The sequence below is a fragment of the Dipteris shenzhenensis genome, chromosome 24 (assembly GCF_047967505.1).
Source record: "Dipteris shenzhenensis isolate YYH24624 ecotype China chromosome 24, Dip_SZ_1.0, whole genome shotgun sequence".
Taxonomy (NCBI): domain Eukaryota; kingdom Viridiplantae; phylum Streptophyta; class Polypodiopsida; order Gleicheniales; family Dipteridaceae; genus Dipteris; species Dipteris shenzhenensis.
Genome location: NC_141619.1, coordinates 51,889,227 through 52,177,584, shown reverse-complemented (window position 1 = coordinate 52,177,584; position 288,358 = coordinate 51,889,227). Strand labels below are relative to the sequence as shown.

Genomic DNA, 288,358 nt, shown 5'->3' with positions numbered 1-288,358 from the left:
TCATAGTTGATGAGAGATTTTTCAACCTAAGATATATTCTCTAATTATTAAGCTTGATTTCATCTAAGCATAAGATCCAAAAAATTCCTAATTGATTGCTCCTGACGTGATTTGTTATGAACTTGAGTGATAGCCTTAATAACAATAGATTTATTACCCTCAAGCTCTCCCCTTTGATCCAAACCTCTAGCTTGCTCCTCTACCATCGATCCCAAACTTAAAAGAACAATGCCCCCAGCCCAGATAGTCTCCTCATTTAAGTCCCTCGCCATTATAGGATCTATTTTTTATATCCTCTTTTCTTAAACCAGTTTCTTGATTTCTTTTTAGGTATTATAATCTTTTAAGATCTCTCTTTTGAAAGAGGACTAAATCTCAATAATTCACTAAGTCTAGCTATATTTTTCCCTTTTTGCTCATTTTTGCTCCAAAATTCAATCAAACAAATTGAGAGCAATCACTAGAGTTTCAAATGCAAAAAATCACCCCGAATGCAATGAAGTAAGAAAACATCATTTTTTATAAACCTTAAATTTTGCATATAGGTGTGCCAAAGACTCAAGATTACATGCTCCAAATTTCAAATAAAAACAATAAGAATTTTGTAAGAGATTACAAAGATATGGTGTTGTAGACATAAAGTCAACCCTATGGTTGACCAATAGTACTTGGGCACTATATATACCAAGTACTTGTATTGTTTCATTTGAGCATTTCTATTGGAGCTTTCTTGTGTGTGCACTCTTGCTCACTTGTGTTCACAACCTGTCTCCACTTTGTTCCTACATTTGATATTAGAGCGCTTCTATCTCTAGAGCCCATTCTCGCCCTTGCTTCCAGACTCCTGCAAGCTTGGTGCTTCAGTGCGCGTTCTTGGTTCTCACATTCTGCTCTCCAACTTTCGTTTAAGGTAGCTCCAACGGTACAAACAGACCTATCCCACACCATTTCAGGCGTTTTTATTTTTTATTTTTTTGTCCGTATAGATGTGCGGACGTTTGTACAGTTGCGCGATAGTGCTGGGAGTCCGTACGACTTGTCGGAAGGTGATTTCAAGTAGTTTCCGACTGTTTTTTAACGTTCTTGCTCAGATCTGGACTCTTTTCACCTCTAACCTCTCCCAGGCGTGTTCCAATAGCTCCAAGCATCTCCATACCTCTCCAGGCTCTTCCCTACACATGTATTGTATTTAAAAGTACTCTCGATAGCTTCATTCAGCTCCAAATAGCTCATTTTAGCTCCGTTGTCATCTCCAACTTACCCACACAGTTAGTGGACTATTTTACAGTTACGACCAAGGTGCGTTGTCAATAAATATTTTGAGCTGTGTATTTCACTTCGAGACTATTTTTACAGCCCATACTCTTGCACTCTCATGTGCATTTGCAAATACTTTGCATTGTTGGGTGCATTTGCAATTACTTTACAGTTGTGGATGTCTTAGAGCTCTTTTGGATGACAAGCTGGATGGACCAAACTATGCCTTGTGGTCATTCATGCTTAAGAACATCTTGGTTGGTAAGGGCTTGTGGGATATTATTAGTGGGGATGAGGTGAGGCCAGCAAGCTCATCTACATCCAGCACAGCTTCTTCATGTCAGACTACAAGCAGACAGCAGTCTGCTATAGCCCCTCCTGCTAGTTCCATAGCATCGACGGAAGCAATGTTTTTGATTGCCACAAATGTAAAGAGGCACATTATGACAACTATCAAGTCGTGCAAGGATGCGAAGGCAGCATGGAAAAGATTGGCAAACATGTATCATGTTAAGAATGAGGCAAGGACCATTGCCTTGACAAATCAGCTCAAGGATCTCGAGATGCAGGAAAGCCTAGCCATCATTGATCATATTGCCAAGATCACTGATCTACGTGATCAGCTCGCAAGTATTGATGAGGAAATAGAAGATAAGAAGCTCGTCTCTATTACTCTCAATAGCTTTACGCCCTCATATGGCACATTTGTCACTTCATTGACCATTGTTCTCAAGGCAGCCCCACTCTCGTTCGATGAGTTGGTTGGGCTTTTATTGCAGGAAGAGCAGAGATGCTCAAATTTTGCCAAAGCCTCTCGTCAAGGTGAGCAAGCGCTTGCCATGGGTGGAAAGGGCAAATTTCTAAAAAAGTTTGAGTCAAAACACAGCCATACAACTCAGCCTAAGGAGGGGAATGCCAACAGTTCAAGCAAAAATCAAAAAAAGGACAAATGCAACTATTGCAAGAAGCCATGACATTACATCGCAGAGTATCAGAAAAGGATTGCCAATGAAAAGAAAAGGCAAAGGGACACCTCTAGCAATAATTTTGTTGCCCCCACTGAAACTCGTGCTTCAAATGCACATGTGAAGTTCATCTTGCCCAAGGTGATAGAGATTTTGTGTTTGCTGCATTTAGTGAGAAGGTGGATGCTAGAGGGGATTTGAATGTTGAAAATCAATCAAGGGATGCTTCCCTTGTTGCAAGTGATACATGGTATATCGACAGTGATGCTACTAAGCACATGAGTCCTCGCAAGGAGTGGTTTGAGAGCATCACACCTGTTCGTGGCAGACAAGTTACATGTGCCAATGATGCTTCTCAAGACATCATCAAAGTTGAGCACATTTTCATTCAACTTGATAATGGAAAAGTTAAGTATATCTGAGATGTTTGGTATGTTACAGATTTGAGGCAAAATCTGATTTCACTTTCAAACATCACCCATGATCAACATATGTTGATCGAATTTCAAGATAACCAATGCAGAATCAAGGATCCAAAGAAAGGGTACGGGGTTGTAGCAACAAGCACATATGACAAAGGCTTATACAAGCTTGATGCTCAGCCCTATGATCAAAAGGTATTGGTTGTAGCAAACACTTCCTAGGCTAATTTATGGCATGCCAGGCTTGGACATTGTCCTACTTGTACAACAATAATATGACTCAGGGAATACCAAAATTGCAACAACTAGCAAATGAAGTGTGTGAGGGGTGTGCACTTGGCAAATTGCATTGTCCTACTTGTACAACAATAAGATGACTCACGGAATGCCAAAATTGCAGCAACCAACAAATGAAGTGTGTGAGGAGTGTGCACTTGGCAAATTGCATCGCTTGCCATTCAGTAAACAAGACAAGAATTGGGTCAAGGCAACCAGAGTGTTGCAAATAGTGCACAGTGATGTATGTGGCCCCATGACTATTCCCCCGCATAGAGAAGCAAGGTACTTTGTGACCTTTATAGATGAATTCTCCAGGTTCACATGGCTTTTTCTCATAAAGGAAAAATCTCAGATGTTCTATTGGTTTCAGAAGTTCAAAGCTATGGCTAAGAACCAAACCAATTCTAGAATTGGAACACTCAACTCAAATAGACGGGGAGAGTACATGTCACATGCATTCCAAGGATTTTTGAAGCGCCATGGGATTAAACATCTCTTGACATGCCTTTACACACCACAACAAAATCCACTCTCTGAGAGGAAGAATCGTACTCTCATGGAGATGACAAGGCTTTTTTAGGAGAAGTAGTTGTGACAACCACTTATATTCAGAACAGATGCCCTACCAAAGCTTTGGTTAATGTGACTCCATTTGAGGCTTTGTATGGCTTAAAGCCAAAGGTTAGTGATTTCAAAGTTTTTGGCTCAGTGGCATATGCTTTGGTTCCAGACGCACATCGGACAAACCTTGATGACAAGAGTGTCAAATGCATTTTCGTGGGATATAGTAAAGAAAGCACGAGATTTAGGCTTTATAATCCCGCTACCAGGAAGGTAATAATTAGCAGAGATGTTCTCTTTGTTGAGAATGAGTGCATGCAGCCCGCTAGTACAAACTTGCCACCATACAATGATACCCCTTTGGACATCATCCAGTTTGAGGATGATGAGATAGAGTCTCTTGATGCTTTCTCTTCTACTTCTCATAGTTCAGTTGGCTTGCCACATGTTGAGGATGGCTCTTCCTCAAATGTTTCAGATTTGCAGCCAATTATTGAGAATAGACAGCCTCATGTTTGGAAACATTATCAACATTGTGAGGCCACTAAAGATGTTAATGTAGCCTGAGTGGTATAGCAAAGAAATCTATTGCACATTGGGCAAGGTTGACCATTCAAGATGCTAAGGATCAGCCTACTTTGAGGAAAACCAGAGCCAGCACTCAAAAAAATCAAGAAAAGCTCAATTTTGCTTTGATGACCTCAGTGATGAAAGCTGAAAATGAGTCTCAGAGCTTCAAGGATGCTCAGCATAATCCGACATGGCAGAAAGCTATGGAAGCTGAGATTAAATCCATTGAGAAGAATGCCACATGGGACTTGGTTGATGCACCCATTCGGAAAAATGTGGTTGGCACGAAATGGATTTATAAGGTGAAATACCATTCACATGGCACAGTTGAGAAATGCAAAGCCCGTTTGGTTGCCAAGGGGTATGCACAAGAGGAGGGAATAGATTATGAGGAGACTTTTGCTCTAGTGGCCAAGATGACCACCATTCGTTTTGTCATCTCTCTTGCTGTGTTTTATGGCTAGTCAGTGTACCAAATGGATGTCAAGACCGCTTTCCTCAATGGAGATCTTAAAGAGGAGGTCTATGTACATCAGTCCCAAGGTTTTGAGGTGAAGGGATGAGAACACAAGGTATGTAAGCTCAGGAAGGCTCTATATGGACTGAAGCAAGCACCTCGTGCATGGTATAAGAAGATACATTAGCTTTTGTTGCCCCAGGGCTTCGTTAACACTCATGCAGAGCCAAATCTATATGTTCTGCAACAAAAATCAAAATTGGTCATGTTGGTACTATATGTGGATGACGTCATACTCACTGATAGTGATTTGCAGCAAATTACAATAGTGCAGTCCGCTTTATGTCACAACTTTGACATGAGAAATTTGGGCCTATTGCATTATTGTCTTGGCATTGAGTTTTGGCAAACCCATGATGAGATTTCTATGTCAAAGACAAAGTATTCCAAGGGGTTGTTGTAGAAATTTAAAATGGAGAACTGTAAGCCTGTGGCTACTCCATTGGAAAAGGGACTCAAGTTGAGTAAGCATGATACTGTTGAAAAGTTTGATGGCACTTTGTACAGGCAGTTGGTTAACAGTTTGATATATCTATGCTCCACATGGCCTGATATTGCCTACACCATAGGACTTTTGAGCCAGTTCATGCATTGTCCCACAATCACACATTAGAATGCAACAAAGAGGGTTCTCAGATATATCCATGGCACTCTCTCTCTTGGCTTGCATTATGCTTCAGATTGTAATCTAGAGTTGAGTGGTTTCACCAATTGACGACAGACGGTCCACTACTGACTATTGCTTCTCATTGGGTTCAACCTGTATCTCATGGCTCAGTAAGAAGCAAGAGCGAGTCTCTCTTTCCTCTAGTGAAGCAGAGTACAAAGCTGCATATTCAACCACTACGGAGTTAATGTGGTTAAGGAAGCTTTTGCATGACTTGCATCATGCACAGGATGGCAAAGCAAACTCTATCTTTTATGACAGACAGAGTTGCATTGCTATAGCCAACAATCATGTCTTTCATGCTCGCATGAAACACATTGAAAATCATTATCATTATGTACGAGATTGTATTTCTGATGGCTTCATTGATCTCATCTATTGTCCATCTGAGGACAATGTGGCGAATATCTTCACCAAAGCCCTATCAACAAATCTTTTCTTACGACATCGACATGGCTTGGGGATCAGATACATTCTCCCAATGTCAAGGGGGGTTGTGAAGTGATTCACAATGACATTGTTTTCATGTACTCCCATAGGTTGCATATCCATCTAGATGAATGTGTGCAACCATGGTACTTTAGGTACTGCAGGGTACACCTGAGACGTTTCCAGGGTACTTTTAGCCATATCTTTGAAAGGGGATTTGTAAGAGATTACAAAGATATGGTGTTGTAGGCATAAAGTCAACCCTATGGTTGACCAATAGTACTTGGGTACTATATATACCAAGTACTTGTATTGTTTTATTTGAAAATTTCTATTTGAGCTTTCTTGTGTGTGCACTCTTGTCCACTTGTATTCACAACCTGTCTCCACTTTGTTCCTACAAATTTTCCATGATTTATAAGCTCTAATACCAAATGACGAACTCTAGCTTAGTAAAGAGTAGTTTAGCAAGAGCTTAGGCTAGTAGGCAATCCCTAGACTAGAGCAGAAATACCCAAAGGAAACCAACTAGTGCAAAATAAATGGTAAAATGTACCTTTTACTTGGAAAAGAATGAGTCATGGCCTAGACTGACAACAGTGCCATGTGATGGGCTGAATAGAAAACTCCTTGTTGAGTTTAACTGACCAAAAGACTCAGCTTATGAAATCCAGATTCATTTATAAGTGTGAGCACATGTGGGACAGCAAGGCCTTTTATAGTTTTAAGAATTAATCCAATGTGCCACAAGCTCATTATCTATACATGCTCAAGATCTACCAATTTTAACCTTCCCTCATCCATCTAACAAAAGAGGAAACTTCAACAAATCCTTTTGAGAAGCCTACATCCTGAGGTATGTATGTATGGTGTTTTAGGGAGAAAAGGAAGGAATATATCTACGATTTGCCCTTTTTAACTAGGGCAATATGCTGATAGGAAGGGTTGAGCAACAAGGAAACTTCCTTTATAGCTACATGAACGTGTCACATTTCATATATTTCTTGGGTATAGAGCACACATCAACCTTTCACATACCACAAAGCCCATGAACATCCAAGAAAGAAGACAAACTACTCAGCAAATTGCACAAACTGCCTGATACTATGAAGAAAACACAACTAGGAGAGAAAACCCCCACAGGGATCAGATAGGGAGCTCTCTGCCAATCAACCTGGGTGATTGGTACCCACAGAGCAGTTGAGAAACTCGGGCACTAGCAGAACTCGCATCGTGACCATGTTCACCGTGCAACTAACTCATGGTTCACCACCTCTTGTCTTCAACCTGCTTCCACCAAGCTGCATGACTTCACTAACACCTACTCCTCAACACATGGAACCTCTCGCATGAACTGGCAACAACCTGCAAGCCAACAGCTTGCAGAAACAATGGAAAGCTCTTGGCTGCACCTGGACGCTGCTCACTACAACCACCAGGAACCTTGGTACAGAATCTCAACACCACCTGCCAGTCCTTGCAGAAGTGATAACTTTTGCTACCAAAGTCGGATTGACACATTGTAAAAACCAAAATTGCAACCCTTGAACTGCTCTACAACTTTCTTTTTTCTTGTTCTTTTTTTTCCAAAAAAAGGAACCTTCTATTAATGCTTGAAAGATTTCATACAAGACAGCAGCCCCGAAGGTGCTGACTATGGAACAAACCGGAAAAGGCTGAAAGAAAAACCGGCCTGTTCCTAAGAAACCCCAGCTCACTGCCTAAGGGATCTCTGGAACTGGGGCTAACACCCAAGTGGGGGGACTATACAGCCAGCGAATCCCTCGCGGAGTGAAGATGTAGAAAACACCTGCAAGCCAAGTCTTGCAGAAATGAGCACACCTCTCTACAGTCGCCTTGGAGCCTGGAGTTTTGCGCTCCCAGGTGGACCGTAGAGTGTAGACGATATCCTCCCATATGGCAGCTAGGGTAGCCGCGCATGGAACTGGGTGCTCACCCATCACAAGACTGCAACGAGCCACCCAAATGTTCCAAGCCATGAAGCTGGCTACTACCTCCCAAACATTGTCCTCCTTAGGAGAAGGAGAAGCTAGACTGTCAGGGGGGATTGCCTCGTGGAGTGCGATCCTCTGGACGCTCTGACCTTGTATTCAATAGGCTGAGGAGATCTCATCAATCTGAAACGCGTGTCCTCCCTCTGTCAACCAAGCCACCATCCCCCAAGTGCAGTCTCTATGAAGACTCTGCATACGTGTAACGATCCTGAGGGCTCCCATCCGGATCCTCACTGCGCTACGACGGGTCCACAGGCAATGCGGGATAGTCTCTAGGACACCATCGGAGCAACAATGGCACTGCCCGTCCACTCGCATCTGCTCCAACCACGGTCCGATGGGCAAGCCTCCATAGGCAGCCACCCAAAAGAAGTAAGAGATCTTCCTCAGCTGCAAGCTGGACCACAACCGCATCCAAAACCTGGAGCGCACATCTCGAGGCACTCTCTGGGTCACCCAATGTCTCTCCCTCGAAGGGGTCCACCTCGACGAGTCCATTTGAAGCCTCCTGCCAATCCGTGTGGTGTAGGAAAAGAAGGGCACCTCATCCACCTGCCCAGCTAGACCGCCCCTGGAGGGCCAGAACCACTCTCTTGGATCCCACTGGACCTCCCTCAAGATCTACCCTCCCACAGCCAAAGGCGCCATCTAGAGGTGTCCTACTTTGAAATACTGGTAGGGTCAATGTGCCACTCCTTCCCTAAACGTCTCTGATCATCTGCCAGTGCATCCCATCAAGACTCCCATCCATCTCAGGGTCACTCTTGGTGAGTGGCTAAAGTAGGCCTCTAGGTCCTACACGGAAGAAGCCGGGGTGCGTGCTGCCGCACAGCATCAACATCTGCAAGGGAACACCAATACGGGAAAACTGCCCCAACCATCTGCTGTCTCTCCACACGTGAAGTCCTTCCCACCAGGACTCCGGAATGGCTAAGTCAATCTCTCCCATCCGCTGCCCTGCCCCTCGTAGATGCGCTAGGGCATCAAGCCTCGCCTCTGTCTCTATAGGTAGTCTGCTCCAATGGCCAAAGGACCCTGCTGGACCACTGTCCCACTGTGCCCAACCAATGTGAGTCCGCTGTGCGAGCATACGGCCCTCTTGATCTCTGATCTTTGGGTACCACATAAGGGGTTGGCGCTCAAACTCCTCTCTGCATCTGAGCGGAGCACAGATGAGACCCCCTTGCCAATCTCTGCCATACCCTGTGAAGACTCCTCATTAGGGGGGAGCCCTTCCTCGTACGGGGGGCCTCTGAGAAGATCCATCGATGTGAAGGCTGCCAGTGTCTTCCAGTGCGAGGGGTGTTCCTTAGAAGCCCTCGCTGTAAGAGGAGCTTCCAAGGCTCTACACTTGGGGTGAGGCCACAAACCACCAACTTGCCCAGAAGAGCCCTGCTCTGCATCTCCAGATCAATGACACCCAAGCCTCCCAGTGCCTACGGCATGATCACTGTCAGCCAAGCTACTCGGGTCCTAGTGTTCCCCGTGCCATCTGAACCTGCTCACAGAAAGTTTTGTACCAACCGTCAGAGCTGCTCAATGCAACCTCTGTGAAAGCACCAGCAGAAGGTGATATACCAGGCCGTGGCAAGAAGGACCTTGTTTACCACTAAGGCGCGACCTGCTAGGGAGAGTTTGGCCGAGCTCTAGTAGAGAAGCTTGCGCCGAACACTCTCCAGGACCGGGGCAATCTGCTGCTTTGCTATAATGTCAATACCCACCTGACATCTGAGGTATCTCGTTGTCTAGCCCCATAGTCTCCATTTGAAGCCAAAGTCACTCCCCCACTTACGGATCTCCTGTGTCTCCTTAAACCCAGTGAAGAAACCTATAGATTTCGTCCTGTGATCCATGCCCCCGAGGCCTCACAATAAATAGCGAGGGCGCCCCTGACTCTCTCCAGAGTCACTGTGGTGTCCTCAACATACAAGGCCGTGTCGTCTGCAAACTAGCTCCTCCTATCTGATTGGGAGCTTCAGCCCTATGAGACCCGCCATCTGTGATCTCAAATAGTAGCCCAAAGCCTCCACCACAAACAGGAGGAGGAAGGAAGTGAGTGGGAAGCCTTGGCAGACTAAGCGAGAGAGAGGAAAGGCATCGCCTATGTGCCCCCAATAAGCATCTGGCTAGAGCTCCCTGCATATAGCGCTGAAACTCCTCTTACCCATCTATCTAAGAAACCCAATCTCCTCATAGTGCCCTCCAAGAAAGACCACTCCACCCTGTCGTAGGCCTTCTCAAAGTGAGAAGGACGGCCAACGGCTGTGACTCCTCCTTGGACCAATCCACTGCCTCCTAGAACATGAAGATGTTGTCCAGGATGCTATGCTCCTGGACAAACCCAGTCTGTGTGTCATGGATGATGTCGGTAAGATGGGGCCGTAACCGCAAACTCAAGACCTTGACGAGGATCTTGTATGCGGTATCAAGCAGAGTGATTGGCCTCCACTGTCGGATGTATAACCTATCTCCCCCTTTCGGGATTAAACAAATCCACCCCCTGCTCAAAGACTGAGGGAGAAGGCCTGTGTCAAAAATCTCCTAGCAAGCTAGACAAAAAGAGGTGGAGATAATCTCCCACAAGTTTTGAAAGAAGGCCGGAGTCAAGCCATCCTCACCCGGACACTTCTGGGTCGGGAAAGCCTTAAGGGCTTCCCAGAGCTCCCCATCTGTGAAAGGCTCCTCAAGTCTGCTGCATAAGTCCTGCGAGACTACTGGAGGAACGTGATCCCAAACTAGCTCTCGGGCCACAAGACCAGCTAGGGTCATCCTCTCCGTCTGAAAGAGTTGGTTGTAAAAACCCCCTACGAGTCCCGGAGACGTTGTAGCTGTGTGCCTGCCGATCGGGGCCCACTGGTCTAAAAGAACTGCTTCGTCATCCTGTCCTCCTGCTGCACCCATCGGACTCGAGAGGAATGATAGGAGAACTCAGCCCGCCGCACCTCTGTGTCCTAGAGCTCAAGACGAGCACTCTCGAATCTATCGCTAAGCCACTGAGACACTGGGTCTTGCTCCCTAAGCCTCTTAATGGAGGCGAGGTCTCTTCTCAAAGCCCGCTCATGCTCCTAAAGGGTACTCCTCCGCCTAAGGGCGTGAGCCTGCAGCTCCTCACTGCTCCTTTGAATTGCATCGGCCACCCACGCAGCCCAGCCCTCATACGGTGCTGTCTCTGACTGCTCCCAGATCCCTGCCATGACCTGTTGAATCTCCTTGAGGCTCATCCTACAGGAGGTCCTCTGGAATGCAGACACCCTTCTAGGAAATACCTCGACACGGCTGATCCAAGTGAAGTACCACTGGAGAGTGGTCTGACATCGTGATACCTGCCAAAATCCAGATAGATCCGCCTCTGTGTAATGCCCAGTCCCCAACATAGAAACGATCTAGTCTCTCTAGCAAACCATCGTGTCTCCTCTGTCCAAAGGAGAAGAGAAGGCTGCCAAGTGTCCTGCTGAAATCTGTCTCTCTCCATGGGTCTCTGCCACTGATCATGAAAATGAACTGCTCCCAGGTGCTACGCTGTGCTGCTGGTATCTCAGAAAAAGAGGCTCTACCCTGCTTGTCTTCACCAAACTCTAGGTTGTTGAAGTCACCTCCAACAATCCAGGAGTCTACGTCTGGAAGACACTCTGACAGCCTCCTCCAAAAGGCCAGGTGGTGCTATCTACATGCTGAGGCATACACGTTCAGGATCCCGCCGATCCTGGACTCTCGTCTGAACTCCCATCCAAACTGCCCGTCCTGGAGCTCGCCCTGATCGTAGAGCTCTACGGCCAAAGTATGTGAGACTGAGATGCAGACCCCCCCACTCTGTCCTACCGCAAAGGACCACTCCTCTGGACCTCTCAATGGGAGAAGGTAATGATGTCGTCTAATGTCTGAAGCTGGAAACATGTGCTCCTGAATCATAAGGATGTCCACTGCCCACCCTACCACTACCCTCTACAACTCCTGCCAGAGTATCAGGTACTGCGGCTGGCTACAAACATGATTGTGGAGCCCGTGTATGTTCCAACTCACTATGGTCCAGCTCATGAGGACGGGGGAGTTGGGAACAACAAGGCTCTCCTGTGAGTGGGGTGCTTGTCCCAAAAAGATTGCTTTGTGTGATTTTGCCTGAGGTTTAGAGGGCGAGTAGTCAATATCTGTGCGATGCCATACTAGTGTGGATAGCCGCTCAATGCCAATTTTCCGTGCCCACTTCATCATGAAGGAGGCTTCCACCCCGAACAGCTCCACACACTTCTGGAGGGACCAGAAGTGTGCCTGCTCCACCTTTGCCTCCAGCGGCACTCTGATAACTCCTGTTGCCAAACCACACACCGGCTCCTTACGCATGAAGCTCAACTGAAAGTTCACCTCCGCACCATGGGTGTACCAAAGGTCTAGTCCATGTGGCCCCATCCACTCATCCATCATGAGTGATTCTCCAAAATGGCATCGAACACCTCCGGGGACCGTTTCTCCAACCCTGTGGAGGCAAACGGAAATCTCCAAACGGGGTGTGTCGAAGATTCCACTACACTGATCAAACCCCCCTTTCGGGGCTGAAAGACCATGAGCGTTACCTCCAATGGTAGAGGATAAGAGTCTGGAATCTCCAGATAGTTCCAGGGTCCTAACCTCTAGAAGTCCTGCGGTAAGGGACGCCCAGGGTGAAAGTTGGGAGCTGCTGATTGGGAAGACGAGCCCTGTCTCTCAGGATCCCTCCCTGAGCGGACCTGCTGCTGCGATGAGAAAGCAGAAGGGGGCATCATCGTTCCCCTGCCAGCTGGTAGGTGTGTCGAAGCGGAAGAACCTGCTGCTGAAGTGGAGAGGGGGGCAGCAGAAGGGGGAGCAGTAGGGACGTGGGGATAGAGGGAGGGGGATGGTTGGTGAGGGTGACCATAGGAGGGGGGGCTGAGGGGGAGGAAGGGGGCGGGGGGAACCTTGGAGGGGGAGGGGGAAGTGAGGAGGAAGAGAGGGAAGGGTCTGGGGGGGGAGGGGGAGGAGGAGGGACGAGGACCACAGAGCCCCTCTGCTGATCAGGCTCGTCGGGGCTCTGAATCGGCTCCTCTGCAGCCCCCATTGGGCTAGCGTCTTCGGCTTCAGCCATCGCCGCATCTAGAGCTCCTAGGGCTCGCTGCTGCTGCAAGGGTGGATTCGGAGGCTCAACCTCCGAGGCTGAAGGACTGTCTGGATGGGTGGTGGCCCCTACCACTAGAGGAGGTGGCTCCTGCTGTTCCTCCTTCAGGGCCTCTCAGTCAATCTTGTCCCTCTCTCTGCGATTGGCCCTCTACCTACGGCGCTTGCAGGCCTGCTTGCTTGTTTTCTTTTTCTTTTTAACTTAGGTCCATTCCCCTTCTGAGGGGGTAACCCAAGGGGTCTGGGACTCCTGCTTCTCTTGCCTGAGAGGCCACTGGGCTCAGCGGGCCTGCTGACTCTGTCTACTCTGCGAAGGGAGGGGAGGCGGAGGTGACCCATCTGTCTGCACCGAAGACACTGGCCTAGTAATCCCGAAATCTCCATACTCTGGCGAAGTGTGCCCCTTCAAGGGTCTCGAGAAGGATCAACTCTGGGAGGGAGTCTGGGCTCTCAACCACCAGTCTGATCTTGGGGACTCCATCTGCTAAAACTGAGGCAGCCGACTCTGGCGGGGACTCGAGCACTGTGCCGAATGCCCAACCAATGGAAGGGAGGATGGCTTGATACTCCTTGGGGAGCCCTGGGAAGCGAAGTGTAACCGGAAAATGTGGAACATGGTGTATCGTATCCATGTCCTCCACTATGAACCCATGATACCAAGGAAAGAGGTAAATAAGATGTGGGTCGAGGAGGATGGGGCTCTGCTCCACAAGTGTCGAGGTAGTGTCGGCGGAGCTCAGCTAAATGAGGAAAACGCCTCATCTAAGGCCCACAATTCTGCCCACAAGCACCTTGTCCTGGAGGGACTGAACTGCATGATGTACCTATTGCTTGTCAGCTGGGGAAAGAAGAACCTTAACGGCCATGGGATTCGAGGGTGCTGCCATAGAGCCCCTCTGGCTAGACCAAGGATCACCACCAAGGTTTTCTTTCGCCTTAACAAGGGCAAATGCTCCTGCTGCAGGGAGGAAGAAGAGAAAGAGGGAAAAAATGTTAGAGGGGGAGGCGGAGACGAGGTGGAGTGAGGGGAGGGTAAGAACAGAAGAGGAAAGAGGAAGGCAGGGAGGACAGAAGGCAGAGAAGGAGGAGGGGGGGGGGACGAAAAGGCAAGGAGGAAGAGAAGGCAAGGGCAAGAGGCGAAGAGGAGGCGGGAGAAGGAAGCCAGGGGGGGGGGGGAGGAGAGAAGGAGGCGGAGAAGGTGGGAGGAGAGAAGAAGGTGGAGGGGGGAGGAGCTGGGGGCGGCACGAGGCGGAGAAGGCGGAGGGGGGAGGAGCTGGGGGCGGCACGAGGCGGAGAAGGCGGAGGGGGGAGGTGGTAGAGGTGGCAGAAGGAGGCGGGAGGGGGCAGCAGGGGAGGTGGGAGGAGCAGCGGGAAGGGGAGGAGGAGGGGGAGCGGGGAAGCGGAGAGGGGAGGCAGGGGGGGCGGTGCAGGGAGACGAGGCGGGAGAGGCAGGGAGGGTAGGCGAGGGGAGACAGAAAGGGGGGGACAGAGAGGTAGCGGAGGAGGTCGAGGGAGGAGGCGACGAGGGAGAGTGAGGTGGAGGCGGCAGAAGGGGCTGCGGGAAGGAGGAGATGGTGGGAGGGGGGCAGTGGGAGCAGCCAGGTACTCCACAACTTTCTTCTGGATAACATGTGGAAATTCGGTGCGTGACTCCAGATATGGTTGTTGCACCCCTCGTCAGTGTTTGAAAACCGCATGTATAAGCTGCCTTGGCTCATCAAGGCTCTCCTGCACAACCTAGCTCTCAAAAACAGACCCCCCCTAGTCGAGACAAAGGCAAGGAACTGCTGCTCCTCCCCGCGTCCTCCCTTGCTGCCTCCCTCTCAACCTCTTCCCCTCCCTCAGCCTCTCCTCCCTCTCTCAGCCTGCTACCCTCCTACCCCCTTTCTCCCTTCCTGTCCTCTCCCCTCCCTGTTGTCCCGCCCCCCACCCTAGCCTCTCCCTACCTTGCCCTGCTCTCCCACCTCCTCCCTAGCCTCTCCCCCCTAGCTGCAGGCCACCCCCCCTTCTGCTCCCCGCTGCCCCTCTCCCTATCCCTCTCCCCTCCCCCTACCTTCCCCCCCCCACCTCCGCTATTCTGCCCCCACCACCCCCTCTAGCCCCTACTCTTTTCCCCACCCCACCCTCTAGCTCTTCCTACGCCCCCCTCTTTCCCTCTACTCTCTATTCCTACCCCCGTCCCCCTTGTCGTCCCTCCCTTAGCCACCCTACCTCACCCCTCCTCTCTCCCTCCTTTCAGCCCCCCTCTACCAAATCCCTCTCTCCTCAGCCCCCTTCCCTCAGCACTTCCTCAGCCCCCAGTCCCCTTCATCCCTCCTTTTTCTTTCTCCAAAAAGAGGGTTTTCCTACCCCCCATAGCAAGGAATTGACGGGTGGAGCTTCACTGTGTTTGAGTCGGCCTCTTCACCTCGATGACCAATGGATTCTCATTCAATCAATCCTCAACTGCTTCCACCGGCCACAAAGACTATTATTTTTCCAAAAGACGAGTTGCAGCAGCTCAAAAAAGATGTAGAGCTTTAAAGCTCTACTTTACTCTTCGCTCGCATCCATGGGTCTCACCCTTCAAGATCACAAGCCAAGGATTGGATGCTTGTTGCGACCTTACCAAAAGACCTTGCTCCTCACATTTCAGATGTACACTTATTCAAACGAGGCTTCTTTCAAGTGGTTTTCGATTGTCCTGAGGTCACTATCTTGGTACTCAAGGCTAACCCCTTGGCACTAGCTTCCAAGAGGATTTTTTTATCACCCTTCACTTTGGGTTCTGATCCTATTGAGGAGGAAAGTCGGGTCACCTCTCTCTTTATCCAATTTTTTGGCCTCCCTCAGGTGTATCATCGACACCTTGCTCTACTATTGGAGCATCCTTGGGAGTGGTCACAGAGATCCCCCCCCCCCCCCGGCCTACCTTTCCCCTCAGCAGAGGCAGTTAAGTCCGATGGAGTGCCTAGAGTTAGGGTTATTGTTCTGACCCTAACATCACGAATGACCACGTTATGCTTCAGCACTTAGATGGTTCCTTTTTTCTTCAAAGGATATAGATTGCGGGCAAACAAGATTAGTGCAAGATTTGCAAGACCCTTGGGCATTTCACTAGAGATTTCCCAAGGAAGAAGAAAAGACTTAGGAAATCTTATGGTGTGGCTCCTACTCGTATTGCTCCTTCAGAGCCTACTGCTTGTCCTATACCTTCGACATGCCCTACTAGACCTTCATCAGCAGCACAGTCAACTCCTACAGTGCATCCAGGACCCTCCTCACATCCTCCACATGCCATCCCCTGTTGGGTCGCAGTTAGGGTTGTCACTCCACTAGTGTAGGAGAACACCTCTCATGGCCCGAGCTCTTCTACGATCACGGTAGGAGACATTCTTGTTTTGGTTGTGACTAAGGCTACCGTTCTTTCAGCTACATATTAGGAGGGGCCATCTGATGCCTTTGCCAGAGATACCTCAGTTCCATCCGTGGATAGGACCAGTGAGGGCATTCATGTAGACACTCAGACTCCTAGTCCTCTATCCAAGCAGCCCCTTGCCTCTACTGCACTCGAGGCTTCCTCCATGGATAAAGGCAAGGAGTTTTCCTCTCCTCTTCCTTCCTGGAGGGCAGGGATTCTCACACTTCTGTGTCAAGACTCTTTCATAGGAACTCCTTTTCTATCCTGGAAAACTTGGTGGAGATTGAGGAGGAGGTTGTGCCCTCCACATTTGGGGATGTTGTTATTGATTTCCTATTGACAAAGCATCTCCCTCCTAGGTGTGGTGGTTCTTTCGCCCATGGATTTTCCTCCCCTTAACAACTTTGGGAGGAGGGCTCCTTCTCAAGAAAGGTTTGTTTACGCCACCATGTCTGGCAAGGTATTCCATCCTACCTTTTCCCATCGATCAGGATTGTATCTTGGAACATAAAGGCCATGCCACATCACTGACAACAACTGATTCGTAATCAGCTTCAACCAGGTGCTACTGGTGACGCCATTGACATTCTCTTTATTCGTAAACACAAATTGGATGCCGCGATTGTTCCAAGTCAAGTAAGATGCTGTCACGTTACACCATTTGGTTACCAGCAACTGGCACTAGGGGTGGTACATGCATTTTAGTTTCAAATTCTTTTCTCCCCTTGATTGTTAGACATGGATTCATCATCCCCTCGAGAGCTCAGTGGATCCTTTTGATTGGGGGACGTAAGATTGGCTTCCTCAACCTTTATGCTTCAAATAATAGAGGGGATCATGTCCTTATATGGAAGGAGTTTCTCTCTTGGGCCACCATTGCATATTCATGGATTATTAGAGGTGATTTCAACAAGGTGGAGTCATAGTCACATGAAAACCTGTTTTGTCCTCTTCGAAACCTCGAAACGTGAAATAGACGAAATGTTTCAAAATAGGACGAAACGTTTTCAATGAAACCCTTGTTTCGCCCAAATCCAAATAAACGTTTTTGCCCCGTTTTGTCTAGAATCCAAGGTGTTTATGTTTTGAATTTCCTTTTAGTATCTTGACTTATATTTCTCTTTGTTCACTCTAACTTAAATATAACATATCTTTTTGTCGCTATAAGGGTATATAATTAAGTATCAATTCGAAACCTATCCATTTCATCTGACAACACAAAACGAAACGAAATAAAACCTGTCGAAACAGTGAAACGGCGAAACAGACGGATCGTTTCTTATGACTATGGGTGGAGTTTCCTGCAAATAAAAAAGGGGGTAGAAAGGGTGGCATTCACTCTTTGGAGAGAGCATCTTGGGCCGTCGTGTTCCAGTTCAGTAGCAGAGATACATGGTTTGATGATGCCTTTCATACTTAACCATAGTCACTCATGTCTTCATGGTCGAACAGGAGGTCGCAAATGCTTATCCATGCACGGATTGATAGATTTTATGTTGACGATTGGGCTCTAGATAGAGGTGGATCAGTATGCATTTTTGTTGGGTTATCCACTTCATATCACTTTCATGTGGTATTGATGCTTTCAGAGCCTCATTTGAGAGGACGCTTTACCAATCTCAAGAGTCCAGATGCTTTTTATGCAAAGGAGGACCTCATAGAGGCAGCATTGCAGATCTAGGTTTCTCCAATTCAGGGTGAAGAGCCATCCACTTTACATGTAATTGTAGCCCTCACTGATGTTAGTCATTTCTATCATTCAGTTGCTAGCACGAGGAGACGTGACATTCTCAAACGTGAGGTTGGGATTCGCCAGCAGCAATTAACAAGCTGCAAACAAAAGGCCTACAGATGCTTGGATTCAAGAGTACCATGCTGCAGAAAGGACTCATCAGCAAACATTGCTAGATCAGAGAGAAAAGTATGCCTTTCATGCACGAGAGTCATTTTGGACTCGGATGGGAGGTAGAGTGAATAAGCACTTCTTCTCTACTCTTGGCCGTAGACACAGTAGGGAAAGTGTCTCGTAGCTTATTGACTCAGACAGTGTTTCGCAGACTGATCTTGATGATGTCATACACATAGCTACAAATTTTTATGACTCCCTTCTCATAGCAGATCCCGACACACAGGCTAGAGATGATGTTATATGGCAATGTATTCCTATGTTGGTGATATTAGATATGCAGATCTCACTTGATGCACCTTTCACCAACATAGAGTTCAGGATTGCACTTCTTGCCCTTCATAAGGGCAAGTACCCGAGTTCGGATGGGTTTACTCTCTCCTTTATTACTTTATAAGATATGATTAGGGATCACATTACCTCAGCCTTGCAGGGCATTTGGGATTGTGGTGAGATGCCGGAATCACTTAAAGATGGCCTCATTCATCTTATTCCAAAAGGGGATAGTGTTAGGTACCAATGCTCCACTCTCGTGTAACTACGCGGGAACCAGCTAACTCTACTTATAAGCCCCCCATATGAGGGGAAGGCATTTGAGTAGCTCGGTTATCCGGTAGGTCCTGGTTTGGACACCAGATGGGGGCCATGTGTGACCTGATGGCTGGACGGAGTTGGCACACTGCCAACTAGGCTACATGCAAGTGCGGGAAGGCATCCCATGACTGACCGCTTTGAGGGTAGATGGAGCATTTCCCGAGGCAGCCCACTCTCGGGTTGCGGGGCCCGTTTGGAGCCCCAGATGATCTCGGATGGCTCCAAACGGGCTCTATCGTAAGGTCGGTGGCCTATTTCGGATGGCGGTTCTATCGTGTGGTCGGTGGCCTATTTCGAGACCGACCCCCAATCGACCGTTTTGGGTGGACTGGGTCGGTCACCCACTTGGGTCCAACCGACTACGACTAGTGGCTATATAAGAGCAAGCCCGTGAAGCCCATTTCATCACTGGCTACAACAACCCTGATTTCTTAGCATCCAGCCTCCCTTCTCTACTGTTTCTAGCACGCCATCGAAGCTTCTCTCACAGAAGCGCACGGCTAGGAGGCAGCGCCATCTATTGTATCAGTTCTACAGTAATCAAATTTTTATTCTCCATACTATTTATTTTCTCTCTTGCGTACGAGATCCTGTTATCTGTTGAGCACAGACGTTGTATTGTTTTCTTACATGATATCAGAGCCTGGACTCTAGCAAGAAGATTTGGTAGTGTGTTTCTGTTTGCGAGCAGATTGTGAGAGATGGCCCAACCCGCAAGACTACGAATCCCACCGTTCGGCGAAAGCGAAAAGTTGGACAGCTCTAACTATCCACTCTGGAAGTTCAAGATGAAGACCATCCTAAGTGCATACGAGCTTTGGGATACTGCTACTGAGGTGGACGTGAAGCCGGTTGCGAGACCGGCGGATCCAGCCAATGCATGACAACAGATAGTACCAACTGCAGATGAGATTCTCGCGTGGACAAGAAGAAATGCAGATGATTATGGCATCACCTATACCAAGGACAACATCTTGACCGGATTCTATGACTCGGATTGGGCAGGAGACGTGGACAGCAAGAGATCAGTGACAGGTTACTGTTTCTCACTTGGATCTAGAGCTATGTCATGGGTCAGCAAGAAGCAACCCACAGTTGCTCTTTCTTCTACCGAGGCTGAGTACAAATCAGCATGCTTTGCTTCTTGCGAGGCAGTGTGGTTGAGGAGGATTTTAGGGGACATGGGTGCAGTGCAGAACAAGCCTACGTAGTTATCATGTGACAATCAGAGTTGCATGGCGATTGCAAAGAACCCTGTGTTCCACGCTCGCACGAAACACATTGAGATTCAATATCACTTTGTGCGCGAGCTCATCATGGATGGAGAGGTCGACTTGGTGTACTATCCGACTACAAAGAATGCTGCGGACATCTTCACGAAAGCTCTTGGAAGAGACTTGCTGGAGAGGCATCTTCATCGACTTGGCATTGGCCTGAAAAAGTAAGTTCACTTGCGGGTGGACATTGAGGGGGGGTGTTAGATATCAATGCTCCACTCTCGTGTAACTATGCGGGAACCAGTTAACTCTACTTGTAAGCCCCCCATATGACGAGAAGGCATTTGAGTAGCTTGGTTATCCAGTAGGTCTTGGTTTGGACACCAGATGGGGGCCATGTGTGGCGGAGTTGGCACACTGCCAACTAGGCTACATGCAAGTGCAGGAAGGCATCCCATGACTGACCGCATTAAGGGTAGACAGACCATTTCTCGGGGCAGCCCACTCTCGGGTTGCGGGGCCCGTTTGGAGCCCCAGATGATCCCGGATGGCTCTGGGCTGAACGGTTGTATCGTGTGGTCGGTGGTCTATTTCGGGACCGACCCCCAGTCGACCGTTTTGGGCGGACTGGGTCGGTCATCCAATTGGGTCCAACCGACTACGTCTAGTGGCTGTATAAGAGCAAGCCCATGAAGCCCATTTCATCACTGGCTACAGCAACCCTGATTCCTTAGCATCCAGCCTCCGTCCTCTACTAGCATGCCATCGAAGCTTCTCTCACAGGAGCGTACGGCTGGGAGGCAGCGCCATCTATTGTATCAGTTCTACAGTAATCAAATTTTTGATTCTCTATACTATCTGTTTTCTCTCTCGTGTACGAGATCCTATTATCTGTTGAGCACAGACGTCGTATTGTTTTCTTATAGATAGCAAGAATTTAGTGTCTCAGTGGAGACCTTCTACAAAATCCTGACTAAACCAATCAGCCTATGTTTGCAGCCAGCCCATGCTTGGGCAAGAGCCGGTGGAAGAAGGGGACTTATGCCTGGGCAAGAGCCCATGGCAGAAGCATCTTTGATAATATTTTCTCATTTTGGAAAGCTTCTGAGCGGGCTATTCAGAGCAGCCAAAAGTTGGTCATTCTACTCTTGGATTTCGAGAAAGCTTATGACAAGGTAGATTGGGGCTTTTTAGAGGGTGCCCTTCTTCGCTTTGGATTTTCACATGGATGGATTAGAGGGTTTCCTCCTTATACAAATCAACTCACAGCCAGGTGCTTATTGGTGGGGTCAGGGGAGAGGAGTTCCAAATTTCTAGATCAGTCCACCAGGGATGCCCTCTAGCTCCTTTCCTTGTGGCTGAAGCGATGAACATCTAAATAAGATCTCAAGCTGATATCTTTGGGCTGAGACTTCCCCTCAGACAGATGAAGAACTTCTAGACAGTGAGCTGGTAGATGATACTGTTGTTTTTCTGGATGCCATGACACATACGCTCACTTCTTTCAGAACAACCTTAAATCAATTTTGTACTACTGCAGGGGCAACATCAATTGGCATAAATCCAATAGCTTTTGGATCAATGACGAGGACAACCTTGATTAGGGAAATGACATTGGTTTCACTCGAGTTCAGAGGGGTGTTCCTATCAAGTATTCGGGGTGCCATGTCGGCATGGGTATCTCTCCATAATATAGTTTGCTCCTGTGTTGGAGAGTATAAGGAGAAAGCTCCTCTTTTGGAATCCGGCCAAGCTTGATCTCGCCTCCAGGGTTATGGTAGTCAACCAAATCTTGTTGCCCATGGCTTGGTTCGTATGTTCCTGCTGGTGCCGTTCCAGTGAGTGTATCACTCAACTCAAGAGACCGGTAAGGAATTTTTTATGGAGTGGACTTTATGGCACAACACATGTTATAGCTAGGGTGGTTTGGGAGACCTTGTTCCTCCCCACGTAGGAAAATGGTCTTGACATCATAGATCTGGATCTAAAGTGCAAGGCCTTGCTCTCCAAGATGGTGGTGAGGGGACTTATGCCTGGGCAAGAGCCGTGGAAGGACTTCTTTATTTGCAGCATACAATCTTGTATGCTGACTTTGGGAGGAGACTGGAGTTATAGTACCAGATGGATATTTACTTTAGTCCACATCAGGTCTCCTTCCTCCCCTCTTATGGTTGCTATCTTGAAGGCCTAGGCCAGCTTCAAAAGACTCTTCAGAGAGTTTCCTCTTCCTTTTGTGAAGAGATAGATAGGCAGCCTATCATGAGGAATGACAGCATTCTTGATGATCATGGCAGACCACTTGTGGGAGAGGGGTCTTGCCTCCACTGTGGGATCTTGGAAAGCTTTCAAAAAGCTTCCAGAGGGCCGTAAGGCTCAATTAAGTAAGCAATCTCAGAGGGAGTGCAGGTAGAACTCAGTAGATTGATGCAGCCATTCTAGTGGATTGGATGATATGCCTATTTTGTGTTCCATTTGGATGGGTGCTTTCATAGGAGCAAGCATTCCCCTACAGGTTATTGCTTTCTATGGTGCAGAGGAGGATGCCCTGGTCTTTGATGTTCTTGTGGAGAGGTAGGCTGTCTAGACCAACCGATGATGTTTTATTACAGATTGCATTTCAGCCTGTCAGGATTGTTGGTTTGGTGAGCATGGTTCAAACTCAAGTGGTACATAGAACCTTACCCACACCTTGTTACCCTGTTTTTTTGAGCTCCAAAAATAGGCCCATCATATTTGCCCTCCCCCAAACTATTAGAGCATGCACATGCTCAGCAGCACATGTCCTTGTCTTGTCTTTTTGTTGTCCTCCAGGGTCAAAAGGAAAAAGTGAAATTGACCTTGGCATGATCTTCAAAGAGAAAGTGGACCCTCCAAGGTCAAAGGCATGGTTGCATTCCTTAATTTCTTTTGGCTCCAGCTCTTGCCTTCATAAGGGAACCATAACTTGTCATGTGTTACTGCCTTCGCAAAAGAGTACCACAAATGAGCCTTCTCCGCCTTGGGTATGATAACGACTTCGTCTTCCTTAACTCTAACAACATCAAGGTCCCCCTCTTCAAACAAAAGGTGAGAAGCAAAAAAGAGACTTTCTCAAGAGCAAACAACTTGATAGTTTTGAGGCCAAACTATATGGAACCATCCTTGAACAAAAAATCAGCAAGTGGGCGGAGGCACAAAGGGTCAAGGCACCGTCACATGAGGTTTCCGTCCCAAGCACTCAACGGTAGATCATCTAGTAATCATAAGAGCAGCAACTCAGGGAGCAAAGAACAGGAAAGGGACAATTTATTACTGCTTTGTAGACTTCAAGAAAGCATTTGACACAGTGCCACATAAAAAACTATGGGAGAGACTAGAAAAGCTTCAAATCCCCCTCGAACTTAGAGAAGCCACATACAGACTCTACGAGAAGCTACTAGCTGAACTCATACAGCCCCTTATAGATGGATCAAGTTCCAAAGAAAAGATCATCATAAGCAGCAATATAGGGGTCAAGCAAGGATGCCCCCTATCACCCACTCTCTTTGGTCTCTTTATAAATGAGTTGGAAGATTGGATGACAAAAAACCAACAAAGGAGTCGTCCAGGTGGCTGACTATGCACTAGTATTTCTCATTTATGCGGGTGACATGGTTGTCTTTGCAAAAGATAAGAGTGATATGTCAGCACACTTGGATGCTTTATATAAGCTCTACACATATTCAAATATACAGGTCAATATAGCAAAAACCAAAGTAATGGTGATCGGGTCTCGAAATAAACAGATAAATTTTACATTCCAAGGGGAGAATTTGGAGAGTCACTTCATACAAAGATCTAGGGCTGGATTTTACAGAAAATTACAAGTGGAATGCATGTGTCGCATGACAGATTCCGGAAGTTTTAAAAGCATTGTACAGCTTTCAAAACAAAAGCAAAAAGGCACATTTGTGAAATTGGGATATACACAATGCTTGCACAAACAGAGGTTCTCTACGGGTGTCCAGCCTAGGCACTCAGGCTCTCCAAAGTATATTGGAAAAGAACAGAAACATTGCACAAATGCTCTAGTTGGGAGTAAGACACAAACACCTTATCCCATCTTGTTAGAAAAAATAGCTATGATACCACTGGAAGGTGAGGCACTATGTTACTATCTGAGATTAAGAAGATGGCCGCACGCTAGATACCACACAAAGCAATAGATGCTAATAGGATCGCGAGCTGGTACAAAGAGGGGGAGGAATGGATGGAACTATGGGGGATAAAAGTGGCCAATATACCAAAAGAATGAGGTGAAATCAGAGACTTAGTGACGTAAACGATGCTACAGAAGTTATGGCAATATCCAGGAGCAAAAATGCAGTTCTACAAACAGGAGAGCGATACAATGCAGAAATACCTCGAGGAGGATGTCTTTATATTCAAAAGTCATTTAATTTGCAAGCTAAGAACCAGCTCACACGATCTAGAGCTGGAGAGGGCTAGATGGATGAGGCCCAAGATTCCAAGAGAGGCTTATGCAAAACCTTTGCTTTACTTTATCATAGGTCTTACCCAAACCAATGTGCTCAGCTATTGGTGAGCCATGCATCTCTTCCAAAATCAGTTGCTTGAAAGAAGAATGAGGATCCAAATATACGCTATCCATATAACATAAAAGACCATTCTTCAAGGCATATTGAGGGTAATCAGGGCATTGTGGATCTTGGAGAGCCATGAATATCCTGGATCCAATCCTTGTATATAGTGGAAATGGCATAGCATTGACATGACCATCGTCTGGAAATGCATCAGCTACTATAACATTCTCCTTGCCCCCCTATATTCAATCTCAAAAGTCATAGACTTGAATAAATTCCAACCATCTCTTTTGCTTTGGAGTAAGAGTATTTTGGGACAAGAAATACCTCAATGACCTATGATCCGTCCTCACTTTGAAATGACTACCATCATATAGGTAGTGGTGCCACTTCTTGATTGCATGTAAAATAGCAAGCATCTCTTTGTCATGAGTAGGAAAGATGTACTCTTTGTCACTCAGCTTCTTGCTTTCGTATGCAATGACACCATGACCTTGCTTGAACAGCCCCAATGCCTTCCCACTTGCATCAGCCTCAATCAAGAAAGGCTTGGAAAAATCAGGGCTTGCTAATATTGGAGCTGTTATGAGTGCTTTCTTGAGGTCATAAACCTGATTGAGCTGAAGAGGTCCAAGGAACAGCACCCTTCTTGAGCAAATCTGTAAGAGTTGCTGCTCTCTTAGCCTAGTGTCTAATAAACCTCCTGTAAAAGGATGTCAATCCCAGAATTCCCCTAAACTGAGTGAGTGTACTAGGTATAGGCCATAGCTTTACCACTTTAACTTTAGAAGGATCAACTTGGAGTGACAATTCGTCCAAGATACTCAACCCTTTGAGCCATGAAAGCACATTTACAAGGCTTGGCATATAACTGACGTAACCTGAGAATTTTCAGCACCTTAGCAACATATTGGAGATGCTCCTCCTTGCTCGTGCTGTATATAACTATGTCATCAAAAAACACCAAAACAAACATGAAAAGATAGGGGCCAAGAATTTGATTCGTCAATACTGATTCGTCAAGTATTGAAAAGTTGCAGGAGAATTAGTGAGTCCAAAGGACATCACTTTGACTTGATAGTGCCCTCTTTCAGTCTTGAACTCATCTCCTTCCTTGATCCTTATTTGGTGGTACCCCGACCTAAGGTCAACCTTGGAAAAGTACTTGGACCCTTTGAGTTCATCAAGAAAATCATCAACCCTTGGGATTGGAAATCTGTTTTTGAAAGTCATCTTGTTCAACTCCCTATAATCAATGCATAGCCTGAAAGTATCATCTTTCTTGACCAATAAAACTGAGATGCAAAAGGTGATTGACTAGGGGTAATGAATCGCTTATCTAAAAGCTCCTGGATCTATCTCACCACCTCCTCTTTTTCCACTTTGAACAACCTATATGGAGCCTCCTTGAAAGGTTTAGATCCCTCTTCTAAATGTATAGCATGGTCCACATCTCATTTTGGGGGAAGACCTGATGGAGGGTCTCTGAATATACCCTGATATTGCATCAGCAATTCCAGCATGTCTTCATTCTCCACCTTGAACATCTTACCACATTTTTGAGTGATTTCTTCCTCGAGCTTTTAGGGCAAATATACTAACTTCCTTTTTGAAAAGCCTCCTAGAATAGATTAGATCTGCCCGATTGTGCTGAAAAGCGTGTACCAGCGGTGGCTTCGGGCTGGAAAAAGTACAGCATCAATTGCGAGTTGAAGGAGGTCCTGATGTCAGGCTTCAAATTTTGAAATTAGGGTTTGCTGATTCAGCGACCAAACAGTCCGGTTGTGGGCAGAAAAATGTTGCCAGCAAAACCACGAACCCACACAAGATCTCAATCTGTTGTGTAGAGGCGAGGTTTTCTTGTACAAGAGGGGCTGGCAGAGGGGATTTGCTGGACAGCAAGGCCTCTGTTCGCAGGCTGAAATGGCGAGGTGAAGAGATAGAGCAGGCTGTGCAGAGATGGGCGCCAGGCTGTCACTCTTCAGAGGCGATGGAACACATCCATGGCTGAGCAAAGGCTGGCGAACAGAATCAGAAAGCTGAGGGCATGATTGGCGTGACTAAGGAAGACCGCCAAAGGAGGCTGCGCAAAACCTGGAAACAGAAAACGGCAGGCTTGACGTGGGCTTGGCGTGGGCTGGCATGCAGAAAATCGGCAAGGGAGGGGCAGAATCGGCATGATAGATTGTATGGACCAGCAAGAGGCACGACTTTCGAGGAGAGGGCACGACTTTCGAGACGCCAAAGGCTGATTTGCGAAGGCTGCAATAACTGCTAGGCCTTGCTTTTCCCAGGTTACTTGAACGCAAGGGTAATCTTGGGTTGGGCCTTAGGTTTAGGGCTGGTTTTCCTTTTTAGCCCTTTTAGGTACCCTTTTGTAGGGTGGTGCTTGGTGCCAAAGGGTATGCCTATTCTAAGGGGTGTGACCCTTGGAATAGGTGTACCTTTTCATGAAAGGGGTGTGACCCTGTTTTAAAAAGGGGTGTCCCCACACGAAAAGAAGTGTCCTTTTTTTCACGATGGGGTGTGTCCCTTGGGTGAGGAGTCAAAACTCTTCATTAAAAGGTGTGTCTGATGGTGGAAAAGGTGCGTCCCTTGGTTTTGAGACAGCCCAAGCACATGAAACGACACGATTTTTGTCGTGTCCATTCACATCAACTCGTGATGTGGGGGAGATGGAGAGGTCATTGATGACTTTAGGTGGGATTGGCGCTAAAAATTTTTACGCTCATTCTCTCCATCTCTTCCATGCACAATGTGCGCGGATATCCTTCTAGCGGAAAGAGGTGTATCAGATAGGCGCTAGAAGGTGGGGGGCATTTCCTACAGGCAGGAGCAAAATTTGCTCTGATACCACTGTAAGAAATCCTAGATTTACTATATTTAGAAATGTGCTAAGGAACTGAAAGGAGACTGAAATAGCAGAGAACAAGGATAATTGTGTTGCTCGAGTGTCTGTAGTGTATCTGTAGTGTGTCATCCATACAATTGGGCCTCTCTTATATAGAGAGTGAAGAGTCACACATGAAAAGGTGTGTACCCCAAAGTGTATGTGCATGAAGAGGTGTGTACCCCTTGTGAAGGGTGTGACCCTTGATGAGAGGGTACATTACAATAGGAGTGTCTCTTCAATAGAATGTCTCTTGTAAAGGGTTGTGCCTTATAGGAAGTGTCCCGTCGAAAGGGCATACCCTTCCACAAGTGTCCATTCATCAAACCATCCATAAGTTTAAGGTATAGAGAAAGGAATACGTCACAGATCGTGACAGGAGGCCCATAAGAAACACTATGGTATTCCTTCCTCTTCTCTTGAGATATACTCAGGTGAGAGGACTCCAGAATATGTGCTCTCCTGATTGAACACGTGGGGAGTTCACTCCGCCATCATCGCTTATCCTGAAGATATTCGCTTGACCCTAGTTAAAATGTATTTGCGAAGGAAGGCTATCACATGGTGGTGAGAATTGATGGCAAAGCCTTTGCTTCCAAGACCAGGACTGAATTTTTTGAGGCGTTCACAAAAGAGTTTTGCAAGAACCTAATGACTATAATAATTTTTGAAAGCTCCAAAATCTATCAGAGGGTACCATATCCCTAGAGTCATATCTCCAAGACTTAAGAGATATTACAGCAAAGTTCCCTAAATTCAATCAACAAGCATTGCGCTTGTTATTTGTGAACAATTTATGTAAGGATTATCAAAAAGAAATCTAAAGGAACAAGCTGCAGACACTTGGAGAGACTATCCATCTTGCGAAGATCCATGAAAGTATCTATGGACACAAGGAAATTAAATCTTCATCGCCTGCACAAAATCGTAAGCCTAAAAGAAAAGCAACCAAAAGAACTGTCGATCCGGCAACTCCAAGCCTGAAAAGGCTTACCCTCAACAAGAAGATGTTGCAGAGGCCTCGTGCAAAGAAGCCTCGCACCGATAAGCTTAAGCCACGCGACTCTACTTCAAGAGTGGAAAGCCAAGCACAGTCCCCCGCTTGTCCTTAACACTATGCTAAAGTAAAGGGAAAGCCACCATCCACCGGTGCAAGGGCTATTCCTAAGAAGCTATCACTGGCAACTGCAAGAGAAGCTTCTAGGGCTCTATACTAAGAGTGAGACCATGCACTACCAGCTTGCCTAGGAGGGCTCTGCTTTGCATCTCCACATCAATGACCTCGTGCCTGTGGCATGATCATTGTCTGCCATGCAACTCTGGCCCTTGTATTCCTCATGCCGTCCGAGCCGGCCCATAGAAAGTTGCGCACCAATCGCCTGAGCTGCCCCATGCAACCCCTATGAAAGCACTAGCAGGAGGCTATGTACCAAGCTATGGCAAGAAGAACGGAGTTGGCCACTAAAGCTCTGCCTACAAGGGGAAGTTTGATTGACCTCCAATACAGGAGCTTGTGTCAACTATCCTAGGTGACCTAGGACCCAAAAGAAAAAAACAAAAGAGGGCAATAAAGACAGTTCTTCACATCTTTTGAGGGCATTTGGGCTCGTTTGGGCTCCATTTTGAAGCCTCTTCTCCCTTCTCTTGCACCTCTCCATTAGCATTTATAGTGTTTCACCACACTGTATTAGATACTCTTTACAACTGATTTTCTCGCTATTTGTTTGAGCCACCTCCCTTTCTTAGCCTTGCATTCGCATTCGGTTGTGGGGCAGCCATGTCTGCCAGATTGTGATAAGGATCCAAAGCCCATCTTTTTTGAATATTTCAAAAATCCACCTTTTCGTTTGTTCGGAAAATCGAGAATCGTGTCTATTCTCTATAGCATATCCCAATTACTACCACCTTGCTGAAAACAGGCGACGAAGCATCATCAGGATATCTTTCTCTTATACTATGATACTCACTGGTTTTCGTTTTTGCCGCTAAATCCAACTGTAGATTGTATAGTGAAGTGCAACCTCTGGCGAGCGAGGACCAATGGTGATTGCATGATTACAAGTGGCATAACATGTTAAGTCCAAGAGCAAAGGCTCTTCTTATATGCTGAATTCTATTCTCTCAGCAATGTGTCTGCTGACATAAAGCCCTTTCTGAGCAGTAAAATGAATACTACAATGGCAACAAAATAACATGTAAAATCCACCCAATGCACCTCCAAATCTTAAATGTCTTACTTTGGAATAAAAAGCTCCCTCTTTGACATGCCTTAAGATGATCAAAGTCATCCAATACAAAGTAAAAGTAGAAAAGTATAGGGAGGGGTATTCCCAAGTACTTACTATACTTAGCATGACTTCATGTTTCTCCAGTGTATCCTGGGATCCCCAACAAATTACCTTTTCAGACCATACGCATTTTCTAACCGTTGTTTGTGATAACCAAAAGCAGATACCCTTTGCATGCAGCAAAAGTAGACTGTAAGCTTGGCTAATGATCAAGCAGCTGCTGAATGTTACTAACTAGGTTGCAAGAGAAGCTTCAAGCTCTAGCACTGCTGGATGGGGCATGCCACAGCATTTGGGCTAGCAACACTACTTAGAAATCCTTATTCTCAAGCATGGTCATGAACACAAAATTACAATCCTAGCATAAGGTCCCACGATAAAAATAACAAAAGTAATTTTATCCCAGGACTTAGACCAGCATGGGAAAGATCTGTCTTTATTTAACAGCATATATGGCTAGATGAATTCAAATATGTGCCTAAACTCATCCTCTAAATCCAAAAACGATAGTGCAACTGCAACCTCATGATATTCACCCCACAAGTTAAAAAACATAATCTCCATCACACATGGCAGGGACTATCTACTATGACATCCTAGCCAATGACATAAGTGCCCAACAATGGGTGTAGACCACAGTATAAACATATGCTCTCACACGTAAATATCAACACACCCACTCATAGTATAACCAAGGTCCAAGAGAAGCATAGGAGCAAAAAGATGCTCTCATTCGTTAGATCAAGAATCAGTTCCCAAAGATCTTCATGTTGACAGGTCAGCCACTTCCACCTCATCTTGAATTGAGAGAAAGAAGTGGTATCTTGGTACATTCTCCAGCTGTGTGCAATCCCCTTAGTTCTTTTTTTTTCATTTTGAAATCTGGCTTTCTATGTAGGCACTGACACCCATCCATGGAGAACTCTTTTCCCCCCCCCTTATGTATTCGGAGCAATCCCCTTAGTTCTAATCTTATAGATGATCTCTAGCAGCATCATTTCCATTGTTCTTAACCTTTATTGCATTTGCTGCTGATATTACTTTTGAAAAAACTGATACAAAGTGTAAGAAATCCTAGATTTACTATATTTAGAAATGTGCTAAGGAACAGAAAAGAGACTGAGATAGCAGAGAACAAGGAATATTTGTATTGCTTGAATGTCTGTAGGGTGGATGTGATTGTCATCCATACAATTTGGCCTCTCTTATATAGAGAGTGAAGAGTCACACATGAAAAGGTGTGTACTCCAAAGGGTATGTGCATGAAGAGGTGTGTACCCCTTGTGAAGGGTGTGACCCTTGATGAGAGGGTACATTACAATAGGAATGTCTCTTCATTAGAATGTCTCTTGTGAAGGGTTATGCCTCATTAGGAAGTGTCCCGTCGAAAGGGCAAGTGTCCCGTCGAAAGGTCATACCCTTCCACAAGTGTCCATTCATTAAACCATCCATAAGTCTAGAAAGAGAAAAGGAATACGTCACAGATCGTGACATCCCCTCCCACTCAAAAGAAGACCCTGGTGGAGATAATGAACTGATGTAGAAAATATCATGGTAGATTCTGAAAATACTGCTGTAAAAGATCAGGGTACTGCTGTAAGTCTTCATCAGACTGCCAAGTAGCGTCGGAGTCGTCCAGATCTCGCCAAAGAACAAGGAATTCCGTGATAAGTCGATGTCGAGTCTCTCGCTGTCGATGGTCCAGAATACGCTCAGGAATAAGTAGAACATAATCGTCTTCGATTTCTGGGACACAATCACCTGCAGGAGGAACTGCTTCATCGCCTGGAATGTACGTCTTTAGCCAAGAAATATGAAATGTTGGATGGATTTTACCCCATGATGGTGGTAATTCCAATTTATAACTTAAAGGTGAATTTTTCTTGACGATCCGGAAAGGTCCATAGTATCTTGGTCGCAACTTAGGAAACACAGACTTAACCGTCTTATAGCGATGTGGGGCTACAAATAATAGCACCATGTCACCAGTGTTAAATTCCAGGTGACGTCGATGTTTGTTGGCAGACCGTTGATACCGCTCTTGCGCTTTTCGCATATGATCCCTGACTTGCAATAAAATGTCTTGCATTTCTTGAACCAGTTGATCAGCTAGGGCCACTCGATGTTGAAGTACAAAATTTGTTGGTACAATCGGAGTGTGTCTATAAGCTGCTTGGAATGGAGTCATGCTGATGGCACTATGGAAAGAGTAATTATAAGCAAACTCAAGGAGTGGTAGATACTCTTCCCAGGCTGTAAGGCGTGACTGAACATAATGTCGAAGCATTTCTTCCAGAACTTGGTTGACTCTTTCAGTCTGGCCATCTGATTCGGGGTGGTAAGCTGAACTGAACAGTAGAGTAGTACCCAAAGATTCAAACAGTGAAATCCAGAAGTGACTGGTAAACTTAGGATCTCGGTCGGATATGATATTCTTGGGTAATCCATGGTGTCGGAAGATGTGTTGTATAAAGAGTTTGGCTATGTCCGGGGCCTGTGCACTGCTTTTGCAAGCAACAAAGTGTGCCATTTTGGACAAACGATCAACAATTACCATAATCTGAGTGTTACCTCGGGAAGATCGTGGTAGTGTTGTAATGAAATCCATGGAAATACTTTCCCACCTTTCAGTTGGAACTGGAAGAGGCTGAAGAAGTCCAGTTGGAAGTCGTCGACTTGCTTTCATTTGTTGACAAGATAAGCAAGATGTAACCATTTTGATGACATCTCGTTTCATCTGAGGCCAGTAGTATGTTGCACTGAGTAGCCGATAAGTCTTATTGATGCCTGGATGGGCAGCGTAAGGAACTACATGATGCTCTTTTAACAAAAGACGTCGAACATCCTTGCCATGTGGTACACAGACGCGATCTTGATAATACAGAAGGTCGTCCGTATAAGAATAGGATGAGAAAATCTTCTGTTCAGAAGTCGAAGGTTGATCTTTGGAAAGAACCTGTACTGCTGTGCCGAAGTCTTTATCATTGAAATACTTTCCTTTGAATGAATTCGGAACATCCACAGATAATGTAGAGATTACCATGGCTGATGCTAGAGGTAACCTGCTGAGAGCATCTACAACTACATTGCGTAGTCCTGGTATGTACTCAATGGTCATGTGAAAATTGGCCAAAAACTCAACCCAGCGTGCTTGTCGAGCGTTCATGACTGGCTGAGTAAAGATGTACTTTAAAGAGTGATGGTCTGTTTTGACCACAGAGTCGGCACCCATGAGATAATGTTTCCAAGAGCGATAAGCATGTACAACAGCAAGAAACTCCTTATCATAGACCGGATATCGGGTTTGGATATCAGAATGTTTATGGCTGTCAAAAGCAATAACTCTGTCTTCTTGCATCAAGACTGCTCCTGTAGCGATGTCGGAAGCGTCGGTCATGACCTCAAATGGGAGGTTGGGGTCAGCAATAGCCATAACTGGTGTGGTAGTGAGTGCTTTCTTGAGTTGTTGGAAACTATACTCTGTTTCGGGAAGCCACTGAAAAATTGCTGTGCTTTTCAATAATTCGGACATAGGTAGCTGCGATTTCGGAAAACTGATAGACCTTTGTATGGTAAAAGTTTGCCAATCCGAGAAAAGAGCGGACATCATGAACATTCTTAGGAGTAGGCCAGTTTTGGATTACCTCGACCTTTTTGGGATCCACAGAGATACCTTGAGCTGAAATAACATGTCCCAAATATTCAAGTTGGGTCTTGAAGAACTCACTCTTCTCAATGTTGATGTAGAGAGAATTTGCGCGGAGAACTTCAAAAACTTGGTGAAGATGTTGTTTGTGCTCATGTAGGGATCTGCTGAAAACGAGGATGTCATCGAGGTAAACGATGACGAACTTATCGAGGAAAGGCCTAAAGATGTCGTTCATTAATGTCATGAATGTGGCCGGGGCATTGTTTAACCCAAAAGGCATGACCAAACATTCATAGTGTCCATACTTTGTTCGAAAAGCTGTCTTGTATTCATCACCTTCTCGTATACGAATTTGATGATAACCTGAACGAAGATCAATCTTGGAGAAGTGTGTTGCATGTAGAAGTTGATCGAAAAGGTCATCAATGCGAGGCAATGGATACTTGTTTTTAATAGTGAGCTTGTTGAGGGCTCGATAGTCAATGCAGAGGTGCATAGACTTGTTCTTTTTTTCCACAAGTAGTACAGGAGATCCGAAAGGGCTGCGACTGGGCCGAATGTGACCTTTGTCGAGTAGCTCGGTGACCTGTCTTTGGATTTCTTCATTTTGAGTGTAAGAAACCCGATAAGGAGGCTTCGACGGTGGATTACTGCCGGGAATAAGTTCGATTGGGTGATCCACTGGTCGTCGAGGTGGTAACTGCTTTGGCAATTCCTGTGGAAAAAGATCCAGGTAAGGCTGGAAAAAAGGTTGGTTGAGGTATTCAGGAGGATCCTTTGTTGGTGTCTCCTCTACTGCCGTAACCAACAGAAGTGAAGTCTTTGCTTGGCGTTTACGAACCCACTTCTTTACTTGTAGGGCAAAGGCAACTGGGGTTGAAGGAGAATCCCTAGAACCAGTTAGCTCAATAAGTTTTCCCTGGTGGACAAACTGGATAGTATGGCTACGAAAACTGATTGATGGATCATAGTCGTAGAGCCATTGTTGTCCGAGTATGACATCGTACCGAGAAAGAGGCATAATGTCGAAGTTCAACTTGTCCATATAATGTTGGATGCGAAAAGACAAGTTTTTAATCCTGGTGTTGCACAAGAAAGTTGTTCCATTTGCGAGTTCAATCTGATAGTCCATGAGACTAGGACTGGTGGTCAACCGAAGTTTATCGACCACAGAACTGGCTAGGAAATTATGAGAACAGCCACTGTCGATGAGGATGGTGACCGTTATTCCACGAATCGATCCTTGAACACAAAGTACTTGAGTGGCCAGGGAAGGTTTGGGGTTGCTGGCAAGGCTCAGGTGGATGGTATTCGCCATTCGAACAGCTTTGCCTTTCTTGTCTTGTGCTGAGGTAGCATCTTCTTTTGGGGAAGTGCTAGGTTCCATATTAGAATTTTGCTTTGGTCGCTTGGGACAATCGAACCATCTATGGTCGCCTGTACAGATGGTACAAAGTCCTTTTGTGCTGGAGTTGTTCTTCTTGTCAGTGGCCGCACCTTTATGTTGGGGATGTCGGTAATGACTTTGTGAAGAAGAAGAAACACGATCCTTGGGGGAGTGCTTCTGTTGGAATCCAGCAAATGATTTCTGAGGCTTCTGGGGATCTTGAGACTGTCGCTGACCTTGATTACCGAAGTTTTTTCGAAACCTGGTGTTATCTTGAGGGCGAGCACCTTTGGCCATAGGAGAGTTCTGTGTGCGATTAGCGCTCTGCTTCCCTGTGTTAGGAAATCTGTAATGCGCTTTGCGTAAGCAATAGCGCCATCTGTGGTGGTGATGTTTGCTTTAAGAACATCAATGCGTAACGGGATTTAGGCCTGAGATGAATGCATGAAGGCGATCATCCTCAGTTAAACCATCAATCTCCAGCACCAATGTGGTGAACTGAGAGATATAGGAAGACAAGGAACCCGTTTGCTCCAACTGTCGGAGTTTTGAACGTGCTTGGAAGTCCGCATTGGCAGGTACAAACTGCTTACGGAGCACGTGTTCAAAACGTTCCCATGTTAACACACTTTTTCCGTCCTTTAAGCGTCTTTGCCACCATAGAAATGCTGTATCCTTCAGAAGGGAGGCTGCCAAGGCGATCTTTTTGCCTTCCGTGAGGTCAACAGTGTCAAAATACATGCGCATTTTAGCGAGCCATTGGTCAACTGTTCGGCGATTGCGTTGACCGGTGTAGGCTTCCGGAAGTTTGACGTCAAGTCTTTTAGTTTTGGAAGCTTGAAGTAATCGGTAGAGGGCACGTAGTTCATTGTTTTCTACCTCTGGTGGGAAAGAGTCCGCATCGTCGTCGGGTTGCGTCACGTCATCCTCTGTATGTGCTGGACTTCGAGAATCCTGAAGTTGTTGAACTTTTTGAACCAAGTCGGAGATGCTGTCCTGAAGCTGAGAAATTTGAAGTTGCAATAGGGATTCACTTTGGACGTTGCCTTCAGGGGTCTTTTTGGGACTTGATTCTTTAATCTCTGGAGAGGCTTCACGCGAGCGGTGCGACATATCGGAAATCCCTGTAAGAAAAGCGCGAACTTGCGCTCTAGTTTGTACCATTCCTGAAAGAGGATTCGGGCTGCTCCCTGAGGTTGCTCATATTGGAGGGGGCAGGCGAGGCAGGATGGAACCACCCGTGGAAATCTGGTAAGGGAGGTCCTGTCTGAGGTAACACTGGAGATTCTGAAAAAGGTGTTACTACTCGTGATAAGACAAGGGTAGGTAGCAGAGTCCACTGATCTGAAAAAGGGTAAGGAGCTGCTGTCGGAAAAGGAGGATATCTAGGAGAGGGAGTGCCTTCAGAATGTAAATACTGACTTGGAGAAGGTACACCCTGTAAAGAAGGATATCTGGGAGCTGAAGGAGGTGGAGAGTACCCTGGAGATGCCGAAGGTGAAGGGTAAACTTCTCTCCAAAAATGAACAGCAAACTCCTGAGGAATATCGTGTTCCAGATATCTTCGTGTCTCGTGTAACACAACCTGTACTGTGCTGAGGAAATAATGTAACTGAGGTGCCTCACGCAGAAGGTAGAGGATGTGATCCAAGTCACTCGGAGGGCACGTGACACAGAAGACCCAAGATGCAAAGGCTCCAAAATGGGCTGGCTGTGCAATTTGAACATGATATTGTGTAGTAGCAAGTGCCTGACGTGTCCTTGAATGGCCGGGTGAATTACCAGGGGTTTCCATGCTTTAATGTGGATTCTTTCATTTGCTGTAATTTGTTAAAGAGAATCCGTAAAAAAGCAGATTGGAAAGACTCCACCTAGCAAAACTTTAATCTGCCAAGTGATTGCGTAGAAGAAGGCTGCAAATCGTTGTCCGGAGGTCCATGTTGCAGTGTTTTGCGAGGAGTGCTCGAGGCTTGTCTGGTCCGGGCTGTCAACGGGCTGTCTTCATCGCCAGAATAGTTGCAACTGGTGCAGAAATGGCAAGGTGAAAATGGCGAAACAAGGAGAGGGCAGCAGGCTGTCAGGAAAAGTGGTATCCAGGGCTGCAAATAGTGAGTGGACTGTCAGCGAAAATGGCGAGGCAAGGGCTGGCAGTAATCAGGGACTGGCAGCGCAGGGAACAGGGACTGGCAGCGCAGGCTGATGAAGAGCGGTGCTGACCGTACGGCTGTACGGTACAGGCTGGCCGCCTGTACGGCCTGTACGGCAGACTGGCGGGAGTACCCTACGGACTGTACGGTCGAAATTTTGCAGGCTGGTGGCGAGTAATGGCGCAAGTACCGTACGGACTGTACGGCAAGGAATGGCGCAGGCTGGTGGCTGGCCGTACGGCTGGTTGTACGGTTGGCTTGTACAGCTGGCTGCACAGGAAGGTACGGAAAGATGGCGCAGGGCTGTACGGTTGGCTGCGCAGGCTGTACGGCTGGCTGCGCAGGCTGTACGGCTGGTGCAGAAGGTACGGAAGTCCGTACAGTTTTTTTGTTGAAGGAGAGGCTGCGACTTTTCGCTAGGGCTGCCTAATGGATTAGTTGCCCCAAAATCAAATGGGGGGTTTAGTTAACCCTAGGTAGCTAGGGTAAACCTAGGGGTAGGGGATGGGTTTAATTTTTTTCCCTTTTTACCCCTCTAGGTACCCTTTTGTAGGTACTTGGGGCCTAGGAGGTGTGCCTATTCGAAGGGGTGTGACCCTTGGAATAGGTGCACCTGTTCATGAGGGGATGTGTCCCTATTGTTAAAAAGGGTGTGACCCTGCATAAATAGGTGTGTCCTTTTGCCCACGATGGGGTATGTCCCATGAGTGAGGAGTCGAGACTCATCACCAAAAGGTGTGTCCCATGGTGGAAAAGGTGCGTCCCTTGGTTTTGGGACAGCCCAAGCACCTGGAAGGACACGATTTTGGTCGTGTCCATTCACATCAACTTGTGATGTGAGGGAGATGGAGAGGCCAGGATGACTTTAGGCCGGGTAGGCGTTAAAAAATTTTACGCTCATCCTCTCCATCTCTTCCATGCACAATGTGCACGGAATGTCCTTCTAGCGGCAAAAAATGTATCAGATCAGCGCTAGAAGGTGGGGGGCATTTCCTACAAGCAGGAGCGAATTTTGCTCTGATACCACTGTAAGAAATCCTAGATTTACTATATTTAGAAATGTGCTAAGGAACAGAAAAGAGACTGAGATAGCAGAGAACAAGGAATATTTGTATTGCTTGAATGTCTGTAGGGTGGATGTGATTGTCATCCATACAATTTGGCCTCTCTTATATAGAGAGTGAAGAGTCACACATGAAAAGGTGTGTACTCCAAAGGGTATGTGCATGAAGAGGTGTGTACCCCTTGTGAAGGGTGTGACCCTTGATGAGAGGGTACATTACAATAGGAATGTCTCTTCATTAGAATGTCTCTTGTGAAGGGTTATGCCTCATTAGGAAGTGTCCCGTCGAAAGGTCATACCCTTCCACAAGTGTCCATTCATTAAACCATCCATAAGTCTAGAAAGAGAAAAGGAATATGTCACAAATCGTGACACAAAGCAATCACATTATGCTACAATATCAGAAAGTAAGTAGAGTAGAGTCACTATGAAAAGTCGCTCTTGGAAGATGTCGACTGGGAAGATGCAGAATTTTGGCTTATAACTGTAGAAAGAAAGAAATTTTATTAGAGTCTTCGGAAGACCGATGGGTCTATGAGACTGAAAGAAAACCTGATACAAATCACAGTAAGGGTGGAGCTACTAAACAAGCATCATCACCCGTGCTGAGTCCTAAGTCTGATCATACATAATCAAATCAAATACATCTGGGTGTGACAATGAAAAGAAAAAAGATTGGAGCGGAGCGGAATCCTCTGTATGTCATGTCGCCCTGGCTGGTGCATAACCAATGATGGGACGCTAGCGTCTATCAAGGGGTGCCGTGCATCTCGGTCTCCTGGAGGAGGCTCGACGCAAGACCAGAGCCACCGTGACTCCCGTGGGACGTGCCCCGGGTATAAACAATGACGGGAGGTCTCCCATAGTGATCTGTGTGTCCCCTCGATGCCTCGTGTGTCGTGTGCAATCGTCCAGTCGGGGTCTCTATCATGTCTGCGGCTAGAGACTAGACGATCAATATCACTCAATGGGAAGAACTCTATGATCCTGCTCTCAGAGGTCTCTGGTGGTGTGGCCAAGCCCCGTCGCCTGAGTAAGTACACTCTGTGTCGGACCCCCTCGTGAATGAGGGCTGCAAGGCATCTCTGACCTGGTAAGCGAGGAATCTGGAAAGGAGTCCGAAGCCCGTCTCTGAAGAGATAGTGGTAGCGACCTCGGATCTCGTAGTACACTCGGCACCTGAAAATAAAATGCTCCTCCCACTCAACCTCCTGACAGTCGCACAATGTGCATATGCAATGCTCCCTAAAATTCCCCTCTGCTTTGCCGCTCTCTATGCGGAGGCGGTGTGATGATACCCGAAACTGTCCGATGGAGATCCGTAGTGAGTGAGGCATATGAAGCTCAGTGTACCCCGGTGATGTGATGAATCCCTCCTCCAAAATACGAAGACAGTGATCTCTGTAGAAGCTCAGCTTCACTGGAAGCTCCCTCGGCTCCAACCAGATCCTAAAGGTGTGTAGCTGCAGCAGATCCTCTCGAATGACCTGGTTGGTGTGTGGCCCGATCGGGATGGTGGGTGGGAGTACTAGGGGCGTATCCAAACTGTACTGAAAAGGAGATATCCTATCGATGTGAAACCCCAGTCTCTCACAAACCATCTGTGAGTCCGTGCATACCAGCCTCGCTCATCTCCCTCTATTGCCAACCTCATGGAGGAATCGAGAGCCAACCATGGCAACCTCTGTCTCCCTGATGTGCAGTCCCCATATGATCTAACTTGGTGTAGATATGTGATGGTCTGAAAGGCTACATCTAGCTGGAGTAGAGAAGTACCAAACTCAGCAAGAATGATATGATGTGGTACAGATGGTTTCCCCCGGATCATCCATGAGAGCATAACGATCTACAGGCACTCCACCTATTTTCACTCTATATCTGACATGTCAAGTCCCCAACAAGGGCTGCCATACATACCGGCTGGTCGAACCAAGGAGTCGAAGAGAAGAGCCTTGGTCCGAGGGTCCTGGAAGTGGGAGTGGAAGCATTGTCTCTCTAGCCGAGCCAGTGAGGTGTATCCCCTGCTCAATTTGGCTTGCATCGCTAGTCTCATCGTGAAGATCGGGCCGGAGAAGATGTGACCCCTAAGTAAGTGTATGAGGATACGATCTCAACTGGTGACCCACCGAAAGTGAACTGCTTCCGGTGCATGTTTGCTCAAGAGGTGTTAAAGATCATGACCTTGGTCTTGCCAAGGTTGACCTCCAAATCATGGGATAAACAAAAAGCCTGCAGTGCATCCGGGTGTCACTGAAGCCCCTCAGGTGTGGATGACACGAGTGCCACGTCATCTGCATAAAGAAGAATCCTGATGATGATCCCGGCAAGTGAGCAACCGGTCCCTCCATAAGCCCCCATGAAAGTCTCAAGCTCATCGATGTAGAGGCCAAACAGGATTGGTGATAAGGGACAACCCTGTTTGACCCCTATGGTGCTCAAGTTCATGGTTGTAAGACACATTATTTGCATAAAGAAGAATCCTAATGATGATCCCGGCAAGTGAGCAACCGGTCCCTCCATAAGCCCCCATGAAAGTCTCAAGCTCATCGATGTAGAGGCCAAACAGGATTGGTGATAAGGGACAACCCTATTTGACCCCTATGGTACTCAAGTTCATGGTTGTAAGACACGTTAAGACATGACACATTAGACACGCTTCAGACACGAGTGTCTAAAGTGTCTTAAAGATAAGACACGTAAGACTCGTCATTGTTATAATGAATATTCAATTAATATATGTATAATTATACAAGTGTACAACTTGCTAGCATAGCTAGCTGCTTGATTCTAGAAGTACAATAAGCTACACTTAAACAATGCAAGAAGTAACAATGCACTTGTACAATGTACTCAAGACTTAAAAGTTAAAGTTAAGACTCACTACTCAAGATCTTGCAAGTTAAGAGTCAACTCAAGAGCTTGCAAGTCACGACTCACAACTTTAAAGATTTAAATTAACAATAGAATCTTGATATTCAAAAATCTAGACAAACAACTTAACAAGAGCCTAGAGGGCTACATAGATTATATACCAACATCATTAATCAATACACATAAATATCATGGCAACAGTCTGTCAATCACATGTGACATGAATGAAATATGCATCTCGATACATATAATTGAAAGGAAACTTTTGACTCTCAAGAGTCAAATCTCTCAAGGTTCTCATCCTAATCCGAATCTGCGAGGTCACTGCCACTGCTAGATTCGAAGTCACCATCAATGATAGCATGGTTAAGTCAAACTCGATGTTTATTGTTACACCCAACCCACTTTTAAAAAAAAAACAAGAGTGTCTAAAGGTGTCTTAAGTGTCTTAAGTGTCTTATCATAAGACACGAGTGTCTTAACAACCATGCTCAAGTTCTCATCTGTCCAACCTGCGCCTGTCTGAACTCGGCCTGAGACACTCTCATAAAGTGCCATGACTGCCCAGATGATCTCCTGGTCAAATCCTAGTGCCTGTAGGCATGTGATGAGTCGAGCTTGAGGTACTGTGTCAAAGGCTTTGAGGAAATCCACAAAGCAACAATATACTCTCTCTCCTTCTGTGATCTGGCCTCCTCTATGACACTCCTGAGTGTGAGTATGTGATCCATAGTCCCATGGTCTCGCCTGAAACCGCAGGCCTGACCCTCTACCCTGAGCCCTCTCATCTCTACGGAGAGGCTGACCAACGCATCCAATACTATTGCATAGATCTTGGACATCACATGTCCAATCATGATAGTCCTGTAGTTACTCAAGTCCATGGGATCCCCTGCCTTGTGGATGGGGGTGATGGTGTTGAGTGTCCAAATGCGGGGAAAGCCAAGGCAAACAGCGTCATTGAATAGCTTTGCTAGGATCGGGGCTAACGTGCCGATTCCATATGCGATAAACTCAGTGCATAGCCCCTCGTAGTCCTTAGCTCGGCCATTGTGTAGTTTCAATGTCGCGTCCTTGACTCCCCCTCTGGTGAACAACGTGCAAGTGGTGGGGCAAGGTGTGTGTATGAGATCTGGCGTAGGCTGGTGTGGGACATCATAAAGATGGCGTGCATACGTGTGTCAAACTCTCGTGTCGGTGAGGGGTGATGGAGACCTACGCTCAAGGAATCTCTGCCAAAATTCCTTAGAGTTGTTGCTGTACAAGATGTTCAGCAGCTCCTCATTTTGACAAAGAAATGCCTACTTCTTCCGACGTACGAGATGTCGGTACTTGCATAGCATGTCTGGTGTGTTCGGGAGGTAACACCTGGTTTCAAGTCAGAGTTGTCGGCGAGAAGCCTTGCACTTTGCATCGTACCAATTGTTGCAGGGTACAAAACCAAGAGGTGGTGGTCTAGTGGACCGTGTGGTGTGGGGAAAGACTTGAAGTCGAAGCCCTCTGCTACTGCTCCTGTATGGCGACTGAAACGGCTCCCTTTGCGGGCTCCCGTTTTGCCACGTCCACCTATCTAGTTGTCTCTGCTATAGCCGACTGTATCGGGGCTATCTGTGCCTCCATCTCTGTGACTGGGGTCCCTCCAGGCGCTGCTCTCAGGGTCCCAAGCTCCTCTCGGAGCTATGTGATGTCGTGTCTGAGCCCCTGGATAAGGGTGCCCTGCTCGTGTATAATGCGGGCTTGCTCTTGGGTGTATCGGGCCTGCTCCTGAGTGTAATGTGTTAGGTCTGTCTGACAGACCCGGATGCTGTGTATCTCAGCCAATAGGGAATCCCAAGCATCTGGTGGGGGCCTAAGATATCCTGGTCCGGGTGGGAACTGGATCTCGAGAGGGGTTGGAATGAAGGTGGGCTGATGAGGTTGTACTGAGGGTGGGGACAACGTGATCTGGGTGGGGAAGTGGTGTGTAGGAGTAGCCCGAGGCCGGACGAGGCGATGAAGGGTGGCTAACTGAGAGGTAGAGGGGATACGAGGGAGAAGTACTGTGGAGCCGTGGTTGATGAAGCTAGTGATGGGGCTACTGGGGAGAAGGCCTATGATGATAGTAGATGGGGTGATGACAGCAACCATGGCGCCTATATGAGGAGTCTCAAGTCCAAGCTCTCAACCTAAACCGTATTCATGCGAAAACAAATTGATTGATTAACTAGGTTGTGTAGGCAGTATAGGGATGAAAGTAAAATTGTTATGTATTGGATAGTCTCTTCGAAATTTGTGCTTTTTATCATTAAGAAGAATTTCAAAAGGAGGAAAAGGTGAAAGCCTCAGAGAGTAGCAAAATACCTTGCTATGAAGCGACAACTAAAGTAAACAGAGCAAGTTGGAGGCGTATGCTTGAAAATCGATATCGTACACTTCACACAAAAGTAAATATAGTAAGAATTAAGATTGAGTAAATATTCATCTTATACATCCACTATTTTTTACTCAAGACTTCATCGATACTATAACATACACTACTTTCTCAAACATGTCGACAAGGGAAGGGCCCGTTTCCTCGGATTATAATCCTTTAGGGAAGGAGGTGTGCCCCCTCCCCACTCACACACTATATGGTTATAATAACTATGTTGCATATTATACTTAATTGCTTGTTCTTCGGAAAGTTTATTCTCTTTCCTTCCCCAACATCATATCACCTAAATGTCAATTAGCAATCGTACTCGTACTAAATGCAACTGAAGAGATGAATATCCTGCATACAACAGCCACGTATATTTCTTTCACTTTCTACAGCATTGCAATGCATAGATGTGAACATTCTCTCTCTCTCTCTCTCTCTCTCTCTCTCTCTCTCTCTCTCTCTCTCTCCCCCTCAACTCCCTAGTCGCTCCCTACTGCCTCTGCCCTCTCTGCCTCAGCCGCTCCCTCCCTCACCGCTCAGCCCCTCCCTCGCTGCTCAGCCCCCTCGCCGGCCGCGCAGCTCACCACCTCGCCCTCAGCTCTCTCCCTCGCCATGTTAGAAATGGCCAACAGAGGGTACGCACAGTGGAAGACTAATAGAATTACCCAGGAGCTCACACAGTCTGGTGTGGGGTGTGGAATCACAAACTTCTTAAACTTATGTGCATAGAATAGATGTGCAGACTCATCAATAGACAATGAACCGGCCAAATAGAGAAACCACCAAAATAATATATTTCCGTCCAAAGCTATGGACACAATACAAAAGAGATAGATCCAAAGTCCCACCAATGGTGTGGTCCTCTGATCTTACCACAAGGTACTCCTATCTGCTGGCTATCTCTAGACTCAAGCCTGCGTGCTCCACATCGAGCATCTATAGACTTTCCATCTAGACTGATCTTCTCAACCTTGCTGCCCTGTGTGTCAGCCTAGGTAGGCAGCCCTCTGTGAGCTAAGTCTGCAGCTCCTCAGCCCAGTTCACCTCCTGGTCATAGGCCCAATTGGTGCTGCTTTGCTGCTCCTTCCTACTCCCTGAAGTGCTGCTCCAGAAGATGATTTATGGAGCCCCAAAGGGTTCAACCCGATCATTTGAGAGGATCGTTTACAGCTACACACATTCAGGACCTGGTTGGCGCTGATAGAGCTCCCTGTGAAGCTCAGCTTCTATAGGGATCATTGCTTACACATCTCCAAGGAGGGCTTCATTGACCCACTTGGAACCCTGAACACGTACAAGTCACCAAAGGCAAAAACAACTACAATGACCGAAACAATAGAAACAATGCTAGCACAAATACCGCAAGGAACACCAACTTACATTGTTGGGGACTTCAACATCGACTACAATTCCGTCACAGCACAGGCAACAAGCATTAAAAAAATGTTTCAACAACATGGAATGCAACAACTAATAACAACCAGTACAATGATCCACAGAATGACTAAAGATCACATATGGACTAACAACAACATCACGGGAGCAAAGTTCGGGACGAACTACAGTTACTGGTCCGACCATTCATTACTATACACAACCATACAAACATAACAACAAATTAACTACACCAACCTCACCTTGTTTTAAAACTCTCTTCTTTTTTCCCCCTTCTCCTTGGGAAACGGCTTAGGCCCTCTCGATCGCTCAAGAGGAAGAAACGTAAGGGAGGTTTCACACCCGTCCACGGACAGGTGACACCCCAAATATGCTTGCCCGCCTACAATTCAAGTAGAATGCTGAGATCGAGTCAAAGGAGCACTTTGCCTTTCGTTGCCCAATATACTACGAGATCCGTGGACAATACCACAGCCTCTTCAAAGACAGCTTCGGACCCCTTCCTAGACTTCTCTTATAGTTGTCTCACCGCTTTCATTCATGAGGTGGTCTGACATAGAGAGTGTCTCATCACATTGCAGAGATAGGGGCGGGAGGCCTTATCAGACTCATCTCAAAGTGTGATGAGAGAGTTCTACCAGCCAGAGCATATTGTCCCCCTGATCACAGATAGTAGGCGAGGCACAGACCCCGAGACTGAGATAAGGCACAGTCAACAGAGGACAGATACACAGATCACACTAGTTGACATCCCATCTATGTTCAGACCCGAGATACAACCAACGGGGGTTACTGTGACGCTTGTTAGGCACAGAGCCACTGCCAGGAGGTGACAACAGTCTACACTTCCATACAGTAGACAGCAATCTATCACGGGCTTTTTGCTTGCAAGACTAGCCCATCACCAGGCGCACTTTGACATTTCATGCTGTGTGTGTACTGTATTGTATTACATATAGCTGTAGCTCTATCTGCAATGATGATGATGATGATGTTAGTGATGGTGATATTGATAGTGATGACATTGACTATGTCCTAAACAGTTTTCTAGCATGGGTTACGATGCTCCCTTAGTAGCTCCACCTTTTTGCTCATTATCATAGACCCATCAGTCTTTAGTAGACTTTCATAATCTCTCTCTCTCTCTCTCTCTCTCTCTCTCTCTCTCCTTTTTTGGATATTGAAATTTCTTTGCACCCATTCCACTCTTCCTTGACAAAGATCTTGATTCATTTACCAAACAAGACGAATCCACCTTCTTTTCCCTTGGGCTACCCTCTCATCGTCCTATATAGCTGCCCTTTCAAGAAATCCAAAGAGCCTCGTCCATCCACTCTCGTCCCCATCCACCTTAATGGAAGCGAAGGCAACATTAGCAGAAGGGGCTTTCTTATTGCGGCAGCGCTCAGAGGCTCTTCGTGCTACCCGAAAGCACCACATCACGCATCGTGGTGTCGTTTTGGGAGGCCATTATAGAGCAGAGCAAGAAAGCCATTGTGGGGGAGGGAACGAGGGGATGGTGGGGCTGTGGGCCGGTGCTGTGGCTAGCATATTGTTCTGGGAGTAGTCCCTTCTCTATCTCCACCGCCACCTTCTCAAGAGGAGGGCTCATGCTACCTAGAAGCAGATGTGAGCAGGATCACAAGAGGTAGAGGTCCGATAGATGGGAGGGAAGACATCACCTACCGTCATGATTCAAAGACACTATATAGTTAACCCGCTCGACCTACTCGCAAGTAGGAATCCTGGGTACTGAGAATCGCAATTTCATGGCAATGAGTCCCACTCCCTACGTTGTTGTCAGGTGACAACTCTCGACGATCCGATGTGAGAAGTTCGTCGCATTCATCGGAATTCAACCGCTAAGCCTCCAGATCAGACTCTCTCATTTTTTTCCCAGCATGTGCTCAGAAGAAGTCGATAGGAGATCGATTTGAAAATCCCAGCTTACATGAATGTTAGTCGTTAAAGCGAAGCAAGTTTCCTGCTCGTGCTCTAAGTAAAAAAGCAAGAACATTGCCACTAGACTCGATCTCTGTAAAACTACCTCCGAGATCCTTTTCGGAGTGGATGGCAGTCTCTTCAAGTGACGGTTTCACGTGGCTTCTGTTTAAATTACCGAAATTTTATTTCTGGCATACGTTGTACAAATCAAAGAGGCAACAAAGAAAGACATCTGTTTCGTTGCGTGACTATCTCTCTCTTCACCCTAAACAGAAGAGTCAATCTCTACTGTGTAATGGCTAAAACTCCCTTCCAAATTAAAAAAAACACACATTTACAACTAATGCCTACAAACCAAAGGTGGAGACCAGTCACAACGAAGTACTCGCGTATCTTTGCACTGTCCTCAAGATGGTATTGCACCTCCTACACAAGCAGCTGCTAAGGCAGCCATAGGGATAACATGATTGTAATCCCCCTTGGTTAGGTGGGACGAAGAGGAGTGCGAGCTTCCGAGAAGTTGTTACACCACGTTTCTTGGGTAAATGTTTTTTCTTAGTGCAATGCGTCTCGGAGGAGATCCGCAATGAGCTCGTGAAAAAGGGTGTTTCAGCTTTCAGGAGCACCAGTTCTTATCCTCCCGTGGAGCCCAAAGTTCAGTATCGATTGCTTCTTGCTGCATGACCGCCCTGTCTAGATTGAATTTCCAAGGCTAACTTCATGGATGGGCAGTAAGATTGGTAAGCTGGCGAGTACATTGGGCAAGGTTCTGCAGATACCTCCGCTTCATGGCTTCCCTCGGGAAGAAAAAGAGTGGGGATCTAGTGGGACAGGACTCAGGAGATCCCAGTATTCATCAACGTCAGTTTTCCCAATGGGGGACGTGTCGCTCAAACAAGTTCGATTTAGCCCTTTCCTGAATGCCTGTTATGTGTGCAAACGCCTTGGTCATTTTGCGAAGAATTGTTCACTCAAGCCAGCCAATACTGGGTGACGAGACCCCTCCCACAGAGGTGGTGGTTTTGGATGATGCGGAAGGTGGCGAGAATAAGAGCGGGTCGAATCAAACTCTTGTCACAAGAAAGGATCCGAATGAAGGTATGCCTATCGAACAGATGGATTCGCTAAGTTGTGGGAAAGAAGAGGAGATCGATCCTCGTGATGGGGCAAATCTTAGACGTGATGAAATTCCTAAGGATGATACTAGCTCACCTTATGTTAACCGTGTGGCAACAAGGGCCAGAAGTGCAGTCTAGGACTATGAGAGCATTGTGTGTATAGAGTAGCAGCAAAGCTCCGGTTGTAATATCTTGAGCCTTAAAGATGGTATGATGAATCGTAAAGGATGAGGATAGTCAAAATCCTCTCTAGAAAAGATCCAATCATACTTGCGAAATCAAGATCTAGAGAGAGAAATACTAAATCTAGAGAGGGAAAAACTAAAAGCTTACATTGTTTGAAGTCCCTCCACTTTGTGTAGAGGCCCAAAAGGTCCCTCCACTTTGTGTGTAGGCTTAAAAGGTCTCCCTACTTTGTGTAGAGACCCAAAATGTTCCCCCCTAAAACTAGAGGGACTCCTGTCTAAAAGGTCTCCTACAAAGTGGGGAGACCTTTTGGGCCTACACACAAAGTGGAGGGACCTTTTGGGCCTCTACACAAAGTGGAGGGACTTCAAACAGTGTAGGCTTTCAGTCTTTCTCTTTCTACGTTTAGTATTTCTCTCTCTAGATCCTGATTTTACAAGTATGGTTGGATATTTTCTCCCTCCTCCCTCCTCCTCAACCCTTACCCCTCGAAACCACGAAGGAGACTAGCTCTCCACTCCTCAACCTTGGAGTCCTCCTAAACCCTGCAACCCCCTCTGAACCTTGGAAATCCTAGATTAGCTCTCTCAACTCTGTCCCCTTTCCAAACCCTAAAATCCCCTTCTAAACCTCCATTAATCGTTATGATCGAGCCCTCTTTCTCACCCATGCGTGCATGAGATCTGCTTTCCACGCTTTGGCCTACACCTCTCTCCAGAACACGACCCAAGGACCTATGCTACACTTGTGAACACCTATGCTACAATGAGCAATGACACGACTGTAGGTGACCAACACCCTCAGAACCTGCACTTGGGAGAAACAGTGATAACATTTTGGTGCCGTTGCCAGGGAACAGAAATGGAAAGGCAGATGCTCCCATCACTCCAAACCAAGTTGCAAAGTGCCGAGGCTGAAATTATTAAGCTCAAGGAATTGTGATGATATCAAGAAGGAAATGGTGCACTTAAATTAAAGATTACTACTTAAAGAGGATCAATTCCATGCCACATTAGACACAAACAATAAGTTGCAGAACAGCCTCAAAAAAGGTAAACGTCAAATGCAAGCACTAGAGAAGGAATACATGGCATCAAGAGAGATACTTCTTGTGAACACCAAAGTAGAAGTGGACACTCAAGAGCAAGAGATACTCCAACTCCGCGTGCTAAATGATCAATTTTCAGGGCATCCAAAAGCAGCTCAATAATTCAATAGTCTAAAGCTTGCATACACCTCCACACTAAGACAAGTGTATGGAGTGGCAAAAATCAATTCTGAGGCCTCTTGCATTGGTCCATACAGCTTTCAGCATCGCCAACCACAGCAGCGTCGACATCTTCTTAGGGATTGCCTCAACCCAAATATAGTGAAATCTCCGCTTCCAATGCAACATCGAGTTAGAGGTGTTCCAATGGGAATTTAACGTCAGGATCAGCTCGTCAATAGAGTTATATGGAGTGGGAAGAGGGAGAAGATGAGGAGTGAGGATCCAGCTAAATTCTAAAGCATAGTTCAGGACTAAGCCGCCCTTCCACTGAGTGTCTCCTTCCCAAAGAGCTATTCTGTTGGTGACAAAGATAGTGTCTTGGTTTGTCAGTATGAATTCTCTACAAATTTCAAGCAGGGTTTTCTATCTGATTTGATCTCTATGCCATAGCTACCCCCAGGATTGAATGCCCTTGTTGGATAAGACACATGCTCTAGTAAAGTCAGTGTTGCTAAGTAGAGCTTTTCTATGTATCATGGATGCCCAGATAGAATCAAGCTTCATGAAAGAACCTTTGTTAGAGTAAAGAAGTTGTGTTTTGAAAGATTCAAGTGCTCTCCATAGTGACCTTCATAGATCGCTGCCTTTAGTGGAGCAAGGTTTGGGACAGAAGACTGCAGAAAGAACTGGGTAGTTCTTCCATCGGTTTGCCTTGACAAGATGAATGTGTTTGAAGTTACGAGCAAGGATCCTAGCCCAATCCATTTGCTGATTCAGAAGGACCTTGAGAATCCAGGTCGCTCTAATTTTGCTACCGCTTGCTTTATATTGATCACTCCCATCCCCCCTTCACTCTTTGGCCGCGTGCAAAAATCCCATCTTACCTTGGATATTCGGTTGTAGCCTCCCCACAGAAAAGACGTGTTTCCTACATTTCGCTATGAGTTTATCAAGTCCCGCTTGACTAGGGTGCCAGAAGGACACGTAGAAGATGGTAATGGGGTAGAGGCAATGATTGAGTACCATCCTTCATCTTGCCAAGTTGGATTGAAATCCTCTCCACTTTTCTAGTTTTGAATTGAACCTGTTAAGTACCCATTCCCATCTCTCTTTCATTGTCACATCAAAGCCCATGGGTATGCCCTGGGGTGCCAACTCCCTTTAGTAAGAAAACCTATCAAAATCTTGAGTATGAGATGAGTTTAACAATATGCCATTAGTAGAAATTATTCAAATTAACATGGTTGTGCTCTACACTAAAAGAGCTTTAAATATGTCTTTACACCTTGAAATTTAGGTAATACATGAAAAAGTTACATTAATTTGAAAGGAGATAGGTTTTCATATTTTAATGTATTTTTCATTTTACCCCCCCTCATCCAAAAGACCCCCTCCCTTGGGCCTCACATATTATGAAAAATATGTACAAATCTTAAAATCTTGCATATTTCTCAAGGTATACCTTATATTTTGTGGGAGGGGGGACATGATATTTTCATATTTTTCCCTTACATATTTGAAAATTATTAAGGAAATCCATGCATATTATTTATGGACCTTGTACCCCCATACCTTGAATTTTAGATGATTTTGGACGAGGGTAGTAACATATTACATATTGAGTTGGCACCCCGGGGGGTATGCCTAACAGTCTGAAAACAGTACCTTTTTGAATCAGCTAACAGCTGGGTTTTCTCACTGCCCGTTCAATACCCTATTTTACTATGGTTAATGAGAGCAAGCCAAAGGCCAGACAGTAAATGTTCAAGCATTTCATGACTTCACTCACGTCATGGGTAGTGTTCCTGGGCATTAGATTGGTATCTGCAGACTACTGCATCACCGTCTGTTTGCCATTGGGCAACTCAATTCCTTTTAGGGATCCCTCAGCAATCTTTTCAATCAGTAGCTAGCCCAAAGAGTCAATAGCAATGGCATAAAGTAGAGGGGCAATGGGACACCCTTGCCTAATTGATCTTCTCAACAGGTGAAAGGTTTAGGACATCTTGCCATTGATGCAAACCTTGGCCATGGCATTGGATAGCAGTAGCTTGATCGTGGCAATGAAGTTTGGTCCTAGACCCATGTCTGACAAGGATTGCATAAGGAAGGTCCAGTCAAGCCGATCATATGCTTTATCAAAGTCATTTTTGATGAAGCAGAAATCTTGCTTAGATTCTTTGGCAAGCTCACATCCTTCCCAGACATTGACAATATCCTCCAGGAGGTGTCTTCCTTTTATGAATCCCTTCTACTCTTATAGGATCCATCTGTCCATCTTGTTCTGAATCCTTATTGCTAAAGCCTTGGCAAAGATTTAATAGCTACAATTGAGCATCATCAAAGGTCTCCAATTCTTTATAAAATATTATTTTTCCATCTTTTAGGATAAGTTTGACTATCCAATTGTTTAAGTGTTCAGGGAGAGAGGAGGTGGAGATACTTTCCTACCAAACTTCAAGTAATTTGGGGTCTATCCAGTCCCAAAAAACCTTGTAGAATTCTATAGGTAAGCTATCCTCTCCAGGAGTTTTGCCGTCTTTCATTGATAGCATTGCTTCCTTGAGTTCTCCCAAGGTTAGAGGCACTTCCAAGCTCTAATGGTCAAGACCAGTGACAACCTTTTGTCTTGAGGCCTTGCATCTAGATCTTGCTTGTGTAACTCCATCATCTGCCTACGCCGTTTGTGATAGAATATTCTTAAAGTGATCAACAATGTACTCTCTGTTCTCGGTGTCTGACAAACGTCTCTGATTTCTAAGAGTGGGACTTCCTCTACCAATCTCCTCCTGTGTATAATCTTAAAGGTCTTCTTTGTTGGCCTATCTAGCTTGCCAACCCACCACTTTCTGGTGTATAGCTTGGCAGAGGAGTATCTTAATCTTTCAAGTCTGGCTAGATCATTCTTTGCGAGACGGAGTTCCTCCTGTGCTTGCGTGTCACAATTACGAGCCTGAGCTTCAAGAGTGTCGAACCTTTTTTGGATGTTAAGAATCCTCTGATGCCGGACTTTGTCTCTAAGCTTTCTCACCTACTTAAGCACTTCCTATGTTTTGATGATATTCTTGATCCAAAAGTCAGCCACGGACTCATCAATGAGTCTAGGAGAGTCCACATCTCCTTCATGTTGTTTTGTATAGTTCCCAGCTAGAAAAGTGAGGGATCTGCCTTAGAGCCCTCTTTCCTGACCCAAAATCACACTGTAGGAGAAGTGGTTTGTGATCAGAAAATGCAAATGTGGTGAATATTGTGCATTTTAGTTTAGAAGTGTCTTGGAGGAGACCCTGGGAGAGATAAACTCTATCTAAATGAGTCTCTCTTCTTGAGTCCCCAATCAGCCGGTTGGACCACGTGAATTCGCCTACTCCACAATTTTCCACCAAGTGTAAATAATCCTTGAGATCACTCCAAGAGCGTAGTTCAGATCCTCTTAAAATGTTCCCTTTCCCCCAGCCATTTGTCATTGCTTGATTGAGACATATTGAAGTCTCCTAAGAGCACAACGTCCTCTCTAAAGTTGGAAAGAGACTGCCAATTGGTGCACCTCTATTGTCTTTATGCCAACATGGACTTAGGTAGAACAAAATGTGTGCGTAGAGTAGCGGCAAAGCTCCACTTGTACTTGCATAAGGCTAGAAATAATCCCTCTTAGAAATCCAACTCGCATGTTCTACATGCAAGTTCTACATACGATTCCTAGATGCGAGTTCTACATACAACTCCTACATGCGAGTCCTACATGCAACTCCTACATGCGAGTTCTACATGCAACTTCTACATACAACTCCTACATACGAGTTCTACATGCAAGTTCTACATGCGAGTTCTACATGCAAGTTCTACATGCAAGTTCTACATGCAATTCCTACATGCGAGTTCTACATGCAACTCCTACATGCAAGTTCTACATGCAACTCCTACATGCGATTCCTACATGCGAGCTCTACATGTGAGTTCTACATGCAACGCCTACATGCAACTTCTATATGCAAGTTTGTTGAGATATCAAGCTCCACTCATGATATGCCAGGGTGACCGTTGTGCATTTATGTCACCGACTTGTTAGCTACAGATGCGGTTGGTACACTGCCCATGAATAATAGCTGGATGACAGCTATCTTTATGTACTCTAGTTAGTGGCTCAGTTAGTATGCCACCTTAGTTAGCTGAGTTTGGTTTGAGACCCACATATAGGGTTCACCTATGATAGAAGCATTGACTTCACAGTCATCTACAGAATAGGTTGATGAAGAAGAGCAAGAATTGCCAGGGTGATGACAGAAATGAGCATTTGTTTATCGTGCACGACATGACCAATTCTGTGACAAGTGTAGAAGAAAGCAATGATGTGTGGTATGTTGACTCAGGTGCATCAAACCACATGACAGGTCATGCAGAATAGATGCACGATGTAAGGAAAATGGAAAGACCAGGATTTGTGGAGACCGGTGATAATACTGCACATCCTATTGTGCAGATTGGTAAAATTCCTTTGTCTATGCAAGATGGGAAAAATAAATATCTGTTTGATGTATTTCATGTCCCAAATATATCACCAAGAACCTGGTTTCTGTTGGTCAAATGGTTGAGCAAGGCTTGCAAGTCAGATTTAATCCTCATGGATGCTTTGTTGAGGATATGAAAAATAAAGTTCGCTTGATAGCAAAAGGGAAGAAGAAGGGCAAGATGTTTACTTCGGATGCGGACATGCCTGAATTGAGTGTAGCAATGTTTGCACAAGGGACCGATGTAGTTGCAGATATTGAAATCTGGCATAAACGCATTGGTCATGTTAATGTACAGTGACTTAAATGAATGCATGCCCAAAATATTACCATTTCCTAGACATGTTTAAGAGAGTAAGAGGCCATTGGACTTAATCCACTCTGATGTGTGGACTACTAAAGCTGCATCTATTGGAGCCTATCATTATTTTGTCACTTTTATTAATGACTACAGCAGAAAAGTTTGGGTGTATTTTATGAAAAAGAAAAGTGAAGTGTTTGGGCATTTCAAAGATTTTAAAGCTATGGTTGAGAAAGAAACAGGCCTACAAATAAAATGCCTAAGGTCAAATGGAGGGGGAGAGTACCTCTCAAATGAGTTTGCAAGGTTCTTGTAGGAGCATGGCATAAAGCAGCAATATTCATACAGTCATACCCCACAGCAAAATGGACTTGCAGAAAGGAAAAACAGGCATATTGGAGAGGTATCTCATGCCATGCTCAATGAAAAAGACTTGCCAGATTATTATTGGGCTGAAGCAGTTGCTACAGCAGCCTACATAATGAACAGCACTCCCACTACAGCAATACATGGCATGACGCGAGAGGAGAGGTATACTGGTAGGAAACCATATATTTTTCATTTGAAAGTTTTTGGTTGCATTGTCTATCTTCATGTGCCAGATGATTTGAGATCCAAGTTGGATCCAAAAGCTGAGAAGTGCATCTTTATTGGTTATTCTCTACAACAGAAAGGGTATAGATGCTATAACCCTTCTACTCATAAGTTTACAATGAGCAAAGATGTTGTTTTTTATGAGATGAGTAGCTAGTATAAACCAATAAATGCGATTGATGATGTAGATGCACAAAATGGTAATGCTACATAGAATTCATCGCAGTAATCACAAAATAATAATGGACTTGTAGTATCCTCTAGTAGTGGTTCACATACTTCACCATGGACAGGTAGATTGAGAATAGGAGGATATCCTCAAAGCAATGCAAATAGTGGTATGCAAGTATCACGAAAAAGTAGATCAGCCCATGGTTGTTGTGAATGCAAGTCACTCTTATGTGGATGGTGAATCGAGTGGCTCAAAACAAAGCCTTGATGATGAGTTGGGTATTCCTTCTATTGTTACACCTGGAGTAAGGAAGACAAGGGATGTTTTGAGAGCACCTAGTAGTGAGCCTATTTTGTGCAAGTCTACCAGAGCTAGGTATCCTGTGGATAGTCTGAAATATGATGGAGTTACAGCCATTCACTATGCCTATATGGTCAAAGTGATACATGAACCAGAACCCACTTCTTTTGAGCAAGCCATGGGAAAAAAAAATGGGAGAAAGCCATGGATAAAGAACTGGATGCCTTGGAAGCAAATGCTACATGGGAATTGGTGCCTTTGCCTAAATACAAGAATGCAATTGGCTACAAGTGGGTTTATAAGGTGAAGCACAATGCAGATGGTTCTATGGACAGATACAAGGCAAGATTAGTTGTCAACGGGTATGCACAGACATATGGCATTCATTATGAAGAAATATTTAGTCTAGTTGCAAGGATGGAAACCGTAAGAGCAGTCATTGCTATGGCTACATCAAAGGGATGGTCTTTACATCAGATGGATGTAAAGAATGCCTTCTTGCATGGTGATTTGGAAGAAGAGGATTATATGGAGCAGCCACCAGGTTATGTTCATGTTGTTCAATCCTGAGTTTGTTTGGAGGTTGAAGAAAGCCTTGTATGGCTTGAAGCAAGCACCCAGAGCATGGTCTAACAAGATAGGACAGTATCTTGTCACTATTGACTTTGAGATTTCCAAGGCAAATTTCTCACTTTATGTGAGAAAAACAGAGAAAGGCATTATGCTACTTGTCATTTATGTTGATGATTTGATCATCACAAGTGATAGTGATGAAGATATCCTTCATGTGAAAATGCTATTGAAGCAGAAGTTTGAGATGAACGATTTGGGAGAGTTATGTTACTTCTTGGGCATCGAGGTGATTAGATCCACAAGTGGGATATGGCTCTTGCAGAGGCAGTATGGATTGGACATGCTGTCCAAATATGGGATGATAGGCTGTAAGCCTATTTCAGTTCCCTTGGAGCAGAATGTGAAGCTGAGCGCAGATGTAGGTGAGCTTCTAGAAGACCCTACTATGTACACACGCATAGTAGGAAGTTTGATTTATATGACTATTACCAGGCCAGATTTGAGCTATACTATTGGGTTGGTAAGTCAGTTTATGCAGGCTCCAAGGAAACCAGATTTAGATGCGACTAGACGCATACTGAGGTATGTGAAGTCCACATTGCAATATGGACTATTTTATGAAACTAGGGTTCGACTAGGGTTCAGATACAGTTGCATGGATACACTGATGTTGATTGAGTTGGTAGTATTCTGATAGACGATCTACCAGTAGATATGTGTTCTCTTTTGGGAGTGTTGCGGTCACTTGGAGTAGAAAGAAACAACCTACAGTTGCCTTGTTGAGCACAGAGGCTGAGTATAGGGGTGCAGTAATGGCTGCATGTGAGGTAGCTTGGTTGTATAAGCTACTTTATGATATGCATCAGTCTACAGATGGGCCAGTTGTCATTTATTGTGACAACATGAGCAGTATACACTTGGCAAATAACCCTGTCTATCATGCTAGAACAAAGCACATTGAGGTGCATTATCACTATGTGTAGGAGAAGGTTCTAGTAGGTTTTATTGATCTAGTTTATGTCAACATAGAGGATCAGGTAGCTAACATATTCACGAAGGAATTGGATGCAAAGAACTGCACAAGTTCAGAGACCTACTTGGTGTGCAGGAATTAGGATTGAGCTCGAGGGGGAGTGTTGAGATATAGAGCTCCACTCGTGATATGACAGGGTGACCGTTGTGCATTTATTCACTGAATTGTTAGCTCCAGATGCGGTTGGTACACCGCCGATGAATAATAGATGGATGACAGCTATCTTTATGTACTCTAGTTAGTGGCTCGGTTAGTATGCCACCTAGGTTAGCTGAGTTTGGTTTGAGACTCACATATAGGGTTCATCTATTCCTTTTGTACTAAGAGAGACTTCTTTTGGCTTTCACAACTAAGAAGAGGAAAACTATTTTCAGCCTCCACCTTTGTGTGTATTCCCCCATTGTGTATGTGAGAAAGCTGCAACTGAGACTCCTTACTTCTCTCCCACTCTCTTCACACTCCGATGTTGAGAGCACCACGACTTGAAGGCCTTCCAATTCTACTACATCTGTGACCTGCAATGGTGTAGGAGTTTCCTTGTTCACTTGTTCCTCTTTGGGTTCCTTCTTGGGAGCTAGCAGGAGAGGTCCAAGCATCTCTGTATCCATCTTCGGCATTCGTCTGGGAAAGCACAGTCGAGTTGTCTAACTAGCAGCAGAAATGTAGCAAGGTCTGTGAAGTCACGGTTTAAGTAGTCTCTTCCAAAAGAGGGAATGAGGGGCGCAGCCACTGTAACATCTTGCATGCAGAAGTAGGGATTCTCAATGAGTGTCATATTTGGTGAAGTGTGAGTTGAGTGAGACAAGAATGATGCAAGGAGGGCACCATATGCAGGTTTGAGAGAGAGTGGAGGATCCCTAAATTGTGAGGGACATAGGTCACCATCACCATCACCGTCTTCTCTTTCGTTTGTGGTGTAATTCACCTCCGCATCATTTAGCTGTCTACTTGCAAAGTATATTGGGTAGTCTTTGTTATGTTTGCCAGGTTGACATAACACACTCCCTACTGCATAATTGGAACTGTCAATATGTACATGAAAGTTGCTTCTCTCCTAGTGTAGTTTTTTAAGTAATCAGGAACTTCCCTTAAGCCTTCATGGCACTTTGAGGTGCTTGCTTGGCTGTGCTAGCTCCACTGGAAGATATTTGGTCCTATTCACTTGTGTTCCCTTGTTCTTGTTATTCACCATTTCACTCTTCATTCTCACATTGGGATTAAACTTTCTAAGCTTTTTGCTTTGTGAGATCAGTGATGGATTTTCAATAGGAGTTGCATTCCCAAGGAGTGGTTCTTTGGCCATACAAACACCTTCAAGCCCTTTAGGATCCCATTCAAAATTTGGGGACTCAGGTGCTTTTGTTGGCTTAGTCAAGTAAAATTCCACCACTCTAGTCTGCATTCTTTCAAATTGGTTGAAGTGCTCTATCTTGGCCTTTTGGCGTTGTACACCCTCCTTCTTTTTCTTGGACTGATTGCTATTGGCTAGTGCTAGAGGGTCGATCTTGGGGTATTGTATGGCCATGAGTGCCTATAAGATTGCCAAGACATTGTCAAATAGTTGGCCTTCAAGGTTGCATTATCAGCTTCTGTTTCTATATCCCAATCAATGTTTGCACACTGTAGCCTACTATTTTGGCATCTTTAGGGTCACTGTCCCACTTGATGCTTACCATGAAGATTGGCATTTCCACTACTTTTGATTCATCATCCCAAATTGGTGCTTCTAGTTGTATCATTTGGGCATCCACATCTGGCAACATCGGATGTGTTGTTTTATAGGTATGATGCCACTTTGTGTATCCCCTTCTATGGGTTTAGTACATTGGTAGGTATAGGGGATGCATGACTGGTCGCTGTAGTGGAGGAAGTGTCTTCAACATTTCTAGGAATAATGGGTTTGATTTCCACTATTCCCAAAATTATCTTAACAGCAATTTCTCTATTTTGGATCATGATTCTATCAGTGCCCCAATCATGGAGTACTGATGGCCATGGTCTTCTCAACAATATCCGGTATGCTGTGGCTCCCTTGGGAAGATCCAAGATAGTAAACTAGATAGTGAACCTCACTCCATCAATTTTTGTTGACACTGTCAATGATACTCCATGGCTTCATTTTCATGTGGTCAGGTAGGCAGATGTTGAATGTGGCCTTTTGCATCGAAGGTAGGCCCATTCTTCATATAGCTCTCTTGCTAGAATTTTTACTCCGGCTCTGCCATCCACTATTATAGGGTATTAGCCAAAGGCTTTATGCTCTAGCAGGATGGTTACATTTTTTATGTCATCCCTAGCACCAAATTTTACTAAAATTACCTTTTCCTCTTCTTCAACTGGGGGGAAGTGTTGTGAAGATTCGATCCATCCCTTGAAACTCTCCCACATTGTAGGGTAATTTCTTAGTAAGGTCCTAATTGGCATCATGACAAGGTAGCTTATCAAGCTTGCTAGTGTGATGCCATCCAATTGGGGATGTTTTGCATGTTGCTCTATTACCTGTTAGAAGTTGTTGGATCAATCGTTGTGTCAATGCTGGCTACTGATGGTCTCTGACCTCTGCAGCTACCATCCTATCTGTCTCAAATTTTTCTTGCTCCTATTGTACCCATTGTGTTATTGCATAACCATGCGGGTTAGTAGTCGTGAACTAGAGGGGTGTGCAAGGGTAGGTTAGCCCGCAAGGGTTGATGGTTCGGATCTCCAAGCGGTTGTAGTCTTCAATGGCTACTTCTCTAACCATCAGACGGTTCTGTATGCATGCTATTACTAGCATTTTGAAGCCATTGTGTAGAGAAATGTTGTACGAGCTATTGCTCCGGAATACAATGTTCTTCAACGTTTATCATTCTCTTGCATATCGGTCTTCCGTTCTCGTGGATGTTATGCGTATCATTTGTCTATTGTTTCCCATAGCGTTTGCACATATTTATGATGCTACACATTGGTGATCACGATGCGTATTCTTACTATTATGCAAGGAATTCATGATTAGCAATTGAGCGCTCATGTCATCCACTCCTTCTCATCTTTGTGGAGGCACTTCACATGGAGATTTGCACGTAGTTGCACTCACTTTGAAGGAGATTCGGGAGGATATTGATGTGGTGAGGAGGCACATTCGTGGATTTCTAGATAAACTCCATCGGATGCAATCTGACCCCTAGCATCCTACTTATGGTCGAGCGAGTGCGAAAATTCCAATGAAGAACCTCATCCGGTGGTCATGGCAATGCATTTTGTGATTGTCAGCTTCCCAGTAGGCATGCATGCGCACATGCTCGAAAGGACCTCCTGATCCCTTGACACTAATGACATGGTTGCAGTGGCACAATAGTGATCCCAAGCATGGAGACGACAATCCATAAGAAGCTTCAGGAGGGGTTAATCGATGTTAGAGTCCACCTGCGAATCAATTTCACTGCCAAAGTTATGGGTATAGGTCTTGATTGATGCACCTCGAGTGTTGAGTGCATCATCTCCAACTATGATTTTGACGGCTTCACGCAATCTCTTCGGTCATGCTAGAAGGCTATCTGGAGGAACACCAAATGTTGGCGGCGTTGTGATGGCTGCAGTGGGTAATGTCAAGTATGCCAAGTTTTCGGGGGAAAAGTCAGACGACCTCGATGTGCATATTCGGATGTTCCAAAAGGTGTATGGGATCAACAATCCAAGAGTTGTGGTACCGCTCCAACAGAGGCAATTTTTGAGTCAACCTTATTAGGTAAGGTAGCAAGCTAGTTGTTGGCAAAGTACGCAGTGAACCATTTCACCACATATGATGCAGCTCGGGATGCATTCTTGAGGTGGTTTTGTCAAGAAAAAATGATTCCACAAACTCTAGAGAGATTGCGTAGCTTGGAGCAAGATGTGGAAGGTTATGCATCCAAATTCAATTTACTCGTGCAACGTATGTCTGCGGCTCAAAGCCCTGCCCAAGAGGTACTCAATGACTACTTTATTTCAAGCCTATCACAGGATCTGTAGACAGCATTGGCCACAGTGGATCGCACACAGACAACGCTCGTGGCAGTCATGGCACAAGCAGTGCGAGCGCGGCATGGGAGGACATCCAGAAATTACAAATCCGGGAAGAGCAAATCCAAGAAGAAAATGTCCAAATCCAAGAAGTCAGATGATAGTGAGCAAGATTCAAATGCGACCAGTTTGAACGGAAGGTCTGAAGGTAGAATTTTAGAGGATTCCGACTCAAAAGAAAAGACGAAGGCTCGGAGAGCCCCTAAAGGAGGAAAGGGCATGCCAGTGGCTTTCAGAGAAAGATCCGTACCTAAAGGCTTGAAGGGGATATGGTGTACTCACTGTCGCAATCCTGGTCACTCCCCAGTCGAGTGTGCGCTCTTAACATGAATTGGTGTGCGATTTGCTTGACTAATACACACAAAACGGTGGCATGCCATATAATGGGTGCGACCAGAGAGCAGTTGGTTAGCAGAGCAAGATGTGGCTATGTCTTTTGTGCAAGAAGAGCCACAACAACAAGCATTCCAACCACATCAATAGGTGTTCCAATGAGGCAAAGGCGATGGTGGCTGCAGATGCAGATGCAAATGCAGACGTGGAGGCAGGGGTCATGGTCAAAATCACCTGAAAACCTGTCTGTTTTGTTTGGGCAAGAACCGTTGGCAGAAAAAATGCCTGGAGGCTTAGGAATGGGATCAGCAATGCGCGGAGTGGCAAAAAATGTCCGGGAAAATGCCCAGCACTTTGAGTTGATGATGATATGCTAGTGTGCCCAGAGATTAGCATAATCACCCATGTGGGTACCAAGCTGCGAGGATCGACTCCCAAGAACGGTGACAAGATGCTGGATTGGTCAGCTCAGGAACCTGTGCAACACCAAGTCTATGATTTAGTGACGGAGCCACCATTGATGTCTCTGCCAGAGTCCACAACAACGCCCAGAAATGTACGAAAGGTGTAGTTTGCAGAACCAATTGTTCAATTAGAGGCGGAGACTCATGCCAAGTTCAAATTACACTTACCAAGAAATGGTCCGACAGTGGTCGAAGCAACTTCGTTGTTGGTCGCTAACCAAGCCAAGAGGCAGGCAAATTCTCAGCAAAGGGAGCCAGGGTTGGAGTGCATTTTGGAGGCTCTTATCCAAATTTCATTGGGCCGATTGCTTAATTTGGTTCTGGGATTCCACTTGCAATTGTTGCATTCCCTCCACACAGAGTCTGAACCAGAAGAGATGGAGCTATGTCAAGCTGAATCGTGCCCAATTCTGGTAGTCCCTTTGACCGATATGAGAATTCCAGTGATTTCCACAAAGGCATAAGGTCGGACTTTTGCTCAGGTGCTGGTAGATGGCGGTTTGGGGGTCAATATTGTCACTTTGAAGACCTACCAAGAAATGGGTTAGATGTCTTGGGACCAGTGCCATTCTTAGTCTGCATGGTTGATCAACGTCAGGTTCGACCACTTAGAATCTTGCAGGCCATTGTTCTGGAGGTGCCGGGTATATTATTCATGGTGCTCAACATGGAAGCTGCAACACCAGAGTATAGCATTCTTTTGGGTAGGCCTTTGTTGCGGCAAGTGAAGGTCAAGCAAAACTGGGAGTAGAACGTCATTTTAGTGCGGAGAGGAAAGAAGTAAGTGCAGGTCACAATGGGAGTGGCAGCACCATTGGCGGATGCGGTCCAACCTGTGTTGGCCGAGATGGTGAACATGGCAGATGGATTAGAGGATGATGAGGAGGAAGTCTTTCTCAAGGCAAATCCAGAGTTGGTTCCTATTTTCACCATCGATGTGGAAGGCATTACCGACAGTTACATGCATCAAAGTTGCCTAGCGGATGCGGTCAACCCTATTCTAGAGGAGGCTGAGCCCCAGCAAGTAGTAGCAGAATTGGATATACGGGATCTCCTGTAGATAGGAGAGGGAATTTAAAGAACGAATGAGCAGAGAAACGCTTGTTCAGGAGGATGCTTTGAATACGATTTATCTCAGAGCAGATGGCACATCTAAACCAGTCAAAGTCATCACTTTGTTGACAACCGAATTCCGTGTAGCAAATTGATTACCTTGTTGCGAGAATTTTCTGGTGTGTTCTCCTAGGACTATGCAGATATGAAGGGTCTAGATCCAAAGTTTTACCAACATCGGCTCGACCTCAATCCAGATGTCACTTCGACAAAGATAGAGAGGTATCATATGAGTTTGCATGTGGCCAAGCAAGTGCATGAAGAACTGGAGCGCTTGTTGCGGGTGGGATTCATTGCACTGATTGAAAATTCAGAGTGGATTCCCCCGATTGCCATTGTGCCAAAGAAAAACAAGAAATTGCGGATATTGCAAGCTGAATGCGGCCACAGTTCCTGATCCATTTCCCTTGCCCTATATGGATTCTATGCTCGATGAAGTGGCCGTGGGCATGAGGTGTAATCCTTCTTGGATGGACATAGCGGGTACAACCAAATCTGAATGGCTCCGGAAGACCAACCCAAAATAGCATTTATCACATCCTGGGGGGTCTATGTCTGCATAGTTATGTGGTTCGGATTGCGAAATGTCCGTCGACCTTTCAGTGGGCAATGTAGGAGATCTTTGGGTCTTACTTGACAGATTTCATGAGGATTTTCCTGGATGACCTTAGTGTATTGGGCACATTCAATGGGCACCTGGAGCACTTGCGGAAATGTTTCTGATGATGCAGGGAAGTATCTCTCAGTCTGAATCCAATGAAATGTGCATTCATAGTCCGTAGCGGCCGACTCCTAGGGCATGTGATTTCGGCGGAAGGAATTGCGATGGATTCGGATAAAGTGGTAGTAATTATGCAAGCCCCTACACCAACAATGCCTAGGGAATGCTTGTGGTTCTTGAGCCAAATTCAATGGCATGGTAGACATCTATGGTTCCTGGCTCACATGGTGATTCCCCTAAATGCATTGGCACATGTGGAATAGAAGGCATTTGTGTGGACTGCAGAGTGCGACCAAGCATACCAGTAGCTGAAGTTTTAGCTTTCTAGAGCACCGTGCTACTATCTTCGGATTGGGAGAAGAATTTTCATGTGTTTGTAGATGCCTCGAATAAAGCTATTAGAAGCGTCTTGATGCAGGAAGATGTGGATAAGTGGTATTAACAGTCTACTCCATGAGCCAACGGCTCTCAACAGTTGAAAAGAGTTATTCTGTCATGGAGTGGGAAGGACTAGGCATGATCTATTATGTCAAAAAATTTTGACATTATTTGTTGGGCCAACCGTTTGTCTTCCATGTTGATCATTCCGCGTTATTATATTTGGTAAAGCAGCAAAGTCTTACAAGCCAATTGGCACGATGGGTATTGTTCTTGCAGGAATATGGCTTTGATGTGATTCTTCAGCTGGGCTTGCAGCATGCGGTTGTAGATTATCTTTCTTGTCTATGGTCTGGGGGAGCTGCCAATGGGAGTGGAGGACGAGTTCCCTGATGCAGAGCTAGCAGTGATTTTTCAGGCAGATTCAATCATGGTAGAGGCCAAAGTTCTCCCAGAAGGACCATGGTCATGGTATGACGAGATGATCTCATTCCTTTCTACTAGAATCATGCCCAAGTACATGAATCGGGATCAAAGGAAATGCTTGGCATTGCGGAGCCGATCCTTTGAAGTAGTCTTGGGACAATTTTACCGGCGACATCTGACTGAGGCGCTAATGTGTTCCACCTCATAAGTAGGAAATAGTGCTAATGGAAGCCCATTGTGGGGTTTTGAGTGGCCATTTTGTGGGTGAAGTCACCGCAAAGAAAGTTCTACAGGCAGGGTTATGGTGGCTGACCATACAGAAGGATGCACGATGGTTTGCAAAAATATGCCTGTGCACAGAGATATTGGGAGTGACAAAATCATTCTTATTGCCTGTTGATGCAAAATCATCACTAGGAAGTGACTGTGTGGTCAAATACCACTTTCATCAGTTTTGCAGATTTGCCCTTGTGAGGTAGAAGTTGTGTTTTTTGTAGTGACAGAATATTTTTGTAGTGTTTTGTAATGGCATTTGATGCTCTTTCATAGATAGTCACTAAAAATCTTGACAAGAACAACTTCCAAGCGTGGAAGTTTAGAATGATGAATTTCCTTAAGGAAAAAGGCTATTGGGAGTTCATTACTGGAGCTAAACAAGAACCAGTTATTCCTAATGTTCCCAATCAATAGGAGTTGCAGGCATGAGAGAGCCAGAAAAGTTATGTACTGGCTGTCTATCAGTATTTTAGATTCTATGATTGTGCATATTGAGGATGCAAGCACACCGAAGGAGGCATGGGATACTTTGACGAAAATGTATAGCACAAATACACAAGCCAGGAAAATGCAGCTCAAGAAGGAGCTGCATAATGTGCAGAGAGAAAATATGAGCATCAATGACTACCACATGAAGGTGAAGAAGATTGCAGATGCACTTGCCTCCTTATGGGTCGCCAGTGGAAGATGATGATTTAGTTTCTGTGACCTTGAATGGTCTAGGAAAGGATTATGCACAGTTCCAGACATCCATTGCCATCCGTGAGATTTTTCCTAATTTTGGGGAGTTGATTGCTCTTCTAATTTTTGAAGAGCAAAGAAATGGTGGTGCATCTTCTTCAGGAGGAACTTCAAAAGAAACTATCTTCTACTCAAATGCTAGAAGCAGTAAAGGCAAAGGTAGAGCAGGCTGATCTGGAGGTCATGGCAGAAATCAGAATATGTAGCAAATTCAAGAAGACCAGTCCTATGGAGGAGGATGTGGTAACTTTAGAGGCAAGGGGAGCCAAAGAGGTCGTGGTGGATGGCAGAGAGGGCAAAATGCAAACAGCAATGTTGAATGCTAATACTATGGTAAAATGGATCATATGGTTAAAGATTGCTATAAAAAGTAGAATGACATCATGACTGGAAAATTGCAGCAAGGCAATCATGCATCCTTTAGTAGACAGAGTGATGACGGAAATGAGCATTTGTTTATGGTGCAGCAGCACATGACCAATTTTATGACAAGTGCAAAAGAAAGCAATGATGTGTGGTATGTTGACTCAGGTGCATCCAACCACATGACAGGTCATGCAGAATGGATGCAGGATGCAACAAAAATGGAAAGACCAAGATTTGTGGAGACTGGTGATGATACTACACATCTTATTGTGCAGATTGGTAAAATTCCTTTGTCTATGCAGGATGGGAAAAAGAAACACCTATGTGATGTATTTCATGTCCCGTATATCACCAAGAACCTGGTTTCTATCGGTTAAATGGTTGAGCAGGGCTTGCAGGTCAGATTTAATCCTCATGGATGCTTTGTTGAGGATATAAAAAATAAAGGCTGCTTGATAGCAAAAGGAAAGAAGAAGGGCAGGATGTTTACATTGGATGCAGACATGCCTGAATTGAGTGTAGCAATGTTTGCACATGGGACCGGTGTAGTTGAAGATATTGATATCTGGCATAAACACATTGGTCATGTTAATGTATAGCGACTTAAACTAATGCAGGCCCAAAATATTGTTGCAGGATTGCCTAAGTTCAAGGTTGCAAAAATGCATAAGGTATGTGAAGCCTATCAATTTGGAAAATAGGCAAGAAAACCATTTCCTAGACATGTTCAAGAGGGTAAGAGGCCATTGGAATTAATCCACTCTGATGTGTGGACTACTAAACTTGCATCTATTGGAGGCTATCATTATTTTGTCACTTTTATTGATGACTACCGTAGAAAAGTTTGGGTGTATTTTATGAAAAAGAAAAGTGAAGTGTTTGGGCATTTCAAAGCTTTTAAAGCTATGGTTGAGAAAGAAACAAGCCTGCAAATAAAATGCCTAAGGTCAGATGGAGCGGGAGAGTACCTCTCAAATGAGTTTGCAAGGTCCCTGCAGGGGCATGGCATAAAGCAGCAATATTTATGCAGTCATACCCCACAACAAAATGGACTTGCAGAAAGGAAAAACAGGCATATTGGAGAGGTATCCCGTGCCATGCTCAATGAAAAAGACCCGCCAGATTATTATTGGGCTGAAGCAGTCGCTATAGTCCTCTACATAATGAACAGGGCTCCCACTACATCATTACATGGCATGACACCAGAGGAAAGGTATACTGGTAGGAAACTGGATATTTCTCATTTGAAAGATTTTGGTTTCATTGCCTATTTTCATGTGCCAGATGAGTTGAGATCCAAGGAGAATCCAAAGGCTAAGAAGTGCATATTTATTGGTTATTCTCTGTAGCAAAAAGGGTATAGATGCTATAACCCTTCTACTCATAAGTTTACAGTGAGTAGAGATGTTGTTGTTTATGAGATGACTAGCTCGTATAAACCAATAAATGTGATTGATGATGTAGATGCACAAAATGGTAATGCTACACAGAATTCACAACAATAATCACAAAATATTAGTGGACTTGTAGTATGCTCTAGCAGTGGTTCACATACTTCGCCATGGACAGGCAGATTGAGAATAGGAGGATCTCCTCAAAGCAATGCAAATAGTGGTATGCAAGCATCACAAAAAGGAAAAGAGAAAGTAGATCAGCCCATGGTTGCTGTGAATGCAAGTCACTCCTATGTGGCTGGTGAATCTAGTGGCTCAAAACAGAGCCTTGATGATGAGTTGGGTATTCCTTCTGTTGTTACACCTGGAGTAAGGAAGACAAGGGATGTTTTCAGAGCACCTGGTAGTGAGCCTATTTTGTGCAGGTCTACCAGAGCTAGGTATCCTATGGATAGGCTAAAATATGATGAATTTATAGCCATTCACTATGCCTATATGGTCAAAGTGATACAAGAACCAAACCCCACTTCTTTTGAGCAAGCCATGGGGAAAAAAAATGGGAGAAAGCCATAGATGAAGAAATGGATGCCTTGGAAGAAAATGCTACATGGGAATTGGTGCCTTTGCCTAAATACAAGAATGCAATTGCTACAAGTGGGTTTATAAGGTGAAGCACAATGAGCACAATGCAGATGGTTCTATGAACAGATACAAGGCAAGATTAGTCGTCAAGGGGTATGCACAGACATATGGCATTGATTATGAAGAAACATTCAGTCTGGTTGCAAGGATGGCAACCGTAAGAGCAGTCATTGCTATGGCTGCATCAAAGGGATGGTCTTTACATCAAATGGATGTAAAGGATGCCTTCTTGCATGGATATTTGGAAGAAGAGGATTATATGGAGCAGCCACCAGGTTATGTTCATGTTGTTCAATCCTGAGTTTGTTTGGAGGTTGAAGAAAGCCTTGTATGGCTTGAAGCAAGCACCCAGAGCATGGTCTAACAAGATAGGATAGTATCTTGTTAGTATTGGCTTTCAGATTTCCAAGGCAGATTTCTCACTTTATGTGAGAAAAACAGAGAAAGGCATTATGCTGCTTGTCATTTATGTTGAGGATTTGATCATCATAGGTGATAGTGATGAAGATATCCTTCATGTGAAAATGCTATTGAAGCAGAAGTTTGAGATGAAGGATTTGGGAGAGTTGCATTACTTCTTGGGTATCGAGGTGATTAATCCACAAGTGGGATATGGCTCTTGCAGAGGCAATATGGATTGGACATGCTCTCCAAATATGGGATGACAGGCTGTAAGCCTATTTCAGCTCCTTTGGAGCAAAATGTAAACTTGAGCACAGATGCAGTTGAGCTTCTAGAGGACCCTACTATGTATAGATGCATAGTAGGAAGTTTGATTTATATGATTATTACCAGGCCAGATTTGAGCTATGCTGTTGGGTTGGTAAGTCAGTTTATGCAGGCTCCAAGGAAACTGCATTTGGATGCGGCTAGATGCATACTGAGGTATGTGAAGTCGACATTGCGGTATGAACTATTTTATGAGACTGGGGTTCAGATACAATTGCATGGATACATTGATGCTGATTGGGCTGGTAGTATTTCTCATAGATGATCTACCAATGGATATGTGTTCTCTTTTGGGAGTGCTACAGTCACTTGGAGTAGCAAGAAACAACCTTTAGTTGCCTTGTCAAGCACAGAGGCTGAGTACAGGGGTGCAACAATGGCTTCATGTGAGGTAGCTTGGTTGCATAAGCTACTTTATGATATGCATCAGTCTATAGATGGACCAGTTGTCATTTATTGTGACAACATGAGTAGTATTCACTTGGCAAATAACCCAGTCTATCATGCTAGAACAAAGCACATTGAGGTGCATTATCACTATGTGCGGGAGAAGGTTCTAGTAGGTTTTATTGATCTAGTTTATGTCAGCACTGAGGATCGGGTAGCTGATATATTCACAAAGGTATTGGGTGCAAAGAAGCTGCGCAAGTTCAAAGACCTACTTGGTGTGCAGGCATTGGGATTGAGCTCGAGGGGGAGTGTTGAGATATCGAGCTCTACTCGTGATATGCTGGGGTGACCATTGTGCATTTATGTCACCGACTTGTTAGCTGCATATGCGGTTAGTACACCACCCATGAATAATAGCTAGATGAAAACTATCTTTATGTACTCTAGTTAGTGGCTCAGTTAGTATGCCACCTTAGTTAGCTGAGTTTGGTTTGAGACCCACATATAGGGTTCACCTATTCCTTTTGTACTTAGAGAGAGTTCTTTTAGTTTTCACAACTAAGAAGAGGAAAACTATTTTTAGCCTCCACCTTTGTGTATATTCCCCCATTGTGTATGTGACAAAGCTACAAGTGAGACTCCTTACTTCTCTCCCACTCTCTTCACATGGTGTTGTGGACACTCTATAGGAGTGCCAAGTCTCCTTCTACCATGTCCTTGTTCTTGAGGTTGCGGTCGAACTACTTTTTACATCGGGCCTTTTCTACTCAAAGAGAGTAGGCTGCTCGCAAACTTGTCTATTCTAGCTTTTTGAGGTTGACTAGCCTTTTAGCTAGCATGTTTTCTGTGAGTCTTTCTTTTACAGCAAGATGGAGGCTAGGCACCACATACTCCATTGGCATTACTGCCTCTACCCCAAAGGCTAACTTGAAGGGGGTACAATGTGTTGCCACTTTGTAGGAGGCCTTGTAGGCCCATAACCTGGCTATTAGCTTATGCATCCAGTCAGTATGACTGGCTTCTACCATACATGTGATAATTTTACAAGTCTTGTTAGAGCTTTCAGCCAAGCCATTTGCTCTGGGGTAGTATGGCGTTGACTTCTTATGAATGATCATGAACTCGCTCATCAGGATTGCTATGGTTTCATTGAGGAATGGAGTTCCTCAGTTGCTGACTAACTCCAACGAGCATCCAAACCACGTGATGACTTGTTCATATAAGAACTTGGTAGTGGATCTTGCATCGGCCTTTACCGTGGCTCTTCCTTCTAACCACTTAGTGAAGTAGTCAATGTGGTGAGGATGATGGATTGTGCCCTGGTCCCCTTAGCGGTGGCTAGGCTTATGGGACCAATGAAATCAATGTCCCATTTCTCAAAGGGTTGGTCAGCCAGGATTCCGGTTAGGGGCATCATGTCTGCCCTGTGAGAAATTTGGATGCATTGGCAGGGGCCACATTGTTTGACAAATCCGGCAGTGTCTCCGAAGAGTGTTGGCCACCAAAGACCAACTTGTAGCACTTTATGTGCTATAACATCAGTGACAAAATGACCTCTTGCAATTCTTGAGTGGGCTTCTTCAAGCACCTCGATGTATTCATGTTCGCACATGCATCTTTGCAGTATGCCATCCTTACTCATGTGGTAGAGTTGGCTTGCTATCAGCTGATATGGCATTGTGTCCTTAATGAGTTTATGGGCTCTATCCTTCTTGAGGTCTCAATCCATTGGCCAAGTAGTGGCTGATTTCGATGGCCCATTCTGGAATGACATCAAGGAAGAAGAGGGAAGCATCGGGGAGATCATCTTCTACTCCCATTGGAGCTTCACCGTTTGGGATCCTCAATAGGTGGTCAACTAGAACGTGGGTTTTGCCCTTATGCACAGTGACTGTGAAGTCGAATTCTAGTAGGATCAACATCCACCTAGAGATGCATTCCATCATGTAGGGTTTGTTGACCAAGTACAGCAATGCTTGATGGTCCATGAAGAAGACAAACTTGTTAGCTAACAAGTAGTGCCTGAACTTTTTGACTACATAGACCATGGTGAGACCCTCTCTCTTAATGGTGGTGTAGTTAGCTTCGACTTAATTCAGTTGACGGCTCGTAAAGTATACCAGATAATCCAAATTATGCTCCTCCGGTTGGGTTAACACACATCTAATGGCAAAGTTAGAGGCATCAATGTGGATGTGGAATATTAAATTCCAGTTGAGAGACCTCAATACTAGTGCAATGGCTAGAGCTAGCTTGAGGGTTTCAAAGGATGTTTGGCATTCTTTGGTCCACTGAAAGGATACTAGCAGTTTGTATAACGAGCGGGCTATGTTGGCATAGAACAAGATAAATCTCTGGTAATAGCCCATATGGCTAGAAAATTATTGGACTCCCTTAGCATTGGTGGGGGGTGGTAATTCCAAGATGAGTTTGATTTTGTTGTGGTCTAAGGAGATTCCATTTTGGGACACTATGTGACCCAGGATGACACCATGTTTCACCCAAAATTGGCACTTAAGGGGGTTGAGGGAGAGAGAATTTTATGTACTTTGTATTATATGATATAGTCCCAGCTAGGGAGTCACTCACTTTGATTTGTTATTTCTGATATATAAGTGGCACTTCTTGAGGACGAGCTGGAGATACTTCAAGTGGTCATCCCATTTCGAGTTCACGCAAATATCTTCCAAGAAGACTTCCACAAAGTCCCTCATGTATTCCTTGAATACCGTGATCATCATATGTTGGAAGGTAGATGGGGCATTGGTTAATCCAAATATCATAACCCTTGCTACATATATGCCCCATTCTATTGTGAAGGTAGTCTTGTGTTTATCTTGGGGGACAATTGAGACTTGGTTATAACCTAAAAATCCATCTAGGAAGCTATAAGCTTCCTTTCTAGCTACCCTTTCTAGAACATGTTCCATGAATGGTAGGGGGTAGTGGTCACATCTCGTGGCTGCATCAACCTTCTTTAAATCCACGCATACTCTAATTTTTCCATTTTTCTTTAGGACTATCACAATGGGTGATACCTAGTCTATATGCTCAATCTCATAGATGAATCCTGCATCTATGAGTTTCTGGATTTCTTCCCTCACTATGAGTGCATATTTAGGATTCATAGGGTAGGGGTGTCGCCATAATTGCTTGACATCATCCATCATGGGGATTGTATGCTACACTACTACGATAGGTACTCCTTTCATGTCTGCGTATTTCCAAGCCATGCAGTCCTTATATTCTCGTAGGAAAGCTATTAAGGCATTCTCCTCACTAGGAGTGAGGTCATCGGTGACAATTATGGGCTATGGATCCTATCCTTCCGGGGCTAGGTTTACTTCCTTAACCGGGGCTAGTCCACCATATCCTTGAGAACAACCGTCCTCTTGAGCTCTTTTGACCTGTTGGTATAGGATCTTATGATCTTTAATAGTATAGGCCTTATAGTGGGCTGGTAGCTGTCATAGGTCTTCTTTATCCTCAATCTCCTTCTCTTTTTTTGCCGAAGCAGTGGACTTTTTGGCCTTAGCCTTGCCTTTGGATACAAGGGATTTGGGACCTAAAGGGGGCTCTTCCATTGTACTTATAGAGCCGATGGGGCTGGTTACCTTACTTACCCTGTTTCCTTAATTAGAGGAGAACTCATGGTAGGCAGTCATGGTGCCTACGTAGGTCAGCGAATGAAGATCTGATTTTACCCTTACTATTCCCTTCTTACCTCTCAGGGTTTGAGCATGTTGAACATCCTTAGGGGAACCATTGGGGTAGAGCCTCGAGCTCTAGGGTGGTGATCTGAAACCCTACTCTTTCTAGGACATCTATGTTGGCTAAGATGTGCATCCAACTCTATGAGAATTCTATCTCGAGGAGGTGTGCATACCAAAAGTGGTCAGATTCCTTCTCATCCTCTTCCTTGTCACAAGGTTGGAATAGCTTTACAGAGGTGGTTTGGCTGGTGGTGTTGGACTCTATAGCAAAGAGGTGTCCTGACAATGGGTGGACCTTGTAGGTATGCAGGTCCACTCTCATGGTTTGCTCCTCGTGCCACAAATAGATATTATCATTACGCCAGCCATGAACCAGCCTGGACATTTGCAAGAAGGGATTGCCTAGGATAGCTTCATATCCTAGCTGTCGAGTGAAGTCCATGACCATGAACCTAACATGGTACATGAATCCAAACACCTTAATGTTTATGCCAGTCAACACTCCTAGAGGTTCAGTGGTTCCTCCATCGGCTAGCTTTCCTAGCAGATGGGTCTGCTCGAGTGCAGGTTTTCCCCATTTCTCCCATCATTCCTTGGTGCAGACACTCACTCTTGCTCCCCCATCCAAGATGGCTTCCACCTTCTAGTTTTGGTAGACTATGGGGATAGAGGCATTTGTGTCATCACCCTCGAAATATTGGCCTAGTTTGTTGATGGGAATCTTGGGTAGGTTCTACCCCTTTTCTAGCATTGATTGGTTGGGATTAGGGCTGGCAAGGGTTGGAGGTAGGAATGGTCTATTCATCCAATTATACAAATCATGCCATAGGATGGGATTTCCTCTTAGCAAAGACACGAACAACATTTTCACCTCTGTCGATAGGAAGGCATCTAGCCCAACACTGTCGCAGGGTTTTGGTGAAGCTTCTTCCTCCATGGACAACATGTCACCAAAGCCATATAGGTCTCCTTCATCTTGGAGGTTATGCAGCACTGGGTCTTCTTGGAAAATCTTCTACATCACATCTAGAGCTTCTGACTGCTCCAAGCTTAGGTGTTCCTCTTTGTCCACTCTTTCTGGGACCTTGAGCAATTTTGCTCCTTGATGTCCCATCAAGTGGGCTAGATGGATAGTATCCAAAAACCTTACTGGCCTTTAGTTGATGCTCAAACTAATCTTGGCAATCACGGACCAAGTTCTGGGCATCCTTTATGTATTGCTTTTCTAAGACTGGGTCAAGGTAGGTCTTTTTATAGGTGGGTGCAGGTGCCAGGCCTTGAGCCTACACTAGTTTGTTCACTTATGAGATCAGGGGCACCTCAGGGTCACCCTGGGTGGAAAACTACTCGGAAGTAGAGGACGTGGCATGGGTAGCGGTTTCCTCATCGGACCCATCTTGGATGAACACCTGGTCAAAACCGTCACCTATTCGAATGGCCTTCTTGGAATGAGTTAGAGGCTGTAGAGGAATCTCGAGACCGAGCAACGGGAATACCTTACCCTTCTTTGTGAGCTTCCTCATGGCCTTGCCTAGTGCCTTGGCCTACATCCTTGCAATGACTTGTAGTGGCACTGCGGCCACATGGCCATGTTCGATGCTAAAAGTAGATTGAGGTCGGTGCTCTTTGGAGGGGTGAATGGAATGGCTGGTCTTCTCGTGGGACAGTCCTAGAATAGATGCTCCATACCACATCTTGCATACAAAGGGGTGGGGTTGGTTGAGGTTGGGGCAATGGGTGTATGATCCCTGTATGGATAATCCTTCAAGAAGTGTGGGCATATGATCCCTGTATGGACAGTCCTTCAAGAAGTGTGGGCCCTGGCATTTGAAACAGGACACCGGTGGGTTTGAAGTGCCTCAGTAGGGGCATTCACTTGCTCTATGGGGGCCTTGGTAGGTATAACATTGGAGCAGGGGCCTCCAAGCAATTGAGTTCTGATCTCTTGCTCTTGCATTTACAAGGGTAGTCTAGAATACGAGGACTTGTTGATCTTGTGGTGCATCTCAACAGTGACTCACATGTCATGGGGTAGTTGAAGATATGCCGACGGATCTTCCACTCCCGACTACTTCTTGTGGGAGCAATTCATAACATGATTCATCTGCAAGTGTCACTCAAGCGACCTCTGGATTGTTGCAGTGTGGTTTCATGCAAGAAAGGGGGAAGGGGAAGAGGGAATGGGAGAGGAGAAGGAGGGAGAAGGGAGGAGGAGGAAGTGAAGAAGGAGAAAGGAGTGAAGGGGGATAGAGTGACAACCACAAAGGCACTACAATGGAAACAAGAGAACACCCAAAACACTCTCTTGGAAGAGAAGAGGGAGCTTGTATTCAAACTTGTGCAAACAACAATGAAGACCAAAGTCAAACTTTTGGCCTTTTATACAAGTCACCTTTTGAAGGGAGGGCCAACCCTAATATCTTTATACCACTCTCTCTTCTCATTCTTTTACCATCGTCTTGGGCCCATCTAGCTCCAAGACACAATCCAAGCTCTACGGACTTGCCATTGTCCATCAATTCACATCACTTAACCAGTGGTGGTGTGTAGTTAGCCATTATGTTAACATGCACCCCTTCCTAATCTCGATCCAGTCCTCTGGATCCTGTAGCATTCATTGTTGTTGAAGCATTGTCAAGGAAGATCCTACAAAGTAGTCATTCATGTGCATTGGGCTGAATCTTCTTTTGGTCCGTTACAGCAGAGGGATGTAGTGGCTCCTTGTTATGGAATGATTGCAGGAAGTAGGATGAGTAATTCTTCTAGAAGTAGCACCTCAAGGTTTGAATGAGTTGAGTTGAGTACTTGTGACCAAAGAAGGAATAAGAAAAATAAAGTAAAAAAATGTCTAAGGGGTAAGTTATTAGGAAGAAGGTGTTAGTAGGGATTGATGTAAGATCCTAGTGGTGTTAGTGTTAGTAGAGTAAGTAAAGTGCATTCTCATGCTCCTCTTAAGTCCCATATTTGATTTTGAGTGGGACTTCTAATGGATTCTCATCAAACTTTTTCTTTGACATGCCATGTTTGAACGTCCAGAGTTGTGCATGACATTTTGTATATCTTCTCTACATTGAAGTGCCTTCAAAATCCATTTTATGGATTATATTTCATTGAGGGCTTTGCTTGGAAGTATTTGAGCCCAATAAGGTTGTGGCACCATCTAGAGCTTTATTTGTCTAAGTCATTAAATCAAGAGGGATCTAATAATACACCATACAAATCCCTAAAATGAAAACTATGCTGAAGAGGTTTATAGATAGAAATGAAAGAAAAGAGGATGAGTAGAAGTTCGATAGTTAATGGTGATGTTAGTAAAGGAATGTGAAAAAATCTTTGAGGGTCACAAGAAACTCTTCCAAACCCATATTGGTTTGCTTCTATAGAACCACTTGTCATTCCATGTGTGAACTCAAATTCAAGACCCTGATGATTTAGGCATAAGTTAATGCCTTGTCTTGTTTTCACTCTGCTGAAGGGGTGTGTTGTTAATGCTGATTGGTGTATCAACTTTTCATAGTGTTTGTAGCTTATCTTCCCGACCAAGGGGCCATTGGGATGAGGTATTTGTGATTTGTTGAGTGTGCCTTGCTGAGAACCTAAAGAGGACTGATTACCTATTTTTAGCTAGTCCTATTTTCACCTCCAGCACTTCCACATGTGAGCAGAGAGGTTGGACTTCCACATGTTATAACTTTATCGCTTTGATGGACATAGCTAGACCTAGCACTTGGAACTGAGTTACTATTCACCTAAATGGCCTTAGTACCTATGAGTACATCAAAAGGTGAGTGCAGTAACATATTGACCAATCGTGACCCAAACCTCACAAGAACATCATTTTGTAGACCCCTAGAGTAAGTCTGATAATCACTTTGAAGGAGAGTTTCTAAGACATTACTCGAGATCTTTGTTGGTGAGCAGTTGTCATCCCGTTGGTAGCAATGTTGCGTGAAGTTCTTTGAGATCCTTGATTGCAACAGTAGGTTCTTGTGGAGCTACTCCATTTTTAGGAGTAGGTTCTTGTGGATCTACTATTGGCATGTTTCTTGTCGTCAGTATTGCACCATTGAACATTGCGATCTCCCACATGTACCACATCTATGATACTCATCGTAATAAAGTGAGATATGTTTGATGTATGAAGTGTGAGTAGGATCGTAATGTCTCAGATATCTTTTTCTTTTGTTGAGCCCAAGTTTCAGCTGAGAAAGTTGTCAAGGATGAAGATGCTTCTTTGTTCACATTGGAAGGTTCTTGTGTGGCTTCCGTTGTGTTGGGAATTACTTGTGTGGCTGACTCTTGCGTAGCTTCTATAGAAAAAAATGCCAAATTTCTCAATAAGGAAGGTTCTTGTTTGGCTCCCAATGTGGATTGAGCTTCCAGGTTCTTGTGTAACAGTCTCTTTTTTCAAGACAGGTTTTTGTGTTAATGCCAATTGCCTTAAAGATGATGCAATAAATTGGCATCCGTTTTGATAAACTTGCAATCGAGAAGATTCTTGTGTTGTTGTCTCCCATTTTGAGACAGGATCTTGTGTAACTACTTGAGAGAAGGTAGATGAATTCCATTGCGTATGATCCTTCTGCATTGGAGCTTTTCCCTTGTCCTTGCAAGCATGTTCTTGTTGTTCTTGGCATCTTTGCAGAGTAGGTTCTTGTGTGACTACTACTGGTGCATCTGCACTCATTGATGCTCTTGTATTGATAGATTTTGGGCTCTACTCCTGCATTTGTGATGGTGCTAGTGTACATTTAGGCTTAGGTTAGGCATGAATAAGTTGTTAATAACTCTGGCGAGGCTTGGGTACCCATATGTAAGCATTGCCAAGGTAATATCCCTGGGCCTCGAGTAGTCTTACGGGAACCCATTGGTAATGTACCTTGCTTGTTGGATGGCATCATCTTCTTCTTTGATGTTGAGGTTTGTTGTTTACATGAGGGGGTGGATGGCGATGATGAGGCTTGAGGAGGGGGTGGCTTCATCTATTGAGGCCTCTTTGGAATCTTAAAATATGATTCACCCTCAAAGTATCCTTGGGCCTTCCATAGATCCTCTCGGACCCATATTTGCTTGGTTGCCTTTTGTCTTTGTCTTCTTCCTTGGTGGCATCCTTATCGAGGTGGGGAGGTGGAAGTGGTTGCTTATGTTGATCCTTGGCTAGTGATTGGTGCATCTTGATGGGATGATTCATCATCAAATAACCCTTTGTAAGTGTCTTGGATCCAGCCTTTACCAAGAATTGCGGCTTCCATTAAGGTACCTACATGAGGTAGAAAAAACTTGCAAGGCACCATGTAATTGTCCAAGGAAACATTTAACATTAAAGAACCAATAACCTTAGTAGAGGTACCCTCTACGGATTGAATTTCAAAATCACATACTTGAAGGCGTACCTAGCCAAGATGCTTTAATGTCTCCCAAGAGATGAGGTTGTAGCATGCTTGCCCATCTACCTTGGCCTGTATTTGGCACATTGCACATGCTGATGTTAGCTCTACCCAAAGTTGAGATGAAGTCATATGTATCTCGTTAGGATCAAGGGAATTGTCAATTCCTAATTCAATTTGATTAGGTAGTACCACTCTTATGGTGTAAAAAGGTGTAATGGAGCTAAGTTGTTCATCATCAAGGTACGTTGTATGAGTGCCGTCGATAATTGGTGGATCTATTACCGCCAGTGTATGCATCCAATGAATTGAGTCTTCTAGATTTGGTAAAGGAGCATACCATGGTTCATCAAGACTCTTCTCACTATCCTCTTTCTCATATTTTTTAACTAGCTTTACTGGCACAGACCTATCAGTGGTATTCGATTCAACTGCAAATAGATTTTCGAACATAGTGTGAGCCTTCCATGTTCGGAGATCAACCCTCACAACTTGATGATCTTTCCTGAGATAAATGTTATTGGAGCACCAATCATGGATCAATCCTACCATACACAAGAAAGGTCTTCCTAGAATAGCCTCATACCTAGGGTTGTTTTGGAAATCCATTACAACAAGGCACACCCGATATGTGAGACCGTAGGTTTTGATTTTAATATCCTTGAGTACTCCTATGGGATGAGCCGTGCCTCCATCAGCTAACTTAACTACCAGAAAAATAATGAGAAAATTCCCCTCTTAAAAAATAGTGCTTCAAGTCGTGCTTCTAATGGTTAATAAAATATAACTTGTATCTAGCATCACTTTTAGGCTCTCTTGTCTACTTTAGGTGGGTCAAATGAGGCTATAAAAAGTATGAAAATCATGCAAGGTAGCTAAAACCATGTTAGTGCAAAGCATTGATAAAGTTTTCATGGAATATCCCTTGAATATAAAAGAGATTAAGGGTCCATTTGAGGTAATGGATGATGGGAAGACCCCAAGTGAGGTAGGTAGAGTTTTGTAAAGTATTTTGGTAACTAGTTGGGTCCTTCCTCCTTAGGGTTCGAGAGGAGAGAATTTAGCCTAGCATTTTCCTAACCACATCAATGGGGGGATCATCAAACTCTTTCTCCAAGAAGGGAACAAGCATGATATTAGGAATTGGAGACTCCTCACAATGCTTAATTGTAGCTACAAGATTTTTGTAAAAGCCCTTTCTCTCAAGATATAGCTCAGAATGAAGTCCTAGATATTGCAAGAGAAAAAGGTTTTATTAAATGCATACAATTGTTTTTGGGAAGGCTTTGAACATGCCAAGGACTCAGGCCAAGACATATGCTTTTTGCAAGTTGACTTTGACAAGGCATATGATAGATTAGAATGATTCAAGATCTCTAAGACATATGGTTGGGGGTGGTTTATGTCTCTTTTAATAGACTTATCCTCACTAATGCAAATGCCAAGGTGTGTGTGAATGAAGAGATGTTTGAACCCTTCACACTTAAAAGGTCCATCTAACAATGATGCCTGATTGCTCCTTTACTCTTTGTCATAGCTGCTAATTCTTTGGGTTGGCTTTTACACAAAAGAGTTGAAGAGGGTGCCTCAGACAAATAATTGATAAAACCAATGGTTTGCTGGTGATACAAATTTGACTCCTAGAAATATAGCCTAAAAAATCAATGAGATTGTTGAATGCCTAAATATTTTTTTTCAAGCCTCTGAGTCAGTAATAAATCATAAATCATGCTAAAATAGGGCATTTGACATTGAGTGGAGGGGAAGGATTGGTGCTTAAGAAACTAGGATGCAAAAGATCCCAAAAGGCCATGCTTTTAGGGTAGTGGTCATCCCAATGGGTTGACATTTCTATGAAAGATAGATGGGAGTGGTTCCTTACAAAGTTCAAAAATAAATTTGACAAGTGTAGAGGATACCAGGCTAAGGTAGCTATAAAAATATTGGTATTAAATCACTACTTGTGTCTACTAGCTATTTTCTATCTCTCTTGCTAGACATCCTCTAGAGCAAGGATCGATAAACTTATCAAGTTGTGCGGGTACTTCCTATGAGGAGGTGATAGGAGAATATCCAAGGTCAAATGGTCCTATCTACACTAGGACAAAAGAGGAGGGTGGATTAGGGGTTGTAAACATTAAGCAAGTTGCGTATAAGCTGGCTACATCCTAGATTATCAAGGCAATGCCAAACCAAGAGCTAGACTAGGCACAACTCTTACTAAAAAATTTAAACATGTCATGCCTCTTAGGGATGCAAAGTGGAAAATGTATCCTATGTCAGCCCTTTGCAACCCTGAACCTTGCTCTATAAAAGGTAGTCCCTTGTGGAAATCTTTGTGGAAATCCTCTAAGGCTATCAAAAGTTAGTTAGTTTTCAATGGTAAAGGTTCTTTCATGAACCTAGAATCCATATGGTTCTCAATTATCTTTAAAGGATGCCCTGTTGAGGATGGGGAGATGATTCAGTCTTGCAATATTAAGGCTAAGTAGGACATGAGATGGAGATCTTGGTTGAAAACTAGAAGGGAATTTAGGCTTTCATACCTGGATACTAAGCTAGTAATGTCTAGGATAGCTCTATGGAATTGCAATACCCAATGGAAGGAAGGCCTTGTTCCAATTTAATAGATATAATTTAGTTTGTTAGGTACCTCTCAATTGCTACCCATACAACTTTCCAAGAATGATAGTGAGGATATATTTAGAGTCTTGAATTCCATATGAAAGCTAAGTGACAGTAGACATAGGTGGAAAAATAGGTTTTATAGGATCTAGAATAAAGATATGCTTGAGAAAAAAGGCACCCGAATCTGGTTAATTGTTGACAATTCTATCTCAACTAATGCCAAGTGAGGGACCATTTGAAGGTGGGATGGTACCATGGAAATAGAGGATATCTTCTATCTCTTTGTTGCATGTCCTAATGCTAGAAAGGTTTGGAAATGTGTGCAAATGTAGGTTAGGGAGCCTTTAAATTAGAAGGCAATACTACTTAGAAATGCATGCAAAGTGAAACTAGATCTTTGGATGCAAGTCAACTCACATGCCTTGTGGTTTCTATGGTTAGCTAGGAGTAATTTTTAGTCTAATCATGTCCAACTAAAGCTATATTTCTATCTTGGTTGAACAAGAAGAGACATCCCTTAAGAGGGATACTGTGCTAAAACTCTATTTCTATCTTGGTTGAACAAGAAGAGAGATCACTCAAAAGGGATATTGTGAACTTCAATGATATATAGTAACTTGCCTTGTGTGAACATAATACCATGTCCATCTTTATAAATTTTTGTAACAAGAAAATAATACCATGTCTTTCATATTAAATTTTAAGGGGAGTTGACTTTTGACTTCTGAAATAAGCTTCCCATTGGATCGTGTGATAATTCAATTATCTACTTATAGGACAACAAGATCAATTTCTTGTGATGTCTTCCTAATCTACAAGGATCAATTATAATGGTTGAAAATGCACACTAATTAAGATTATAGACCCAATGTCCTATGCTCTAGGTGCTTGCTTCAATTTATATAAGGATTTAAACAATTGACAAACTTTTGTGACAAAATAATCTTTTGGTTTTTGCCTATAAATTTCTACATCTAGAAAAGTATTCAAGAAGGCATTTCTCACATCCATCTAACGTGTAACAAAGTGTGATGCTAGATTAAGGAACTACTTGTGATAATTATTGTTTGCTGTGAATTGGTACAAAAGTTTCTTCATAGTTTGTACTATGTTCTTGTGCATAACCTCTGGAAACAAGATTTGTATTTGTTAATTATAGCATTTTGATTCAATTGGACTTTATAAACTCCTTGAATCCAATGAGCTTCTTCTCTACTAGAAGATCAAATTTCAATTTTTACAAGATCATTGTACTCTTCATTCATGGCATGTCACCATCCACGTACTTGAATTGCTTCTTTGAAAGATGCATGTATCAATTTTTCTGTGAAGGAAAAAATAGTTCTATAAGTCCATCTTTTTTATTCTTTTCTCTCATAAGAAGCTTTCCTAACCCTTATAGTGGGATTTTATAATTCATTGATCAGTAATCTCAATGTCAACACATTCTTGCATTTTTTATTTGCCTTTTTTTATGGATTAGGCACTATCTAATGATGTTGGCAAGGTAATTCTTTGAATGACTAGATTTGATGAGACTGAGACAATATAGCGACTATTATAGGCTCTATTATAGGTTCATTAGTAATGGCATCTGATTAACCTTCCTTTGACTCAATCATACAATATGTACACCTCGGATTATTTTAAATACTAGATGATAGTTCTCACATATTGTCTCTGCTTAGATTTAACATCAAGTTTGTTCTCAAGTTCATCTAGAACATGTACATAAGCTAGAGAGCCAAAAACCCAAATACATCTCACATAATCAACTGAGGCATTGATTCCCATGAATGACTCTTTTGTTGTTAGTGGAACTTCTATTCATTAACCAGACTCCCAATATTCTTCCCAATTCATCAAGTTTACACCATTATATTTCCTTTAGTCTGACCAAGTAATCTAGACTTATCTTCTCTATCTACAAGATTATTCCTAATTCATCAAGTATACACCATTATATGTCCTTTATCTGACCAAGTAATCTAGTCTAGGCTCTCAAGATTCTTCCCAATTCATCAAGTATACACCATTATATGTCCTTTAGTCTGACCAAGTAATCTAAACTTATCTTCTCTGTTCAATTGATTTTGAAGCATAATGATTTTGGACATTTTCTTCACATTATACTGATTCTCAAGAGCTTTCCATGCATCTACAACTAATCTTCTGTCTAAATGTGCTTTCGCATCCCATTCACTCTATTACTTGCTAAAAGTACTTGAAGTTAATTAAGTGTCAACAACATTGTTGAGTTTGTTGCATGAGGCTTTTCTCCAACTAAGTGATGTGATAATTTTTTCAATTGGAAATGTTCACCACCTTAAACTTCCAATTTGCATAATTATTATCATTCAATTTGCTATGCTAATCTGTTAAAGACAGTCTAAATTGCAATATCCACATAGGGCATAGGGGCAAACCCTAACCCTAACCCTAAGGGGTTCACATGTATATCTTCATGTTCAATCTCAATACACTTAGTGTACAGGTAGCTATATTGTATGCACTCCTCTCTCTCTCCCTCTCTCACTTCCACTATCATGGTATCAGAGCCGATGGTGCTCCCACTCCCATCATGAGTGTCAAGCCCTCCTTATGAGGCATCTTCCATTGAGAGAGATTTTCATTAGAGAGAGTTCGATCCCTTGCTTCTATCAAGGCGTTAAGCCCTTGCTTCAGTCAAGGCAACAAGCCCTCCATCTGAGGCATGTTCAGCTTTTATCATAGAGCTCTTCTCCACCTTCACTTTGCTTTAGAAAGCTCCTAGATCTAAGATCCGGGGCACAAGATATGGTGTTGAGAAGATTCATGGGTTTCCTTGAGTGTTCTATGAGAAAGAGACTCTAAGAAAGAAAGGCTGAGTGTTTCTCATTCTAAAATAGTTCGAGACAGAGAGACTAGGTTCTTTGTATATCTGAGAGAGAAAAAATACGAGTCTACGCCTTGGCAGAGACCTCCAAGTCTCTCTTATCCAAGGCGGCCTGAGCATCAAGGCTTTGATGTGTAAAGCAGGGACTTTTCAAATAATCTAAAGCACTCTCTGCCCTTCTCAAGTGAGCTGCCATCTACCAGCCGTAGTGCTAACCACATCTACAATGAGTGGGTGGCGTAGCTGTAGCTCGACTTTAAAAAACCGGATGAGAAGACCAGCCACTTCATGACGGGTGGCTCCTCAGACAAACTACCTACAAGCACCTTTAGCATAGAGGCGACATCCACTCCAATGTAAGGTGTCTCCCTCCAGAGCTTCAACAGGAGCTTCAACTTCTAGAGCATGCAGACAGACCTTTGTCAACCCTACAAGCCTCCAATGTGTGCCCTATGTTTTAGCAACAAATAGCCGCTTCCACTACCGCCAGCTCAGAGGCGAAGATCCGCCTCTCGGCCACCGATAGGGCATCTACCTCCAAAGCTATCCTCTTGAACGATGCGCATGCAAGCCGACATAGTAGTCCTCCAATGCCTCTAATGGCACTCCAGCCTCATGGCTCCCTTCTACAAAGCAAACGATGCCATGCCTCTTCAACTTAACAAGTGCGCACCCTCAAGGCTCCTTCGTCCATGGGAACTAAGCCCCAAATGAGCTCATGGCTCAGCTCCTCAACAAGAAACTCTATTGGATGCAAAGTCCAACTCAAGCTTTGGTGACTCTTGCTCACGGCTCCAACAAGATTAGCACTCCGAACTATCTCTAGAATTTAGCTACTTACGAGGGCCTCTTCGAGTCCACGCTTCAACATCCATGCTGCCTGTACCTCGCTTCCAACTCCATCCACTCAGCCAGTCGACATCAACAGCTCAGGACCTTTGCCAGTGCAAGCTTTGATTCTTTTCCTTGCAATTTTCCCTTTTCTCTCTTTCTAGAGGTACAACGACTAAGATAAACTCATCCATCTAGTGTAAAAAAATAAGTACACATGGTGCCTAATACGGGGCCCAAAGGGGGGAACGCACCCTGAGGGGAGTTTATTTACTTTCTAAGGATACATCCACTTAGAGACTTTGTTTAACCATGAAGGTACCATTGATTCTTTCACTCTAGTAAGATACCCATGTATTCTTTCATGACCTTGCATGATTGCTCATTTCACCAATAAAGAATCACACCAAGGGAAATAACTTTCACAACATTTAGATACTCATATAGAAGTCAAGATAGTTTCAACATATAAATAGCATGAGAATTACATGATAACATAAGGAATAACATTTATCCTTTATTGATGAGTTTCCTATATATTTACAATTTAATTCAATTTAATTCCTATATATTTTTTGCACTGGATTGATGAGTTTCCTATATAATTACAATTTAATTCCATTTATAAAATATTTTCCTTATGGAGATGGTAAGCCATGTGTTATTTGTAGGAGGAAATGATAGTTATGTATCAATTATTATGTACATGGAAGCACTCTCAATGCATACATACATCATGAAAAACTACCCATGCATAACACTAAGAGAGTATATGTGATTATTACAATGAATTCTTAAAAGAGCAATGGGCTTATGAATAAATCAATTTATGCATATTTATGGATAATTCATATAAGGCACATGGGTTAAGTATTATTAACCAAGAGACGAGGATAAGAAGCCTCTCTTGGTGATCTTAAAAACCATGAAGGATGGAATTGGCCATCAAATTCATGCTTGTAAGTCATGAACTGTGGATGAACCTTCACTCCATCCATGAATGTAGCTGAGCAATAGTTGAATCTTTGCATGTAGATGTGGTCAAAAGACTCTATGTTATGATACTTTGAGTAGGCAAGATCCATCATCTATGACTTGGTTGCTACCAATGCTCCTCTAGCAAGAAATATCTTGCCTCTAAAGAATGAAACACTTATAATTACATTTGGAAATAATTATGCAAATTTAAGTTTTTATGATCACAGCCTAGACTGAGCCTAGACCATAGAGAAAGACCTTAGGAAGTTCAAGAAGATGATTTGGTGTATTTCTCCAATGGGAATAAGAATCTTGATAGAAAACAATAAGTTTTTTTTTTTGCAAAGAAGCAAATAGTAAGATAGGAGCACCATATTGTGATAAGATGGGTCACACTGCACATGGTAGCAAGAAAGCATTAAGATGAGGAGCAACAAAATGTGGGGATTTAAAATAATACTAGTAGTCATGATAGCAAAACAATAAAAGAAGATGGGGTGTTTTCCAAATGATTCCTAGACTTTGGAATGATTTGTCAGATGTCTCCTTAGCAAAGACCTCATGGAGAAGTATGAAGATTTTAAGCATGTCAAGATAGTTCAAATGGTGGTGTTAATTGTTGCATAAACCATAATCATGGAATGGTTATGGTAATGTGAATATACAACCATTTGACATTGGTATGTCATAACCTGGCAAAGAAATATGGTCTAGAGTCCCATGCATTAACTATGAGATGAATATGAAAGGCTATAAAGGAAACTTTAACTACATGCTCAATTAGAAGACATGTGGCACCCAAGGGAAGTAAGAAATGTAGATGATGGGTTCAGGGGAAGGTTCCAGAAAAAGAGCTCAACTTAACAAGAGGTCTCAAGAAAGAGACCTCATAGTAGCAAAAATGTAAGGAAAGGAAGCTCGATAGACAATACCTATGGTTGTGTGGATTCAAAGAGAAAGCCATCAAGACTTGGAAACTTTACATTAGTCTAAGAGATTCTTGTGTTGGGCTTGATGAGTTAATTTGTTTATGCAAGAAGACGTGTGGAGTTTCACTTTCATAGCATCGATGTGTAATTGGGCATTTTACTAAAATCTTTACTAAGGGGAAGGCAAAATAGAACTAGGTGATGGTATAGGAATTGTAGGTAGTTGGGTATGGTGTTCATATTACTTTGTGATATTAACTTCCATAGCTTGCAAAAATACACCATTTAAGGCACATAATTGGGCATTTTACTAAAATCTTTACTAAGGGGAAGGCAAAATAGAACTAGGTGATGGTATGGGAGTTGTAGGTAGTTGGGTATGGTGTTCATATTACTTTGTGATCTTCACTTCCATAGCTTGCAAAAATACACCATTTAAGGTGCAACCTTAATTTATCTCTAAGCATATCTAAGGAAATGGATTTCATGACTGCTAAACAAAAAGAATTAAAATCATTGTTTTGACAAGGTGTCAAGAGACGTAGAAGTTAGCGTCACCTTTCATTGTTATGTTTGTGCATATTGTGCATTAAGAATAGAAAGATTATTGGGCTATAATAATTTGATGAACAAGGGCATTGAGGCTATTTATACATCATTATATCCAAAAGACTAAAATAAACAAGAAAAAAAGAAATAACAACTATCGATGGTTGCATGGATCTGAGGACAGTAGCAATTTCTTGTTTTATGTGGTTGCATCAACTAGAATAGTAGCATCCTTGCTCTAAGATTTCTTACAAGTAATGGAGCATCAAAGGTTGTATTAAATCAATAATCCAATGGCTTTGTCAACCTCTAAAGACGATAAAGAAAAGAGATGATGGAAAATGACAATGCCACGTCCAATTAATTTTTTTCGATCTTCTCTCTCCAATCCTTTATTTTCCTAAAAGGAGATCAAGCCCGTCTGAAAGATATTTTTTTAATTTTTACAAGGATTAAAAGAAATGACGTCAAAGATCAGAATCAAAAGCATTGACTTCAAAGATCAAAATTAAGCTACAATCATGCAAGTTCACATATCAAAAGAGGAACGGTTTGACTTTGAATTTGAATTCCAAGATCTCAAACAAATAACAAGGAAGTAGACTTTCTAGATAAAGATTATGCTTCATCAGTTTATGAAAAAACTCATTCCATCAAAAGAGAAAGATCAACTATGAAAGTAAGAAAAGAGCGAGGAAAGGAAAAGAAAATTGTCGAAGAAGACACTCAATCATAAGGAATCTATGGATTTGGTGGAAGTAGACTATGGTGAATATGGATTTTCCTATTCAAAATTCACAAAACTAGAAAATTGTACCCTTTCTTTAGAAACTCAAATAGAAGCGACTGATTATTTATTAAAAACTCTAGTTGAAACAATTTCTAAGTAATGAGATTCTCGGTCTATACTTGTTGTTGGAATATTGTCAACTTCTCCATGTCAAATTGAAGCAACCCCCTCTCAACTTAGAGAAATATCAAATGTCTTAGAAGACCTAAAATACCAATTTATAATAGGGAAGAAAAAGAGAGAAATGACACTATAAATATGCTTTTTAAAAATGGCAAGAAATACACCTCTTGAAATTCACGTTGTGCAAGCTTGGGCAATAAAACATATAAATTGTGGATGAGTTTTAGAGAGAGTGGCAAGATCCCAAAGTAATGGTTTGAGTTTTAATAAGGATTACTAAAAGAATTTTACCTCAAAAATGAGCTTGGAAGAGCAAGGGAAGCTTAGAGTGGAATTAAATTTTATAGTCCATTATATAGCTAATTATAGATAGTAATCCTTAAGTCAAAAGATATTGATGAGTTTTTTAAAGAAAGAGGTTTGCTACAGTAGAGGCAATAATAAACTATCCCCAAAACTTTGAAGAAGCTATCAAGTATGCCCAATTTTATGAAGATATGATGGGAAGACCTAAAAAAGTGGTTGAAATAGATCCTAGTGATTTTTGTTAAACTTCTACAAATAGGTTGTCTAAGAGATTTTAAAATTAAGAAGTTAGACAAAACTATTATGCTATTGTTTATGCATTAAAGAAAAGGAGCTTCTATCTATATGGTACTAAACCTAAGATCTTATTTAACCAAGAAAGTAGAAAATGGATTTGCAATCAACTAGAGCTTTTATAACAAAAAGCTAGATGGTTTAAATTAATGCAAGTATTTGATATTCAATTGACATATCGGAAGAAGAAATTTATTGTGGTAGAAATTTTCCTAAGCCAAATGCCAATGGATGATAGATTGAGTTTTACTCAATGTCAAAACAACTTCCTTGAGTCTCTAAAAATATGCGAGTATGATTCTCACCTGTCAAAAATATGGAATTGTTGAGAGAGATCCATTACGTCATGAGATTTCATTGAACAATCACACTTCAATGGTGACACAGCACATGTTGTTGATAAAGGACTTGAGTGACAAGAATATAATATTGAAAATGGCTATCAAAGGTAGACTATGTATCCCAAACTACTATAAGTATGTACGGTTTGCCAATTCTTTTCTAGTGTTATGATAGTCCTAGTACAAAGCACGCGAGAATTTAGAACAGGCTTATAAAAGCACCCAAGTCCTCTCTCTTAGATAATTTTAGCAATAGCACCTTCAACTCAAGTCATCCTCTAACTCAAGTACCTAGTATCACATTCGATTGTGGTCCAAAGAAAGTCCTAGTACAAAGCACTCGAGAATTTAGAAGAGGAATATAAAAGCACCCAACGTCTATCTTGTAGATCATTTTTTAGCAATACCACCTCTAACCCAAGTCAACCTCCAACTCAAGTACCTAGTATCACATTCAATTATGGTCAAAAGAAACTTCTAGAGACCTATTGGCAAACTTGGCAAGGAGGCCTTGTGAGTAGGCACTCTTTTAAATACATCTAGCCTCTAGCTACCTCTAGTTGTGCCAAAGCTACCTTAAGGACACTAGAGGTTGTAATTAGCATGTCTATTAAATTACCCCTAAGGTTAGCTAGAATACATCCTTGTAAATTTGTAGCAAAGCTTGCCAAAGCAAACCTCGAACAAGGACGGTCTTTCAAAACATGCCAAAGCAAACCTCTAACAAGGATAATCTTCCAAAACACTTTAGAATGCCATGTGTCAAATGTGAATCGCTTGTTATTTGCCAACCACTTCAATGTCAAGACAATCATCGATTCACATTCCCCATAATTTGTGGATCCTATATCTAAAAATTCCACGTCCTTCAATGTCTTTAGGGTAATTTGGACCCCCTCCATTTTATTAATTACAAGGTCAAGAAGGCCATTTGTCTTTAATAGAGGAAAAATAAGCAGATTAGATGCACTACACTACCATCTTTGAAGAGCATTAAGTGAACATTTTAAGGCCCTACAATATGGACATCAAGGAATAAACCAAGGGAACCCAACCTATAAGAATGCAAGTTCTCCAAACCAATTCACCCTTGCATTTGCTCCTTCCATACATCATTCATATTATGTGACTTTTCTTCTACTAAATGACAAATCCAAAAAAGAAAGGTCATTTACCAACAAGAAAGGAAATTTTTGCATACACATTCACAAAATCAATCCCGTCTAGGACATCTACTCTAATGGAAGCATGTGGGGTCATTGTAAAGGAGGGAGAGATTTCTTACATTCATTTTATTAATATTTTCCCCTATGATTCCGTGTCTTACCATACATCACATCCTTTCTTAGTGTCAATCAAATATACTTGCAATGATCAACCCATAGTTAAGAAAATACATTTAAAAAAAAAAAACTTTTCCCTTTGAAGAGGGTGCCTACAAAGGCCTGGCTTGGTGGTGGGAGCTTTGGGCTACCAATACCCTAGCCCAGTATGCCCCCCCTCGGGATTCTTGGCATCCTTGAAGTAGATAGGGAGCTAGCCACAAGGCTTCACAACCCCAATCACATAGTTTCACAAGTATCAAGATCGGAACCTAAATATACTACATAAAAATCACAAATGTAGACGTACTACCATCTCATAAAAGGCTCATACAAAACGATAAAATGCCATAGTTTGGTGATCTCTGTGTGTGTGTGTGCGCGTGCGCGCGTGTGTGTGTGTGCGGACCGTTCCAATCAAGGTCACTCTTGATATGGCCCATGGGATATAGAGATTACAAAGACCATGGCCCCTACCATAGCAAGAGGTGTCTCAATAAGCACAGATATGAGATACTCTTTGCTACTCATGGAAGAGCCACCATGGCACCATGGCACCATGCACTTGTCTTAGGTCATCCCATTGTATTTGGTTTTTCACTCACTCTCACTCTCTCTCTCTCTCTCTCTCTCTCTCTCTCTCTCCCCCTCCCTCCCTGTGTGTGTGTGTGTGTGTGATGGAGATGCGATGACACAGGGAGACACTACTACGACATATTAGAGAGCAATAGGATGGGACCACCGGAGGCCTATAATGTTGTACCCAAAGCATAATGTATGATAGCTATCGAAAAGAGATTACCATACCAACTATATGTAGCACATCTTCCACATGGCAAATACCTTTAGACAAAAGCAAATATGATCGGCGAGATTCTGTAAGGCCAAAGGAGGTGTAAAGGACTTCGACCAATGAAGACTCTCAGCACGCAAAGAGTTGCCTGCAAGGTGTCCCTACCATTCCATTTAAGATGAGAGAGTATGTGCTTCCCAAGGCCACTATGTGAGGCTGCAATCTATTGACATATGCCCAGACAAGCTTCCATTTGCACAAGGCTTTTAACCCGTGTACATTATATGTCAACCACCATAGTTTTGGCAACATATTTACAGTCTATATATTTACAAGCACGTACAACCCATCCCAAAAAGTGATCAAGATTATGTATCTACCTCAAAATCCAAAGCCTAATCCTAAGACTCAGGCAATAAAATTGCAGCCTCATCATTAGGGAATAGGGTTCGACTTGAAGTCACTGCCACCCAAGTAATACCCATGCCTGAGTTTTCATTTAGAGTGTGCCCATTAGAAGAAGCACCCATCCATGTGGGGTGGAAGTGGCCTTCTGGCTAAAACAAATTTCAACGCAGTTTACCAAGCTTCATTCGAGGATTTCTCTTTTGTATTTGCTTGATCTAGAGAGCACATTTGAGAATCACCATTGGAGACAGAAGTAACGTTAGCCTTTTCTATATCATGGACAACAAAAACTTACTTATTGATTTTATTTTTTGTTCCAAAAGTCCCAAGTAGATCCTTACTTTGTATAAGGGTAGGCATAGCATCAGGAGGCATCTTATGCAGAGTTAAGGGGCATTGTGCTACCATGTGACCCAATTCTTGCATTCGAAGCAAGCTCCCACAAAAAGACCCCATTTAAGGTTGTAGAATGTACTACTCATCACTACATTATTGACAACGACTGAATATGATTGCTGGGTGGCGACATCCATGTCCCCCAAAATGCAAAATCTATTTGGTTCCCGTTTTGTCTAGGTGGACACGCCACCTTTCCAAGTGAAAATGTGCTATAATCACCCAAGGATAAGAACCAAAGGGCTACAAAAGGACTGAAATAAAGTGGAGAATTAGAAGTAAAGAACCCATAAAGCAAAAAGAGCAAAATAGATATTCTTGGCAAGTAGAGCTCAATGCATAGAGCAAGCACAGAAAAATAAACTAGGGCCAATGGAAGAAAAGCCAAGCAACAAGAAACAAAGGTGCGTACACACGTGAAAGCTAAAGACTGACATGAAAAAGAGAGCTATCAGAAGGCAAAACTAAACGAAATAGCCACAAGCTAGGAACGCAACAGCAAGAGAATCCCACGCAAGTTGAAAGGGCTGCAGGAGCCTCAAAACCAGCATAGCTGCATACGTAGGAACTCCTAAGAGGAGGTCGCGCAGAACCAGAGACAGCGAGCAACAAGACGAACTGCTTTCATTCTGAATAAGAAGCTTTGGAGAGATGACGCACTATCCCAACAATGGAGGACAAGGCAGAATAGTAGGTTAGGATAGTGAATCAAAGCACTTGTCAAAGGAATGACCTACAAAACAAGGCCACTTGGCAATGAGGTCAAGCGAGCAAGTCGGGAGAGCAAGTGTACTCGGAACGAGGTATACTCTTCCAGTAGGAGGCGGAGACGAGAAATGAAAGCACCCTAAACTGACTGATTGTAGAAAATCGCCATAGCCCTCCTCACACACAAGGCTGTTGACATAGATTTGCCATAGCCCTCCTCCACACCAACACATACACACTTTTTTTAGTGAAAATTTTTGATTGATTATATTACAAGAGTAGTAACCTCAAAATGAGGCAACCAAAAATACATCAACTGAAAATCTCTGTCTATGCTAAATATACATCATGATCTTGGGAGAACAAAGTTTATGCACAGAAAGCAACCTGATACTTTTTCTGCCATGTTTGAAATGCTAAAAGATTTCCAATGGCAAACATGAAAGGAACAGATGCTCATTTCTGTCATCACCCTGTCTACTAGAAGATGCATAATTCCCTTGCTGCAATTTTCCATTCATGATGTCATTCTGCTTTTTATAGCAATCTTCAGCCATATGACCTATTTTACCACAGTAGTAGCATTCAACATTGCTATTTGCATTTTGGCCTCTCTGCCATCCACCATGACCTCTTTGGCTCCCCCTGCCTCTAGAGTTACCACGTCCTCCTCCATAGGATTGGTTTTCTTGAGTTTGCTACATATTCTGATTTCTACCACGGTCAGCCTGCTCCACCTCTGCCTCTACCTCTTCTAGCATTTGAGTAGAAGATAGTTTCTTTTGAGGTTCCTCCTGAAGAACATGCACCACCATTTCTCTGCTCTTTAGAAATTAGAAGAGCAAACAACTCCTCAAAATCAGGAAATTTTTCACGGACGGTAATGGATGTCTAGAACTGTGCATAATCCTTTCCTAGACCATTCAAGGTCACAAAAACTAAATCATCATCTTCCACTGGTGACCCAATGGAAGCAAGTGCATCTACAATTTTCTTCACCTTCATGTGGTAGTCATTGATGCTCATATTTTCTCTCTGCACATTGTGCAACTCTTGCTTGAGCTACATTTTCCTGGCTTGCATATTTGTGTTGTACATTTTTGCCAAAGTATCCCATTCCTCCTTTGACGTACTTGCATCCTGAATATGCATAATCATAGAATCTGAAATACTGCTAGACAGCCAGTACATAAATTTTCTCGCTCTCTCATGCCATCCTTTAAATGCCTGCATTTTCCGTTGATTGGGAACATTAGGAAGAACTGGTTCTTCTTCATTTCCTGTAATGAACTCCCAATAGCCTTTTCCCATAAGGAAATTCATCATTCTAAACTTCCATGCTTGAAAATTGTTCTTGTCAAGCTTTTCAGTGACAATCTATGAAAGAGAATCAGACGCCATTATAGAACACTGCAAAATATTCTGTCACTGCAAAAAACATAGCTTCTGCCTCACAAGGGCAAATTTGTAAAACTGACAAATGTGGTATTTGACTACACAGTCACTTCCTAGTGACGATTTTGCATCAACGGGCAATAAGGATGATTCTGTAACTCCCAATATCTCTACACACAGGCATACAATGCAATTTCTGTGGCAACTTTTCACCGACCTGCAGAGCAGTGGTCGCACAACAAAAACAGAGCCTTTTTCTCAGTGCTTGCAAAGAACTTTCGCCTCCAAAACAGGCTCTGAAATGGCCTCGAATCAGAAAAATAAAGTCACACTGCGAAGGGCGTCTCAATCTGAGACAATGCACTCTTGCACTTTCCGGCTGTGCTACCTGTAGAGATTTGCTTCCAAACTCAAAAAAGGAAAGCAACACTAGTCCTCTTACTAGGACACTGCGAACTTGGTTTGCTTTCTTGAGCTCCTTACCATGAACCAAGCTCTGATACCATGTGAAGATAGTGAGAGAGAAGGAAGGAGCCTCACTTGCGGCGTTCTCACATACACAATGGGGGAATACACACAAAGGTGGAGGCTGAAAATAGTTTTCCTCTTCTTAGTTATGAAAGCCAAAAGAACTCTGGTACAAAGAAATAAAAGAACCCTATATGTGGGTCTCAAACCAAACTCAGCTAACTAAGGTGGCATACTAACTGAGCCACGAACTAGAGTACATAAGGATAGCTGTCATCCAACTATTATTCATGGGCGGTGTACCAACCGCATCTGTAGCTAACAAGTCGGTGACATAAATACACAACGGTCACCCTGGCATATCACGAGTGAAGCTCGATATCTCAACAAGAGTAACCAAAATGACAAACAATCTGAGTGGGTGGAATGATTTCCCCAAGCCACAAAAGACTATGCCAGTATTTAGAATGCAATGGGAGCAACTTGGACTTTTAAAAATTTACATGAAGACAAACTACCAAACCATAAACAGAGAGAGCCTGCATCAAAGCAAAGAGATCATTCTGCGTATTCTTTGAGATGAAGATAGAATCATCAACATAGGCTTGAGCAACCATGTTGCGATTTGCATCCAATTTCAAACCATGAAGGAAGCCTATAGCCAAGAGATGATCAATATATTGCAGCATAGGATGGGTAGCAATGGCATACAATAAAGCACGAAGGGGATATCCCTGACGGACCAAACAACGAAGAGTCCACTAATCAGAGAGATCTCCAGAAAGAATGCAAGCTGCATTAATGTCCTTGTAAAGCCAGTAAATAATTGGCTGCATTTTTTTTCGAAACCCCAAAGCTCACATTGTTTGCGAGATGAATGCCCATTGAACTGTATCAAAGGCTTTTGCAATATCCACCTGTAAGAGCAGAACATCCTAATGTGTGTACTTGGCATATTCAATCCCAATATAAGCATTAGCAATATTATCTGTGATATGCCTACGAGGAACGAAGCCATATTTCAAAGGATGCAACCCATCATGCAAATAACCTTTAATACGATTAACAACCATTTTGGCTATGATCTTGTAAATAACTAGCATGATCGTTATTGGTCTCCAATCAGTGACCAAATTACATAACTACTTTTTTGAAAGGAGTTTGACAAGTCCTTTTTTCCATAACATAAGCATTTGCTAATTTTCCTAGGCTGAATTAACCATTTGCAGCAAAGTCTACATGAGGATATCCCAAAAGGCAAGAAAAAATTCCACAATGAGACCATCCCACATCCGAGAGATTTCCATCTGCCAAAGGATTTAGTAGCATCTGACAATTCTCTTTCAGTGAAAGAAATTTTCAATTCCAAAGCCTGAGCATCAAAGAGGATTGGATGGACATGGTGCAAAAGAAGCTGGCAGGCAAACACAACCTGAGGAGAAAGAATATCCACATGTCCAAAATGAGATGAAAAGTGCTGCACACAAAAGCAACAAGCTCTGAGCGAGATAAGGACCAAGAACCATAAGGCATCCAGATCCAATAAATATTGGTAGCTTGTCTTTTGTAATGCAAACTTTTAAAGAATTGCTTGGAAGAGCAACCTTTATCAAAGAATTGCTTGGAAGAGCAACCGTTATCCAAAAAAGCCCTTTGCCTAGATCGGATCTCCCATTTAGCAAGCTTTCTTCGATCATTCAATTGGAGACAAAATTTAGCCTGACATAATAGCATGCTTTCTTCTGAAGACAAAGGGCGAAGATGACTGAGGTCTGTCAAAGTCTGACAAGTGTATTTCGATCATTCAATTGGAGACAAAATTTAGCCTGACATAATAGCATGCTTTCTTCTGAAGACAAAGGGCAAAGATGACTGAGGTCTATCAAAGTCTAACAAGTGTATTTGGCATGCTTCACGGTCTCCCTTGTGACCTGCATGTAAGATTTACCAAAATCCCGAATAGCAGCTTGCATTCTTGCAACAAAAGCCTGCCATGCATAATCCAAATCAATGTGGATCTGATGAGAAAGAGGCTGAATGGCATTAGAAACCATGGCTTTAAAATCCACATGGTCAAGGTAACCATTATTTATCAATAAAAGGCATCTGCAAGCCAATCTATCATGTGGAAAGCCATGCAAAGAGAGCCTCAACCAAAAAGGAGCATGATCAAAGTATGTGAAAACATGGTCAATCCAAAGCTGACAAGTGAAGGCATCAGAATGTTGCGGTTCAACCCGATACCATCTGTCCAGATGTGCCTAATATGAAGATTGAGCATTATGCTGAAAGGTATAGCCCGAGAGCATGGACTACAATTCCTTCCATAGATCAACCAGAGACAATTGAAGCAAAAAATCAAACCATGCCTACTTTTCAGAAGCCATCATGTGAGTGTGGCCCGAGGTATATCTCCTGGTTGGGGATCATTTTTGAAATCACCACTGATAAAAGCATAATGCCACCATGGATATTTAAGCATAGCATCCCAAATCAAAGCTTGATTCCTAGAAGATTGAGGAGCATATACTGATGCAAATTCAAAGATGTCACCTTGAACAAGGCATTGTATGATCATCCATCGGCCATGGTGATCATTGAAGGCCACAATAAGGTGAAGATCATGCTTAACCAAAAAGGCTACTCTAGAGAAAGAGTGCTCTCCAGCATAGCAAATGTCATAACCAATGAAATATCCAGATTTACCAACATACATATGCTGATTATGCTCTTGTAAAGCCACTATATCAAGCTGCAATTGGCGTGTATACAACCAAACCAGTCTCTATTTTCGACCATCACACAAACCATGTACATTCAAATTGACACATTTGAGATGATCAAGCATATTTACAGATATAGGATAGGTATGTACAACCAAAAAAATGCCTTCTATGTCTACATTTCCACCTCAGTATCTGGGCCTCGGCCCTGAGAAGAAAATTCAACCTAAGGAGAAGACAATAAGGTAGCAACTTCCTCTTCTGAAAAGAGGGTACGATTGGCAGTCACCTCAAACCAATACCACAATTTTCAGTTGGTGTTTTACCATGAGAGGAAGCATCATTCCAAGTCCGTGAGGGAAAAGGTCTCCTAGGTGAGAAGACTTTTCTTGGGGTTTGTTGAGCATCACTCAAAGTTTTTTCCTTCGCCTGAGGACGAGAGGCTGAAGGCACAGAAGGAACATCACCATTCGAAGCAAATGGTGCTTTCCCTTTATCTTGGACAGCAAAGAATGACTTCACCCCCTTACTCTTCATCAAAGAGGAGGCATAGAAGTCTTGCTCGGAGGCAGTGACAAATCAACCTGCACTGGCATTTTGGGAATGTGTGAAGAACATTGTGAAGCCATATATCCAAACTTCTTACATTCAAAGCAAGCACCTGCAAAGAGATCCCATTTCAGCTTATAGAAGGCATCGCCCATGGAAATATTATTCACTGTAACCAAATAAGAGTCCAGGGTGGGATTATCTATGTCCCACAAATTACAAAATCTATTTGAATTGCCATTAGGCCATGGTGGACAAACCACTTTGCCAAGAGGCTGCAAGTTTTGGCAAAAGAAAAGCCAGACATTAAGAAAAATCCATAACTTCCACCCAGACAGGGCATTTGTGTCGAATCAACGCTAATAATCTTTGGTAGGAGACTTGAACCATCTATTGCCAAAAAAAAAGAGGGGAGGGCTCCAATAAAATCTGCCTGTGCTCTTCATCTACCATGATCACTTCAAAAAAGCCCCTTGCTACATAATGAACTTTTTTGATATAGCAACCACTCACGGTTCTGGTCAACCAATTACCCACATCTGCAGCAGCAAGCATACATCTTGGAAAAAAGATAATGATGGCATGCTTGGCATATTCTTTGATTGTATCAAAAATATCATCCATTTCCACCATAATGCATGTGGTGGGAACTGGATCCTTCCAATTTTTTTGGGTATTTCCAAAACCCTCATGCATCACCTCATATACAAGTTGAGCCTCTATAAAGACATGAAAGGGATCATCCTGACCCATGACCTGCTTTTGCTTCTTGCTTTGGACTAATCTTTCTTTTTTTTAAATCTTTGCATATGCACAATCTTCCATTTTTTGAAGAAAGAGGAAAGGTAAAGAAAGGAAAATATGTATAGAGCAACGAAGGAAGACAGAGTAAAAAGACTAGACAAGAGAAGGTATCACTGTAAGAGGTCACAGAAAGGGTATGGAGTGCCAGGGAAAAAGGGAGGAAGGGAGGAGTAAACAGAGGGAAGAATAGCCAAGAAACCTAGAGCTGAGCGTACAAACACAAGGCTGTACGGAGCTGTAGATGTGGTCTTCTCGAAATCTATACAGAGATGCAGATGGGATTCTACGAAACATGTACAGAACTGCAAGCAGAACTACAAAGAGCTATGTCCACCTAACCTATACGAAATCTGCAACCTATCCTTGTACGAACGTACGGACAGTATACAGACGTTGTACGAGGACCGTATAGGTGTACGGACGGAGGGAGGAAGAAAGAGGAAAGGTAAAGAAAGAAAAATATGTATAGAGCAACAAAGGAAGACAGAGTAAAAAGACTGGACAAGAGAAGGTATCGCTGCAAGAGGTCATGGAAAGGGTATAGAGTGCCAGGGAAAAAGGGAGGAAGGGAGGAGTAAACAGAGGGAAGAACAACCAGGAAACCAAGAGCTGAGCGTACGGATGCAAGACTTCGACATCCTGATCATCCTGATTAAGGCACTACAATTCTTCTAGAGTTTGTAGAATCACCTTTTCCTTGTGAAACTACCTGAAGAATGCTGCCTTAATCTCATTGAATGTCATGAACTGGTCCACCTCTCTCTGCTAGCCACCTTGTTGCCTTACCTTCGAGAGTCATCATGCATTGCTTTTCCAGTTGTTGCAAAGGTCTTACCAATTGATTTCTTTCAATATTGGCAATGTCTAATTGCTAACAATGATTTTGATCTAACAAGCACGTAGAGCTCGAAAAGACGATCACTTTTCCTTTTTGGAGCACGTGCAAATTCTTCTTGGATTGCAAGTTATAGCTTGTCGAAGTTTTTGTGAAGAAGAGGGTCTTTAATGATGTGGCATAGGGATTCACATGCTAAATTCCATACTGTGCTTAGCAAGGGACTCTGTGCTTAGGTGGCACTGTGGTGACCTTGTAACCCAGCTTAGTTAACCCAAGTTAGAAATTTTTACTATGGTTATCTTTTGATCTAACCATGGAGCTAACCTAAGGTCAATCTTGACCTAAGTTGAGTGGCTTATCTGCCATGTGTCTTCTCCTTTGGATGCCATGTGTCACTTGTAGAAACCTTAGGAAAAATGAGAGAGAGAAACTTTGAATCTGCGACGACGCATGACGCGGTGGAGATCCGGAGAAGGCGATGCTGTTTCATTGACGGAACCTTGTTGTTGGTCATTGGCTATGGCATTGTGGCTCGTTGGAGCCATTAGATGAGAATCTTGGAGCCTTGGAGTGCCTTTGATATAGAGCTGAAGTTTCGCTACTAAAGGCCATGGAGAGTCCGTCGGCTCAGGCTCAGTCGATTAAGGAGCTCGTTTAAGTCACCTTGATACACTCGTCGAGCCTCTAGAGAGCTTGCCACTAGCAGTGCTGTGGGAGATCGCTCGTCGATTGCCTTCGGGTTAGGGAAGGCGTGATTTGCATGGAGCAAGAGCAGGCTGCCGTAGATGAGCTTGGTTGCTACCGTGGGAGCCTGGTTGTTACTGTAGATGAGCCGTAGGAGATGCGATGTAGTGGAGCGGCCATTGGGCTTTTTGGAAGCTTGGAGCAGGAGCAGCCACCGTTGGGTGCGCCTTGCATTACGGGCTATTGAGAGGCTCGTTTGTTGAGAGCCGTCACAATTTCTTCGAGTGGCAGAAATCTCCTTGCAGCTCTGTAGCACGCTCTTCAGCCTCCGAGGCCAACAGCACGAGCAAGGAGGTAGAAAGCTTATCAGAGGGGCTTTCTTCTAGCACTTCTGATGTCTCTCATGAGAGGCACCTCTGCAATGGGCAGATGAAGTCTAATGGCTCTCCTAGCATTGAAGTAGAAGGAAGGGCATCATCTGCGATGCATTTTAGAGTTCGGAACGATCACCTTCATGTGTTGTCTCACGAGGATTATGAAAATTTGTGCTTGTTGTTGCCTGCATTGTCATGCTGCTAGTCACTCCTCCTTTGTAGATAGGAGCTTAGTTGCTGTAGATAGGCCACCTTAGTTGTAGTTTGAAAGACAGAGAAGCAAAACTCCTCACACTACACCTCTCAAAACTTTGAAAATCTCATTCTCACATCTCTCAAGTCAAAATGAAGAAGAAGATACTCTCTCTCTTACACACACAATGTCTCTCAGAGAAACAATGAATTGAATTGAAGAAGATGGACGGAAACCTTTCAATCTCAGATGGACGGAACTCTCTCTCAATCTAAAACTAGAACTAACCTAGGAGAAAACATGTGCTCCTAAGGCAAGCCTACACCTAATCTAGGAGACTAGACCTAAGCTCTGATACCATGACAAAATATGTGCGCCTCAGGATCTATGGAGCACTCTAAGGTGGATGGAACCTATGTGGAAACATGATGAAGAGAGTGCTCATGACATGTACCTCAAGTCAATTAGGTTCCAAGATAGATTAGCTTAGACTCATAAAGAGAATCTTGAGATAGTGCAAAGTGCTTGATTGATATTACTTCAAATGAACCTCCCTTTTATAGCTGAGGGTACTTACATCCATATGCTTGCTCACATGTGGGATATCTTCTCCATGCCATGTGGCAGCTTGCCCTTTACTCATACCTTTGCTCTACAAGTGCTCATGTCACCACAACTCTCAACAGGTCTGTTTGCACCAAATGAAGCTCCAGCTGTGCACGATGGATCTGACACTACAAGCACTACAGTTTGGATAGGGTCTCAAAAGGGATGGGTTTCATGTTTCACGCGATCACATGTCGTGTGCTGTAGCAAGGTTTTATTGGCCACGCCTTGGTTTTTTTGTTATTATTGGTGCCAGTTAAGGGAATGTATCACTCAGCTTGGGAGACTAGTATGGAATCTTTTGTGGAGTGGGCTTGATGGCGCACAACAATTTTACAGCCAAGGTGGCTTGGGAGACCTTGGTTCTCCCCACACAAAAAGGGAGTCTTAACATTATAGATCTAGATTTATAACATAGGGATTTGTTCTTCAAGATGGTGGTGAGGGAACTTATGCCTGGATAGGAGACTTGGAAGGACTTTTTCACTCATTGGATACAATCCTATACACCCACTTCAAGAGAAGACTAGATGGATCTGACACTACAACTGTGCACGATGGATCTGACACTACAAGCACTACAGTTTGGATAGGGTCTCAAAAGGGATGGGTTTCATGTTTCACGCGATCACATGTCGTGTGCTATAGCAAGGTTTTATTGGCCACGCCTTGGTTTTTTTGTTATTATTGGTGCCAGTTAAGGGAATGTATCACTCAGCTTGGGAGACTAGTATGGAATCTTTTGTGGAGTGGGCTTGATGGCGCACAACAATTTTACAGCCAAGGTGGCTTGGGAGACCTTGGTTCTCCCCACACAAAAAGGGAGTCTTAACATTATAGATCTAGATTTATAACATAGGGATTTGTTCTTCAAGATGGTGGTGAGGGAACTTATGCCTGGATAGGAGACTTGGAAGGACTTTTTCACTCATTGGATACAATCCTATACACCCACTTCAAGAGAAGACTAGATGGATTTGACACTACAGCTGTGCACGATGGATCTGACACTACAAGCACTACAGTTTGGATAGGGTCTCAAAAGGGATGGGTTTCATGTTTCACGCGATCACATGTCGTGTGCTGTAGCAAGGTTTTATTGGCCACGCCTTGGTTTTTTTGTTATTATTGGTGCCAGTTAAGGGAATGTATCACTCAGCTTGGGAGACTAGTATGGAATCTTTTATGGAGTGAGCTTGATGGCGCACAACAATTTTACAGCCAAGGTGGCTTGGGAGACCTTGGTTCTCCCCACACAAAAAGGGAGTCTTAACATTATAGATCTAGATTTATAACATAGGGATTTGTTCTTCAAGATGGTGGTGAGGGAACTTATGCCTGGATAGGAGACTTGGAAGGACTTTTTCACTCATTGGATACAATCCTATACACCCACTTCAAGAGAAGACTAGATGAACAACACTAGATGGATTTTTACTTCAGCGCTCTTAGATCCCCTTCCTCTCCTCTTATGGTTGCCATCCTAAAAGCTTGGGCCAGTTTCAGGAGTACTCTTCACAGAGTTCCCCCTTCCTCTCTCGAAGAGATTGATAGGCAACCTGTCATGTGGAATGACATTATGCTTTTGATAAGCATGGCAGACCACTTGGCACTTCTTATTGTATGCAGTGGTTTGGGTGGGAGAGGGGCCCTGCCTCTATTGTGGGATCTTGGAGCTTCCAAAGGATCAAAAAAATCAAATAGTATGTCATCTCAAAGAGAGTGCAGGGAGGATTCAGCAAATAGATGCAATCTTACGAGTGGATTGGGTTGAGATGGATCACATACCTATTACTTGCTCCACTTGGATTGGGGCTTTTATTAGATTGGGCATTCAACTTCGGGTTATCGCTTACAAAGATGCACATGAGGATGCCTGTATTTTTAATGTTCTTTTGGGAGGCAGGGTATCTACATCAATGAATAATATTCTATTGAGTTTCCTTTCCAGCCTATTAGGATTGTAGGCTTTGTGGAGCATGGTATAAACTCAATTGACACCTAGACCATGACCCACTTCTTATTGTCCTAAGTTCATGGAGGTTGTGGCTCTATGGAGGTGTCCCAATAAAGTTATTACAGTGGGACCCCGAGAGTGAGAGTAGATCGATGAAGGGCACTAAGAGAAGAGCATCCCCTTCTTTTGTTATATAATGTTAGTAACAGGAGATTTCAGCTCAGTTGTAGAGGTTGGAGGCCCTCTCATTGGAGAGTTTTCATATATCTATTAATTTGTTGAAAAACTTTTGGAGGAGACTATGGAAATCCCTTAGGAGGAGGAAAATCACTCTCTTTTTCTAGATTTCTATTCATGATGGGATTGCAATGAATCTATGGAGGTGCAAGGTTGGTGCTGATCGTATATGTCCTTGTTGCCTTTTTACAATAGAGTTAGTTCAACATTGCCTTTGGGATTGCAGAGAGGCGAGGATTATTTGGAAGGGGATTGCTAGGATTCTCAGCACTTTTGCTTGGTCCCCCACTATTTCTTACCTAGGGCTCAACTGCTTGGCTCTCTCTTATGGCGGACTAAGGTATTTGTTACGGGACATGACTCATCTTTGGCCTTATTGATCCGACGATATTTAGTTCAGTCATTCTCTCTGGAGGATGTTCCACCCTTACCTTTAGAGCTGCACATGCCTCTGTGGATTCTGGCTAGCATTGTAGCATGGCACATTTGGAGAGCCAGATGCACGGAGGCATTGGATGGATCCCAGGTCCATTCTTCTCAGACGTTAGAGAGTATATGGACATACTATATATACTTTGATGGCCATCTGGGCAAGCATGCAAGGATCACCTAGGGCAGCTTCTGCTAGGAGGGTTATTTTCCTATGGGAATGAAGGGACTTCCCATTCATCTTTGAGTCTTCAGAAGGGTTAAGATGGCATGTTCAGCCTCAACTTAACTTGTTTTCAGCTCTTTTTTAGTATTTTTTTCTCATGCATTGCATGATGTATTTCTGCTTTGAGTTTGCTTTCATGGTTATTGATCATACTTAATAGGAGTCCCTTTTCAGCAAAAAACAAAAAAACTCAAATCTAAGGAAAAATGAACTAACTTAAAGCATAACTAAATTCAAAAAGGCATAGAAAGCTCCTTAGTCTAATTCTCGTGTACTCTTTAGTTGCCTTTTTATCATATACATTGCAATCCTCCTTTTCTTTATTGACCAGGTTTCAATTGAAGATTGTAGTAGTATTACAGAATTGATTCAGGTAAATCAACATGTATTCGTTTGTAGGAGGCAAATCCAAGGCAAATGATCTTAACTTTCAATGTACTGCCACTTTTGTCTTTTGCTTACCCTCTCTTTAATTCTGATGTGTACTCAAATCTTGGCCCTAAAGTAGCGATTCTTTTTACGTAGATTAGGGATCCTATAATAACTGTTTAGCAGGAGAAACAAAAAGAGAAGGCTTTTTTTGTTATGCACTAGGTGTCAATCAAAGGATTGGATTTCAATATGATCTAGCAGCCAAGTTATAGCTTCAAGGTGAGCTAGTGAAGAGCAAAGCCCTACTCCAAACTTAACAAAGGTCCACGATGACTTCGAAGCTTATCACACTGCAAAGGAATACACCCCCCTCAATTTTTTATCCTCTGCTCAAACCTTAATGATTGAATTTAGAAGACTCTCTCAAAAGGTATTTTGGGATTGGATGATGTTAGCCATGCTACTTCCAAAGCCCTTGTTGTTGTTAGTGACAACACTGTTCGTTGATGGCATGTATAGCATAATTCTCTACTAGCATGTTTGTCACAATTAACTCCTCTACATGCGCGTCACCCTTTGATTATTACAAAAAGTATTGTCCTACTAACTATCTCATGGATCATCATGATTAGCTGCTTCCTAGGAATGTCATATCAACCACATAACCTAATACCAAATAAAACATGCATATGCGCCTCAATTAATCTCCCCATGAGCATCGACTAGCACATGCTTCTACCAATTTCTATCTAGCTCTGATACAAAATGTTACTTGCAAATCTGAATCAAACTAACTGTTAATACAGTGGTTTACAATATGCCAATGCCAGTTAACAATGCCATTTGATGGATGATGGCAAGTTCACAGAGTTAGGATTGTGCCTTGGAGCCAAATAGGCCCAAGATGGCTATAAAAGAATGAGGAAAGAGAGTGATATAAAGGGAATAGGGTTGGCCCTCCCTTCAAAAGGTGACTTGTATAAAAGACCAAATTGTTTGCTCTTCATTGTTGGATGCACAAGTTTGGAATACAAGCTTCCTCTTCTCTTCCAAGAGTGTTTTTGGGTGTTCTCTTGTTTCATTTATAGTGCCTTTGTGTTTGCCACTCCATCCCCATTCATTCTCCTCTTCTCCTCCCCTTCTCCCTCTCTTCTCCCATCTCTCCTTTCCCTCTCTCTCTCCCTCTCGTGGAAACACATTGCAACAATCTGGGAGCTGCTTGAGTCACACTTGCAAACGGCTCGTGCTTTGCATTGCTCTCACAAGGAGTAGCTTGGAGTGGAGGCTCCATTGGTGTTCCTTCAAGACCCCCATGACACGTGAGTCACCGTTGAGACTACACATTAACTGACTAACTAAAGAACTAAGTGACTTTATGAATCACAGGTGCTAGCACAACAATTTTCCACCTAGCCTATCTCTGCTGCTCATGGACGATCAATTCCTAATGTAATTTAGCTCCTTCATGTACAAACAGAGCCCCAACCCCCTAGATGAATCTAGATGCCACATGTCATCATCTAGAGGCCCCAATTAATACACCCTTTTACTCCCCTCTTGTGATAAACATTAATTCCATTTGCCCCTTGGAAATTCATACATTTAGGTGCACCTTCGTCCTCATCCTTAGATTCAATTAGTCTTGGTACATGGAGGCTTAATTAACCTATGTTTATCTATGGCTTAATTTATTTATCTTTTAATTAAGCTATGCTTCTCTATGGATTAATTTATTTATGCATTAATTAACCTATGTTTCTCCATGTCTTTAGGGATGAGATGATGAATTTCTCTGAAAGGTAAAGAGGCATGATATTGTTATCCCAAATCTCATTGAAGTGATGGAAGCCTCAACAGAATCCTAGTGATAATGAAAGATAAGTGTGATGCTGTCATAAGCTCGTGTCGAGAAGGGGGCATCCAAGTGAATCATCATCTCTGTAGTGAACATGCTATTGTTACTAGGCTAGGCAAGTGCTCTCAAACTCTATGTTGAGCTGTCCATTTGGCAAGGGTGGAGGAGGGGTGGAGACCTTGGCAAAATAGATAGGGGGGTATAAGTATGCAACAATATGTTTGATTACCAAGGGGTTTGTTTAAAGAGCTTTGTGAGGATTCGATAGCTACATGCCACCCTCCTTGCTATGTCTCCATGCCATGATGGAGAATAAATGTTTGGTACATCTTCCCCCGATCTAGGTTCAAATAAACTCTTGAGCATGGAATAAGTAGTCTGATCTTTGATCATGCAAATGTTGCTGATTGTGGCATGCAGTAGTAGTAAGCCTCTCACGAATCCAAAGATGTGAAGGGTGCTTCTCCTCCTCCCTTTGAAGAGCAGCTTGTTTGCATTTAACTACCTTAAGGCCTGCCTCTCTCATCTCTGTTGCTACCTAATGGTAAAGGTCACTTTTAGTCTTAATTGTTATAGTAAGGCCTAAGAAACCATTTATGAAAATGAAGTCTTGGTTGTTCCAGATATCCATAAACTAGTTTGAAAGGTCCTCATCCATGTACATGGACTCTAGTACCCTGACTCTAGGAGAAGATGTCCTTAAGGCCTGCCTCTGTCCTCTTTGTTGCACCTTTAATCTGAATTGTTATAGTAAGGCCGAAGAGGCCACTTCTGGGTGGTGAGACCAAGTCCCTAATGAGGAGGACAATAAGAAGGTGATCAAATCACCACCTCTATAGAGATGCATCTTTGAATCTATTGTGTGAAGAACTCTTAACAACCAGCTTGCTTAACAAAGCCTTGCAATAGATTTCAAGATTGATGCTATTGTGAAGACATCCTCATGAAAGGGCATGATGGGCATGATTATAGTGCTGCTTGGAGCTCAAAAAAATCATGCCATTCAGATACCAACCTCTTGAATTGGTCAATGCAAGAATATCAAAAGCATCATCATGAAGTGATTCTCTAAGAAAAGGCTAATAATACTTGATTCACACAAGGGCTTGGAAGCTAAGTCCAAGGTTGTGGAGCCCCAATAAAGGAAGTTATTTGTGACATTCTCCAAGACTATAGCAAAGTGTTTGGTAGGGATAATATCCATGCCTACATGACATCCTTTTATGGCCGTCTTACTGCTCTTTATCCTATTAAAGAAAGGCCTTGTGTGTGTCTTAACCCTTGGAGATCATGCTATTGACATGTGTAAAAGGAGGATTGAATAGTCCCATATACAAAAATGTGCCTAGTATATATGTGCGAGCGCAAGGGGCATCGAGCATGCCCTAGGGAGTTAGGATGCTCTGGCCTATGCATGGCTTTGGGGCAATGCCCAATGCATATGTATTGGGTGTGTGAGTTGTTGACACATGGAAACCCTATTCTCTAAAATGGAGGCATATTTGATTGCTGCAACTGGATTGTGCACCAACCCATGGCGTCTATTCTATCTAAGCAATCTAAACTACATTATGATTATGGTGGCCACGTACTTGTTGATGATGCTGAGTTGTCTAGAATAATTGCTAAGGGGATTTTAGCCCATGGGAGAGTGTTGGAGAAAGGCCTAATATATGCCTCACCCATTGGAGGGTTGTGCTAGTGACGTGTAAAATCGAGGCTTGAATAGTCCCATATACAAATGTGCCTAGTATATATGAGTGAGTGCGGGGGCCATTGAGCATGCCCCCTAGGGACTTTTGGATGCTTTTCCCTATGCATGGCTATGGGGAAGGGGGTGTGGGATCCGTGTACCCGATGCATGTGTGTTGGGTGTGTGTATTATTGACACGTGGACACTCTCCATGCTAACATAGCCCATTTAAAGCCAAGCTCAACTCTCCATCCTGGTGTGTTTGATCACTAACCTGAAATCCACTAAACTTGTACCGATTGATGAGTGCCCATGCTGCAAGACAAAAGTCCTCCAAGGCTGCTCTAAAGAAACAAGGAGGCCTCTAGGAACACAACCATGTCATCCACAAGCTCGTTGTTAGAAGTTCTTCATCATTCCAGATGGGAATACAAAGACCAATAATCTGTATTTGTGAATGAACGAATTGAATTATCGCCTTAGCCATGAAAGTATAGAGAAAGGGGACAAGTAGGCAGTTGGGTATATCCGGCTTTTACTATTTTTAGCCTTGCTTGAGCTAGATTTTTTAATAATCCTATGAGGTGCACCCATTCAATAGCGCAAGAGAGGCCGATGCTCTGGCATTGCATTGGTAGGGCATTTGCCTACCAGTGCAGCGGCCCGCGTTCAAACTTTGCTGCTTGCAGTGTAGGTCCAAGGCGAGTGCCTCTCGGTAGGACCATGGGTGGGCAGGTCTAGGGTGAGTGCCACCATGGGTGGGCACTCTGTCCCTCAATAGCGAGTGCGAGTCAATAGGACCATGGTTGGATGGGCGGGCGACCATCGGTGGACTCGTGCTAAAAATAGCAAAAAGCTAGTTGTTTTCATTTCAGAAGAAGTGAGCCCTGCAAGACTACAATGGATGAGGCACAGATGGGTCGTAGACAATTTACCCTTCACCTCGACAAAGCTTTGTCTAGTCCGGTTAGTCCAAATTACGTTAGTTGCTACTTTTGTCGTTCTGCATCTTCCCCCCCCTGAAGATGAGCCATCGCATGTTGATTTTGTCCCACGCAGATAGAAATGGCTGCATGGAACCCCGAGAAAGATTTATTGGCGATGGTGACAAAGGATCAGCAGCTCATCATGCACCGTTTTAATTGGCAGCGGCTCTGGGCTGTTTCCCCAGGTGACATTTTCACTCCTGAGTGACTATCAATACTGCATTTGGATGATACTTTTGAGTCAAGAGAGATCTGCAAGTCTTTTCTGTTTCAACGTTTCATAAAAACATGCAAGCGTCTGAGCAATTTCTAGCTTTCCCCACAAATTCCACTAAAGTTTTACGTTTGAACCTAACTGAAACATGCATAGAATGCATGGGTGGGTTGTCAAGCGAGACCCAAAATGACATGATTAAACTTTTATGGAAAGGTTGCTTACAATATGCCAGGCAACTTTGAATTTCCTATTTAGAGACTAATGTGGTAAACTTACATGGCTAATTCAGTAATCGATGCATTCTTGTATTTTCACGCAGTTGACGGTATTGTTTTTGGATTTTGGTTAGAACGCTGTAATGACAAGGAAGATCTAACGCATAGGTGATTCGTCTTCTGGATGTAGCTACGTTATATTACCGGGAAAAATATTTATGGATTTATCAGTGCACCTTCATGACAGTCTTGCTCTGCTGGGACTGGTTCGAAAAATGAAGCAACAATGGTCAACCCCTTCATTTTGTCAGGGTTTTGGATGCTAATCCCTTTTAACAACTTTGCACCTTGATGCACTCTCATGATTGCACACAGTTCAACATTGATTGAGCTCAAGAGTGCATTTACAGCTTTGCTGAAAGGCAAATGCCTAAGAGAGTATAGTTTACCTCTGATCCTTTTTCAGCTTCAGGCATCCTCACAACTTTTCAGGATGTCCTTTTCAGGACCTCATGGAGATCGGGGATATGTCAGATAGACTTTAAGAGGGGCTGATTCACCTTTCTCCTAAGGGTAGTGGAGAGAGGCTTGAGATTTCACATTGGAGGGCCCATTACCTTGCTTGGATTTGCTTACAAGATCCTAGCTAAGGCCATCAGCCCGAGGCTTGACCCTTTTCTACTAGACATTATTCATAGGCTTTGTATGGAATGGGAGCACTTAGATGACATCTTCACTTTGGGAGGCCATTGCGTTGGCATCAATTCCATCAGGAGGATTTATCAATTTGGTTTTTGATTTTGAGAAGGCCTAGGATAGGAGGGGGTTCCCGAGATTGTGGATGGCAGGGGTGTTAGCACATAGCTAAGTTTTAGTCAGGGGAGCCCTTGGGGACATATTTCATATAGCCAGACCGGTGAGATAGGGATGTCAAGGCTATGAGCAGCTTTCTAAGGACGGAGGTATAGGTAGTCATGGCATCAGGATGCCCATTGCAGCTTGGAGGAGCTTCTTGAGATGATACGGTAGTATATCGTGATGGGACCGGTAGATAGCTTTAGGGCATTTGTTTCAGCTATGGAGGTGTTTTACTTCGCTTCGGTAGCTCTTATCAAGTGGTACAAGTCCATTGGATTGGGGTTATTGATAGACCACACCCATATTGGAGACCACATGGAAATGTTACTTGACTTCCTAGAGGGACTGCAATGTGATACCTTGGATGTCATGTAGGAATGGGCATCATGTCGGAGCAGGCTAGTTGGCACCACTACTTTTGAGTGTTTAGAGGAAAATCTAAATTTGTGTGATTGGACTTATTCTAGTCTTACAAAGGTATATATATATATATATATATATAGATAGACTTTCTCATAGGTTACTTGAGGATTTTTCGCACAAGCTATGGGACAGTTACAGTCCCATTTTCTTTGGATTTTGGCACATAGAGCCCTTGTAGTGGGCACCTCCTTTGATGTGGTTGTTTCCAGATACATGCTCACAATGTGGTTTTGCAGAGGGTCTCAGAGGCACTGCATCTGGGATTGCCTACTGGCACAGGAGGTTTGGAGGAGAGCTTTGAGGATGGTCTTCGTTGGGACTCAAGATGAGATAGTGGTGACATGGGAAGTGATGGCCTAATTTATAGACAGATGACCTGCTTGTGGGTATGAGGACATTCGTGGAGTTTGTCCTTCGGATTGGTAGGGCAGGACTTCATGTTTCGACTTCACAGAGATGGTGTGGACACCTGGACACTATCATATATGGGAGCTGATAGGAGCATCATTGCCTGGTACATATTGACAGCAGGTGCAGGACCCAGGGAGGCCATAGAGCAGCAGACTACATCAGCCTCGGAGAGACTGGCCAGCATTTGGCTAGATATCATTCATACTCTTGGAGGTAGATGCGATAGACTCGAGGGAGATTTGGATCACATCAGGCACGGAAGGGAGGCCTTTATCAATATATGGGATCCAGCCCCTTTCCTTCATTTCACAGATAGTGGTATAATATCACATTATAAACTACCAGAGTGGCTGTTTGTTCAGCCCTTTATAGGAGGTAATCCCCATAGAGCAGCCAGCCAGGGGGATATCTTTTTGCTTTTTATATAACCCTTTATGGGGGACTTGTATTTTCCTTGTTGTTCGTGTCACTAACGAGTTTATTAGCTGAACGTCTTTTTCTCAGGGAAAAAAAAAAATTGTAGTAGGAGGATCACATCTCAATGCAAGTCCTCATCATTGAAGAATGTGATTAATGCTTAGGATCAGTTAAGGCAATCTTAGTGAACAAGTTCTTGTATTACTTGTGTGCTTAAGGAGTAAACACATATGGGAAGTAAATATTGTATATTACTTCTTTAAATCTTCACATTTGTCTACCCTTTATGCCGCAGAGACTAGAGTGACATCCATATGTTGGCGTCCAGATGGCAAGGCTTTGGCTGTTGGACATGAAGATGGCAGTATATCTCTTCACGATGTGGAGGTAATTTTCTTCTTTCCTTACTGCTCATTGTCATGCCTTCACATTTCCCTTTTGTTTGGCCTTAAGGGCAAGTACTTACTTATAAACATGTTCTATAATGAGTTGCTACTTCTGTCTTTCAAGTCTAATAAACCTGTATATGCCTACAATGTTTCAGTATCTTTATTCTTCAATGCGTTCAAAGATGAGGGTCTGAAGAACGATGAGTAAGCTGATGCACTTATTCTTTATAAAAAAGAAACAACTGTCAATCCATCTTATAGAAGCAAATGAACCATTAAGGGATTTGAAGCTGTATGATTATTAACTCATATTGAAGGATAATTTTGATTTACCAATGTCAAGCTGAAGATAATAATTTCTCAAGAGCAGACTATTGTACCCTTGCAGTTCTTTTATGATATGGTGTTCTACTTGTTAGTGTGATAGGGGGATATCCCTCTAAAAGGGCTAATGCACTTCCTTGGTGATATCTTGGGCTACTTGTAATAATAGGGTATAGAAGACATAAATTCAATATTGATGATGGAGTTTGATGTTGAGGTGATGGGTGAGAGAGAACATTTGAAGATCGAGGGTTAAATAATAAGATAAATCAGCAAACTTGGGTATACATGTAAAACCAACTAAGGTAGGAGTGTAAGGAACTGTTTGTAAGCATCGGATTTCTTCGCTTCGGGTAACTTGCATCTAGGATTAGATCAAGGGCTTGTGAAACTCAAATCAGAAGCATAGAGGGCCATTTTAATAATGCCAAGGACTTTTACAAGGCTGCTCGTCCTCGTGAATTGTTTTGGATGAGAACTTTACACACTTTCTTCCCAAGAGTTTTTAATTTGGAAGGAAAATCAACTCTTCGTAAAAATAAAAGAACCTCTAAAAAGAACCCTTTGATGTGGAGAACTCATATCAAGCCCTTTAACATTCATCATTACCAACATAGTCATACACCTAACATCGCATGGAAACCTAAAGTTATGTTACGAGGTTGTCCTAGCTCTCCTGCAATCTCACATGTAGTTCGTGAGTTGCCTCTCTCACTTCCTCTTCCTCCACTTCCTCCTCCTTTAGTTCCTTTAACTTCCTCAGTTCCAAGAGTTTTTGCTTCTCGAGGCTATAAAAGAAGATTACTCTACCTAGATAGATTAATGTCACTGGGTCTTTTTTCAATAAAAGTTTTTGAAAAATATAATGTCAAAGTTCTTTTTAAACTTCAATACACCTTGGAAAACTTCTCTTTTGAGGATTTGAATCTAAATAAGCTCCATTATATACAACTTAAAGCTTCGTTTGATCGCTTCTTAAAAGTAAAAGCTTCCTTTCAAAGCAAAGAAGTCTATCTAAATAAGGAACTCTTGATTTGTATTTTTACTTCTCCCTTACTTGACAAGATAGACTTAAACTCCATTTTGAAGTCTCTTGAAGTAATGGATTCTCTCCCTCATTTTGTGGGAAGAATTTGGAAGCATCCAGTAGTAGCTTGGAAGTATGTAAAAACTTTAGGACAAAAGGCTTTCAACTATGGAGAGATAGGTAAAAGACTTTCAGAGCATTCAAAATCTTCTATCCTTAAAGAACCTTGTTGTTGTAAAAGTAAGAGATTCCAAAGCTTTATTGATGCTGATTTAGGACATGTAGTCACAACTGATATCTCAATTTTGCTTTCTAGTAACCTAAGAGACCTTTTCATGAAAGGCACAAAATTTCGATTGTACTCTTTCAAAGAGTCTTGCCTTTTAAAAGCTATCGATAAGGGAATCTCAAAGTTTGTTTTGCAATTAGAAGAATGTTTAGGAGTTGAAAATATCTTATCAGAATGGAAAGGGAAGATTTTGAAGAAAGTTACTTTGAAACTAGAAGAAGTCCCTTCGGTTATTTGCTCAAAGAAAAGTAACCATCTGTCTAAAGAAGATGAAACTCTTCTTCGAAAATTCCATAGGAATTTGTCATTTCTTATGTGGACAAATGTTCCAATAAGTTTGTTTTTATTTGCAAAAAGTTTTACTTAGAATTGTCTTTTGAGAGAAGTGAACTCATTTGCCAAAACTTACGCCTCTGCCTTAGTTTCTCAAAAGGATTTGATCTCAAAACAACAGAGTTTTTGCAAGTCTTCTGGGTTTGTTTGCAATCCAAGCATACCTTTTCTTTGTGTTGCTTGGAAGTTTCACAAAACTCCAAAAAAGCCAAGATTTATTGCAGCTGCTTGTGAGACTACTTTGACGAATGTCTCTAAATGGCTAAGCTACTGATTCAAAGCCATGTTGCCTAGTGTCCATGAACTTTGGAGGGACTTATTAAAAGAGGGAGATGTCCCCTCGAACTCAAGTTGGATTTTAAATGACTCTGTAGGAGTGATTCCTGTTGTAAAATTTTTTAATTCCTCTCGAAGCATTCAGGAAAAAGAGTCTCCTATTCTCCTTCAAACCTATGATTTTACGATGCTTTACACAAAGATTGAGCTGGAAGACCTGAAGTTTAGAATTAAAAAGCTAGTGGCTGCAGTTTTCAAGCTGAGATTTGACAAAGATAGATGCAAAGTGCTAAAAGTTGAGAAAACAGCCTTATGCTTTGACTTTTTGTGGCTAAAAAATAAAGATTATGACATAGGTTCTAAAAAGAAACGATACACAAAGGTAGTAAGTGTAGAAGATGTTTGCTTTTGGATAGATTTTCTTTTAGATAATCTTTACATCACAGTAGGTGATTCTTTGTTTCAACAAGTTATAGGAATCCCCATGGGCACTAATTGTGACGTCTTTTTAGCAAACTTTTATCTTTTCACTTATGAATTTGAGTTTATGCAATGTCTTATTTCTATCAATACCTGCCCTATCATTTTACATAAGCTTAGTCAAGTTAGGCATTTTATAGATGATTTATTTGTACTAGATGTTCCTAACTTTCAAGAACTTATGTACAAAGACGCTAGAGCTTTTGGAGAAGGAATCTATCCTCGTGACTCTTGTGAACTGAACTGCATTTAAGAGGGGATTCTTGTGTTTTCTTAGATCTTAGACTTTCTCAATCTACCATAGGATTAGAGGTTGATATATACGATAAACGTGAACAATCTGAATATAGTGGTTTACACATTATAAAAATGCCTCACATTGACTCAAACATTTCTGATTTGGCAAAATATGGAGTCATTTCTTCCCAATTCCATAGATTTTCCCGCCTTTGTACAACTAAGGAGTCACTCAATGCAGTAATTTGATCACTTTACTATTACACAAGAGGTATAATCCAAGGAAAATAATGAAAAAAGTTCGCACATTCTTAGATATGAAGTCTTTTATCTATGGTGTTTCGGCCTTAGGTTTGTTTAGAATGATTGAACATAAGCTGAAAACAAAAAGTGGGGAGCTGAATAGCCCGTTTTTCTTTTAGTTTCAAAAGAGAGTTTGTTTGAGTATACTTGTGCTTTCTAAGTTAGAAATGTATTTTTGCCTCTTTGCAGAAATGAGACATAAGTGTAAAGGGCCATTTAGCTTTTTATGTTTTAAATAAGAGAGAGAGAGAGAGAGAGAGAGAGAGAGAGAGAGAGAGAGAGAGAGAGAGAAAGAAAGTTTATTAAAGTCTTTGGGAGACCGTGAAGGTCTATGAGACTAAAGATAACTGATACAATGAGCATAACGGTAGCGGTCTCAAAACGGGCCAGCCAACCGTTTCTACAAAAAAGAGGTTATGAAGGACTGTGTGTCTAGTCCTGAAACAAAAAATATGTGTCTACCTCCAGATGATACAAAAAAGAAGGGGGGGGTACCAAAAATGGGGCAGAGGGGGGAGATACAGTATACATGTGCAGGTGGTGATCGTCAGAGACCAATCATAGAGGGGCCGTCAAATGGGAGGTCGGAAAAAACCCTGCGATAGATGATTGGCCTCTGACGTCACGCGGCCTAGTCGAGCTCGGTCGTCGGGGGCGGCCGGTGGCCCTGTGGATGAGGGTAACGGTAACCCCGGTGGGGCGGGCAGAGAGCAGAGACGAGATGTCATGGACCTGGATGTGTGAGTCTGTCCGCTGGCGCAGCTGTCGTGGCTCTGGCTCTTGCTCACGTCCGCGTCGTCGGCTAGACTGAGAAGAGGTATCCTGTGACTGGAAGAAGTCAGTGATAGGTCGCTGGGTGTCCTCACGCTATGTGTGCTGCTCGTGTCGTTGTGCTCGGAGAGAGGTATCTCGGTGGCGAGTCATCTCATGTAAGAAAGCGGCTAGGCATCGTTGATCCGGGAACTGCAGCATGTGTGGGAGGGAGCCGAATCCGTCGCGGAAGAGGTAGTGGTACCGGCCTCGAATGGCATAATAGATAGGACATCTGAAAGCAAAGTGCTTCTCCGACTCGATCTCCTGCAAGTCGCAGAGTGGGCAAAGGCGGTCCTCTCGTGGGATACCCTCTGCGCGTCCGCTCTCGATCCGTAATCGGTGTGACGAGACCCTAAACTGATCGAGGGAGATCCGGAGCGCATGTGGTAGATGAAGCTGTGTGTAACCCGGAGGTGTGATGAAGCCCTTCTGTGAGATCTGGAGGCAGTGTCGGCGGTAGAAGTCGAGCTTCACAGGAAGTTTCTAGTTTTTTGGTAGTTTTTGTTTCTTGACTTGCTTGTTTATTTTTGCTTAAGTCACCTGCTTTGTTTCTTCTTTATTTCTTGTTTTCATTCTCTTTTGTTTATTTGACATATTTTAGTAAGCACTGGGTTTGCCCAAGAGACTTTGCGGGTCTTTAGAAACCCAGTATAGCTGCTGATGCTTGGGCACTGATGACGACATAAGTGTTGCTTTGCTTGCTAAGTATGTCTTCCTTTTGTTTTTCATAAAAGTTTTTGTTTACCTCTTTTTTCTTCTCTTTTATTTTCTCTTTTATTTTCTTTGTAGATTTTTGATCTTTAGAACAACAAAAATTCTAAATTTGTATGATTGGACTTATTCTAGTCTTACAAAGGTATATCAAATCAGAAGCACCGTTTCTTGCAAAAAATAAAAGCAGAGGCAACTTTGAAATGGAAAACGGAGCTCAAGGGCATCAGGTCATTATGTATTATTAGTTCATATTTTAACAATGGATGAGTAAGGAAAACTTTTCAAATCATGCTTAGGGCTAGAAAGAGATAAGATGCCCTTAGAAGAGAAAGGGCAAGTATCAACTGTGAGAAGTCGCCAAGATTGAAGCGAAAGTGTATGCTTGAACCACCAGACCGTGTTGGATAAATAGGTTCAATGGCCCACGTTTTAGCCCCTAAATGAGAAGTGCAATGGGGCTTACACCTTTTTGTTTAAGGGTGGATATGGTGTCACATTGGTGCCTGTAGGGTATTGAGAGGGGTTGCCATGTGGGCAGTAGATAGGGTGCCGCATGGACAGCAGCAATACATCCTTCTTGATTTAGTTTTAGGGCAGCCACACGAGCCACCAAACCTAATCGAGGTGGTTGTCCTACTGATACAACTCCATACAAGAGGGCTCTCAGCATCTGATCCATCCAGCCACGGTTTCGTAGGGTGCCCCTTATCTATGAACTCCTTCTGAGTTCCTTCTTCTCTTTCCTGTTGGAGCTCTCTTTCTAGAAACCTCCCTCCTAGCCCAGTGCCTACACGTGGCGCCATGTGTCCGTCTTGGACCTTTCACTTTTAGCCCCCTCTTGGGCCTAATAGTGCACCCTTCATTTAATGCCTAGACATAGGGATCCCCTAGGTCTAGGCCTTCGAATCTGCAAGCACTGTCAATCCCTTTGGCTTCCCGCCTCGCCATAACCATGTTGTGGGACTTCCATGATTATGGTTGACGTTTTCTTCCCCTTAAGGATGGTTTACGTACTCAAAAACCAAATTGGGAAACCTCGTCTGGAGATTGCCTACCCTTTTCCATGTTGACCTTTCTTCAAATCTATCTTTCCACTTAACCAGACATTCTTGCCATATTGTATGTCTTGTTCTTTTTTATTGTCCATCCAAAATTCTCTTGGTTAGTGTGGTAAAGTAGCAGGTTCAATGAGTTCAACTAGGAATTCATTTCTAACGAGATTATCATCATCTCCTAATTTTCTTTTTAGCCTACTTACTGAATGTGCTCTACATCCCTTTGGTAAGGTTGATTTGTAAGCAAGTTCTCCAATTCTCTGAAGTATTATGAATGGTCCATAATACCTAGGAGACAACTTTGGACATTTACTTGTCTTTAGGGATTCTGAAGATTCAGGTACCTTGAGATTAGACTTTCTCATTTTCTTCAAACTTCAACCTTCTATGGTGGGGGTTTGCATAACTTCTTGCTAGATATTGAGTCTTTCTGATTCTATCTTTAGGTAATTTAAGCATTTGATTCATATCCTCAAGAAAGTCTTTGGTCGCTTGAACCTTCTCTTTTTAGAGTCCCACTACAAGTGGGGCTCTAGGTTGAAATTCATACAACATCATGGATGGACTAAAACTTGTAGCTGAATGTTTGGCACTGTTATATGTAAATTCTAATATGGGCAAATACTGTTCCTAATTAGTTTGTTGTTTACGTACATATGCTAAGCACCTCGAGGTGATCACTCAGAATTATGTAAGGTAGTATGTGAGTTGAAGGGGTTTCTTATGGAGTTACATATATGGCAACAATAGTCCTACCGATGATATAGAAGCTCCTCCTAGCAAAAGCCCTCACAAACAGCTATTTGTAGCTCATCGATTTTTGTGCTACCGACATGATTTGATCCATTTTGTACACAAAATGATCACATGAATAAAATGTTTAAACTATGGAACTAATAAATTATTGATCACCTTATGACCATGATGATGCTAACTAAATATGGATCACCTGCATATGTCCTTAACCATGTATACACCTCTAGGATGGAGGGAGGAAACCAAGGACCCAAACTCTAAATGAGAAAAATCCATGGTCATAATTAAATATAGAGTTTGATAAGGTCCGGCTCTCATGAAACAAAGATAAGTATAAACTTCCTAAATATCTAGAATTTTGACACTTTAACATGATAAATGTATTCATTCATATCATTCTGATTGTTTTGACTACAAACATGACCATATTTGGAGTCCGATTGACTAAGTTATGGCCCAAATAAAATTGGCAAGAGGAGCCTCCCAAGAGGCCGCGATATGGAGAATCCTCCCCCCATTATTTTTTTGCCTTGAAAATGGAAATTGCACAAGAAAAAACAATACTTTGACCCCTTTCTTTCACCCCTCCGTCGTTGACCCTTGAAAAACATTGCTAAACATTTTCAGAAATTGTTGTTTGTCTATAAGACAATTGATTACTCACACAATATCATGGGTAGGACAACAACTGTAAAAGTAAGCAATGCATGCTACTTTTTGAACATAAAACATCACACTAGAATGTCAAAATTTATGAAATTCCTCGCTCGAACCGTCGCCTCACTCGAACGCAGTCGCTTGAATTCTACTTCAACACATAATCTTGGACGTCCTTATCTATTTCAGGCCAAAAGAATTGTCTTTTCAGAAGTACATACATCTTTTTGAATTTTTGGGTGTCCAGCACTCAGACTATCATGACACTCAAAAAGAATTTGGCGCCTAATGTCTTTATTATTCGAGACACATACTCTACCCTTGTATAGTAGGTAGCCATCCTCAATAGTATATATTTTTCCTTTTGAGTCCTTTATCACCAACCTGTACACCATTTGCATGTGATTCCTCAGGGAAAGCCCCTCGATTAGTTGGATCCCTCCTCATTATTGCTTTCCATATTTTAGAAAAGTGAGGATCTAACTCTTATTTTCTTTTCAAGGACTCTAAGAAATCATTTTGAAATTGAGTGAAACTCTATTAATTAACAATTGGCATTCGGATTACGGAGTCTGAACTTCCCCTTCCGATATGTCATTTGGATATCAAACTCTTGCATTATTTCAGTCCACCTAGCTTTTCTTGCTTTAAACTTTGGCTGATTGCAAATCCATTTAATGCTTTCGTGATTAGAAATGATCTCAAATTTGGCACCATATAAATAGTGCCTCCATTTCTTCAAAGCATAGACTATAGCATATAATTCCTTCTCATATGCCGAGTAATTCTGTTGAGCACGGTCTAACTTTTTCCCTTCCCCTTAAGTTGGTCCGTCATCGGAACATCAATTTTAGCATAGTCTTGGATGAATCTCCTATAAAATGCAGACAAACTTAAGACTGTCCGCAGTTCTTGGGCGGTGCCTGAGAAACCTCCTTCATGAAATGCCCCTTCGTTTTAAGTTGATAAAACGAGTTTGTTTTGAAGTTCCAGCTTTGGTTTTCCTTGTAGTGTTGTCATATATTTGGGCATATTTGATTGCTTCTTCAAAGCTCTTGGGAGAATTTCTTCTCACCTTAACCTTGTAGGTATCTTTTAGACCTCTCACGAAACCCCTTATCTTTTGGAATTCGTTGATTCCCTTCAAGTTAAGGACTGCCTCCCTATAGTTCCCTATGTACTATTCTTGCCGATGCTACAATTGTCCCAAGCTTCCCAAGCCCTTTCTAGCTCGTTTTTAGGTAAAAAATCTTTTAAGAAAGCTTGTTCAAATTCAGTCCAATACCTAGGGATCCTATCATTTTCTTTGAGACTCATCCACTATTTATAAGCCTTATTTCCAAGAGAAACACTCGCTTCCCAGACTTGATTTTTAAGAGGGGTGTTTCCGAGTCGATGGAAGTCTTGCCATTTTTGCAAGAACATATTTATGGCTCCTTGTCTCGTTCTCTCTTCCCCATTGAAAATTGGTGATTTGAAGTCCTTAAGAATGTTAGAGGTTTCTTTAAGTTGAGAGGTAGACCTCTCAACTTGAGTCTTGGTGATTTTGCCATAGGAGTTACCAATTGAGAATGGGATAACTTAGATATGGCTTCAACTGGTGGATGTTGGTCATTGCTACTACTGGTGGCTCGCAACTTGATGGAGAGGTTATTGTATGACTAACCTTCCGGAGTGAAGGACCTAATAATGGGAAGGCCTCGTCAACCTCTTTGTTGATTGGTACTGCAACTACTGCCTCCCTAAAGAATTGAGGAAGGGGAGCTACGGAGGGAATGGCATGACTATCCTCACGGATTGCTGTGCAATCATCAACCTCCGTACTGGTGATAGCTATACTTGCGACTACAGTTATGAGGGTACTCCTTCCTGCTAGGCCTAGCATTGGTCTTGCAAACTCCTAAGACGCCCTCTCTTGCTAAGCATCACGGCCAATGGGACTAGAAATGAGCCCTCTAGTCCTGAATACTCTTGATGAGAAGGTGAACTGTGAGTCATGCGGACTTAAATTGATGTGGCCAACTGAGCTTCAAGGGTGCAAGCCCCAAAGGAATTGACCGGAGCTGATGTAGAGGCTTAATGGGTGGAAGTGTTAGAAATGACCCAATAGAGGGTACGCACAGCGGAAGACTGATAGAATCGCCTAGGAGCTCACACAGTGTGGTGTGGGGTGTGGAATCACAAACTTCTTAAACTTATGTGCATGGGATAGATGTGTAGAGAAGACACCAAAATAAGATATTTCTGTCCAAAGCTATGGACACAATACAATAGAGATAGATCCAGAGTCCCACCAATGGTGTGGTCCTCTGATCTTACCACAAGGTCCTCTGCAGGCTCTCTCCGGCCCGCCATGCTGTGCCATATCCAGGGCCTGCTGTAGGTCGCTTTGCTGCCCACGAACCCCCCACCTGGCTTGCCACACGTGTAACATGCAATGGTAATCTGTTCACAGCAAGACCTTCTTTAAACCTTTAGCGAGGAATTAGCGCTGTACACCATAGAGAGAGAATGGAGATGAGGTTAGAGAGAGAATACAATCGATAACCGATTGGGTCCCTGTACCCATTGAGGGCTCCCTCCCCCAATCAAGGGAGAATTTGCTTTATTCTTGGAGAACTGAGAAATACAAAGAACACTCTTCGAGAGAGCACGGAAAACACGCTTCTGAAGAGCTCACTATGCACACGTATAGCAGACCCAGAGACCTGAGAGGCAACGCCGACCAATACCAAGACCTTGATGCTGTCCACACCAACGATGTAGGACGCTTCTGCAAGGCAAGGGAGAGGCTTGTGCTGTCCACCGGAATGCAGGGTTACTGCGTGAGTGAGAGAGTGAAAGCTAGGAGTGATAGATCCCATAAGAGAGCTGAGAGATGACTGGAATAAAGAGCTGAGAATGAGCTGTGTAAAACTGTAAAAGATAATTGAAAAGAGCTGCTGAAACAGACCCCAAACCTTACTCCGTTCGCTGTCCCGTCTCCCGGACTGATGTGCTGCGTGAACACCTTCCCAGAGGGCTGAACTGATGCCAAAGGTTGAGTCTGGTCAGAGGGCCATTGGGTGTGAGTGTCAGGCTTTTCAGAGGGGGCTGAGGAGGAGCTGTAGGAGGCTGAAGTGCTGGGAGAATTGAATGAGGAAAGAGGGCCTCGAGGCCCCCTATTTATAGGGCTTTTGGGGCTGGTTGGCTGGTCCCTTGGCCCCATAAAGGCAGCCCTAGGCCCCATAAATGGCAGCCCTAGGCCCCATAAAGACAGCCCTAGGGAGGGGTGCAGGGTAGCCTATAAAGGCCGCCCTTCCCCCTCCATTCTCTTCACTTGTTTAGGCCTAAGGGGGCCCAGAAGGGCTCTTGTCCTAGGCTGGACCTAAACCTATCCCTAAACCTAAGACGGAAACACTACCCTACGGTTCTCCAGTGGGTACTAGTGAACAAGGACTGATCTTCCGACTTGACCTAAGGCTGACAAATTGATTTACGTAGCTTGTGCCTGACTGTCCTTGGACAAGGGCTCACAAATGAGTCACAGCGTACGACAAAATCTCCTAATAGGGAACTATTATGCACTTGTCGATGTAGCCAGTGTGTCACTTTGCACCGAAGTGCAGGGGTGCATGTGACAACACAGGTGCCTATCTCCTGGGAATACCTTGCCATCTGGTGCTGGCTCCAAATATGCTTCTGCCGGCCTGATCCAAGGTGAGCAGCCATAGCTGACTTTCCGTCCATGAGCTCCATTTGTTGCAGCCCTCCCATGGCTCCTCAAGGTACCTCTCTTTTCTTCATTCTGTGATTCTTGCCCACATGGTAGACATTACCTTGCCCATGTGTCAGTTTCTCAAGACCTAGGTTCACCCCCCCCATGCTCTCCTCATATGGGGGCTTATAGATGGGGGGAGGTGACCTTTCCAACACCCCTTCTCATCGACACATCTCGGCCCAATGCCAACACGTCGATGACGATGTTCCAGTAACTCCCTGGTCGTAGTCCTTTGGAACACTTCGATGTCGAAATCTTTTCCTAGCTTTTCATCCAGTGGGTCTTGCTCCACTAGGTCCGGTTCCGCTTCCGCACAACATTTCGGTACCTAGGTCCATCTTTGGTAGCACCTCTTGGCACCACCACCTTCAGTCACGTTTCCGCCTTAGAACTCGAGCAATCTAGCTGCCACGATCTTCCAGTTGTCCCCCTCATAATGAGTGAACAACCTAGAGTCTTCCAGGCACCATGCTCTAAGGGTCTGTTTCAACCCGTCCTTCGTTTGGCAAGGTCCGCAATCAATGAATATCTCTAGATAACCTAAACCACGAACTCTCACTGAGTTCTCAAGCAGGTATTCTTCTGGCTTCAGTACACCTTGTCCATATGGTAGACATTACCTTGCCCATGTGTCAGTCTCTCAAGACCTAGGTTCACCTCCCCCATGCTCTCCTCATATGGGGGCTTATAGATGGGGGGAGGTGACCTTTCCAACACCCCTTCTCATCGACACATCTCGGCCCAATGCCAACACGTCGATGATGATGTTCCAGTAACTCCATGGTCGTAGTCCTCTGGAATACTTTGATGTCGAAATCTTTTCCTAGCTTTTCAACTAGTGGGTCTTGCTCCACCAAGTCCGGTTCCGCTTCCGCACAACATTCTAGTACCTAGGTCCATCTTTGGTAGCACCTCCTTGCACCACCACCTTCAGTCACGTTTCCGCCTTAGAACTCGAGCAATCTAGCTGCCACGATCTTCCAGTTGTCCCCCTCATAATGAGTGAACAACCTAGAGTCTTCCAGGCACCATGCTCTGAGGGTCTGTTTCAACCCGTCCTTCGTTTGGCAAGGTCGGCAATCAATGAATATCTCTAGATAACCTAAACCACGAACTCTCACTGAGTTCTCAAGCAGGTATTCTTCTGGCTTCAGTACACCTTGTCCATCACCTTCCAGCACTCTATGTCCGAGATTTGAAGAAGCACCCACACTTCCCCTTTTGCCTTCGAAGAAGGCCAATTCCTTCCAATCTCGCGTTACCTAAGACAAATGAAGAGTAGAGTCTCTCCATAGCATGCTATAAAGGCTCAAATGAAGAACATCAAGTACATACCACATCGTCGTACTGCCTGTGTGCTTGCTTTGAAAGCAAACCATGCACCTCATCGAGGCACATACCAATAGCTTGTGTAATCCTATACTGTCCCCTTCTGAAGTACAGCATCCATCTGAACATGAGACCCCAGGGCACTCCATGGAATCCACCCTCATGTCAGTGCCAACAGCCACGCACCTGGAAGATACCAAGCACTCCATGCTGTCTGTCACCTTCACAAAGGTTTCTGACTCCTCATTGACCCACATCTCAATGTTAGACATCATGACTGTGGTTTCTAGGTCGGCATATTTGACCTTAGTAACACATGGAGATGTCACCAAGAACAGCTCTTCGATCACTACATTTGCTTTGGCTTTCGTGTCACCCTCTGAATCTGAGTCAGACTCCTTCCTCTTGTTTTTCTGACCCGCCTTCTTCTTTCTGCAGTCCTTCATAAAATGACTTGGCGTGTCACAATAGAAGCACTTCTTCTGCTTCCTCTTGGAAGTGCCCTCGTCATCAAAGTCGTCTTTCTTGGACTTGCCACCGTTAGGCTTGCCCTTTCCTTTGCCAGCATAATCCTTCGCCAACAGTGCCTTGTTATCTTTATCGTTGTTGTAGAGCTTCTCTCCTAGATTCTTCTTGTAGCAGTAATGGACCCAACTCCTCAAAAATCTTCTTCTTGTAGCAGTAATGGACCCAAATTCTCAAAAGTCAGAGGTTTGGTCCTCTGTCTTGCTGTCACGGTCGTAACAAAGCTTTTGAAACTCCGAGGTAGCCTCCTCAGTACCATCAAGGCCAAATTTCACGAGTCCACCTTCTGACCAACTGATGCCGGTTGATCCCTCACCACCTTGACCTTCGTTAAGTGGTCAAGTGGTCATGAAGCAAGATCCAGGAGGTGTTGTGTGTCTCGTTAGATCCTTCAGAGTGACCTGCGCCTCTACTGACGTCTTGGCCATCTGGATGTGAGGAAGCACGAAGTCCGCCGTAGTCCCTATGATCAATGCCAGGGCATGGGCATCTCTGTCTTCCCAAGCTTCGAGCTCTTCTCCGTCTACTATCATGAGTATATTCCCCTGTCTGTCCACCATATCCTCCGGCTTCGCCTCCACTCCTGTTGCACAGCTTCTGAGCCACTAAATGACTCCGGATCTTCACCTTCTAGATTGGGTAGTTTGTCCCGTCCAGTTCCCCAGACTCTCCAAAGTTAGGGATTGTGAGCTGCAAAATAGTCAACTGAACTGTGCTAGGAGATGAAAGACTGTGGAGCAAATAAAGGACTTCCTGCTGGTGCACGGTTTGTGGGTACTGCGGATGAGGAGAGGAACTGTGAGCAGACCATGAGAAATTGCTGGTGTTGTACAAGCGTGCTCTCGGTCGCGCGTCGGACCTCATATACTGCCAAGTCAGCACAACGTCTGGATCGATGCACGGCCACCTCTGTCAACTGTTGCAATAACGACTGCAAGATGATAAAATTTCCCCCCTAACCTTGCCCCGTAAGGTGTAAACACATACGGGTGAAGACAGGAGTCGGCCCAATGTGCGATGAAGGTTGGGAGGGAGAAGCTAATGGAATATGGTACTACCACTACTACGGGGTACGAGCACTACCACTAGGTACCACTAGTTCGGGGTAGGAGCACTACCACTAGTCCGAGGTAGGAGCACTTCCACTAGTATGGGGTAGTAGCACCATACAAAATTAGATAATATCCCGTACATCCTCCTTCCTCTGCTAGCTGAGTTCGAGGTAGGAGCACCATACAAAATTAGATAATATCCCATACACCCTCAATCCTTTGCTAGCTGAGTCCCCATAACTAAGCTTTGCTGCGAGGACTTCCTCCAACGTATCTCAGATCATAAGGAACCATACTGCTTTGATACCAATGTAACATGCGGGGACTAGTTAAGCAGAAACATAGACGAACAAACAAGGAGAACTCAAGCATGAGAGATACAAGAGATCTTCCTACCTCTAGTGTAAATTAGATAATATCCCATACATCCTCCCTCTACTAATTGAGTCCTTATAACTAAGCTTTGCTGCCATGACTCCCTCCAAGCTAACACAGATCATAAGGAACCATATCGCTCTGATACCACTGTAACATGTGGGGACTAGCTGAGCGGAAACATAGATGAACAAACAAGGAGAACTCAAGCATGAGATATACAAGAGATCTACCTAACTATAGTACATTGCTTTATTTATACGAGCACCGTACAAAATTAGATAATATCCCATACATCCTCGCTCCTTTGCTAACATAACTATGCTTTGCTGCTAGGACTGCCTCCAACCTAACTCAAATCATAAGGAACCATACTGTTCTGATACCAATCATGCGGGGACTACTTGAGCGGAAACATAGATGAACAAACAAGGAGAACTCAAGTATGAGAGACACAAGAGATCTACCTAACCATAGTACATTGCTTTATTTATACATGGGCGCCAATCGGCATACAAAGCTATGCTGAGGCCACTCCCCTAACTACGACATGCGGGAGATGGAACTATGCTGCGGAACTAGGGCCCCAAACCTCGCTGATACGCTAGCTGAAAGCGCTGTTGGAGGCTAGGAGCTGCATGCTGAAATGAGGGGCAAGCCCCCCTTTATATAGGGGCTGGAAAGGCCCATTTTGGCCGACCGAACCAGCCTGAACTGGCCGACCAGACAGTCGGTTGGTTGGCTGGGCTGTTTGCCCAGCCCTACGGGCCGACCAACAGGGGGTTGAGGCTGCCTATAAAAGGCGCCTCCCCCAGCCCACTTTCTAAACATTTTGGTGCCCTTTTGAGGCCCCAAATCGTGCCAACTTTGCTGCGTAGGGAGCTGCTATTGGCTGACAAGATAGCCAGTTGTCACTGCCACTTGGGCTTGACCCTGGTGCATGTGACAATCTTGTACCCCTTCTTCAGGTAGAGATTGGAAAGGCAGCACGGGATGGATTTTTACTTCAGAACACCTCAGATCTCCTTCCTCTCCTCTTATGACTACTATTCTGAAAGCTTGGAGTAGCTTCAGAATTACTCTTTGAAGAGTTCCCGCTATTCTTTGGAAGAGATTGATAGGCAGCCTGTCATGTGGAATGATAGCGTACTTCAAGAGGATGGCAGACCACTTGGCTAGTCTCATTATATGCAGTGGTCAAGATGGGAGAGAGGCCTTGCCTTCTCTGTAGGATTGTGGAAAGCTTTCATAAAGCTTGCAGAGGATCGTCAACAGCAATTGGTATGCCACCTTAGAGGTGTTGGAATGGTCACCTCCCCATCTGTAAGCCCCCATATGAGGAGAGCGTGGGGGAGGGAGACCTAGGGCAGAATATGTCCAGAGAAGAGAGAGAGGGGGGGCACATGGGCAGCACCTAGGCTGTCATGTGGGCAGCCAGCTAAGGGAACACACCTGTAGTCAAGGTGGCTGCAACAGATGGCGCCAACAACAGGAGCAGATGGCGAGGCATTCAGCATCAGGATCTGGCCTGGAAGAAGTGAATCTGGAACAGCAGACATGGCGGGGTGTCCCAGGTAAAAGGCATGATGACATCAGCAATAGTACGGACGTGTACGGGAAGGACAAGGCGCCGGCAAAGGGCTGCAGCAAGGCGCAGTATAGTGGGGGTCTATGGGCAGGTCTATGGCTTGCAAGCAGGGCTGGCAGGTGGCAGGACAGCAGCAAAGGAGCTGGACCCTGCATGGAATAAAGGGCCAGCAAAGGGCCCTTATATAGGGCTGGTTGGGCTGAGCCAACCAGGTCGGTTGGGCCAGCCAACCCAGTCTGTCCAGTCGGCCCAGTCAGGGCAGACTGGTCGGTATTTTTGGTCAGGCCTTAGGGCCTATAAAAGGAGAGGCTTCAGGCCTCATTTATCATCCAGCCTAGCAGCACTTCAGGGAGCAGGAAGGAGCAGCAGAGCAGCAGCAGTTGGGCCTATGACCAGGAGGTAAACTGTGCTGAGGTGCTGCAGACTTAGCTCAGGGAGAGGCTGAACCTAGACTGTCTTCTAGGGCAGAAGGTTGCTGAGATCATCACTTGCAGCAGCAGTTCCAGAGCAGAAAGGAGCAGCAGGTAGCCACCCTCTGGACCTACATTCAGGAGGATAGAGAGGTGCTAGCAGGGCTGCAGACTTAGCCAGGAAGCTGCCCACCTAGGCTGGTTCCCAGACAGCAAGGTGGAGAGGATCATCCTAGACGGAAAGTTTACTTACGCTCGAGGTGGAGCACGCGGACTCTAGTCTAGAGATAGCCAGCAGATAGGAGGAGGACTTTGTGGTAAGATCAGAGGACCACACCATTGGTGGGACTCTGGATCTGTCTCTCTTGTATTGTGTCCATAGTTGTGGACGGAAATATATTATTTGGTGGTTTCTCTATCTAGTTTGGTTTATTGTCTATTGATGAGTCTGCACACCTATTGAATGCACATAAGTAAAGAAGTTTGTGATTCCACACCCACACCGCACACTGTGTGAGCTCCTGGGCATTATTTCCGCTGCGTGTACCCTCTGTTGGGTATTTTCTAACATGGTATCAGAGCCCAAGTAGGAGGCTCACTGGTGTGGGAGCCTGAAGGCAGGGACCTTGCTGAAGGACGACCCTGATTCAGAAGCTCTAGGGAATCGACTTCCACGATTGGAGGATTGTGCCCTTGCGAGGAGGAGGGTGACTCAGGTTCAGTCAGGTGCGTTCAGAGTTCTGGTTTACTGCATTTGAGTTTGGTTGACTTTGCTGTGTGGTATATACAGCAGAGATGTCGACAGCCTCTTCAGCCCCTGCTATCCCTTCCTCCTCCTCCAGTTTTCTCTCTTTCACTATCCCTAACTTTGGAGAGTCTGGGAACCTGGACGGGACTAATTACCCGATCTGGAAAGTGAAGATCCGGAGTCATTTAGTGGCTCGGAAGTTATGGAAGCTGACCACGGGAGAGGAATCGAAGCCGGCAGACATGGTGGACAGTAAAGGGAAGGTACTCATGGCAGTAGATAGAGAGGAGCTTGAAGCTTGGGAAGAAAGAGATGCCCATGCTCTGGCAATAATCATAGGGACTACGGCGGACTCTGTTCTTCCGCATATCCAGCTGGCCGAGACGTCAGTAGAGGCGTGGGCCACCCTGAAGGATCTGTACGAGACAGATAATACCTCCCGGATCGTGCTTCTTCAGCATCAACTCTACAATCTTGATATGGAAGAAGGCGATACGGTACATAGCCATTTGACGAAGGTTAAGGTGGTGCGGGATCAGTTGGCAGCAATTGGTCAGAAGACAGTGTTAGAATTATAGATATAATTCAGCAGTGACCAATGTAATATAATAAGCTAGTTAGGGGCACTTTTCCCTCTTTAAGAGGTTTTTCCCCCTAACCGCAGTTAGTTCACTAACTATGGTTAGTGACTACTAAGGTTTTGTCACTAGGACAAAACCTTATCTTTCTCACTTTGAGTTGTACTCTCTTACTCTATTCTATTGCAACTACGTCTTCAGCTTCCAAGCTTCCTGCTCTCTCAATCTCTCTTGCTCTCACTCACTCCCCTTTCCTTCATTTGGTATCAGAGCGGGTTCAAGAGCCTCTGGCTCCCTGCTCCCTCAACGTACTCCCCCTGCTCCAACTTGTCCGTATAGTCCGTACGACTGTACGGAATTCGCCGTCTGCCTCCGTACGTGTCGCCGTCTACCTCCATACAGTGTTCTGCCTCCGTACAGCGTTCTGCCTCCGTACAGCATCGCCAGACTGTACGGTTTACCGTACAGTCCCGTATAGTACCTGCTCGCCGTACTGTACCTGCTAGCCGTACCAGCCGTACAGTATCTGCTCGTCGTACATGCGCAGGAATCCGTACATTTCTACCGTACAGCGTCGTACATCGCCGTACTTGCGCAGGAGCACCTGGACAACCTTGCCGTACTGCCCGTACAAACTGTACCGTACAGTTCGTACTGTACCGTACCACCTGTACCCTTCACAGATTTGTGTGCATTTCTGTATTTTCAGATCTGTACTTGCAGATTTACACAGGTTGCCTTCAGCCACAGGTGTTCTTTGGCAGGCACATCTTGCAGAAAACCATAGTTTGGTTCAGTTGTTTGGGAGTACATTTGGGGCATTTTGTATATTGCAGACATTACAATCATTGTGCAAGTTTTTTTTTTTTTTTCATGAAAAAGACTTCTATTAAGTAAGAACAAAAACCCGCGAGATCAAGCTCAAAGCGGAATACATCATGAAATCATGAGGATAATAAAAAACCCCCTCAGAGTGAGGTGGAAAGAAACCAAGGCTGAGGCTGAAAGTGCCATCTCAACCCTGTAGTAGATTCAGAGAAGAAAGGAGAATCCTTCCATTCCCTGAAGAAAGAAGCCCTCCTAGCTGAGGCTGCACGGGAGTCCCCCTGCATACCCGTCCATACGGCCATCAGAGTGTGTACGATGTCTGTCCAGATACTAGCCAATGTGTGCGAGGGATGAACCTGAGTACCCTCCATAGCCTCTGTGCATCTGGATCTCCAGATATGCCAGGCTGCTATGCTCGCTATAATCTCCCAAGAAGTATCCACAGAGGCATGTACAGCTGTAAAAGGACGGTGTGTAACCACATCCAACGAGCAGAGCTCAACCCGATGATGTCGAACTGAAATGGCCCGGGAGGAGTCAAGTCCCTCATAGAAAACCTGAGGTCCTGTAAGAGAAAGCCAAGCCACCGAGCCCCAAGTCATAAAGAGTGGGGAATGGGCAAAGTGACTGAAGATCCTGGCTATCCCCATCCAAATCAATCTCGCCTCTCTGCAATCCCATAAGCAATGCTGAATAGACTCCGAAGCAGAAGGGCAACGAGGGCAAGTAGGGTCGGCTCCGAATCTGGACCTCCAAAGGTTCACTGCAATCCCTCCATGAATAGAAAGCCAAAAGAAGATAGTGATCTTTCTATTCCTGTGGGATTTCCAGAGCCTCCTCCAGAAGTACCTCTGCTGATCCGCAGTAATACCAAAAGTCTCCCAATGAGGAACTCTGGAGGGTCTCCAACCTCTACTACTGAGCTGAAATCTCCTGGCATTACTGACCGTGTAACGAAAGAAGGGGATGGTCTTCTCTCGATGCCCCGCGTCAATCCACTCCCACTCTCCGGGGTCCCACTGTAAATACCTGATGGGAACTCCTCCATAGAGCCAAAGTCTCCAAGACCCGGTGGAGAGTAACTGGGGGTCAGGGTCTAAGAACCACTCTGAATCTGATCCCTGCATCAAAAGGCCTACGACCCTGATAGGCTGAAAAGCAGACTCAAGCAATATATCATCTGTAGATCTGAGCAATCTGCCACCATCCTGGACACTGAAAACCAAAGTATCCTCCTGTGCACCTCGGAAGGCTAAGACCTGAAGTGGAACCCCGCCTCTCGAGAAAGTACCTGCCCAAGTGGAGATAGTGAGAGGCATATCATCTGTGTCTATCCAAGCCTCTGGAAGGGCTGACTCAATCTACAAGATCCTCCCTGCACTCCCTCTGAGATGTCCTGTCAACCCTGACTTGGTTTCCTCTGGAAGCCTACGGAAGGCTTTCCAAGATCCCAAAGAAGAAGCAGGTCCCCTCTCCCACCTGGCCCACTGCATGTAGAGTGAGGCACCCAGTGGTCTGCCACGATCGTCTAAAATACTGTCGTTCCACATGATGGGCTGCCTGTCAATCTCTTCCCGGGAGGAAGGAGGAATCCTCCGAAGAGAGCTTCTGAAACTAGCCCAAGCTTTCAGAATGGCAACCATGAGAGGGGATGAAGGTGATCTGAGGTGTGCTGAGGTGAAAATCCATCTAACACTGCTCATCCAGTCTCCTCCTGAGGAAGGTGTGCACCTCTGTATGCTGCTGATAAGAAAGTCCTTCCACGGTTCCTGTCCTGGCATAAGTCCTCGCACCACTAACTTGCAAAGTAAGGCTCTGCACTGTAAATCTGGATCAATAATATTGAGACCCCCATCCTGTGTAGGGAGGATGAGGGTCTCCCAAGCCACTCTGGCTAAGGCATCTGCTGTGCCATCAAGCCCACTCCAGAGAAAGTTCCTGATCGGTCTTCTGAGCTGAATGATGCAGTCCCTAGAACGGCACCAACATGAACAAATAAACCAGGCCGTGGCCAAGAGGACCTGGTTGACCACCACAACTCTAGAGGCAAGATCCAGCTTGGCTGAGCTCCAAAAGAGAAGCTTCCTTCTGATGCTCTCCAACACGGGAGCAAACTGCTGCGTGGTAGAAATACCCAAGCCGACCTGGCAGCCCAAATACCTGATAGGCACACCCCTGGCAAGTTTGGAGCTACATCTGGAGCAAAATTGCAAATCTAGTCTGAAATTTGGGGCTTTTGTTTAAAAATTGCAGATTTGGGGCTTTTAGTAATTTTGCCCCTTTCTGGCTGCAATTTCTAGCCACAAATTGGGGCTTTTGTGTTGAGAGAGCATTTTTTGGAGTATTCAGTACATACTGCCTTTCTTGGAGTGTTTGGAACACTTTTGGCAGATTTTGGAGAGTGTTTGATGCTTGGACAGATTTCTGACAGCTCAAGTACAGAAATCTAAGTTGCATATACAGCCCGTGCTTGGCTGTGTTTTTGGGAGTTGTGCATTTTATTCCCAGTAAGGGAATTCAGCTTTGTATCTGCTTCAATCTCTTTCTCAGATATGGCCCATCAAAATCAGAATGAGTTCCAGTTCGGTGGTCTTTCACAGGAAGACAAGTTGGATGGTACCAACTACTCCCTCTGGAGTTTCATGGTACGTAATATTCTGATTTCTCGCAATTTATGGGATTATGTCAATGGGGATGAAATCCGACCAGCAGATATTGCACCTGCTACCCCTCCTCAGCAAGGAGGTGGAAGAGGTCGCGCACAGGGTGCAGCTGCAGGACAAGTTGTTGGTGCAGCTACAGTCAATACTCCAGAGCAGAAGAGATGGGATTCACGGGATGCCTTAGCCTTGTCATGCATCTCTCTTTCAGTGAAAAGATCAATCATTCCGCATATCCGGTCGTGTAAGACCTCCAGGGCAGCGTGGGATATTTTGGAAAGCATGTATGCAGCACGGAATGATGCCAGGGTATCTTTCTTAAAAAGAGAGTTGAGCAATACACATATGGAGGAGGGTGACTCCATGTCAGTCCACCTCACAAAGCTACAGGATCTCAGAGAGCAATTGTTAAACATAGATGAAATTATTCCTGATTCAGAGATGATTACAACCACTCTGAATTCTCTTCCTGAGTCTTATCTCAGCTTTCACACTTCGCTGAATTTATCATTGAGGGGGGGAGCAAATCCTCTCACTTTTCATGAGTTGATAGGACTTCTGCTTCAGGAAGAGCAGACCAGGAAAAATTTGGCTTCACGTGCAGGTGAACAAGCCATGCTCTCAAAATTTAAATAAAAAACAAAGGGACAGGCAAAGACAGCAGCAAATCAGCCTTCCAGTGGGTCAGGACAGCCTTCACAAAAGGCTAAAAGTGATGCAAGTAAGCCCAAAAAGAAGGGTTTTTGTCACTACTGCAAAAAGCCAGGTCATCACATAGCAGAATGCAGGAAAAGGATTGCAAAAGAAAAGAAAAACAGCTCAGGAATGGCTGTTTCAGATTCAGCCCCTTGTGCATCTGACAGTGGGGATGCTACAGCCAACTTTGTTGGTCAAGATTATGCCTTTTTATCTTGCATTTCAGATTCTAGGTTGGCTGTTCCAGATGCTCGGGACAGTACAGCCTCTTGCAGTGATGATACATATGCATTTTTGACTTGCAGCTTTGACTCTTCTACAGATGCATCTGCTTTCAGTGTTAATGAAACACTGAACACATGGTATTTTGACAGCGGTGCATCCAAGCACATCACTTCTAGGAAGTGTCTTTTTACTTCCTTGCATCCACCTCCTGTTGGTAAGAAAGTCACTTGTGCCAACAACTCCTCATATTCAGTACGTGGCACAGGAGAGGTTGAGCTCACTGCAATTGATGGCTCAATTTTCAGACTTTCAGATGTCTTATATGTGCCTGGCATAACCAAAAATCTTCTTTCAGTGTCCACTCTTAACAGAGGGGGATTTCAGGTCATCTTTGAGGATGACAAATGTGCTGTCCGAGACAGGGAAGCTAACTATGCCTTAAGGTTATCTGGTACTTTGCTGCGTGGGCTTTTTCAGCTTGATATTTTTGAGAAAAGAGCAGCCCATGCTCTGGCAGTTTCTACCCCTACAGCTGCCATGCAAAATGCAGAATTATGGCATGCCAGATATGGCTACATGCATTACAACAGCTTAATGACACTTCAGAAATTTTCAATGGTTGATGCATTGCCACCTCTTGAGATACCTCCTCCACATGCCTGTGAAGGGTGCATTTTAGGTAAGATGCATAGATTCCCCTTCAAGAAGGATGGTTCAGTTAAAGCTGTTCGCAAATTACAGCTTATACACAGTGATGTCTGTGGTCCCATGAGGACTCCGTCATTGGGTGGTCATCTCTACTTTGTCACATTTATTGATGACTACTCCAATTTTACTTGGGTTTATGGGCTGAAAAAGAAATCTGAAGTGTTCACGGTGTTTAAACACTTTTCAGCCATGGTTGAAAATGAAACCGGACTCAAGATACAGACAGTACGCACGGATAGAGGTGGGGAATACCTATTTGCAGAATTTGATGCTTTTCTCAAGCAAAAGGGTATTGTGCATCAGCTCACAGTCAGGCTGACCCCTCAGCAAAATGGCAAAGCTGAGAGGAAAAATAGAACCCTCATGGAGATGGACAGATGTATGCTAAAAAGCAAACACATGCCTCATAAATTCTGGCTAGAGGGTTTGATGTGTGCCAATTACATTTTGAACAGGGCTCCCACTAAGGCTTTAAAAACAAAAACTCCTTTTGAGGTCTGGAATGACAGGAAGCCTTCAGTGGATCACTTCCGAGTCTTTGGATGCCTTGCCTATGCACATGTGCCAGTTGAATTTAGGCACAAATTGTCAGATAAAGCCATCAAATGCATATTTGTTGGATACAGTGCAGAAAGCAAGGGGTATCGTCTCTATAATCCTGCTACACGCAAAATCATTGTAAGTAGAGATGTGATATTTTCTGAAAATTCAGCTCACACTCAGGCTGAATTTCAAATGCCTTCATCTTCAGAGGATGTCTTTCAAGGGTTGCTACCCATTGCTTTGGGTTCCCCTGCTGATTTTTCTGATCCAAATCAGAATTTACAGCAACCTCCAAATGCTTCAGTTCCGCCACAGGATGTCTTGCCCCCTCCACAGGCAGTGGAACAGGTGGTGCAGCAAGAAATTGCAGACATACATGCAGCAAAAACAGTCCCAAACTGGCTGTTACAGACTCTCAGGGAGAGTAAACTTGATGCTCTGTTACCTGGCAGGACTCGCAGTGCAGCAAGGCACATGGAAGGTGCTAATTCAGTGGAATCAGCATATGCAGGTACTCTCCTTGATGAAGAGGAGCCTGCCACATTTGAAGAGGCAAAAGGTAATGTGCATTGGATGAATGCCATGCACGATGAGTTGCAGTCCATTGCAAAAAATCAGACTTGGGATGTTGTGGACTTGCCACAGGGTAAACATGCTATTGGCACACGATGGGTATTTAAAGTCAAACGGAAGCCAGATGGCTCCATTGACAGATATAAGGCCAGGCTGGTTGCTAAGGGCTATGCTCAGAAAAAGGGCATAGATTATGAGGAGACATTTGCTCCTACATCCCAGATGACCACCATCCGATCAGTAATTGCAATGGCTGCACATTTTGAGTGGAATGTTCATCAGTTGGACATAAAAACAGCCTTCTTAAATGGGGACTTGCTGGAAGAGGTGTATGTCAAACCACCTCCGGGCTTTGAAATTACAGCAAATGCACTTCAAGTATGCAAGCTCAATAAAGCTTTATATGGGCTGAAACAGGCCCCTCGTGCATGGTATGCTAAGATACATGCCTTTTTGACCAGCAAGGGGCTGCACAATAGTCCTACTGAGAGCACCCTCTACATCAAGATGGATGGGGGGGAAATATTAGTCATCCTTCTTTATGTCGATGACTTACTGCTCACAGGGTCCAATGAAGAAAAAATTGCAGATTTCAAAGCTGATTTGCAGACCAACTTTGACATGTCAGATTTGGGGCTGCTTCACTTTTATTTGGGGATCCAGTTCTCTCATGAGAGACGTGGCACTGTTATGTCTCAGTCCAAGTATGTACAGAAACTCTTGGACAGATTTAACATGCAAGAGTGTAAGCCCATAGCCACTCCTATGGAGCCGGGGCTGAAACTCACAATGCATGATGCAGGAGAATCAGTTGATGCCACACTTTACAATCAAGCTGTTGGATGCCTCATATATCTCTGCAACACTAGACCTGATATTCAGTTTGCAGTATCTCAGGTGAGCAGGTACATGCACAGCCCAAAAACTATGCATTGGCAGGCAGTTAAGCGCATCTTCCGTTATTTGCAAGGCACAAAGTCTTTTGGCTTACTATTTCCCAGGGGGGGTGACTTGCAGATGCATGCCTACAGTGATTCAGATTGGGCTGGTGATTATGACACTAGGCAGTCCACTAGTGGCAATTGTTTCTTTTTGGGTAAATCTTGCATTTCATGGCTGAGCAAGAAACAATCTACAGTGGCTACCTCATCATGTGAAGCTGAGTACAGGGCAGCTTTCACAGCAACAGTTGAATGTGTCTGGCTGAGACGTTTATTTGCTGATCTTCATCTGTCTTTGGAGGGTCCTTCTCCAATTCTCACTGATAGTCAGAGTGCCATTGCAGTGGCAAAGAATCCAGTGTTTCATGCTCGCACGAAGCACATTGAGGTTCACTATCACTACGTCAGAGAGAAGTTGCATGCAGGAGAGATCAGTATGATCTTTGTGTCCACACATGACAACGTTGCAGATATTTTCACCAAAGCATTACCACGTGAAAAGTTTGAGGCATTTCGCATTGCCCTGAACTTATATCCGTTTGGTGATTGATCAGCCTTGTACATGACATTGGCACTGCAGGGGGGTGTTAGAATTATAGATATAATTCAGCAGTGACCAATGTAATATAATAAGCTAGTTAGGGGCACTTTTCCCTCTTCAAGAGGTTTTTCCCCCTAACCGCAGTTAGTTCACTAACTATGGTTAGTGACTACTAAGGTTTTGTCACTAGGACAAAACCTTATCTTTCTCACTTTGAGTTGTACTCTCTTACTCTATTCTATTGCAACTATGTCTTCAGCTTCCAAGCTTCCTGCTCTCTCAATCTCTCTTGCTCTCACTCACTCCCCTTTCCTTCAGACGGACTCATGCCATCTGGCCTTGATGGTACTGAGGAGACTGCCTCGGAGTTTCAAGAGCTTTGTTACGGCTGTGACAGCAGGACAGAGAACCAAACCTCTGACATTTGAGGAGTTGTGTCCCTTACTGCTACAGGAGGAAGCTCGGGAGCAGCTCTACAACGAGGACAAAGACGACAAGGCGATGCTGGTGAAGGATTCCGCAGGTAAGGGAAAGGGCAAGCCTAACAGTGGCAAGTCCAATAAAGATGACTCTGATGACGAGGGGACTTCGAAGAGGAAGCACAAGAAGAAGTGTTTCTATTGTGATACGCCCGGACATTTTGCAAAGGACTGCAGAAAGAAAAAGGCGGATCTGAAAAACAAACAGGAGTCTGACCCAGATTCAGAGGGAAAGGCCAAAGCTAATGTGGTAATCGAAGAGTTGTTCCTGGTGACATCACCGAGTGTTACCGAGGTCAGGTATGTTGATCCCGAAATCACAGTAAGGATGTCTGACATAGAGAGTTGGGTCGACGAGGAGTCAGATGCCTTTGTGAAGGTGAAGGACAGTATGGAGTGCTTGGTACCTTCCAGGTGTGTAGCTGTTGACACTGACACGAGGGTGGATTCCATGGAAAGCCCTAGGGTCTCATGGTCAGATGAATGCTGGACTTCAGAAGGGGACAGTACAGGATTACACAGGATCTTGGCAGGTGCCTCATTGAGGTACAGGGTTTGCTTTCAGAGCGAACATTCAGGCAGTACAACAGTCTGGTATGTATTTGATATTCTGCATTTGAGCCTTTATAGCATGCTGTGGGGAGATTCTGCTCTTCATTTGTCTCAGGTTATAAGAGATTGGAAGGAATTGGTTGAGAACTCAGCTAGAGTTCATGGTCCAGGTTATCTGGAAATATTCATTGGTTACAGACCTTTCCAAAGGAAGGACGGGTTGAAACAGACCCTCAGAGCATGGTGCCTGGAAGACTTCAGGTTGTTCACTCATTATGAGGGGGACAACTGGAAGATCGTGACGGCTGGATTGCTCGAGTTCAGAGGCGGGAATGTGACTGAAGAAGGTGGTGCCAGGAGGTGCTACCAAAGATGGACCTGTATACCAAGATGGTGTGCGAAAGCGGAACCGGACCTGGTGGAGCAGGAGCCACTGGATGAAAAGCCAGGAAAAGATTTCGACACTGAAAGGTTCCAGAGGACTACGACCAGGGAGTTACTGGAGCATCTTCATCGACGTGTTGGCATTGGGCCGAGATGTGTCGGTGAGAGGGGGTGTTGGAATGGTCACCTCCCCATCTGTAAGCCCCCATATGAGGAGAGCGTGGGGGAGGGAGACCTAGGGCAGAATATGTCCAGAGAAGAGAGAGAGGGGGGGCTGCCACATGGGCAGCACATAGGCTGTCATGTGGGCAGCCAGCTAAGGGAACACACTTGTAGTCAAGGTGGTTGCAACAGATGGCGCCAACAACAGGAGCAGATGGCGAGGCATTGAGCATCAGGATCTGGCTTGGAAGAAGTGAATCTGGAACAGCAGACATGGCAGGGTGTCCCAGGTAAAAGGCACGATGACATCAGCAATAGTACGGACGTGTACGGGAAGGACAAGGCGCCGGCAAAGGCTGCAGCAAGGCGCAGTATAGTGGGGGTCTATGGGCAGGTCTATGGCTTGCAAGCAGGGCTGGCAGGTGGCAGGACAGCAGCAAAGGAGCTGGACCCTGCATGGAATAAAGGGCCAGCAAAGGGCCCTTATATAGGGCTGGTTGGGCTGAGCCAACCAGGTCGGTTGGGCCAGCCAACCCAGTCTGTCCAGTCGGCCCAGTCAGGGCAGACTGGTCGGTATTTTTGGTCAGGCCTTAGGGCCTATAAAAGGAGAGGCTTCAGGCCTCATTTATCATCCAGCCTAGCAGCACTTCAGGGAGCTCCTGGGCATTATTTCCGCTGCGTGTACCCTCTGTTGGGTATTTTCTAACAAGAGGAAGTGCAGGGAGGATTGATGCAGCCCTCTTTGAGGATTGGGTGAGTACAGATGACATGCCGTTTGTTTGTTCTACTTCGATGGGGGGATCCTAGAAAATGGGAATTGATTAATGCAAGGCACCAAGAGAAGAGTCTTCCCTTCTTTTGTTATACTGTAAGTAATGCATTAAAGTTTCAAATCAGTTCTAGAGGTTGGAGGCCTTCTAGAGCCCCTCATAGGGAGAACTTTCATGTTTCTGTTGACGTACAGAGAGTCTTTTGGAGGAGACTTTGGAAATCCCCCAGGGATAGAAGAATCACTCTATTCTTTTTGTTGTCTATTCACGGAGGGATTGTAGTGAACTTATGGAGGTTCAGGTTTGGGGTAGACTCTACTTGTCCTCGCTGTAGGTCTACTGAGGAGTTGAGTCATCATTCTTTATGGGATTGCAGACATGTGATGGTTATTTGGAAAGGGATTGTTAGGATCTTCAATATTTTAGCCCTTCCATGTTTCTATATGACCTGGTTCAGTGGCTTGGCTCTCCCTTTCAGGGCCACAGGTCTCCTTTGAGAGACTGGACTCTTCTTGGTCTATATAGGTTTGACGACACTTAGTTAAGTATTGCTCTTTGGATGACGTTCCCTTCGCGGCGAGTATTGCAGCATGGCATATCTGGAGGTTCAGATGCACATAAGTTATGGATGGACATCATGGCCAGTATTTGGATTGATACCATACATACTTTGATGGCCAATTGGGCGACCATGCAAGGTTCTTCTTTGACAGTCTCTGCCACGAGTGATATTTTATTCAGAGAATGGAGAGGCTCTCCCTTCTTCTCAGAGTCTATAGTAGGATTGAGGTGGCACTTTCAGCCTCTTCCCTGGTTTCTTTCCAGTTTGTAGTGAGGTTTTCTATTGACCCATTTTGGGTGACTTTTTTAATTCTTGCCATGCATGATGTATTTTTGCTCTAAGCTAGCTCTTGCGGATTTCTTTCTTACTTAATAGAAGTCCTTTTCACGAAAAAAAAAACACTTTGCTTGCCTTCTTTTCCTCTTGTGCCTAGAGGGTCTTCACATGCTTCTTGATTGCGTTCAGTTCATCATTGAGGGGTGGCTGAAACTCTTCCTCTTCGCATTGTGTGCGTGTCGTTAGGGTCTCATCCTTCGCTTTGAGAGTGGCAATCTGAGTCTCCAGCTCCCAGATCCGTGAGGCATGGTGGCTGGTTTTTTCATCCAACACTTGGGCCATATCCTCGTGCATTTTGCTTAATCGACTCCCCAATTGTGCTTGTTTCCATTCATCCATTTCCTCCTGCATGTGAGCACATAGCCCGTGCATGAGTTCATTATCTTTATTCTCCCCTAGCTTCTTTTGCAATTGTTCAATTTCTGTGTCTTGCATTTTGCAAACCTCCTTCATTGTGGACACGCCTGTCTTGATGTGGGCATCATTTATGTTCCGCGTGTTTGTCCAAATCAAACTATACTTCTCTCTTTCTCCCCTCGAGTCTTTTTGTCTGGTGAAATGTCCATACTGGACTCACAATTCTGCACTCTTTTCTTACTGTTGTACAAAATTTTGGATGCAGCAAGTCTCTATCGTATCAGAGTGCATAAAAGAGTACTAGAATATCTTACTGTATTCACATCTTGTGTGTGTTGCAGTCCCCAAAAACAGGTCTGTAGAAGTGCAGCGTGCAGGAAAAAGTGGAGGGGTTTGAACAGTAAGAGCACGATCTTGTGAGAAAGAACAAACAAAGAAAGAAAGTTTAGTCATGTCTACGAAAGACTGAAGGGTCCATGAGACTGAAAAAAAACCAGATACAATGCAAGCTAAGGGTGGGCTCACTAAATGGGCACCCCTACCCAAGGATGATGTCTGTGACGAGGGAAAAAAAAACAGTGCGCTGTCACTGGGAGAGAGTTGTAAGAGGAGGTATTCTGGATGGGATGTGATTGGAAGCCATGACCTCGCCAAGACTACTGCTCTTGCTTTGCAGCTGCTGTGGCTTTGACTCTGAACCTTATGTGTTTCATTTCTTACCTTTTTGCTTGTGGTTTACGAAGCACTTGGGAGATCCTACTTGCAGGACTTGCCTCTGGTGATTGAATACGATTTTAGATTATGGTTTCTTGCAGGGCTTCTCCTAAATGTGGTTTTAGATTATGGTTTTAGTTCTAGCCCATCCAGGAGGGCTTATAAATAAGGCTTGGTAATAAGGCTAGCCCTTTGGCATCTCGTTGCTAGTTATTATTTCTAAAGACAGTCTAACAATAATCTTGAAAATATATTATAATCCTCTCTACTGTGAAACATCTGAGCAGCTATGCAAGCCACCATGGATGTGGATTTCATGTATTTTAGTTCAAATTGCCATAGATCACGTAGAGAGCTATATTGTACGCATTGAGAGGTGGAAGTGATTTGTTGCAGAATTTCAATATCCAGCATCTGATGGATGTTCCACCATCTGATGGGTCTGCAGCAAGCTTTGAGAAAATGCTATTCATTCTAGCTAATTTATAGGCATTTACTTTTGTTATCTGTTTGTAACACCTATTCTGATTTTCTCCATGCATTGATGCTTAGTGGATGCTTTTTTGAAGCTAGTACATAACATTTGGCAGTTTATGCACTAACTCTTGCTGCAAATGTGCAGAACGGTAATGTTTTCCGACAGACACTCACACATCAATCCCCTGTAGAGTGCCTAACATGGGTTGAGGAAAGGCAACTTGCTCGGGTATGTGGCTGTCTTCCTTCAAAGTGTCACATTCTTTCTTTGGGTTATGACTCTTCTCTATGTCCGTACCAAAGGTAATGATATCGATGGCTTTGCAAATATAAGGTTTCTTAAAATGGTGACACTAGTTATCTTGCTCAAGTATGCACAATAGCAAGGAGGTCTTTGCTATAGACACTTTGGTTCAGATATACAAGTTCCTCCATATATAACATTTCATCAGGTGAGACGTAACATATTAAAGAGACTTATTGTGTACTGTCCAATTTTGGCTTCTTGCCTTATTCTTAGGGTGATTTTACTCCTTTTAAAAAGAAAATTTGTATTATAATTTATTATGCCCGTATCACTGTTGAAATTTATTTTCACGAGTTTCTTCATGATTGAGTAATTTCAACTGCTAAAAAGAAATTGATGTATTTTTTTGAACTTACATCCTTTATTTATGGCTTGTCTGGGTGAAAGATGTGTTACCTAAATGAGTAAATTTCATGTTTACAACTGAGGGTTACTTCTGTGAACTCATTGGCTGTTTCTTCCACTTGTCTTGATTTCACCATATTTCTTTAATCTCTGACTAGAAGCATAGATCATATATTTGATCAGGTTGGGAAGCCCCACTAGTAAAACACAATGGGAGAGATGCGAATTGTCTCCTCGCATATTTGAGAGACCGTAAACTTAAGCCAATCTATATTTGTGGTTAAGCTTTTGACTTTGTGACATGTTAGGGTACCAACAAAGTCTGACTTCGAGAATTGGACAACGTAGTGCTTAGTGGTATGGGATACCACAGGTTTTATGTGGATGTAGTGCTAGAATTCCATCGATGGAATTCTGAGTAACTCCAATAACTGGCTTGGCCAATTGAGTCAGATTTGGATTGATCTTGTTTTGCCCGGGTAGGAAAACTAGGAAATTTAAAGAGATCTCAACGAACTTCTAGGATAGGATTAAAACTGTTTTCAGTATGCTCTCAAATGTAACAATCGAAAAAAAGAAAGTGAGCAAGTTTATTAAAGTCTGGAAGACCAATGGGTTTATAAGACTGTGAGAAACCTGATACAAAACAAGCTGAAAGGGTGGAGCTACTAAGTGAGCATCAACACCCAAAAACACATGCTACATGCTACATGCTACATGCTACATGGTCATAAAGAACATCAATATAGGGTTATAACACAATGTCAATATGACCCTCCACAACACCTCTGTCATCATACCATCAAAGTACAAAACCAGAATCCAGCCCAATATCATGCGTGCTCTGGTCCCTTAAGGGTTTCCCTTCAAAGGTGGTATCCACTTCTTTATTACATGTTCCAATCACCATTACCTTTATCTTCTCTATGTTGACCTGCATGCCTGAGTGTTTGCAAAACTCCCTTAGTGCATCCTCTCAATGCATTCCTATCTGAAGCACGCTTCTTTTGAGCCCAAGAACTCCCACTTCTTCACGACAAAAGTGCTTCTTTTCGCATTTTTCAGTGAAATTCTTGCTGGTCGGCTCTTGTAAATGCTCTTTCTTCATGCCTTTGCACTCTTCTTTGGCTGAGAATGCAATTGTTCATTGGCGATTGAGGACTAGGTTCGAGTTTTCAGGGCTTGGTGAGTTGTGATTTTGCTGCTGCAATTTCTTTTTGCAAGCTATTGGTTGGCCTTGTGTGCCGCCTCTTTCTTGGTTCACAGGTGCCCAGGCAGTGCTACATGAGTCATTCTTTGGTTGGGTACTTTGCTGATTTTATTTTGGAGCTTTGAAAAGCTTTGTGAATGCCATCTGGAAACCACTCAAAGAGAGTGCAGCTGGGGTGTAGTGTGATTGCATCTGGACAGCCAATGGAATTGCACTCGGAAAAGAGAATGCCTTTGGGTTGAGCCTATGGGTTAAGTGCACTTATGTGATGGTGTTCTATGCTTGAAAGCCTTGCGAAGGCTCAGTGAATTGGGGCTGCGTGCTCAGTTGCAGGGAAGGTCTCCCAGATGCAACTTGTAATCATTTCACTGTGAAATATAAAGAAATACCGAAAGGGGCGCCACGGTGTTTGGGGCCAATCGGATGCACTTGTCTATGTTTGTTGAAGTTGTAAATAAGTGCTGAAGTGATTAAAGGTTTGGTTCCACTGCCCTCTGAGTGATTAGAGGCCGGTTTCAGGATCCAAGGATGAGTATAATAAAAGTTTATATAGGCTAGTGAAAAGTAGAGCGTGGCTCTTGAGGGTACTCTTGCCACAAACATAGCATGTGACTCAATCATTTACAAGTACATCAAGCGCCAAGGCAGACTCAAACAAGTTTGCTTATTGTATGTAATACGTTGTGGTTTAGCTTGGACATAGCTTAGGAAAGGTCCAAGACAAATACCAGCTGATGTATCTATTTTACTTATTGTTGTTTATTGTTTTCAGGGTTTGATCATGGTGGGACCCCACTTGATATTAGTTTCAGAAAGTTATGTATAGTATCTTCTTTCTCCCAGGAAAAATGGGAGAACTTTATATGGGATGCCCGTAAACTAGCGACGTATTACCCTCGCATCATGCCATTTACATCTAGTCACTGCATACCCACCTAGTAACTGCTATCAAATAGGTGAGAATCCTGCCCCTAAACTAGTCATGTACCACCCTTGGATCATTACATTCACATCTAGTCACTGCACACCCACTGAGTAACTGCTATCAAATATACATTTTTGTCTTTTATCTTCAATCATGCAACGTTTGGAATCCCTGCAAGAAGATTCAGATTGAGTTTTAAACCTGCAGGTGGGTTCATTTGCCTCTCCTAGCTTAACTTAAATGATCTGATGCATGATGCTTTTGTAGTACTGTCACGCATTGTACTATGAAAAATATTTATTTTTTGATATAGAATGAACTGAGTGGTTTGATTCTTCAAAAAAAAAATTGCCAGTAATTGCATCTCATTAAGTTTATGTCTGATATAGGGTGGTGTTGATGGTCTTTTTCTTTATGAGGATCGTACGCCTCGATTTTTCCCACCTCCTCCAAAACCACCTGCAATGCCTGGTACAGCACCTGTATTTGACATATCTGGTGCGGTTGGACCATTTGATGATCAGCAAGGGGCAGCAGACTCTAAAACAACCATAAAATCTTTTCAGCAGCGGATCAACATACTTTGCAGTGGTGACAGAAATGGCATTATTTGCTTAAGCGTTTTTGGTGTGTTTCCAATTGGAAAAATGGTAAACAATCTTTTTTATAGAATGTGTATTGAAGGCATGCTCTATAGTGGCTATAAGTTAAAGAAAGGAATAGTTCTTGGAGGTGTTGCAGGTCAATTGCAAGCACACATAGTATCACTACTTATACACTTAGGTACAGAGTGCACTTCAGAGTTGTTTCTTGTGGGGGGAAGACTTTAAAGGAGGATGCATATTTTGGAGAGGCCACTTGCGTACTTCTTCAGGGGCTACCTTTTCCGTTGGATTTTGAAGTGCTAACTGGTGGTTTGTTTCGGTTGTATGATTGTTTTTTGCTTGTGGAAGTTGTCTCCTGATGCAACAGTTTTCTCATGTTTCAAGTTCTGACAATGTGTTTGCAGAACCTATGTGAACTGAAAATCAGCTCTTTTGGTCTTGATAAAAGTCGAAATAAGGAATCCACCTTTAGACTCCTTGATGCTTTCGTTTTGAAGGTAAAATTTAATCTGTTAGTCTGCTAGGATGCATTCCTATGCCTGTGTATATGCAGATCCTGAGAGTATTTAGTGCACAGGTTTCACTTTCAGAGGATCTGCAGCAGATGGTAGTCCTATGTCATGGGAGACTCTTTTTGGATTGCCTGAGGGAAGAAAGACTGGGCAAAGATATGGCTTCAGGACTATTTTGCATGCATATAAATACTGGGTTACTTGGACGCAGGTTATTATCCTAATGTGCTTTGTGCTTCCTTCTTGTAAGGCTGTGTCATGAAGGTCATGTAGTTATACTTGATACAATTGCATTTGCTTTCTAAATCATAAAGTGCTGGTAGTTTGAATTGCTCTCTACATAAAGTCAAAATATTGAAGCACATGCTGAGGACAAACGATTTAGAAAACGGTGTGAAAGTGCTTAGGACAGAGATCACAGACTGATTTCAAGGGAGAGATAACTGAAAGTATATACTATAGTTGACAATGCTACGTGCCATAATTCTTGTGCAAGCTAGGAGCAGGGAGCTCCATCAGGTAGCCTTACAAGCTTCCAGCATTGAGGACCTTTTAGATGTTCTTCAGGCCTCAATCAATGTCATGCAAAAGCAGTGGTCTGATGCCATCAGCTCATTTTCTGAAAAGTTCCAGGTTCTATCTCTCTTGCTTCGTGAACATGGTAACACTCAGAATCTTGAAAAGTTTTCAGAATTCTTTGCGATATGAAATTGATATCTTTCAGTTTCGTAGGCTGGAGTTTTCTGTTCTTGATGACAAAGTGGGGGGCTTCATATTGCAGGTTCTCAAGGGACACCACGAGATGAATTTCTGAGCTTACTTTCCTGTGGGTTGGCAAGTACGGCAGTACATCAATTCCTTGCAGGATCTTTGGGGGAAGGGGTATAAATTTCCCTACTGCAGGAAAGTCCTTTATTTGGTAGGAGGATAAGTCATTCATGAATGCATCGCTTTTCTTTTAAAGATCATATGTGAATTAAATTCAGGGGTTGAAACGCTTGAGCAAGACAATCGACACTGCCGTGCGAGAGCTTCATATTGTCATATCAGAGCACTTGCAGGCAAGATTTGCATTCCATGTAATGAATTATGAATTTACCATACGTCTAATGATTCATGGATTATAATTGTTTGAATGTAACAACATCATGATGACCGATGTTTATTATCATTTTCACATGATAGTTGCTAGAAATGTGAAAATGCCTGAAAAGTTCATATTTTCAATATGTGGCAATTGTTAGAAACATGAAGATATCAAGTGCTCAGAGCTAGAGTCCCAAGTGCGTGGACCAGCCCTACGTATCCAGGCTCCATGATGGCTCTCTGATGAGATGCAAAGAGCTCACATATTTGCATATGTCGGGATGTCTCCCGCAGTGGTGGAGGACCTCGATCTCTGGATTTGATGGGCTATGTCAAGAGTGATGCCTCGCCTCGGTCGATCTCCCCTAAGGAGAGCTGAGATAGGTCGAACCTCGATCGTGTGTGCTCTGGTCATCTGTCGCGCTGTGTACGGTCTCTGTGTCCCTCGTCTGGCAGTGTTGTGTCGGCTACCTCTGCTGATCCATATCTCTCATGTCGAGTAGCTCCTCCTCCTCTGTCCCAGAGTGCCCTAGGGCCAAGTCAAATGCATAGAAATATGTGACCTGTCTCTATGCTCGGTCTACCTCGGTACCCTGTGGTGTGGTGGTCCCATCCTCCTGCTCTCTAATATGTCGCAGTAGTATCTCCCTGTGTCGTCGCATCTCCATCAGGTAGAGCCGAATGCAGACCTGGTCGTGGAAGGGGATAAGTCGTGAGAGTGGGTCAAAGTCGTATCCCTCCTGAAAAAGGCAGTGGTGCGCCCTCGGATCTCATAGTAGGTTGGGCAGACACATAGAAAGTGGTCCTCTATCTCGACCGTCCCCATCGTGCACAACCTGCAAGTCCGCTGCTCTCTGGGTATGCGTGTAGCTCTCCCTGTCTCGATCCTCAGCTGATGGGACGAGACCCGCATCTGTCCGATGGCAATCCTCAGTGTGTGTGAGACTCCTCTGTCCTCGAGATACCGAGGTCTGATGATGAGCCCATCTTCCGATACTCTCAGAAAGTGGTCATAGTAGAGCTGGGTCTTGGTGGGGAACTCCTGGCCCCCCCCCCCCCCCAGTGCGAGATGTGTGGAGCTGGAGGAGATCTAACCGTATGATGCAGTTATTCTCATCTCGTGGGATTGACTCGGGCGGTGCATCCATGCTATACTGAAACGGGGGAAGCCGATCCATCTGAATCTCGTGACTGGCGAACCATGCGGTGATGCGTGCAAACCATGCTGTACCTGCCCCACTCTCAGATAATCGTATGGAGGACTCTAGTGTCAGTCTCGGAAGTCTCTCATGGGGTAGGTCCCAAACTCTGTGGAGGAAAGTCACTGTCTGAAAGATGGCATCAACCTAGAGAGGGGTCATGGCAAACTCTACCTGTACTATCTGATGGGGGACCGAGGGCTTACTCCGAATCATCCTAGAGCCCATAATCACCTGCAGCCGCTCAAATGATGTGAGAGAGAGAGAGAGAGAGAGAGAGAGCAAAATGTGAGAGCAAGAACAGAAGAGAGAAAGAAAGAAAGTTTATTAATGTCCACTGGAGACCTAAAAAGGTCTATGGGACAAAAGAGACCTGCTTATACATCAGTACAGAGAGGGCCATAGGCAACCTCCCTGGGAGTATCGTCAGAGTCCTCCAAAAAAACAAAACACATAGAACATAAAACATAAAAGGAACTAAGTACTAGGCTATGGAGTGGCCATTACATCAGTTTAAGACAGAGGGTCTTTAGATTTTGTCTTAAATTCTCTAATCACTGCAAGAGCATCACGATATACTGCCCATTTTCCTGCTTCCCTGGCTGCCCGAACCTTAGCAAGCTCGGTAGCTTTGTTCTTGAGTTGGGTTCTTGTAAGCTCCTCAACAATCCATATCTTTGTCCCCTTCAGCTTATAGGATTGTTGTAGAATCCTCTTCCTGAGTGTCTTTGAGTTGAAGGTGATGACAACGTGTCCATTCCTAGGCGATAAATTAAATGGGGAAGACTCCTCTTCATCATCATTCTTGTCATCAGTTGGGCTTGCTGACCAATCAATGGCCGGGACTGCTGCCTTGATTCCGTCGATTGCCTCCTCGAAAGTGTCATCCTTGTGCCGCCAATCGGGTATTCCCCCTATCCGAATCTTCATAGCATTCTCTTTCCGAAGGTGATGTTCTTGGATCTCTGTTTGGATGTCAACCTTGGGTTCAGCTGTCACTTTCACCTGGATAAGCTCTCTAACCGCGGAAATCAGCTGTGATGTTGGGGGCTCAGCTTTACATGTTTGTATGGCTGCTGCAATAATCTCCTGCTTCCCTGGGCCTTCCAAAGCTGCAATACGAGCTAGGGCTTGGGTGAGCTGGGACCTCAGGTCTCACACTTCTTGCTGGCGATGGTAAATCTGCTCTTGCGGCTTGGTCAGCGTCGGGGGAGGTTGAATCTTATACCTAGAGTACGTCCTGTCGAAGGGAGCAGGGGTTGTGGCTACCATGGCGGAGTAAAGCTTGGGGGGATGAGGGGAGGATGGGCTGGCCATATCGACTATCCCCCTTTTGGCTGGACTAACCCCTTGGCTGGGCCTGGGGTACAGCCTAGCCAAGAGTGGGGAGAGGAAGTGGAGAAGGGCTGAGCGACGGACGAGGGGAGGGGGGGGCTGAGCGACGGGGAGGGGGGGGCTGAGCGACAGGGAGGGGGAGGGCTGAAAACGATAGTTTCAATAGATGAGTGTGTTACAACTGAATAGAGTGATAGGTTTTGTCTAAGTGACAAAACCTTATCCTTCACTAACCGTAGTTAGTGAACGAGGGGGAAAAACCTCTAAGTGACGGAAAAGTGCCCCTAACCTACTTATTACATTACATTGGTCATTGCTAAATTATAACAATAATTCCAACACCCCCCTGCAGTGCCAATGCCATGTACAAGGAAATGATCAATCACCAAAAGGAGATAAGTTCAGGGCACTGCGAAATGCCTCAAACTTTTCACGTGGAAGTGCTTTGGTGAAAATGTCTGCAACATTGTCATGTGTTGACACACAGATCATACTGATCTCTCCTGCATGCAACTCTCTCTCTGACGTAGTGATAGTGAACCTCAATGTGCTTCGTGCGAGCAACCCTCCAATGAAAGATGAAGATCAGCAAATAAACGACGCAGCCAAACACATTCAACTGTAGCTGTGAAAGCTGCCCTGTACTCAGCTTCACATGAAGAGGTAGCCACTATAGATTGTTTCTTGCTCAACCAAGAAATACAAGCTTTGCCCAAAAAGAAACAATTGCCACTTGTGGACTGCCTAGTGTCATAGTCTCCAGTCTAATCTGAGTCACTTTAGGCATGCATCTGCAAGTCACCCCCCCTGAGAAACATCAAGCCAAAAGACTTGGTACCTTGCAAATAACGGAAGATGCGTTTTACAGCCTGCCAATGCATAGTCTTTGGGCTGTGCATATATCTGCTCACCTGAGAAATTGCAAACTGAATATCAGGTCGTGTATTGCAGAGATAAATGAGGCATCCAACAGCCTGACTGTAGAGTGTGACATCAATTGATTCACCTGCATCATGCATTGTAAGCTTCAGCCCCGGCTCCATGGGAGTAGCTATGGGCTTACAATCTTGCATGTTGAATCTGTCCAAGAGTTTCTGCACATACTTGGATTGAGACATAACGATGCCACTTTTCTCTTGAGTGAACTGGATCCCCAAATAAAAGTGTAGCAGCCCCAAATCTGACATGTCAAAAGTGGTCTGCAAGTCAGCTTTAAAATCTGCAATATTATCTTCATTTGATCCTGTGAGCAGTAAGTCATCTACATAAAGAATGATGATTAAAATATCCCCCCCCATCCTTCTTGATGTAGAGGGTGGTCATAGTTGGACTATTGTGCAGCCTCTTGCTGGTCAGAAAGGCATGAATTTTGGCATACCATGCATGTGGGGCTTGTTTCAGCCCATACAAAGCTTTATTCAGTTTGCATACCTGAAGTGCATTTCCTGAAATTTCAAAGCCTAGAGGTTGTTTGACATAAACCTCTTCCAACAAGTCTCCATTAAGGAAGGCTGTTTTTATGTCCAACTGATGAACATTCCATTGAAAATTTGCAGCCATGGCGATAACTGACCGGATTGTTGTCATTCTGGATGTAGGAGCAAAAGTCTCCTCATAGTCTATGCCCTTTTTCTAAGCATATCCTTTTGTGACCAGCCTTGCCTTGTACCTATCAATGGTGCCATCTGGCTTTCTTTTAACTTTGAAAACCCACCGTGTACCAATGGCATGTTTACCTGGTGGCAAATCGACAACTTCCCATGTCTGATTTTTCTGAATGGACTGCAACTCATCGTGCATGGCTTTCATCCAATGCACATTATCCTGTGCCTCTGCAAATGTCTTAGGTTCCTCCTCATCAAGAAGAGTACGTGCATAAGCTGATTCAACTGAAAGAGCACCTCCCCCATGCCTTACTGCACTCCGAGTTCTGCCAGGTAATGGAGCATCAATTTTACTCTCCCTGAGAGTTTGTAACAGCCAATTTGGGACTGTTTTTGCTGCATGTATATCTGCAATTTCTTGCTGAACAACCTCTTCCACTGCTTGTGGAGGTGGTAAGACATCCTATGGCTGAATCGGAGCATGTGGAGGTATCTGAAAATTCTGATTTGCATCAGATATATCAGCAGGGGAACCCAAGGCAATGGGTAGTAACCCCTCAAAGACATCATCGGAAGAAGAAGGCAAATCAAATTCAGCTTGAGTGTGAGCTGAATTTTCTGAAAATATAACATCTCTATTGACAATAATCTTGCGTGATGACGGGATTGTAGAGACGGTAGCCCTTGCTCTCTGCACTGTACACAACAAAAATGCATTTGATTGCCTTATCAGACAACTTATGCCGAAACTCAATGGGCACATGAGCATATGCAAGGCATCCAAAGACACGGAAATGATCCAGAGAAGGCTTTCTCCTTTGCCAAACTTCATAGGGAGTCTTGGTATTCAAAGCTTTTGTGGGTGCCTGATTCAAAACAGAATTGGCACACATGAGACCTTCAAGCCAAAATTTGTGAGGCAATTTTTTGCTTTTTAGCATGCATCTATCCATCTCCATAAGAATACGATTTTTTCTTTCAGCTTTGCCATTTTGCTGAGGAGTTAGCCTCACTGTAAGCTGATGTACAATGCCCTTGTCTTTCAAAAAAGCATCAAAATCTGCAGACAAATACTCCCCTCCTCAATCCGTGCGTAATGTCTGTATCTTGAGTAATGATTCATTCTCAACCATGGCTGCAAAGTGTTTGAAAACCATAAACACTTCTGATTTGCGTTTCAGCCCATAAACCCAAGTGTAGTTGGAGTAGTCATCTATAAAAGTGACAAAATAAAGATGACCACCCAATGATGGAGTCCTCATGGGACCACAGACATCACTATGGATAAGCTGTAATTTTCGAACAGCTTTTACTGATCCATCCTTCTTAAAAGGAGATCTATGCATTTTACCAAGAATGCACCCTTCACAGGCATGTGGAGGAGGGGTTTCAAGAGGAGGCAATGCATCAACCATGGCATGTTTTTAAGCGTCATCAAGCTGCCATAATGCATGTGTCCATATCTGGCATGCCATAACTCCGCATTCTGCATAGCAGCAGTAGGAGTGGAAACTGCAAGAGCATGTGCTGGTCTTTTCTCATATATGTCAAGTTGAAAAAGACCACGTAACAAAGTGCCAGACAATCTCAAGGCATAGTCATGCTCTCTGTCATGGACTGCACACTTGTCATCTTCAAAATTGACCTGAAATCGAGCTCTGTTAAGAGTGGACACTGAAAGTAAATTTTTTGTGATACGAGGCACATACAAGACATCAAAAATTTTGAATGTTGAGCCATCAATGGCTGTAAGTTCAACTTCTCCTGTACCACGAACTGAATAGGAGGAGTTGTTGGCACATGTGACCTTTTTACCAACGGGTGGTGGATGCAGAGATGTGAAAAGACACTTCCTGGAAGTGATATGCTTTGAGGCACCGCTGTCAAAATACCATGTATTTTGTGTCTCATTGACACTGAAAGCTGATGCATCCTTGGAAGAATCATAACTGCATGTCAGAAAAGCATAAGAGTCATGATTACAAGTGGATGTACTATCCGGAGCAGCCAACTGAGAGTCTGAAATGCAAGACAAGAAGGCATAGTTGTGCTCCACAAAGTTGGCTGTAGCTTGCTCATTGTCAGATGCATGAGGAGCTGAATCTGAAACAGCCATACCGGAGCTATTTTTATTTTCTTTTGCAAGCCTTTTCTTGCATTCTCCAATGTAGTGACCTGGCTTTTTGCAGTAATGACATATTCCCTTCTTCTTGGGCTTACCTGCATCACCCTTAGCCTTTTGAGAAGGCTGTCCTTGTAGGCCATCTTTTGGTGGTTCTAGTGATGCCCTATAGGCCATGGTATGTGCCTTGTAGGCATAAGTGTAGGCACTTATAGTGTTAGTGCCTTCTATGCCACATAGGACACTTAGTCCTATGTGACACCTAGGACACTTAGTCCTAGGCCTAGGTACAAGTACTTTGTACTTGTGTTTTTCAACCTTATCTAAGTTTGACGTGACCTCTCTTTTGACTCATCTTGTACTTGCACTCTCTCTCTCCCTCGTACCTTCAGTGGTATCAGAGCAGGTATTGCTCTAGCCTTCCAGCTCTCCTCAGCCCCGAGTCCTCCATTGCTCATTTGAGAGTTTTCTGCCCTCCTGGTCGACACATTCCCAGATCTGGTTTGAGGCCCTTCAACGCTATCTGCTCCGTCGTACCTTCAGTGTCGTACGTACCTTCAATCGTACGTACATTCAGTTCGTACATGCGCATCGAGGGTCGTCGTATTGAAATTGCCGTACGCCGTACTGAAGTCGTGCATCGCAGTACACTTCGCTGTACCTTCAGTGGGTCGCCGTACTGAAATCGCCGTACGTCGTATTGTAGCCGTTGCATTGCCGTACTCTGCACCCGTACTCTGCGCCGTACATCAGTCGTCAACTGTACTTGCGTCGTCGTATTGTACCCTACGTGAGCAGACCTGCACCGTACTCGTACTCTGTGCCGTACATCCGTCGTCAATTGTACCTTCAATCGTTAACTGTACCTACGTCGTACCGTACGCTGTGCTGTACTCCATCCGTACGTTTCGTACTGTACCGTACGCCGTTTCGTACCTTCGTTGTACAAGGTCCTTGGTCTCACTGCAGTCATCTACAGATTTGGGGCTTTTGCAGGACATTGGCAAATTTGGGGTTTTCATTTCCTTTCACCTCCTTTAATTGCAATTTCTTGCAAGAAATTGGAGTTTTGGGATTTGTTCTGCAATTTCTTGTTTAGATTGCAGTACATTGGGTCAGATTGCAGGACATTCAGTTACATTTGCAGGACATTGAGTCAGATTTGCATACATTGGGTCACATTTGCAAAATTTCAGCAAAATTTGGGGCTTTTCTGAATTTGCCCTCTTTTTGGCCTATTTGCCCTCAATAAATTTGGGGCTTTTGCCAAATTTGCTGTTTTTGCAGTGAACATTGCCTGTCACAGTCACATTTGGGTCAGATCTGCATTTGCCCTTTGATTTGGGTCAGAAATTTGCAGATATTTGCTGTCATTTTTGGGACAGCCAGCTTTTTGCAGTGATAGCCTTGAGGCTTTTGGGTTTTCAGGTCTTTTACAGGTTATCACAGTTGCTATGGCTGGGAACAATCAAGATTTATTTGGAGTTCTTCGTGAAGATGATAAGTTGGATGGCACCAACTATCCGATGTGGTCTTATCTCATGAAACATATTCTTGTTGCAAAGCATTTGTGGAATATTGTTTCTGGGGCTGATCTGAGGCCAGCCAATGCTACAGTGGTTGGTTCTACTGCTGCACCTTCTGCAGGTGGTACTCCTCCTGATGCCTCTTCCTCTAGCACTCCTGTTGCTGCTCTTCCAACTCAAGAACAGTCTAGATGGGATGCAAGAGATGCAAATGCACATTCATGCATTGCTTTATCATGCAAGAGAATCATTATTCCACACATCCGGTCTTGCAAGACAGCAAAGGATGCTTGGGATAAATTGACTTCTCTATATCAGATTCACAATGAAGCTTGTGTTGCATATTTGAGAAGGCAATTACAGGAAGTGAATATGAATGAAGGTGAGTCAATGGATGCATATTTGACAAAGGTCAAGGACCTCATGGAACAGCTTGCCAACATTGATGAGGTGGTGCCAAATTCACAGCTTGTCAGTACTACATTGAATGGACTACCATATACATATCAAGGGTTTGCTACAACCCTTCGATTAGTGGCCATGGGTAATCCAAACCACTATTCTTTTGATCAGCTAGTTACTTTGCTTTTGCAGGAAGAGCAAAGTAGAGCTAACAGACAAGCGATTATTCCTGATCATGCATTTGCTTCACAGCAGACAGGAAGAGGCAAGGCTTCCAAGCCTATGGGCAAGCCAAAATCTGCGCACAGCAGCTGCAATTCCTCTACGCATAGCAGCTGCAATTCCTCCCATGCATCTAAAAATACAGCAGATAAGGGAAAGAAGAAAAGATGCAACTATTGTCGCAAGCCTGGATATGACATTTCAGAATGCAGGAAGCGCATTGCTTCGGAGAAAAAGAAAGCAGGATTGACAGTTAATGCCTCACATGCCATTGAATCCCATGAGCTTGTAGATGCTTCACATGCACATGCTCTTCAAGATGATTGGGCATGGGCTGTCCGTTGCTCATTTGATCCCTCCAAAGCTGATGCACTTTTTACTGCTAATGATGCTCAGTCTTGGTACTTTGATAGTGGTGCTTCCAAGCATGTCACATCTTGCAGACAGTTGTTTCATTCTCTAGCTGATGCACCTCGAGGGAGGACTGTTAGTATGCTGTAAAAGGAGTTGGCGATGTGCAGCTCACATCCATTTCCAGTCATCCTGTCACTCTGACAAATGTTCTTTTTGTGCCTGGCATTGAAGTCAACTTTATTTCAATTTCAGCAATTGCGACTTCAGGTTTGAGAGTAATATTTGATGGCTACAGATGCCTAGTATATGATCTTCGTGATGACAATGCCATAGTTCTCACTGGCACTTTGCAAAAAGGGCTTTATCACCTTGATCATCATTCAGCTGCACTTTCTACTGAAGCATTGGCTATTTCAGATTCACAGCTTGCTGAAACTCATCTTTGGCATGAGAGAATGGGCCATCTCAATTATAGAGCTCTTGCAAAGCTACATTCACAGCAGATGGCAAATGATGTATCTCAGACTCACACAGTTTCTAAACATGTGTGTGAGGGTTGTCTTTTGGGTAAGATGCATCGATTTTCTTTTCGAAAGGATTGTCCAAAACTCTCACAAAGGAAATTGTAGCTAGTACACAGTGATGTCTGTGGCCCAATGAGGACAAATGCCATTGGAGGATACAAGTATTTCATGACTCTCATTGATGATTTCACAAGGTATTGCTGGGTATATCCTTTAAAGGCCAAATCTGAAGTTTTCTTATGCTTTCAGAGATGGCTGAATATGGTTGAGAATGAATCAGGATGCAAGCTTGTCACCCTCAACACAGATGGGGGGGGTGAGTATATGTCAAAGGAGTTTGATGCATTTCTATCCTCACGGGGCATTATTCACTCATGCACTACTCCTTACACTCCTCAGCAGAATCCTGTTTCTGAAAGGAAAAACAGGTCCACAATGGAGATGGCCAGATGCATGCTTAAGGCCAAGTCTTTGCCCAATAAATTTTGTCTTGATGCAGTAATGTGCGCCAACTATGTGCTGAATAGATCACCTACACGGGCATTAAAGACTATTACACCAAATGAAGCATGGAAAGGCAGGAAGCCTTCACTTTCACACATGAAAGTTTTTGGGTCTCTTGCATATGTTCATGTACCATCTCAGCTGAGACATAAGCTTGATGACAAGGCAATCAAATGCATTTTCATTGGTTACAGCCAGGAGAGTAGAGGGTATCGGTTATATCAACCAAATACTGGGAAGATTATTGTCAGTAGAGATGTGATCTTTGCTGAACATTCAGCTTCTCCTCTTGTGGACTGCAAAGATATTGACATGTTTGATGCCTTTGAATCTTGGTTACCTCTACCATCATCAGAAGAGGATTTTGAGCAGCAACATGAGCCTCCTGGAGGCCCTCCACTAAGCAATAATCAGCCACCACCTCATGCTGATTTGCAGGTTTCTCTTCCGGCACAAAATGATCCCACTACTCATGATGCAGTCATTGAAGAAAGAGCTGTCAATAGACAGCAAAGGCAAGTTCTCAGATGGCTTCTTGACACATTGAGGGACAGCAAACAAGATCAGCCTTTTGCTGCCCGGACAAGATCAGGGAATAGACAGCATGGTCACTTTCTTGAGTTTGCACTCCTTGCTACAGCTTGCAATGAGGAGCCTTTGTGCCATAAAGATGCTTTTGACAACAAAGAGTGGATGGATGCAATGAAAGCTGAGTTACAATCTATTGCCAAAAATGACACTTAAAAATTAGTAGATCTCCCACCTAGCAAGCATGCCATTGGAACGCGGTGGGTCTACAAATTAAAAAGGAAATCTGATGGCAGCATAGATCGATACAAAGCCCGTCTTGTTGCAAAAGGGTATGCCCAACAACAAGGCATTGACTTTGAGGAGACATTTGCTCCCACATCCAGGATTACTACCATTCGATGTGTCATTGCCATTGCAGCCCATCATCATTGGCAAGTGCACCAACTTGACATCAAGACTGCCTTTCTTCATGGGGATCTGCAGGAAGAAGTCTATGTCACACAACCTCCTGGCTTTGAGGTTGTTAATTCTGAAAATAAGGTATGCCGGCTTAGAAAAGCCCTTTATGGTTTGAAGCAGGCACCGAGGGCATGGTATGCCAAAATTCGTGCACACTTACTATCCCTTAGAATGTTTTGCAGCAGTGTATCTTCCAATGAACTCATAGTGCACCATGTGCAAGATGGGGATTTCAATCTATAATGTGGAGTGGAAACACAGTGTGATGCATATCACAATTGATGAATTGTGACCAGAATCTGATTAATATGGAAATCTTAAGGTGCCAGAAGCCGGAGGTTTCAGCTTAGTCTTAGGGCCTAGAAGCCCATCAAAGCTCCTCATTGGTAGAATTTTCAGATTTCTATAGTCTTGTAGAAAACTTTTTGGAGAAGACTCTGAAAGTCCCTTAGGAATAGGAAAATCACTATTTTCTTTTGGCTTTCTATTCGTAGAGGGATTGTAGTGAACTTGTGGAGGTCTAGTTTGAATCAGCTCCTACTTGCCCTCGCTGCCTTTCTGTTGAGGAGCCCGCCATTGTTTGTGGGAGTGCAGATAGGAAGGGGGATTGCGAGACTTACTTTTGTTTCCTCCCCCTTCTTCATGACCTTGGGCTTGGTGGCTTGGTTTTCTCTTTTGGGGGCTTAGATCTTTATGAGAGGCATGACTTTTCTTGGGCTCTTTCGGTTCAATGTCACTTAGTTGAGTTTTGCTACTCCTAAAAGAGACAGTGATATCATCCTCGGATCTCATAATAGACTGGGCAGACACATAGAAAATGCTCCTCTGTCTCGATCTCCTCCGTCCGGCATAGTTTGCAAGTCCTTTGCTCTCTAGGTATGCCTGCAGCTCTCCCTGCCTCAATCCGTAGCTGATGTGATGAGACTCACAACTAACCGATGGCGACCCTCAGTGCATGTGAGACGTCCTCAAGATACTGAGGTCTGATGACAAGACCGTGCTCTGAGACCCTCAGGAAGTGGTCATGGTAGAACTAGATCTTGGTGGAGAACTCCTCTCCTCCCAAGCCCTAGATGTATGGAGCTGGAGGAGGTCCAATCGTATGATACGATGATCTCATCTCGTGGGATCATCTTGGGTGGTGCATCCAGACTGTACTGAAGGGGGGGTAGTCTGTCCATTTGAATGCCATGACTACCAAACCACGTGGATCTCCATGCATACCATGCCGTATCAACACCGCTCTCTGCTAGTCGCTTGGAGGACTCTAACGGTAACCTCGGTAATCTCCATTGGGGTAAGGCCCAGACTCTGTGGAGGAACGTCACAGTCTTAAAGATGGCATCAACCTGGAGAGGGGTCATGGCGAACTGTGCTTGTATAATCTGATGGGGGATTGAGGGCTTACTTCGAATCAACATGGGCCCCATAGTCACCTGTAGCCTCTCAAATATCCGCCATTCTGTCGCTGAAATATCACTCCCAAAGAGAGAGAGAGAGAGAGAGAGAGAGAGAGAGAGAGAGAGAGAGAGAGAGAGAAAGAAAGAAAGAAAGTGTATTATTGTCCACTAAAGGCCAAAATGGGCCCATGGGACATCAAGAACTCTGCATACAAGATAGCACAAAATCAACGTGCCACAAAGAAGAGGCATCGTCGAATATCATCCAAGTGCTACGCAATACAATGCAAGTGAAAGTACATAATGTCAAATCTGAGCCTAAATACAAAGTAAACTAGATGCAAGGAAACCGCCCCTGGGTGCAAAATGGGGGGATGAGTACAATATGCCAATGCAAAGATACAAGTCCAGGTGTCACGGAGTCTGAGAACCAAAATAATACTGGAAATCCTGTCCATCGACTCTGCCTCCTGCTATGAGAGTACAAATCTGAGCAAAGGTGAGGTGAGCGGCTGGTGGGGCGAGATCTCCATGAGTAAGTCTCCTCCGAAAAGTTGCCATCATCCTGGATCGTCTGGAGATGAAGCGACGAGTACGTCCCCTATGTAACAAGATCCTGCGGCGTCTACAAACCATCTCATATGTACATCCACAGGGTGGAGGCATGTGTCCTGTGTGAGCTCTGACCTCCTCGTGCTCCTCCTGGTCTCTGTCCTCTGGTATAGCGTGTGCCTGAGCTCTATCAGGCTGGGCTCTATCACGCTCCGGTCTGTGCTGATGGTCTCTGAGGTAGTCTCGTCGAAGCATAGTGGCCTCCCTGACATAAAGAGCTAGGCAATGCTGATCCTCGTAGTCCATCACTCGTGAGAGAGGTCCAAAGCCATCCGTGAAGAGACAGTGGAATCTACCTCTGAGCTCATAATATAGCGGGCATTTGCAAATGAAGTGCTCCTCTGACTCCACCTCTCCCATGGTGCAACAAGGGCAGATCCTGGTCTCTCGGCCTGGTCGCCGTCCATCCTCCATGCGTCGCATCCTACCAGCCTCTATCTCGAGCTGATGCGAAGAGACTCTAAGCTGGCCAAGGGCAATCCTCAGTGAGTGGGACATGTGGATACCTGTATAGCCTGGTGGAATGACAAATCCATCCTCTGAGATCCGAAGGAAGTGGTCACGATATGTGGCCATCTTCGTCGGAAGCTGCGTGGGATAAATCCAAGTGCGATACGTATGAAGCTGCAGCAAGTCTGCTCTCGTGACCTGGCTAAGCTCATGGCGAGTCAACTCGAGATGAGGGGCATCTATGCTGTATCGGAAGGGAGGCAGTCTATCCATGTCTAGTCCAAGAGATGTGAGCCACCTAGTGAGTCTGAAGTACCAGCAGTATCGGGCCCCAGATCGTGCCAACTCCATAGAAGATGCAAGTGCTAACCATGGCAACCGAGCTCTGCCTGCTGCTGAGTCTCCAAACTCCCTAACCCTATGCAAATACATGACCGACTGAAACGCTGCATCCAATGCAAGGGGAGTAGCTCCAAACTCTGCTAGCATGATCTCGTGCGGAACTGTAGCCTTGGAGAGAGAGAGAGAGAGAGAGAAAGAAAGAAAGAAAGAAAGAAAGTTTATTAAAGTCTTCGGGAGACCGTGAAGGTCTATGAGACTAAAGAGAACTGATACGAGAGAGAGAGAGAGAGAGAGAGAGAGAGAGAGAGAGAGAGAGAGAAGAAGAAGAAGAAGAAGAAGAAGAATATATTATCGTCCTCTGAAGACCAAAAATCGGCCTATGGGACCTGAGCAATACAAAATCCTCGTACACAAAGACTCCTCCCTTGGAGGGGAGGGTATTAAGAGAAACTACCTTTATGTCTTAGGTGAGTTCCTGTGCTTGAAAAGCTTATAGACAAACGTTCCTAAAGCTGGGGGTGACCCGCTATGTAGCATATCAGCCAGTCTGTTATGTCCCTTGAGAAGAGAGCTAAATGCTTTCCGGATGTGAGTATAGTAAGGGCATATCATTACCATGTGTTCTTCAGTTTCTGCCATTCCCTGGTCACATAATTGGCATATTCTGCTCTCTTTTGGCATATCTTTCCATCCTCCTATTTCAATCTGCAGCTGGTGTGATCGGGTGCGAAGTGAGGCCAAAGCTCTTCGCTTATGTATTGCCATAGGTGTGCAAATGTACTTCTGCGTGGCTGTTTCTCTTCCTGTATAAGTAGCCCAATATTCGGGGTTGATAAATGTACGGTAGTACTCAAACTTATCTCTGTTTTCAGCTGTTTGCCATTTCCTGTGTACTGCATTCAGCAGGTCATGATGAAAGGCATCCTCATCTACCTCCTCTGGAGAGTAGTCCAAGTACCTCTCTACCTCCCATTTTTGGAACCATTTTTTTAAATCTAGTGCCCATCCAGATGCCAAAATCTTACCCTTATTCGTCTTTTGGGACTTTTGACTTTCTACCCATGCCCTCTTTGGCAGTCTTTCATTATTCATATGCTTGACCTTTGTGATGTATCTGAGTACTCTCTTCAAGGCATGCAACTCTATGGGTATGCATCCTGTCTCTAGGAGTAGGAGAGAGTAGGGTGTGGTAGCCTTGATGCCAAGGTGTCTTCTAATGAAAGATTTCTGCATTTTTTCTACATCATTCCATTTTGATGATGGTATACTCCCCACCCACACCTCTACCCCATAGAGCACTGTTTGTACCACATATGCCCCAAAAATCATGTTTCGTACTTGCCACCTTCTTGTGTTGGTATTGCTGCAGTCATTTTCAAATTGATAATACTTTCCCCATCTTGCATCAATTCTCCGTTGCACACAGCTGCTCCATTTGTTATTGGCTGGAATTTCAATGCCTAAGTATTTGAATGAGTGCACTGTATCAACAAGTTGACCCATATATGAGATTGAAGGGGGATTACTTGGCTGTATAGTCTTGACTAACCTGTCTATTTCCTGTCCCTGCATTGAAGTCCCCTAGTAGGAGAGTGTCTCCTTGTCTGGAAAACTCCGTGATGTCATCATAGATCGTCTCATATGGACTGTGTTCATCTGTAGTGATCTCTTGTGCATAGGATGATGTGTCTGGAGGAAAGTAGCATAGTGCAATGAAGATAGGCTGAGCACCTAAGAGCTGAACTAGTATCCACATGTGTCGTGCATGCTCCTCTCTCCGAACCATCGATATGAGTGGCCCAGTTGTGATCTGAAAAGGACAGCCACTCCATCGGAGCCACAAACTCCGCTATCTCTTCTCAACTCTCTTCTGTGAGCTGATTCCCATGTGTATCCAGTTACTGTGGGCAGCCCTCGCTCTGGACTCTTGTGTGTTTCGGTGTAGAAAATCATATCTCTATCACTATATGTCTCCAAGAAGCCCCCTGGGTCAGACCATAATGTGCCATTACAATTCCATACTGCTATTTTAGTTCCGGTATGTGCACACATCCTATGAGCTTGACACCGTCATACTTCTCCCTCGTCCTTCTCTTCCTTCTCTGAGAGAGAGAGAGAGAGAGAGAGAGAGAGAGAGAGAGAGGAAAGGAAATTCTATTAGAGTCTTCGGAAGACCGATGGGTCTATGAGACTGAAAGAAAACCTGGTACAAATCATAGTAAGGGTGGAGCTACTGAAACGAGCATCGGATCTCTTAGTACACTGGGCACCTGAAAATAAAATGCTCCTCCGACTCAACCTCCTGATAGTCGCACAATATGCATAAGCGATGCTTTCTAGGAATCCCCTCTGCTCTGTCGCTCTCTATGCGGAGGCGGTGTGATGATACCCGAAACTGTCCGATGGAGATCCGTAGTGAGTGAGGCATATGAAGCTCAGTGTACCCTGGTGGTGTGATGAATCCCTTCTCCGAAATGTGAAGACAGTATTCTCTGTAGAAACTCAGCTTCACTGGAAGCTCCGTTGGCTCCAACCAGGTCCTAAAGGTGTGTAGCTGCAGGAGATCCTCTTGAATGACCTGGTTGGTATGTGGCCCAATCGGGATGGTGGGTGGGAGTACCGGAGGGGCATCTAAACTGTATTGAAAAGGAGGTATCCTATCGATGTGGAACCCTAGTCTCACAAATCATGGAGGAATCGAGAGCCAACCATGGCAACCTCTGTCTCCCTGATGTGCAGTCCCCATATGCTCTAACCCGGTGTAGATATGTGATGGTCTGAAAGGTTGCATCTAGTTGGAATGGAGAAGCACCAAACTCGGCCTGAATGATGTGATGTGGTACAGACAGTTTCCCCCAGATCATCCGTGAGAGCATGAGGATCTGCAAGTGCTCCACCCGTGTCCACTCTATCTCTGACATGTCAGGCCCCCAACAAGGGCTGCTATACATACCGGCTGGTCGAACCAAGGAGTTGAAGAGAAGAGCCTTGGTCCGAGGGTCCTGGAAGTGGGAGTGAAAGCACTGTCTCTCTAGCCGAGCCAGTGAGGCGTATCCCCTGCTCAGTCTGGCATGCATCGTTGGTCTCATCGTGAAGATCGGGCCGGAGAAGATGACTCCCAAGTAAGTGTATGAGGACACGATCTCAACTGGTGACCGCACCCAAAGTAAAAGTAAACTGCTTCCGTTGCATGTTTGCTCGAGAGGTGTTAAAGATCATGACCTTGGTCTTGCCAAGGTTGACCTCCAAATCATGGGATAAACAAAAAGCCTGCAGTGCATCCAGGTGTCGCTAGAGCCCCTCGGGTGTGGACGACAAGAGTGTCACGTCATCTGCATAAAGAAGAATCCTGATGATGATCCCGGCAAGTGAGCAACCGGTCCCTCCGAACGTCCCCATGAAAGTCTCAAGCTCATCGATGTAGAGGCCAAATAGGGTCGGTGATAAGGGACAACCCTGTTTGTCCCCTATGGTACTCAAGATCTCATCTGTCCAATGTGCACCTGTACGAACTCGACCTGAGAGTCTCTCATACAGTGCCATGACTGCCCAGATGATCTCTTGATCAAATCCCAATGTCTGTAGGCGTGTGATAAGACGAGCTCGAGATACTGTGTCAAAGGATTTGCGGAAATCCACAAAGCAATAGTATACCCTCTCCTTTCGTGATCTGGCCTCCTCAATGACACTCCTGAGTGTGAGTATGTGATCCATAGTCCCATGGTCTCCCCTGAAACCGGCCTGACCCTCTGCCCTGAGCCCTCTCATCTCTGCGAACAGGTTGACTGATGCATCCAATACAGTTGCATAGAGCTTGGACATCACATGTCTAATCATGATAGTCCTGTAGTTACTCCGGTCCATGGGATCCCCTACCTTGTGGATGGGGGTGATGGTGTTGAGTGTCAAAGTGCCGGGGAAGCCAAGGCAAATAGCGTCATTGAATAGCTTTGCTAGGATCGGGGCTAACGTGTCGATCCCATATGCGATAAACTCAGTGCATAGCCCCTCGTGATCCTTAGCTCGGCCATTGTGCAGTTTCAATGTCGCGTCCTTGACTCCCCCTTTAGTGAACAATGTGCAAGTGGTGGGACGAGATGTGTGTATGAGGTCTGGAGTGGGCTGGTGTGGGACATCATATAGATGGTGTGCATACGTGTGCCAGACTCTCGTGTCGGTGAGGGGTGATGGGGACCTACGCTCAAGGAATCTCCGCCCAAAATCCTTAGAGTTGTTGCTGTACAAGATGTGCAGCAGCTCCTCCTCATTTTGACGAAGAAATGCTTGCTTCTTTCGACGTACGAGACGTCGGTACTTGCGTACCATGTGGTGTGTTTGGGAGGTGACATCTGGTTTCAAGTCGGAGCTGTCGGCGATAAGCCTTGCACTCCGCATCGTACCAATTGTTGCAGGGTACAGAACCAAGAGGTGGTGGTCTAGTGGATTGTGTGGTGTGGGGAAAGATTTGGAGGGCCTCGTGGAGTTTGCGACTAATCAGGGCAGCACGGTCCTCTATGAGTGATATGTGATCGATGTAGGTTAGGAGTCTGTACTCGTCCTGGCGTTGAAGTCCCCAACAAGGAGAACTTCCCCGCGGGCTAAAAGGTTTGGGATATCCTGATGGAAGGGTGCATATGGCGATGTCTCACCCTCTTCTCGTGCCACTCTGGCGAAGTGGGATGTGTCTGGCGGGAAGTAGCATATTGCTATGAAAAGGTCACGGGTGTCTATGCGTCGGATTCAGATCCACATGAATCGGGAGTGTGCTTCCTTCCTCTCAATGGAGATGGCTTCAGCGAGGGAAGACCTGTACAATACCGCGACCCCGCCTGATCCTCGAACTCCTCCTGTATCCCTCGTCTCATCCCTGAAGGTTGACTCCCATGTGTAGCCACTGACTATCGGTAGTGGACGCTCTGGGCTCTGGTGTGTCTGTGTAAAAGACTATGTCTCGTCCTGTATAAGACTATGAGAAGTTCCCTAGGTCTGACCATAAGGTACCATTACAGTTCCAAATGGTGCAGTCTAGGGTCTCGGGAACTTGAGTCTCATAGGCCTCGTCCCCGTAGGGGGTACGGGTGGGAGCCCGACGGGTGCCGGTCAACAACCTACCATCTCGGACCACCTTGCGGGCAACATCCCGCTGCTGCAGAAGAACTCGTCGCTCCTCAATCTGTAGTGGTGTCAAATCCTCGTAGAGAGAGTTTATCAAAGTCTTCAGAAGACCGATGGGTCTATGAGACTGTGAAAAACTTAATATACAATGAGCTGTGGGAGTGGAGCTACTAAACAAGCATCCACACCAATGCAGAATGCAAAAGAATGCAAAATGGCAGTGCTAATTCCTAAGTACAACATAGTCATATCTCGACTATATATATTTATCTCAGTATCATCGTTGACATCATCATAACCATCATCATCATCATTATCATCAGCAACAGGACATCAGGATGGATGAGGTTGTGAAAGTGGAGGCATGAGGTAAGCAATAGAGCGCTGTCGCCCCCCCCAAGGGTGCAGTTCTGGTACATCTCTTGGTCATAGCTATGCGTCTAACTAGGGCCACTTTGATCCTTGTCGGTCGAGCTCTGACCCTAAACAAAGAGGGGATGTCTCCAAGTATGGTCTGTGAGTCAACCCTCGGTTTGAGCTGTCGGATCACAGGCTCCGGGTCATGGTCATGTTGAGGTCTCATCTCGTGGGGGTCTATGTGATCTGGCTGAAAGAACTCCGTGACAGAGCTCTGAGAGGTATCGATCGAGGAAGAAGTCTGCTCCTGTCTCCGTGCTCGGAGTATCCTATTGCGGTGTCTGAGCACCTCATGAATGAAACCAGCCAAACATCGCTGGTCTGGCCCTTGGGTAGGAGAGGAAACGGGCCAGAATCCCATAACGATCTCTGAAGAGGTAGTAGAAACGCCTTCGGATCTCATAGTAAACAGGACACTTGAAGATGAAGTGCTCCTATGTCTCAACCTCCTGCATGTCACACAGTGTGCATATGCGCCTCTCCTTGGGTAACCGCTCTGCTCTGCCGCTCTAGATACAAAGTTTGAGTGAAGAGACCCGGAATTGCCCAAGAAAGATCCTCAGTGAGTGGGGTAGGTGAATCTGCGTGTATCCTTGTGGATCAATGAAACCCTCTGTTGTGATATGTAAGAAGGGATCTCTGTAGAAGCCCGGCTTCACTGGAAGATCACTCGGGCCCAACCAAGTCCAGAATGTGTGTAGCTATAGTAGATCTTCACGGATAACTTGGTTGATCTCGTGTGATAGGAGGGGAGAGAAAGGATCATAGGCTCCGGGTGATGGTCATGTCGAGATCTCGCCTCGTGGGGGTCTATGCGATCTGGCTGAAAGAACTCCGTGATAGAGCTCTGAGAGGTATCGGTGGAGGAAGAAGTCTGCTCCTGTCTGCGTGCTCGGAGTATCCTATTGCGGTGTCTGAGCACCTCATGAATGAAACCAGCCAAACATCGTTGGTCTGGCCCCTGGGTAGGAGAGGAAACGGGCTAGAATCCCATAACGATCTCTAAAGAGGTAGTAGAAACGCCTTCGGATCTCATAGTAAACAGGACACCTGAAGATGAAGTGCTCCTCTGTCTCAACCTCCTGCATGTCACACAGTGTGCATATGCGCCTCTCCTTGGGTAACTGCTCTGCTTTGCCGCTCTCGATACAAAGTTTGAGTGAAGAGACCTGGAACTGCCCAAAAAAGGTCCTCAGCGAGTGGGGTAGGTGAATCTGCGTGTATCCTTGTGGATCAATGAAACCCTCCGCTGTGATATGTAAGAAGGGATCTCTGTAGAAGCCCGGCTTCATTGGAAGATCACTCGGGCCCAACCAAGTCTGGAATGTGTGTAGTTGTAGATCCTCATGGATAATGTGGTTGATCTCGTGTGATAGGAGGGGAGAGAAAGGAGGCTCTAAGAAATGGCATTGAGAAGCCTAAACTCACGTGTGCATTCTTCTATGTATCTCCCCCTACTGCAAGTGCCATAGAAGAGGACAGTGCTAGCCATGGTATCCTGCTACGCCTGGATGTGTAATCCCCATACTCCCGACTTGGTACAGATATGTAATGACCTGAAAATGCAGCATCTAGCTGTAATGGGGGTGACCCAAACTTTGCCCGAATGATCTGGTGAGGGACGGATGGCTTACCACGGATCATCCGTGATAACATGAGAAGGTGTAGCCGCTCCACCCTGGCCCACTCTGTATCCGACAAGTCTGGCCCCCAGCATGGACTACCATACATCCCTGCTAGGCGGACCAAGGAGTCAAAAAGCAACCCTTTGGTTCGTGGATTCTAAAAGTGAGAGTGGAAGCACTGTCTCTCTAGTCTAGCCACTGAAGCATATCCTCTGCTCAGGCGTGCATGCATCGCGGGTCTCATGGTGAAGATGGGTCCAAAAAAGACGACCCCAAGATAAGTGTATGATGAAACAACCTCAAGAGAGGACCCATCAAATGCAAAATGCTCATCCCATATGATGGCTCGAGATGTATTGAAGATCATAACCTTGGTTTTACCCAAGTTGACCTTCAAATCATGAGACTTACAAATGGACTGTAGTGCGTCAAGGTGTCTCTGGAGCGCCTCCGCTTAGGAGGACAAGAGAGCCACATCATCTGCGTAAAGTAATATCCGGATTAGGGTGCCCGCGAAAGAGCAACCTACCCCATTGGTTTGGTTTTTTTGTTGTGTGTGTGTGTGGGGGGGCCGCGGGGGGGGGTTGTTTTGTTTGAGAGGGGGGATCGATTTTGTGCTTGGCCAAAACACATTTTTAGCACTATTCTAATATGTACTCCGTACACTTTTGGCCAACTTTGGCTGTGGTTGGCCTCAAGGATGGTCTTAAGAAGGAGAAAGATGAGGAGGAGGAGGATGGCACTGATGCAGATGATGATGAGGATGAGGATGAGCAAGAGAATGAGGATGAGAATACAGATTGCAGCTTGAGGCTTGAGCCTGATCGGTGGTGAATCGTGATGCAATTCAATTTTCAGCTTTATTTCCGGGCTACTACCTTTGATCATGATGTTTGGTGTAGACTGTAGTATTGATCTATCATTGACACTATGTATCAGAATCCAAATTCCAAATGACTCTGGTCTCTGGAGAAAGTTTGTAGCTCTATATCAATGTAATGTGTACAATGTATATCTTTCTAAATGTTTTTGAGTAAAATTAGGGTCACGTATGTTTCAACCCTAGGGGCTGAACCATACTCCAATCATACTTCCATACTCATATGACATATGCGTATGGTAACGTATGGAAAAAACTATGACGACAACTTGGCAGAGCTTTTTATGAACGCTCTACCTCGACCTAAGTTTGAGGCTTGTCGGCAAGCTTTAAACCTAGTACATTTTGTAACTTGCTCTGTTGTACTCTGTACAGTCATAGGTTGCTATATCCTACGGGACAAATATGTGCAACCATGACACTAGATATTTAGGTATCCTGAGCCATGTCCAGGATACTTCAGCCCATACCATGGAGGGGGGTTTGTAGGCTATCTTATGGACTATCCATAGATGCCACTTATACCTTGGTATGAGCCTTGTAGGCCTAGTTATAGTCAGTTAGGACTATTGGTACAATTAGTTTATGTACCATCTAGGTCAATTAGGACACTTAGTCCAGTTAGGGCAGTTAGCCCTAGAGTTTTGTTATGTTGGCTCTGCCTTGAGCCTCCACACATCAGTTTTGCAGCAATCTATTACCGCATCTCGTTTTTCTCCATTGTGCTTCCATTGCTTCCAACATCCAACAAACCACTCATTGACACTCACGTGTGGTGTGATTATGCACGCACGCTCTATGATATCCCAAATCAGCCAGCCCCTAACCTATCACATATGCCAACACCCTCTTCACTAGGGGAGGGGTAAAGGATGCCGTAATGAAACTATATAAATGGGATTAACCTCCTAGCCCCGATCTTAGCCAAGCTATTTAATCAAGCTGTTTGCTTGGGGTTTCCACGCACCTGGACCATCAACACTATCTGACCCATCCACAAGATGGGGGATCTCGTGAACCCGGAGAACTATAGGACCATTATGATTGGACATGTCATGTTCAAGATTTATACATCAGTACTTGATTCTGAGGTCAGCAAATTTGCGGAGTGCAAGGAGCAGCGAGACAGGCCGGTTTCAGGCGGGATCATGGGACCATGGACCATATTCTTGCGCTTAGATGTATCATCGAGGAGACGAGGGCATAGAAGCAAAGGGTGTACAGTTGCTTTGTGGATTTCCGCAAGACATTTGACACCGTTCCCAGAGCCCGCCTCATACGACGCCTATAGGATTTGGTTTATGACCAGGAGATCATTTGGGCTGTCATGGCACTTTATGAGCGAGTTTCATTCAGAGTTCTGACAGGATCTAGATGGACAGACGAGATCATGAGCACTATCGGGGTCAAACAAGGGTGCTCATTATCACCCACCTTGTTTGGCCTCTACATCGACGAGCTCGAGACAGTGATGCTGATAAAGAGTGACATCACATGTACCGCTGCCATCCTCAGAAGAGAAGTGAAAACCAGTCTTTAATGGTGTGGATATTGGCTTGCAATCCTCAAACTGAAAACGCTGCAAAAGCTGTCCAATGTGCTTGGATTGTGACATTAAAATGCCCCCCTCACTGCTAGCAAATTGAATGCCCAGATAGTTGTGCAGAAGACCAAGATCAGACATAGCAAATGTCTGCTGCAAATCAACTTTAAAATCTGCAATTTGCTGAGTATGTGTTCAAATTACAAGCATGTCATCCACATAAAGGACTAAAATCAGCAAATCTGTCCCACGCTTGCGGATGTAAAGGGTAGCCTCTGTAGGGCTGTTCTGAAAGCCAAGTGTGAGCAAATGAGAATGAATTCTCGAATACCAAGCCCGAGGTGCTTGCTTCAATCCATAGAGGGCCTTTTTCAAGCGGCATACCTTGCTTTTAGAACCTTCAACCTCAAAGCTAGGAGGTTGGGAAACATAGACCTCTTCCTGCAAATGCCCATGAAGGAAAGATGTCTTAATATCAGGCTGATGTATCTGCCATTGAAAGTGGGCAGCAAAGGCAATAACAATGCGAATGGTAGTGATCGTGGAAGTGGGAGCAAAAGTCTCCTCAAAGTCAATGCCATGCTGCTGAGCATAGCCCTTAGCAACAAGACGGGCTTTGTAACGGTCCACCAAACCATTAGCTTTCCGTTTGATCTTGTAAACCCACTTAGTTCCAATGGCATTCTTGCGAGAATGCAAATCACACAACTCCGAAGTGTCATTCTGATGGATAATATCCAATTCAGCTTGCATGGCCTTCATCCAACAATCATTTTGAAAGGCATCTTGATGACATAATGGCTCTTCATTGCATGCTGTAGCAACCAAAGCATAAGCAACAAAACTAGCATGCTCTTTCCGGACAGCTGCTCTCGTACGGGCTGGTAGAGGAGTGTCTTGTTTGGTGTCTTTTAATGTGTTAAGGAGCCAACGGGGTACCTTTTTAGGCTCTTGTATTTTTTCTCTTTCTTGGTCAAGAGCCTGGTGCAATGATCTTGATCAATGATAGGCATATCAGGCTGAATTTCTGCATGCACATGGGGCTGTAAATGACCAACAGATGGAGGAGGGACAACCTCAGATGGAACATCATCCTGAGCATTGGATGGAAACAAAGGCATCAAGCTGTCAAAATGTCTGGGGCATCAACAACGGGCTGTTTTTGACAGTCCAGCAAAGGCATAGTGGAAGATTCATCAAACACAACATCCTGACTGACCAAACACTTGCCCGTGCGAGGCTGATATAGCTTATAGTCCCTGCTCTCTGAACTATACCCAAGAAAAATGCATTTAACAGCTTTATCATCCAACTTGGTGCGTCTCTGTGAAGGCACATGAGCATAAGCTAAGCATCCAAAAGTCCTCATGTGGGAAATGCGAGGGTTACGACCTGTCCAAGCCTCATAAGGTGTGAGAGTCTGCAATGCCTTTGTAGGACATCTATTCAAGATGGAATTTGCACACATGACCGCATCCAACCACAACTTATTAGGCAAATGTTTGCCTTTCAACATGCATCTGGCCATTTCCATTGTTGATGTATTCTTTCGCTCAGCCACGGGATTCTGTTGAGAAGTATAAGGCACCGTGCATCGATGATTAATGCCACGGGAAGCCAGTAATAAAGTGCTTGAAGCATGAAGAAACATAGACTTGGATTTCAATGCGAAAGTCCAAGTGTACTTGGTGAAATCATCAATAAAAGTAACAAAATAGTAGAACCCCCCAAGAGCTGCAACCCTCATGGGTCCACAAACATTACTGTGAACGAGATAAAGCTTACGTGAAGCACCAACTCTCCCATCCTTGAGAAATGCCTTGTGGATGGGTGAGATAGTGTTAATGGTCCAAGTCTGTGGCAATCCCAAACAAACCGCTTCATTAAAAAGCCTTGCTAAGATCGGGGCTAGGAGGTTAATCCCATATGCAATGAACTCAGTGCATAGCCCCTCATGATCCTTCGCTCGGCCATTATGAGGTTTCATTACGGCATCCTTTACTCCTCTTCTAGTGAAGAGGGTGTAGGATGTGGGACGAGGCTTGTGTGAAAGGTTAGGGACTGGCTGATTTGGGACGTAATAAAGTGTGCGTGCATAATCAAACCAGATCTGGGTGTCAGTGAGTGGCGCAGGGGACCGTCCTTCTAGAAATCTCCGCCAGAAGTCCTTAGAGTTACCAAATAAAATGTTCAGTAGTTTCTCCTCGTTCCGACGAACGAAGTTTAGTTTCTTCCTCAGTATCAGTCTACGGAATTTACGTAGCGTATCTGGTGCACTTGGAAGAGTGTTTTTGGTTTCGAATCTGAGTTGACGGCGTAAGGCCTTACACTCATCATCGTACTAACTATTATAGGGTACGGTTCCAGGGGGTGGTGGGCGGGTGTGACACATCCCAGCACTCCTGAAACCCCTGATCTGCAAAATAACCACACACAACATCAGAACTGAGCAGGCTGCTCACCACCCAACCGTGACATCTGCGGGATGTGATCCCGAATCAGAAGATGTCCCCCCGAGCCACGAGCTGAGCTACTGGCACGAACTCCCAATCAGATCCCAACCAGCCTGGTGTCCCATACCACCAGGTGGCGCTGTGAAGCCCTGGATCTGCCACTGGGCCTTGGGCTACGCTAAGATGCAGGCGCGCGTCCGCGACACAATCCAGGATCAGACCTAGCACCTGGGAACGAGTCTTGCTCCCAACTGCACGCTGAGAACTGAACCCCCTGGGCCCCTTTTATAGACTCGGGCCCCGAGTGCCAAAAATAGCGAAGACCTATAAATAGTTCGTACCCTTGCCACTCAACCCGAGAATCAAGCCTGCCTAGCTCTAAGCCTCCCCAGGCTAACCTGAGCTAGTTCTGTGTACCTAGTACACGTCAGATACCGATCCGTGCACATGACATACTCCCCCTCCTCTAAGAACTCACTCCTGAGTTCGCTAAGAAATCGGGAAATGTTCTTTGGAGGTTTTGTAATGTCTCCCATGTTGCATCCTCCTCAACACGATCCTTCCACTTAATCTTGTATTCCGTGATAGTACGATTTCGAATCTGTCTTTCACGGAATTGAAGAATAGATTCAGGTTCGTGAGGAATAAAAGTTAAATCTGTAACTTCTATAATCTCATGAGGAGAAACAATTTGATCATCTGCACCCAATACTTCTTTCAGTCTACTGACATGAAAGACTGGATGTACTTTAACATCAGGAGGCAATTCTAGTCGATATGCAACTGGTCCAATTCTTTTAATGACCTTGAATGGGCCACAGTATCTGGGGGATAATTTCGGAACCAAACCAGTACTTAGGCTCTTGGATTCCTTAGGAATTCTCAAATATACCATCGTTCCTTCAGAGAACTCTCTAGGTGAACGATGTCTATTAGCATAAAATCTGTCCCGATCTTGGGCACTTCTAATAGACTCCTTGGCAAACTGCAACATTTCCTGCATGTCTTGCAAGAAGTTCTTAGCAGCATCATTTTGAATCCCTGTTAATCCTACCATAACTGGTGACTTAGGTTGAAACCCGTACATAAGCATAAAAGGACTATAACCTGTACTAGAATGCTTTGCACTGTTGTAAGCAAATTCAATCATGGGTAGATAATCTTCCCATGAAGACTGTCTCTTAGATACATATGCCCGAAGCATGTCTTCAACCAACTGGTTGACCTTCTCTGTACTGCCATCGGATTGTGCATGATCCGAGGAACTCATGCTTAGAGTAGTTTCCAACTTCTCAAATACAAGTGTCCAAAAGTTGCTTGTAAACTTTGAGTCCCTGTCACTGACTATGTCAGATGGCAAACCATACAGCTTGAACAAGTGGTCCACAAACTCGTGAGCCAGCTGAACAGCTGAAATAGTGGTTCTTGTAGGTAAGAATCTAGCCATTTTTGTCAAACGGTCAACTATGACCCAAATAGAGTCATGACCCTTGCGCGTTCGAGGCAAACCAGTAATAAAATCCATGGAAATACTTTCCCACTTATTACCTGGAATCTGTAATGGCTGTAATAAGCCCGCGCTCCTAAGGCGTTCAGCCTTAGTAACCTGACAAACTCGGCAACCTACCACATAGTTCTCTACGAATGCACGCATCTTAGGCCAATAAAAGGTATGCTTCACAAGAGACAGAGTCCTATGTATACTTGGATGTCCCGCACTAGGAGCATCATGACACTCCCAGAGAATCTTGGATTTAAGGTCCAGAACATCAGGCACACAAATCTTTTCATTCCGGAACAGCAAGCCGTTCCTAATCATCCACTGACCTCCCGCCGCCTGTATCCTAGGTGGCACAATCCCTGAGTCCTGGTCAACCATGGAGCTCCCATCCTGGACTCTCTGCCAATAAGAACTGAAATGACTATCAGTTGCGTATAGCCCTCTCAAGGATTGAAATAGGTCTGAGGATATTTCCGTAAATGACAAAGCATTTACAAACTTAACTCGACTTAAGGCATCCGCCACACTATTCAACGAACCCTTACGATAACGTATTTCGAAATCAAAATCCTGCATTAGCTCTGCCCATCTAGCTTTCCTTCCTCTCAATTCTGATCCATCACACACATACTTAATTGACTGGTGATCAGTCAATATAAGGAACTTTGAACCATACAAGTAGTGTCTCCAAACCTTGAGAGCATACACTACCGCATAAAGTTCCTTCTCAAGTGTGGGCCAACGATACTGAGTGTCGTCTAGCTTCTTACTCTCAAAAGCTACAGGTCTACCTTCTTGGAATAGAGCTGCCCCAATCGCATAATCACTCGCATCGGCCTCTAAAACATAAGGCCGGGTAGGATCGGGTAATGCAAGAACGGGTGCTTCCTTGATAGATAACTTCAAGGTTTCAAAAGCCTTGTTCATTGCATCATTCCAAGGGATCGGCTGAGTAGACCTGCGTCCACGACCTTTCAATATGTTGGTCAAGGGTACCGTGATTTGTGAGTAATCACGGACTGACTTCCGAAGAAATACCGTAAATCCTAGGAAAGAGCGAAGTTGTTTCACAGTCTGAGGTATAGGCCAATCTAAAACCTTCTGGATACGATCCAGATCAATGCTAATACCTTCAGAAGAAATCTTGTGTCCTAAGTAAATGATCTCCTTCATAAAGAAGTCACATTTACTCATCTTGGCATAAAGCTTATGCTGTCTTAGAACAAGTAAGACAACCCGAAGGTGTCCTATATGATCCTCAAGCGTTTTACTATATACCAAGATATCATCTAAGAACACTACAATAAATTTGCCCAGATAATCTCTGAACAAATCGTTCATCATCTGCTGAAAAGTAGCAGGAGCATTGGTCAAACCAAAAGGTAATACGAGGAACTCGTAATGACCATACCTAGTCCGGAATGCGGTCCTATCTATGTGTTTAGCATAGATACGGATTTGGTGATAACCCGTACGCAAATCAATCTTAGGGAAATACTTCGCTCCGGCCAAACGGTCTATCAAATCATCAGAACGAGGTAAAGGATAGCGGTTCTTAATTGTAACTTTATTTAGTCGTTTATAATCTATACACATCCTCCAGGAAGAATCCTTATTCTTTCTTAAGAGGACAGGTGCACCCCAAGGAGATTTACTTGGGCGGATGTAGCCCATATTCAGGTAATCCTGAAGCTGAATAGCTAACTCATCCTCCTCTACCTGGCTCATCCTATACGGTGGTACACTGATAGGTTGAGCCCCTGGGACTAAGTCTATGCGATGATCTACTGCCCTTTCTGGAGGTAACCCTTCCGGCAGTTGATCTGGGAATACGTCCTTAAAATTATCTAACAACGTTCTCAATTCTCGGTGTTCAAACACACTTAATTCATTTTTGTTAATTACCGAAACAATAAATGAAGAAAGTGGAATCAAAACACACTGATAGACATCATAATGAGAAGTGTTCAATATATTCCGAAGCTGCATCGCAGATACAAGAGGCCCCTGAGAAGGGATAATCTTATCACACTGAATACAAAATTGGGTGCCTTTGTCTTCAAAAGAAAGCGTATGCTCCGTCCATCCGATCTGGATATTGTGGGTTTTAAACCACTCTATCCCGATCAGCAAGTCTACATGCTCTAGATGCATAACGTAACATGTGAGAGCTCCCGTGTAGGCTTGAATCCGGATGGGAAGCGCTTCAACCTTGCGATCCCAAAACTGCTTCCCGGCTGGAAGCTGCACCTCGTAGGTGTGGTCGCTAGGTACTGTGGACAGCCCCATCTTCTGCACAAATTTGTAATTAACAAAATTGTGAGAGCTGCCCGGATCAAAGAGAATATGAACCTGTTGGTCCCTAACTGCTCCATAAACTCGGAAAAGATCATGGGAACCAAACAACGAAGTATTAAAGGTACAATTGCAAGAAAGGGGGCAGGTAATGACATTTACTGAAATACCTGTCATCGTAACCTGGTTGGCTCCCTTGGCTGCGGTACGCGGACCTGCCTGGAGCTTTGGTCCTAGCACCAATCTCTGGTTCTTCCGCTTAGGACACTCATTCTTCGTGTGGCCCCGCTCCTCGCAATAAAAACACCGGCCCTCTTTCTTGAGCCTAAGAGTGCGAAGGAAACGGGCCTTACCATTCTTCGCAGGAGTTAAGCTTTTCCTGGAGGCGTTGTCCGTAGACTTCGTCTCCCCAATACCAGTCGCATGCTGAAAGAACTTGCGTTTGTTCTTTCCGCTGGTCTCGGTAACTGTGGTTGCCTTGGTTCCGGCCATGGTATCATCATATATGCGTGCATATGTCATGGCCTCCTGCAATGTTGTGCACTTGTTATTCTTAATCTGTAACTTATAGGAGTCTGGCAAACCATCCACGAAAAAACCTAACAAGGTTACAGGATCCATTTTAGTGGCCCTGGTTTGCAGATCCCTAAATCTCTGAAGATAGACTTCAAAAGTTAAGTTTAATTTTGACATATCGAGGGCTTTGAGCTTGCCGACGATATCGTAGTCATCTTCCTTCTTCAGGAACTCCTTCCTGAAGATACCCTCAAATTCTGTCCAAGTGTCAGGCTTAGGCTGGAGTTCTTTCCACCAAAGCAAGGCTTTACCTGACATAAACCCTGCTGCTAGCTGAATCTTTTTCTCGTCTGGATAGGGGTGAAATTGGAAGTGAACTTGCCACTTGTGGAGCCAAGTGTCAACCACCTCCTTTGTTCTTGATTTCTGGTCACCTGGAAAGGGATCCGGAGTGATATTCGGGCCTAGCACGGAGGCCATGGCATCCACATGCGTGAGTGCCTGAACCGTGCTAGCCAGAAGAGTCAAGGTAGCTTGTATCCCTTGGAGTTGCTGTGTCAACCCCGATTGATTAGCGTTGACCTGCTCAAATTTACCATCTAGAGCAGTCGTGAACTCACTGAAGGCTTTCTTAGTGATCAGGTCGTCATAGAGACCCTGATCATCCTCCCCCACTGGAGTGTAGTCTAATTCCTGCTCCCCCATAGTGAACTCGGGATTCGGAGCATCAGACATGGCTGAATACTGATTCGATTACAAACGGAGAGAAATAAATAACTGAAATGGAGCACGGAGGGAGATGGAGTAGAAGAAAACCGTCCCAGATAAATTTGACAGAAAAGATTCTGAAATCTGGAAGACCACGAGCCCTGGTGCCTCCCCGAATCTGCAACCGGATGCGCAGTCGATGATAGAGGCTGTACGGACTGCTGACGTGGCCTGTATGGCTGCTGACGCAGTCCGTACGGTGGCTGCAGGTGCAGGCGCAGCTGCTGTACGGAGCAGCAGCAGGTACAGAAGCAGACGGTACAGTCCGTACAGGCTGTACGGCTGTCGCTGCAGCTGTACGGGCTGGTACGGAACTTTGGGAGCTGTGCAGGGCTGACGCAAGCAAGGCGGATGCAGGGAAACTGCTCGAACAAGGCGCTGCTGAAGGGCGAGGCGGGCTGGCACAGATCTCGAGGTGACGTCTCGAATCTGGTGAGTTGGGCTGCTGGTGGGTTGTCTAGCACCCAGCCCCCCATCTATATAGGGTGCAGGGCTGCCCGATTTGGAAGCTAGGCTTCCAAAGAAGGCTGAGCCCCTCCAGCTTTGGAGGGGTGCTTTTGCGAAAAAAGCACCTGAGCCCCTCCAACTTTGGAGGGGTGCTTTTTTCGCAAAAAAGCACCTTCCTCCTGCCCTTCCTCCTGCGCAGGCTGCACGCAGCCCTAGGCGCAGGCTGTTCGCAGCCTGTTGCGCAGGCTGTGGACAGCCTATTGCGCAGGCTGTCCTGCCCCTACAGCCTCGCCTACTGCGTCCCTTTCTACACCCCGCATCCTCTACTCCCTGGCTGCTTATTTCCTGCCCTACTCTCCTCCCTTTCTGCTCTCCTTCTCCTCCCTCAGACTTCTCTCTGTAGCCTTCAGAATTTTCGATTCTATTTCACTCCTCTTCTTCTTCCTTTTCCAGATATTTCTTCACCCCTTCTACCCCAGGTTGACAGCAAAAACGCAGCAGGAAATCTCGAATTTTAGGGCATACCTGGAAGAGAAATCCGTCAAATTTCTCGCATCAGAAGTTCCTACCTCAGGAGTTGGCTCTGATACCAACTGACACATCCCAGCACTCCTGAAACCCCTGATCTGCAAAATAACCACACACAACATCAGAACTGAGCAGGCTGCTCACCACCCAACCGTGACATCTGCGGGATGTGATCCCGAATCAGAAGATGTCCCCCCGAGCCACGAGCTGAGCTACTGGCACGAACTCCCAATCAGATCCCAACCAGCCTGGTGTCCCATACCACCAGGTGGCGCTGTGAAGCCCTGGATCTGCCACTGGGCCTTGGGCTACGCTAAGATGCAGGCGCGCGTCCGCGACACAATCCAGGATCAGACCTAGCACCTGGGAACGAGTCTTGCTCCCAACTGCACGCTGAGAACTGAACCCCCTGGGCCCCTTTTATAGACTCGGGCCCCGAGCGCCAAAAATAGCGAAGACCTATAAATAGTTCGTACCCTTGCCACTCAACCCGAGAATCAAGCCTGCCTAGCTCTAAGCCTCCCCAGGCTAACCTGAGCTAGTTCTGTGTACCTAGTACACGTCAGATACCGATCCGTGCACATGACAGGGTGGAGCGGGTGGTGTGGGGAAAAGTGTGAATGGCAGCCTCGTGTAGTGAGTGGGTGACAAGGGCAGCACGATCCTCTAAAAGGGGTATGAAGTCAATATAAGCAAGAAGTATGTATAGATGGCCAGAGTAAGAAGGTGAGTGATCCCGATCAAAGGGTATATCGTGGTAGGTGGAGTAAGCACTGAGTGGGGTGGAAGGTGCTGTGCGAAGGGAGGTGGAGATGCGAAAGAAAAGATATGTATGATCAGCCCCTGGGGGGAGAGGTGCTACAGTGAAGTCAGTAATGCGAGATGTGAAGATAGGGGATCCCATGATGTAATCAATAACACTGGAGCCCCCCATGTGGAAAGCATGTGAAACCACCTGAAGCAGGCCATCTGTCAAGACCATTATAGATAATGAGATCATGTATCCTACCGAGGTCTAATAGGGCCTGCCCATAAGATGAGAATGGACCTCGCCGGTCAGCCGAAACCCGTAGTATACCTGTCTCCTCAAGGTCAACATCTGCCAGTAGAGTGGAATCATTTCTGAAGTCAAAAAGTGGTATCTGATGGGCCCTTGTCCTCGTGTTGAAGTCCCCCATTAGCAGGACTTCTCCGCGGCTAGAAAGTCAACGATGGACTGATAAAGGGGAGCAAATGGGGATGTCTCATCATCACCTCGAATATCTCTGGCAAAGTGGGAGGTCTTCGGGGGGAAGTAGCAAATTGTGACAAACAGATCCTGGCTATCCATGTGTTGTATCCGGATCCTCATCGAGTGGGGTAGGTCAATCTGTGTGTATCCTGGTGGGTCAATGAAACCCTCCGCTGTGATATGTAAGAAGTGATCTCTGTAGAAGCTAAGCTTCACTGGGAGTTCACTCGGTTCCAATCAGGTCCAAAAAGTGTGTAGCTGTAGTAGATCCTCACGGATAACTTGGTTGACCTCGTGTGATAAGAGGGGAGAGAACGGAGCATCCATGCTATACTGGAAGGGAGGTAGTCTATCCATGTGGAGCCCCAGTCGCTCAAACCATCTCTCTGTACGTGCATACCATCACCTCTCATCTCCTCCTGCTGCAAGTGCCATAGAAGAGAATAGAGCTATCCATGGTAGCCTGCTACGCCCCGAGGTATAATCCCCATATTCCCTAACTCGGTACATATATGTGATGACGTGAAATGCAGCATCTAGCTGTAAAGGGGGTGACCCAAACTCAGCCTGAATGATCTGGTGAGGAACGGATGACTTACCACGAATCATCCGTGATAGCATGAGAACCTGTAGCCGCTCCACACGGGCCCACTTTGTATGCGACAAGTCTGGCCCCCAACAAGGACTGCCGTACATCCCCGCTGGGCGAGCCAAGGAGTCAAAAAGCATCAGAAAAAAAGGGAGCTCATTTTGGGGCCTTTTAGAAGAGAGAGAAAATAGGCTCTCAACCAATCAGGGGTGGGCCAACGTAACGTTGAAAATTCAACAAAAGAAGATGAAAATAAGAAAAAGAAATAGTACTATATGTTTGTAGAAGCATGTCACATTAATGAGGTGATCTAATTTGAATCTTTTAAAAATTTATTTTCTGTGCAGAATTTGGTGATTCTGACACCGCAGACGCGTCTGGAACGGCCCAAAACCCCAAAAACGGCACTGGAAACGCTGGAATCGGACATCCGGAGGCCCGGAAACGGCCAAAAAAGGCCGAAAAGAGAGATTTGCAGCAAAACGCGATTTGGCACCTTTTGAAATCCCGTTTTTGGGGTTTTGGGCCGTTCCGGACGCGTCTGCGGTGTCAGAATCACCAAATTCTGCACAGAAAAGTGCTGCTCTTATATGAACATTGAATGTAAAGCATGTGAAAGAATATATTTATTCCTTTTCACACTGACATTTCTCACGCAAGTATCCATATTTTCTTGCTTTTGTAGAGAGAGAAAAGAGAAAATAGTGAATTTCTTACAGGGCCCCAAAATGAGCTTCCTTTTTTTCTAATGCAACCCCTTGGTGCGTGGATCCTGAAAGTGTGAGCGGAAGCACTGTCTCTCTGGCCTGGCCAATGAGGCATACCCTCTACTGAAGCGTGCCTGCATCGCGAGTCTCATAGTGAAGCTCGGTTCGGAGAAGATAACCCCAAGATAAGTGTATGATGAAACTATCTCAATAGATGACCCCGCAAATGTGAACTGCTCCTGACGCATGATGGCTCGAGATGTATTGAAGATCATGACCTTGGTTTTACCCAGATTGACCTTGAAATCATGAGACTCACGAACAAACTGTAGTGCGTCTAGGTGTCTCTGAAGCCCCTCTGTTGAGAAAGACAAGAGAGCCACGTCATTTGCATAGAGCAAAATCTGGATCAGCGTGCCCGCAAGAGAGCAACCTACACCCCCTGTGTCTGCATCACTGTCAATGTAGAGGCCAAACAAGGTAGGCGACAAAGGACACCCTTGTTTGACCCCGATGGTACTCATGATCTCGTCTGTCCACCCGGATCCTGCCCAAACTCTGCCAGGAACTCTCTTGTAAAGTGGCATGACAGCCCAAATGATCTCCTGGTCATAACCGAAGACCTGTAGGCGCCGTATGAGGCGAGCTCTCGGGACCGTGTCAAATGCCTTGCGAAAATCCACAAAGCAACAATAAACCCTCTGCTTCCGTGACCTCGCCTCCTCGATGATACATTTGAGCGTCAGAATGTGGTCCATGGTTCCATGATCACGCCGGAATCCGGCCTGTCCTGCTGCTTTGAGTCCTTGACACTCTGCAAGTCTGCTAACCTCGGAGTCAAGTACTGATGCATAAATCTTGGACATGACATGTCCAATCATAATGGTCCTGTAGTTCTCCAGGCTCATGGGATCCCGAGCCTTGTGGATGGGTGAGATAGTGTTAATGGTCCAAGTGTGTGGAAATTCCAAACAAACCGCTTCATTAAAAAGCTTTGCTAAGATCGGGGCTAGGAGGTTAATCCCATATGCAATCAACTCAGTGCATAGTCCCTCATGATCCTTCGCTCGGCCATTATGAAGTTTCATTAGAGCATCCTTTACCCCTCCTCTAGTGAAGAGGGTGCAGGATGTGGGACGAGGCATGTGTGAGAGGCTAGGGACTGGCTGATTTGGGATGTCATAAAGTGTGCGTGCATAATCAAACCAGATCTGGGTATCAGTGAGTGACGGAGGGGACCGTCCTTCTAGAAATCTTTGCCAGAAGTCGTTAGAGTTGTTACTAAACAAAATGTTCAGTAGCTCCTCCTTGTTTTGACGAATGAAGTCTAGTTTCTTCCTCCGTACCAGTCTACGGTATTCACGTAGTGTATCTGGTGCGCTCGGAAGACTGTTTTTGGTTTCGAATCTGAGTTGACGGCGTAAGGCTTTACACTCATCATCGCACCAACTATTATAGGGTACGGTTCCAGGGGGTGGTGGGCGGGTGGAGCGCGTGGTGTGGGACAGAGCGTGAAGGGCAGCCTCGTGTAGTGAGCGGGTGACAAGGGCAGCACGATCCTCTAAAAGGGGTATGAAGTCAATATAAGTGAGAAGTATGTATAGACGGCTAGAGTAAGAAGGTGAGTGATCTCGATCAAAGGGTATATTGTGGTAGGTGGAGTAAGCACTGAGTGGGGTGGTAGGTGCTATGCGAAGGGAGGTGGAGATGCGAAGGGAAGAGGCATGTGTGAGAGGCTAGGGACTGCTGGCTGATTTGGGATGTCATAAAGTGTGGGTGCATAATCAAACCAGATCTGGGTATCAGTGAGTGACGGAGGGGACCGTCCTTCTAGAAATCTGTGCCAGAAGTCGTTAGAGTTGTTACTAAACAAAATGTTCAGTAGCTCCTCCTTGTTTTGACGAATGAAGTCTAGTTTCTTCCTCCGTACCAGTCTACGGTATTCACGTAGTGTATCTGGTGCGCTCGGAAGACTGTTTTTGGTTTCGAATCTGAGTTGACGGCGTAAGGCTTTACACTTATCATTGCACCAATTATTATAGGGTACGGTTCCAGGGGGTGGTGGGCGGGTGGAGCGCGTGGTGTGGGACAGAGCGTGAAGGGCAGCCTCGTGTAGTGAGCTGGTGACAAGGGCAGCACGATCCTCTAAAAGGGGTATGAAGTCAATATAAGTGAGAAGTATGTATAGACGGCTAGAGTAAGAAGGTGAGTGATCTCGATCAAAGGGTATATTGTGGTAGGTGGAGTAAGCACTGAGTGGGGTGGTAGGTGCTATGCGAAGGGAGGTGGAGATGCGAAAGAAAAGGTATGTATGATCAGCCCTTGGGGGTAGAGGTGCTAGTGAAGTTAGTAATGCGAGATGTGAAGACAGGGGATCCCATGATGTAATCAACAACACTGGAGCCCCCCCCATGTGGAAAGCATGTGAAACCACCTGAAGCGGGTCATCTGTGAAGACCATTATAGATAATGAGATCATATATTCTGCCTAGGTCTAATAGGGCCTGCCCATAGGATGAGAATGGACCTCGCTTGTCAGCTGAAACCCGTAGCATACCTTTCTCCTCAAGGTCAACATCTGCTAGTAGAGTGGAATCATGTCTGAAATCAAGAAGTGGTACCTGACGGGCCCTTGTCCTCGCGTTGAAGTCCCTCACTAGAAGGACTTCTCCGCGGCTAGAAAAGTCAACGATGGACTGATAAAGGGCAGCAAATGGGGATGTCTCATCATCACCTCGAATATCTCTGGCAAAGTTGGAGGTTTTGGGGGGAAGTAGCAAGCTGCGACAAACAGATCGTCCATGTGTCGTATCCGGATCCAAAGAAATCTGGAATGTGTATGTCTCTGCTCTACTGAAATGATCTCCCGAAGTTTGGATCTGAAAAGGACTACAACTCCACCCGAACCTCGAACTCCTCTTGTACCCCTCATCTCATCTCTGTAGGCAGACTTCCATGTATATCCGCTGACTATTGGAAGAGGGCGCTCTGGACTCTGATGTGTCTCTGTATATAACAGGACAGGGTCTCGGATATCTGAGTCTCATAGGCCCCGCTTCCCTATGTAGGGGAGGGAGCAGGTGTCCTACGGGGGCTTGTAAGAAGTCGTCCCTCTCGTACCACTGCCCACTTCCCCTACTTTGGGGCCTGATTCCGCTGCTGCAGCAAAGAGCGCCTCTCCTCAACTTGTAGAGGTGTGAGGTCCTCATCCATAGAGATCGCTGGCTGATCTCGAAGGATTGACCTGCGTCGTAGAGCTGAAAGTCGTGCCTGAGTGTCATGAAATCGTATGATCAGGGGTTGCTCTCGGTTGGGATCTCTCCCCACCCGCCATGCCCTCTCTATCCTGTGCTCAGCCACACCCAGGGTAGCAGTCACGAACGCAGTCGCATCTACCATCGGTGTAGCCTCAGTGCGTGGGATCCCGCGTACTCTAATGTTGAGAGCCTTACTGGCTCTCTGCTGCTGCTCCATGAGGGTAGCCGAAACGGTGACCCTTGCGGGTTTCCGTTTCGCCACGTCAACCCATCTGGAAGTCTCCTCAATAGCAGATTGCATGCTCGCAATCTGTGCCTCGACCACCGGGGTACTCCCTGGGGCAGTGTGTATGGCTGTGACCTCCTGTCGGAGCTGCATGATATCCTATCTGAGTCCCTGAATAAGACCCGCCTGCTCCCGAATGGCCCTAGCATGCTCCTGTATGATGCGGCTCTGCTCTTGGTTGAAGCGGACCTGCTCTTGTGCGAAGCGAGCCAGCTCCATCTCACGCTCACGGAAACTATGTTTCTCCATGAGTAGGGTCTCATGGGCCTGTGGTGTGTCAGTCCACCCATGTCCATGCTGAAACTGTGGCATGAAAGAGTGGGACTGAGTCCGAAAACTGGACGGTGGCTGAGTGAGGAACGGAGATGACAGTGGAATGGATGAGGCAGTCTTAACGGGATGTGGGAGGGTGGGCTGACTGAGAGGGAGAGGGGAGAGTGAAGCGTAATGCAGCACAATGTATGACACCTCCGAAGTAGGGGTCATAAGCTGTGCGAGAGCTGTAACAGGAGAAGAGGGAAAGGGAACAACAACCGGCACCATGGGCATGAGTATGTCACTGATCGTAGATGTAGATGGAGTTGAGACTGGAACTAGAGCTGGGCCTAAAGCGGGGACTGAAGTCGAAGTAGAGATAGAGATAGAGGGAGCTGAGGTTGGAGCTGAAAACGAAACTGACACTGTAGCGGGAGTTGAGGTTGAGGTTGAGGTTGAGGTAGAGATAGAGGCTGAAGAAGCTGAGGCGGGTACTACCTTTGCCTTGCTGTTTACCTCGAGTCGACTTCGGTTGTAACGTGTGTTCACATCCTCCAAATTTAGTTGTGTCGTTTGCTTTTTGTTGTTGTTATTTTCGTCTTTCTTGGCTTTGTCCCCCATTCTCTTGGGGTGCGGGTGCAGATCTTAGTGTTAGTGTGCAGCCGGGAGCGGGAGCACCGGTTCCCCCCCCCCCCCCCCCCCCCCCCAATAATGGGAGGCACGTCCAGTGCGAGGTGGTGGAGAGGTAGGGCGGAAGCCTGAAGTGGAGAGGCAGCCAAGACGTGGAGAAGGAGGAGAGGCTAAGATGGCGAGGATTTTTTTTTAAAAAAAAGAAGAAGGTGGTTGTGGTTTCCTCCCCCCCCCCCCCCCCCCCCCCCAAAAAAAAAAAAAGGGTGGCAAGGGGAGCAGGGAAGGGGGGGTGGTGGATGAGCGGAAAAGGAGGGAGGGAGGTGGCTGAGTGAGGGGGTAGCGGGGAGCGAGGGGTGGTTGAGGGGAGTGAGGGGTGGTTGAGGGGAGCGAGGAGCGAGAAGGGTGGGTGCGGGTAGCGAGAAGGGGGCTGAGCGGTAGCGAGGAGCGAGAGGGGGGGGTGCGGGTAGTGAGAAGGGGGGCTGAGCGGGAGCGAGGGGCGAGGGGCTGAGGGGAGCGAGGGGTGGCTGAGGGGAGCGGGGGGTTGAGCGGGGGCGAGGGGCTGAGGGGAGCGAGGGGTGGCTGAGGGGAGCGGGGGGTTGAGCGGGAGCGAGGAGCGAGAAGGGGGGTGCAGGTAGCTGTAGCAGTGCCCAGGGAGGAGCTGGAGCGGGAGGAGTAGCGCCAACCGAGGGGCAGAGCAAGGGGTAAGGAGGGAAGGCCAGCGGGGGGTAGGGAGAGGCGGGGCTCCTTGTTTAGGGTCGGAGCGCGACTGACGGGGGTCACAGTGGCTCTAGTTAGACGCAGAGCTACGACCAGGAGACGTACCAGGACTGCACCCTTGGCAGGGCGACAACGCTCTATTGCTGACCTCATGACTCGACTTCCATAGCCTCACCCATCCTGATGTCTTGCTTTTGATGATGATTATGATGATGATGTTGACAATGATGCTGAGATTGATATATATAGTCGAGACATGACTATGTTGTACTTAGAGATTTGTGGATGCTCGTTTAGTAGCTCCACTACCACAGCCCGACTGACGGGGGTCATAGTGGCTCTAGTTAGACGCAGAGCTACGACCAGGAGACGTACCAGGACTGCACCCTTGGGGGGGCAACAACGCTCTATTGCTGACCTCATGACTCGACTTCCACAGCCTCACCCATCCTGATGTCCTGCTTCTGATGATGATTATGATGATGATGTTGACAATGATGCTGAGATTGATATATATAGTCGAGACATGACTATGTTGTACTTAGAGATTAGTACTGCCATTTTGCATTTTTTGCATTCTGCATTGGTGTGGATGCTCGTTTAGTAGCTCCACTACCACAGCCTGACTGACGGGGGTCATAGTGGCTCTAGTTAGACGCAGAGCTACGACCAGGAGACGTACCAGGACTGCACCCTTGGGGGGGCAACAACGCTCTATTGCTGACCTCATGACTCCACTTCCACAGCCTCACCCATCCTGATGTCCTGCTTCTGATGATGATTATGATGATGATGTTGACAATGATGCTGAGATTGATATATATAGTCGAGACATGACTATGTTGTACTTAGAGATTAGTACTGCCATTTTGCATTTTTTGCATTCTGCATTGGTGTGGATGCTCGTTTAGTAGCTCCACTACCACAGCTCATTGTATCAGGTTTTTCACAGTCTCATAGACCCACCGGTCTTCTGAAGACTTTAATAAACTTTCTTTCTTTCTTTCTTTCTTTCTTTGATGGATCAGAAGTTTGATTGGGGTCTTCTGGGCTATGCTTCTTTTCTTTTGAGAATCTTTCTGCCAAGAAAGCTTATCATATGTTGCTTCCTCAGCGGTGGATCTAGGAGCATGGGAGTCTTTTTTGGCACCTTGACGAATCTCTAACTTGGTGGAAGGTTTGTCTTAGGCGCATTTGGGGGAGTGATGTCTTTGCGGCATTTGGGGAGTCAATTACCACACTGGAGGGGTTTTCTTGTGGTGCTGTTTGGTAGGTGCTTTATTGGTGGGTTGTTTATTGTCTGTCTAATGTATAGCTTTGTCGGCTTGCCCTATTTGCTCGCATCCAAGGGAGTATTGTTCCGTCTCTACTTTGGACCTGCTCTAATGCTCGTGATTTTCTTCCTAGACTTGGGGCTTATCTTCTTGTACTCCTACGCGAGACTATGATCAGTTTATGTGCTTGTGTTGCTATTTCATATTGTGGTCGTTATGTCATGCTGGCAACATTTGATGATTGTATGGGCACTCTTCGGTAAGATGTTGTCTCGCTCATCCTTGTATCGGTCTCTCCAAGATGCGCATTCTCTTGGAGATCTTCCTTTGATCCAGTTGGAAGTGTTTCATCACTGTGTCTAGTTTTTTGATTTGTAGCTGGTCCACTCTAGGGCAGCTATGAATGTACGTTCTTTCTACATGAGATACTGCTTTCACCCAAAAAAAAAAGTATGTGTGTGTGATCATTGTCTATGTTTATGCAATCTCACCCTATGTCCAATCATATAGATGTGCCATAGCTGTTCTCTATGTTGGCTAATAGTGCTTACTAAAAGGTCATCTAACGTTTCCTATGTTAGGATTACTCAAAGTTTATGATTAGCTTGTACTAATTTTTGGGAAAGGAAATAGATTGGTCCAGAAACATTGGACATACTAATTGTTGTATCTCAGGTATAAGTCATAGCATTTGCATTTATAAGACATGTCCCTTTGTTGGAAATGGGAACTAAAAACTTTGTTGCAAAACCTCAGTTCTCTTCGGCATGTTCATGTCTCTTACATGTACAATCATTTTGTTGGCCTTGCTTCTATGCCAAAGTGATGTTGCTTCCCTTGTCCCAACTTCCTGTGTTCTATTTTTCAGCCAGCAGCAGAAATTTTGGCTTTCAGAGTTGGAGAACTTCAAGGTCTTTCTAGATGGCGAGCAAGATTTCAGAGTATTGGTCTTGACGAAAAACTTGTAGATCAAGCTATGGAAGATGCTGGTATGGTTTTAGTACAGGTTGAACGCTTTCTACGTATTGTCTCTGACACAGCTGGCCAGGTATGTTCTGCCTCAGATTTACTTTTGTGATCCGGCTTTTTTGATTCATGAATTTATTGGAAGCTAAAAATATGAAATCCGTTCTTCTACGTCATCGTTTTTTGAATATCTGAAAGCCAATTGTGGAGCTTACCTGCTGCTTCAGAATTAATCGTACCCTGAGTAGTCCGTGAATGTTTCTGCATGGATGATATTTCCTTGGGGGTGAATTTCTTGAATGTGGTTGGAAATGAATATAGGATAGGGGATAATATTATAGAGTATTGCTTGTGCAATATCTGCAATATCTGCAATATCTGAAAGCCAATTCTGGAGCTCGCTTGCTGCTTCAGAATCCATAGTATTCTCAAGTACTTGTGAATGTTTCTACATGGTTATAATCTCAATATGATTGACCTGAACTCTATTATCATGACTACTCTTTGCTTGTTAGAGATTAGAGTAAAGCCCAAGAACGGTGATCAAAACAGCCTTTGTGGCAGAGTTCCTATCATTGATTACCCTTTTGCTTCATCAATCCTAGCTAAGGCCATCTTTAACTTCTCCATGTGATCTATGCGCCGAGAATAAATGCAAAATGTTTGTTGTGTGAATGTATTTGTTTTGGGAAGACTAGGTTAGCAGATTTCTGTTGATGGCTTTGTTCTTTTTGTGTTTTTTGGAGAATGTATTCGATAAGAGAGAGCAAAGCAAAGCATTAGATGCAATCACTGCGTGTAGTGGGACAAATCTCTTGTCCACCTTGAGTGGGGATGGGATCAGTGATAGCCATGATGTCTATTACTTCTAGAGGCTGATGCGTAAGGGCTGCATCTAAGGACTTGCCCACACATGATGGAGAAAATGGAGTGTATTGCGATAGAGATGTCACACTTAGACAATTCCAAATTTTCATGGTCTTTTGATTTGTATCTTAAAAGGCCTCATTATTATTTTTTGGAAGGCAAATTGGGCCTTTGTGCCCAAGGTAGGTGTATAAAATGATCTAATACTTGTAACTCAGATTTTGCTATTAGATCCATTAATCCTTTCACAAGATGTCAATATGATCTTTCTTTCATTCTTTCTCACTATGCTAAGTAAATGCATGAGCAACATGTATCAATTAATGACTCTCCCGAGATTATCAAGAGACTAGTTAAGTCATGATATTTCTTGAAATTTGTGCTGCCCTTGGCAAGGATGGACCTTATCACCATAAAGGCCTTCTCTAATATAAGTGGTTCCTTTTTTTTTGTCCGTGTATAGTTTGGTAAATGAATATCGTTATCCCCTCAAATAAATTCACCCATTAATGGACATTTGTTGTGGTAGCATTCATTGATATCAGCTTATTGGCAGTGTTTATCTCTAGTTTAGGACCTACACTGGGGACCCATGCCACATGAAAGATTGATTACACATGATGGAGAAAATGGAGTGTATTGCGATAGAGATGTCACACTTAGACAATTCCAAATTTTCATGGTCTTTTGATTTGTATCTTAAAAGGCCTCATTATTATTTTTTGGAAGGCAAATTGGGCCTTTGTGCCCAAGGTAGGTGTATAAAATGATCTAATACTTGTAACTCAGATTTTGCTATTAGATCCATTAATCCTTTCACAAGATGTCAATATGATCTTTCTTTCATTCTTTCTCACTATGCTAAGTAAATGCATGAGCAACATGTATCAATTAATGACTCTCCCGAGATTATCAAGAGACTAGTTAAGTCATGATATTTCTTGAAATTTGTGCTGCCCTTGGCAAGGATGGACCTTATCACCATAAAGGCCTTCTCTAATATAAGTGGTTCCTTTTTTTTTGTCCGTGTATAGTTTGGTAAATGAATATCGTTATCCCCTCAAATAAATTCACCCATTAATGGACATTTGTTGTGGTAGCATTCATTGATATTAGCTTATTGGCAGTGTTTATCTCTAGTTTAGGACCTACACTGGGGACCCATGCCACATGAAAGATTGATTACTCTAATGCATACAAGGCAAACATAATGTCAAGATATGGTTCAAAACCAACCATGTGTACACATTATTTTGATTCATGTTTGTGCCAACAATGATCTTGTGGGACTAGACATTGGGAATAGTGTCATCACAAACGTTTTGGGCAAAAGGTTTTTAGACTTGTTCTAAAGAAATGATTTATGAAAATGAAGTGTTTTGAACTAATTGCATGCTAATTATAGATTGCTTGTATGCACACATCTCAAAAGAACCATATGGGTGATTGAGCTATTCCTCTGTTAGAAGCTTGTTAAGCATGCAATGGTTGATTTGCTTAAAAGTAGAACTAGTAACTATTGAGTATTCAAAGAGATTTGGAATATTGAGTACAAAGTTGCTAGAGACCAAAAGAAAGAGGGTCTTTAGGATTCGACATTGCAATATCCCCTTTTGTCATAGATAAAGACATGAGGTAGGTTTACATGTCTTTATGTTACCTAGTTGTATGACCCTCACTTGTTGCATAAGGACCTCCCCTTTTTTTCCCTCCTCCTTGTTGTATTTTATTTATTAAAAGTACTAATTTTGTAATTCGTTATTGGGAAATTGGAGTACTAGCAATAGTTACAGAGTACTACGAAATTTAAGCAATGCTTATTTAGTATTATCATTTATGAACAAAGCGTGGTGACAATCGAGTTGTTAGAGTATGTGTGTTTATTCTTAGGACGTTCAATTCAAAATTTTCATTTCTAGTCCATTTACTTTTTGAGGACATTTAGGGTTTTTTTCCCCTTGCAGTTTCGCATGTTCTTTGTGTGGCTTATGAAGGCACTTCGTCAACTAAACAATGAGCAATCTCCTCAAGCAGATCAACTTCCTGCAATAAATAGGTACACTCTCTTTCTTGAACCTCAACTAAAATAAACTATTTTAGATCATTTGTGTGGTTATCATTTTTATTTACTTAACGGCCATTGGCAATGATTTTTAATTTCAAGACGGCCATCGGCAATGACTTTGATTTTCAATAAAAAGACTTCTATTAAGTGTGAAAAAAACCCAAGAGCAATGCTCATGGCAGAAATACATCGTGCATAGCATGAAAAAAAAAATTCATTCAAACTGTGTACAAGTTTTTTCGAAATACATGGGAGCCATCAAGAGCCTCCGTGCATTTGAATCTCCAAATATGCCACATTGAAATGCTCGCTAAAATCTCCCTAAAAGTATCCACCACGGTCTCATAAAAGACTTGGGCCCGTAAAAGAGAGAGTCAAGCCACCGAGCCTCAAGTCACAAAGAAGGGGGAGGGAACAAAGATACTCAAAAGTCTAGCAATCTCCTTCAAGATATACCTCGCTTGTCTGCAATCTCATAAACAATGCTGAATAGACTCCTCAACAGAAAGGCAATGAGGGCAAGTAGGGGCTGATCCAACTTGGACCTCCACAAGTTCACCGCAATCCCTCCATGAATAGAAAGCTAGAAGACAATAGTGTTCTTTCTATTCCTGAAGGATTTCTAGAGTCTTCTCCAAAAAGATTTCTGCAAGCTTATAGAAGTCTGAAGATTCTCTCAATAAGGAGCTTTGGAGGGCTTCTAGTCCCTAAGATTGAATGGAACCATTAAGGCATTTCTAACCATGTAGCGAGAGAATAGGAGGCTCTTCTCATGGTTTCCTACATCAATTGAGTCTCAATCCCTGGGGTCCCGGTGCAAATATTTTATGGGGATACGTCCACAGAGCCAAATCCTTCATGAACCCAAGGGAATATGATTTTGGTTAGGGTTGAGATACCAACATGAAGTCAGGAAACACTACTCCACATGCCATAAAACCCCGACAATCTAAAAAGGAACGTCCACAAGGATATCCTCATCCTTGGACTTGGATAACCTGCCCTGAGAGTGAACATAAAAAACCAAGGCATTCCCATATGAACCTCGTCGAAGCCCTAATGGTCCCCAATCATATCCAAAAGGTGCATCAAGTAAGATTGTCATATTGGTTTTCATCTTTGGCAGTGTGCCAAGATCTACAGAAAGAAGAGGCTTCAAAATTAGTAGCAACATGTACGATGACATCAAGATTCGATTGTAAAACTCCGTTAAGAGTCAATAAGCTGAGAAACACTTTCTTCACCATGTCTTGTGCCAAGAGTAGTGAAGAAGTGTCTCCTCCCATGTGAGTCCAAAATGACTCCCGTGCATGAAAGGCATATTCTACTCTTAATCCAAAAGAACTTGCTGATGAGCTCTTGCTGCAACAAGGCGCTTCTGAATCCAAGTATTTGTAGGCTACTTTTACTCTTTCTTTGAAGGGTTTCTAATTGCTAATGAAGGTCAATCTCTCATTTGAAAATCCCATGTCTCTTGGTACTAGCAACGTAATGATAGAATTACCAAATACCAGAGCGAGAATGACAGAATTACCAATACCAGAGAGGACTACTGCCAACCACAAGTGAAGAAGAGGCACTTAGCCTTGCATATGAGAGATCCAAATTTGTAAAATTTCCTCCGTGAGGCCCTCCTGTGTATACAAAGCATTTGGAATCCTGTTATTGGCAAAGTGAGCTCGCAACAAGGCTCATAAATCATCAAAACCGCCAGAAAGTGACCTAAGGTGAAAATCCTTGGTGAAATGCATATAGAGCCACCTCTATCGAATGCCTAGTCATCCACATAAAATCTATCAACCTATGCCTGGATGGGCATTCAACGTCTCTAGTTTCACCATGAAACTAGAAATGAATGCTGCAAAGTGTGAAAGGCATCATCTATCCAAGCTTCTCTGCCATTGGAATTGGAAAATAAAAGTATCCGCAACTATTCTTTCAATAGAGTATTCATTCTCCCTTTCCCTTGTCTTGTCTAAAAGCAACTCCACCATATTGAAGTCACCTTCAATAATCGACTTCAATAATCCATGAATATGCAATTGGGACCCAACGAAGAAGTTTTTCCTAGAAAAGGACATGTTTTCCTCTATCATTGGGGGCGTAGAGGTTGAGAAGACCACCTTACGTCCCCCAATAAGAAGTAAAATCCATTGTGTTCTAGAGGGTGTAATGATACCATGTCCAATCACAAGGCATAGAAAAGAATCTAAAACTGAAATGCAAGTTCCTCCCCTAGTGCCCAAGGCAGGAGACCAAAAAGCGTGACAGAAAGAAGTTTACTTGACTTTGCACGATCTTTAGGATCCAACTTGTGCTCATGAATAAAGAGGATGTTAATAAGACCCCTAGTGACACTTGGATGAAACTGATTACAAATTGGTGCCTTGGCCTCGATGAGGCACACCTTGCATATTTCAGCTAACAGTCGTCATTAGCGCGAGGAAGTAGATTGGAAAAGCCTAATATTTTTGGACATGCTCATGCTAAGGATACAAAGGATGTCGGTGGAACCAGCCTTAAGACCAACAAGAGTGTGGCAAAACAACTAACCTGCCTAAAGCCTTCACATTAAAATATTCAGCAAATACTTCAAACATAGATTGGGGGAGCTAGATTGCTCCTGCTCAAATACAAGGACACATATTGGCCCCAAACCCTTGGCGCCCCTTTCAGTATTTCTTTATTAATTGGAGAGTCTAGCAAGTAGATTACACAACGAATCCAAGCTCACTTGCATTCAGTGCTCCCGCTTTCAGTAGGCATCAGTATCCCAAACATTAGGCCTGCTGGGCCTTGCTCTCACACCCATATGACCATAGGCATCTATTTTCAGTGTAAATTGTAACTGGCCTTTGACTGACAAAGGGCAGTGTAACTGGCACTATTATCTCACAAATCTGAAATACAGCCAACTTGAACCATTGCCATTGCCCACAAGCAAAACTTAGAGCATATAACTTCACAGCATAGCATCACTGAACCATTTAAAAGAAGGGAGGCTAGAATGCCCCTACTCAAAAGCATGCAAAGTGACACATGTTGGCCTCAACACTTGCGCCCCTTGCGGTATTTATTTAATTACTGGTTAGCTCATGTACAAGGGACTCCCTTCAAGAGCTCATAGTAGCCCTGGTCAGACGCAGAGCTACCACTAGGAGACATGCCAGGACCGCACCTCTAAGTGGCCGACAACACTCTATTGCTGACTTCATGCCTCCACTACCTCATCCATCTTGATATCTTGTTGTTGCCGATGATGATGATATTGATGACGATGCTGAGAGTGGTATATAGTTGACCATTGACATGACTATGTTGTACTTAGGACTTAGTACTGCCATTGTGCATTTTTGCATTTTGCATTGGTATGGATGCTCGTTTAGTAGCTCCACTACCATAGCTTGTTGTATCAGGATTTTCATAGTCTCATAGACCCATCGGTCTTCCGAAGACTCTAATAAACTTTCTTTATTTCTTTTCTTTTACCCGCAGGTGCAACCCAGTACAATGCCAACCCGTGGCTGTGCCCGTGATCAACTCCCAGTGCTATTCTCTTGGTTCCCTCAATAGCCATGCATTACATAAGTAGAACAACCCGACAGCATACCAAGCAATGCATTCACATAGATCAAATCCATTACTGAGCCCAAGGCTTGCCACTACACCCCCAGGAAGAGAGTATCACAACCAGTGCCCCAATCCTCTTCCAGGCCAATGGTAGGGCATCCAACCTTGCAGAATCTCAGCAAGGATGACAGCATCATAGAGTAGAAAGAGAAGATAAGAATCCAGACAACAGAAAGAGCGTGTTTCAGCCCGGAACAGCCCTAGAGGTTGGTTGAACAACAAACAGTAGACTTTGATAGGAGGGAGCTCCCTATGACTGACGTCCTCCACCTGCGGCTTCCGTACTCACTTGCATCGTACAATCTACATCAGACGTCCGTAGATTGGACACCCGCCGTACGGAACATACCTGCTCCGTACTGTCGTCATGCACCTTTCGTACAGCTCATACGTCGTGCTCCGTACATGCGCTGCGGTATAGTCACTTGCCTCGTACTTGGATTAGTACAGCCATTCTTGTGATTCCGTACACCACGCTTCCGTACAGCAGACGTACATGCTTCGTACAGTCTCCATACATTGTACCTGTGCTGTACATTGGACTCCGCACTACGCTACTCACTGTTCCGTACAGTGTACTTGTATCCGTATAACAACGTACTTGCTTTCGTACACTGCACTCCGTACATGCACTGTACAGGTTTGGCATATGTGAAAGCTATATTCAGGACCTTCTCAAAATTTGGGGCTCTTGAGGATTTTTGTTATCCTTATCTTCCTTCTACTGTTTGAAATCATCTCAAGCCATTTCAACATCTTGGAAAGTCTACATTTTGAGGTCCATACTTTGGGACAGGTGCACTTTTGCAGTCAATTTGTGGACAGCAAGTCCTAATTTTGCAATTGCGAGCCTTGAGGCTATTTCTTTTGGGATTTGATCTGCAATTTATTGTTTGATTGCAACACATTGGGTCCGATTGGAGAACATTGAGTCACATTTGCAGGACATTGAGTTAGATTTTCAGACATTGAGTCTTTTCTGCAAGACATTGAGTCAGATTCACATACATTGGGTCACATTTGCAAAATTTCAGCAAAATTTGGGGCTTTTCTGCATTTGCCCTCTTTTTGGCCTATTTGCCCTTAATAAATTTGGGGCTTTTGCGAGATTTGCTGTTTTTGCAGTGAACATTTCCTACCACAGTCACATTTGGGTCAGATCTGCATTTGCCCTTTGATTTGGGTTGGAAATTTGCAGAAATTTGCTGTCATTTTTGTGCAGCCAGCTTTTTGCAGTGATAGCCTTGAGGCTTTTGGGTTTTCAGGTCTCTTTCAGGGTATCACATTTGCTATGGCTGGGAACAATCAAGATTTATCTGGAGTTCTTCGTGAAGATGATAAGTTGGATGGCACCAACTATCCGATGTGGTCTTATCTCATGAAACATATTCTTGTTGCAAAGCATTTGAGGAATATTGTTTCCGGGGTTGATCTGAGGCCAGCCAATGCTACAATGGTTGCCTCTACTGCTGGTCCCTTGTAGGGGGTACTCCTCCTGATGCCTCATCTTCTAGACTCGTGCTACTACTCTTCCAACTGAGGAACAGACAAGATGGGATGCAAGAGATGCAAATGCACATTCATGTATTGCTTTATCATGCAAGAGAATCATTATTCCACACATCCGGTCTTGCAGGACAGCAAAGGATGCTTGGGATGAATTGGCTTCTCTCTATCAGATTCACAATGAGGCACGTGTTGCATATTTGAGAAGGCAATTATAGGAAGTCAGCATGAATGAAGGTGACTCTGGATGCATACCTGACAAAGGTCAAGGACCTCATGGAACAACTTGCCAACATTGATGAGGTGGTGCCAAATTCACAGCTTGTCAGTACCACATTGGATGGACTGCGAGATACATATCAAGGGTTTGCTACAACCCTTCGATTAGTGGCCATGGGTAATCCAAACCACTACTCTTTTGATCAGCTAGTTACTTTGCTTTTGCAGGAAAAGCAAAGTCGAGCTAATAGACAAGCTATTATTCTTGATCATGCATTTGCTTCACAGCAGACAGGAAGAGGCAAGGCTTCCAAGCCTATGGGCAAGCCAAAATCTGCGCATAGCAGCTGCAATTCCTCTCATGCATCTAAAAATACAGCAGATAAGTCGAAGAAAAGATGCAACTATTATCACAAGCCTGGACATGACATTTCAGAATGCAGGAAGCACATTGCTTTGGCGAAAAAGAAAGCAGGATTGACAGTTAATGCCTCACATGCTATTGAATCCCATGAGCTAGCAGATGCTTCACATGCACATGCTCTTCAGGATGATTGGGCATGGGCTGTCCATTGCTCATTTGATCCCTCCAAAGCTGATGCACTCTTTACTGCTAATGATGCTCAGCCCTGGTACTTTGATAGTGGTGCTTCCAAGCATGTCACATCTTGCAGACAGTTGTTTCACTCTTTAGCTGATGCAACTCGAGGGGGGACTGTCACATGTGCTAATAATGCTTCATACGCTGTAAAAGGAATTGGAGATGTGCAGCTCACATCCATTTCAAGCCATCCTGTTACTCTGACAAATGTTCTTTTTGTACGTGGAATTGAAGTCAACTTGATTTCAATTTCAGCAATTGCCACTTCAGGTTTCAGAGTTATTTTTGATGGCTACAGATGCCTAGTTTATGATCTTCGTGATGACAATGTCATAGTTCTCACTGGTACTTTGCAAAAGGGGCTTTATCACCTTGATCATCACTCGCTGTACTTTCTATTGAAGCATTTGCAATTTCAGATTCATAGCTTGCTGAAACTCATCTTTGGCATGAGAGAATGGGTCATCTCAATTATAGAGCTCTTGCAAAGCTACGTTCACAGAAGATGGCAAATAATGTACCTCAAACTCACACAGTTTCCAAACATGTGTGTGAGGGTTGTCTTTTGGGTAAGATGCATTGGTTTCCTTTTCAAAAGAATTGTCCAAAACTCTCACAAAGGAAATTGCAGCTGGGGGTTACAAATATTTTATGACTCTCATTGATGATTTCACAAGATATTGCTGGGTATATCCTTTAAAAGCCTCTAAGGAGTTTGATGCATTTCTGTCTTTACGGGGCTCATGCACTGCTCCTTACACTCCTCAGCAGAATTGTGTTTCTGAAAGGAAAAACAGGTCTACAATGGAGATGGCCAGATGCATGCTTAAGGCCAAGTCTTTGCCCAATAAATTTTGGCTTGATGCAGTGATGTGTGCCAACTATGTGCTGAATAGATCACCTACACGGGCATTGAAGGCTGTTACACCTTATGAAGCATGGAAAGGCAGGAAGCCTTCACTTTCGCACATGAGAGTTTTTGGGTCTCTTGCATATGTTCATGTACCATCTCAGGTGAGACATAAGCTTGATGATAAGGCAATCAAATGCATATTTATTGGTTACAGTGAGGAGAGCAGAGGGTATCGGTTATATCAACCAAATACTGGGAAGATTATTGTTAGTAGAGATGTAATCTTTGCTGAACATTCAGCTTCTCCTCTTGTGGACTGCAAAGCTAAGCCAGATGTTGACATGTTTGATGCCTTTGAATCTTGGTTACCTCTGCCATCCTCAGAAGAGGACTTTGACCAGCAACATGAGCCTCCTGCAGGTCCTCCACCAGGCAATAATGAGCCACAACCCCATGCTGATTTGCAGGTTTCTCTTCCAGCACAGAATGATCCCACTATTCATGATGCAGTCATTGAAGAAAGAGCTGTCAATAGACAGCAGAGGCAAGTTCCTAGATACATTGAGGGACAGCAAACAAGATCAGCCTTTTGCTGCCCGGACAAGATCAGGGAATAGGCAGAGGCATGGTCACTTTCTTGAATTTGCACTCCTTGCTACAGCTTGCAATGAAGAGCCCTTGTGACATAAAGATGCTTTTGACAGCAAAGAGTGGATGGATGCAATGAGAGCTGAGTTACAATGCATTGCTAAAAATGACACATGGGAATTAGTAGATCTCCCTCTCGGCAAGCATGCTGTTGGAACCCGGTGGGTCTACAAATTAAAAAGAAAATCTGATGGCAGTATAGATCGCCACAAAGCCCGTCTTGTTGCAAAAGGGTATGCCCAACAACAAGGCATTGACTTTGAGCAGACCTTTGCTCCCACATCAAGGGTTACTACCATTAGATGTGTCATTGCCATTGCAGCCCATCATCATTGGCAAGTGCACCAGCTTGACATCAAAACTGCTTTTCTTCATGGGGATTTGTAGGAAGAAGTATATGTCACACAACCTCCTGGCTTTGAGGTTGTTAATTCTGAAAATAAGGTATGCCTGTTTAGAAAAGCCCTTTATGGTTTGAAGCAGGCACCCAGGGCATGGTATGCCAAAATTCATGCACACTTACTATCGCTTGGCTTTCAGAATAGTCTCACAGAACCCACTCTTTATGTCTGTGGGAGTGGATCTGATTTTTTAGTGCTGATTTTATATGTGGATGATATGCTCATCACGGGCCTAGATACTCAGCAAATTGCAAGGCTGATTTGCAGCAGATTTTTGACATGTCAGACATGGGACAGCTCCATTATTATTTGGGCATATAGTTTGGTCATGTTGAGGGGGGTATCGTGATGTCTCAGTCCAAGTATATTGGACAGCTCCTTGATCGTTTTCAGTTTGAGAATTGCAAGCCCATTTCTACTCCAGTGGACCCTGGCTTCAAATTCTCAACTCATGATGGGAGCCCACCATGTGATATACTCTTTATCAACAGGTTGTTGGATGCCTTATTTATTTATGTCACACCAGACCTGACTTGCAATATGCAGTATCTCAGCTCAGCAGATTCATGCACATCAGCATTGGCAGGCAGTGAAGAGAGTCTTCAGATATCTCAGAGGTACTCAGGATTTAGCCCTCTTCTATGGTGATCAGGGTTCACTTACCATGCATGCTTACACGGATAGTGACTGGGCTGGATGTTCCGACACCAGAGTGTCACATACTGGCAATTGTTTTTTGCTTGGCAATTCATGTATCTCTTGGCTTAGCAAGAAGCAACCAACAGTTGCCACATCTAGCTGTGAAGCTGAGTACAAGGCAGTTTTCACCGCTACAGTAGAGTGTGTCTGGCTTCGACAGTTACTTACAGATCTTGGTATTTGCCACACATCCTCCACTATGGTCTACACTGACAGCCAGAGTGCTTTGGCCATCGGGCATAACCCAGTGTTTCATGCGCGTACCAAGCATATTGAAATTCACTATCATTATGTTCGGGAGCGGTTGTCAGCAGGAGACATAGAGTTGTCCTATCTTCCCACAGAGGACAACATAGCAGATATGTTTACAAAGGCACTTCCTCGTCCCAAGTTCGAAGTCTTTCGATAGGCTTTACACTTGGTTCCCTTTGTTACATGATCTAACATTCCTTGTACATTCATAGGTGGCTATATCCTTTTGGATGAACATGTGCCACCATGATAAGAAAATACCAGGTATTCTGAGATGTTTCCAGAATACTTCAGCCCATACCATGGAGGGGGGTTTGTAGGCCATCTTCTCCTAGTTCTAGTGATGCCCTATAGGCCCTGGTATGTGCCTTGTAGGCATTGGTATAGGCACTTAGTTTATTGTGTGCCTTTTATGCCACATAGGACACTTAGTCCTATGTGACACCTAGGACACTTAGTCCTAGGTCTAGGTACAAGTACTATGTACTTTGTTTTACACATTATCCAAGTTTGACGTGACGGCTATGGCTTGTGCGACGCTTTGCTACCTGCACTCTCTCTCTTTCTCTCAATCGATCCTACACTTATTGCACATGAAATCATAGGTACCTTTTGGGCATTAACTGAGGTCCCTAGCCTAGCACCTAGTTTGGACACTTCACCATCACCACCACGTCCCCCTGACATACCCCCCTCTTGAGACAGCAGACTATCTTGTTTGCTGTCCCAAATTTACAGCAAATAGAAAAGGGTGTCACAATAGTGTTTGCTGTCCCAAATTTACAGCAAATAGAAAAGGGTGTCACAATAGGCATAAACAGCCCATAATCCATAGTACATCGCATGAAGTACCAAAAATACAATGTGCATACAGCAAGACTACAAATCCATCCCTATGGTAGTGTATCAACCGATTGGAGTGTCATGATCACTCATCATAGAAGTCTCACCCCCCTCTTGAGACAGCAAACTATCTTGTTTGCTGTCCCAAATTTACAGCAAATAGAAAACGGTGTCACAACAGTGTTTGCTGTCCCAAATTTACAGCAAATAGAAAAGGGTGTCACAATAGGCATAAACAGCCCATAATCCATAGTACATCACATGAAGTACCAAAAATACAATGTGCATACAGCAAGACTACAAATCCATCCCTATGGTAGTGTATCAACTGATTGGAGTGTCATGATCACTCATCATAGAAGTCTCACGGCAGAAACACTGTCAGCATCAGTGCCTCGGGTGAAACCGTAGTGTCACCAAGCAACCTCTAGATATCCTGTGAGCCTGTCTGCATTGTGGGTGTGGAGGTGCTATCCCCCCCATGAGCATCCGGTAATGCTCTAGACCTATGCTCTGCTGAACTGGAATGAGCCGCTACCGCAGTAGGCTCGAGACCAAATGCTTCAAGATAGAGCTGTAAAACCTGTGGTGAATCTGCCAATTCATTCTCTTCCATCCAGATCGCATCGTTTGCAGGATAATTCTTGCACTTCACTCGATAGCGTCTGGCAACTCTATCATTAACCTTCCGATCCTTATGTGCCACAATTTGCTCAGGAATCAAGACCTCATCTTGCTTATCAACTTCAAGTTGCTCTTCAACTGGCTTATTCTGTGGCTTTTCTCCATGAAAAGGATTCAACAAGCTAACATGGAAAGCATTGTGGACGGTCCACTGCTCAGGTAACTTCAGCTTGTAAGCTACCTCATTGATCTTCCCAAGAACTTGAAAGGGGCCGTAGTACCTCATATTCAGCTTGGTGTATAGCTTTACCTTCCCTTTCTTGCTCCTGAGGCGTGCACGTCCTCGGATCTCATAGTACACAGGACACCTAAAGATGAAATGCTCCTCTGTCTCAACCTCCTGTATGTCACATAGTGTGCATATGCACCGCTCCCTGGGTAGTCGCTCTGCTCTGCCGCTCTCGATGTGAAGTCTGTGTGAAGAGACCCGGAACTGCCCAAGAGAGATCCTCATCGAGTGGGGTAGGTGAATCTGTGTGTATCCTGGTGGGTCAATGAAACCCTCCGCTGTGATATGTAAGAAGTGATCTCTGTAGAAGCTAAGCTTTACTGGGAGTTCACTTGGTTCCAACCAGGTCCGAAAAGTGTGTAGCTGTAGTAGATCCTCACGGATGACCTGGTTGACCTCGTGTGATAAGAGGGGAGAGAACGGAGCATCCATGCTATACAGGGAGGGAGGTAGTCTATCCATGTGGAGCCCCAGTCACTCAAACCATCTATCTGTACGTGCATACCAGCACCTATGATCTCCTCTTGCTGCAAGTGCCATAGAAGAGGATAGAGCTATCCATGGTAGCCTGCTACGCCCCGAGGTATAATCCCCATATTTCCTAACTCGGTACAGATATGTGATGACCTGAAATGCAGCATCTAGCTGTAAAGGGGGTGACCCAAACTCAGCGTGAATGATATCTGGTGAGGAACGGATGACTTACCACGAATCATCCGTGATAGCATGAGAACCTGTAGCCGCTCCACATGGGCCTACTCTGTATCCGACAAGTCTGGCTCCCAACAAGGACTGCTGTACATCCCTGTTGGACGAGCCAAGGAGTCAAAAAGCAACCCCTTGGTGCGTGGATCCTGAAAGTGTGAGCAGAACCACTGCCTCTTTGGCCTGGCCAATGAGGCATACCCTCTACTCAAGCGTGCCTGCATCGCGGGTCTCATAGTGAAGCTCGGGGTTCGGAGAAGATAACCCCAAGATAAGTGTATGATGAAACTATCTCAGCAGATGACCCCGCAAATGTGAATTGCTCTTGACGCATGATGGCTCGAGATGTATTGAAGATCATGACCTTGGTTTTACCCAAGTTGACCTTCGAATCATGAGACTCACAAAAAAACTGTAGTGCGTCTAGGTGTCTCTGAAGCCCCTTTCCTGAGGAAGAAAAGAGAGCCACGTCATCTGCATAGAGCAAAATCTGGATCAGCGTGCCCGCAAGAGAGCAACCTACACCCCCTGTGTCTGTATCACTGTCTCAAGCTTGTCAATGTAGAGGCCAAACAAGGTAGGCGACAAAGGACACCCTTGTTTGACCTTGATGGTACTCATTATCTTGTGTGTCCAGCCGGATCCTTCCCGAACTCTGTCAGAAACTCTCTCGTAAAGTGCCATGACAGCTCAAATGATCTCCTGGTCATAACCCAAGTCTTATAGGCGTCGTATGAGGTGGGCTCTCGGGACCGTGTCAAATGCCTTGCGAAAATCCAGAAGGCAACAATAAGCCCTGTGCTTCCGTGACCTCGCCTCCTCGATGATACATCTGAGCGTCAGAATGTGGTCCATGGTTCCATGATCATGGCGGAATCTGGCCTATCCTACTGCTTTGAGTCCTCGACACTCTGCAAGTCTGCTAACCTCGGAGTCAAGTACTAATGCATAAATCTTGGACATGACATGTCCAATCATAATGGTCCTGTAGTTCTCCGGGCTCATGGGATCCCTAGCCTTGTGGATGGGTGAGATAGTGTTAATGGTCCAAGTGTGTGGAAATCCCAAACAAACCGCTTCATTAAAAAGCTTTGCTAAGATCGGGGCTAGGAGGTTAATCCCATATGCAATGAAGTCAGTGCATAGTCCCTCATGATCCTTTGCTTGGCCATTATGAAGTTTCATTACAACATCCTTTACCCCTCCTCTAGTGAAGAGGGTGCAGGATGTGGGATGAGGCATGTGTGAGAGGCTAGGGATTGGCTGATTTGGGATGTCATAAAGTGTGCGTGCATAATCAAACCAAATCTGGGTGTCAGTGAATGGCGGAGGGGACCGTCCTTCTAGAATTCTCCGCCAGAAGTCCTTAGAGTTGCTAGTAAACAAAATGTTCAACAGCTCTTGCTCGTTTCGATGAACGAAGTCTAGTTTCTTCCTCCGTACCAGTCTACGGTATTCACGTGACGTATCTGGTGCGCTCGAAAGACTATTTTTGGTTTCGAATTTGAGTTGACGGCGTAAGGCTTTACACTCATCATCGTACCAATAATTAGAGGGTACGGTTCCAGGGGGTGGTGGGCGGGTGGAGCGGGGGGTGTGGGAGAAAGCGTGAATGGTAGCCTTGTGTAGTGAGCGGGTGAGAAGGATAGCATGATCCTCTAAAAGGGGTATGAAGTCAATATAAGCAAGAAGTATGTACAGACGGCCAGAGTTAGAAGGTGAGTGATCCCTATCAAAGCGTATATCGTGGTAGGTGGAGTAAGCATTGAGTGAGGTGGAAGGTGCTGTGCGAAGGGAGGTGGAGATGCGAAAGAAAAGGTATGTATGATCAGCCCCTGGGGGGAGAGGTGCTACAGTAGTGAAGTCAGTAATGCGAGATGTGAAGACAGGGGATCCCATGATGTAATCAACAACACTGGAGCCCCCCCCATGTGGAAAGCATGTGAAACCACCTGAAGCGGGCCATCTGTCAAGACCATTATAGATAATGAGATCATGTATTCTGCCTAGGTCTAATAGGGCCTGCCCATAGGATGAGAAGGCGAATAAAAGTAGTGGTCTACTGCTTTGATTGTAGCCTCAATACCCCTATGCCCTACATATGGTGGGGCATGACTTTCAGTGAGCACCCTATGCCTCAATGGCTGCGTTACACATAGATTTCCATGCATCATCATAAATCCGTCCTTGGGTGTATAATGATCATGCTGATTGCCCTCCATAAGCTGATCATAAATACGTGCAAAAGCATCATCCGTACCATACTGCTTCTTCTTGGGATCAAGCTCATTGTGATAAGCAATAGTAACTGCAGATACCTGTGGTTTCTTGGACATAGCTTCCGTACGTGGCCTTTTGGAAAGTGCATTAGCCACTACATTTTTCTTTCCAATCTGAAAATGAAAAATGGAAAGGAAGTTTGCCCATCTCATTTGCATCTTTGACAAATTTCTCTGAGTGAGAAAGTATCGCAGCGATTGATGATCAGTTTGCACATAAAAATCAGCACCTAGAAGATAGTGCTTCCACACAGTAAGAGCATGAATTACAGCTACCAATTCTTGCTCATACACATTCATGTTGTGTTCAGCATCTCGGAGCAACCTGCTCTCATATGCAACCACTTTGCCTTCCTGCATAAGCACTCCACCAACACTATTGCCGCTTGCAGCGCATTGAAGAATAAAAGGTTTTCACAAGTCTGGCAAAATGATAACAGGATCAGAGCATAGCTTTTCTTTCAGCTCATTGAATGCTGCAATTGCTTTCTTCCCTGAACGGAAAGGCACTGCCTTCTTCTGCAAAGCATGTAAGGGTGAAGCTATCTCAGCAAAATAGCGTATGAAGCGCTTGTAGTATGAACGCTAGCCAAGAAAACTACTGACTTCATGTAGATTCTTCAATGGAGGCCAATTCTTGATTGCCTCTATCTTGGCAGGGTCCATCCTCACTCCATCTCGTAAGATGATGTGTCCTAGGAAATGTATGTCTTGCATGAAGAACTCACTCTTTTTAGTGTTGACCAGCAACTTGTGTTTCCTGAGCTTTGCAAAAACAACTGCCAGGTGTTGCCTATGCTCCTCTTCATCCTTCGAGTGCACAATAATGTCATCAAAGAATGTACCCACAAACTTCCTGTGCTCTCTGAAAATGCGATCCATCCATCATGCGATTGAAGGTAGCAAGAGCATTAGTCAAACCAAATGGCAATGACAAGAAACTCATAAAGCCCAAAAGTGGTCCTGAAGGCAGTCTTATGTACATCTTCGGGCCTGATTTGTATCTGATGGTAATCACTCTTCAAGTCAATGTGGCTGAAGATGGTTGATCTTTCTAATCGATCCAAGATGTCATCAATGCGTGGAATAGGAAATTGATTCTTGATAGAGATCTTATTCAAAGCCCTAATACACATTCTCCAAGATCCATCCTTTTTCTGCACAAGTAGGACGGGAGAACAATATGGAGAAGAGCTTGGCTGAATCAGCCCTTAGTTAGTCCCACGTGTCTTTCCCATGTGTCTTTCATTGAGACCTCGAATCCCATTGGTATTCCCAATGACCTGAAAACAACTCCCTTTGGGAGTTTCACATTTCCTATTTAATAGAGTATTTCTTGATCATTTGAGAGGAGGGTGTAAGATTTGGTTTTGGCATGGTTAATCACTAACCCTGATGCAATGCAGAAGATGCTTAGACATTACAATGTCCCAAAAATATCTTGAGGAGTGTTCTTGGGGTTCAGGTTTGTGTCATCAGCAAATTGTCGATTCACCACGTGTTTACTAGTAGAAGGGAGTTCAATTGCTTTAATCCTTTCTTCTTCCACTTGCTGCTGAATGAGCCAGCCTAAAGAGTCAACGGCTATAGCAAGGACTAGTGGAGCTAGGGGACAGCCTTGTCTGATTGAACTTTTTAGAGGAATGATTGAGTCATCTTTCAATTACACAAACACTGGCTCGAGCATTGGTGGGAAGGATTTTGACAAATGAAAGATACATTGAACCTAGTCCCATGTGTTGAAGTGCTTGTATAAAAAACCTATCCACATTAAAGAACTAGTTGTCTTGATGGATTTAACAGTTGGGAAAAATTCGGGATAATGAGGAAGGTTGTTTTGTTTTATCTCCTATTGTACACGTCTATCTTTTCCGCAAGTCATTGCTTGCTTGGCAAAAGTTTATTTCCTTAACCATCACATATTGCATGTTCAATGCTCATATCTTGATGTTTGTTTCCTCAGTGAAGCTGTTGCAGCATATTTGAAAAGCCAATTCGAGAAGGATCCAATAGGTCCACACTTGGCTCCTGTATCAGATGGCATCATGCTAGACTTGGACATGTAAGTAGTTGATTTTCATTGACTTTTTTTTGGGGTGAAATCCATATGTATTATATTACAAGAAACTATGAGATTGTCCCCCCAAAACAGGGGACAAGCAGTTACAACATCAAAAGATCTCATTATACGACAAAAAGCAAGATAATCTAGATCCCGTGCATGCAGCCAGTCAAAGAATGATTGCCGTAGAGAAGCACGGAAGGAATGATTGCACAGGCATATGCAGTTGATTTCAGACCCCACCCCCCCCCCCCCCCAACACACTTTAACAAAAAAAAAGAAGTGAAACTTTTGAATGCTTTATATTACAAGATAGCTATCCCAGAAAACTAGTAAGCTGAAAGATTACATCAAGAGAAAATTTCCATGTAAGACAAATATACATCATGATCTATGCAGCATGTTTGCAACACACACACACACGCGCGCGCGCGTTTTTCTTTTGGGTAGAAAAAATTTCCATTAAGAAAGCATTTACATTCATAGCACGTGCACAGACACACACACACACACACATTTAGAAATGGGGTTAGCATGTACCCATGCAAAGAATTTGTCATCCCTTTTTGTCATGGCTGATCTCATACACTGCAATGTTGACGATAGTCATGTAGAATGGATATAGAAATATTCTTTTTCCTTTTTTGGAGGGAGGGGGTGCTTTTGCTAGGTTTTGGTTCTCACAGAGCCTATACAAACGATTGCTTTTGTGTCACGTAACAAGGAGGAAAGAACTTGGGAGTTTTTGTTCAGGGAAGAGTGCCAGAGACTGGAGGAGCTCTCTGTAATGGGCGGCTTTGCGGACTCTAAATTTTTCCAAAACACCCTGAACAAGCAGATTTCTTTACTGCACATGAGGTATCTACTTATTTGTCCTGAATCATTACATGGCTGTCTGAAAAACCTTTTCATACCTCTTTGCAGTGCAAATAATTTAGTTCAAGCCAATCATTGCATTTGAAAGGATATTCCTCATTCCCTAAATGCAACTTATATTCATGGTAAATAATTTATTGTTGTTAAGAGGCTAGAAGTGTGGATGGCTCAACAGTGAATTCTTGTTGGGTCGCTTGGAGATTGTGTTTGCAGCTGCCAAGAAGCATTCTTGATGCCGTCCCAGATCATGTCACCGAAATTGTACTGTGAAGATGTGTTGCTTTTGTGTGAGCTTCAACTACCAGTGTCATATGATGTTCACATGCCCATCTCATTGGCATACTACGAGGTAAATGGTTGACGTGGAGCAATGCAAGTCAATTGATTTCTTGAGTTGATTCATTTCTTGTTCTTGGTCCATTAACCTGTTGGTTGAATTTAATTAAATCTCTCCAAGTTCATACCTATTATGAGTTGTTTTACTAGAAAGGGGGTTGAAGATTTATATATAGGTTATCACATTACATATATCACATGTGTAATGGTTGTGTTGGGGAGGTGAAGAGTGCCACCTAGCAGCCTAGAATATTATCCTACATGGTGGGTGATGGAGGAGAAGAGCCCTATTTGTTCGAAATGACCTCTCCATGTGGGATTTGGTTATTACCAGCTTTGTCTGTAGCATTGTCATTAAGTGTAATGATGTCTTTCGATCCATAAACCACAACCTATTGCCGCTTAGAGATAGTCCTTGCCTTAAGGGATCATCCTTGGTTATTTATGAGTATGTTTTCTTGACCGTTGAGTCTAATTTATGTGTGTCTCATGCTGTTGGTACTCAGTGTCTGCTCCTGTTCTCTCTAAGTGGCTGCAGCCAATGGTCTCAATCTCTGGTGTTTTCTTGACCGATGAGTCTAATTTATGTGTGTCTCATGCTGTTGGTACTCAGTGTGTGCTCCTGTTGTCTCTAAGTGGCTGCGGCCAATGGTCTCAATCTCTGGTGCTTTCCGTGTTGGTCAAGTGAAATTTCTGAAGCCAAGTCTGTTTGGAAGTGGAGACTGCAATCAGCTGCAAGCATGTGTAACATTGAAATTACCCTGAGCTGAGCATGACCTACAGATAATTATGTATTATGCTCATCATAGGCTCTCCATTGGTAGACATTGCGTACATGGGGTTATTATGTTGCCTCAGGGTATTATCTTGCAAAGAAAAGATTGGCTACTGTTGCTGTAAAAGAAGAGTACTTGAAAGTTTTTCGTAAGGATGAGAAGAAAAGACCTGAAAGGAGAATTTGTGAGTAATAGCGAGGAGATGTTTGTGGATGAATGCACTTTTAAATGGATTTCTAGCTGTATGAGCTCAAGAGAGCACATATTGTTGCTTGTGAGTCATGACTATGGTGAGAGATGTCCAAGCAAAAAAGGAAAATCATGCAGGTGTAATGAATGCCAAAAGAGGCCAAGACTGGTGATCCGTTAATCAAGAGGAGTAAGAATTCTAGATCTTTTGAGAATGTTCAAGCAAAGGGAATTTCACGAAGGTGTGGTGAATGGAAAGAGAGGCCAAGACCGGTGATGCGAATTTCAGGAGGGTAGGATTTCAAAGGTTGTAACCTATAGCAGTGTGGGTAATTTGCAATGCTTCACGAGGCAGAGCTGACTAGTGACAATGCCTGCACAGACGCAAAAGAGTTCTGCATGGGAAAGGATTCAAGCAGTCAAAAGGGCCCTATCTCAATGAACAGAGGAGGCATTGCTTCTTTTGTGCTTTAGAGCCCAAATACAATAATGTGCCAAGCAGGCGGAGGGATTCTTAAAAGTACCCATTTGGTTGGCCGTGTGAAGGTCAAACTTTCGTCTAGAGGTGATCCACTTCTTATGGGAGAGCATGACCCTATGAAAAATCGATTCGACTTGCCCAGTGGCAAAGTTGTGCTGTTGATGAAAGAGGTTCTCTCCTTTGCACTAGATGCCTTGAGGAAGGCATAAATGGGAGGTTGGCATTACAGCTTTGAGATTTGGAAACATTTAGTTGTGGTTTGGCATGGCATTGTTGGGGAAGCCTCATCTCCAATGAAATGAGTGATAGATGCATGGCTGTAGATTGATGTATTGATTTCTATTCATACATTGAAATTTGTCTTTGAAAGAGCTTGATGCCGGTGGGAGATTATGGAGATAGGTCCTTGTGTGATACTCTTCTATGCTCTCTTGGAAAATCTGTAGGCTAGAGATATCCATGGAGGTAAAATACTCAAGCTGCCCTACGTGACAAGAAGAAGGAAGATCAAAAGAAAGAGACCCCCAAGCCCATTGAGGAGGAGGAGGCTATCCCAAAGGAGGATTTGATATTTTCATCAAGGAGCCCTTGACAAGAAAACAAAGGGACCTAGGAAGAAACAGAAGACTATGGGATACTCTTGCAAATTGCTAATGGTTTCAGTGGATGACTTTCAAGCTCCTCAATTGCTCCTAGCCAAAAAATTGAGGAATTGAGTGAGCTGGCAGTAGAGGTTGTGCATAGTTGCCAAGCGTTTCAGAAACGTGTTGTACAAAACGGGTTTCAAAAACGTTTCAGATGTGCCATATTCTTTGAAACGTTTCGATAAAGTTTCATACAAAATTCCAAAAAATGATATTTTTTCTAGCACATAATGTACACGAATGAAAAGCACTTTGAATTTTTTGAAGGTACCTACAAGCTACGACCAAGACACCATTCAATAGCCATCCAAATTTCTCAAAAATTCACAATGACGCACATGCCAAATCAAATAAATACTAATGTCTAAGCCTCCAAGTCCTCAGCATCCTCATCCTCTGTACCACTTATTCAATCCTCGTATATCTCAGAGTCATCGTATGATGTATGAACGTGGAGCTGTACTAGTACTAGCCCATGTCTAGAATCACGTGATACAAGGAGCAGCTATGAGCTCCTCAAATAGCATGGAGTAAATATTACTCTCTTCATGAGGGATCTTAGGAATCTCTTCGCTCTTTGTAATGTCAATGTTATGTGGATTGACCTGGTGAGGCTTAATGGGATTTCTTTCCTTTCTCATCAATCACATGTTAGAATGGTAGAATAGAAGTTCTCTAATTGTGCCACCTGGCTCAAGAAGTTTGGACTATGACGTACAACAAGCAAGCTTCAGCTTACGGGAGAGATGCCCCATCTCTTGGAACATGGCACTACTGGGAGATGACAAGGCCTACTCTACAGCATTACAAGAGGAGTGGCCCACCCTTAGATGTGATGTACTGTTGTATATCTGGATGGTAAGAAACAATGTGATTATCAAGAATGCAGTGGACTATGATGGACAACAATGTTGACAAGGAGTGAAGGATCTCATCATAAGGTTCACTCAGAGTTGGGGAGAACATATTGACCAACCAATAACCAACACCTATAAATCAATACTTGCTGACTGACCATTTTAAGCCAATTATCATTTTGTAATGAGCTCCTAAATAGGAACTTTGCTTGAGCATCAAGGGATTGTTTTCTGATATTGCCCACTTGAGCTGAATTGTAGTAAGGGGGATAGTTCTGTCATCTTAATAGGAGATTAAACCGTTCATTTAAAAAAATGCCTTTTATTTTTTCAGCAAATATTATTAAAATTTTGAAAAATTTGATGAATAAAACACGTGTTTCAAAAAGTGAAACATTTCTGTCTGTTTCGTATGGGTTGGAAATGCGTTTTGATGCAACTATGAGGTTGTGACTTACAGGAGAACGTGGAAGAATGCAAGGCGTTACTAACTGCTGCTCTAGGGTTTTAGCTTTTTTATGGTGGTTGAAGGCACAAGTAGCTGAAGAGGTGGATAAAAATTTCAAGCGTGAGAAAAACATAAATCTTAATGTGAGAAACACTGGAGGACTTTTCTTCCCTAGAGAGAGCAGCTTGAGATGCCTTCCTTTTTTAGTACAGTGGTAGAGATTCTTGGCATGATGATGCTTTCTACACTCAGCCATAGTCTTTCCTGTTTTCTTGGTCGAACAGGGATTGCAGATGCCTATCCATGCACGGATTGACAGATTTTATGTGGATGATTGGGATCTAGACAGAGGTGGGATAGTATGCATTACACCTGGGGTGTCCACTTTAGATTATTTTCTAGTTGTTTTGTTGGTTTCAGGTCCTCAGTTGAGGAGCCTCTCTGCCAGTATCAGGATTCCAGATGCCTTCTATGCAGAGGAGGGCCTCACAAAGGCAATGTTGCGGACTTGGGTATCTCACATGCACAATGGCCAGCTTTCCTCGTCAGATGTAGCTGCAGCCCTCTCAGATATTAGCAACTTTTAACATTCAGTTACTCGCATCAGGAGAGGTGAGATCTTGAGGCGAGGGATAGGTATCCGCTAGCAGTTGGCTGCTCTTCAAGGGAAAGAGCAGAAGAGGCCTTTAGATGCTTAGGTTTAGGATGCAAGGGCTCAGCAGTAGTCACTGCTGCTTAGATCAGAGAGCAGAGTATGCCTTTCATGCAAGAGAGTCATTTTGGACTCAGATGGGAGATAGGGTCAACAAGTACTTCTTATCTACTCTTGGCTCCAGATATTGTAAAGAGAGCGTTTCACAGCTTGTATACTCAGATGGAGTTTTACAAACACATCCAGATGCCGTCTTGCAGGAACCACACATTTCTATGCCTCCCTTCTTACAATAGATCCTGACACACAGGCCAGAGATGATGCTCGAGTTGTTTTTTGGCAGCACTTACCTATGTTGGTGACTGGGGATATGATAGTCTCACTTGATGCACCCTTAACTAAACATAGAGTTCATGATTGCTCTCTCTGTCCTTCACAAGGGCAAGTGCCTTGGCTCAGATGGACTTACTCCCTTTTTTTTAATTTCATTTTGGGATCAGATTGGGGATTACATTACCTCAGCCCTGCAGGGCGTTTGGGACTCGGGTGAGATGCCAGACTCACTTGCGGAGGGCCTCATTCATCTTATCCCAAAAGTGTTTTTCATGAATTTAGTGTCTCAGTGGAGACCGATCACTCTGTTGGGTACTTTGTACAAAATCTTAGCAAAAGCTATTAGCCTACGGTTGCAGCCCTTTCTTTGAGATCTTATACATGATACGCAGACGGGCTTTGTGCATGGCAGGAGCATCTTCGATACCATCTTCTCATTCTGGGAGGCTTCTGACGGAGCCATGCATAATGTAGGCTTGCCATTCTTCTCTTGGACTTTAAGAAAGCTTATGACAGAGTAGACTGGGACTTTCTAGAGGGTACCCTCGTTCGCTTCGGATTCACAGATGCATGGATTAGAGGGGTGTCATCTCTCTACATATCAGCCCATAGCTAGGGTCTTATTGGTGGAGTCAGGGGAGACAAGTTTCAGATTACTAGATCAGTCCGTCAGGTATGTCCTTTAGCCCCCTTTCTCTTTTTATTTGTGGCCGAAGCTATGATATAGGGCTAAGGCTTCCGTTGAGGCAGGAGGATGAGCTCTTGGATAGTGAGTTGGCAGATGATATTGCTGTTTTTTTGGATGCCACACCACAGACACGCACCTCGTTCAGGACAGCCTTGGATTTGTTTTGCACTGCAGCAAGGGTTCATATTAATTGGAACAAATCCAATGGATTTTGGATTAGTGATGAGGACACTCCAGACGGGGGGAATGACATAGGATTCACTTGGATTCAGAGGGGTGTTTCTATCAGGTACCTAGGATGTCAGGTTGGGGTGGGCATCTCTCTAGTAGAGCAGTTTGCTTCCGTGTTAGAGAGCATCAGGAGAAAACTCATTTTTTGGAGTTTTGCCAGGCTTGACCTTGCATCCAGAGTAGTGGTTGTGAACCATGAATTATTGGCTACTGCCTGGTTCGTTTGCTCATGTTGGTGCAGATCTAGAGGTTGTATCTCTCAGCTCATGAGACCTATCAGGAACTTCCCAAGGAGTGGGTTAGATGGCACCTCAGATGATGTAGCCAGGGCGGCTTGGGAGACCCTCATTCTCCCCATAGGGGAAGGTTGAACCGAACTTGCAGTGTATGGCCTTGCTCTGCAAGTTTGTAGGGAGAGGATTGATGCTTGGACATGAGCCTTGGAAAGATTTTTTCTTAGACAACATTCATTCTTGTACACCATCTCATGGGGAAGATTCGATGGACAGCTCGAGATGGATCTTTACTTCAGCCCATCTTAGATCTCCCTCTTCCCCTCTCATAGTTGCCATTCTAAAGACTTGGGGGCAGCTTCAGAGGCACTCTTTGGAGAGTTCCACCCTCCTCTCGAAGGAATAGACAGACACCCAGTCATGTGGAATGACTATATTGGATGAGCATGGCAGATCACTAGGAGTGTCACATTATATGCAGTCATCTAGGTGGGAGAGGGGACCTGCTTCTGCAGTAGGTGCCTGGAAGGCTTTTAGGAAGCTTCCAAAGGATCAGAGGCTCTTATAAGTTGGCCACCTCAGAGGGAGTGTAGTCAGGATGCAGCAGATAGAGGCAGCCATACTAGCAAAGTGGATAGATATAGATGACATGCCGATCACAGAGTCCACCTTTCACGGGGACGGGTATTCCCTTACAGGTTATTGCCTTGCGGGATGCCCATGAGGAGACCCTTGTCTTTGATGTTTAGTCGGGAGGCAGACTTCTCAAATCTTCAGATGATATTCTTTTGGAGGCTGCCTTCCAGCCTGTTTTAGGATTGCAAGTTACATGGAGTGGTGCACGGACTCACAGTGGTATCTTGATCTTGACCCTATTCTTTTGGCACTTGGGTCTTGGAGACTCTGGTTATATGGTGGTTCTCCTATTAGGTTCTTGCAGTGGAACCCTGGGGAGTGGGAATGGATTGATGAAGGGCAGTGAGAGAAGAGAATCCCCTTCTTTTGTTACATAGTCAGAAATGTTAGGAGATTTCAGCTTAGTAGTAGAGGTTGGAGGCCCTTCAGAGCTCCTCATTGGGATAGTTTTCAGATTTCTGCAGAGGTGGAGAAAAACTTTTGGAGGAGGCTCTGGAAATCTTAGGAATAGAAAGATCACTCTCTTCTTTTGGATTTCTATTCATGGAGGGATTGCAATGAACTTGTGGAGATCTTGGTGCGGGGTTGACCCTACTTGTCCTCAATGCCACGCAGCACTTGATTCAGTTCAGCATTGCCTCTGGGAGTGCAGACAGGCAAGGACAATCTGGAAGGGTGTTGCTAGGACATTTAGCATATTTCATAGAGCACTCTTCTTCATGACTTGGGGATTAGTGGCATGGTTCTCTCTTACTGGCCCTTATGTGTTTTTCGAGGGACATGACTCAGACTTCGCCTTCATTATACGACGACACTCTGTGGAGTCATGTTCTCTGTAGGATGTTCCCTTCACTCCTTTCAGAGCTCATGCCTTGGTAGACACTTCATGGGAGATTTTGGCTAGCATTCCAGCCTGGCATATTTGGAGGGCAAGATGTACGGAGGCGATGGAGGGTTCCCAGGTTCACCCTTCCCAGTCTATGGCCAGTATATGGATTGATACTACACACACATTGATGGCCATCTGGGTGAGCATGCAGGGATCCTCCAAAGCAGCTACAGCCAGGAGAGATACTTTTTTCAGATTTTGGAGAGGATCTCCTTTCTTCTCCGAGTCTCCTTCAGGGTTGAGGTGGCATTTTCAGCCTCCACCTTGGATTTTTTGTTAGCTCTTTTTGAGCTGTTTTTTTTCTCATGCATGGCATGATGTACTCCCACATTAGAGCTGGCTGTTGTGGTTTTCATTCATAATGAATGAAGTAATCTTTTTGAAAGAAACACTGGAGGACTAGCTTGTAGAGGCAGTTGGAATGTTGAAATGCATAGGCATCTACACTTTAAACAGCATAAGTCTTTGAGCAGTTGATAATGAAGCTTAGAATTGAGGCGCATTAAAAGAGATGGTGGAAATCAAGGCGGATAGGTTGAAAAAGGAGGGCAGCACCAACACATTAAACGAAACATCAGATCATAAACTTACAAGAAAGGCTTAAAAGCAGTTGCATGGTGAGGGTTGCATATATGTGGCCAACAATGAAATTAGAAGATGCCTAACAGTGGAGGCGGTTGAGATGTGGACCTTGCTCCTGGACACCAAGATGAAAAGATGCATCAGCAAGTACTGAAGCATTTCACCCAGCTGCTTCTAAATGGCCGCACAACAGATCCTGAGTTTTTCAAAAGGTTGGCAATGGAGGTCATAACATATTGACAGTATGTACTTGAATTGGAAGTAAGTATTCGCAAGACTAGTACGCCATACTTGATTAGCCACAACAGAGAAGCAAGAATACACTCTTGATTCTGCCCCAAGGCTGAAGCAAAGACTGTAGAATAGTTGATGTACTCTTTGAAAGACCTAGTATTGAAGACCCACAATAGAGAAGCAAGAGTACACTCTTGATTCTGCCGCAAATCAGGTGAAGCAAAGACTGTAGAAGAGTTGATGTACTCTCATAGACCTCGGTCTTTCGAAGACCTTTCATAAACTTTCCTTCTTTCTTTCTTTTTTTATTTTCTCCCAAGCCACGCTCACATTGAGGTCACGAGCCTTTACTACTCCTAAAGAGGTTGGGGAGAGAGTGAATAATTGGTGGGCCCCTCTACCTTTCTAGATCTATAGTAGACCTAGAGCTGGCTAGGGTTAGTTCCCTTTTCAGTGGCCAACATGTAACATGGTATGATGCTCTGATGAGGAGCAGACTTGTAGTTGGCTTTCAGTGACAAGCCATATCACAACTAACCATGCTGGCCGACACATGGCAAACCTGCTATGTGTCCCCTGCCAATTGGTTTTGCATATCTCTATGCAGAACATATCCATCTAAATGCGTGGCCCCATAATGTGACATGCTTATTGGCTGCTCCTCAACAACGGGGCGTTACAAATCCAACAACTATGGGATGAGCTCCATGTTTAATGTCAATGCTCATCCCTGAGCCACACAGTTTCCCTTAGCTGTCGCTACTGCCAGATTGCCCAAAGCAGAAAAGAAAAGCATACAGGAGCTTTCTCCACTGTCCAGAATTGCCATGACCAATAGTCTCTCACCCTATGGGTTGCACATATCCGGATACAATAAGTTTCCCAAAAGAGATCTAGCATCACAATACAGCAAACACTATGGCAGTCACACCTGTACCATCCCTCTTGGGGTTCCAGGGATACTTCCCATTCCAAGCATGGATTTCCTGACCCTTGCCTACTCAGTAATGAGGCTATACCAAAGATGTGTCGTCTGCTTAGCAACCATTGCCTGCAAGTGGCCCATCTCCTAGAGAAACCAACAACATATTCCCACACGGAACATGCTACTTGCCAAAGCTAGCAAATAGAATACACAATGAATTCGAACCCACTTGCACTTAGTGCTCTTCCCACTCTCAGTAGGCATCAATAACCCAAGCAATGACCTTGTTGGGGTCTGCTCTCATACCCCAATGACAATGAACATCCATCCCCTGACTATACACCAGCATGAGGCTTGGGATTTGTTCTCTGACAACCCACATGGGAATGAACAACTCCCTTCACTGCCCCTGGTGTCCACTGGCTCATTGGATCACCCAAGCATTGAGTGAAAGCATTAATGAACTGCCCGTAGCATCTGAGATTGGATCCCAAAATTGCAAGCATTCACTGTGAACATCCTGCCAACTGGGCTTCTCCAAAACAGTCCATGCAAGTGGTAAACACAACAAAGCATGTGTGACTTCTTCGTCAGCCTGGACTCAAAGTACCGAGCTCTAGCATGAGCTAAAGCAAGCCATCGGAAGGATAACCTCTTCACACTGCCACGCTGGCAACTGACTGTACAGCTAGGACCCTGCCCGTACAACACCTCACTGCGGCCGCACACCAGCATACATCGTCTGTACAACAGCCTAGAACCTGCACACATTCCTGCAAATCCCGTTCCGCACAGCCCATGTTAAGCATACATTAATTGCTACGTACAGACTGTCCGTACTGTTGTACGGCAGTCTGACTTCCCACGTGCCAGTCCGTACACTTAGTGACCCGTACATAGCGCAGGTGGATGCGACATATTTGGTACACAGTCGTACTTCTTCCTGTAACATTTATTGCTTCGTACGACAGGCTGTATTAGCAGCCGCACCTCTCGATACTAACAATCATTGGAGACTCCGTACAACCGTACGGTAGCAACAACAATTACTTTGTACAGCCGTACAGCTTTTGCCATCCATCTGGTGTCTCTCCCACCGCTCGCAAGGTCTTGTCGTCTCCTCTGCGTGATTTTCCCGTTGATTTCTTGCCCAAGGCCTCCCTTTTCAAAAGGGGGCTGCATGGGCTTGCCACGTGGCAGCCCATGTCTTGGTTGCCCCTAGGCCCCCCTCTAGTGCTGCCCACCAATGACCAACTTAAAAATCCTAAGGTTCTTTGGGCCCCTCTTGGCCCTAGAACTTTCATTTGCCTCCCAAGGCACAAATGCTAGGGGTCTAGCACATCAAGCAACCCTTGACCTCATTCCTTGTTTTCCTAGGGTCTTGCCCACATGTAGGCCAACATGCATGCGCCAGAAATCACGCCCTCGTGATAACCTTGCAATGTTGGATGAGGTGCAAGTGATAATAACAACAAAATGCAACGCTTGAAGGATTCCTAATAGGCTCTAATTGGATTATGAGAATTTGTTACAATGTTTGTTGGGAGATTGGGAGAAGAGGGGGCATTTGACAAACTGTAACAAATACATATATGTGTGTGTGCATGTGTGTGTGTGGTGGCGATTGACATGTTACATGGCTTGCATATTCTTGGAAGTTGCCCCTTAGTTGCTCAGGCCTATGCAGATGACTCCTTTTTTGTGCCACAAAGGGACCCTTCTTCGCTCATACAGGCTCTCTCACTGTATGGGTTGGCTGTTGGCCTTCATGTCGATTTTCAGAAATCTCGCTTGTTGCTTTTGCATTCTAAATATTGGCATAGTTTGATATGGCCGAGGGAAATCGTCCCGCCCAATCAGCTAGTACGTCATCTTGGTTATCCTTTGGGTTGGTCAATTACTCGTTGCCAATAGATTGATTGGGTTCTTGTCAAATTAAGGAAAAAGATGGAGTATTGGAAGTTAGCGATTTGGCCTTTGCATGTCCGGCTCAAAATTGTTCAATCTATTTTGGTGGCCTACATTCAATTTTATTTGCCATTGATCTTTTTTACCAAAGGAGATCTTACATCCTTTATCTTTGCCATCATCGAAATTTTTTGGCATATAAAGCATGGCAGGAAAAGCTTGCGCTTGCTTCCAGTACAGCGGTTATGTTCGCCAAAATTGCATGGGGGGATGAATATTCTCAACATTCATGTGCACATTCTGGCTCATAAGGGAAAAATGATGCTACAGTTTCTGCATGGTGATCACTATTGGGCTGCAATGATGCACTACTTATTTCTTTAACTTACTACTCTTGCTTTTGGCTATTGGCAACCCACTCCGTGGGATTTTCTGTTGGGCAGTATTGAAGGCAAGGTCAAAGGTTGCCCTATTGTTACTCAAATGTTTTTGGATTGGAAACATATTCTCTCGCATCTGACTTGGCATGGCCGGGAATTGCAAGGTAATTCTTTGAGAGCTGAGAGCATCCACTGGTCACGGGTTTTTTCTCAACCATTGGCTTTACAGGAGCCCAGACGCTCGTATTTTCTTAATTCAAAAGGGATTTCCTCCGTGGCAGATGTCATTCATGATGATGACACTCTTTTATCCTTTCCTTTAGCTGTTGGAAAACATGGTTTAGAAATGCACTATCGTCCAGTGTGGCAAGTTATTACTCGGATGCTTCAGCCATTTCAACCAGTACCGCCTTTAGAACTTCAAGACAGGCTTCAGGATTGGACTCTTCTTCTAGTACACTCGTCCATTCGTCCTTTGAAGCTGTCTCATATAACAGTCTCATTCTTATATAAACTTTTGCTGTCTCTACCTTGGGCATCAAACAGGGCTCAAATTTGGTGTTGCATCGTCCGGTCAAATGGTGGAGACAAATATTGAAACAGATTTGGCACTCTAAGGTCCATCTACGACAACAGGTCTTTCTATGGTGTGTTCTGTTGGGGGTTTTTCTGTTTGGACATCTTTTATCATGAAGGCGTATTGCTCCAACTATTTGTCGTAGGTGTTTAGCTTCGAGGGAATCTGTATCTCATATTGCCCCAAGACACGAAGCTTCTTGGGCATCCTTTGGTAGAGATTGCGACTGAGATTTCCTCACGCTTGTTTTGGCAAGATTTTGTGGTTGTTTGGGATCTATCCTGGATGTCTGGTTTTTGAGTTGTTCTTTACCTAGGTTCGCTATTGGGCACTCTGGACTCTGTGGAAAGATAGAAACCACAGAGTCTTTGGTGATCTAGTTTTTCCTACTTTTGTTTTCTTCTGTCGTTCTTTGTAGCAATCGCTCTTTGATTGTCTGCAAACTCACTACATAGATCATGATATATATTTGTCCTACACGAAAATTTTCTTTTGATGTAATCTATCGGCTTACCAGTTTTTTGGGATAGCTATCTTGTAAGTTGTAATATAAAGCATTCAAAGTTTCACTATTAAGAAAAAAGTGTCACAAAAAAAAAAAGTGTGTTCACCACAAAAAAAGAAGTGTGTGTGTGTGTGTGTGCTTGCTGTTCTTTAGTGGAGCAGCTACAATATGCTTTCTTTTCAGTTTTTTTAAGCATATGAGTAGTAGTTGTCTCACTTTGAGACAGCTATGAATATTCATTAATAAAAGGGTCTTTTATCAAAAGAAAAAGGAAAAAAAGTGTGCACGCACGCGTTTGGGAAAGATCGCAATCACAAGGTCTTTGGTGATCCCTCTCTTTCCAAACATCAAATTTTCTGGGCATCTCTAAGGCAATCATTTTATGATTGTCTACATGTGCGGGATCTAGATTCTCGAGGCAGTCAATAGAGCGAGCGATAAAAAGCGAGCGAGCCCAAAAAAGCGAGCGACAATTAGTTGAAGTGGTTGGAAAATCAAGCAAGCAAAGAAAGAATCTAAGTTTTTTATAAAATAATTGCTTGAAGTACAAAGTATTCAAAAAGGTGGTTGTGTCACAAAATTTATATTCTGATGCACACAAGTTTTTTAGATGGTGCAAAAAGGCATGATATTCATCTAAATCATGCCTTGTCATTTGATTTGATATGTAACATTATGCCATTTATATTTGATAATCAAAAGATGCAGGGATGTAAAAAACTCATCTTTTGGGCCAAAACAATCAAATGTTGACATCTTGCCAAAATATAGGGATGTGAAAATGTCCTCTTTTGGGCCAAAACAGGGAGCGCGTTAACGCGCTCCCTGTTTTGGCCCAAAAGAGGACATTTTCACATCCCTGTATCTTTTGATTTACAAGTCCAAACGGGGTCATGTTACATATCAAATCAAATGGCAAGGCGTACTTTAGACGATTATCATGTCTTTGTGCACCATCTAGTAAAATTTAATGCACCAAAAAATGAATTTGTGGCCAATTTACTGCATTGGTAAGATTAGTGGGAGGTAAGAATAAATCATTAGGGAAGGATATTTTTGCGGTAACAAAGAAACATGGGTTTTGTTCCAAGAGTGAACAGAGTTAAAAAACCTAAGCATTTACATATGCATGGAATCTAGACTAATCCATGCAAGGAGTCCTTGGAAAGATGATCTCAATTACTCTAGTGGAAAGAGAGAACTTGATTGCAGTAGGGTTTGTCTTTGATACAAACAATGACTTGGAAGTTAAACATACAAACTGTCTCATCGATGATGTGAAATTAGTGTTAATGGCTTTAAAGTTATATGCATGTTTAACCTTCTGGCATTGAGGGAACATATGCACTTTTGAATAAGTTATTATTTTTTGCTACTAAAATGGGGGATTTATAAATCTTTTATTGTTTTTTATCGCTCGCTTTTTTTGGCTTGCTCGCTTTTTGTCGCTCGCTTTTTGGTAATCCTCTAGATTCTCCTGCCTTTTTGTCATATAATGATATATGTTGATACTTGTAAGCGGATGTCTCTTTCATTGGGACTGTTTCTTGTAATATAATGACAAATGCATTTCACAAAAAAGAAAGTGTGTGTGTGTGTGTGTGTGCGCTTGGGAAGCTTGAACGTGGGATCTTTGTGAAAATCCTCAAGATGGATGCCATGGAGCTCAAGAAAGGGATCCCTGATGTGTGAATACTCAGTAAATAACCATGACTGACAGTTAATGTGAGAATTGGTTGTAACTACTTCAATTGGATTTTTGACCTTGAACGAGTTGACCTATATTATTGTTATCTTCAATTCTTTGAATTTCTTCAATAACTGTAATTGTGTGCAAAGTATAGATTTGGTTAAATCAAAAGAGAACACACTATATTATCAAGACAAAATCTAGCGCATCCCTACGGGGCTTGTAACTCCATTACAAAAGCGCTTCCCCGAGTCCCAACTCACTCACTGCCCTTATTCTTCCCAATGAGTCTGGAGAATGAATTTTTCGAGTTTGAGACAGAGCATGGCCTCCACCCGTTTCCAATCACTAGGATGAAGGCAATTAATAGATTTAGGGATGAGTTTCACCACCGTTTGATTTATAGAACATAGACAATTGAGAAGACCAACTGCAGTGTCACTTGACACCAAATTATGTTTCGATCAAAAACCTCCTCAATCTTAGTAGTTTGCCATGGTCTTCCATGTGCTTCTCACTGCCACGTCGTACTGGCATGGCCAATTCTATGCCTACCTTGGTTACCATCTAAACCTATGTTTGATTCCCATACACCAAGCATGTCCTTTGCATTTGGGTTTTCTTTCGCAAAGCGAGAATGTGATCTATTTATTTTCTTGTCTTAGACACCGACCTTGGGCGTTTAGTGGCCCCACACACATACAGACAAAAATGGAGAAGATGACCACTGAGCTATGCAACTATCATGGTCAGGAGGTGATGTGGCAGATAGAGACGCTTGCAAGACATGACAAGGGTTGGAAAATTGAAAAAAAACCATTGCAGCAATAAAGTAAGACCTTGCAATGGAAGATCAGTTTGAAAAACGGAGAAACGACATCCACACCCACTGGCAAGAAGAAAAGGTTGGTATATGGAATGCAATGACAAGATTCTGCAAGAAAAGACCACTTGGTTGATGGAGAAACTGTTGGTAGAAAGTCAAGGGTTGCTTTGGAAAGCAAGCTTCATGGCATGAAGAATACCCAAGCTCAACGGATCTCTCAAAGCCACTAGAGTGACTTGTGCGTGCTGACTGGAATTCAGAGCCAAACTAAAATATTTGAGTTCAGTAATGCAGCCCTATAGATTCACATAATAGTACTGGATACACCAAAGGATGAAGATGCTGCACAGCCCCGCGACATTGTTCCCAATTCTCTTCCTGCACTAAAAAAATTGTGTCATTTTCTATTTTAGTTTGGATGTACATATGCAGCTCAGCGTGCTTGTGTTTTACTGTGAACTTCTTTACATAATGGAATATGCAATCATTTTGTAAGGCCATTGGCCATTCTATTTTTAAATATAGTCTTGTACCCTTTTTTGTTGTTGAAATAAAAGCATTGAGAGAGAGCCAAGCACAGAGACAATCAGGTCCCTTGGAAACATACAATTGCCCTAGCCCTTCTATTCACTCGGAGGGTGAAATAGTGATGGGAGAGATGTTATAAGGAAGAATATGAAGCCTTCTTCCATTTGAAGTGACCAAGCAACATGTGGTACATTTCAGGTGAAGAGGCAACCTGCTGTACATTTGAGATGACCAAGCGACCCTTGGTACCATAGTTAGGGGAAACAGAAACGGGGAAACGGGGAACGGAAACGGAAACGGAAACGTTTCGGGATTTCTGGGAGGGCTGAAACGGGGAAACACCACGTCAGCAAGGGAGGTTTACAAAAGGGAGTTTGGAGATGAGAACACACACATTTAGAATGCTACAGCCTACAGCCTACCTGTAACTTAAAATATAGTGCATAATACTTACCACATGGCACAATGTCACTTAGAACTTAGAAGTTAGAAGTTAGAAGTTAGAACAAGTTACAAATTATAACTTAGAACTTGGAGCTTAGAAGTTAACTTAGCAGTGAGCAATACATATTACAAATATAAATGACAAATCTGAAATCAATGAGAAAAGCTGAAGATTGACAAGTTACAAAATGCCAAAGGCAATATAATATATGATTCATATATTATTATGTCTCATTGTCAAGAGTCAAGACTGAAGACTCAAGAGTCAAAAGTACAAAATTCAGATTCCCAAAAGCCTAGGCTCTAAGCCTTAAGGCCAACCGCTACCTCACTGATGATATGATCAAAATCCATAATGTAGATTCTCGAATCTAGATAGCTCAGCTGCTCAAGAGTCCTCCTCCTCCTCCTCCTCCTCCACTGCCATCTCCTCATCGTCGTCGTCGTCGTCGTTGTCATCCTCCCCCTCCTCATCATCATCAGTGAGGGTGTCATCAGGCTTATGAAAACCAATGAACTTGTCATGAGTGTACTCTTGTCTCATCCTGTTAAGCAAACGCAAGTTTGCATTAACAAAGACAAGATCGTTCGCCTTGTGTGCTTTGAGACAGTTCCTCTTCTTTGTATGGATGTGGGCAAAGCTGCTCCACATGCGCTCACAAGAGGAGGAGCTACAACCCTGGCTGAGAATCCGAATGGCAAGCGCTTGCAGCTGTGGGGAATCAGCTCCATAATCCTCCCACCATGTAACAGACCCAACTCGAAATCTGAAATTTGAAAGATCATAAAATTCAGATATATGGCAAAGCTCATGAAATCTGAAAATTATGAATCATTAAATAGTAAAATTTAAGAATTTAAATGAGTTAGGATTACTTGTCATGCTGGGCATCTGGCCATCCAAATATGCCCTCCTTATTGCGGTAATTGGCGAGCTGGTCCTTCACTGTCCGGCGAGCCTCTGGTATTTGCACCATCTTCTGAAGAGTGAGGTTCCAACCACGGACCACCTCTGCATCACTTTGTTGTGCAGTTGCCTTGTGTTGAAACTCTGGGTCCAACACAAATGCAGCCGCATGAATGGGAGAGTAGTACTGATTCCACCTAGTCACAGCCAACTCCTCCAGCTCTTTCAACCTGTGGGGATCTTTCTCTAACACTCTGATATTTTCTATCATGCGATCCATCCCCTCATATACCTTGCCAATAAAAGGCATGTCTCCATCAACCTTTTTTAGCAACAAGACAATCGGCTTACACAAGTCATACAAGTGTGATGCATCAGCCCAAAAGTCATCGCTGCCTATGCACAAATCGTACACCAATATCCCAAGAGCCTGCTTTGAAGTGGGCCATGCATCCCACTGTGGGCTTGCCACAACCTGCTTAAGAGCAGGTCTCATTTCAATGAGTCTGCGAAGCATCACATAATTGTATGCAAACCTTGTCTCTGCATACTTCAAAAGCTCCTTCCTTGCATAGGTGCGATACAAAGAGAGAGAAAAATGATGGCGTGTAATGAACCCAACTATCTCTCTTGCATTATCAATTACAATTTTTACCCAAGGTAATTTGCCAATGTCTTTCAACAAATTATTCAAACAATGGGCAACACAAGAACTCCATTGAATATGGGGGTACCTTTGTTCCAATAATGCACCTGCAGCCCTATTGGTATTTTCACCATCTGAAACCAACTGCACAACATTAGACGGGCCCACATACTCCACTGCATCTGCCCACATCTGCATCAAAACATTTGCTGTTTTTTGTTGTACTCCGCACTCTATGGAGTGTATGTACAAAGAAGATCCTCTGCAATATGCCAAAATACCCTCTAGTGATTGACTACGTACATCACTCCAGCCATCTGCTACCAAAGTGACCCCATACTTATGCCATTTCTCCTTAACAGGCTGTATGGCCTCATTAACTGCCTTCACCTCATCCTCTAGAAGCTTTCCCCTCAATGCATCAAAAGTGGGAGGGGTGTATGTGGGCCCAAAGGCTGTAATTTCAGTCACCATCTCCTTGAAATAAGCAGACCGTGCCACATTGAAACTAATCCCATTCGAGTAAAAGAAACGGGCCACAGCTGCATCTACCTGTGCCTTCCTTTGTGGATGCCATGCAGTATAAAGAGTGCTTTGCCTTCGTGTAGGTAGGAGAGGTGAAGGAGATGCAATAGGAGTAGAACCTGTAGCTCCAAGAACATGTGCACTCCCAGAAGATGAAATTGTAGTAGCAGCAGCAGAGGGAAGAGGACTCCTTTTTGCAGTAGCCATATGAGCACCTGAAGTAGCTCCTCCACCAGTGGATGCAATAGTCCTAGCTTTCTTCGCGGAAGGAAATGCCTCGACCTCTCGTGCCAACCTTGCTTTCTCTTCCTCGGATATTTCAGTGCATATTGTAATCCCCTCTCCCTTGATGCCAAGAAGATGGGCCTTCACCCTATCAGGAATCCCACCTCTTTTCAATCCACACGCCTGCACATGAACTTGCGAGTGCCTCCTTTCTTAGAGTCGTAGCCACCCAGGAGATCGACTTGACTCCACCAAAAATCTAATTGGGTGAATTCTACCTCCAAATGAGACTCAGGGGTAGGGTGTCTTGAAGCCATGGAACTTTGGAAGCTTGTTGCTTGAAAGGGGGGCTGAAACTGCAAAGAGAGCCAAGGGTTGAAACTTGAAAGAGAGGGCTGAAGCCTGAAACTTGAAAGTGGGGCCTGAAAGAGGAGGGAACAGAAGGCTGAAAGAGGGGGCTGAAGGAGGGCTGGAGGGGAGAAGATGATGATGGAGGGCTGAAGCAGGCTGCAAGAGAGAAAGGAGAGGAAAGGAGTGAATGGGGCTGAAGGAGGGCCCCTAAACCTTGAGGATGGATGGACTCTGGAGAGAGTATAAACTATGAGGCTGAAGGAGTGGAAGGAGGCAAAAATCGGAGGCAGAAAGGAAGAAAACGGGGCTGGCGACGCATCTCGCAAGACATTGGAGACCTAGAAGACATTTGTTGTCTGAAACGCGGCGTTTCAGCAACCTGAAACGCGTTTCAGGCTGGCTGAAACGTTTCAGCCAGCCGTTTCAGGGTCCTGAAACGTTTCGGGCCCTGAAACGCGTTTCAGAAAACGCCTGGTCTCTGAAACGGCGTTTCAGGCCTGGCTGGGCTCTGAAACGCGTTTCAGCGTAACAGTGCTTGGTACATCTGAGGTGATGAAGTAACCCTTGGTACATTTGCCGTGACCAAGCAGCCCATGGTACAATGATGGTGATCAAGATGGCAGCGGTGACCAGGACGAGATGTGGCATTATAGGTGATGATGGCAAGGTTGATGGCACCCAAGGTGAGTTGGCATTGGAGGCTACTTGGTTCACCATCGACCATCATGTTAGACCGAGGACTTTCCATCCCAAGTGAATTGGAAGAAGCAAAGCATCTAGAGTACTGAGGAGCTCCTATGGAGGACTAAGGCCACCACGAAAGAGCCGAAGCTTTATAAATGCATAATGGTTCTTGGGGCATTCAAGGAATCTCAAGATCATTAAGGATCTGAATGCTGGAATGCAATGGCTTCGAGTTGAGATAAAAGAGTCATTCGTGGGAGTTGGGTGAGGATACATTTCATCAATGAGAGATGCATCATCATGGATGTGATCAGGGAGGATCAAGAACAAGTGGGGAGAAATGAGGAGGTCACTTGAATCAAGGGGTTGTGTGATTGGCAGTGGAAGAGAAAGGAGAGGCCAGAGCTACGAGCTCGCATATGTAAGGATTATGCTTGGGGTTCATGGTGAATGTTTTTCGATTTCTAGTGTGCCTATTGCTGATTGTAGAGCTAGTTTGTTTCTATTATGTGCATTATTAGTGACCTGCATGTGTGTGCGTGTGCGTGCATGTGTATGTATGTGTGTTCTTGTCATAGCACCCATTAAGCGCTTCATGATTCTTCATACATGTATACCATACTAGTACAAAAGATCATGTGATGAGGTCTATCCCACCTCAATGATAGTAGGTGGGAGGGAGAAAATTAGGGTTTTTATTCAGCCTGTATGAATGAACACTGAGGGATCACCCCATAGAGCGGCCAGCCTGATTTGATTAGATACAATCAGATAAATTATGTCATGGATCAGTGTATTTCTATCTAAAGTGACATGTCTTATGGTTATTTCTCAGACAGTGCTTGGCGTTTGCAGAATCATTTCACTCTTGAAGAAATGTTTTTTTTATAAAGACTCCTGGAAAATGTTACAATCACCTTTTTTTTCATTTTTTGAATACGAACTAACTTGCTAGGGACAAGTCAATTATAACAGTACTTGCGGGAATGGATCAAAGCAAGATGGGTTGCGTACAGTGTCTTCGTTGATGACTATGAATATAAGCTTTCTAAGCAAGCCAGCTTGAGAGACTTTGTTTGTATCATTTATGCACTATGTTATTCGCTTGTATTGTTGCTTGTCTCATGTTTTGTACTTCAGCTCACATGTTCCATCGACCTTCTCAGTTTTTTATTTTGTAATTAAGCAGGACAAAGGAAACCCATCTGCAAGCCAACCTTTGATGGAAGGAAACTCATCTGGTACAGTCAGCTACATTTGCTTTCAGATACCTTGCCAGCCTTCTGAAAGTGCTGCTGGCATTATTGGACTTATTCGTGGATGGAGGCATAGATCAAAATCTTTTCATACAGTAAATGAAATGGGAAACAGGGAAGTAATTGCTTTGCGTATGCAAGAGGGGCTTATCTGTACGGACTTGTCTTTGTATAAGGTAATCCACTGGCCAGGTATTTGTGTAGCTGAGTATTGGCTTCTGTTATATTTTTAAAAAATCTCAGTTTTTAAATAAGGGCTATGGGATTTAGAAACAGGTTTTGGTGTTCATATTTGGATCTAAGATCTATATTGTTTGCAAGGAAGAAGGCCCTGTTCTTAAAGTTTTCTTCTCTGATGGATAACCTTCACTTATGAGCAGGAAAAGCAGCTTGTTCTTCTGCTCGGTAAAATGGGATTGACAGGTAAAGATACATCTGGACAGGCTTGGCTGATGCTCCTGCAAACAGACCACCTTCCTTTCATGAAAATCACAAAGATGCCCGTCATAAATGAACTGGATTTGGTGAACATGTGTGTGTCCATGGTAAGCTCTTTACGTTTCTTTTGTGGAAGCATGCAATGTGCATAGCATTTTATTACCTCGAAGGGCTTGTTGAATACTGCTTCTTTTGATATGGAATTCAATCTTACAGATGTATATAGTTGAAGCTCTCTGTGCATTTCCTGCCTTAAAAGCAGTCCTACACTTTGTAGATGCTAATTTAATCTTCATGGGCTGCTATGGTCGGGCCTTTAGCCACTTGTGATGGTAGCCTAGTGTGGGTAAACTCTTCCCCCGACTTTGTCCTTTTTATCTATTCTGTCTTCTCTCTTGTCCCGACTCTTTATCGTGCCCATATGATGAAGAAAAACCTTGTACATATACATGTTTGCTTCTCTGCTAAGCACTCTTGCTTAATACGTTCAGGTAGTATAGCACAAGTAAACCAAATGTGGGCAGCCTGCATGGCTGCCAGGTGGATCCATGGTAGCATGGAGTATGGGGGGTCCCACTCCCCTACCTCCTAGCCACCCATAACCTCTCTCTCCTCCCAAAAAGTCCTGGGAGGGATGAGAGAGAGAGGGGTTAAGGGCCTATATATTCAAGTCCCCCTTCAATACATTTGTAATTATGGAATTAATTCCCATCAAATTCCATGTGTCAAATGCACGCGCCCCCCCCCCCCTCCCCCCAATCCCCAAATGAACCATGCTCCAATGCCAAGGAAGGGTGAATCGTCCACCTCCAACGCCCCCTTGTGGACAAACCCTGAGGTACAACTGAACAAACCAAAGGTGACCCCCAACTAAAGCAAGGAGGGGCCAACCAAACAAGGCATGTGAGACAAATCAAAGTCCACGTAGCAACAAAGATCAGCCTACATGGGTGGCTTGTATCCAAGTCCACGGGGAGTTAAACTGCAATCAAGAAGCCGCCGCCGTCACAACAGTGCAATAAAGGCACAAACAGTCCGACGTCAATATGCACGCCGCCGCCAATGTCGCCGATGCCACATGCCACGTGCATGCGAATCGTGCGCACAGTCTGCAGAATCTTTTCTGCTCTGATACCATGTGGGCAGCCTGCATGGCTGCCACGTGTCCATGGTAGTGCCGAGTATGGGGGGGTCCCACTCCCCCGCCTCCTAGCTACGCATAACCTCTCTCTCCTCCCAAAAAGTCCCGGGAGGGATGAGAGAGAGAGGGGTTTAGAGGCTATATATTCAAGATCCCCTTCCATATATTTGTGATTATGGATTAATTCCCATCAAATTCCACGTGTCAAATGCACACGGCCCCCCTCAAATGAACCATGCTCCAATACCAATGAGGGGTGAGGCCACCACCTCCAACATCAAAGCATAACAAATAGAGGAAAAAGAAATGCAGGCATTCACAAGCTACTGCTCTTATGGCCATTAGCACAATTTTAAAGTATAACCATTCAGTGCTCTTGGAAGGCAGTGATAGTTGGGAGACTAAAGTGTATTATCATTTTGTCAATCTATGTAGGGCCTTCGTGGCCCCCGCATACACACATTTTTGGGGTGAAATCCAGTTGTCATTTTATTACAAAGAACAGTCCCAAGAAAAGGGACAGCCAGTTACAAGTATCAGAAGATTTCATTATATGACAAGAAGGCAGGATAATCTAGGTCATGAGCATGTAGGCAACCATAAAACGATTGCTTCAAAGATGACCAGAAAAATTGATATTTATAGTTACGGTCCTTCCATAGAGTTCATAGTGCGAACCCAATAAAAAAGTAGATCATATCCGTGTCTTACTAGATGAAAACCAAACAGCCACAATCTCTTGTCAAAGCAAGCACCAGGAAAACGAGCTAGAAGACTTTTGCGTAGCATGAGCAAGGAAGCATAAGATCCGTGGCATTGCTAAAAGATATGGAGTATAGACTCCCATGAGGATAGACGACGCCGACAAGTGGCAGGGGCAATGTGACGACGAGCCAAAAGCAGTCCAAACGGGAGCACTCCAAGTAAAACTGGCCACGAAAAGAATTTTTGCTGTAGTGGAAGCTTGGAAGCCCAAATATATATTGACCTTTGGTGCCACCACTGACAGTTCTCATGTATCTCTAGACCATGCAAAGCACCTGTATCTACCAAATGATTCATATATTGTAGCATTGGATGAGTGGCGATGGCATAAGATAACACACTGAGGGGACAACCTTGCCGCATTGAACAAAAAAGATTCTAGTGATCAGTAATATCCGCTGTCATATGGAACTTGAGCATGTACTCGGAGTGCTAGCTCTGAGCACTTGATACTTTCTTTGTTATTTTGCTTTTGTTACTCTAGTAGACACTTGATTCACTAGTTTAGCATTTTAGCACTTTAGCTTTCAGCAAGGGTCTTAGTGAACCCTTTGCTTCAGCCCTCTGTGGCTTGTATGAGTTACTTTTTGGCTTGTACTTTGTCTCATAGGCCCGTGAGGCCTCTTGTAGACGTTAATACATCTTTCTTTCTTTCTTTCTTTGGCTATGACTTCTGACTCGATTTCTCAGTTTGATTTTAGCCATTTTTGTGTCTAGCTCTGGACTTTGAGTTTGCGTTTTGGATTTAAAGTTTAGTTTAGTTTTCTCAGCAAATGGCCTTAGTGAGCTCTTTGCCCTAGCCCATAGTGGCTTGTATGAGCGTGTGTCACTTTGATATTGTACTTTGTCTCATAGGTGTTATTACCTCTCTCTCCCGAAGTAGAGGGTTTACTGTTGCTTTGTGGATTTCTGCAAGGCGTTTGACATAGTCCCGAGAGCCCGCCTCATACGATGCCTATAGGATTTGGGTTATGACTAAGAGATCATTTGGGCTGGCATGGCACTTTACGAGAGTGTCATAGGCAAGGTCCGAGCAGGATCTGGGTGGACAGACGAGATCATGAGCACTATTGGGGTTAAACAGGAGTGTCCTTTATCACCTACCCTGTTTGGCCTTTACATAGACAAGCTCGAGACAGTGATGCAGACACTAGGAGGGGATGGTTGCTCTCTTGCTGGCACGTTGATCCAGATATTGCTTTATGTAGATGACGTGGCTCTTCTATCTTCCTCTGCATAGGGACTCCAGAGACACCTTGACGCACTTCAGTCCTTTTGTGAGTCTCATGATCTGAAGGTCAACCTAGGTAAAACCAAGGTTATGATCTTCAATACATCTCGAGTTGTCATGCGCCAGGAGCAGTTCACGTTTGACGGGTCACCTGTTGAGATAGTTTCATCATACACGTACCTTGGGGTTGTTACTCCGGACCCATCTTCACTATGAGACCCACGATATAGGCACGCTTGGGCAAAGGATACGCTTCATTGGCGAGACTAGAGAGGCAGTGCTTCCGCTCGCACTTTCAGGATCCACAGACCAAGGGGCTGCTCTTTGACTCCTTGGGCCGTCCATCGGGAATGTATGGCAGCTCTCGTTGGAGGCTAGACTTATGGGATACAGAGTGGGCGCGGGTGGAACGGCTACAAGTTCTCATGCTATCATGGATGATTCACAGTAAGCCATCCGTTCCTCACCAGATCATTCAAGCTGAGTTTGGGTCATCTCCATTACATCTAGATGCTGCATTTCAGGTTATCACATATCTGTACCGAGTTAGGGAGTATCAGGATTACTCTTTTGGACGTAGCAGGCTGCCATGGCTAGCATCGTCTTCCTCTATGACACTCTGAGTAGGGGGTGACTAGAGATGCTGGTATGCATGCACAGAGAGATGGTTTGAGAGACTGGGGCTCCGCATGGGGAGACTCCCTCCCTTCCAGTACAGTATGGACGCTCCGTTTTCTCCTCTCATGTCACACGATGTCAATTAGGTAATCCGTGAAGATCTCTTATAGCTACACACATTCCGGACCTGGTTGGGACCGAGCAAACTCCCAGTGAAGCTTAGCTTCTACATAGATCATTGTTTACATATCACAAAGGAGGGTTTCATTGACCCACCAGGATACACGCAGATCCACTTATCCCACTCATTGAGAATCTCTATTGGGCAGTTCCGGGTCTCTTCACTTAGACTTTGTATCGAGAGTGGCAGAGCAAAGCGCCTACCCAAGAAGAGGCGCTTATGCACATTATGTGACATGTAGGAGGTTGAGACAGAGGAGCACTTCATCTTCAGGTGTCTTGTTTACTATGAGATCCGAGGGCGTTTCTACTGCCTCTTCATAGATAGCTATGGGGTTTTGTCCCAATTTCTCTTCTATCCAAATCAGAGATGCTTGGTAGGCTTCATTCATGAGGTAGTCTAGCACCGCAAGAGGATACTTCGATCACGGAGACAGGAGCTGCCCTCTTCCTTGGCAGACCTCTCTCAGAGCACTATCACAGAGTTCTTTCAACCATATCACCTGGACTCCCCCGAGAGGAGACCTCGACATGATCAGGACCCAGAGCCAGTGACTCGACAGCTCAGACAGAGGACGGACGCACATATTACACTTGGGGATATTCCCTCCATGTTTCGCGTCGGAGCACGGTCGACATGTGTTACTGTAGCCCTTGTTAGGCGTAGAGCGATGACCAGGAGACGTCACAGGACTGCACCCTCGAGTGGTCGACATCACTCTATCGCTGACTTCATGCTTCCAATGCCTCATCCACTCTTGATGTCTTGATGATGATGATGATGATGATGTGATTGATATGTAGTTGACCACCAACATGACTATGTTGTACTCAGTACTTAGTACTACCATTCTGCATTTTTTTGCATTTTGCATTGGTGTGGATGCTCGTTTAGTAGCTCCACCCTCTGAGCTCGCTTGTATCAGGTTTTTCACAATCTCATAGACCCATCAGTTTTCCGAAGACTTTAATAAACTCTCTCTCTCTCTCTCTCTCTCTCTCTCTCTCTCTCTCTCTTTCTCTCTCTCGCTTCACACGGTTAGACCTTCTCCAGCTTCACATATATCTCGGGCTTGGGAGGGGGATCATGAGTTCCCCACCAAGACCCAGTTCTATCATGACAACTTTTTGATATCGGAGCATGGTCTCATCATCAAGCCCTAGTACCTCGAGGATAGGAGAGTCTCACACGCCTTGCGGATTGCTATCGGACAGATACGAGTCTCGTCCCACTAGTTGCGGATTGAGGCTGGGAGAGTGGATGGCATACCTAGAGAGTCTCGTCCTACCAGTGGCGGATACGAGGCTTGGAGAGCGGCCAGCATACCTAGAGAGCAGCGGGTTTGTAGACTATGCACGATGGGGGAGGTCGAGATAGAGGAGCATCTTCAATGTGTCTGTCTGGCCTACTATGACATCCGAGGGCGATACCATTGTCTCTTTTAGGAGAGGCTCGGCTTTAGAGCACTCACATGACTGATACATTTCCCCGACTAGGTTTTTATTGGGCTCTACCTGATTGGGATGTGGAGACACAGAGATTCCCTTGTGCGGCATGCTAGAGATCAGCTACAGTTGATGCCTTAGGATATCGAGCTAGACCGAGCACAGACACACGTCATTGATTTTCACATCCGAGCCAACACCAAATGAAATCGAGGGGAGGGAGCTTGAGGAGACGAGAGCACTATGGATCAGGAGTGAGACCCATCACTGGGATGTGGCTCGACTGCCAGAGACGAGGCATTACTCTCGATGTAGCCCATTGGATATAGAGATCCAAGAGAGCGCACCCCCCGCCACCGCAGGAGACAGCTCGACAGACACATATACATGAGATCTTTGCATCACATTAGAGGGCCATCGCAGGAGACATCACGACAGACACAGATACGTGAGATCTTTGCATCACATCAGAGGGCCATCAGGGAGCCGGGTTATATAAAGCCTGCACATGTACTTGGAGCTCTAGTTCTGAGCAATACTTGATTGCTCTTTTTCCTACTATATTTTGTACTAGCTTTTTGCAGTTTTAGCACTTAGCACTCAGCAAGGGCCATAGTGAGCCCTTTGCTTCAGCCCACAGTGGCTTGTATGGGTTATATATATTTTGTATCTTGTCTCATAGGCCCGTGAGGTCTCTTGAAGATATTAATACACCTTTCTTTCTTTCTCTCTCCCGAGATGAGGGGTCACTCTGAACATAGCTTAGCGGGCTTAGAGATCGAGGAGACTACGTCCCCCTCCGACACCACAGCGTGAGACGGCGAGATAGACACAGATCCGAGACATTTTCGCCGCTCATAGATAAGACACCACAATGCTGGGTTTCGGATTCTGAGTTCTAGTCCCAGTTCCAGCTCTCTTCCTACTTTCAGATAGTACATGATATGACATGACATGATTTGATAAGATATGACATGTTTTGTATTTGATTTTGCTTGAGCTATCGAGCTCTTTATGTACTCAGCAAGAGCCTTAGATTCGTCACTATCTGATTCCATATCTTCATCCGTATCACTACCATATTCATCTGTATTTGAGTCTGAACCACTATCAGAGTCATCCTCCTTGGATCTAATTTGGAATGATCCACACCTTCTTTCTGATCTTTCTCAGCATCTACCAGGTCATTGAAACCATTTTGGCATGGATTTCCAATCCGCTTACTGCACTATGGGTTTCTTTCCGTAAACCCTTACAGAAATATTCTGCCAATGTCTCGGTTGTGGGTCTTTCCTCCACAACTAACCGTGCGTTGAGATTTTGGAAGTTGTGCACGTAATCCTCCACCATCAATTTTTTCTAGTGCAACTCTCGTAACTTCCTACGAATGTCATTCGGAGTTTTCTGCTTACAGAACCGATGTAGGAATGCTATCTTTAGTTCCTCATAATTGGTATTTATTGGGCTAATCCATACGGGTTGAACCAACTCATGGACTTGCCACTAAAGGTGCCCACAAATTGCACATGTTGGGCATGGTCAACGTGCTATGCAGTGGGAATTTGTGGTTCATGGACATGTTGATGGGCAGGATAATTGGTTGAAACCCTTATTACAAGGAGACAAGTGTAAGATGTTATTTCTTTGGACAAAACCAATAAAACCTTTAGATGCAGGGTGAGGGAGTGGTTTTAAAATTTAATATCGTGATGTGCTGCATTGAAAGCAGCATTGTAAGAAAATTGCATGCATGTTGACAAGTTTTTCCTTCGATTTGTTATCTTGATAAGTTTTTCCTTCGACTCTGCTTGCGTTAGCGTGGCTGTTCGTTTATTGTCCGGATACGGAATATCTCATTTTCAAGCCGTGTTTCACTTAAGTGAGCATTTCATGTGAAATTACTGAGTTTGTTCAGAGTCTCATTCAATTGCAGGGCGCAGTAGTTGATATTGGTCTCAGAGATGGGCGGGCCCGCCTACTTTCATATTCAGATGCGGTATCCCCATTGGCAGTCAGTGGTAAAATTTGTATCCCCTGTTTTCACAACTAAAACGTTTTCCCTTTTTGTTCATTTACCAGTAATGGAAATCAGTCCCTAATATCCATGTGCAAGTGCTGCCTATGACCAGGCAAATGCAATTTAGTTTGGTCACACTGAGAAACTGATAAAGAAAGTGAAAGTGGGAGGAATTTTGAATGTAAATCCCAGACCTCTGTGAAATACATGCCCAAGGTATATTTCAATCCACGCATAAGGCAAACGAAATACAAAATATTCATCAGTTGAGAGTTAACAAACATGGTCCTAAATCAAAGCAGTAGCAAGTGTGAATCAATGAGATGGTGTGTGTTGCCACCTCATGCCAGTCTGTGAACCCAGTCTGCGAACCAACAGGTGTGACTTCTCACACCTGAAGGAATGGGATGGAGTTGCTGCTGCACTCTCATCAGATTTCACAGATATGAAGTATTCATCTACCTCTGGCTAACGGATTTGATTGTGCTGATATTGGTAGAAAGTCTTCTATTTGCTATTGATAAAAACGTAGTCACTTTAACTGCATCCTTTTATGACTGGGAGTCACCGTATCCTATATGACTGCCACTTGAAACTTGCATCCGCTAGGGTTCTCATGAAAACATCAGTTGGAACGTTGCCAACAAATATGTGTAGAATCTGAGCAGCTTACAGTTGGTGATGAAACAGTTGTCTAGCCTTTGAAAAGCAATTTGGACTTGAATTAATTAATGATTCTCATGTCCCTTTGAGACAACTGACAAAAAAAGGTTGGCGTTTACTTTTCAGCATCGAGAGGCCTGGCTTGTATTTTTGCTGGCCAGCGACGAGCATTACTATACGATCTTGAAGAAGATGAAGATGGGGAAGACACAGAAATGGATTGAGTACATTAGGGAAGCCTTTTGCAACTATACCAAAAGCAGAAAAAGGAACAGGTTGTTTAATGCAGGTGAAACTTCCTTTGGAGTTCGCAGGAAAAATCATGATAAAAGGATGCTTTCCCCCTCATTTGTTGAGCTCAAAAGCTGTCATTTTTGGAGTCCTATATCTGTCCTTATGCCAGGCAGATGAAGAGTACCTAGATGGTGGCTCCTATGATTTGGGTCAGCAAGGATATAGTGACACCTCTTGTATGGGGGTGATTCATATGTAATCCAAGCAGCTGCTGATATACACTAAGTTTTAAAGGCCTTAAAAGTTTTTCTATTTTCAATCTTTAGAATACTTAAACTTCAGCTTTGGTCGTAGGATTAAAGGCCTTCTATTTTCATCTTTAGAATAGTCAAACGTGGCACTTTGATTAAACATACCATGTGTGTACGTACAGCATGGGTGTGCACACCATGCACATGTAGCACGGAACACTCGTTCGTAAAGATCCTAAAACTTTTATTTAGGCCGAGTGGCAACGGGGGAGTTGGCACGAGCGGCAGGTAATGTTGGAACTTGGAAGCGATCGTAGTGGGAAGGAGGAGGAGGAGGGGGGGGAGGAGGAAACGGGAGCAGAAACGGTTCAGGAAGGAGGAGGAGGAGGAAGAAGAGGATAGGCTCCGGGAAGGTAGGATGAAAGAAACAACGATAGAATTCTAAAACGGTTAAAGAATTGTAGGAGGAGTGAATGGGCGTAGGGCGATTGGCGAGGGGAGAAGGATTCCATTGGAGGAATTAGGGGGCGGGGCGGGGGGCAGGAAGAGCGGCAGGCAAGGTTGGAAGCGAAGGTAGTTGGAAGGAGGAAGGCGATGGCAGTTGGAGGAGGAGGAGATATGGCTATGGAGAGTAGCAGATATGGCTATGGAGAGTTGAAGCAGATATGGCTATGGAGGAGAGTTCAAGTAGATATGGCTATGGAGATGGCTAAGCAACAACTACAAAAACTTACGGAGTTGAAGCAGATATGGCTATGGAGGTGGCGGAACAACACATACGGAGTAATTCACGTAGCTATGGCTATGGGGGTGGCGGAAGAGCAGCAACGGAACTTTGCAAAAACATAGCGATACTGGCGCTGATAGAAGTTGCGAAACGAGTCCCGCCGCAGCGCCGGATGAGTGGCCGTAGACGCGCCCTTGAGCACGTAATGCCTTCCGTCGAAGAAATCCGTCGAATACTCTTCATATTCCGTCATCGCCTTGAAACCCTCGAACGGCATGAATTTCGTGCTCGTCCACTCCCAGCCTCCGTCTCTCAGCCCCTCGACCGCCAACTTCCGTCCATTTTCCGTCAACTTCCGTCCATTTTCGTCATCTTCCTCCGCCACCTTCCGTCCATCCTGCTCCTCCACCACCCTCGCATACTCCTCCTCGCTCATCACCCTCCTCCCTCCCCCCGCCCATCTGCAGTACGCTTCCGCCTCCGATAAGCTCACATACACCGCCTCCCCCTCCGCTTCCTCCCACCTCCTGCTCCCCCCCTCCCCATGCACGTACCACTCCCCCCCCCCCCCCCTCGTCCATGTCGCTGGCCACCTGTACCCCTTCTCCTTCACCAGCTCGTAATCCTCCGCCTCCCATAGCTCCCCCCTCTCGTACCCCCCTTCCACCACGAACTCCATGTACTCCCTCATGCTCACTGGCTTTGCGCTCACCAGAAACGCCTCCCTTACCTCCGCTTCCATCGCCGGCTGCTCGTTGTCCCAGACGAATTTGTCTTCGCTCGGGTCGCAGCCCAGTCGCACCTTCCCTGCAGGAATCAGGACGTTGGGTTCGTTGCGGACCGGCCCGTCTTTGTTGATCAATCGGGCCTTCGTGAGCTCATGCCATGCCTCCGCTGAATCCGCCTGTATGCGCGCGCCCAACGCTTTCTCAAACGTTGCTTTGGTTTGCTGGGCTAGCATATATGCTAGCGTCTCCTGATGCATGCGCTCATGTTCCAGCGCAAAACAAATCAGACGCATGGACACGTCGCCTCTCTTCACCGCTTCCATCGCTGATAATCTCACGCTCCTGACGTATGCAGAAATACGTTCGCGCGAAGGCCAATCAGCAGGAGCTTCCGGGTGATTATGGCACTGCTTGGGGTCTAGCACGACGGGATCCATGCCCCTTGAGAACATGACATCCAGTTCTGTAGCCTCTTCGCTAGACAGCAACTTTAGTTTTATGAAGGCGCTTATGTGTCCACTGAAGGAAAACAAGGAAAAGAGTTAATATGTAAAGAAAAGGCGCTGCTTTGCTAATATGCCGAGATATTGGTGCAAAGGCCTGCAAACTTATGAATGCCAAATGGATGATTAATCCTTACTAGTAGAAACAGAAGGGGTGACGAAGATCGATCGGCTGTGCTCCCCAATCGGGGATTCTTTCGAACAGTGCATCCGTATCGTCCCAGCAACAAAGCAGAGCTTGTAACGGAGAATGAAGCATTTGGCATCCATACATCTGATTTCTCCAAGCGTCTTGGATGTAAAAATGTGACTTGGTAGCCAGCTCTTGGACGTCCTCAATACGAAATTTTCGAGAGAATTCCACCAGAACTCGCTCACCTGATCTACACAGTCCAAAACCGGACGGTTATCTCCACGTGACTACACACAAAATAATCATATAAATACAACGCACCGAAAGCAAAGTACCTTATATGGATCTTATGCTCCTCAATGTGAAGGGAGTTGGGGAAAATGAGCCACATTTCCACACGTCTGAGTTTCTCGTCGACCTGCACGTCGTAAAGCCAAGAATCCTGTTCCTCTGGGCTGGCAACGTGACCCACTAAAGCCAAGGCATTTGTCATCCCATTCTTTATAAACCTTTCTGTTACACCTTTCGTGTCGCAATACGCTCGATACAGCGTGATCTTATCCTTCCACGTGTCTGATGGAAGGAAAAGATTACAAAAATAACTAGCGTTAAGAAAAGCGTAACTAATGACGACAAATCTACAGGTGATGTAAAACGATGCAAGCATGCTGTAGACGGGAAAGCTACAGGTGATGTAAAGGAGCTAATAATAACCTTTCTATGTAACTGTTGTAAGACTTTGTACCTGTGCAGAGGAAAAACGAACATCTTGGACCGATCGTGTTTCGCACCTCCTTCATGAACGATATAGCTTGCAATTGTGAAAGATTGCCTACGCTGCTCCCCAGCCACAACAAGCAGAATATCTCATCTGGGAATCTGTCTCTAACTTGTTTGAGCGCTTCCAAATACTCGCCCTTAAACAGATGTACACTCGAGGGACTTAATCCGTGCACTTTTCGCAGTAGATTCGTATAAGCTTGGTTCAGAGCACTTTCGGACACATCTATACCAACATATTGGCACCTAAAAAACAATGCAAGTACTAATCAAAACAAATAGGAAGACAACGTAAACGCAAATTTCTGCTAGCGATTCTATTGGACATTGTTATTGCAGAATAAAGAAACAAACCTCCCATGGCAAGCGTGGAGAGAATTGAGCAGATACGCACTCTTAGTTGCGCTTCCGCAGCCCAACTCTACAACAAGGCTCCCTGGTGGGATGGTGGAAGCTATACGATCCGCGTTGAGCGTCAGAAGTATGCTCTCCGCTGCATACGGGTAATACTCTTCCAGTTCCACGATTTCCTCATATATGCTAGAACCTTTAGCGTCGTAGAGCAAAGAAAAGGGGATCTCTTTGGACGATTTTCGCAAGCCGTTAAGAACCTGGTCGAATGCACCGTTGTCGAACGTAGGGGCGTGGCCCATCGCTAAAAGATCACAAGCCTGGGGCCGCTGAAGCTAGTGTTCCCTTGATGTGCAAGACAGATGCGTCTGGAGCGAGGTGTAGGCAAATATAGGAAAGTGAAAACGAATACAGAAAAGGATGGGCGGGGATGAGGTAATTTAGGCTCTTGCCAAACGACAACTCGACATGGTTTTAATCCACTGCCAAGGCAGCCACCAGTCGATTCATAGGCGCATCCAGGTGCCCAAGACCAGACGTGGCGTACTGCCTGCCAGCAACGACGCTGCGTGCAGATCTGTCTGAGCTTCGCTACTGAAACTCTTGCTTTCATTCTTTCTTTACAGCTCCACCATCACATCAACACGGAATGCGCGCTCCACATCTCCGGATGGTAGAAACCAGGGATATCCTGCCACAGAAGAAGACGAAGCAAAGTGAACAAAGGAGAGCCATGGGGGACACTAAGAATTTCAAAGAAAAGAGGTTCAAGGGGGAGAGAAAGCTGTTGGTGAGTAGAACTTCTCGAAGCATCTTGAAGCCAATCGTAGCCTCTTTGTTCTTCCCCCCCTCCTCACCTTTCAATCCACCATTGCTCTAGCTTCTACATCATCATCATCATCCTTGAAATCCATATCGAGTTTATCCTCACATGTTTGAATTATCGTCTTCCTGGTTTCGCCCTATACAAAAAAACCCTCCCCATCTCTATACACCAAGTGAGGCCCTTTATCCCTCACATGTTCGAATTATAATGGAACATAACAGTCCACCATTGTTGTAACTTCTACACCATCCTTCACATCACATGCTTGAATTATAGTGGAACATCACACTAAGCTCCAAGGTCACTCCTCACGGTTCTATCCTCCTGCTTCTTTGATGATCATCAATGATTTTCCCATGTGCCTATACCTTAACCAGTGGGCACAATAGCTGCTATGTTTAGTAACTCCATTCTTTAATGCCCTTAAATTTCAAAATCTTGATAGGTTTGCATAATGCCTAAAAGATAAGTTTGTCCCCCCTCTTTCGGTTAGATTACCTTCCTCGTTCATGTCTATGTGATTTTGATGGTTTCTATTGTTGTATAGATTGTTGTTTTTTTGTTACTGTATTTTGATTGATTTTTATCTTGTGTTAGTCACTTCTTCTTCTTCTTCCTCCTCTCTCTCTCTCTCTCTCTCTCTCTCATTAGTAATGTTATCATTAGGATGGATGCATGACATCAAACGTTGGCTTCAAAGATGGGATGTAGCCTTGTACCTAGATGCATCACCAAATGGGCAACATGAGGAGGCATTCCACCAAGCTCTATTGGTAATCACCAAGAAAAGGGCTAAAGATGAGTACTATTGTGTGCACATCAATCCATGCTACTGGGTCACATACTCTCAGGAAGAAGACAATGCTAGGAAATACATTACCAACACAAGGAGTCGTCTCACTCATCCAACCGCACTTGGTCACACTCTCTCATGGAGCGACGTTGTAAGAGAAAAAACAATATGTCAGCTATATGGCTTGGGAGCAATGGAGACAGAGGAGCATGTCCTCTTAACACGCCCACAATATGCACACATAAGGAAAGTTTGCAGCACCACTTTACAAGGACGCATGAGCTCGGTGAGTTTGTTCTCGTCCACCTTGTTGCCATGGGCAAGATCTACATCACCAAGATTCCTCAATGACGTGCAGTGTCCTTGTAATTTGCCCCATGCTAGTTTCAATAAAAGAACATTTGTACCACAAGGCTCTAGCTAGATTGAGTGAGGATTTAGAGGGACCTATATGTAGAACAAATTGAAGTTCTATGAGGGCTAGTGCACACGCACCAAAAAATGCGCACTAGGTGCGCAGTTCGTGTGATGAAAGGCTAATTATACATGTGAAAAAAAGAAAAACCTGACAACAAAGATTGTACGCTTGCCTTTGCCATTTAAGATCTTCCAGTAGAGCTTTATGTGGAGCCTCAAAGTTTGTACTTGACTTTGTCAAGCCTTATTTGGCATCTATAAATTGGTTCTTCAGTTTCCTTGTCGAGTTTTTAAGGTTCTAGGGGTCGGCACAAGATTGCACAGAGGGAGCTGATTGGATTAGGCCAAAATGGTGCATTTGTGCTGAAAATAATGAAGGTCCCATTTAACATATTTGTGCGACTTTGAACTCCGCTTCACTCTAGTTTTATTTTTGTGTGTGGCCTTAAAAATCTGCCCCACCAGCCCTACATCTTGGAGCGTGTGTGCATTGGCACTAGGAGATTTGGCTTTCAACTCATTAGAATCAATTTAAGTTCTTGAGAGATTTGGATTTCCACTCTTTAGTCTTTCATTAGGAAAAAAGGGAGCTCATTTTGAGGCCTTTTGGCCAAAACAAAAAATAGCTCTCAACCAATGGCCAAAGGGGCAACGTAACGTTGAGGAAATTTAAAAAAAGGAAAAATTTTGGGGAATGTCAGAACATGAAATAATATTTTGTTGCCTGTCCCCCCTCCCCTCCCCGGCCATCTTCCGCCTCCTCCTTCCTTTGCCATCTCTTGCCTCCATCCCCCTCATTCCATCACCTCCACTCCTCTTGCCATCTCTTGCCTCCACTCTGTCTCCTTCTCTGCCTCTTCTTTGCCGCCCTCCCACCTCCATCCCTCCACCACCTACACCTCCTTGCCTGCCTCCCCCTCCGCCTCCCTCCTCGCCATCTTCTCGATCTCCCCCCCCCCGCCTCATCTCTTGCCTCTTTTCTGCCTCCCTTCCTACTCCCCTTCTACTATGGTCATCATGATTACATTCGCTAAGCAGATTCACACAGTCCCTCAACAGCTACTTATGGACACAACCTACAATACTTACTATTGGACATTGATTTATCATTGAGTTCACTCATAGGAAGTGGACATAAGAAAGTGGAATGGTATACTTGGTTCATAGCCAAAATGGTGTTATTACAATGGTTCATAGCCAAATGATGTTATTACAATGTGGTCCATGGACCATATTCCTAGTTTCATTTTTAGGCCAAGTCTTATCCTAGGGGTCACTAAAAAATGCAAGGGATGGGATCTCAAGATAAAACATGGGTACCTCAAGTGTGCCTAAAACTCCTATAAGATTGTGAATAATACTCATAAAGACACTTGAGAGCTTGCACTACATTGTTGCATGAAAGTGACCTCTCTTTTATAGGAGTTGCCATGTGCTCATGGCACCAAAACTCTCGACACCTCCCATTGGAGCCATGACATGTTTGGCTACTAGAAGGTGGTAAGATGGGAATTACAAAAGGAAAGATCATCACCTCCCCTTAGTTCATATATTGCTACTTAAGGTGGTATAGTGTGCTGTTACAAAAAGTAAACCTATCAAAATCTTGAGTATGAGATGAGTTTAACAATATGTCATGAGTAGATATTATTCAAATAAACATTCTCAATACCTGCCCTAGGTCATTGCATAGCCACTCCCAAGTGGTTAGGTTTGATTTAAAAAAAATATGTCAACTCATATGGTGACCTTTTATAATCATGTGCTAAGGTGGTAAAGTCTATTTCTACGGCTCTCGGTAAATTTTGCTATTGGCATTCTCCTCTTTGCTTGATGACAACTTCGCATAGTTGGCTTTCTTAGATTTGGTCGCGATGAAGGTTCTGTAAAAGAAATTCATTCCAAATAACTCATCCTATCATGAACAGCCACGGGGAATCAAGGGAGAGTAGCCCGCAAAATTTTGGCGACCCAATGACTTCTTAAGTTGGTTGCAGGGTTTTCAGACCCTCCGAATCCATTCCCCCAGCTCGTTCGGGCTAATTTTGAGCAGAGTCAGCGGGTTCAAAAATGCTCATCAAGGAGAAATCATTGAAGAAGTTTTCTACCTTTCTTTCCCAATTCTTCACCAAATTCATTTCTGTCTGGCTCAATAGCTTAGCTTTTTGCCCATTCAAACTCTCCTAACAAAACTAGAGAGGAAGATTTGATGAAGAATGGAGCTGAATAGCTCTTTCCAAGTTTTTGAAGAGAAGGCTACGTGAGAGGATGTTTTTTAATCTCCCTCTCTCTCAATTCTCCATCAAATTCAGTTATGTCTGGCTCAGTATCTTAGTTTTTTGCCCACTTAAACTTTGCTAACAATCAAAATCTTCACTAAGTGCTACAAGATTTGATGGGAGTCTTAGCTAAGGCATTGATAAGATATTCCCAAAAGCATGAAGCTTGAAGTGGTCTAGAAGAGCTGGAGTGAATCTCAACATATCAAGAGAGAGAAAACGTGAGTTTGTGAAGAAGAAGGTGATAAGTTATCACAAACTTCCAGGAACTTATCAACCCTCTTACCCCTCCTCTACTTCTCCTTCTTTCTTTCTATTTCTTCTACAAATGGAGTAATTGACTAGCACTTTTGAAGCCGATTATTGGAAGCTCTCCTCATTTCAATTTTTGGTACTGCTACTTACAATACTTGATCAAAGGAGAATATCCAACATTTATGACTTGAGGACTACAATTGATTTCAAATAATAGTTTTTAAATTTCTTGTTGTACTAATGACAAATGCATTGTCAAGATATTTGAAAAGCAGAGTGCACCAAGATTTTACTCCTTCGATCTTGACGATCAGTTTCGACATTTCAAGTTTTTGAGGAAGTATATGCGAACTTCTTTCAAATGTTTCAAAAACTTTATGAAGTTAATTATTCCATGCTTGTGAAATTTGTTATTTGTTAACCCTTGTAAATTCCTACAAGGAGAGAAAGTGTTGTTGATGTCTGTGAACCGGACTCTACAGACTTTTGTTTTGAGATGTTTTACCGATTCGATTGGTAATATATCGGTAAGTATGCATTGCATTTTATTTTGGTAAGCTTCAATTTTGGGAAGTGATAATTGATATTTTGAGAAATCTCAATATTTGTCTAACCAACAAGCGCTTAAAGTAAAAATTGAGAAGAGAATGGTAACGGCATTTTTTAGAAGCAAGATTTTATTGCATGAGTGCTCGCACTACGAATTTGAAAGAGATATCTTGCGGCACTTTTTCTTATAAAGAAAGTTTTAACTCTATCTTGAATTAAGTGAAGCTTAGATACAACAAGACTAAGCAAATAGTCAGCTGGCTATTTTTTATAAGCCATTTTTAATTTTTCAATCTATTCCACAAGAATCTATCATCTCTAGTTGATGTGAAACTACCAGCCCAAGAGGTACAGATTATCTTTTCAAGAATCAATTGTTCAATTTATTTTCAAGATTGTTGTGCAAGAATAGACTTATAGTACTCCTAACAAGTAGGAATTGGTGGAATAATGATATCCAAATTCTTGAAGATAGGAAAAGATTTCCTTTCCTTTAATCTAAACACAAGCATAGCTTGAAGTTTTATTTTTAAGAGTCAAGATTTGGCTAGCTTGATGAAAGATTTAGTTGAATTGTTAGCAATTATTGCTTGGAAGATTTAGTAGCTTTCTTACTAAAAATGTTTAAAAATGATTAGACTCATAGAGTTGGTATAGAGAATATATAAAGGTACAAGTAAGATCTCATGGGGATCTATACTCTCTTTTGAGCATTATAAGTCACTAATGGTGAAGCAAAAACTTTAAGATTATACTTTAATGACATTCATGCTAAGCAAGAGGGCATGATGGCTTTTTGGTTATATTAAAGCTTGAATTAATTAGATTCAGTTTGTTTTGAATTTTAAAGATAAGATCTTTCGATATTCCTAAAATATGATTCGAAAAGGAAAAGATAGCTAGAAGATCTTATGATTTCTATTGTCAAGGATAGTTAGAAAAACTTTTATGATTTACATTCGAGATGTAAGATGATGCGATTAAGTTTGACTTGGCCATATATATATTTAGTAAAGGATGGCAATGAAAGTATTATTGGCCCCATTTGCAAGTTCAATAAAAGGGAAAGATAAATAAGTATTAACATTCTTACATAGGAGACTATATGATAAGAAATCTGGCTTATATCAAGAAGATGATGATACGCAACATAACTTAATTATAGAAGAGTTGATTAATCTTTATTTTGGGTATTTTTTTAAAATAAAATTTTATTTGAGCTATAGCTTTGTGAAAGCAAAGAAGATTTTCTAATTATGGATAAACATTCATGCCAAGCAAGAGGGCAATACATGAATGATTGCTTATGAATTTTTGTCAAGATGTAGATCTTGCATGTGTCTAGCTATCAAGGTAAGCTTTTATTGGCTAGATTAAACCTTGATCATTGAAGTTAGTATCTCTCAAGGATATTTTATACAAATCTTGTTTTGACTATCATTTCCCTAAGGAAAGGATAAGGGAAGAAACCTTGGTGAAATTATCCCCAAAGAGATAAAGATATAATTACTTGAAGTATGCAAGTTAGTACTATCCAAGAAATTAAAAATTTCAAGTAATGAGTAGGAATGATTATCCTAAGAAGACGAATGATAGAGAAAAGAAATTTGCAAGACATCATCTCTTCAAAGATGCAAAGATGCTTGAAATTGAATTCAATGTGAAATAGATTTTCAATTGATTGTGAAGCATGTGATAATGCAAGTTTTATACTTGAGTTTTTAGACTTCATTCACGAACAGTATGAATATTGAAATTGATGAATGAATATTTTAAAGATGGTATACCTTTGACATTTATCAAATAGTATACATTGTTGGAAAGCCTTAGTTGAAGGAAAATATGGTTTATATCCATCATTATATGGGTAAATCTTTTCTCATTCTCCCTTTGGAAAAAAAAAAGTATTGAAAAGGGTAATCCTTGATTGCATCATAATGATAGTAAAGATCCACACAATGAGATTCAAGCACCTTCCAAAGAAAGAAGCACAATGGTTCTCGAGTAATATATTCAGATTTCCTTAATCTCCTACACTCATATAAAAACACAATTGCGATCAGTTGCATCTCAAGCAAGAGTGAATGTTACGAGAAACTATTTCTCAATTCTTGTCTTGAAAATTAAGCAAAGTATTTTGCGAATAGATAGAATCGCACCAGACGTGGAGGGGGTTCTATTGGTATTCTTATGTGGTTTAGTTGAGGGACACTTGGCTAAACGAGTGCTACTTAATTAAGTATTGTGGGAGATGCCATTATGAAATACTTGAATTATTTGGTAGATGCATGTGATGACCATTTCCACACCATTTCTTAGCATGTTGTACTGACAGCTCGTCATGAGTATTTTGGGTGCCATTGGGATGCTAAGTGTTGACGGTATTAGTATTTCATGTGCGATGCAATTATTTACTAATATGCTTTGGTTTCATAAGTTTAGGTGATGCTAAGCTCAAAGGAACATTGACAAGCGTTGGCAAATATTGGTGAATATTTGAAGCGTATAAGGCAGTGTACCTCACCTTGGTATATTTGGTCATAAGTATTAATGACCTTGGTGCAATTGTGGATTGCAAATGATAAAGCGCTTAAATGCCTTTACATTTATTTGGCTTATGATCTTGGAAGAGTGGTGATGAATCATTGTGGATTAACGAAATCTTATGCAAAGGTTTCTGTATTAATGGCCAAGGGCTAATTCATTTTGTAAAAATGAGAGAGTGCTCTAAAGCCTTCCGATTATTATTGGGCATGTGCTAGACTCAATCGCAAGTCAGGATTAAAGAAGAGAAAAGTATGCATTAAAGGATGTACAAGAGAAAAGGATGGCTAAAGGCAAGGACATGCCTTGGCAATGAGAGGATCAATATCCTTGTATTGTGGCTCATGCATTACTTCAAAATATTATAAATACTTAAGGTGTGGGATCACAAGCCACACACCTTGAGGAGGGAGATGGTACCCTATGCTTTGCCTTGTGTCCTCTTCCATTTCATGGTTTTTCGTTCTTCTCTTTCATGTATTTCAATGTATTTGCATTTTTGAAGCTAATGTGTATTGTGGTATTTGCAATTCACGTTTCACTCCCCCCTTATCCCCCTCAAACAAAAAAGGTGACAATTCAAAATATAATCTCTCTCTCTCTCTCTCTCTCCCTCCCTCCCTCCCTCCCTCCCCCCCCCCCCCCCCCTCTCTCTCTCTCTCTCTCTCTCTCTCTCTCTCTCTCTCTCCCCCTACACCCTCACACAAACAAATAAAAATTATTTCACACAAATAAACAAAACATTTTCAGGATCATATCTCTCTCCATCTCTGAAAGTTGAAAGATTAATTCAGGATGTGATCTCTTTCTCTCTCTTCAAGCTACACCCTCACAGAAACAAACACAAATTATCTCACACAAACAAACAAAACATTATGAGGTTCATAACTCTCTTTCTTTGTCTCTCAAAGTTCTTAGATTAATTGAGCATGTGATCTCTCTCTCTCTCTCTCTCTCTCTCTCTCTCTCTCTCTCTCACCTCCCTATACCAAAGAAGAAACAAATGTTGAAAATAATCTTATGTCTCTAAATGTCATCTACCTCTATCTCTTCCTCTCTGCCTTTTGCAACAAACATATAGACAAGTTGTGGGACAAAAACATAACAAAGAGATAACTTTCAAAGAAAAATCACTTTATTACCTTTATTATATGGACCGGTGCTATAGCCTCCTATCCCCCTGGACTAATAGTTGTCAACCACCTAACCCACCTACCCAAATCAATATCTGTTAGTGGATTGGTGAGCACACACCCCGTCGGTGCTATAGTGCTAACTCTCCATTGTCGGTGTTATAGCACTATCTCCTCGTCGCCAATGCTACGTTGATAACCCCCCACTAGTGCTATAGTGCTATCCCTCGCCCAGTGCTATAGGCCTCTATCTCCCCACCCAATGCTATAGTCCTCTATCCCCTTGCCCGGTGCTATTGCCTATATCCCCTCATCCAGAAGGATAGTCCTAAAAACACAAAAGCAAGAAAAAGTAGGTATATAAGTGTAGTTTATCACCTGAAAATTGGGACCCTGAGCATCAAGGAATGACGAATTTGCATGAAGATTGCATTGAAATAAACCCCTCAAGGCAGACTCAACATAGAATTGGGGCCTCAACTGTTCCAATGAACACATGCTCTTGAGATCAGGAAGAGTTTTACAAGCTGACCTTGAGCCTAAATAAAGTGCCACAAATACCATCTTGTTGACCTCCATACCTAGCTTGGCATCCTCAAGGTCAGCAAGCTCAAAATTCGGTTCTCACTCCTTGCACAAACCACCACAAGGTGACCTATCCATCTTGAAAGAGTCCATGAGTCAAGACGGAAACATGGGTGGACCCTCTAATAATAGAGCTTCAGTGGCTCTGAACTCTAGCCTCAATGATCTCCAATCTCCTACCCCTTCTACAACATCAACTAGATTAAGGGAAACCTTTTCCAATATCATGGAAAGGTTTGGATTGATAGACCCAACAGACTTGCTAAACCCATTTGCTAGGCAAACTAGGGCACTAAAGCAATACTCAAGGAACCAAGTCCGACTATGACTACTAGCAATCAACCCCCACCGTACTAATTCTTTGGGGATAGATAGTTGTGTGGGGATGGATTTGGCCCTAGAATCTCACAAGAGTCCCAAATGGCAAAGCGGGTGCGTGATTGCCAACAGAAATTTGAGAAGAGGCTCAAGGCAAGCAAGGGTGCTAATACAATTCATCTGAGTCCTGATATAACCACTCAAGCCTCAAAAGCCTTGCAAGTACCTAAAAGGGTAGACAAAGAGGGATCCACCTTAATGTAGTAGATGTTTGAAGAAGACCTCACCCTACAACACTTAAAAGACGATGGGTCCTTTTATGGTTTTGAGGAGCCAAAATCAATCAGATTGGAACCAAACATGGGGCCGCAAGACCATTTTGGTCTAGCCAATTTTTATCCACCAAAGTGAAAATGCCCATTGCAACACTACTCCAATGTAACCCAACCCTTGGGACCTTCGTGATTGGATGAATGGGCAATAGTGACACCCTAGTCCTCTCTGATCTTGAGAATGTGGAATCTCCCAATCTAGCATAAGATCTTCCAAGGGTACCAGTCAACAAACTGAGTCAATACTTTGAGCGTGATGACACAAACGCGGTGTTACCCATCTCCTTCCATGATAAAAAAGATACAACAATATTAGACGAACGAGCAAGTGTTAGCATCATCACAAAAAAATGTTGGAAAAAGTGGGGAAGGCTCACAACCGAGAGACTACTTCCTTTGTAGTTAAATTGGCTGATGGATCTATAGCTAATCCCATAGGAGTATAAAAGGACATTAAATTCAAAACCTTTGGTCTCACATATTAGGTGTGCCTTGTTGTAATGGGTTTCCAAAACAATCGTACATATGAGACTATACTAGGAAGACCTTTCTTGTGTATGCCAGGATTGGGCCATGACTGGTGCTCCAGCAATATCTATCTAAGGAAAGATTAGCAAGTCACAAGGGTTGATTTCCAAACATGGAAGTCTCACCCTATCTCTAGAAATCTATTTGCAACTGAATCCGACACCACTAATAGGTCTATGCTATGGTAAAGATGCTTAAAGCATATAAGGAAGAGGACAATGAGAAGGATCTTGAAGACTCTTGGTATGCCCCTTTTCCCAAACTAGAAGACTCACTAAATTGGATGCATACATTGGCAAGAATTGATCTACCAACTACTAAGGGCACTTAGATGATGCACCTTGATGATCAACCTAACTCCATTACACCTTTTTACAACATAAGAGTGATAGTACCTAATGAAATGAAACAAGTAATCGATAACTCTATTGTTAATAGGGAGATAGGTATTACTCCATCTCAACTTTGGGTGGAATTGAAATCAAAAGGCGCAACATGCCAAATCTAGGCCTTGGCACATAGTCGAGCAAGCCACCACCTCATCTCCTGGGAGACATTAAAGATTCTTGGCCAAGTACACCTTGAAGTATATGATTTTAAAATTCAATCAATAGAATGTACCTTGATTAATGTTATTGGTTCTTTAATGATGAATGTATCCTAGACAATTACCTTGTACCTAGCAAGTTTTATATAGTTTTTGCAAGCACCCTAAGGGCAGTCGTAATTCTTTGTAGAAGTTGGATCCAAGATGCTCATCAAGGGTTGTTTAGTGACAAATCAACTGATCAAGATGCACCAAGTGTTAGTCAATGTCAGCATCAGCATCATCTATGTCCACCTCCTGACATCTACAAGGACCTCACCAAGAAAGAAGACAAAGATGAAGGGCAACCTAGTAAATATGGGTTCAAAAGGATCTACTAAAGGCTCAAGGATACTTTGAGGGGGAATCATATTTTTGGATTCTAAAGAAACATCAACATTGTAAGCCGCACTTGTAGGCCATTTTGTGGGCTATCCATAGGTGCAACTCATTCCTTGGTATGTGCCTTGTAGGCTTAGGTACAGTCAATTAGGTCAGTTTGGTACAGTTAGTACATGTACCATTTAAGACCGTTAGGACACTTAGTCCAGTTAGGGCATTTAGCCCTAGCCTTTTTGTTATATTGGCTCTCTCTTGAGCCTCCACTCAGTTTTGTGGCAATTCATTATAGCAGCTCGTTTTTGTCTTCTCTCCATCATTTCTTGAGCTTTCATTACTTAGCCTAGACAATAGTGGTATCAGAGCAAGTTGGGGATCCTTTCCCTCAAGCATTGACATCTTTTCCAAGCTGTTTGGTATTCTCTTGAGCCCTCATTTCTACTAGTCTACTTGCTTTTTACACACCCATGAGCATCTGTGGCCTCTCCAAGCACTTCTATCATCGTGGGAAGATTGCATTTTGGAGTGCTCGTTGCAAAGGAAGAACCTTTTTAGAGCATCCAGAGCATTTTCTACTGCAACCACCTGACACGTGTGACTGTATGGCCATATGTACACTTAGTATAGACTATACAAATAGCAAGCGCCAGCATTTATGCACTGTTAGCATTGTACGGACCTGTACAGATGCATTAATGACCTCTACAATGCAATAAATGCTTGTGTGGACCTGTCAAAGACATCATAATTACATCTTTCTTCAATAGTATTTTACTTTAAAATTTTCTTTTTTGTTACGAATCATGATTGGAATGTGTCTATGATTGATTGCTTGTCTTGCATGTTTATTGAAAATGTTCAAATTATTATGGAGGAATATCTATAGAGATGGATTGTACAAGAGTGATAGTCGGTGAAAAGAAGAAAGAGACCAAGGATGATAGTGAATTAAAAGGCCAGGCCAAAGCATTGCTCAACAAGGTCATTAGGGAATGCATTTTAGTCTTCATAATAGATCTATTTGACAATGAAATGGAGAGGATTACACAGGGTGATCTTGTTGTTTTCCAGTGTAAGTTAGATATTACTGTAGATGTTCAAAAGACGTTGAATGACATGAAAAGATGAGATCTTTTGCTTGCTTGAAACTTGGAGAAAGAGGGATCAGAGAAATTGAATGCAACCACTTACCCAACAACAAGTAGACAAGGTCTAGATAGTGTACTAGCATACACTTTGGGCAAACATAAAGACTTGAATACGTGCGATGTCTAGCAAAGGCTAAAGTAGGTGTGCTAACAAAGAAGGCTTGAAGATCTTTTGCCCAGAGAGCCCTTGTCGTTGCACACTAGTTTCCAAAAGACATGAATCAAGTTGGGGCACAAGCCGTTCCTATCATGGAGACACACAATGTGCATGAGTTCATGTATTTTTGCAAGTCCAATCATGAATTTATACAAAAAGGTGATAAAATTGGCAGTGGAGCATTTGGAACTACATATAAGGTTAGGATAAAAGGTGTCCCAAGATTACATGAGCATCTAGGGCCAGAATGCTCATGGATGAGATGCAAGAGCTGTGCAAGAAAGGCTACGAGAGTTGCAGTTAAGCATCTAGTGTTGGTATGCAGCATGGCTGAAACTATAAAGACTCCTTATTGGATTTTAACACCATTTTTTCATGGTGGTACATTAAATGACTTGTTGAAGAAGCTTTCGGTAGGTACTGGGAGATATGAGACTATATGGCCAAGTACTTTGAGGGACAAATTCGCAAGAGGACTAAAGGAAATAATCTAGAGGATGATGTACTTGAAAAAGTCAAAATTTTTATTAATGCTACTATCGATGTGGCCCATGCTTTGGCATTGGGACTTGCATCATTGCATGAGCATGGATAGATTCATATTTCTCAATTTACACTCCTTTGCATTGATATTAAATGAACCAAGATGCACCTTCATTCTAGTTTTATGTCTAAAGCATACTGAATATGGATTCAATAAAGATAGCACCCCCAAGGGATGCTTCATGCCAAACTTCCAAAACATGAAGATACAATCAAAAATATATTTTGTATCAAGTATACTTTATTCTTCATCTCAAATACACAAGCTTTCATAAATCTTTCATTATAAATGCTCATGTATTCAATAGTCAAATTATTTGAGAACATGTAGAAGCATCATTTTTCAACTTTCTTCATCTAATCATACTATGGAGTGGGTGCATGTTTTTTTGCTTAAGTCCTTTACACATTACTAATATACAAATAGCTTACTCTTTATCCCAACCTATGTATCATTTAATTAGATTAGAAACTTTTTGGTTAGTGCCAAATGGAGAGGTGACTTGTCAAACGTGTAACACAGCATATTTGTGCTCAAAAGGGGAATTTTTCAATGAATTAATTGCATTGCATATACATGCTTCAAGGGATTAAACAAATACTCATCACACACACACATGCACACACACACACACACACATGCACGCATGCACATGCGCACGTGCTCGCACATATGTGTAGGCATGTGTACACACACGACTATTGGACCATCTTTCTCTACTAAAGGAAGATACCACTATTTAATTTCAACTATTAGTATAGAAATACAAAATATCACTACCACTCCTATTCATTTTGATCTACTAGCTCCAAGGATTTATAAGGAAGCTAGTAGGTTGATCCATCTACGCTACAATTTTTACAATCTAGTTTAATCTTTAAATGGTAGCCAAAATGGGATCATATTTTACAAAATTTATTAGAGGAGCATGGAGTATGCATATCCAATGCTTATTGGTATACTTAAAGTATTTTTCTAGAGCACTACTCGTCTTAATTCAAGATCACGTCCTCCATTTGGTCAATGAAAGGAATTGCTATGGTAAGCAAAATAGGGACTACTATTTCAAAGATCATGAATGATGCATTGGTTGTAGGAAGAGGGATGCCATGACAAATCTTGCCAACTCACCTTTGGATTAACATATAATTCTCAGATATTTCTTCAAGTAGAGAGGTAGGCATCCTTTTGGGTGGTATAGAGTTTGCAAACCTCATAGAGTTGTTGGCACATGACTATGGATTGGTGGCTTTAAGGAATCCTCTTCCAAGGGTTCTAATTATGAGCTACATCCATGGCTAAGACATGGGAGGCAACTTGACCCCATTTATTCCACTTGGCACCCTAGTGCGAATTTTCTTCCATGGATTTTGATTCCAATCTATAGCTTGTGCCATTTTTCTTGGGACCCTATACTGATCAATCTAGATTTGGGTTGGAAAGGGAAAGACAATATTGGAAATATCATTCCAAACAACAATGCTAAATATTTAGATCCATACAAAATTATTTCTATAATTTCCATTTTTGCATCAATGATGTGGTTCTTGGGAAGATACTATGGTATAGGTACCTTTCCCAAATAGTGGATCTCCATTTGATATAAGTGGCTCAATGAGCATGCATAGGATAGGGCACATGCACACCTCACATAATGAAATCATAGTTTTTTGTAAACCCTCACTAAACTAAATCTTTCCATCCCCCATAATCAAAATCTTGAGGGAATGCTTACTTCATGATACTGATTTTAAGGGAAGGTGTTGAGGATTCATCTCACCTCATGTTCATAATTTATATTTCACACTGACATGAACGAGTGCTACAAATACATAAGGGTTGGAACCCTGACCCTAATCCTAAATTGAAGCCTAAATTTTTATGTACATTATTTTCAACTAATATAGTATATAGTTGGTCACTATGGTGTGTCCTCTCATTTTACCATTTCTCTTCATCTCCATTCTTCTCCTCTCCCTCTTCATATTTTTCCATTCAGGCCTTCCATAAGTCTATCTTGAGAGATGTTTTTTTGTCTTATTGCATGGGTAAACACACACAAGTTCCATTTTCTTCATCATGTCTAGGAGCACAGATATACTCTACATCATGTAGTTTGACATATGGGGTTACCCTTCTACACTGTCGAATAAAAATATCTTTACTCTTTATTACTTTCATTGATGATTATTTTAGGAAGACCGGGGCATACTTCTTGGAATCAAATTTAGATGACATTGTTGCATTGAAGAATCTTGAGGCACTTATTAAAAAGCAAATTAGAAAGTTCATTAAAAGCCGCCATTATGACAATGGAAGTAAATATAAGTCTAAGGATTTTAATGCATTTTGCAATCGTTTGAGATCAAAAGGCAATTCACAAATACGTGCTCTCCAAAATAGAATGGAGTAGCACAAAGAAAGAATTGGGTAATTGTAAAATTTGCAAAGTGTTTGATGGATGAAAAGAAAGTATCAAGAACATATTGGGAAAAAATACTTTACCACATCAATGTAGTTGTGAAGTTTATTATACCGCCAGGTTGCATAGCTTGATATATGCATATGTCCATAATTATCATAAATACTATAGCCATATATGCTTAAATGATTGATTTGTTCATGTCGAAATTGCAATAAACAATGATCCTTATATGGAATTTCACTTAGTCATGCTTGATAATCATTCACTCAAAGCCTCTAGAGAGATTTTGACATTATTTATTGGGATTATATCTAGCTATCATAGGAAATTATATCGGCTTTTACAAAGGGTTGAAACTAAGGGAGTTATTCCAATCCATATCAAGCATAGGCATGAACATGCTATTTAAATTGTAAACCTAAGGATTCATATCTTCCACTAGTGTAAAGCACACATTCTATCTTTAAAGCTAGTCCAAAGTAACTCTTTACTAAGATGTTAGAATTTTGAAAGTTGCTATTGAACAATACACCTATGCTTGGGAAATTCATTTTTAAATAAGGCACAAGTTTGATGAAGTAAGGTGTTTCATCTTCCATCCTTAAATCACTTTTGAGGGATGTGGAATGGATGTTGGAATTGTACATTCAACATAAGGGGCTTTAGGTACCACTTATATCCCCTATGTATGTATATTATCTATAACTCCATAAGAAAATAAAATGCCTTATACTGATCTCATGTGCTACCTTAGATATTGCCTAGTGAACTCCCTGGGGGTGAGTGCTACTTTATGTGGGAAGTTTCAAAATGGTGGAATAAATTACATTCAAAGAAGGAAATTTCCATTATTCAAGCAAATAATGTAAGAGAAATCGTGGTAGTAAAAGGTTGAATCAACCGAAACAAAAGAAATAGCTCTTCGCCCAAGGTACATAAACATGTGCATTAGCCTTGCTTCTTAGGTGACCGCCATGATGCCAAAGTGAGCCATTATGTCCCCAAGCCACTTTGCTCTAAATAGTCCTCACTTGGCTTCTCCAAATTGAAACTCGGTAGATCTCGTGCTTTTGGCTCAAAAAGTCTAAATGCCATTTTCTTGTCTCCTTTAAAATTTTCAACATTTTGTACCTTTAAAAATAGACAATGGATAATCTAGGTTTCTAGCTTGTCTTTCACCCCAATAGAAGGTATTCTCATGGGTTTCTCTTATTCAACCGTTATATTTTTCATGGTAGTAAATCTTTATTTACATGTTGGCCACATTAACAAGAGGAGACCTTTCAAATCTCATTAGCTCCACCTTCATTGAAATGTATTTGTAAATTTTATAAACGTACTGATGCACAATTTTTTGGCACTTACACATTGTACATGTTTCAAAGTGAGAAGATCTACATGTCCTACCATACAAATGATGTCTGATCATTATGAATCTTTGCAAAAGTATAAGGTCCTTACTCATTAAAATCTAGTTGCAAATTTTTGTGACATTTGGCAACATATATCTATAGTATAAGTGTACCAATGCACAATTTTTTCACACTTACAAATGATGTATGGAATCTTACTAAACGTTCTAAGTATAAATGCCTTACTATTGAAAGGTATTTGTGAATTTTCTTGACCATCAGACACATAGAGGTATGGTATAAGCATACTAATTTAGTAATACATCATACATGGTCAAAATAAGAAATGTGCATGTTGCACCACACAATGATATACAATCCTTATAAAGATTTGCAAGTATAAGGTACTTACTTATTGAAATATCTTTAAAAAGTTTCATGACCATTGACAACATATGCCTATAGTATAGGCATATTGATGCACAAGTCTTAGCAGTTTACACACTATGCATGTTTTAAAATGAGATGTCCCGCCAGACAAATGATGTCAAAATCTTACAAAAAAATTCAAATATAAATTCCATACTCATTGAAAGGTTTTTGAAAAGTTTCGTGACCATACCATACATACATGTATAGAATAAGCATAGCAATTCACAGTTTTTTGACAATTGCACATAATGCATGGTCTAATTTGAGAATCCGACCACACCACTAGTTTTAGATTTGTAAATATAATTAAATTATTCATTCATTGGTCTTTGCAAATTTTGATGACCATCAGGTATATATAGGTATGGTATAAGCATAACCAATGCAAATTTTTTAATAGATTTGCATCATCCATGGTTGAAAATTGAGAAAATGTGCATGTCCCACCATTCAAATGATTGCCAATAGTTATGAATATTTTTCATTACAAGGGTCATACCCATTGAAAGATATTTGCAAAGTTTCATGGCCATGAGTTTTTTAATAGTATTGCATCCTCCATGGTCAAAAATGAGGAAATGTGCATTTTTTACCATACACAATCCTTTTGAACCTTCAAGAGTATAAGGAAATTAATTGTTAAAATGTATTTATAACATTTCATAACTATACCATCCATACATGTATGGTATAGGCTTGGCAATTCACATTTTCTTAACAATTGTATACAATGCATGCTTGAAAATGAGGAAATGTGGGCTTGGAATCAAAGGCTTCATCAGTTCAAGAAGAAAAGAGTGCAACTCCCCATTGTGCTCCCTTCATTCACCTTCATCCCCTTAGCTTCCATTGGTTCTCACCCCTCATCTCTAGCTCCCTCCATGCTGATTTTGTCTATTGCAAAAGAAGGATTTCTCCTTCGACTAAATCCCTAGAGCTATAGGCAGGCTATCCAGATCTTCACATGATTTTCTATTGGAATTGTTGGGAAGTAGGCTTTATGGAGCATGGCTTAGATTCACAATGGTGCCTAGACCTGGTTCTACTGCCTTCTCTCTTGGATTTATGGTAGAGTCCCATTAAAGTGTTTATAGTGGAACTCCAATGAGTGGGAGTAGATTCATGAAGGGCCCAAGAGAAGAGCATTCCCTTCTTTGGCTATAGTGTCAATAATGCTAGGAGATATCAACTCAATTATAGAGGCTCAAGACCCTCTAGAGATCCTCATTGGGAGAAATTTTAGACTTTTGCTTATTTGCAAAAAGTTTTTGTACAAAATCCCTGAGGAAAAGAAAAATCACACTCTTCTTTTGGCTTTTCATCATCAAGGGATTGCAATGAACTATGGCGGTCCATGTTTAGGCTAGACTCTATTTGTACTTGTTGTTGTCGCTCTACTATGGAATCAATTCAATGCTACTTATGGGATTGCAAATAGGCAAGGATCATGTGGAGGGGGATTCCTAGGATTTTTAAATTTTTTGCTTCTTTCCCCTTCTTTATGACTTGGGGCTCGGTGACTTCGCTCCCTCTTTCTAGGCCTCAAGCATTTTTTGAGAGGCATGATTCTTCTTGGGATCTCTCAATTTGATGACATTTAGCTGAGTCATGCTCTCTGGAGGAAGTTACCTTTTCATTTTAAGCCTTTACATGCTCATACAGATTTCTCTTGGGAGATACTAGCGAGCATTTTAGCATGGCATATCTAGAGATCCAAACGCATAGAGGCCTTAGATGGGTCTCACATCACCATTCTCACAACTTGGCATGATTTGGACAAATACTACACATACAATGATGGCCACTTGGGTGAGCATGTAGGGGACTTATTGGGAAACCTCTGCCAGGAGGGCTACTTTCCTTAGGGAATGGAGGGGCTCCCCCTTCTTCTTTGAGTCCACAGTAGGATTGAGATGGAATTTTTAGCCTTAGCCTTGGTTTCTTTCTTGTTTGCTCTAAGGAGCTATTTGTGTCCACCTTAGGGGTGTTCATGATGTATGATTATTGATCGTCTTTAAGGGTATGAGGAAATCAATCATTTTAAAGTTCTTTTCAAAGTCTCATGATGGTTGGCAATATATAGCTATGGTATAAGCATACCAATACACAATTTTTGGCACTTACACATTGTCCATGTTAAAAAATGAGAACATTTGTATGTCCCATCATACAAGTGATGTCTGATCATTATGAATATTTGACAGTATAAGGTACTTACTTGTTTAGAGGTGTTTTGAAATTTTATTGACGATCAACAACATATACTATGGTACACGCATATGGCACATACAAGCTCAAGGTTGGGAAAATAGGCTTGTCGCATCATACAAATGATGTCTGAATCTAGTGGATTTTTGCAAGTATAAATTCCATTTTCATTGAAAGGTATTTGAAGATTTTCTTACCGATCAAATACATAGAGATATGGTATAAGTATATCAATTTGTCATGTACCGGTTGGAGGATGCACATGTGTGAGAGAATGATGCATAATTAGAGAAGTATTGGCCCTCCAAATGGGGTGGAAGGTGTGCCCACGTGGGTGTACTTTTGCTATTGACCACTCTACCATGCTCATGCAATCCACAAACCACATATGAATGCATAATGCCTCATACACACATTCCATGCATACGAGAGGTCACAACCTCTCATGCCTCTTGGGATCCATCCCTTGGGCATACCCCATTGTTCTACCCTTAGCCTATGACACTTTATGCCTACCATTAATTAATGCATACCCATGTATTCCTACCCATTCCTATCCTAGGACCTACATGTGTGAGTGCTCCATATATATTAATCAGTCAACATATCCAATACATTATCCATATGGCATTTGGCCATTTAAACCTACCTAGCCTACCTTCTAATTATTACATTTGATCATGCTAGCCTAATACATTCTAGACTACAAAATCATGTCGTGACATGCCCTCTTGCTTGGGACATAGATGTCCTCATCTATTAGGTATTCTCCTTTGTCTTCATGGTCTTTAGCACTCATTAGGTTCCTATACAAACTTCCATACAACAACTTCAATCTTTCATCTTCATATTTGGTACTCCTACCAAATAAATCCAACATTAGTATGTTCCTTTAAGGCCAATTTTCAAATAAATCAATAAGAAAGACATAGTACTTATCTTTCACGTTGTGTCGTCCATATACACCTTTGCTTTGGACATTCCTACAAAGACTAATTCAACTTTATCCCATTAGGGTTAGTAGGAATCCATTTTTGTTCTACTTTTCCTTTCCAATAGGATACCATTTCCTAATCTCTCTCTCTCATATGTATGCATTGGTCCAAGTTCCAAGTGACTAGTTTGGAACCATTAGTTTTAGGTTCATAAGACCCAAACTTACAAGATAGGCCTAACTTACAAGATCAAGATCACTAGATCTTGCTTGAGTACTCATTCTAGACCACCAGGTCTAATTGTGGATCCACCCATAGTCATGCATCCATGACTTACCAATTACTTGAGATCTCTCTAAGGTCACCATACCTTACTAAGTGCTTACATATCCACCACCTATGGCCATGTATAGCACCCTCTTGCTTGGGAAGAGCAGTACTACCTTGGCTCATCAACCCAACCTAAGAGAAAAACTTAATTATCTCTAGGTTTCTAACTTCAAGACTCTTGGCACCATGGATTCCTTCCATAGAATCCTTATCGAGTGTCTCTATATGATACCATTGTGTACATTTCCAAAGTAATAGCTGTGCACATGCTCCATTCTTGAGTTTTTCCTATTTTTACGTATGATCCTACATGCAAATGCATTTATTACTTCATTATCCTACATGCAAATGCAATATTAATTCTTTCTTTGTCCTAAATGCTCATCTCGAGTTTAAGTAGATCAATCTTTTGACCCTTGTCATCACCATGCAATTGTGTATTCCATTGTTTTCTAGATGACGAGTCACTTTTGTAGCCTTCATTCGAGTTTCCTCCACTTTTTAATAGTGTTTTGTAGCAGTTCCCTCCTTGCTAATTGAAGCGACCACGCTTCACTCAAAATGCTTCGATTTCCAAATTTTTAACTACCATGCCCTTCTCTCTATTATCTTCGCTTCCTTTTTTTTTTTTTCACAATCCCTTTATTTTCTCAATAATCTCCCCTTTTTTTTTAAAAAATGTTGTCTTTTATTTTATTTTCTGACCCCTTCTTTTTTTTTTCTAACCTTTTCTTTCAATATTATCTAGTCTCTATTCTTAAATCAATTCCTCTATAGCTTAGCTTCTACTCTTTATATTCTTTTCATTTTTTGTTTTTCTTTTAAGATTTATTTATTTTTTACTTCTTTTTATTCTATTTTTTTCTCTTATTTTCTGCATTTTGTTTTTATATTTTATCTTTATCTTTTTTTTAATAAATAAAAATTGCAAGGTAATGGAATTAGAGGGAACTAACGGAAAAGAAGGGGTAAAATGAGGAACTAGAGGGACTTAGGGAAGAGGGGACCAACTAAGGAGAGGGGAGGTGAGAGAACTAAGGAGAGGAACTAGGGAGAGGGGACTAGAGTGAGGAACTAGGGAGAGGGAACTAAGTACAAGGGGAGGGGTGATTTTTTTTTGAAATCAAAGGGAGGGGGGGGGGTAAGTAATGATGAAGGAGGAGGATTTAATGTGTATAGCACAAGGGAGCAGAGGTGGTTGGATGCGCAAGGTACAAAACTATTGGCAAGCGGGTTAACACGTAGCAGCGGGCAGCAGAGGGCGGCGGTTAGACAAGACTGACGACTAATGGGTTGACTAGCCAGAGGGTGGCAGTTGGACGTTGATGGCGGCATAGGCTGAGGGGGATGAACAGAGGGGGTAGGACTGTCGCGCCATGTAAGGAGCAAGGCAGGACTGCAGCAGAGGCAGCATGCCATGCGACGGCTACAAGGCGGCTTATAGGGCAGCTCCTAAGCATGGGCTGTGGTGTGATTCACGGTGCCGCATGCCACACACCACATGGCCTGCCCACAAGGCCTTCCCAAAAGGCCTACAGAAGGCCTTGGGCTTATATAAGGCTCCTCAGAGTCCTCGCATCGAGGACTGTGCCCGATGGGGGTAGTTAATGCGGCTCGCGAACTGCACAGGGGCCCTGAAGGCCCACAATTGGAGATGTGGGGCCATTTCCCACAAAAAAAAATTGCCCTATCGACTTTACCAACGAAATTGCCCATCACACCAAAGAAAGCAACTTTCAGAGAGGGAAAACGAAACCCCCTGGTGATTTCTTGATGGGTGAAGGATGGGTGAATCTTGATTCTCTTTTATGACTTCCCGCCGATGTCAGCACGACTGTTGCAACTTCCACATGGCAGGCTCTCACTATCAGAGGATCTTGGCTTTGATACCACTTATCACGTATCAGTTAGAGGATGCACATGTGTGAGAGAATGATGCAGAATTAGACAAGGATTGGCCCTCCAAATGGGGTGGAAGGAGTGCCCACGTGGGTGTACTTTTGCTATTGACCACTCTACCATGCTCATGCAATCCACAAACCACATATGAATGCAAAATGCCTCATACACACATTTCATGCATATGAGAGGTCACAATCTCTCATGCCTCTTGGGATCCATCCCTTGGGCATACCCCATTGTTCTACCCTTAGCCTATGACACTTTATGCCTACCATTAATTAATGCATACCCATGCATTCCTACCCATTCCTATCCTAGGACCTACATGTGTAAGTGCTCCATATATATTAATCAGTCAACATATCCAATACATTATCCATATGGCATTTGGCCATTTAAACCTACCTAGCCTACCTTCTAATTATTACATTTGATCATGCTAGCCTAATACATTCTAGACTACAAAATCGTGTTGTGATACAATTTATAAATTTTTTATAGTAATGCATCATCCATGCTCACAAATGAGAAAATGTGCAATGTCCCACCACAAAAATGATATAAAATTCCTTATTAAACTTTTTAAAATATAAGGGAATGACTTATTTTGAAGTCCTTACAAAGTTTCATAACCATCGGCAAGATACACTTGTGGTATAAGCATAGATGCACAAGTTTTTCAAATTACACAATGTTTGAAAATGAGAAAAGGTGCATGTACACTGTAGAAATCATGATTGAACCTTATGAAACTTTTCAAGTATGAATTTCATACTCTCATTGAATAGCCTTTGCAAAGTGTCATGACAATATCTGATGTCACTTTTTCTCTCATTTCCAAGGTAGGAGGATTTTGGTCCCATACAATCGTGTCATCACTCGTTGTAGCATAGGTGTGCATAAGTGTAGCATAGGTCCTTGGGTCGTATTCTGGTGAGAGGTGTAGGATAAAGCATGGAAAGTGGTTCTTGCATTCATTAGGTGAGGAAGAAGAGCTGATCACATGGATTGGTGGAGCTTTTCACCTCCATGGGAGTTCAATGGTTAAGAAAGGGGTTTGCATGGTTTAGAAGGAGGCAGGGTTGACGGGGCTAGCTAGAGGTTCTAGGGTGAGAAGGAGTTCCAAGTTTGAGGGAGGGTTGTAGGGTTGAGGAGTGGAGAACTAGTCTCCTTCATGTAGGCAGGGTTTAGGAGGAGGTACCAAGGTCGAGGGAGAGGGAGGAGGAAGGAGGAGGAGGGAGGAGGAGAGAGGAGGAGAGAGGGAGGAGGAGGGAGGAGGAGGAGGAGAAGGAAGGGAGGAGGAGGGAGGAAGAAGCAGGAATGTGGGAAGAGGAGATAGGGAGGGGGAGGGAAGAGGAAGGAGGAGGATGGAGGAGTGAAAGGGTGAGAGCATGCTAGCACATAATCACATGAGAAAGCATGGATACTTGGAGACAATTTGTGCAAGAACACCAAAGTAGTACGGAACACAATGCCACTCAAGAGTGGGAGCTTCTTTGTATTAAGAGATATCTATACATATTGATCCCTACATAGTTTGTAGAAAACTTCTTGGTAGGACCTCTTTTGTAGGGGAATTCTTGGTGGGACCTCTTTTGTAGGGGACTTCAAGGGTGGGTCCTCTTTCATAGGGAACTTTGAGGATGGGTCCTCTTTTGTAGGGAACTTTCAAAGTGGGTCCTCTTTTGTCAGGGACTTCAAGGGTGGGTCCTCTTTTGTAGGGGACTTTGAGGATGGGTCCTCTTTTGTAGGGAACTCCAATCAAGATCAGTGATTGCAGCCTGTTGTTGAGAGTCATTCGAGACAATTTATGGTTGTACTCTATGCTAGCTAGAGCATTTTGAACAAGGACATGTTGTTGCATTTGTTCTGCCATGCTTTCTTTGAGCCTTAGATTTTCCATCTCTACACTATGCAACTTGGTTTGTAGTGCTGGAAACATTTGTCTTTCCTATTCACATCATTGCTCTTCTAAGGCCATACTAGCCAGTAGTTGTGACCATTGTTGCAGACTGTGATGCTGTATGATTTGGGAAGTGGCTCCCATATCCTTTTCTTGAAGTGCAACCTGTTGTTGAGAGTCATTTGAGACAATTTATGGTTGTGGCAATTGAGCTGTAGTCTCATTAACAATGTTGACTTGTGATGGCTGAAGAGGAATACTATCTGGTCAGCTAGTGGAGTCAATCTGAGTCATTGATCTGTCTTGGTTTGCTTCCCTTAATTCATGCTACACTTGTTGATGTGGTAGCAATTCTAAGCTGAGTTGCATTATCTAGTGGCATAGTTCCCTATTGTTAATGTCAGGATGTTGCTCTCATTGTATGCCTTCCATGGTTTCCACACTGAGTGTGGGTTGTATCTCCATTTGGGATGAGAGAAGTGCATCAAATTCCTCCATTTCTTGGGCTGAGAGGGGTGTAAAGACCTCTTCTTGTTGTATTTCATATCCAATGATAGTGACGAGTAGATGAGCAATGTAGATTTTGCCATTGTAATTGCTTGATATATAGTTTGTAAGCATCATGGATATATGAGTAACCCAATCTTGCACTTTCTCTCTTCTTAGTAGTGTAAGAGTTCTGATAGAAAGAGATTGTGTTCTTGTGCCCTTAAGGTTTATAATTTCAGCCACAAACTTGGCTGCTTCACTATTTGTTGGATCAAGGATGATGTCATGACGTTGGTCCTTGCCGTTTACCTTTGTGCCATGTGGAAACCAGTCTTGTATTTCTTTAAATCTTGCTACCAAATGTTTCATTGGATATTCTTCTTGGTAATGAAAAGGCTACCTCCATTGTTGATCTATTGAGGTAGATGTGGATAGGATTTTGATTATGCATCACTTTGCCATACTCAACCTTCTCCAACTCCCTGCTTTGATATGATGTTATGAATTGCATGATATGTTATGTCATAGCAGGTGTAGGTAAGAAGGTTTGGAGCTTCTCCATAAAAGTTTCTAGGCCCTTAGTCCACAAGAAGTTGCATGCACCATCTGACATGTTGAATATTGAGGCTCATGGCCATACAAGTTGTATTGGTCTTTCTATATCTAGGTCCTTGTTGGCTTGGGCATCCAGTTATTCTGACACTGCATTTCGCATAACTTATGGTTTTGCATCCTCTTACCTTATCTCCCTAGTTTGTAGCTCTTGTGGCCTTTTCCCTTGGCATGTTGCATCAATTTTGGCATCAGTATCACCATCTATAATCACCATCCATGGTTGCTTTTGGATTACTACTGGGTTTGGTGATTTTAGAGCTTGTCCTTTTGTATGTTGGTTATTTGAGGAGGGTTGTCAATGTTGAGGCTTGTGTCATTTGGCATGGTTTTGCTTTGCCAATTGTGTGGTAGCCTTTTCCCCATCTTGGCAAAGTGACGTTAGCCTAGCATTGCATATATGAGTTAGCTTTCAATTTGATAGTACCATGTGCCAATAGTGCCATGTGACAAGAGAATCATGTGTCATCAGTGCATGTTTCTTGTGTGAGTGGGTGAAGCCAAGCGTATGTCTCTTGGGGCATTTACTTTGCAATTTATTCATTTTGCTCAAAGCATATAAGTGCTCTATGCATGACTAGTGAGGCGAGAATTCTTCCTATATGCTTAAGTTTCTGGGGAGTTCATGAGGCAGCTAGGACTCAGTCATCATCTCTAAGACCTAGATTCAAATTGATTCAATTTACCTATATGTGCAAATTTGTATATATGCAAGTGGGTGCTTCATGATACAATCTAGTCCTAACTAGGAGAGATTTGGGGTTCCCAAGTGGCTTGTGTGTTGATGTAGTAGCGCTTAAATCAGCTCTCATTGATTGTTGTGGTGAATTGGACTCCAACGAGAGTTTCTAGCAACACAACTCCAATTGATCTCATATTTTTGATACTATAAGGTCCTTGACCTAGATATTTGAGCTTTCCTTTATGGACCTTGGCATTCTAAAGCAAGACTAGGTCACCCTCCTTAACGTCTTTGTCTTTAAGGTTTCTATCAAACCATGCCTTCCTTGTTCACTTTTCTATTATCATGGCATGGTAGGCCACTAATCTAGTCTTTGTATGCTTCTCCAGTTGATAGATTCTTTCTTTGAGGGACTTATGATCTCCCATGTGCTTTTGTACTGCTATGCGTAGGCTTGGTATTACAAATTCTAGTGGGACCACAACTTCAAGGCTGTACACCAATTGAAAAGGTGTAAATCCTGTACTGACCTTGAGAGTGTGGTTCTATATGCCCATAATGCTGCATTTAGTTTATCTTCCCAATTAGACCACTTTGGTTCTACCACCTTGGTGAGGATGATGCATAATATTTTGCTGGTGGATTCGTCGGCTTGTCCATTCCCTTGTGGGTAGTAGGGTGTGCTTTTTCTATGGATCACCATAAAGCGAGACAAGAGTTCTTAGATAACCTCATTGACAAAATGTGTGCCTTGATCAGACACAATTTCATGGGGCATTCTAAGAGTGTTATTACATTCTTGAACAAAAACTTTGTTGTGCTTCAAGCATCTACCTTTCTCACTACTTTAGCTTTAGCCCATTTGGTGAAGTAATCAGTGGCCACAATGATGTCGCATGCATGTGTTCCCTTTGTTGCTAGATGTATGAGACCCACAAAATCAATTCCCCATTTTACAAATGGTTTTTGTGCAACAACTGTTGTTAGGGGGCTAAAATCCTAGTGTTGCAGCTTAGTAGTTCGTTGGCATACATCACACCTTTTTGCATATTCATAGGTATCTGAACAAAGTGTTGGCCACCAGTAGCCTACCAAGAGGATTTTTCTTACTGTTGCTTCTCCTTGAAATTTTCCTCCTACAATACCTTCATGGACTTCTCTGAGGATTGGCATGATTTCATGTGGCATTACACATCTTCTTAGAACCTAGTCCTTGCCCACCATCTTGTATAGTTGTCTTTTGATAGGGGGTAGCTTTTAAAATTAGTTTCCTTGCATCCACTGGTTTCATTTTAGGGGGTGGTCTATGAAGATAGTGGGAGAGAAGGAAGGAGTCTCAGTTGTGGCTTTCTCACATACACAATGGGGGAATACACACAAAGGTGGAGGCTGAAAACAGTTTTCCTCTTCTTAGTTGTGTAAGCCAAAAGAACTCTAGTATAAAGAAATAGAAGAACCCTATATGTGGGTCTCAAACCAAACTCAGCTAACTAAGGTGGCATACTAACTGAGCCATGAACTAGAGTACATAAGGATAGCTATCATCCAGCTATTATTCATGGGCGGTGTACCAACCGCATCTGCAGCTAACAAGTCGGTGACATAAATGCACAACGGTCACCCTGGCATAACACGAGTGGAGCTCGATATCTCAACACTCCCCCTCGAGCTCAATCCCAATTCCTGCACACCAAGTAGGTCTCTGAACTTGTGTAGCTTCTCTGCGCCTAATCAATAAGACCTAGTAAAACCTTCTCGCGCACATAGTGATAATGCACCTCAATGTGCTTTGTTCTAGCATGATAGACTGGGTTATTTGCCAAGTGTATACTACTCATGTTGTCATAATAAATGACAACTGGCCCCTGATGCATATCATAAAGTAGCTTATGCAACCAAGCTACCTCACATGCAGCCATTGCTGCACCCCTGTACTCAGCCTCTGTGCTCGATAAGGCAACTGTAGGCTGTTTCTTACTGCTCCAAGTGACTGCAACACTCCCAAAAGAGAACACATATCCACTGTAGATCGTCTATCAGAAATACTACCAACCCAATCAGCATCAGTGTATCCATGCAACTGTATCTGAACCCCAGTCTCATAAAATAGTCCATATTGTAATGTGGACTTCACATACCTGAGTATGCATCTAGCCACATCCAAATGCGGTTTCCTTGGAGCCTGCATAAACTGACTTACCAATCCAACAGCATAGCTCAAATCTGGCGTGGTAATAGTCATATAAATCAAACTTCTTACTATGCATCTGTACATAGTAGGGTCTTCCAGAAGCTCACCTGCATCTATGCTTAGCTTCACATTCTGCTCCAAAGGAATTGAAATAGGCTTACAACTTGTCATCCCATATTTGGACAGCATGTCCAATCCATACTGCCTCTGCAAGAGCCGTATCCCACTTGGTGATCTAATCACCTCAATGCCCAAGAAATAGCGCAACTCTCCCAAATCCTTCACCTCAAACTTCTGCTTCAATAGCATTTTCACATGAAGGATATCTTCATCACTATCACCTGTGATGATCAAATCATCAACATAAATGACAAGCAGCATAATACCTTTCTCTGTTTTTCTCACATAAAGTGAGAAATTTGCCTTGGAAATCTGAAAGCCAATAGTGACAAGATATTGTCCTATCTTGTCAGACCATGCTCTAGGTGCTTGCTTCAAGCCATACAAGGCTTTCTTCAACTTGCAAACAAATTCAGGATGAACAGCATGAACATAACTTGGTGGCTACTCCATGAAGACCTCTTCTTGTAAATCACCATGCAAGAAGGCATTCTTTACATCCATCTGATGTAAAGACCATCCCTTTGATGTAGCCATAGCAATGACTGCTCTTATAGTTGCCATCCTTGCAACTGGACTGAATGTTTCTTCATAATCAATGCCATATGTCTGTGCATACCCCTTGACAACTAATCTTGCCTTGTATCTGTTCACAGAACCATCTGCATTGTGCTTCACCTTATAAGCCCACTTACAGCCAATTGCATTCTTGTCTTTAGACAAAGGCACCAATTCCCATGTAGCATTTGCTTCCAAGGCATCCATTTCTTCATCCATGGCTTTCTCCCATTTTTCTTTTCCCATGGTTTGCTCAAAAGAAGTGGGTTCTGGTTCCTGTATCACTTTGACCATATAGGCATAGTGAATGGCTGTAAATCCATCATATTTCAGCCTATCCACAGGATACCTAGCTCTAGTAGACCTGCACAAAATAGGCTCACTTCCAAGTGCTCTCAAAACATACTTGGTCTTCCTTACTCCAGGTGTAACAAGAGAAGGAATACCCAACTCATCACCAATGCTCTACTCTGAGCCACTGGATTCACCATCCACATAAGAGTGACCTGCATTCACATCAAACATGGGCTGATCTATCTTCTCTTTTCCTTTTCGTGATACCTACATACCACTATCTGCATTGCTTTGAGGAGATTCTCTTGATCTCAATATGCCTGTCCATGGCGAAGTATGTGAACCACTACTAGAGGACACTATAGGTCCACTAATATTTTGTGATTGCTGCTGTGAATTCTGTGTAGCATTACCATTTTGTGCATCTACATCATCAATCACATTTACTGGTTTATACCAGCTGCTCATCTCATCAAAAACAAAATCTCTGCTCACTGTAAACTTACGAGTAGAAGGGTTATAGTATCTATACCCTTTTTGTTGTAGAGAATAACCAATAAAGATGCACTTCTCAGCTTTTGGATCCAACTTGGACCTCAACTCATCTGGCACATGAACATAGGCAATGCAACCAAAAATTTTCAAATGAGAAATATCTAGTTTCCTACTAGTATACATCTCCTCTGGCGTCATGTCATGTATTGCTGCAGTGGGAGTCCTGTTCATTACGTAAACTACTATAACAACTACTTCAGCCCAATAATAATCTAGTAGGTCTTTTTCATTTAGCATGGCTCGAGATACCTCTCCAATATGCCTGTTTTTCCTTTCTACAAGTCCATTTTGCTATGGGGTATGACTGCATGAATATTGCTACTTTATACCATGCTCCTGCAGGAACCTTGTAAACTCATTTGAGAGGTACTCTCCCCCTCCATCTGACCTTAGGCATTTTATTTCCAGGCCTGTTTCTTTTTCAACCATAGCTTTAAAAGCTTTGAAATGCCCAAACACTTCACTTTTCTTTTTCATAAAATACACCCAAACTTTTCTAGTGTAGTCATCAATAAAAATGACAAAATAATGACAGCCTCCAATAGATGCAGCTTTAGTAGTCCACACATCAGAGTGGATTAATTCCAATGGCTTCTTACTCTCTTGAGCATCTCTAGGAAATGGTTTCGTTGCCTGTTTTTCAAATTGACAGGCTTCACATACCTTATGCATTTTTCCTGCAACAATATTTTGGGCCTGCATTGATTTAAGTCACTGTACATTAACATGACCAATGCGTTTATGCCAGATATCAATATCTGTAACTACATTGGTCCCATGTGCAAACATTGCTGCACTCAATTCAGGCATGTCCACATCCAATGTAAACATCCTGCCCTTCTTCTTTCCTTTTGCTATCAAGCAACCGTTATTTTTCATATCCTCAACAAAGCATCCATGAGGATTAAATCTAACCTGCAAGCCCTGCTCAACCATTTGACCAACAAAAACCAGGTTCTTGGTGATATTCGGGACATGAAATACATCAGATAGGTATTTCTTTTTCCCATCCTGCATAGACAAAGGAATTTTACCAATCTGCACAATAGGATGTGCGGTATCGTCACCAGTCTCCACAAATCCTGGTCTTTCCATTTTCCTTGCATTCTGCATCCATTCTGCATGACCTATCATGTGGTTTGATACACCTGAGTCAACATACCACACATCACCGCTTTCTTCTGCACTTGTCATAGAATTGGTCATGTGCTGCACCATAAACAGATGCTCATTTCTGTCATCACCCTATCTACTAGAAGATGCATAATTCCATTGCTGCAATTTTCCATTCATTACGTCATTCTACTTTTTATAGCAGTCTTTAGCCATATGACCCATTTTACCACAGTAGTAGCATTCAACATTGCTATTTGCATTTTGGCCTCTCTGCCATCCACCACGACCTCTTTGGCTGCCCCTGCCTCTAGAGTTACCATGTCCTCCTCCATAGGACTGGTTTTCTTGAGTTTGCTGCATATTCTGATTTCTACCACGGCCTCCAGATCGGCCTGCTCTACCTCTAGCTCTACCTCTTCTAGCATTTGAGTAGAAGACAGTTTCTTTTGAAGTTCCTCTCGAAGAAAATGCACCACTATTTCTCTGCTCTTCAGAAATTAGAAGAGCAAGCAACTCCTCAAAATTAGGAAATTTTTCATAGACGGCAATGGATGTCTGGAACTGTGTATAATCCTTTCCTAGACCATTCAAGGTCACAGAAACTAAATCATCATCTTCCATTGGTGACCCAATGGAAGCAAGTTTATCTACAATTTTCTTCACCTTCATGTGGTAGTCATTGATGCTCATATTTTCTCTCTACACATTGTGCAACTCCTGCTTGAGCTACATTTTCCTAGCTTGTGTATTTGTGCTGTACATTTTTTCCAAGGTATCCCATGCCTTCTTTGGCATACTTGCATCCTGAATATGCACAATCATAGAATCTGAAATACTGATAGACAGCCAGTACATAACTTTTCTAGCTCTCTCATGCCACCCTTTAAATGCCTACATTTCCTGTTGATTGGGAACATTAGGAAGAACTGGTTCTTCTTCATTTCCTGTAATGAACTCCCAATAGCCTTTTCCCATAAGGAAATTCGTCATTCTAAACTTCCATGCTTGGAAGTTGTTCTTGTCAAGCTTTTCAGTGACAATCTGTGAAAGAGAATCAGACACCATTATAGAACACTGCAAAATATTCTGTCACTGCAAAAAACACAGCTTCTGTCTCACAAGGGCAAATTTGCAAAATTGACGAAAGTGGTATTTGACCACACAGTCACTTTGTAGTGACGATTTTGCATCAACAAGCAATAAGGATGATTCTATAACTCCCAATATCTCTGTGCACAAGCATACGATGCAATTTTTGCGGCAACTTTTCACTGACATGCAGAACAGTGGTCGCGCAGCAAAAACAGGGCCTTTTTCTCAATGCTTGTGGAGAACTTCTGCCTCCAAAACGGGCCCCAAAATGGCCTCGAATCAAAAAAATATAGTCACCATGGGCTTTGCCCTTTCCCACAACATATACTACCCTCTCGCCACACTGCGAAGGGCATCTCAATCTGAGACAATGCACTCTTGCACTTTCCAGTTGTGCTACCTGCAGAGATTTGCTCCCAAACTCCAAAAAGGAAAGCAATACTGGTCCTCTTACCAGGACACCGCAAACTTGGTTTGATTTCTTGAGCTTCGGCTATGATCAATCTCCACTTGAGGGTCTCAAATGCATGTTCAACATTCTTCCATCCAGTTGAAGTTGACTAGGAGCTTGTATAGGGGCCTTGTAATCATGGCATACCTAAGTATGAACCTTCTATAGTATCTAGCATGGCCCATGAATACTTGGACACCCTTAGCATTTAGTGGGGGGGGAAGTTCCATAATGATCTCAATTTTATCCATGTCAGTAGCAATCCCATGTCGAGAGATGATGTGTCCCAAGACTATACTTTGTGTGTGACCAAGAATTAGCATTTGATGGGATTCAAAGAGATTCCAATTTTTCTACATGTCTTTAGTACTTCTTCAAGGCATTTCAAGTTATTTTTCTTGCCTGAATGTATGCACAAGTCATCAAGGAAGACTTGTAGGAATTTGTTCAAGAATGCTTCGAAGGCAGTGTACATGAACCTTTGGAAAGTTGATGGGGCATTACATAATCCAAATGGCATGACTTTGTATGCAAAAATTCCCCATTCAGTACCAAAGGTTGTCTTTGCTTGATCTTTAGGCACGATTTGGACTTGATTGTATCCGCTAAACCCATCCAAGAAGCTATACACTTCCGATGGTAGGGGGTAGTGATCTCTAATTGTTGCTATGTTGATGTTCTTGAGATTCACTCATATTCTAAGTTTCTTGCTTTTCTTTGGAACAATCACAATTGGTGACACCCAATCAGTATGCTCGATCTCATAAATGAAACTAGAATCTAGTAGCTTTTCTAGCTCTTCATAGACATGGGTTCCATATGTGGGATTTGTCTAATAGGTTCCGTGTACCATAGGTTTGGATCCTTCCCTAATTGGTATGGTGTATGTACTGCAATTTTAGGGGAAATCCCTTTCATTTCCTTGTAGGACCCATTCCAAATTCGGGGGCTTTGGTGCTGTAGTTGGCTTTGTCAAATACAATTCAACCACTCTTGTCTGCATTCTTTCAAATTCATTGAAGTGCTCTATCTTGGACTTTTGGCATTGCACACCTTCTTTATTTCTCCTTAACCACCTATTGTCAGCTAGTGTGGGAGGGTCTATCTTGGGGTATTCTACGGCCATGAGTGCTTGCAGGATTGCCAAGTCATTGTCAAAAACTTGCCCTTCCAATGTTGCATTGTCGGTGTCTATTTCTAGGTCCCAACAATTAAATTTGGCACCATATTCTTCAATTATGGCCTCCTCATGATCACTATCCCATTCGACACTTGCCATGAAGAATGGCACTTCCACCTCTTTTGTTTCTTCATCCCAAATTGGTGCTTCTAGTTGGATCATTTGTGCATCCTTCTCTCTTGCATACGAGATCCTGTTATCTGTTGAGCGCAGATGTTGTATTGTTTTCTTACATGGTATCAGAGCTTAGGCTCTAGCAAGAAGATTTGGTAGTGTGTTTCTGTTTGTGAGCAGATTGTGAGAGATGGCCCAGCCCGCAAGACTACGAATCCCACCGTTCGACGAAAGCGAAAAGTTGGACGGCACTAACTATCCACTCTAGAAGTTCAAGATAAAGACCATCCTAAGTGCATATGAGCTTTGGGATACTGCTATTGGGGTGGATGTGAAGCCGCGGCTGCGAGTCCTAATCCAGCCAATGTAGGACAATAGATAGTACCAACTGCGAATCAGATTCTCACGTGGACAAGAAGAAATGCAAATGCACTGTGTCCTATTGTCTGCAGTGTAAGTGATTCTGTCATGGCATTAATTCAACATGTCACCACAGCGGAGGAGGCATGGACGGTCTTGAAAAATAAATACGAGACCACGAATCAGACATGGATTCAAAATCTAGAGACTCAACTCGCGAACGAGAAACTGTCTAAGTCTAAAACGGTAGAGAAGTTCATCACAAGGGTGAAGAATCTGTGCGATCAGATGACTGCGATTGGCATCACCATCACCAACAATAATCTAGAACAAAGGTGCATACGGATTCTCCCACCAAAGTATGACGGTCTTGTTACAGCGCTAAATACACAGAACAAAAATCTGCCCCTCAACTTTGAGGATTTCAGCACAATGCTTCTAGAGGAGGAGATGCATCAAAAGATGAGGACTGGAGAAGATTCGGCTTTCTCGATTGGATCAAAGAAAGGTAAGGGTAAGGACTCTGGTAACCCATCTTCTTCTGATGATAAAAAGAGAAAGAAGAAGATCAAGTGCTTTTATTGCAACAAGGCAGGGCACAAGCAGAATAAGTGCCAGAAGAAGATTGCAGATGACAAGAACGGAGTAAAGAAAGAGTCCAGCAACAGTGCGCAGGCAGTACTAGTAGAGCTATTCGTAGTAATTGAGGAGATTTGCACGGAGGCAGTTCATGTACCTATGGATGAACCTTGGATTATTGACAGTGGTGCATCATGCCACATGACCAGTCATAAGGATTGGTATACCTCTCTACATCCGGTAGGGAATGACATCCTGGTAGCAGTCGGCAATGATGCAAAATGTTCAGGAAAAGGAAAAGGTACGATTGCTCTCAAGTCAGATGGAGTTGTAAAACAGTTGTCTGATGTTCTTTATGTGCTAGATATCAAGAGGAACTTGTTGTCCGTTTCTGCAATCATGCATCAGGACCTCAAAGTTCACTTCGATAAGAATGGTGCACAAATTTTGGATCTTCAAGGGAAGGTCATTGGTAAAGGTACACGGCACAACAACATCTACGAACTCTCAACTTTCAGTGCTCGAGCCGATGTGAGCAACACTCAGTTGTGGCATGAGAGGTTTGGTCATCTAAACCTTAGTTCTTTAAAAGAGATGGATAAAGGTGGAATGATTGCAGACCTACCAAAAATTACAAATCTGCCCGATGTATGTGAAGCTTGCATGATGGGCAAGCAGCATCGACAGCCCTTTCCTAAAGAGGCCAACAGGGCAAAGGCTCCTCTACACAGACCTCTGCGGAAAGATGGAGATGGAAGCTTTGGGTGGTTCCTACTACTTCATGACACTGATCGACGACTATAGTAGAAGGATATGGATATACTTCCTGAAGACTAAAGATGAGGCTTTTAGTAAGTTCAAAGAATGGCATGTAATGGTCGAGAAAGAAATGGGGAGGAAGGTAAAGAAGTTGAGATCAGATAGAGGTGGAGAGTTCACATCAAGTGAATTTGAAAGTTACTACAAAAGTCACGGGATCAAGAGGCAGAAACCCTTGCCACATACACCACAGCAAAATGGAGTAGCAGAGCGCATCATCTGCGAAATGGGTAGGAGTATGATGAAAAACTTTCTGGGCTGAAGCATGTAACATGGCAGTTTACATTCTGAATTGTAGCTACACGAAGGCTATGAACGGGATGACTCCATTGCAGGCCTTTTCTGGTAAGAAACCTTCAGCTGCACATTTCAAAGTTTTTGGATGTGACTGTTTTGTGCATGTCCCTAAAGCTAACAGGACCAAATGGGAACCGAAGAGCCGAAAGTGTATTTTCTTGGGCTACAGTGAAGAGGCAAAGGGTTACCATCTCTATAATCCTATTACCAAGAAGGTAATAGTAAGTCGCGATGTGGTCTTCTCAGAATAGCCGCATCAATTGGAGGAGGATGCTTCCTTCCCAGACAACCAGGACCAAGATATCCATCCAGTATAACCACCAACAACAGACCAATCTCCCCCAATGATGCTTGGGAGGATTCAAGATAAACAAGAGGAAGAAGAGCCTGTAGAACCACAATGGCAACGGCCATTCCCGAAGTGGGTAAAGTAGCTTTTGGACAGCAGAGAACCTCCAGCCATTGAGGAGGAACTATTTGAACACCGCCGGTCCAAGAGATTAGAGGAGCAAAGAACGGCACAGGAACACTTGGTCAACTACGCTTTGATGACAAAGGTGATCCGTGTTGAAGAACCCAAGTGTCTTGAAGAGGCACAGGGTGATGATAGATGGATGGAGGCTATGCAGTCGGAGTATGGCTCCATAATGAAGAACAACACTTGGGACCTTGTGGATCGACCACCAAAACGCAAGGTAATTGGCACCAAGTGGGTGTACAAGACCAAGTACAAGTCCGATGGCGCATTGGATAAGTACAAGGCTCGGCTCATGGCAAAAGGATTTGCACAAGTACATGGTTTTGATTATTAGGATACTTTTGCTCCCACAGCTTGATTAACCATAATTCGCAGTGTTTTGGCCTTAGCAACACAGGAAAGTTGGCCCGTGTTTTAGATGGATGTAAAATCTGCCTTTCTGAATGGAGATCTCAAGGAGGAGGTATACATGGAACAACCACCCAGTTTTGTGATCCCCAATTTAGAAGGTAAAGTCTGTAAACTAAAGAAGGCACTTTATGCACTGAAACAAGCCCCACGAGTGTGGTACCAGTGGATTGATGCCTACTTTCTGCAAAACGGGTTCAGGAGGAGCCCATCTGATGCAAATTTGTATATCTACAGAGAAGGAGGCAGGTGTATGATCATAATCCTTTATGTGGACAACCTTGTCATAATAGGGAACCATGAAGAAAAGATCTTGCAGACAAAGTAGTTGTTGGGAAGAGAGTTTGAAATGACAGACCTCGGACTAATGCATTTCTGTTTGGGGATTGAAGTTTGGCAAGAGCCAAAATAGATCTTCATCTCACAACTGCTGGAGAGATACTGAAGGCATTTGGCATGGCTGAGTGCAAGACAGTCGGCACCGCTATGGAGGTTGACGTGAAGCTCTCAAATGAGGATTCATCACTACTGGTGGACGAAGCAAAGTATAGAAGGCTTGTGGGTAGTTTGATTTACTTGTGTAACACGTGACCGGACATCAGCTTTGCGACTAGTGTACTAAGCAGGTTTTCCAATAAGCCCCGTGAGAACCATTGGAGGGCAGGGATGCGGGTGCTAAAATACATCAAAGGCACACTTGGGATTATGGCATCACCTATACCAAGGGCAACATCTTGATCGGATTCTGTGACTCGAATTCGACAAGAGATGTGGACAGCGGGAGATCAGTGACAGGTTACTGTTTCTCACTTGGATCTGGAGCTGTGTCATGGGTCAGCAAGAAGCAACCTATAGTTGCTCTTTCTTCTACCGAGGCTAAGTACAAATCAGCATGTATTGCTTCTTGTGAGGCAGGAGGATTTTAAGGGACATGGGTGTAGTGTAGAACAAGCCTATGCAGTTATCATGTGACGATCAGAGTTGCATGGCAATTGCCAAGAACCCTGTGTACCACACTCGCACAAAACACATTGAGATTCAATATCACTTTGTACACAAGCTCATCATGGATGGAGAGGTTGACTTGGTGTACTGTCCGACTATAGAGAATGCTACGGACATCTTCACGAACGCTCTTGGAAGAGACTTGCTGGAGAGGCATCTTCATCGACTTGGCATTGGGTCGAAAAAGTAGTTCACTTACTGGTGGACATTGAGGGGGGGGGGGGTAGATATCAATGCTCCACTCTCATGTAACTACACAAGAACCATCTAACTCTACTTGTAAGCCCCCCATATGAGGAGAAGGCATTTGAGTAGCTAGGTTATCCGGTAGGTCCTGGTTTGGACACCAGATGGGGGCCATGTGTGGCCTGATGGCTAGATGGCTTCAGATAGAGTTGGCACACTGCCAACTAGGCTACATGCAAGTGCAGGAAGGCATCCCATGACTGACCGCATTGAGGGTAGACAGAGCATTTCTCGGGGCAGCCCACTCTCAGGTTGCAGGGCCTGTTTGGAGCCCCAGATGATCCTGGATGGCTCTGGGCCAAACGGTGACTATAGGTCAGTTGTCAATTGCTCTATTCTTTTATACCACGGTTCTAACGTGTGGTTGGTGGCCTATTTTGGGACCGACCTCCAGTCGGCCGTTTTGGGCCGACTGGGTCAGTCTCCCAATTGGGTCTAACCGACTACAACTGGTGGCTATATAAGAGCAAGCCCGTGAAGCCCATATTCATCACTGGCTACAGCAACCCTGATTCCTTAGCATCTAGCCTCCATCCCCTACTGTTTCGAACATGCCATCGAAGCTTCTCAACATAGGAGTACAACAAGCTCCTATTATCTGTTGAGCACAAACGTATTGTTTTCTTACAATAGGTATATCAGGTTTTACTTCATTGGTTGGTTGAGGCTTTGCTCTAAGTGGGCAATCCATGCATGCATGCCCAATTCCAGGAATCCCTGTACACAGGTACCGGGGTAACCCTTGTGTGGCCATTCTACTATTCGATGGTATTCCCCACATCCGAAACACTTTATGGGTGTTTGATATGTGGTTGGCCTTACTTGATTTGCATATAATGGTATGAGTCCTTCTGCAACTTCCATGTAGTATATTGGGTGCTCTTGATCATACTCATATTGTGGTTCCATTTCGACGAGTTGGAATTGTTGAACCGGGACCATTGGAGCAAGATTGGGGGCTCTGGGATACTATGGAGGATTAGGATTTCAAAACAATTGAGGTGCTTGTGTCCTCACAGGGATGGGGTTGAGCCTTTGCAATTGTGCATTGGGAGCCAGCGGCTGGCTGTCGATACACTGGAACCTGCTTATTGTAGAAACAATTGTTCACATCATGGCCCGCAACATTGCATATGGCACACCATAGCCATGGGGGTTGGACTATTTCTGGTGGATTGATTCAATTCCTCTAGACTTGACACTCATTGGTAGTGTGATTTGCCATACAGTATGGGCAACATACATTCTCTCTTCTCGGGTATTGCGGTGGATGAGAGACTCAGAGCTCCTGCTCTATGACCTACATCATTTCTTCTTTTTACCTTTAAGGCCATGGCCTCCATTCAATCTTCAGTGCTACTCTCCTTGTTGGAGATGCTTCCTTTCTTGGAAGATTTTCCATTGTGATGATATGATTTATTATCATCACTATCAGTGTCAAAGTCAGTTTGGCCATCTTCTGTGTCAATTGTGGCTTCATGAGCATCATTGAATTGCACATAGCTACTACTGACTTTTTTAATCTCTTTTTGAATGGCCTTTTTTGGTCCTGAGATGAACCATGTGATTAAATACTTATCATCAAGATGGGGTTCACACTTGGCTATCAGTCTCTTCATCCACCCCAACTATGTTCTGACCTTCTCTTTCTTGTGCATCTGCATATTTCCAAGTTGGAGTGCAAGGTCATCTTATAGCTGCTCCATCTAGAACCTCCTTATGAATTGTTTAGATAGGAGTTCCCATGTGGCTCTTTCTTCTATAAGAAGGTCTAAATACCATTCACAGGCCTCATTCATTAAGGCAATTGGAAACCAGGCCACCTTTGGGCATAGCAAGCTATGTCGAAGGAGTTGGAAAGACCTCTCAAGGTCACCTCGTACATTGTACTTTGGCATTTCCAATTTGCCAAAGTGTCTTCTCCCATTGTTATTATTATTGTTGTTGCAGTTGTTGTGGCCTTGTTGATTGAAGAATTTGTCAGCTTCTGCCTCATTACCCACCACTTCTGCTTTGCATTGTTGAGTTGCCATGTCACTTGTCGAGGGGGAGAGGTTGAAGTGTTGAAGAGCATCGAGGGTGCAAGAAAGTTCTCAGAAGTAGGCAGGTTCTAGCCTTTTCTTAATCTTAGGTGCATAAACAAGTCCTATTTTTGGCCCTCTGGTGGGTGCATATGACTACAAAGTCTGATTATGATTTTGACCTTCGTAGGCCCGAAAATGGCCAAAAATAAGCAAGCGACAGGTCAAAATTAGTGCCTACGTGAGGCAACTACCAGAGCCCAAAAATGATGGATAAACATTTTGAAAAACTTCATTTACAATAGATATTTACATGCATGAAATTCGGGTTCAAACTGGGTGCAATTTGGCCTCCAAATGACCAATTTATGGGCCTTCGCGCCGAAATGACAGAAAAGGCAATTTTTCCATGAAGGGGCTCCTTTTTTTCTTTCTTTCTTTTTTTTTTTTTGGTTGAAGGGAGGAGCCTCTCTTTTCTTTTCTTTTTAATTTTTCATATTATAAAATAAATAAAATTTGAATTTAGAAAATGAATTTATTTAAAAGAAATAAACTAACCTAACCTAACTAACCATAGTCCTAATTGTAGTCTAACCTAACTAATCTAGTTAGGGCACGTTTTATTTTTTTTATTAATAAATAAATTAGTTTTTTTTAAAGGGTTTGCCAAGGAGGGTGTACGATGCCGGCGGCGACAGCTAGTGGAAGGGGGGGGAGGGAGGGGTTGGTTGGCATAGTGGGAGGGCACAGAGGGGGAGTGGATGGCACGACAGGAGGGCATGGTAGGAGGGTGGTGGTGGAGCAAGAGCGACAGCCGCGGTGGATGAGGGAGCACCGACAGAGTAGGCAGCTAGGTGGAGGTAGCAGAGGTGGCGGCGTGGATGTGCCGACGGGGGCATAGTGGATGCAAACTGCACTGGCGTGAATCCTCGAGAGGGGTGCGCCAAGGGGAGGAGGGAGAGGGGGAGGGGGGGAAACGGGGAGAGGGTCAGCCAAGAAGAGGGGTGGCGAAAGGGGAGTAGAGGGGGGGAGGCGGCAACCGAGAGAAGGGGGGGGGAGGGGGAGGGGGTTGGGGTTGGGGGGGGGGAAGAGAGGAGGGAGTGGAAAAGAAGAGTGAGGGGAAGAGATTCACCTTATCCTTAATGAAAAAACAAGGGGAGTTAATGATGAGGGAGATGGAAGGAGATGGTGGTGGTGATGGAGAAGGACAGAATTTGGTGGAGAGATTGGACGGAAATATGGGGAAAAATGAAGGAATAGTGGAGGTGTAAAGAAAGGAATGATGGGGATGGGTGTCCTTTTATAGGATGTGGAGTGTTTTAGGGGTTATAATCTTTATTATTTTATGGGCTTAAGTAAAATTATTAAGATTTAATCCTTATTTTTAGCCATATTGGAAGTATTTTTGCACTCCTTTCCCTTGAGATATGTTGCATTTTTTATTTTCAAAGGGCGTTCTTCCTTAATGTGGGTAAATACATGATCCACTTTCGCTCTAGGCGCTAACCTTTCTGATAGCAGCACCAAAATGTTGTCACTTTTTCTCTCATTTCCAAGGTCTGAGGGTGTTGGTCTCCTACAATCGTGTCATTGCTTGTTGTAGCATAGGTGTGCATGAGTGTAGCATAAGTCCACGAGTAGTATTCTCTTTTGTAGGGGACTTAAAGGATGGGTCCTCTTTTGTAGGGGATTTCAAGGATGGGTCCTCTTTTGTAGGAGACCTCAAAAAGTATAGTTGTTAGTCTTTCTCTCTCCATATTTAGTATTTCTCTCTCTAGATTGATTTTACAAGTATGAGCACATCTTTTCTAAAGAGGATTTTGGGTATCCTCATCCCACTATATTCATCAAACCATATTTCAAGCTCAAGATATTACAAGCGGAGCTTTGCCACTACTCCACACGCACAATGATTGGTCCTTGGTGCCACAGATTCCACATACAAGAAAGGTATATGCATGCCCATTTTTGACAATTATGCATAATGCATGGTCAAAATTGACAAAATGTGCATGTCCCACTAGATTATCAATGTCCAATCATTATGAATATCTATGATTATAAGAAAATTAATCATCCAATTGCCTTGGCAAAGTTTTGTAACCATCACATACATATAGGTATGGTATAAGCATACTAATACCAAATTTTTTGACAATAATGCATCATCCATGGTAAAAAATGTGCATGTCACACCATAAATCATGAATCTTTGAGAGTGTAAGGGAATTACTCATTGGGAAGGTGTTGGTATGGTATAAGCATACCAATGTAGTATTTTTTTACTATAATGCATTATCCATGGTTGAAAGTTAGGATTGTGATGTTCCACCATAAAAAATGATGTATCATACTTTTGAAACTTTCAAAGGATAAGGGTATTAATTTTTCAGGTATATTATACAAAGTTTCATGATCATCTTCAACATACACTTGTGACATAGGCATACCGACAAATAATTTTTTGCAATCACACACCGTGCCTGTTCAAAAATAAGGAAATGTCCATGTATGACCATATAAATGATGCCTAAACCTTATAAACTTTGCAATTGTGAATTAGATACTCATTGAGAGTTCTTTGCAAAGCTTTATGACCATACCACGCTTATATGTATGGTATAACCATATCGATTTAGGATTTTTTGGCAATTGCACAAAATTCATGGGGGGTTGAAAATGAGAAAATGTGCATATACTGCCACACAATTGATTTTTGATGATTATGAATCTTTGCAAGTATTAGAGATTTACTCATTTAAATGTCTTTTCAAATTTTCATGACCATCAAACACATATATTTATGGTATAAGCCTCCCAATGCATAAGTTTTTAAATTCATGTGCCATGCATAGTATAAAATTCGAACGAATTTTTCATGTCATCAATGTTTGAGAAATTTATAAGTTTTACTAGCTCTAAATCAGGCCCTTGTAGATTTCTATCACCGTGAAATTGGAAGTAAAAGAATTAAATTAATAATTAATTATTAGATTATTGAGTCCTTGTTGCTACAACTTGCAAAGGTAGCTTGCAAAGGAATGACAATAGAGTCTCTTTCTATAATGGAGATGATTTTATGTTGTAAAAGAGAAGTAGTTATTTGCTATTATCCATGATGGTGATCCAAATTCCATGTGCCATTTTAGAAGACTTGGCAAATATTAGGTGGCAACTATTGTATCGAATATTTTTAGCCTACATGTTGAGCTAAAGCATAAATGTTGAGATATGGAAACACTTGGAGATGATTACCACCTACAATACATCCAACAAATCTTTTATCACATGGGATGGAGATGAGACTTATCCAAAAGACATCATCAAGAATATAAAGCGAATCTCTTTAGATTTTGGAGTAGGAGATATTTTACTAATGAAGTCATTTGCAAATAAGGATGTAGCAGAAGGAAAACCATTGGGATCTGAACAAGTGGAGTAGTTAGCATTTGCATAGATGAGGACTATGAAAGTCAATGATGATGGCATTGATGCTAACACAACCTCCTTGGATGATCCTTTCTAGAAGAGTTAGGCAAGGTTATGAGATGGAGTATGCAACTTTTAAAGATTAGAATGAGGCATGCGGTTTTCAATGACAAAGATAAGATATACTACAATATTGAAGGACAAAAAAATATTGCCCACATCCAAGCTCTACCCGTTTAGATGTGGATGATTTCAAAGTTAAATCTTTTATACTCAACTATAGAAGTTATAACTTATCAGGAGTGGATCAGCTCATTGAGATTGAGAAAGTGAAAGGCTTTAGAAGTGATGTCTTATCAATAGTGGATAAATTCATCGTCGCTACTAATGAAAGGTTTCATTAGTGACGTCTTATTAGGCATGGATGAGCTTGATGATATCAGCAAAGTTAGTGAAGTAAGTTGTGGTGTTGTGAAAGCCATGCAAGGTGTGCCAATGATTACTTTTCTCTTAGGAGTAGATGAGTTTCAAGGTGTTCGCCACCCTTAGAGCACATTTAATGCAAAAGGAGTAGACGGGTTTCAAGGTTCTCACCACTCTCACCATTCTTAGAGCACATTAATGCAAAATGATATAGTTACAAAATTAAAGCAAACTCACAAAACTTCATGTCCAATTCTTCAAAATTAAAGTAAACTTGCAAAACTTCATGTCCAAAATGGCTCTTTGATATCAAAATTAAGGATAAAATCACGAAAGGATTATTTAGATATAGACATGATCAAGGATGCAACATGCAACAGATGTAATGTGACAAGCAATATGAGGGAGAAACAAACATAGATACAAAGAACGATGTACACGAGGAACTAGAATGGACATACAGATGCATGAAAAGGAAGCGGGTCCAAGCAAATCCACAAAAGCAACCAGAGTGATGAGAGCACATAGTCAACGCATTGGGAATTATTGTAAATGTACATGTATGCATCTCATTGACTTGCTTGAAGTTAAAAAATGGAGGGAAAATGGGTGGCAAAGTAGAGGAAGTGAAAGGAACGAATACATCCTCACAAAATGTTTTTGCTTTCTTCAAAATGACAAGAAAAGGTCTTGTCATTTTGAAGAAAGCAAAAACATTATGACAAGAAAAGGTCTTCATTACTAAAGATCAATCATCTTTAATATGGGAAGAGGGTTTGCAATAATCCATATCAAATTATTATGGGATTACCGCATGGAACATATTGGGAATTAGTTGCTAAGGCAAAAGAAAGAGTAAACTTTAGCATTCATGATGATAAACAAGGAAGTCTAAAGCAAGGAGCACAAATTTAGGGTAGAACCACTTTTGAATGATTTCATGGAGAAAAATGCTTGATCTCAACTCATTTTTCTCATAAACTTCCTAACATTGAAGAGGTCATCCAAAAGCACCTTCCAATGATCTTAAGGAAAAAAGAAGTGTTTGACTCTATTGAAGAAAAACTAAGGGAAAGAGGGCATGACATGGCTACTTCTTATACTCTATACTATTTGGCAAAAGAACTTTGTGCATGTTAAAATCCAAAAAGTAAAATAATGTTAAAATGTAATGAATGTAATGATTAGAAAGACAAGAAATCGAGAGTGCACCTAGTCTAAAGAGAAGGCAATTGTACAAAAGGAAGTGTAACTATTATCATGTACATAAGTGCTGGCAAGATAGTAAGACTGTATTCATGTCCACATCACCCTAGACTTGTAGGTATACTAGCTACTAGAATTGGATCTCTACAACTTGTATGCTTGACAAGGGAATATGTTGGTTGATGACTACTAAGAGTTAGTTTTGATATCCCCTTCTCATTCATTTGTTTGATATCAATCTCTTGTTGGAAGTCACTATTGTCAAAAGCTTGAAGGAACATTTTCTTTGGTCTTCAACATTGTCTTTCTAAGTATGGTCTTCAATACTCTTCAATACTCTTTCAAGGGATTATGGCCACCCAATCAAGTTGTGATGTAGTAGCCATAATGGCAAAGAAATGTGTAAGGATCTCATAAGCTACCATCTTTGAAAATACAAATTGTAGGCACCCAGGATGCACAATTGGTTAAGACCACAAGCAAAGAATAAGCAAGTATGTGTATGAGAGAGGTGTGCAAGGGACCTGAGAGAGGTGGGCAAGGGTCCAAAATCAAACTGTCTCATAAGAAGGGGGAGACTTGGTGCACTGAAAGTGTGCAGTTGCCGGAATACCCCAAAGCAGATGGAAAATGCACACAAATTTCTTTACCCCAACACAAGCAAGACTAGGGCATATTTCTTAATAAAACATTTAATGGAAAGAAATGGGTACATTCATTAACCTACCAAATACCTTATTTTTGAACAAATAAACCCATGAAAAAAAAGGAGGGGGGGAGAAGGGGGGGGGGCACACTAATACCCAAACATCATAATGCTTTCAAAATGGTATTGTACCTATATGGACTGGTGATTGCATCTCCTTCACCATTAAATTTGATCCATCTACTTTACGTGATACTAGTCACTACAAAAAAAGACAATTAAGCTTGTTAGTATATTGTAGTCAACTCAAACCCACAGTGCATAGAGATCTAAGGAGCAACACACGCTTTTGTACTAAGAAAAGAAAACTTTTTTAAATCCCTTTTCAAAACCAAAAATCCAACATACTGATGCCCACATCAAGAGTTTCTTCATGCAGTATCTACTACTAAAGATAAGAATAGGATGGATTCTCTCGTTGTAAATGGCATATGCCTTTTCTAAAGGCTCATTATTGCCAAAGTGTCCATGAGGATGAACCTTCTTTGTGATATTATTGACCTACCAATTATCATACCCTCTAAATCATGGCCCGAAACCCTTGCATCCTCAAAGTAGATTAAGTATGTTTCCCAAACCTTTGAACCTTGCACCTCTCTCTCTCTCTCTCTCTCTCTCTCTCTCTCTCTCTCTTGCTATCTCTCTCTCTCTCAAACCTTTAAACCTTGCCCAAGATGTTTCCACTAGGTCACGCATTGTTATATAGACTGTCATTCACCTCAAGGTAGTATACATCAGGACCTTCACTCTGACTGATGTCATACCATCTAATGGCACGAATGAACAAGAAGCAGAAGGTATAAGTTATCAAGGCTTGGACATAGAATGTAGTTGTTCAAGCTTGGAGCTTACCTGCCGACTATTGTTCTAGGTCCTAGTGTTGTGCAATGACTGTTAAATATCAATGCTCCACTCTCGTGTAACTACGCGGGAACCAGCTAACTCTACTTGTAAGCCCCCCATATGAGGAGAAGGCATTTGACTAGCTCGATTATCCGGTAGGTCCTGGTTTACAACAAATGGGGGCCATGTGTGGCCTGATGGCTGGATGGAGTTGGCACACTGCCATCTAGGCTACATGCAAGTGTGGGAAGGCATCTCATGACTGACCGCACTGAGGGTAGACAGAGCATTTCCCAGGGCAGAGTTGTGGGGCCCGTTTGGAGTCCCAGATGATCTCGGATGGCTGTGGGCCAAACGGTGACCACTAATTGCTCTATTTTACGCCACAATTCTATCATGTGGTCGGTGGCCTACCGACCCCCAGTCGATCGTTTTGGGCAGACTAGGTCGGTCACCCAATTGAGCCCAACCAACTACGACTAGTGGCTATATAAGAGCAAGCCCATGAAGCCCATTTCATCACTGGCTACAGCAACCCTGATTCCTTAGCATCCAGCCTCCGTCCTCTACTGTTTCCAGCTTGCCATCGAAGCTTCTTTCATAGGAGCGCATGGTTGGGAGGCAGCGCCATCTATTGTATCAGTTCTATAGTAATCAAATTTTTGATTCTCCATACTATCTGGTTTTCTCTCTTGTGTACGAGATCCTATTATCTGTTGAGCACAGACGTATTATTTTCTTACAATGACCATAGCTTGATTTTTGGTCTACTTGCTCCACCATAGGTAACGCCTGCCAACAGATGGAATGCAAGTTGCAACACGTTCTTCCATAGCCATGGCCAACAAGATTTGATCTGGTTGTGAGCTTAAACAAAAAATTGTCAAAAATCAATGCCACATGCGTGGAGGTTTGGAGCTTATATTATGATGGATGATTGAGGAGATACGTAGGAGATTGAATGCAAAGCTCGTGTAGGGAAATGGGCCAAACTCTCTTGTGATCCCCGTTCACCAAATCGATACTCATGCTCTCGTTGCCTCTCCCTAAGGCACAAAAAAATCAATCTCAATTTATTGATCCTTTCAACCTCGTTGTCACGTCTACTTTTCCTTTCTACTTAT

General features: G+C 43.7%; 3 protein-coding genes across 5 annotated transcripts; 1 reads left to right on the top strand and 2 right to left on the bottom strand.

Annotated features, from left to right (window-relative positions):
* Window positions 1–108,185: 108,185 nt before the first annotated feature.
* APC4 (Transducin/WD40 repeat-like superfamily protein) lies at window positions 108,186–236,953 on the top strand. 3 transcript variants are annotated; one of them, XM_087395642.1, is made up of 19 exons: window positions 108,186–108,266; window positions 108,360–108,471; window positions 111,123–111,214; window positions 141,499–141,582; window positions 144,530–144,790; window positions 145,150–145,242; window positions 145,323–145,468; window positions 145,758–145,918; window positions 146,039–146,139; window positions 146,244–146,318; window positions 187,832–188,011; window positions 190,761–190,852; window positions 206,374–206,472; window positions 207,226–207,330; window positions 207,562–207,697; window positions 227,868–228,110; window positions 228,315–228,479; window positions 235,687–235,771; window positions 236,560–236,807. In XM_087395642.1, the coding sequence occupies exons 1-19, from the start codon at window positions 108,201–108,203 to the stop codon at window positions 236,655–236,657; spliced, it is 2,394 nt and encodes a 797-aa protein (XP_087251768.1). In that variant the 5' UTR covers window positions 108,186–108,200; the 3' UTR covers window positions 236,658–236,807. The 3 variants fall into 3 exon arrangements, with proteins under 3 accessions (XP_087251768.1, XP_087251767.1, XP_087251769.1); XM_087395641.1 differs by lacking the exon at window positions 235,687–235,771 and having other exon boundaries at window positions 236,560–236,953; XM_087395643.1 differs by lacking the exon at window positions 236,560–236,807 and having other exon boundaries at window positions 235,694–235,745.
* On the bottom strand, window positions 208,339–225,444 carry LOC147886754 (uncharacterized). The gene is made up of 3 exons (XM_087395050.1): window positions 224,217–225,444; window positions 223,762–224,107; window positions 208,339–208,416 (listed from the first exon to the last, which is right to left on the bottom strand). Exons 1-3 carry the CDS (start codon window positions 225,365–225,367, stop codon window positions 208,339–208,341), a joined length of 1,575 nt encoding a protein of 524 aa, XP_087251176.1. The 5' UTR covers window positions 225,368–225,444.
* Window positions 236,954–237,033: 80 nt separating the features above from the next.
* On the bottom strand, window positions 237,034–240,792 carry LOC147886752 (ergothioneine biosynthesis protein A-like). Its single transcript, XM_087395030.1, has 5 exons — window positions 240,144–240,792; window positions 239,755–240,035; window positions 239,345–239,582; window positions 239,014–239,259; window positions 237,034–238,892 (listed from the first exon to the last, which is right to left on the bottom strand). The coding sequence occupies exons 1-5, from the start codon at window positions 240,440–240,442 to the stop codon at window positions 237,707–237,709; spliced, it is 2,250 nt and encodes a 749-aa protein (XP_087251156.1). The 5' UTR covers window positions 240,443–240,792; the 3' UTR covers window positions 237,034–237,706.
* Between the last annotated feature and the right edge of the window lie 47,566 nt (window positions 240,793–288,358).

What these genes read in the sequence shown, in the direction of transcription:
- LOC147886754 (XM_087395050.1), bottom strand. Translation starts at nt 225,367, where the DNA reads ATGGTGACTGAAATTACAGCCTTTGGGCCCACATACACCCCTCCCACT. An exon ending in CCAGATGCCCAGCATGACAA is followed by an intron (nt 224,108 to 224,216) that starts GTAATCCTAACT and finishes TTCAAATTTCAG; the next exon opens with ATTTCGAGTTGGGTCTGTTA. An exon ending in ACGACGATGAGGAGATGGCA is followed by an intron (nt 208,417 to 223,761) that starts GTGGAGGAGGAG and finishes ACATGCTTGCAG; the next exon opens with CTGATTGCAGTCTCCACTTC.
- APC4 (XM_087395641.1), top strand. Translation starts at nt 108,201, where the DNA reads ATGGATGAGGCACAGATGGGTCGTAGACAATTTACCCTTCACCTCGAC. An exon ending in TGTTTCCAATTGGAAAAATG is followed by an intron (nt 144,791 to 145,149) that starts GTAAACAATCTT and finishes ATGTGTTTGCAG; the next exon opens with AACCTATGTGAACTGAAAAT. An exon ending in TCTCTGACACAGCTGGCCAG is followed by an intron (nt 188,012 to 190,760) that starts GTATGTTCTGCC and finishes TTCCCCTTGCAG; the next exon opens with TTTCGCATGTTCTTTGTGTG.
- LOC147886752 (XM_087395030.1), bottom strand. Translation starts at nt 240,442, where the DNA reads ATGGGCCACGCCCCTACGTTCGACAACGGTGCATTCGACCAGGTTCTT. An exon ending in CTCCACGCTTGCCATGGGAG is followed by an intron (nt 240,036 to 240,143) that starts GTTTGTTTCTTT and finishes ATTGTTTTTTAG; the next exon opens with GTGCCAATATGTTGGTATAG. An exon ending in TTCGTTTTTCCTCTGCACAG is followed by an intron (nt 239,583 to 239,754) that starts GTACAAAGTCTT and finishes TCCTTCCATCAG; the next exon opens with ACACGTGGAAGGATAAGATC.